General features: G+C 44.9%; 10 protein-coding genes, 1 long non-coding RNA gene, 1 other non-coding gene and 2 pseudogenes across 35 annotated transcripts; 6 read left to right on the plus strand and 8 right to left on the minus strand.

The window, feature by feature from the left end:
* Positions 1-15,444: 15,444 nt before the first annotated feature.
* On the minus strand, positions 15,445-31,785 carry Ivd (isovaleryl-CoA dehydrogenase). The gene is given in 13 exon segments (XM_047541351.1): positions 15,445-18,578; positions 19,925-19,997; positions 20,105-20,209; positions 20,995-21,076; positions 21,593-21,686; positions 23,135-23,231; positions 24,641-24,777; positions 24,938-25,031; positions 25,783-25,952; positions 28,722-28,757; positions 28,760-28,772; positions 28,971-29,060; positions 31,598-31,785. Coding segments are annotated over 13 exon segments (1,278 nt in total). The 5' UTR covers positions 31,751-31,785; the 3' UTR covers positions 15,445-18,444.
* Positions 27,356-27,427, minus strand: Trnav-aac (transfer RNA valine (anticodon AAC)). Its single transcript has one exon. It is a non-coding gene; the product is annotated as a tRNA-Val (tRNA).
* An 8,730-nt stretch (positions 31,786-40,515) lies between the features above and the next one.
* Positions 40,516-57,271, minus strand: Knstrn (kinetochore localized astrin (SPAG5) binding protein). 5 transcript variants are annotated; one of them, XM_047540349.1, is made up of 10 exons: positions 57,063-57,271; positions 56,802-56,896; positions 54,006-54,135; positions 53,236-53,283; positions 52,357-52,462; positions 52,087-52,180; positions 50,469-50,524; positions 49,663-49,737; positions 48,576-48,584; positions 40,516-41,632 (listed from the first exon to the last, which is right to left on the minus strand). In XM_047540349.1, exons 1-10 carry the CDS (start codon positions 57,269-57,271, stop codon positions 41,627-41,629), a joined length of 828 nt encoding a protein of 275 aa, XP_047396305.1. In that variant the 3' UTR covers positions 40,516-41,626. The 5 variants fall into 5 exon arrangements, with proteins under 5 accessions (XP_047396305.1, XP_047396306.1, XP_047396303.1 ...); XM_047540350.1 differs by lacking the exon at positions 49,663-49,737; XM_047540347.1 differs by lacking the exon at positions 40,516-41,632 and having other exon boundaries at positions 47,328-48,584.
* Positions 57,272-59,360: 2,089 nt separating this feature from the next.
* Disp2 (dispatched RND transporter family member 2) lies at positions 59,361-74,803 on the minus strand. Of its 2 annotated transcripts, none has more exons than XM_047541729.1 (8): positions 74,650-74,765; positions 67,890-68,219; positions 67,560-67,589; positions 67,268-67,391; positions 66,905-67,020; positions 66,587-66,714; positions 66,147-66,244; positions 59,361-64,732 (listed from the first exon to the last, which is right to left on the minus strand). In XM_047541729.1, the coding sequence occupies exons 1-8, from the start codon at positions 74,763-74,765 to the stop codon at positions 61,487-61,489; spliced, it is 4,188 nt and encodes a 1,395-aa protein (XP_047397685.1). In that variant the 3' UTR covers positions 59,361-61,486. The 2 variants fall into 2 exon arrangements, with proteins under 2 accessions (XP_047397685.1, XP_047397684.1); XM_047541728.1 differs by having other exon boundaries at positions 59,362-64,732; positions 74,591-74,803.
* Positions 74,804-76,839: 2,036 nt separating this feature from the next.
* Phgr1 (proline, histidine and glycine rich 1) lies at positions 76,840-144,531 on the minus strand. Of its 2 annotated transcripts, none has more exons than XR_007107194.1 (4): positions 144,416-144,531; positions 80,045-80,092; positions 78,831-78,838; positions 76,840-77,068 (listed from the first exon to the last, which is right to left on the minus strand). XR_007107194.1 is itself a non-coding variant. In XM_047541052.1 (4 exons), the coding sequence occupies exons 1-4, from the start codon at positions 91,992-91,994 to the stop codon at positions 76,856-76,858; spliced, it is 303 nt and encodes a 100-aa protein (XP_047397008.1). In that variant the 5' UTR covers positions 91,995-92,012; the 3' UTR covers positions 76,840-76,855. The 2 variants fall into 2 exon arrangements, 1 of the variants encoding a protein (XP_047397008.1); XM_047541052.1 differs by lacking the exon at positions 144,416-144,531 and adding an exon at positions 91,961-92,012.
* On the plus strand, positions 90,400-98,331 carry Ccdc9b (coiled-coil domain containing 9B). Of its 3 annotated transcripts, none has more exons than XM_047541049.1 (11): positions 90,400-90,557; positions 91,353-91,466; positions 91,695-91,871; positions 92,445-92,600; positions 92,696-92,821; positions 93,453-93,652; positions 93,942-94,000; positions 94,546-94,599; positions 94,693-94,783; positions 95,352-95,394; positions 95,478-98,331. In XM_047541049.1, the coding sequence occupies exons 3-11, from the start codon at positions 91,803-91,805 to the stop codon at positions 96,018-96,020; spliced, it is 1,341 nt and encodes a 446-aa protein (XP_047397005.1). In that variant the 5' UTR covers positions 90,400-90,557; positions 91,353-91,466; positions 91,695-91,802; the 3' UTR covers positions 96,021-98,331. The 3 variants fall into 3 exon arrangements, with proteins under 3 accessions (XP_047397005.1, XP_047397003.1, XP_047397004.1); XM_047541047.1 differs by having other exon boundaries at positions 91,764-91,871; XM_047541048.1 differs by having other exon boundaries at positions 91,764-91,871; positions 93,453-93,505.
* Inafm2 (InaF motif containing 2) lies at positions 105,463-108,043 on the minus strand. Its single transcript, XM_047541051.1, has one exon. The coding sequence runs from the start codon at positions 107,411-107,413 to the stop codon at positions 106,952-106,954; it is 462 nt and encodes a 153-aa protein (XP_047397007.1). The 5' UTR covers positions 107,414-108,043; the 3' UTR covers positions 105,463-106,951.
* Plcb2 (phospholipase C beta 2) lies at positions 120,606-142,894 on the plus strand. 9 transcript variants are annotated; one of them, XM_047541040.1, is made up of 33 exons: positions 120,872-120,974; positions 121,242-121,365; positions 124,207-124,284; positions 124,918-124,986; positions 125,535-125,675; positions 125,807-125,886; positions 125,970-126,023; positions 126,127-126,202; positions 128,788-128,888; positions 129,052-129,218; positions 129,323-129,469; positions 129,644-129,801; positions 130,043-130,125; positions 130,399-130,483; positions 130,837-130,999; positions 131,107-131,222; positions 131,343-131,439; positions 132,495-132,579; positions 132,707-132,831; positions 133,297-133,451; positions 133,922-134,086; positions 134,666-134,765; positions 135,303-135,407; positions 135,549-135,643; positions 135,779-135,854; positions 136,085-136,129; positions 136,254-136,464; positions 136,543-136,708; positions 136,802-136,878; positions 136,966-137,061; positions 137,598-137,655; positions 138,211-138,297; positions 138,662-142,894. In XM_047541040.1, exons 4-33 carry the CDS (start codon positions 124,921-124,923, stop codon positions 138,863-138,865), a joined length of 3,384 nt encoding a protein of 1,127 aa, XP_047396996.1. In that variant the 5' UTR covers positions 120,872-120,974; positions 121,242-121,365; positions 124,207-124,284; positions 124,918-124,920; the 3' UTR covers positions 138,866-142,894. The 9 variants fall into 9 exon arrangements, 7 of the variants coding, with proteins under 7 accessions (XP_047397000.1, XP_047396995.1, XP_047396999.1 ...); XM_047541041.1 differs by having other exon boundaries at positions 120,920-120,974; positions 121,287-121,365; XM_047541044.1 differs by lacking the exon at positions 121,242-121,365 and having other exon boundaries at positions 120,606-120,974.
* On the plus strand, positions 143,783-148,763 carry Ankrd63 (ankyrin repeat domain 63). The gene is made up of 2 exons (XM_047541050.1): positions 143,783-146,047; positions 148,458-148,763. Exon 1 carries the CDS (start codon positions 144,634-144,636, stop codon positions 145,798-145,800), a length of 1,167 nt encoding a protein of 388 aa, XP_047397006.1. The 5' UTR covers positions 143,783-144,633; the 3' UTR covers positions 145,801-146,047; positions 148,458-148,763.
* An 827-nt stretch (positions 148,764-149,590) lies between these two features.
* Positions 149,591-184,326, minus strand: Pak6 (p21 (RAC1) activated kinase 6). Of its 5 annotated transcripts, none has more exons than XM_047541712.1 (11): positions 184,080-184,326; positions 183,219-183,301; positions 171,360-171,490; positions 160,440-160,648; positions 158,810-159,463; positions 154,016-154,513; positions 153,738-153,871; positions 153,310-153,436; positions 153,101-153,226; positions 152,503-152,637; positions 149,591-151,146 (listed from the first exon to the last, which is right to left on the minus strand). In XM_047541712.1, exons 4-11 carry the CDS (start codon positions 160,641-160,643, stop codon positions 150,979-150,981), a joined length of 2,046 nt encoding a protein of 681 aa, XP_047397668.1. In that variant the 5' UTR covers positions 160,644-160,648; positions 171,360-171,490; positions 183,219-183,301; positions 184,080-184,326; the 3' UTR covers positions 149,591-150,978. The 5 variants fall into 5 exon arrangements, with proteins under 5 accessions (XP_047397668.1, XP_047397667.1, XP_047397669.1 ...); XM_047541711.1 differs by lacking the exon at positions 184,080-184,326 and adding an exon at positions 183,794-184,034; XM_047541713.1 differs by lacking the exons at positions 183,219-183,301; positions 184,080-184,326 and adding an exon at positions 171,943-172,299.
* On the plus strand, positions 171,687-187,652 carry LOC124977840 (uncharacterized). 4 transcript variants are annotated; one of them, XR_007107275.1, is made up of 5 exons: positions 171,687-172,315; positions 173,631-173,767; positions 174,528-174,562; positions 177,940-178,129; positions 180,475-181,491. It is a non-coding gene; the product is annotated as an uncharacterized LOC124977840 (long non-coding RNA). The 4 variants fall into 4 exon arrangements; XR_007107273.1 differs by having other exon boundaries at positions 178,041-178,129; XR_007107274.1 differs by lacking the exons at positions 177,940-178,129; positions 180,475-181,491 and adding an exon at positions 187,381-187,652.
* Positions 187,653-192,916: 5,264 nt separating this feature from the next.
* On the plus strand, positions 192,917-193,603 carry LOC124976400 (adiponectin receptor protein 1-like; annotated as a pseudogene).
* A 6,339-nt stretch (positions 193,604-199,942) lies between these two features.
* On the minus strand, positions 199,943-267,329 carry Bub1b (BUB1 mitotic checkpoint serine/threonine kinase B). The gene is made up of 23 exons (XM_047539923.1): positions 267,127-267,329; positions 264,145-264,291; positions 251,168-251,227; positions 250,331-250,475; positions 247,501-247,697; positions 244,295-244,464; positions 243,042-243,256; positions 242,779-242,870; positions 226,654-226,883; positions 222,139-222,251; positions 221,417-221,532; positions 220,721-220,770; positions 219,682-219,742; positions 219,446-219,551; positions 215,343-215,617; positions 213,059-213,192; positions 212,635-212,775; positions 212,361-212,461; positions 209,046-209,195; positions 207,882-208,024; positions 204,089-204,260; positions 203,219-203,325; positions 199,943-200,497 (listed from the first exon to the last, which is right to left on the minus strand). The coding sequence occupies exons 1-23, from the start codon at positions 267,174-267,176 to the stop codon at positions 200,266-200,268; spliced, it is 3,207 nt and encodes a 1,068-aa protein (XP_047395879.1). The 5' UTR covers positions 267,177-267,329; the 3' UTR covers positions 199,943-200,265.
* On the plus strand, positions 252,295-252,583 carry LOC124973779 (40S ribosomal protein S21-like; annotated as a pseudogene).
* Positions 267,330-284,068: the final 16,739 nt, after the last annotated feature.

Below are 284,068 nucleotides of genomic sequence, written 5' to 3' on the forward strand. Positions count from 1 at the left end.
CCGGGCTGTGAGTCCTTGACACCCACACACCCTCTTCCACCACCGCGGGGAACATCAGAGCTCTCCCGGGGAGGGGGAAGGGGGCGGGCAGCCTGACAGGCGCGGCTGGACTCCCTCCTTCGCGTCCCCAAGCCGGGATAGGACCAAATGCAGACACTTACCTGGCTTCCCCACAGTCACCAAATGCTGTGGCTTCGTCTCTCACACCCACAGACGTGCCTTTCCAAGCCTGAGCACGCTCGAGGGGTCAGCAGGGTGGGTGGGCACAGCAGGCTGAGGTCAGACAGAGGAGTGGGAGGTCCCTGTGAGGTGCGGGAAGGGCCTGAGTCCTGGGCACCTTGTAGCCCACAGCCCACACTGGACTTCACTTCATCAGGCAGTGGATATGCACACAGTAGGTTCTTGAGAAATGCTGGGTCCACCCATGAACAAAGCCTCATTCCTAATTCAGGCGGGGGAGGGGAACTTTGGGAGGTAAAAGGAACAGCAGCAGAAAGGGTAGTGTCAAGTCACCCAAACAGTGGGAGCAACCCGGGAATAGCTGGGCCCAGGAACACCTTGGGCAGAGAAGAGAAGTGCCCAGAGTGCTGAGGTTGCCTGGGCAAGTAGGAGAAACCCAGCCCTGGAGTGTGGCTGAGGGGCTTCCCCTGAGAGGCTCCTCCTTGCACTACACAGTGCCCAGCCTTTCCTAAACCTTGGGACTCAGACTCTCCCCTAGACTGATTAAGACAATGGGCAGTCAGCCACTATGGCTGAGAAACAAATCGCCCCAAAAAAGTTCCTATCTGCTTCCAGAGTGTCAAGGGGACCCAGATGGCATTAAGTGTTTAGGGGGACATGTTTAAAGGAAAGGTCCATTAAAACTGTGGTACAGAAACTTCTCAAAGGGTCAGGTTCTCCTGGGACAACTGCCCTTACTTCCATCTCCTATCCTTAAAAGCACAATCCCCAAACCTATGAAAGTAGAACACTAAAGGATTTCTCCCTTTTCTTAGCCTCCCAGGACAAAGATTTCCAGCACCCACCTCCCCCAGCACATATAACAAGCAGCCCTATTCCCCACCTCACAAACTTCACCTTCCTTCTGCCTCAGTCTATCACCATATCCTGTAGTAACACCTATCCCCAGAGATTGATGGTAGAGGGTAACAGCAGCGGCCACTGAAGCTGAGCCATACCACAGGCCAACGCGAAGGAACGTGGCTCCTATCAGCAACCCAGCCTTTGACCTTGACAGCTGTTTCAACCCTGACAAGGGGCCAGCATTGAGGCTAAGAGGGTCAGAAGAGAATTGTACCTGGTCACCGGGAAGGAGATGCAAGTAACGGAAAGCACATGCTCAGCTTGGGAAAGGGCAGGGTGAGGTTGCAAGAGTGGACTTCTCCATGACATCCGGAGGTAAAGATCCAGTGGCCCTGGGGTGGGAGGAAAAGAGTGGTGTTATTTGGGGTACAAGGCGGGTGGAATCCTGTCTTGAGAGGAGGCAGAGCCCACTGTTGCCACTCAGCCTGCTAAGCAGCCAGAGGAACTCTACACTCAGAGCCTCCCATGTGGGTGGCTGTCTCCTTTGCCCCAGGAGGCTTTGGCTCAGTGGGCTATGGTTTGGGGACACTGGCTGGCTAAAGGCACTTGGTGTTCCTCCTATGTCAGCCAACTGATCCACCCCTAGGCCCAGTTTTCTCTCCATCTTGTTTTTAAATCTGGTCAGCAAACCAGCAAACAAGAGGCCAGGCGCTACGAAGCTTGCCTATCCCTCAGAGGGACCATAAGCCTCTCCTGTCCTTTCACCTCACTTATAGGGACCTCTTGCACCTGGGCCTCCTTCCTTCCCTGTCCAGAGCCCTTCACATGTGGAAAGGGCTCCACCTCTTCCTGCTTCCCTCATCTTCTCCGGCCTTTCCTGAGTGGGTGCTAACCCCCACTCCACTCCACCAGCAGCAATGCCAGTACCTGGGGCCCACCACCTCTCCTCTTCAGGTGGTCCAGCAGCCCTGTCTGGAAAGAGGAAAGGATCTATCAGTCTCCAGGGGCAGCCCCTCCCTGCAGCCAGGCAGGGGCTCTCTTTCCCAAGTCACCTCCAGAACCATCAGGAAGGGTTAACTGGCTTGGAGCAGGACAGCAGAGAGAGGGCGATGCTGAGAGGAAAACATCCAGGGCCAGAGAGAACACGCTGCACACCCCTCCCCCACCATGTACAACCAGACCGACAGCAGGGACAGACTGGCTGCTCCGTCATCCTCAGTCCAGCCGCCAGGCACCTCCCCCCACCACCCGCTGCAGTCCCTGCAGACCGCCTGTCCTCAGAACCAGCCACCTGGCACTGGACAAGACACCCCTGCAGGCAGTGTAGTCCCGGTGGTGGTGGCAGTGACCACTTTCTCTTCCCTCCATTCTGTGACAAGATCCCACCTTCCCTCCTGGGAATGGGCAGCTTCTCCCCTACTTCCCACCCGAGTGCCTGAATTCTAGGTCCCAGGAACACTTACTGAACCACCTTGGCCCCTCAGCCCTACTGGACTAGCTGAAGGGCACAGTTCTCTGGGGGAGGGATGCAAGGCCACCAATTAAATTTGGTTGCAGCACTTGCCCCCTCCCCCATCATAGGAAGCCCCCAGGGGTGGGGGAATAAAGAAAGCTGAACTTTTATAGTCCTTTTTCTGTGACCCACTCCCTCTTAAAGGGATCAGATCACCCCTTCTTAAAGGGATCTCTAGAAATTATTTGCCCCCAAGCAAATCCAAGTGTGGAAGTCCATTCTTTACCTGGTGGGCCCCCTTCCCTAGGGATGGGGGAGGAAGAAATGCTCCCCTGTGACTCAGAGGAACAAGGTTCCCTCCTGCCACCAAGGAGCCAGCTCTTGAGTGCCCAGAACAGGACCTCTCCCTCTACTAAGGGCACACACTGCCACAGGAAGGGGCTGGGGAATCAAGGTGAGGTGGGGGTTTGTGTTGGACTCAGTCTCTACAACAAAAAGCAACAAGGGGTCTGCAGGCATTAGACTTTGGGGAATGCATACTGTAGTGCTGTATTCAAAACCCCATCTGTCCGTATTGCTGGCCTGGGGAAGTCTTTGCAGGCTGCCTCTCCCAGCAAAGACTATTTCTGCTTTCTCCTTCCCTTCCCCTGATGCCCTCTTTGGGGCCCCAGGCCTTCCCTTAAGGTGCACCCACTACCCCTCACCTAAGTTGCTTCCACTGCAACCCCAACTACTGCTGACTACACCCCATTTCAGGCTTCTTCCTGCCCTAGTGCCCACCCTCAAGGGTCTGTCTCAGCCGCCCAGCAGTATACCCGCCTCCCGCAGCTGTCAAGGGGGTGGGGGATGGGCACACCTCGGCTTCCAAGAGTCCGGCAGAGTTGCATCCTCTCCCCACCCCTTAATAGGCACCTAGTCTCACCCAGTCCTAGGAGCTGCAGGGTTCCTGGAGGGAGTGGGTATAAGTGGCGGGGAGGGGTCCGAGGGTACTCCAGCCTGGGAGAGGGACAAAGTCGGAAGCGAGCACTTACTGAAGCCACCCCAGCTGTACCCCCTCCCTTCGCCGGTGGAGGATCAAGGCCTCTTGGGGAGAGCTTCCCTGGCTCTGGGGTACCACCAAGTCCCCTGCCCTGCCACTCCCTGAAGGAGAGAGTCCCCCAGGACCAGAGCAACGAGCCCCCCCCCCTCCCCCCGGCAGCTGCGGCAGCCTCCGGCTGAGGTCAGGCTCCACCTCCTTTCTCCACTGGGAGAGCGCTGAGGGTTGTTTGTTGTTGGGGTGTGAGAGGGAGAAGGTTCGAGATCACCTGGCGGGGTGGGCACGGCTCAGGGAGTGGAGGCTGGGCTGGGTGGGCTGGTTTCGGCCGTAGCTTGAAGGAAAGAGCGAAGTACTAACCCAACCCCACCCCCACCCCCAAGGTTCTGGAAAAGCAACCCCATCCTCCGCTCTAGTTCTGCCCTCCAGCCTCGCACTCGCCCGCGCCCCCGCCCCGCTCTCCAGCCCTTGCGGAGTGACAAGACTGCCCCTGGCTGAGGGCTAGCCCTAGGGTTCCCGCTACGAACCAGACTTCCTACTTTCAAGAAGCTTCCAGTCGGGGGCTAGAATGGGTTGTGGGTAAAGGGACAAGGAGACAGAAAATAGTATGATCACTTTATGACAGCACCGCGTAATGGCTGCTGGGGAGGGGACAAGGCTGCCAAGGTCTGCCTGGGTGTGGGGCTGCGGTTAGGTGCGGAGCGTTCAGAGAAGGGTCTAAGCGGTGGGCAGACCTTCTGAAGAAGGCATTCTTCAGACAGACCTTCAGATAGGGGAGAGATGGGGTACCTTCTGCAGGGGTACCTGCTTTAGCAAAGCTCAGAGCTTTGAATCGGTTAGATGTTGAAGTAGGACTTGAGGCTGGAGCTCTACCCCTGAGGTGTTGGGGCACTTCGGCACTTCGGAAGATTTTAAGGGAAGGAAACTACTGGTCTGAAATCCTCAAGGACAAATTGGGGGAGCGGCGGGATGTGCGTTCATGCAGGAGAGGAGGGGTGTTGCACCACAGTTTCCTCCCAGCCCAGTCCAGGACATTCAACCTTAGATCTTACCCTTCCACTCAGGAGGGAATTGAGTGGAAAGGGATCGTCCTGGGGGAAAGAATCTTCTCGGCGCTGCTGCCACCCTAGCAGCTCCTGCTTTCCAAGAAGCAGGGATTCTATCTTCTCCTCCCCACCCCCACCGGGAAAGGGATGAGGAGGGTCCAAAGTCTGCACCTTCAGCCTTCTCAGATGAATAGGCAGCCCTGCCCACCCAAAACCAATGTTTCCTGGAGCAGACACAAGAGAGATGCAGGCAAATGTGGGGACCAGCTTCATCCTCCATGTGCTTTTTCTCCACTTGACTTAAGGTTAAAACTCTCAGGCGGTGGACACTGCTGATAAAAAACCATATAGAAATGCTGGCAAATGACTTCAGGAGTTGGTTTCTTGTTCTCACCCAATCCCAGCTGATATGCACAATTACTGTCCTATTTCACAGATTGAGAAATTGAGGCTTAGAGCAATTAACACCTATCCCTAGTTACCCAGGGGGATTTATAGCCCAACCTGCTTGACTCCCAGATAAGGGCTCAACCCCACATGGAATCATGCCACTCACCCAGCATGCAGAACTGCCTTCTTTGAGCTTGGATGGCCTTTCTCTGCTCCCCCCTTAGCCTGGAATCACCAGATTCAACGCGACAGGGGTTCAGGGCATCAGTGAAACCTTGTTCTATATTGCCCTTCCCTTTCCAGTGGGTCTTTTCCTGTGACACATGGAAGCAGTTTTTCTGGGGTTTTTCTCTGGGGTCTCCAGCATAGGTCATGCCTATTCATATTTGTTCCTAGAACTCCCAGGACTCTGCCTCTGGAATCGTCATCTTCAGAGTCAAACCTGACTTTCTGGAAAGTTCTCCTGAAGCTCAGATTCACCCGAGTTCATGTCGCCCTGAGTTTGGGGACTACACACTGTCTCCTGCACTTGCCTTCCTGGTCATCTGCTGCTTTGCCTAGATCTCTCTAATGTGACTATAAACCCCTGGAGCTCAGGACTATGGCTCCATATCTTTGTGGTTTCCTGTGGACTAGCACAGTCCTGGCTCCAAGGCAGGATATTTCAGGTCCCTCCAATATTGTTCTTAGGACAAACAGACCACCTCTCCTTACATAGACTCACTTGGGGATCTCTGAATGGCAGCCTCTGAGCAAAACTCAGCAGGCAAATAAGTTCTATTTGATTCTCATAAGACTTAAAAAAAAAAAAAAAAAAAAAGACTAAGTTTAGGAGTCAATGCTGAAATTTTGGGAGATTTTAAATGAAAATTCAGAGTTCCAATTTCTCTTGAGAAATCATAAGATCTGCTACCTTTGGCCCACATTTTCACTTGGTACCATGGGCTGGTACCAAGTAGAAAATGCTATCTTTATGGGGCAGTCATTCTCTAGTTTGTCATGGTCCCACCTTCCTCACTTGGGGCACTTATGAGATCTTCTTGAGCCCTAAACGTTTTCAAGTTTATGATCCTTGCCACAGAGTCATGGATGACTATCATGGTCTAGGTGTTTAAAGTGTCCACCTCCCTTGGATCTACTTGGAAAACCTTGTGCCTTTTCATGCTCATCTTTAGTACCTTCATTATTGCCCCAGAAGCAGGTGTTTACTCCCTCCAAGACCCAGGAACCAGGCTGCAGATTAAAAAAGAAATTAAACATGATCAGGGTTTGTGGGTGCTTCCAGGTGACTTAGAAAATAGTAGGTGCCTAATAAAGTTTGGTGAACTGAATTGTAAGTGATTGGTAAATAGCAATCGAATGAATAAATTCATGGAGGAGGAGGGCCATTCCAAGAAGCATGAAATGTCTGTGATGATCCGTAGTTCTCCAAAACCCAGGGTTGCTTGGGATCTCAGCCTCCTCAGGGTCTGCTTCTTCTCTGTTATCAGGACACTTGTCTGCTCAGATATCACAGTGGAGTAGGTAAAGTGGGATTTCTCCCTGGAGAAGACAGTCAAATGGAAGCCCTGGGTCCTGTGAGTCCAGACCTGGGATGATTAGAAAATTCAGATCTGGAACAGGCTGTGTCTTGAGAGCCTCCAAAACCAGAAATCCTCCAGAAGGCATAGATAAGCACTGAAAAGGTTTCATATCCTCAACTACACTAGTAGGCAAGTATTATTCTCAAATTTACAAATGAGTGCAGAAACAGACCTAGAATGTCTAAGTAACTACTCAAGATCACGGGGTTGGACTGGTTCCAAAATTTTTGCTTTTTGTCATATGGCATTTAGTATAAAGGTTAAGCAGAGGTCTAACACTTTGTAGGTCTGAAATCTCTATTCTTTCTACATTTCATACAGTGTAGTGGTTAAGAATGCAAGCTCTTACTGAGTGGGGGTCCTGGTTCTTCAGCTTCTTAAAGCATTAAAATTACTTAGAATAGTGCCTAATCCAAATGCCAAGTGCGCCAAGTGTCCTGGAAGCATTAGCAATTGTGAATCTACTTTGTCATACTCCAATCTAGCCATGCCTGAGGCTTGCCCTGTTTTCATAGAATCTAGTCCTGAGACCTTGTTTGCACACCCTCTCTCCCATAGATCCTCAACTATATGGTGACTGTGACTGTTTTCTGTTCACCAGAGGCAACATGCTGTACTTGGGCTTCAGTCAGACTGGATGACTTCCTTTGCTGGTTCTAGGGAAAATGCTAGCCCCTTTTCTCTACTTCACCCTCCAACACCAGGGCTGTCTCTCTGTTCTCAGACATTTTCCTCTTCATTTGAGAGGATTCTTGGTGGCATCCCTTATCACATTCCCCAAGGCAAAGTGGTTCCCTCTCCTACAGATGTCCTGCCATGGTTACCAACTTCCGTAGTTCTCCAAAACCCAGAGAAGGAGAGTCACCTATGGCTCTTTTGCCATCTTCCCTCAACTTCAATGAAACTATAGTAAGTGCCAGGACCAACCCTTTCCAGTGTACACACTACAGTCTGGGCCACAAGTATGGTGCTAATCAACCATGGTGCCAATCCTGCTCAGCACTGTTCAGGTACCATGGAGACCTGGGAGGCCATGCAGACAGCATTGCTTCTGACTTTGGGAACTTCCACCTCTCCAGCAGAAAAGTAACTCAAGAACTCATTAAAAGTATATGTTCCAGGCAGGACTGGGCCAAACAATAAATAGTGGTATAGGTAACATGAGACTTGGACATAAGATTTGACAAATTTTCTTCCTGATTTGTGAATATTATTTTACTTTTTAAAAACAAAAGCATTTGTGAAAATCAAAATTATATTTATATAGGCAACAACTCTTCTACTATTCTTTCTTTTATTTTTGGTGCTAAGGATTGAACCCAGGTTCTCAAGCATGGTAGCTTAGGGCTTTACCAATAGACTGAGCCCTTACCCCTGTCCCTCCCTCCCTTCATTCCTCCCTCCTTTCTTCTCCTTCTCCTCCTCCTCCTCTTATTCCTACAGGGGCTTGAACACAGGGGCACTTAACCACTGAGTCACATCCCCAGTTCTTTTTAAATATATTTTATTTAGAGACAGGGTCTCACTGAGTTGCTTACGGGTTGCTAAATTGCTGAGGCTAGATTTGAGCTCCAGATCCTCCTGCCTCAGCCTCCTAAACTGCTGGGATTACAGGTGTATGCCACCATGCCTGGTTCCACCTCTTCTTTATTAAGAAAGCATTGTGAAAAAGCTAACAGTTCTTTTTGTTATTTCTCTGTATCAGGGTGTATTTTGTAGTGATAGGAAACATTTCTGGAGAAATTCCATGAGGGAAGCACTGTGTTAGGGTCTTTATATATTCTCTTTAAATTCTCAACCAGTTTTATGAAATAGATACAGTTATTTTTCCTATTTTACTGATGAGGAAACTGAGCCATAAAGAGGTTTGGCAACTTGCCCAAAGTCACATAGTAGTGTGACTAATAAGTAGTGGAGTCAAAGTTCAGATACCAGTCTTGTCACTTTTCATTATTCCTCCATCACTTGTCTCTAAATAAGCTTCCCCAAACAATTCTCTATTCTTATGTTTTTCAAATGTATGTTAGCAACTCATTTGAATTTTACACATGAAGTTGCTGTGAGCAACATTCATCTCACTGTTAGATTGGGGGCAAAATGTTACAAGTGGGTTGTCATATTTCTTTATCAAAAACCATTCCTTGGGCAAAGCCTCATCAAAAGTACACTTTCTTCACCCTCTGTACTTTTTGACACTGACTCAGGAGCGTCAGAAACACTTCAAATGACTCCCAACTGCAGGCACACTAGTACTCTCCTGCTGTTTTGATTTGGGGGAAGGCACCACATCCCACCCAGTTTTGAAAGTCAAGAACCTTCCAGTTATCCTTGGTTCTTCCCTCTCCTTCACCAGCGGACACTCATGTCTACACCTTGGCTTTCTGTCATCTACCTCAATGAATCAGCTGCACCTCCCCCCACCTGCCCCAGTGACTAACCACAGCCCTGACCTTCATTCCCTCTGTCTTAGTTAAGAAGGATCTCAGTCAGCAGGATCTTTCCAAAACAGAACACATCATCTCATTCTCCTGCTTAAACCCTTCCATGGCTCCAGCTCACTCCCAGGGTAATAGGATAACAGATCCAAATCTCTGGAGCTGACCACTATGGCTCCACAGCAGGAGGCTGTCTGATCTCAGCCACACTCCTAAACTTATCATGCTCCCTCCCCACAAGTCAGACTAGTCCTGGCTTCTGGATGCCTAGGTCTCCTCACCTAGGCTAGAGTGAGGATCATGTCTGCCATTTTTCCTCAGCTTGCAGGGCACCTGAGCATGATGGGTAACTATTAAATTAGTGGTGAATGACTAGCAGAGAAACTAAGCTTATAGTGTTGGACTTTTGTATTAGCTTAGAAACTACCTTGTACAGCCACACTGTGTGGCAGGCCCTGCCCACTCTCCTTAGACTCACTCCTCCTAAGCCTGTTTTCAGCAGAAATTATGACATTATTTTGGCCTCTACATCTCCAGTATTGGTACTTTTTGTGATTCATGTGTATTTCTGCTATAAGTTTATGGACTTGTTTTACTCAGTGACTGGATTACAATGGTTACGGGTTCAACACGGTAGAGTCATTGAAAAATGAAGGCATAACAGTTATGGTTTGGGGGCTGGGATTTAGCTCAGTGGTTGAGCATGTGCTTAGCATGCTTGAGGCCCTGAGGTTATAGATCTGACTCTTGCAGTCCAGATGGCTTCCCCCAAGTTAGAGGCATTAGTTCCAGGACTCTATTCTTTTAGCTGCTTCTGAGGAGATGGGAGAATTTAGTTCAAGGCAAAGCCTTGAGATTTCCCCTGCTTACCCTCCCCTCCCCCTTTCAAGGCTACCCTTGATGTTTCAGTTCAATCTGATTTCATTTAGATAAGTTAGGTGGAAGACCAGCCTGAAGAGAAGTGGTCCTCTCACAGAACCCCCAGGGCAGGCATTTATTATGCAAGAATTTTGGGAGTAGGCACCTCTATTAAGCCAGGTACAAGGTGCTGGGGATACAACAGTAAACCAGGCATATGGGTGTTTGGAATAATGCTCATGCTGGTTTTGTTTTGTTTTCTTTTTGTTGCACTAGGATTAAACCTTTGAGACAGGATCTTGCTAAATTGCCCAAGCTGACCTCAAGCTTGTGATTTTCCTCCAACTTCCCGAATCTTTGGGATTACAGGTATATGCCACCATGCCAGGTTCAAGATGGGTCTTAAAGAATGGATAACAAGGGCTGGGGAGATAGCTCACTTGGTAGAGTACTTGCCTGGCAAGCACAAGGCCCTGGGTTTGATCCCCAGCACCGCAAAAGAAGAAAAAAAATGGATAACAAGCCGGGCAGCAGTAGCACATGAGGCTGAGGCAGGAGGGGACTGCAAGTTCAAAGTCAACCCCAGCAACTTGACCCTGTCTCAAAATAAAAAATAAAAAGGCTGGGCATGTAGCTCAGTGGTAGTGCTTGCCTAGCATGTACAAAGGTCCTAGGTTCAATTCCCAGAACTGGGAAAAATAAAATAAAATAGGTTGGGGTGATTGAAATGATCTGTTTTTATATCTCTCTCTCCTTAACTTGTAAACTCCATTGACCTGATAACTGTTACTTGCTTTGAATCCCTGGTGCATAGTGGCCACTCAGCAAATGCCAGTTGTTTTTAACTGGGCAGAGGATTGGCGGAGGTTGGGGCCCATCACTTAAGTGGGCTGAACCTGGGTGTGCTGGGGGTGGGGTAGGGCAGGGTGCCGAGGCAAGAGACTGTCCAAGTAGGTGCTTCTACTGGCAGGGGGATGGGTTGGTGTTGTGGGCACAGGGAGCACAGCAGACTTTCTGAGGTTCAGTGAAATGGATTGGGTGGCTGTTCCTGGTGAAAGTGGGCTTCTCAGAGGGCCTTGGGGGAAGCTTAAGATGGCTGAGCCCACAGGAGTAACCACTAGGGTTCTAACCTTGCGGAAGAAGGAGAATGCAGAGCATGGGACAGGAAAGAGGTACCTACCCTTGAGGGAAATGCTGTCGGGATTTATAGAATGGTAGCTGTCAGGCAGCTACAGATGCCCAGGCAGGCTTGAAGAACCTGTGTTTTGTGGCCCTTCTTTGGGGAGGCCTGACAACCTCTCCTACAGATAGGTGGTCTTGTTGCCTCTTGGCAGGCGACAGGCTCCACACTCTTTAGGCATGTCCAAGATTCTTGCTGCACACCTTTGGCCTCTCCCCAGACTCAGGAGTCCAGAACAGGAGGTTCGAATCCTTGGAGGCATGGGTGACCAGGTGGGGAAACCAGAAAAACCTCATCTTGAAGGTCTCTAAGAACCCTCTGGTCAGTGAATGGGGCGAAGGAATAACAGGCAGAGTTCTAGCACCTGCACATCTTGGTCACAGTAGAAGACCAGGAGGGGCCTCGCTCACGCTCACTTTCCAGTGAACGCTTCCCTTTCTTTCGCTGGAACCAGGAAACCTCCCGGAGGAACAGGAGACCAAAAGCCAGCCTGCTTCCCATTCTTCTCCAGCTTCAAAGGACTGCAGGATGTATTCTTCCCAGGGACATCTGGCAGGTGGGGGATGTTAAGAGAAGCTGGGTCTGTCTGGGTGGTGATTTTTTTTTTTTTAATTTGTTCTAATTATGGGTGGTGATTCTTGAACTGTGGCCCGCTTAAGGCCTTGGAAATGGTCTCAAGATTGAGGAGCAGAGCTCAGCTTTCCCAAACAACTGCAGCTTTATAAAACTGACATATGTCCAGTCTTAATTAGCAATCTTGCAATGGTCCCAACCCCTACCCTTCCACTTTGGGCCAGAGGTGGGAGTCTGGAAAGAAAAGAGGGGCTGGGCAGGCTGCAGGCTAATTCTGAAGGACATCAAGTCTCACTCACTACCCTGTTCTTTGTTTAGAGTCCTCCTTCCCCGTCTTTTAAATCTTAATTCACCTTATAGTAAATTTCATCAAATAATTTTAATTCAACTGAAGGAACCTACTGTGTACCCAATCCTGCCTAACCTGGCAGCATCAGCCAGGGCCCAAGTTGAATTAAGAGACTTTGCTATCCCATTTCCGGAAATAAAATAAGCACTTGGGGCTACGGGAGGTGCCCAGGTTTTCCTGAAAACCCAGAGCTTTGCAGAGACTGTCTCTTGGGAGCCCAGGCAGATGCAGTAGGTGACTCTCCACACAGGTTAGGCAGGTGGTGTCTGGTCCCGGGCTTATCTCCCACTGGCAGCTAAGTGTTCACGCTCCTTGCCTTTGCTCCTGCAGCGTATCTGACATCTTCTCTCAGTATGTGCAGTGGTAAATGCATGTCCATGTGTGTGCTTACCCGTGGCTGCTCCTGGACAGGTGCAAGACACAAAATATGCTTGGATGGATCTGCAGTTGTGTCCATCTCTGTCGGCACTGGTGTAGACTTAGTCTTGTTTTTCTTCCTACCCTCCCTCTACTACTGGCAAGGACAGTCCCCCATACTTCCTTCTGATGAATAGTCCACTTTCCAGGAGGGATGTAACTATTGCCTGTGCTAAGATATCCCTTGGCCCAGAATGGATTTCTTCTTTTCAAGAAAATTCCTGTGTACCCATCCAATCCTTATTCTCCCCTGTGTCTTCCAGGACAAAGCTGAAGTGTCAGGCTGACTGGCAGAATATATAGAAACATAACTGTCCCTCTTTGAGGTTGATCTGAGCTAACTATTCACTGTCCCCTAGTCCTTAGTCCAGTGTCTGGCTCTTAGTTGCTTGTCCATAAAGGTTCACTGAAGGTGTGGCAAGGCTTGGCCAGGGAAGCAGTGATGCACACTCAAACTCAAGGGGTCGGCTCTGGAGCTGGCATGCCACCCTTGCCTGCCTCATTTCTGGTGGCATCACTCAAATTAGATACAGCATTACTTTGGGAAACAGTTTTGAATTTCCTCCTCAAGTTGGTCAGGTGCACACTCTACAACAGAGAAATCCAGTTCCTTGGAATGAATCGAGAGAAATTTTTGCACACAGGTACCAGAGGGTACATATTAGGAGCATTCAAGAGTAGCCCCAAATTGGAAACCACCCACTGTTCATCAGTAGTAGAAAATTAAATTGTAGTATTTCCATATAATAGAGTACTATACAAGAAGAAATTAAACAGATTATAGTTAGGCTCATTAACTGGAATGCATTTTTTAAAAAACTGTACAATGATGAGCCAAAGAAGCTAGACACATATAGCAGGCAAGAAAATATATAGTAAGAGCCCAACTGTAGAATGTTTAAAAACAAGCAACTTAAACAATATTGTTTAGAAACACATAGAAAGGTAGGAAGCCATAAAGAAAGGTAAGGAGATGTGCCAGGTGCAGTAACACACTTGTAGTCCCAGCTACTTGGGAAGTTGAGGCAGAAGAATCATTTGAGTCCAGGAGTTCAAGACCAGCTTGAGCAACATATTGAGACCCTGTCTCAAACAATAACAAAAAATTGGGGACTGGAAGTGTAGTAACTCAGTGGTAGGGTGCTTGTCTAGCATATATAAGGCCTTGGGTTCTATCCCCAGTACCAAAAAAAAAAAAAAAAAAAAAAAAAGGAGGGCACACAGGCTTCAAAGGTACTTGGAATGTTTTTTCTTCATTGACCTGGGTACTTGGTACACAGGAAATTTATTATATTTTACCCTGCCTATATGCATGTTTCATACTCTTTCACATATACTCTACATTTTACACAATAGCCCAACTCTGCCCCCCTTTTCCATTCAGCCCCCATTCTGTCCCCAGCTGGCAGAGGAGGAGTCAGAGTACCTTATAACAGCTTCTTTCTTTAGTTTCTGAGTGGGTCAGAGGAATATGGGGAATGAGGGCCTCTTTTCTGCAGCTGGGCCCTAACTACTCCAGGGTGGGAAGGCCTGAGGAGAGCAGGGCCAGGCAAAGCCGGCTGGCCCTGCTGTTTGTGCCAACTCTGGGATTAGGCCAGGGCTCTGGCCCACCTGTTGTTTCACTCATTCAGCATGAACATAGCGACAGAATACTCACTGAAAGCACTGGGTGCTGCTGAAGGATTCAGAGAAGCAGGAGATGGTCTTTGACCTCAAAGATCTTAATACACTAGAGGTGACCACACACCCAAGGAACTATGGTACCAGCAAATTGTGAGACAATTGTTACATGACTACCTGTCTACTCTTTCAATAAACATTTGAAAGAGTTTGAGCACAAAGAACTGTATTGGATGGTGAAATCAGACTCGGTCCCCAAGTTCATAGCCCAATGCAGGGGAAACAGACACATGAAATAAGTACAACTGTGTGGCAAGCTCAATGATGCAGATATACTGAGGGAGGATGGGCGAGGTGGGGACAGGAATGGGAAAAGGCTAGGGAAGAGAGGTCTTCCTGAAGGAGGCAAGCCCTGGATAGAGGCTTTAGGGACAAGGAAGCAAGACCATAGGGAAGAACAGAAAGGACTTCTTGGCAGAAGGACCAGTTAGGGCACAAGCTAAGGAAATATGGCAAGGAGGAAGACTTGCAAAAAGAACACAAGTGCTCAGCAGGGAGGGAGGGAAGTAACAGGAGGGGAAGGTCAGAGCCATATTTGCCTTGCAAAACCTTAGGGTTGTTTTTGTTTTTTAAAGAGAGTGGGTCTTGCCATATTGCCCAGGGGGCCTTGAACTCTTGGCCTCAAGCAATTCTCCTGCTTTAGCTTCCTGAGTAGCTAGATTACAGGCATGATTACCGTGCCTAACTTAAAATCTTAGATCTTAAAAGTGCTGGGAGCTACTGAAGGATATATGGATTTACTTTTTTAGGTTGAGGAGTATAGACTAGAGGTAGGCAGGCAAGTTGGCAGATTGTTGTGGATCCAAGCAATATTTAAGAAATACCAGGCTAGCCTCTGCCAGAGAGTGGGAGAGTGGTGGGTGCAGGAGAGGCCAAATTTCAGAATATTCCTTGCTAGAATAACCAGGTGGAGCTGGGAGGTGAAAACCCTCAACCTATACTAGTGTGGCTCTGGGCACTGAGCAGCTGAATGTGGGCAGGAGCAGGGGCAGTCAGGAATATTGGCAGAGTTCTGAACCATTTGATCCCAGGACTTCCAAATGCCTGCTGGTGAACAGGGCTGGTCCCAGAAAGGGGGCGGGGAGGGAAGGAATGAGCATGTAGTGAGATCGTCAAAAGTCAAATGTAGGCACCTTGAAGAACTATCCTTACAAGTATATCCAATTCAATCAATCAATCAATAAGCCTATCACTTAGAGGCACGAATTACCAAAAGAAGCCCCCGAAGCCTCAAAGTGGTTTTGTCCTGGGAATGGGGGTGGGAGGGAGGGAAAGGAGGCAGTCTTTAAAAAAAAAAAAATCCTTCGCAGTATATAGTGTTTTGAAACTATGAACAGAAAGCATATATGAAAATCTTAATACAACCCTGGCCTTTGTTCTGAGTTCTTGTTCTTTCTACTTTTTAATTGTTACATGTTGCCTTTCTTGTATAAAACGATGGTAATAGAGGACAGCCACTTATCTCCCCTTTAATGTTCTCGTTTAATATAATAAAATATTCCTGAGTCCTGAAATTCCTGAACTGGAATCCTCGCATCCAAGGCACGCTAGCGAAGGGCAGAGAGCAGCAGGCTCTGCGCGACTGCGACCCCGCAGGCAGCCAGCAGGGGTCAGGCGAGCTCCACGCTGCACCAGAGCTAGTCCCGAGAGCCAGGGCAGCGCTCCGTCTCGGCGGAGGGGCACACAGGGAAGATCCTGGACCTGATCTAGGTTGCGAGTCCAACCGCAACTGGAATCTTGCGTTTCAGCTCCCACCAGGGAGGTCCTGGCCCGCACGCAGCCACTTTACACCAGCTGGGGCTCCACCCCGGGTCTCCAGCGTCTGGGCGTGGCCGGCCTCTCAGCCGGCGCTTGGTTCCTTCACCCCGGGACAACTCACCTTGCCGACCATCTTGAAGGGGTCGCTCCTTGCCTTCCGCACCCAAGGAACCGGTGTGTGAAACGAAATTTGAGATAGTTACATACGGAAGGGGTAATATCCTTGGATTAGAGGGCCAAGAATTAGGTCTTCGGTCTCTAGAGAAGCCCCTCTAACCCTGATGGGTTGCTGTAACTCCCAGAGATGTGATTAGTCTGGGTAGAGATGCAGACGTCTTAGTTTACCGGTTCCCAAGTTCTGATATGGGTGTGCCCACATCACTTAAACATTCTGTTACCTTCTGTTGACCTCCCCCAGGACAGGCCATGTGGAGGAGGCGCTGCGCTGATGGTGTGGTGGCCTAAATCTGGAATAGAATCAGAGGCAGCCTCAGGAAGGAAAGGTGCCTGTTAACAGGTGCGGTAGAGCTGCGCGGTGCGTGCAGAGAACCTGAAACGCCCACCAGAAACAAAGTGCCCACTGATCTCCCATTTTTGTCTCAGTCTATGCAGTTTGTTTTGTTTTCGTTTTTAAACATTCCTCTTGTTTCGCATAAAGGATCAGGAGAATAACTGCATTCTGTCTTGGTTTTCTGATGCTATAACTGAATGCCACAGATGGGGTAATTTATAGAGCTTTATCTAGCTCACTGTTCTGGAGGCTACAAGTCCAAGAACATGGCACTGACATCTGGTGAGGGCCTTCTTGCTGCATTGAAACATGGTGGAGGATCTCACATGACAGAACAAGTATGCTAGTATGGGGCACCCTCTCATGAAGCCACTAAAGCCAATGAGGGTCCTACCTCCAGATATAATTGGCATGTGACTTTGGGGATTAAGATTCTAACTTCTGGGGGACAAACCCCAACTTGGGGGGGCTCTACCCAACACTAACTGGACCACACATCACATTCTGCCATTTTAAATGTCTTTAGGCTGATTATCGTGGCTACCTGTTTTTAGCTGATCATTCACCATTTTAGCTAAATTCATCAATATAGCACAAGATAGAACTGGGAAGTTAAGGGACAGCCACAAGCTCTGGATATTCCCCTCAAGATAGGGTTAGATTGGGGTTGCTAAACCCACTCTCAAGCCTCAGGCTGAGAGCATCACTTGTCTGGAGACCAGGACCAAACACCAGGAACAGGTGTTGCCAGGCTGGGAGCCAAGAAAATCATTTCCTCTTCTGGGGACTTAGAGGGAGTGGAATAACAGATCCAGTCCTCTCAGACCATGTTCCATCTAGGATGCTGTGTAGTAGGGTCCCAGGCTGGAATTCTCAGAATACTCCCATTATTGCTGCTAGCAAATCTGGAGTTTAGCTCTAGTTCTGACCTTGAAAGAGTTAAATTGTCTTGATCTTAACAAATGAACCCAAAACCAAAATACCTCAAGGATGGTTTTCAGAAATTTATAAGGTACTTTACAGCTCCAAGATCTTACCACTTTGGGGTCCCTCTTTCCTTTAAAAAAAACCACTGAAGGGCTAGGGTAGTAGCACAGTGGTAGAGTGCTCGCCTCACATGTGCAAGGTCCTGGGTTCAATCCCCAGCACCACAAACAAAACAAATACACGTGCGTGCACACACACAAAACCAAATCACTGGGAGCAGGCTGGAGGGCAAAAATAGGACTTGGGCCAGCCATTCTCCAAGGACATGTGCTGTATCTAGACAGAAGTCAGGAGTAGTAGATTGTTTCTCCTCCAAAACACCGGTTTAGAAACAGATGGGTTTGCTTCACAATATGTTTAATACAAAATGGCAGCAGCCACTGTGCAGTTGTAACAAAATTAGGCTTGAGAAATGTACACAGGCAGTGTACATGGGGTGTCTTGAGAAATGTACACAGACAGCCTCTGCTGGAGTTGAGCCAGGCAACACAGGCCTGCTTGGGCAGGGCTTGTGCCTGTGGAAGGTTACATGACCAGGACCCACTGGTTCCTGTGGCAGAGCAGTGCAGAACAGCTCAGATGGGCTGCCAAAGGGGCCAGCATGAGCTAATTCTCCACAAGCCATCTTTTGTCCCCCATGCAGACTCTGCAGGTGTTCCAAAATGGTTGGGAACTGATGACTCAAAAAGCCAGCAAACAAGGGTGAGTTTTTGGCTTTTCTTTTTCCCCAGAAAAGAGACCACCAAGTTTGAGTAAATGGAGAGGGGCAATGATTCTGCTATACTTGAGCAGAGAGGGCTCCCTGCCAGAGGTTCATCCAAAAGAAGGGGTGGATATCTGCCTGCTCCCAGGTCACCCCAGGAGGTGGGAGCATCGGGCTTTGAAGTTGAAAAGCAGAGAGCAAGGGCACAGAGTCACCAAAGCCCTCTTAGCTGCTCTCAGAAAAGACAATATGCTTCCTGCTGAGTCCATTTTAAACTTTCCTGGCTGGTTGGCCCACAGTGCTTGGCAGCCAGTGTAAAAGGCTCCACCTCTTGCAGCGGCTTGAGGGATGGAACCAGAAGGGAAGGTGAGCAGCAGGGCCTGCTTCAGGCAGCTAGGAGGGCTACCTGATCTCTGCTTCCAAAGGCCTCTAGGTGCTGGACCAAAGGGGTGGTGGATCTTGGGACTAGTGGAAATCTGCGTTGAAGGCTCTGCCAATGACCAACCGTCTCACCTCACTGGTGCCAGCCCCAATCTCATACAGCTTAGCATCTCGAAGAAAGCGGCCCATGGGAAAGTCATTGATGTAACCATTGCCACCTGCAACAGAGTTTGGGAAGAGAAGAAAGGACAACAGAAGCAATGGGCAGTGCAGCAAAGCAAGGATAGCAAAAAGAAAGCCAAGTACAGTCAGCTCTCAGTATCTGTGGGGATTGGTTTCTGGAACCCATATGGATACCAAAACTGGATGCTTCAAGTCCCTTATACAAAATGACAAAGTATTTCCATATTACCTAAGCACATCATCCCATATATTTTAAATCATCTCTGTATTATTTATAATATCTAATGCAATGTAAATGCCATTTAGATAGTTATTACACTGTATTATTTATGAAATAACAAGAAACCCATGTTCAACATAGATGCAATTTTTTTAGTTATAGATGGACACAATACTTTTATTTTATTTATTTATTTTTATATGGTGCTGAGGATCGAACCCAGTGCCTCACAAATGCTAGGCGAGTGCTCTATCACTGAGCCCAACCCCAGCCCAATGCAATTTTTTTTCCTGAATATTTTCTATCTAAGCTTGGTTGGAATCCATGAAATCCATGGATATTGAGGGCAGACTATACAGAGAAACAAGCAATGGAGGTGACTAAAGAGAAGCAGTGAAAGGCAATGAAAGGGAACAGCTTGGAGAGTACCTTGGTGTGGATAGGGTGGGCAAAGGGATAGAGCTGGAAGGCCACTCAGAGTGCTGAGGGCACCAGGCAAAGAAAAGTGGAGAACCACTGGCAGACATGGCAAAAGGGAGACAAGAGTATGGTGTGGTGGCACATGCCTGTTATCCTAGGAGCTCAGGAGGCTGAGGCAGGAGGATCAAGAGTTCAAAGCCAGACTCAGCAACTTAGTGAGGCCCTAAGCAACTCAGCAAGACCCTGTCTCTAAATAAAATATAAAAAAGGGATTGGTATGTGGCTCAATGGTTAGGAGGATCTAGGTTCAATCCCTGGTACCACAAAAAAAAAAAAAAAAAAAAAAAAGGGCGGAGTGAGCAAGAAGAGACAGGGACGGCAGCACTAGGATTCAAACCTAAGCCATGAGGCTCAAGTCTATGCCCTTAATGGTGGGGGTTGAGGGGGGGAGCACTGAAATGAGGATGTTCTACCTGCAGCGTCTCTTTCCCCATTTCCTAGTATCCACAAGAGCAGGTGGGTGGTTGAGGGGGGCACTGCTGAAGGAAGTAGCAACTTGTGGCCTCCAGCACTTTTCTCATCTGCTTTTCCACTTCCTTCTAAAGGGGGCAGAGCCTAGAGGGGGTAGCTCAACTGTTGCTCACTTAAGCACAGAATGAGAAGTGGAGAGGAAACCTTTCCAGTCAGCGCCAGGCTCCTGGAAGGAGAACATCCCTGGGAGGGAGAGTGGAGGCCACTCACCAAAACACTGAATGCCATCCAGGGCTACCTGTGTGGCGCACTCAGCTGCGTAAAGAATCACACCGGCACAGTCCTGTGGGAGGAGGTTATGGTCAGCAGGGCCCTGCCAGGCATGCAGGAGCCGGTCCCAGCAGATGACCCTCTACCCCAGCCTCTTCCTCCTTAGGAGCTGGCTCTCACCTTGGCAGTGCAGTGGCCCTCATCGCAGGCCTTGGCAACGTTGTAGACATACTGTCGACATGCCATGAGGCGGGTGTACATGTCTGCCATCTTCCCCTGCATCAGCTGGGAACAAAGGGAGGTCATAGTCAACATGCTGGGTTACTCTTCCCAGTCATCAAAGCAGATCAGCATCAGTGGCAACCTGACAGCCAGGAGTGGGGAAGCAAAGGCACAGAGAAGAGATGGGACTTGTCTAGAATGACAGAGATGGAAGTGGATCTAGGGGATAAGGGGTTAATCTAGAGCTGCTATTGGACACTGCACCTTGGAATGGCCCTTGCTGTGTCTGAGAGGCACTTTTCCCCAGGCACTGCCTGCGACAACCTTCATCAACCTCCCACAGCTTCTTTAAACCAGAAGGTTTTTTCCCTTTTCCTATAGCTCTCCACAACCTTTGAGCTTCACTCTTCAGTTGTATTCACCTCAAACAGAAATGGATGGGACAATGTGCTGGATTTACTAAAAATTTTCAAAGCCATACTACATGCTAAAGCAGCCCACATTCCAAGCATTCAAGCTCATTTTGTGTGTATGTGTGAGGGGTGGGTACCAGGGACTGAACTCAGAGGCACTCAACCACTGAGCCACATCCCTATTTTGTATTTCATTTAGAGACAGTCTCACTGATTTGCTTAGCACCTCACTTTTGCTGAGGCTGGCTTTGAACTTGCGATCTTCCTTTCTCAGCCTCTCGAGCTACTGGGATTACAGGCATGAACCACCTTGCCTAGATCAAGTTCATTTTTCTAGATGATAGTCAATGTCCCACAGTGCATGGCCTGCTTCCTCACTCATCACAAAAAACATGAACCCAATAAAAGTACATTTCATCAAAACACTCCACTCACCTGGAAGTGGCCGATTTTCTGGCCAAAGGCTTCCCTCACATGCAGGTAGGGGATGGTGTGATCAAGGACTGCCTGCATGAGCCTGCCAGGAAAGAGAAAGACACTGTGGAGGTGTCCCATGGTCCCACTCCTGCTAAGTGGGTGGCAGAATGACAGAGGGAAAGGCCCGAAGGGAAAGCTTGGCAAGATATGGATCTGGAATCTCAGGTAGGAAGAAAAGGAGCTTGAGAAACTCTTGTTACCCTGAGGCAGTTACAACACCAACTAGAGAGCACTTGTGCCCCAACTCTAAAGCCAGAGGTGGGAGTGGCTGCACCTCTGCAGTAGGAGGCATCCCAGCCAGGGCCTCCCGTTTCATATCCACACTACCTAAGCAGAGTTGCTCCTCAGGCCTCTGTCTATCCACCTAATGACATTTTCCTTTTGTATGAAAAAAACCAAATGCAGGAGGAGTAAGTTCTTTTTGTCTCTAAGAGAGATCACAGGAGCCAGGAAGCAGCTCCCTTTGGTCCCCCTGTGGGAAGGCTGCTGCTGCTAGGATAGATCCATCTGCCACTCAGAGGCTAAAAGAACACAGGTCCCCAGGAGCCTCACTTACCCGAGGGGCCCACCCGCCAGCACCAGGCGCTCCAGGTCCAGCCCGCTCATCAGCACGTAGACACCCTTGCTCTCATGCCCCAGGATGTTGGCAGCTGCCAGGATAAATGCTAGTCAGAGGGAGAGGCTGTCCAAGGCCTCTTCACTTTTATAAAGGGTACTAGGTGATAACAAGCTCTCATATAAGGCACTGAAATACGTTACTTGAGGTTCAACTAGGGGTCCAGGTGAGAGATAAGGACTGGCTTTACCACTTCCAGTCAGAAATGGAGCTTCCAGGACCCCAACACCATCCACACTAGACAGAAAGCCTTGAGTTATTGGGTCTTTCCCTTCCCTCTCTGGAGCCACTTGGATGGGAAAGAAGAAAAGTTAATTGGTCTATCTAGAAGTCATCCACCTCTTCCTGGTTCTTTCCACATCTGTACCTACATAGGAATCAGAGAATTACCCTCCCCCAGCTTGTCTGCTCTATTCCAGGGTTACCTCCCTGCATTTGGTCCATGAAAGCTGCTCTGTCCAAGAGATGGGCCATTCATTGCTGGTGGGAAAAGCTGCTAAGTGCCTATTGTACTAAGCTAGGACAATGGATGGCCTTGGGACCTATAGGCAGGAAACTGAGTATAAAAATTTGACACAAATGATTTGCCTTTAATGCTGGCTGAAACTTTTTTTTTTTTTTTTAAATCAGGGACTGAATCTAGGGGTGCTTTATCTCTGAGCCACATCCTCAGTCCTTTTTATTTTTTATTTGAGTCAGGGTCTTGCTAAGTTGCTAGGGTCTTACTGAGCTGCTGAGGCTGACCTCAAACTTGTGATCCTCCTGCCTCAGTCTCCCCAGTTGCTGGGATTATAGGTATGTGCCACCATTCCTGACTGAATTTATTTCCTGTGCACAAAGAAGGATCTGCATGAATCCCTCTTTCTAGAAGCTCCTTCTAACCACATACTTTTCTGGGATGGGGGGGAGAGGAATGGTCTGTGCTCAGACATAGAGACAGCCTAACTGGTGAGCAGATCTATGCCTCTGGTCCTATCAGCACATGATAGGGGTGCTGGCACTACCCCAGTGCTGTGTGGTGTCAAATTTTCAGCTGCAACTCAGGGGAAAAAATACTCCTGCTGAAACCAAATCACTTCCACTTCACTGAGTCTGGCTTCCATCAGAGTCTGGCTTTTTTTTTTTTTTTTAGCATCTTTAATGAGTAACTCACACGGGTTATTCAGGCAAATGTACAGGGCATCTGAAGGACAACAGTGAGCTGGGGAGGTCTTACCTCTCACCTTCAGCTACTGGAAACAAAGTCCAAGCAGAATGTATTATACACAGAAGCAGCACCACCCTTCATCTCAGCCAGTCAGGCATACAGCTGCAGGGACTGTGGCCAGGAGGGACAGCTGTCCAGCTGCCCCAGGCCCACAGTTATGAAGATGCATGTCATGAAGGAGCTTATAATGTGAGTCTCTCTCTCAGCTTGGGAACAGCCAGAATAACTTGTGAGGGGGTCAGGGCAGGAGTTCCCTCATTCTCAGAGACACTTACCAGGAACTTTGCAGTCTTCAAAGATTAGCTCACAGGTATTAGAGCCCCTCATCCCCAGCTTGTCCAACTTCTTGGAGGTGCTGAAGCCAGGCATACCCTTTTCAGGAAACAAAAGAAGGCTCTGGTTAGAAATGCCCCAAGGGGGCTGGTAAAGGGAAGACCCACCTTAGTATCAGGTCCCTGTACCTGCCTGGCATACCAGCTCTGGATGTGAGACTGTTCTATCTTGACACCCTGCCCTGTTCCCAGCCTCTACTGTTGCCAGTTGTGTTCTCCCCAGTTCTCATGGGAGCAGTTCTTTCCTGGTGAAATGTCCAGTCCTGAACCATCCTGACTCTTCTTGGCTGTGCTTCCCTTCCCCTGGGGACATAACTCCTGAGATACTCTTAACAGCCCACTCAATTTCTTTGTTCTTTTGCCATCCATCCTTCATGGAGTCTCACCTGGGATGAATGCAACCAACTGTGAGCTTTGACCTGGACTACTCAGCTGCGTATGTACTGGCAAGTGCCCAGTAGAGCACAAGCATGTGTCGCACCCCTCCACTCCCCTCCTGGCTGGTAAGAGGGTGTTTTACAACCTGGACGTTTCCAATCTTAGCCAGGCCCTGTTTGCTCCAATTCTAGTATCTCCTTTCCCTCTTTCTCTGTGGAGGCTACTGTAAACCTTTGCAGGTCTCATTTGTTAAATTTTCTACCGTCTCCCCCACAGCTGTGGTCCCCAGCCCTTACAGGTGCCCCACATGCACCTGGCCTCCTACAGTCATCAGGCAGATGGTTCATCCACCACTACCTGTAACCCATCCTTCCTTCTACCCAAAAAGCCATTGTGTTTTGCTCATTCACCCCACACATCTCAATATCTCCCTCTCCAACTGTCCTTTCTCTTTACTGAAAATTTCAGTCAATCTTCCCACTTAGAGCTACATACCCAGCCATCCCCTCTTTTTTTTTTTCAATATTTTTTTTAGTTGTTGATGGACCTTTATTTTTTTTTAGTTATTTTATATGTGGTACTGAGAATCAAACTCAGTGCCTCACACATGCTAGGCAAGCGCTCTACCACTGAGCCACAACCCCAGCCCCCTTCCTAAAAAACAAACCCAGACTCCCAAATTTTATTTCATACTCCTGATCTAATTCCCTTTTGCTTTCATATCAAGACTGCTGGAGGTGAAATCTTCTCCACTTGTATTCCCACCTATACCTCAGCCTCCCCTGCTGTTCTTGCCCAGCTCACCAAGGACATCCTGACCATCAGATCTAGTGGCCTCCTTTCAGTCCTCCTCTTCCTGAACCTCTTTGTATGATCAGGCTCTGTGCACAGCTTCATCTTCAGACTTGACCCATCCTCCCTGGACTCAACTTTTTGGCTACCCTCCTGTCAGTCTTTTTCAGTTTACTCTGTCTCCCCCGACCCCTGAAAGCAGAGCATCATACATGATCAGCAGAAAAAAGCAGCCTTTGGGACCACTGTCAGGAGACAGAAGCCTCTCCGACTCCGTACCTTCTCCACGATGAAGGCTGTGATGCCCCGAGAAGCTGGCACAGCAGCTAGATCTGTCTTGGCGTAGACAATGAGAACATCAGCATCGGGGCCGTTGGTAATCCAGAACTTGTTGCCATTCAGGATGTAGTAATCTCCTAAGGGCAGCATATTGCTTACTTGCTCAAGCCGGCTTGGCTTTTCTTAGCCTGTCAGTCTACAGAATCACTGAGCAGTTGAAAAACAATTCTGGAGCCACTCCCAGCTACTGCTCCCTCATTCTGCCCATTTAAGCTCCATAGTTGAGAATGCTCTCACCTTTCTTTTCTGCCTTTAGCTTCATGGAGACAACATCTGAGCCAGCATTGGGCTCACTCATGGCCAGGGCTCCAATGTACTCACCGCTGATGAGCTGCAAGGAAAACCCAGCAGGCCTTGTTATGACCTCACAAGCACCCTACAGTACTGGTCTGCCTCTTCCTGTTCATGGTATGCCCTTTCAAACTTCTTTTTCAGAGCAGGGTATTGGTAAAGTTCCAGAAGGGAAGCTCAATACACATAAGGTTGAAAATGTCTCTTCTACTCCCCTTTCTTCTTTATGTCTTTTCCAGGGATTTGTGTATGCTCAGCAAGTGCTTCACCATTGAGCAACATCTTCAGTCCTTTTTATTTTAATTTTGAGACAGGGTCTCATTATTTTGTCCAGATTGGCCTCAAACTTGCCATCCATCTGCCTCAGGCTCAGCTTCCCCAGTAGCTGGGATTGAAAGACTACAGCACAGTTCTCTCTCTCTCTTAGATGGGGGTTTTGCCATGTTGCCAAGGCTGATCTCAAACACCTAGGTTCAAATGAGACTCCTGCCTCTAGGTGCCTCCTCAGCAGCTGGTACCACAGGCAAGGCACATGCCACCACGACTCTGGTTTTCTGTTTCTTAAAGTGGTCTTTGAATGCTATCAGTCTTTCATCCAATCAGGAATCCTGACTCTATTTTCAATTTTTGATGCAAGTATTTTAAAACAACCCTGGGCTTCTTCCTAACTGTATTTGTGGAAGCATACCACAGAAAGCAAGTCTAACTGGCCCCTACCAATGGGAGAGGGTCCCTGGTGGTAGCTGATTGCAGTGAAATCAACATGGCTTTCTTCAATCCCATTTCCTTACCTTGGGGAGATATTTCTCCTTCTGGGCCTCATTCCCGTTGCGCACAATCTGGTTGATGCACAGGTTGGAATGGGCACCATAGCTGAGACCCACTGCTCCAGAAGCTCGGGATATCTCCTCCATCACCAGCACATGTTCCAGGTAGCCCAGGCCAGAGCCACCATACTGAACTGGGAGAGGGACAGTGCAGGGGAGTAGAAAGGCGGCAAGGTAAAATTGGGACATTGACAGAAATCTAAAATTAATTGGTAGAAAAGAGACCCTTGTAGCACTGATTCCAAGTTGCCCTAGCAAGGTTAATAGGTTGATATCATGGACTCACAGAATTTGTTCAGCTTGCTGTTGCTGGATGGCCGAGTTGTGGTTCAGAAGACAAATCATTGCCAAAACTGTCTTTATCCCAGACACTATGTGGAGACAAGCAAAAAATCCAAGCACTCACTATTACAAAAGTTACAGAAAGGGCTGGGAGATAGCTCAGCTGGTAGAGTGCTTGCCTTGCAAGCACAAGGCCCTGAGTTCGATCCCCAGTACCGCAAAAAAAAAAAAAAAAAAAAAAAAAAAAAAAAAAGTTACAGAAAGACAGAGGCAAATAAATGAATGAAGAAAGAGAGTCTGGAGTCTAATGAAAACAAAATGAGCAAAAGACTGTGTCCAAAGCACCAAAACCAGATATAAAACAAAGGCTGTCTGTGTAACCGCCTCAAGAAAGTAATATTTAATGGTGTAGGTTTGGACCCAAAGAAGTAGGACTAGAAACAGCCAGGGGAGCCAAAGCCTGAGAGGAAATCTGGAGGTAAACTATGAGGCAGAGGAAAAAAAGATACGAGCAGGAAATTTCAGAACTGTCTATAAAAATGAGGTTTGTCTTTGATAGAAAATCCCAAATCAAAGAGGCAAGGTCATCTAGTACTATGCCCTAACCCCACTGTTTAGGTAAAGCCTGGCAAAGCTCTGTGCAAATGTTCACTATGACTAAGAAATCATGGAAAGGCTGTAGGAAAAGCTTGGCCTGATCACAACTCTGTGAAGAAAAGCAAAAAGGAATCCAGAGGCCTTATGCATGCTAGATAAGTACTCTACCACTAACCTACAGCCCCAGCCCTAGCTTTCTCTTAAAAGTTTTCCCTTGAAGCTGAGTGTGGTAGTGCGTGCCTGAGTCAGAGGCTGAGGTAGGAAGATACCAAATTCAAAACCAGCCTTGGTGACTTAGTGAGACCCATCATCAAAATAAAAAAGGCTGTGGGTGAAGTTCAGTGGTAGACTGCCTCCGGTTCAATCTCTGGTAATATAAATAAATAAATACTGTCCTGCTGAAAGGATTTTATCTGATTTCTTTCTGTCTCTTTCTTTTTTTCTCCCACCTTTGTTAATGGGGATTGAACCCAGGGGTACTTCATCACTGAGCTATTTCTCTAGACTTTTTCATTTTCAGAGAGAGATTTGCTAAGTCGCTGAGGGTCTTGCTAAGTTGCTGAGGTGGGCCTCGAACTTGTGATCCTCCTGTCTCTGCCTCTTTTGTCTCTGGGATTATAGGAGTGAGCCACGATGCCCAACCTTTCTTTTCTTTTAAATGTGGTGCTGGGGATCAAACCCAGGGCCTCATGAATGTTAAACACACACTCTACCATTGAGCTACACCCCAGCTCATGATTTCTAATTGCCTCTTTTTTCCTTTAAATCCAATCTGATTCACATATTTCTGGAGTGGGTGAGTAGGGTTCATAAATTCCCAAAACATAATGGAAGAGTCTTTTTCAGAAGTCCCCAGCAGACTTCCCTCCAACTATTTTGCATTAAGATGGTGTAAATATTTAAGTGGTTTCATTTTATCATTATTCATGTTGTAACTTTTATTTGTTTATTTTTTGGTACTGGGAATTGAACCCAGGGGCACTTAAACACTGAGCCACAACCCCAGCATTTTAATATTTTATTTAGAGACAGGGTCTTGCTAAGTTGCTTAGGGACTCGACTCACTAAGTTGCTGAGGCTGGCTTTGAACTCATGATCCTCCTGCCTCAGCCTCCTGAACCACTGGGATTACAGGCTTGTGCCACCACACTCAGTCCATGTTGTAACTTTCTAACTTTCTATTTCAGCTCAAATTCCAGGAATTAACCTACTCTGAGTGCTGAAGAAGAGACAAGGTGAAATATATAGTTGATCCTCCATATCAGGGGATTGGTTCAGGACCTATCTTAGATACCCAAATCTGAGGATGCTTAAGTGTCTTATGTAATATGTTGTCATATTTGCATAAAACCTATGTACATCCTCCCATATCCTTTAAATCATCTCTAGATTTCTTATACATATAGTTGTTATTCTTTGTTGTTTAGGGACTAATGAGAAGAAAAACGTTGACTGTATCATGTTCCACCCTTATTCTCATACCCAGAGTAAATACAGGCCCGAGTAGGGTGGGCTCTCCAGGTTTGGTTGGGGAGTCCAAGGCTCAGTTCTTTACAGGGCACTGCAAGTCAGGTTGGGCCTCTCCTTTAGAAGCCAATACTTGAACCAGGGTTCCATTAACTCCCTATCCTCTCCCCATGAAAATGAGTAGTAAGATCCACAGGGGGCAGTGGTCAGCCCCTAGAGAGCCTATTAAACACATCACCTGGCCATCTCACCTAAAGGCCCAAAAAGACATCCCTCTCATCCCCAATGATTTCCAGGGACAAGACTCAGGCAGTCCCTACAGGGTTATATCTGCCCTAACTAACTGTTCCTGCCTAGAAGCCACTCTTTGAATAGACCTTAGAAATTATGGTAGTAAAACAGAGACACTAGGACAACTGCTTGACTCAGAGAATTTTGGGGAAAAAAAAAAGTTCTAGGTGTCTTTGGGCAGTCTTTCCCTCCTTCCTGTTTCTTTTGGGAATTGAGTGAATAGGCACTCATGGAAAGTTCTCTTTAGGGAAAGAAGTTATACTCACCAGGGACTGTTATGCCCAATACTCCCAGGTTACCAGCTGTTTCCAAAACTCCTGTCAATAGAACCGAGTACAGAATTGTGAGAAGGCAGCTAGCCATCTGTGGCTGCAACAACAAGACCAAATGCTTCAGAGACAGAAGCTACATTCTTAGGAGGCTTCTTTTACTAGGAGATGGTTGTGAGCCCTTCCAGGCAGCAGTGCAACCTAGCCACACTCCCAACTGCCCTCTGTCCCAACCTTATGACTCACTCGAAGGTTCTTGAACTCGTTGCTATGATCAATTTCCTGGGCCTTGGGAGCCAGGTGCTCCTGAAGAAACTTAGCCATAGTCTGACGAAGCTAGAGGGAGAAAAGAGGACAGATGGTGCTGAAACCAAGATATTATTGCCGTGAAAGCAGCTTCTCCAGTATTGAGAGCACATTCTGAGAACCAGGCCACAAGTAACCTCACCCAATAACATTAGATTGAAACTTAGAGGCCTCACTAGTTAATTTTCTTCAGAGATGATCTTCAATCTTAAGATCCTCAGTTTAAATCTTCTCCACACACACCTCAGACAGAGAACTAATCTCCAAAGTTTATAAAGAACTTAAAAAACTTTACACCAAAAATACAAAGAACCTAATCAATAAATGGGCTAAGGAACAGGACAGACACTTCACAGAAGATATACAGGTGATCAACAAATATGTGAAAAAGTGCTCATCATCTCTAGTAATTAGAGAAATGCAAATTAAAACCACCCTAAGATTTCATCTAACTCCAATTAGAATGGCTGTCAAGAACACAAGCTATAATAAGTGTTGGCGAGGATGTGGGGGAAAAGGCACACTCATGCATTGTTGGTGGAGTTGCAAATTGGTGCAGGCACTCTGGAAAGCAGTATGGAGATTCCTCAGAAAACTTGGAATGGATTCACCTTTTGACCCAGCTATCCCACTCCTCCGTTATACCCAAGGACTTAAAATCAGCATATTACAGTGATGCAACCACATCAATGTTCATAGCTGCTCAATTCACAATAGCAGATTGTGGAACCAACCTAGGTGCCCTTCAATTAATGAATGGATAAAGAAACTGTGGTATATAGACACAATGGAATATTGCTCAGTCATAAAGAAGAATAAAATTATGGCATTTGTTGGTAAATGGATGAAGTTGGAAAATATCATGCTAAGTGAAATAGGCCAAGCCCAAAGAACCAAAGGCCGAATGTTTTCTCTGATAAGTGCATGACAATATATAATGAGGTGAGGGTGGCAGCGGGAAAAGAAGAATGAAGGAACTCTGGAAGGTGTAGAGGAAAATGGGGTGGAAGGGGGTGGAGGACAGAAAGATAGTAGAATGAAACAGACAGTATTACCCTATGTATATGTATGATTACATGAATGGTGTGAATCTACATTGTGTACAACCATAGAAAAAATTTCAAAAAAAAATGTACTATCAGAGAACAAAAAAAGATTCTCAGTTTAGACAGCTTTTAGATGATTATTATTTTTTATTATCTTATTTTTATTTTGATTTATTTTGTTTACATTATGATGATGATGATGATGATGATGATGATGATGGTAGTGGTGGTACTGGAGAGCAAACCCTGGGCTTTGCACATGCTAGGCAAGCACTTTGTCACTGAGCTACACCCTCAGCCCATTTTATTTTGTATTTTGAGAGAAGGTCTCACTAAGTTGTACGGGTTTACCTGGAACTTGTCATCTTCTGCCTTAGTTTCCGAGTAGCTGGGATTACAAGGATGTACCACCATACCTAGCTTTTTAATTTATTTCTGAGACTGGGTTTTGCTATGTTGCCCTGCTGACCTTGAACTCCTGGGTTCAAGTGATCTACCTGCCTCAGTTTTCCAAGTATTACAGGGCTTTGCTAAGTTGCAGAGGCTGGCTTTGAACTTTGATCCTCCTGCCTCAACCTCCAGAGCCACTGAGATTATAGGCATGCACCACTGTACCCAGCTTGAAGAGAACTTTTTTAAAATGCTGCTCCCCTACATAAAATCATTCCATGCCTTTCCATTATAGTCAGAATAAAGCACAGGCTCCTTACCCAGGCCTACAGGTCCTGCATAAACTGTACCAGCTGGCCTTCCAACCTTCCCCAATATTTTTCCTTCCCCCACTCACTATGCTCCAGTCACACCCACTTCAGTTCTTGGCACGTGTCAGGCTTTTTACTGCCCCTGAATCTTTGGCCAGACGAGATTACTGAAGGGGATTAGAAACTTCCCTTGGTAGGAAAGTTTGACACTTAGGATCCAAGTCTTCAGAGAAGCTCTCAACCGTCTAGGGCCCCTGGAGAATCACATTCCCTGGCACTCCAGCTAGCCTCCAAGTGAGCCACAGTTTCCTTCCTGCAAGAAAGTCTCTGGTCTAGTCCCATTTGTAATCACATTTTTCGAGTTCTCTGTGTTTTGGCTCTAATCAATTGAAAATGACAGCAAACCTCACTGGCACTTCAAAATTCCTTGTTTATTCAAAAAAGAGATTCCCCTGGTGATTATGATGATCAACCAGGTTAAAGAATCACAGCCTAAGACAAGATTCAAGCATAAATGAACTACATGCAAGTGCAGGACCCTTTTGCCACAAGCGGTAGTTCCATTCGATCCACCAAAACACCACCATTCTCCCAGGAGCTTTCTTCCTTAACTCCCTTATATCCCTCTGGCAGCCCTGCTTTGCTGTCTCAAATCTTCCCTCCACAGAGGTGAAGATGAGACTAGAGGACAGGGCCCAAAGGGAGAGGGTCAGCTTCCCGTCCTCGCTCCCAAGTGACGTTCCCATCGCCCAGCCGGCGCGAGCCGCGTCTGCGCTGGCGCTGGACAGGCCTTGCGGCTGGGAAGAGTCAGTCTCCCTACCTGCTTCTGCTCTTCGCTTAGCCCGTTGATCACATCGTCCACAGGCAACAGCGAGTGGGCACGCTGGGAAACGAGGCCGGCCAGGGGCGACAGCGACGGCCGCAGCCTCCAGCTCCACACATGCCGTACCAGCAGCCGAGCCGCAGTCGCCATCTCTTCCAGAACCAGGATCCAGAGCAATTGAAGAATCTCTTCCGGCTCTACCAATAGGGCATCACTGCCCCATCCAATCGGCGAGGGATGGGTCTCCAGCAGCCAATCACCTTCACCCGCCCTCTGAGGGCCGCACTCTCCTAACCCTCCACCGCCCCGCGAGTGGGCAAGCGGGTGGCGCGGGATCTGCTGCTGGATCTTACCTGTTTTGTTTTTTTTTTTTTTTTTTTTAATTTGTTTTCGGGGGGAGGGGGTGGGGAGGAGGTGGGCAGAAGAGCAAAGAAATTGTCCTTTCTTTTGAGTCGGTCTCCTTGCGTTGAAATAGCAAACCCCAATTGCAAAAATCTCTGTGGGGAAAGCAAGCATTTAAAACAGAAAACTGCCCAAATGTCAATATTTGGGAATAAATTTGTCAAGCAAACCTGGGATAGTTAAGATTTTTAAAGTAGCCCTTGTTCTAGTATGCACATTGATTAATTTGGTAAAATTTGCTTTATTATATAGCAGGATTTGTTGCTTTTGATTCGTGTTTTATGGGAAAGAGGTTATTAAGGAATAACTGTCCTTCAAATTATATAATGTGGTGTAAGAACGTCAGGCGGGACTTTTTTTTTTTATAATGGGGGTGGGAGGGCAAGAAGGGAAGAATGGTGTTGAAGGAATTCAGCCTCTTATCCTCTTTCCCCCCTTTGCAGCTTTTCCTCCTCTGTGTCGGGTCAATGCCATCGCAGGTGGTGTAGCACCCTGAGTTCAAGAATGGGACTTTACAGTCTGGTTACCTAGTTGTGGGACTTTGGACAATTTTCTTGGATCTTTTCAGTCTCTTATCATCTGTAAAATAAAACAATATCAACCACTTCCAAGCTATTATGAAGAATAATAGATTGCATACTCGGGCTGAGGGAGTAGTTCAGTGACAAAGCATGTGCTTAGTATGCTTGAGGCCCTGGGTTCATTCTCCAGTCCCCCAAATAAATAAGATTGCATACTCAATCATTCAGCCTAGTACTTAGCACAACTTCTCATTTTCCCCACACCTGACTCCCCCCACACCCATTCCCTAGCTTCTAATTTACCCTCTCCTCACAACTTGAGTCTTACATTCTGAGACTTCATAGTGAGATGTCAATGACCAAAATGACCAATCACACAGCATTGCATCTCCTTTTTTCAAATTCTGATTGAAATTATTTAGCTGTTTTGAGTTTGTCCTTAATGTCTTGAGAGCCCAGGGAGTGTGTACAAAAGCTACGATTATACAGCTAAGAGTCTTGGCAGCTTTTCCTTGTGTGTGTGTTTTACTGGGGATTGAACCCAGGGGCATTCTACCACTGAACTACATTCACATCCTCAGAACTTTTAATTTTTTTCAAGACAGTGTTTCATTACATTACCAGGGCTAGTCTTGAATTTGTGATCCTTCTGCCTCAATCTCCAGAGTAGTGGGATTACAGGCATGCACCACCACACCTGGCTATTTGGTGGCTTTTTGTAAGACTTCCTTCTGCAAAAACAAGCAAATTGGCCAGGTGTGGTGGCACTCGCCTGTAATCCCAGTGAGGCAGGAGGATTGCAAGTTCAAAGCCAGCTTTGGCAACTTAGTGAGGCCCCTAAGCAACTTAGTGAGACCCTGTCTCAAAATAAAAAATAAAAAGGGCTGGGGATGTGGCTAAGTGGTTAAGCACTCCTGGGTTTAATCCCCAGAACCAAAAACAGACAAAAAACCAAAACAAAACAAAACAAAAAACCTACAAAATGAGCAAACCTGAGTCTTCGCCATTAATACCTGCACAATGTTAGCATCATTTTGTAGGAAATAGGGATGAGAAGCTCAAATATCTATGAATATTGCTAGTAAAAGATGAGAATCTAGGCCAATCCCAATTCAATAGCTTCCACATGTCCATTCAAGTTTTATTTTAAAAAAGTGACAAAACATTCATGTGCTCAAAAAAACTGTAAAAAGTCTTTCCAGCATCCTCTTTGTTTCCTCTGTTCTTTTTCCCCTATAAGTAATACCTTTATTAATTTCTTTAATATTCCAGTATTAAAATATAGGTACAAGCAATTATGAGTATATATGCTTATCTTCCCACTTCTTACACTTAGCATACATCATGGACATCTTTGTAAATTACAGTTAAGAGCTTTCCCTTTTTTCCTCCCTTCCTTCCATTTTAAGATTAGTCCATTGTATGGATATGCCATACTTTATCCAACATTCTTGTAGGGACACTTGAAATATCAACAATGCTACAATGAATTACCTTTTATGTACCTGTAGAACAAATTGCCAGAAATATAATTGCTGGGAAGGGTTAGGGAACTCAGATGTAGCTCAGAGATAGAATACTTGCATGTCAGAGGCCCTGGGTTTAATCCCCAGCATTGGAGAAAAAGAAGAAGAAAAAAAGATTTTCTGGGTCAAAGGGCAAATGCATTTGTAATTTCCATGTTGATAAATTCCCTATCATAGAATTGTACTATTTTGTACTCCCTACAGCAATTTTTTTTTTTTTCAGTGCTGGGGATCAAGTCCAGGGACATGTATATGGTAGATGAGTGTTCTATCCCTGAGCTACATCTTTAGAACCATTTTTTTTTTTTTTTTTGCGGTGCTGGGGATTGAACCCAAGGTCTAGTGCTTGCGAGGCAAGCACTCTACCAACTGAGCTATCTCCCCAGCCCAAGAACCTTTTATTTTATTTTGAGACAGGGTCTCACTAAGTTGCTGAGGTTGGCCTTGAATTTGCTATCCTGCCTCAGCCTCCCCAGTGGCTGGGATTACAGGCATGCACCATGCCAGCTCGGAGAATCTTTTCATACATATGAAATCCCTTATTTTTGTATGACCTGTCCTTTGCCTGTCTCCCCATTGCATTGTTGACATTTTTCCTAACCCAAACTTACATTAAAGGAGTGTTATCATTTGGAAACAATTTCATTGGAAGACAGTCAGATCTGATAGGGAAAATCTATTGTGTTGTAAGTGCTTGAGTCATCTTAATAAGTAGTGTGAAGTTAAAGGTGGTTGGATGAGTCTTGAGGAAAAGTCCTGCACTGAAAATAAAAATTTCTAATAAACAGTAATTGAAGGTGTGGATAGAGGGTTTAGGGCAAACAATAAGCCCAGGAGGACTTAGCTCTAAATCTTTTTTTTTTATTTTTTAAATTTTTTATGGTGCTATAGATTGAATCCAGGGCCTTACACCTGCTAGGCAAGTGCTCTACAACTGAGCTACATCCTCGTCTTGATGAGCATCAACACTTAGTAGACAGGTAGAAAAGGATGAACCTATAGAAAATAACAACAGCATAGTCTGTGGATGGTAGGAAACCATGGCTCTGTTGTATCATTGTGACGGGCTGACAGATTTGACTCCGTGGAAATAGTATAGGCCAGGCTAACTGGGCAATGACTAAACAGACTCCATTTTACCTTGAGACTCCATGTTATGTGGGAAATGCTTCTCCCACGGGAACACCCCACCTTTGTACCCATCAACAGTTGCTTAGCATGACTTGTTTGGCAAGACAAAATGACAAAATGGCAATTCTTGTATAATGAAAAAATTTTGCTCTGTTTGATTCCTAGTTTCCTAAACAATGTACCATATTAACAATGATGTCAACAGTGATTGTTTAGATTTTAGTAACCATTCTTTAGTTTGTACCTAAGTAAGGTCATTTTGACCCACTTCCCCCTCTACTAATGATTTCAGACCCCATGATGTTAGTTTGTAATTTCAAATCATAGCAACAGACACTTATGATTGATGTGATTTTGGTATAAGAACCTCTGCAACCCTGTGGTCAGGGCTGTTCTCCCAATAGCCATTTTTTGGGCCATTGTGTGAGACAGTCAACCAGCCGGCTTAATAAAGACTCTCAAATTTGGACTTCTTAGTGGTGATCAGTTTGTTCTTAAGTTGTACTCCATAACATCATGAATGCCAAAGGAAAAGGTGATTTTTCAAGATGGTAGTTAGTTATCAGTATCCTTAGCTAATTAAAGATCAATGTAGACTGGAAAAGTCCAAGGGAATTTACCCATAGGAAAATAATTGGTGACTTTTGGAAGAACTTTTTTGGTAGAATAATGAAACAAGAAGCCAGATTATCCACAGGTAAAAGAAGAAATTGTAATGGGAATTAAAGAATATTTCGAACAGAAAAATAAAAATATGGCTGGTCATGGTGGTATAGGCCTGTAATCGCTGCTACTTGAGAAGCTGAGATAGGAGGACTAAAAAGTCAAGCCCTGGGGGCTGGGGCTGTAGCTCAGTGGCAGAGTGCTTGCTAGCACGTTGTAAGGCACCACATAAAAATAAATAAGGGCATGCTCCACATACAACTACAAAAATAATTTTTAAAAAAAGTCAAGCCCCCTTGCACAAAGGAAAGAAAACAAAACAAAACAAAAGCCAAGGACAGCTGAGACTCTATCTCAAACAAAACATTGTCTAAAATTACTAAAATTGATGAACCACTGACAAGAGTGATCAAGGGGAAAAAATGAGAAATTGCAAATGACTGATATCAAGAATGAAAAGTGGGACTGGGAATGTAGCTCAGTGCTTGCCTAGCAAGTGTGAAGCCTGGAGTTAGAGCCTTGGCAACACACACACACACACACACACACACACACACACACAGAATGAAAAAGGGGAACAGTTCTCAGATCCTATAGATAGGAAAAAGATAACAAAGATATTTTGAGCAAAATATGCAATAAATTTGACAATGTAGATGAAATGGACAAATTTCTCCAAAAATAGTTTATCAAAAACTGACATGGGGGCTGGGGTTGTGGCTCAGTGGTAGAGTGCTTGCCTAGCACATGTGAGGCACTGGGTTCAATTCTCAGCACCACATATAAATAAATAAATACTATAAATGTATTGTGTCCATCTACAACCAAAAAAAAAAAAAAATCTATATTCCAGCTGGGCATGATGGTACACACCTGTAATCCCAGCAGCTTGGAAGGCTGAGGCAGGAGGATCAAGAGTTCAAAGCCAGCCTCAGCAACTTAGTGAGGCACTAAGCAACTCAGTGAAACCCTGTCTGTAAATAAAATACAAAATAGGGTTGGGATGTGGCTCAGTGGTTAAGTGCCCCTGGGTCCAATCCTCAGTTTAAAAAAAAACAAAAACAAAAAAACAACATAAAGCCAGGTGTGGTGGCACACACCTGTAATCTCAGTGGGAGGACTGAGACCGGAAGATTACAAGTTTGAGGTCAGTCTGGGTAATTAGGGAGAGAACCTGTCTCAAAATAAAAATAAAAAAGGCTAGGGATGTGGCCTTGGTGATAAGAGTGACCCTGGGTTCAATCCCCAGTACCAAACCAGACTAAAAATTGACACAATAAGAAAATTTGAATAGTTCTATATATAAAGAAGTTGAAATCCACAATTAAAAACCTCCCCTCCTCCTGGGACTAGGTGGAGTGGTGCATGTTTGCAATCCAATAACTCAGGAGGCTGAGGCAGGAGGATTGCAAATTTGAGGCCAGCCTCAACAAATTAGTGAGGCCCTAAGGAACTTAGTGAGACTTAGTAAGACTGTCACAAAATAAAAACTAAAAAGGGCTGGGGATGTGGCTCAGTGGTTTAAGTTCCCCTGGGTTCAATCCCTGGTACCCAAAATAAAATAAACAAACAAAAAACCCCATGAAACTCCAGGTCTATGTGGCTAGTAAATTCTTCCAAATAGTTAAAGAAGAAATAATGCCAACTAATTTTATGAGGTCAACAGTACCCATATGCCAAAATCTGACAAGAAACATTACAAGTAAAAATTGTAGGCTGGTATTTCTCATAGACACAAAAGTACTTAAAAAAAAAAAAAAAAAAAAGAAAATTTAATCCAAAGTTATACAAAAATGCAATCTTCTCTGCATTTTGAGATGTCCAAATTTAATTTCAAAGGTCAGAGGGTGTAAGAGGAAAAGATATTAGTTAATCAGTTAACAATTGCAAACAAAACCAACAAAAGGTCATTTATACTGAAACCATGACACCTACCACTGAGTTATTTCCCAGTCTTTTTTTTTTTTTTTTTTTTTAATTTTGAGACAGGGTCTCACTAAGTTGCCCAGGCCCCAATTTATAATCCTCCTGCTTCAGCTTCCCAAGTAGTTGGGATTACTGGATTGTACCATCAAATTTGATCTTATAATTTTTGTTTAAGAATTCCCTGGGCTGGGGCTGGGACTCAGTGGTAGAGCACTTGCCTAGCACACGTGAGGCACTGGGTTTGATCCTCAGCACCACATAAAAATAAGTAAATAAAATAAAGGTATTGTGTCCATCTACAACTAAAGAAAAAAAAAAAAAAAAGAATTCCCTGACTTAGGGCATTAGCACTACGCTCAGTTACCATCATTTCAAGCTTCTTGTCTCAACATGTCACTTATGGATGATGGTGTCCTCATAATTATGTATTTCTTTGAGTTTTTGTCATGCCCACTGAAGAGAGATCATTTGCTTTAACAGATGGCTGTATGCAAACATTTAAAATTTTGGAGGGGGTAACAGTATACCAGGAAGAGTACTATTATGACGGTCACAAGGATGACACCAAGAGTATGGAGTATGCTCTTGCTATAGTTTGGATCTTGAAAATTCCCTAAAGGCCCATGTGTTAAATGCCATGAAGTGAACAGGACTTCTCTGTCACAAAATCCTGCTGTGGTGTACTATGCCACCACAGGCCCAAAGCAATAAAGCCAAGAAAACAAGGACTAAAACCTCTGGAACCATGAGTCAAAGTAAGCTTCCTTTCTTTCAAGTTACCATCTCAGATATTTTTTCATAGTAATGGCAAGGTTACTAGCACAGCTCCTTAGCAAAGGTGCCTGTGAATCTAACCAACTTAAATCAAGTAGATCAGGAAATAAAACAGATAAGGAGTCTACCTGTTTTAACCAAGTAACCTGTCCATCAATTTTACACAAGTCTCCACCAAACTTGATGTACTTATTTATGTGCAACAAGAAGTACCAGCAACTACCAAATTCCTTTAGTTTAGGTGGCAAGTAACAGTATCATCTAGCACTCAAGGACTTGGTTAAATTAAACCACAGAGTACTAACTCTGTAAAAGAAACCCCTAGTACAGTTTGAACAGTTACAACAGGGATGTCACTAAGATCACATACTAGGTAGATTAAAAGATCACTTAGGGCCTATAAATATTTGGGTTTGACATAACGAAGATAACACGGGTAAGTGACCAATAGAAACTATTGCTTGTGAAATTCTGGTCATAGTATTATCCTGTCAAATACAGAGGGAAGCATAAACATGAATCTTATTACAAGAGGCGCTAGAGAGGGAGTCTTACTGTGAAAATCTTGGGAAAAGCTGCCTACAGTGTGAAGTTGTCAACTTCTCGTTCTGGCTTTTCATCTGTTTCTGCTTATGGCATTGGGTGTTCTGGTGATCACATCAGACAAAGCTTGTTTTAGTTAGCTTTTTGTTTCTGTGATCAAGATAAGTACTTAAGACAAGGGAAAGTCTATTTAGGATTTACAGTTTAGAAGACCAATTCCATTGCTCTGGGCCTAAGGTGAGGTAGCACATCTTGGGGAAAGCTGCTTAGCTCAGGGAAGGGTGGTTCAGGGAGAAGGAAGGGAGAAGGGGGCCAAAGGGAAGTTGCGCTCTTCCAGGGCACGCACCAGTGACCCATTTCCTCCAGTCACACCCACCTGCCTACAGTTACCGTCCAGTTAGTTCATTCAAACTAAGATGGAATGATAAGATCACAGCTCATGTAATCTAATCATTTCACCTTTGAATGTTCTTGCATTAAGAGAAGGTTTTCGGGGATACCATATATCCAAAACACAACAGGCTGTCTCTTGAAATTTACATGGAATTGTCCAGTTTTGTCTTATTGGGTTTTTATTCTTAGTTGGAGAGTTGTAACCAGATATTACAGAAAACTAGAATTCAGAATCCAATCCAATCTACAGGTACATCATAAAAACTCAAAAGCAATGACCAGGGTTACAATATAATAACAGGTATATGACAATCTTCTTCTGAAATGTGATTTTTTTCCTCTCTATAATCACTTCCATTTCCATCACGATAATTGTAGTAAGATCAATTTGTTTGCAAAATAGGTCTAGTCTCCTGATTATTTGCATAAGTGCAGCCATAATAACTATACAGGCTCTTTTCAAATTTGTTTTATTTTTTTTTGAAATTTGACAAGGAATCTCAGATTGACCTTTTATAAAACTTCAAAGATAGGAAGCCAAACTGAGGCTGACTTCAGATAACATTCTAGTCAAAGTCTTGGTAAAATGCTCAATATTTCCAATTATATCCTTCGTATTGAACTTATGAAAATAACATAATTGCCATAAAAATAAGATTATTCACTAATAGTTTCCAAATTCTAGAGGTACCAGGTAGAAGAAAAGTAAATGTTTCAAAATTTGTTTACAAAAAATACTTTATCAGATTGCTATATAAATAACTTAAAAGAAAAACATTTCCTTAAGTTTGGAAAATAAAACATTAAAAGGGGGTTGGGGATGTACCTGAGTGTTAGAGTGCTAGACTAATATGCATGAAGCCCTGGGTTTGATTCCCAGCACTGCTAAAAACAAAAGCCTATAATCCAAGTGACTCAGGAAGCTAAGGCAGGAGGATTGTAAATTCCAGGTCAGCCTCAGCAACCTCATGAGACCCTGTCTCAAAATAAAAAAGGCTGGGGATGTAACTCAGTAGTAGAGTACCCCTGGGTTCAATTGCAGGTACCACAAAAACAGACAAATAAAAAACCCAAGACATTAAAGAATCCACAATGTTTCAAATAAAAAGTCATAATAATCTATACTTTTTTCATCAGTTCCTTCAGCATCATGTAACAAATTCTTGTCCTGTCTGATCTTGGTTAGACATTGTATCATCCCCAAAGAAAAGGGGGATAGTAAAACACCATATCTGAATGCTTCCTTTTTGTTCCCCCCCAAAATCTAGCCAAGTTAAGATAGTAAGCCTGGGCTGAAAAGTTCAGATACATATAACCTTAAAGGACACTGGCTTTCTCTTATGGACACTAGGAACTAGGGCAAATTGGTGTTATCTGTAGAAAACAACTTTCTTGCATTTGTATCAGGACAGTTGCTCCTTGGCATGTTGGTCATACAAGCGTGCTAATGTTGATCTGCTACTGCAACCTAAATATAAAACTCTTCTGTGAGGAGGTACAGGCAGAAAACTGAGGGTGCTCTGGAAAGGATGCCTGACAGATACAGTGAACTGGGGCTGTCCCTGAGGGGTGGAGGTGCTACCTGCTCAGCCTATCACTACTGAACTCTTGGAGCAGTCACCCATCTCTCGTAAACTCTCCCCAATAAATCACAAGTCTTACATGCTGTCTCTGTGCACTTTTTTTTTAACCTGTTGGCAATCTACCCTGTTGCTCTGGCAAATCTGGGCTTGTGGATGAGATAAACCTTCATAAAACCACCAGTTTCATCCCAAGAGTTTTGGAAAATTCTTACCCAGTTGAAATACAGTTATTAGAAACCTGTATTTGTCAGAGCCTCCCCTTCCCATCATCTCCATGAACCTCCCTGAAAACAAACAATTTAGGGTTATAGTTGCTTATAAAAAGGCTCCAGTAGTATATCAGAATAAAGCAAGTTAACTATGGACAAAAAAATTCCAGCTTGAGGCATACACCTGTAATCCCAATTACTCAGGAAACTGAGGCAGGAGAATCTCAAGTGTGAGGCCAGCCTGAGCAATTTAACGAGATCCTGTCTCAAAATAAAATATTGTAAAAGGGCTGGGAGGGTAGATCAGCAGTAGAATGTTTCCTAATGTGTGAGTGCAAGGTCCAGGGTTCAGTCTTCAGTCCTGCAAAAACAACAACAAAAAAAAGGAAAAAAGTGTAACTGGCCCACTTTGAATATTTGAATATAACTCTTGCTGCTCTGCTGTGACTTCTTTTAAAACTGACATCTTTTTTTCCTTCTTCTCTTCCTCTCCCCCTCCCTAACCACAGGGGAAACAAGATTAACTTTCTTCCCAGTTATCTGTCCTCTGGCTCAGAGACCACAAGAATGAAGGTATCCAGACTTCAGGGCTGGCACCTGCAGATTCAAGAAATGGCTCTCTCTCAAGGCTACAAATGAATTATAACTCCTGACAGGGCACAGCTGGAGTGTAATCTTTGTATCCCTTCTTTAAAAGCCCACTGCCTCTGGGACAGGAGTTCACTGTTTCTCCTTTGCTAGCAAAGCAATAAAACTTTTTTCTTCTTCTCAAAACCTTGTCCTCATTATTGGATTGGCATCAGGGACAAGAACCGACAAGAAAAAAAAAAAAAAAAAAAAGAAAAAGAAAAACAACTAAGGAATGAGGGACTGGGATAGAGCTCAATAGTAGAGTACTCATCTAGCATGTGTGTGCGAGGACCCTGGAACTAAAAGAAATTAAAAACAAAAATTCCTTTCTGAATTATAATGGAGACTGCCATAGATCAAGTGACTCTGTGTTAGTCTATTATTTCTGGACACTAGTTTGCCCCAGTGATCTCATTGTATTTTTTTCCTTTTTTCTTCACACTTCACCACTGAACTTAGGAAGTCAGGGTCTTCCTAAATTCGAAATTGCTGAGGTTGGCCTTGAATTTGCAATCTTACTTCAGCCTCCTGAATAGCTGGGATTACAGGATATGCCACCTGATTTCTTGTTTTTACAAAGATACTATAGTAATGTAAGATGTTACATTAGGGGAAACATTTTTTTTTCATATATTTATCCTATCATCTATTTATGAAAACTTCAACTGTCATACATTGATGGGGTGGTGTAAAAGGTACGTTTATTTTGGAACTTTCTTGAATTACCTACATTATGATTGAGCAGTTCTGCTCATGTTTGGTCTCAAAAGAAATCAAGGCAGACTAAACTTAGAAACATCATTATTAATCTACCAGCTGGAGAATAGATTGATTCATGCAGTTTAAAGAAACCAAACACCAGTATATACCGTATGAGTCCATTTATGATGCTATGGTTTGGATGAGTGACCTTGAAAGGTCCAGTGTGTCTCAGTGTACCACTATTTAGGAAATGAGGGTTTACAGAGGGTCCTTAGATCACTGGGGATGTGTTCTCAATAGGGATTGTCAGGCCCAGGTTTCGTGATCTTTCTTTTCTACTTCCCTCTGGCTCATGAGGTGAGCTCTTTGCTGTGACATTTATTCCTGTCATTATGCATCATTCTTGCAGAGGTCCAAAGTGAAGAGGCCACATGATGTTGGACTGGAACATCCAGAATCATAAGTCAAAATATACCTTTTCTAAGTTAATAGCCTAACCACTTAACATGGTGGCTGCCTGCTCAAGATGTCAGTAATGCCAATTGCTTACATCTTTGTTTCCTAGACTGTGAGCCAAAGTACCCTGCATTGTGGCTGGCTGTATATTTACAGGATGCCATGGGATATTCTAAACTTTTGAGAATACATACAGGGATACTTGACACCTGCTAGGCCTCTGTAACTATTTTGTTATAGCGATGAAAAGCTGACTAGTACAGATGAAATTCATGAAAAGGCAATAATGGATAATGATTTGTCAGAACAGTGATTGTCTCTAAAGCAAGGGCAGTAACTTGTCAATCTGTGCACTTAAGGTTGATGCACTTTGTTAAGTACATTTCTTTTCTTTTCTTGTTTTTTTTTTTTTTTTTGAGGAAGTCTTACTCTGTTACCCAGGCTGGACCTGAAATCCTGGATCAAGTGATTCTCCAGCTTCAGCTTTCTGAGTGCTGGGATTATAAGTATGTACCACTGTACCTGGCCTTTTCTTTTAAAAACCTGTAATAATATATAAAAGGTGCCATTGCCCAAGTACTGTGGCCATGTGTAATCCCAATAACTTGCGAGGCTGAAGCAGGACTGCAATTTAGTGAAACCCTTTCTCAAAATCAAAAATGCAAAGGACTGAGGATGGAGCTCAGTGGTACAGTACCCCTGGGTTCAATTCCCAGTACAAGGGGGAAAAAATTGGGGCACTGTAATTTTTTTTGTTCCCTCAGTGCTGTGGATCAACCCATGATCTCCAGCAAGCTTGGCAAGTGCTTTGTTGCTGACTTACACTGCCAAATACAAAGGTGGCTCTTTTGTTGATGTCGTTGTGGGCGGGAGAGATGGTACTGGGGATTGAACTCAGAGTACTCTACCACTGAGTTACATCCCAAGCCATTTATTTTGAGACAGGGTCTAAGTCGCACAGGCTGGACTCAAACTTGTGAACCTCCTGCCTCAGCCTCCTAAGGCAGGGATTACAGGCATGAGCCACCTTGCCTGGGCGACTTGTTCATGTTAATGGTGGCTGTAACATGAACATAAGAGTCAAAGTTGATAGTTCCCAGTTCAGAGGGAAACTGAATGCTTGCAGTGGCATGGTAAAAATGAGGGCAGTATGTTTTGGGTGAAAAGGGATGCTGGGAAAATTGAAAACACGATTACAAAGGGAATCAAACTTTTGCCAACATTAAGCTCCCAACTGGAATAGTATCACCACCAAAATCTGAGTATCTTTTCTGGGCCCTGGAATAATACAAACCAGCAAGACAGGTATTTTCTCTTTACTAGTAACTAATTAAGAGTGAGAGAAATGACTCTCCAAAGGCCAGTTTAGAAGGTAGGCTGGGATTCCAACCCAGATCCACCTGCTGGGAATGGGTTGCAAACTGAAACTTTTTTTTTTTTTTTTTTTTAATGTGGCACTGGAGATTGAACTCAGGGGCACCCTACCAATGAACTACATTCCCAGGCTTTTTTATTTTTGAGACAGTCTAAGTCACCCAGGCTAGCATTAAACTTGTGATCCCCTTGAGCAGCTGGGATTACAAATATGCATCACCATGTCTGGCAAAATCATCCTAATTTTAATAACCAATTCTTCCTGTCACGCTTACTCAAAACTTCTACATAGCTGGATGCAGTGGCACATGCCTGTAATCCTGGCCATTTGGGAAGCTAAGGTAGGAGGATAACAAGTTCAAAGCTAGCCTCAACAGTTTAGTGAGGACCTAAGCAGCTTAGCAAGATTGTATCAAAATTACAAAAAAAAAAAAAAAAAAAAAAAAAAAAAAAGGGCTGGATATGGGGCTCAATGGTTGAGTATCCCTGGGTTCAATCTCCAGTGCCAGGAAAACAACAAAAAAAACCCACTTTTACATAATGATTCAATTCCCTCAACATCCCATGCCATCAATTAATTCCGTTTTTGTTTCCACTTGCTTTACACCTTTGCAATCATGGCGCTACACTTTTGATCTCCTGGTTTTAGTTTTTCCTTTAAGTCTGGTTCTACTTTGAATTTTTTGGTACTGGGGATTGAACCTAGGGACACTCAACCACTGAGCTACATCCCTAGTACTTTACTAGGCCTGGACTAGTTGTGTAAAGTGATTAGGTCAAACAATAAGTATTTGCTAAAAATTTAGTAGCGGTTTGAAAATATACATAAATCTAAAGAAAATATATATCTTCATTTTTAAATAACTACAATTACTTACTAGATAGATGTTGGGCACTGCTCGATTTCTCAAACCCTGGAATCAAGCTGGATGGACACTGCTGAATGGACACCCTCATTTCCTAATTTGTGTTCAAAGGAATTGAGCATGGTCTCTTATATTGTTACTGATCTACTTTGAGTTGATAGTTCACAGGGGCTTAACAGATGTCAAGTATCTCTGTGTGCAACTCAAAACATTAGAATATCTTATTGCATTCTGAGAGTATGCAGCCATGTTCCAGGGCGCCTGGCTCATGGTCTTGGAACCACAATTAGAAGCAACAGGCAAATACCATGAGTGTTTTAGAAATGTGAATCTGGCATTGATGTTAAAGGTGGATGATAGCAGGATTAAGAGAATAGAGCCAGCCAGGCACAGTGGTGCAAACCTATAATCCCAATGGCTCAGGAGGCTGAGGCAGGAAGATCACAAGTTTGAGTCCAACCTGAGCAATTTAGCAAGATCCGTCTCAAAATTTGGGGATGAAGATGTAGCTCAGTGCTTGCCTAGCATGTGTGAGGCCAAGTTTAATCTCCAGTATTGCAAAAAATTAAATAGGTAAATATATACAAATAAAAAATCATGGAGATACCAAAGGCACCATGATCTAATTAGTCTAGAAACCTCTGGCCTAGATGATAAAAATTCACTTAGCTGGCATTCAAGGTTCTTCAAAACTTCTGGCATAAATACATACTTCCCATCCCCATTATTCCCTTTTTTTAAATTTTTTTTTTTTTTTTAATGATGGGGATTAAACCCAGGGGCATTTAACCACTGAGGTATATTCCCAGCCCTTTTTATTTTTTGAGACAGGGCCTTGCTAAGTTGCTGAGGCTGACTTTGAACTTAGATCCTCCTGCCTCAGGTTCCTGAATACCTGGGATTACAGGTGTGTGCCACTACTGGCACTCAAATCCTGTTCTGATACTTGTTGGTTGACCATGGGCAATTATCTGAACCTATTCTCAACTATAAAAAGGCTAATAGCACTTAGCTTGTATTGTGTAATGAGTATTACATAAAGAACACACACAAGTACCACATATGGCAAGTACTCAATTAAGTGGTTGACAAAATCCCCTCTTATTTAGAACCCTCTGGACAAGCCCAACCTGTATTCTTGCCCAGTTTCCCAAGACTCACCTGGATATCCCCTTAATTTTTTGGTCTCCAAATGTTATTCTCTGTTGAGCCATAGTCCACCTCTTCCATTGAACCTTCCCCAAACTAGTCTGTAGTTAACTATCAGATCCAACACCACCGCAATTCCATATTTAAGTATTGCCTTTTGTAATATAGCCTGTATCACCTGCATATTTTGTTTCCCCAAATAGACTACTGTAAAGGTTTTTGAAGTTAGGAACATGATGCTACATTTGTTTCCCACAGCATCTAACATAGAAGGTACAGATCAACATTTGCTAAATTTGGGGCTGGGGATGTAGTTCAGTGGTGGAGCACTTGCCTAGAATACGGAAGGCCCTGGTTTCATCCCCAGTACCACCAAAATAAAATGCCAAATTTATGTAATGCATAGTTATGGGCTCCAGATCAGATTAAGCACTCAGAACACCTCTTTTGTAGAGATCAGAGGTAACAGGAGAAAAGGAAAGAAGGTACAAATGCTGGCCAGGAGTGCTAAGTGGAAGCCTGGGACCAAAGCCCTTTGTGAGATCAGGTCATGAGCAAACAGGGTTCTCTACATTGGGAAGGATTTGTCAGGATAAACATACAGATAATTAAATTCCTAGGAGTAAACTAGCAAGGCCTGGCAAGAAGTAGTGAGGATAGCACAAGTGAATGTCCCACCCTCCCCTTTCAACTAAGAAGCTCTCTTTGGTCAGAAATACCAATTACAAATGTGGGTAACTAATCCTTTAAATTATGAATATCCTGAAAGTGGGTAGAAGGAAATATTTAGCCTTTCTCATTGATGGATTCCCCTCTTCAAAATATTTGAGACATAACCAACTATGTGAGGGCAAGCAATTGTAGTCCTTTAAGCCAGGGTGGAGTTTTACTTGGTTTTATTGGGGGGCTCTGGGAAGTCTTAAAAGATGCTTAAGAGTGGAGTATTTGGGGGATGAAATTGGGAGATGCAGAAAGAATAGGAGATGGCTGAAAGAAAAAGTCTGCCTACTTTGATTAAGCAGGAAATTTGACTGTGCCTTTGGTAAACTTGAGGGGAGTCTATTGTGGACTTCAGGGCAATGGACTATATGATATGTGGGATAGGGACTGGGCCCAGGGTTAGCTGTGCTAGGCAAGAAGTAGGTATATAAGGAGAACATTGACAGTGACCGGCCACAAGCCAGGTGAATGGAGCCTGGCACCCCTGCTACAAATGGAGGAACCACCCAAGGATCCTGGAAGGCAGAGGGCTAGTGAATGCTCAATGAGTGGAAGAAAAATATTCTGGGTAAATCAAAATATCTTGAACTTATTATAATAATGTTCAGTTGACATATTTAGGTCAAAGCTACTTTCATTCCTCAGAATATTGGTATAAATATTTATTTCAAAAGTAGTACTTAAAAAAAAAAACAAAAAAAAAAAACAGATGTGATTTAGATTAAAAGCTCCAAGATGTATTGTTTCAGGTGTTATTATTATCTATACCTCCGCCCCATTTGTTAAGCCAGAAACTTCAAGTTCATGAGTTTACAATGATGTATAAAAGCCCAACCAGGATGGGACAGTGTGTGTTCTAAGTTAGAAGGGGACAGCACAGTTCCTTAATGATGTCTCAGGGAGCTCCTGTGCTCTACTGTAAATAAGGGTTTCTTCCTGTAACCTGAATGTGACCTTCTAGTCTCTGGCTGTAGCTGCTTAAGTCTCCTGATTCTAAAGGTGTAATGCTTTGTTGCCTACAAGGTTGAATCAAGCTTCCAGGTCTGCTCTTATAGGCCTCCATTATCTACATGTGATACTCAGGGGAGTTGACCAATCTGAAGGTGGGGAAAGCTGTTTAAAGGATGAACCTCTATTCCAGCATAAACTGCCCTTAATCCTACTGCAGAAACTGTTTTCACTTTGGGGATGGTAAGTCTTAGAAGATCATGGCCAAGATGTCTTAAGTGACTTCCTCTGAGAATTTTATCCCCAACAGGGAGCCATCTGGCCACTTGTCTTTTATTACATTTCTAATAGCTGCTCCATTTCCTCCAGGGCTGTTGTAAAATCATTGACTTGACCATTACATAAAGTTTGCTGTTCTAGGAATCGAACCCTTTCTTCTTCTTTCATCTTCAACTTTACCTTTAAGGCCTGCAAGGAAAGGCATTCCAAAAGAAAACACACACTTAAAACTCTTGACTCACAGGAAAGACAATACCCACACCAGAACATTATACTTCTATTCCATTGAAGAAGACCAACAAATGTTGCATTTTCTATCTTGGATTTTGTTTATCTGAGTTGGTTTTAGCAACTGTTCTCTATATTACAGACTCCTGTATATAAACTGGAGCAATGAAATTCTCTAAGTTTCATGTAATAACCCAAGATTCACCCAAGCAATCTGAAGCAATCTAGACCCAAGAGTCTGGATTTCTTACTACCAGTCTCTTTCTTGAGATATCAAAATTTCAGAGCATGGATTTCACATAGGTCCTCAATTGTCTACTTTGAACAACTAACTGTGCTGCCCACTGCCTCATGCCCTGGAGATGTGAATATTTTTAAGCATCCACAGGAACAGAAAAAGAAAGTTGTGGGGGAAAAAAAATGAGGAAATCCAAATAAGTCTTGGAATGTAGTTAACAGTTATTTATCAGTGTTGGTTTCTTTTTACAACCGCCCCCTGATACCTGCCAAGTACTGGGAATTGAACCCAGTAGTGTTCTACCTCTGAGCTACACTCTACACTCTAGCCCTTCCCCCTACGCCTTCATTTTGAGACAGGTTTGCACTGTGTTGCAGAGGCTGGCCTTGAATTTGTGATCCTCCTGGCTTAGCCTCCTGAGTAGCTGGAATTACCAATGCTGGTTTCTTAGTTTTGACAAATGTATGATGATGATATAAGCTGTTACTATTAGGGGAATTGAGTTTTCCAAAATATGTTTCCAACTTTTCTGAAAATCTAAAATTATTTCAAAATAGTTTATTAAAATAAAGACAGGCAGTAGTGTGTATCTGTAATTCCAGCAATTTGGGAGGCTGAAAGCAGGAGGATCACAAGCTTAAGGTCAGCCTGAGCAGCTTAGTAAGACCCTATCTCAAAATAAAATTAAAAAGGGGCTGGGAATATAGCCCAGAGATAGAATGCCCCTAGGTTCAATTCCCAGTACCACAAAAACAACAAAAACACAATCTGCACCTGCTTCAAGGTGATGTCTGCCCTCACCTGTAACTCCTCCATCTGCTTCTTGGCAGTTTCATTAAAAAGTTTCAATTCATCTTGTAAAGTTTCTAACAGCAACTAAGAGGAAAGTACAATGTAATAAACAAATCTCCACATGAATTAGATGGTGGTTAATATCCCTTCCATTCATTTGTCAACTGCTAAGCACTGAATGCACCTGCCTAGCTCTCTACTTGGGTGATCCTGAGGAACTCAGTCTACCATACAGATTACTCCTCTGTGATGGGCTCTGTGCTACACAGGCCTTAGCAACAAAATATGGCAGCCACAGAAGGGGTGACTAATAGCCTGAAGGAGCTGAGGAAGGCTTCTACAGCTAATATTCTATGAGTCTAAGATGACAATTGATCTTCCAGGAGAAATATCATGCATGTAGAGAGGCTTTAAGTTCAAATGTATTACCTTCTTTTTCCAAGGAGAGAACCAAAAAGAAACTGCAAGTTCAAATTTAGCAGGTTGGACCTCTGAATCACAGTTCTCAGTAAAGGACTAGTGGGGAGAAATATGATGAAGTGTACACTAGAGAGATCAGAAAGCTCTCTATATGGGTTCAACCTATTATGTGTTTTAAAGTAATACCTTTTCAATTCAGACTTTCTTATATTTGTAAGCACAAAGCTACCTTTCAGGTAAAATACACTACCGAGTATACATTCTATTGCTCTCTTTTATTATTGTGGATAACCGAAGGCTGCTTTTGGGGTTTGCTGAGCATATATTAGAGACCCTCTGAGATCTACAGGGCCCCAAAGTCATATGGCCCTGCCCATTCACACTCATGCCCTCACCATAGAGTCCGTGTGATCCATAGTAGGTTCCTGCTGTGACGCAAGGGTCTCACTGCCTAAAAGGGATGGTATACAACAAAGTCAGCCACACCTGGGAACTGCACCTTAAACGGAACAAAACAAAAATCCCTCCATGGACAAGTAGAGGAGTATTTCCAAGGGAACTTTAAGTAGCTGTTCTTAGACTTTCTGCCCTGAGTTTTCACTTGGGCAGGGTCACCCATACCTGCCCTTCAGAGCTGTATTTTACCTCTTTTCCCTTTAGGTCTGTATAAAGAGAAAAGCCAAAAATTCATTCTATGCTTCTTAACTCAGTGGAAAATTTGACCAGAAAAAATGTGTACATGGGATTTTTGCTTTGTTTACAACACAAAAACTATTCTTAAAAGTTTTTCAAGTCTTAAAAAAATTATTATTTTTGGCAATAGTGCATGCACCTGTTTGAAATATACAAAAGGTTTATGGTAACGATAAAGATTATCTAAATGGAACTGGGACGTAGCTCAGTGGTAGAGCATGTGCTTAGCAATCCCTAGGCCCTCAGTTCAATGCCTAGTACCAAAACAAAACAAAAAACCAGAACTGCTACCCACAGGTTAACTTAACCAGTCCCATTCAAAGTTAGCCTTTCTTAGTTCAAGGAGGCCAAGGCCCCTTTCCTGGTATTTCCTGGCTCCTCAACTCAGCCTGAGGTTGTCTTACAGTCTTTATAAAAATTTTTTTCGGCTATAGTCTTACTAAATTGCCCAGGCTGACAATGAACTTTCAATCCTTCTGTCTTAGCCTCTTTCTTTTTGGTACCAGGGATTGAACCCAGGGGCACCTAACCATTGAGCCACATTCCCCAGCCCTTTTAAAAATATTTTATTTAGAGATAGGGTCTGAGTTGCTAAGTGCCTTGCTAAGTTGCTGAGGTCTCCTGTCTCAGCCTCCCAAGCCGCTGGGATTACAGGCGCACATGACCATGCCAGGTCCTTTTCTTAGCCTCTTGAGTAGCAGGGGTTACAGGCATGTACTATTGTGCTGGCCATCCTATAGTCTTTGGGGAATTCCTTCTTTCACTCTCTTCTCTGCTGCAGATTCTGGGCTGGTCTTTGTTACTCGAGGGACAGGATCTGAATAGGAGTCACTTTTTTGGGGGGTATTGGGATTAAACCCAAGGCTTCCTACATCCTAAGCATGTGCTCTACTACTGTCCTACACCCATCAGTCAGCATCACATTAATCACCATTATATTGCTGATTAGCCAGATTTAGGAACCCTTGAGTCACTATTCTCTCTCTCTCCCACTTCCCCCCTGATAAAGGCATCAGTTAAGTTCTACCTCTCTTCAAAGAAACATGATTTTTCAGTCTGTTTGTGAGGTCATACCTGTTGGCACCAAATGAATAGCAGAGTGTTCAGATATGAGAAATAAACTTCTCTCTATGGTCCTGTGAAAATCTATTGGTCAGGCAAAAATCAACATCAGATAATAATAGAAGCTCTCACAAATCTTTAGGGCTTCGCTAAGCAACTCCTGAACCAGTTGGGTCAGCTGATGCTGTGCTGCCAAAGTCCATTCACAAAGGGCACCTGTGCTGCCTCACTGGGAGGCATGTAGGTGCTGTCTCTTACCTGGGTTGAGGCCCTTGCTCTCCAAAATTGCTAAGCAATTGTCCTGAAACTTCTCCAGCAGCTCCACCTTCTGAGTCAGGTCCTTCAGCTCTCCCTATTGGAGTGTCACATAGATTAGGAACTGTCCTCTGGTAGGTCTTTGCCTGAGGTTCATGGGCAAGAAAGCTTATGCTTCTTCTTTCTGCCCTTCAGAAGCTTGCTCCCACCCATAAGGATTCCACATGCATAGCCCAGTGGCAGCTGATGACAGAGATCTGGTGGGTCTCTTACCTGAGTTTCAGTCAACTTCTGGTGCAGCTGCTTGTTGACAGCCTCTAAGAGCTGGTTTTTATCCTTGAGCTCTTCCTCTGATTTTTGCTTACTCAATGGTTTGTAGCTGCAACAACAGTTGTACTTATATGAAGATGTAAAGGGGTTGAGTATGGGCTACAGAGTTACTCAAACAAGTATGAACCATTTTCATTACATAGTGTTATATGACCCTCAGTGATATAACCTGCATAACCTCCGAGGCTGTGTACTCATTTCTAGAGTGAAGATTACACTCACATGTCATAATCTTATTGTGAATAAAAAAAGAAAACCTATATATAATGTTTAACCCAGCTATTAAAACATTTAATAGCCATTGTTATCATTATCAATATTAATCCTTTATTTTGAAATTCTTGCTTACTAGTATTTTGTCTTCAAAACTTTAAAGACATGCCCACCTAATAGATAAAAAATAGAACCTAGGTGCATGGGCTTTTCAGCTTATTATTATCTCTGTTTTCAAGACTGCAAAACTTTCAAACTATACTGAAACAGAGACAGGTCCAGGATTTTACCACCACATCTACTTCCACCACTGAACAATTATTTCACTGCCACTAAACACACCTATTCCAAACTCCTGTTGGTGGGCCATCAGCAGTGGTCCCGGCATGGAGCACAGAAAGCTCTTATCTGAGACTCAAGATGGTAGCACCACTGATTCTTACACTAACAATGGTTCTCACAGCTGGCTGTGTCTTATCCCTGAAAACTCCTCTCAGTTACCCAGACCATAATACATTAAACAAGTCCCATGAGTGATTCTGACATACAACTGGGAATGTGACCCATTACCCTAAAATGATGGCCAGGTTCATTTACCCTGAGGCTCACCTCTTTCTGATGTTCCTCTTGACGGCAGTTTCTGCAGGCTTCATCTGCCTAGAGAAGCAAAAACAAAGAAATTAATCAGAGAATCAGTACTGTTGTACTGTGTTGTAAACAAGTCAGAACAAAGAGCTTGAGTTTCTGAAGAAAGAATCAGAGATTATGTCAAAGGCAAACAGTCAGGTTTGAGAGCCTAAGTGCCTATGTCCTTTGGTTGCACATTGAGAAAGATTTATTATCAATAGGGAAAGGTTGCCTTCCTGCTTACCCCAACAACCTGACAGACCTGCTCATGCTCCAGATAGTGTGGCTATCTCATGTCAACTGAACTCAATCAGGGAAAGAACACTGGCTAGGGGACACATATACATCCTACAATGGGGCTGGACTTTGCTCAGACCAGCAACCTGGGCTAATAGGCCCTACGGGGCTGGTGCTTGGCCATGGCACTACCATTTGTATTCACAGAGCAAGTGTGAGAGAGGAAAGAATACCTCTTTCCATAATTCTTGCTATCTCCCTTCAGAACAGATTGACACAGAGAGCCCTGACAAATAGGTCAGTGTTGCTTCAGGGTACATGAATCCCTGGCCACAGGTTATCATTCAGGAGCCTGGTGCTTCTGAACCCCTACTTTTAAATTCTTGGTATTGAGCAATTTCCAGCAAGGTTTTTTTTTTTTTATTGTTTTGTCTTTTGCGGTTATGGGGATTGAAACTTGGGCCTTGTGCATGACAGGCAAAGGTTTTTCCTGGATATCAATGATCGGCTCTCACCCATTCTCTCGTTTTGCTTTGGTGATTTTTATATCATTGTCTGAACCTCCTGAATGAAAATGTCTGGAAACATCGACTTCTTTGGACTTAACAGGTAACAGACTCTTAGAAGTGGGTCGAGTTTGTGTATCTGCAAGGAAATACAAGAGAGAGAAACCAAAGCACCATGACCCACCAGCTACAACCCTATAACACACAATTCCATCCCAAGTACTGGCCAATCTTGTTTGTGAAGACTAATTTCAAAGAATAAGTCTTCTAGACTAGTTTGCAATAGAAACTAAAATTCTTTAAATGTGATAATTTAGTGTATTTAACACATCAAACTGAATGGTTAAAGGGAATAAACGTTAATGTGGAGATTGACACAAGTGTGGGCTAAATGAAAGGCACAGTTAGCAGGGCAAAAATCCCACTGGGAAGTCATCAAACACTTATGAGGTTGTCCCATATTGTTCAGTTCCTAGAGCACTCTGCACATTTTCCTACAGCAACACTCCAATGGCTTTTTCTATTAACTGTTGCTTATTTTCATCAGAAAGTTTTCCTAACTGCCCTAAAAGTCACCTCTGTGTCCTCTGAGTCTAGTAGAGTATCTCACGTATGAAAAGATGTACTATTGTTGGTATAAATGAAATACTTTCAGTTTCATGGGCTATTTCATAGCCCTTCACCTCTAAACTATCACCTGTCTTCTTTCCTTCTTCCAGGCTGACATCTCTATTACCAGCCCTTTTACTTTGTTTATCCTATTAAGTTTAGAGGTTTCCCATTTTTTTTTTTTTTTTTTTTTTTTTTTTTTTTTGGTGCTGGCAATTGAACTCAGGGGCACTCAACCACTGAGCCAAATCCCCAGCCCTATTTTGTATTTTATTTAGAGACAGGGTCTCACTGAGTTGCTTAACACTTTGATTTTGCTGAGGCTGTTTTGAACTCGAGATCTACCTGCCTCAGCCTCCTAAGCTGCTGGGATTAAAGGTGTGCACCACAGTGCCCAGCTTCTATTTGGATTCTTTTTGATCTCTTTGCTGGGCCATGGTTGAAATAACCATGATATGGTCCCGCCATGAGATACCTGTTTCCCAAAGGAGAGAATATTCCCCATTGCCTTAAGCCAGTCCTTCACCACACATTATCTATAATTTATATTCCATAGCAAATTCAACTAACTTATTTAAGACTCCCCCCCTGACACACACACACAACATACACACACAGGCTTTCCTTTCCTTCTCCCCACCACCCCTTTCTTTTTAGGTGTTGGGGAGTGAACCCAGAGCCTTGCCCAGGCTGGGAAAGCACTCTATCACTAAGCTATATACCCCAGTCCTGTCTTTTCTAAATTATACTAACTTCATTTTGTTCCCTATAACATGTTCCCTTTAAACTTTACCTAAGTTAAGAGCCATAACAACAATTAAGTAAGGTTGAAGAAATGAAGTACAAAGTGCTAGTTTGCAGAGTTTAGGAAAATTTTTATTTGTATACAACAAAGATTTAAACTGAATAACTCTGGCTGCCTGACAGTTTAGAATAAATATGATTTCTCAGGTTAACACATCATTTAAGGGTATATTTTTATGTTCACCTAACCCGCACTTCATTTTTCTTTTTTTTCCTGTGGTACTGAGGATCAAACCCAAATGTGGTTTTGAACTCAAGGATACCCTACTGCTGAACTACATACACAGCCTTTTTAAATTTTTTACTTTGAGATAGGGTCTCTCAAAGTTGTCCAGGCTGCCCTTGAACTTATGATCCTTCTATCTAGCCTCCTGAGTAACGGGGATTACAGACATGTGCCCAGCTCTATAGTCTTGTTTTTTTTTTTTAATTTTTCCAGCTCTATTTTTCATACTTATAACACAAACAAATATTAAATGGGTTTGAGGCAACATTTATTTTATCCTTCTCAAGTATTAATAAGTTAGAAATAATAACAAATCGATTCCATGTAAATAGGAAGGGAAAGCAATGAACATTTGCATCTTGTCTGGAAAATGGCCAGAGACTGCAGCACTGTACCAAAGACAGCAGGGCTGTGTGGGGAGACCAATCCTCCAGCAAAGTCTAGCCCCTGTTGATGCCAGGATTATCATTCAGGTGTTGAAGCAGGCAAGACAAAGAGAACAACCCTTTAAGTCTTGGAGAAAAGCCTATTCACTTCAGACATCAATCTTGCCACTGCTTATCAACCAGCTGCATGGAATCATCTGGGAAGGGATCATAATCTCCCACAACGGTTTTCTGGTGTCTGGAGCTTATTCTATGCTACCATCTCTATATTAGGCAGCTCAACCACTGAAGACCCTGAGATAACTTTCAACCACAAACAAAACAACATAGAGCAAGACAGGAAAGCAATTAAAACAATGTTTTTAGTCATGTCTTTCTCTTCTCCCAAGGTTCTCAAATACTCTGGCTAAGCCTGACCCCTCTCTCTCGCTTCACTCAACATTTATTGAAAATGGCTAATGAAAGTCACTGTGCAGATATCAATGTAAACAAGATACCCTAGCTAAATCCTAGTTTAATGACAATATTGTACCACGACCAGCAACTTCAATCTAATTGGTGAAAGCAGCACCGGTGGTGGTGGTGGGGTACCGGTCCTACCACATGGTTCTTCCTCTCTCATCATAAACCCAGACAACCTGGATCTAGGGGGCTAGCCGACTGAAGGGCCTCCCCGTTCCGCGCCCCACATCACTAACCACCAATTAGATCCCTGTACTACCGGCCGGACTTCCATGGCGGGTCCGCGGTACCAGGGTTGGGGATGGTGTGCATACCCACCTGCCGGCAGGCCGCCGCTCGGCACGGAGGGGGGCTGCGCGCTGTACACTGTCTTAACCACACTGGTCATCGTAACGAGGCGGCACGGCTGGGCCCTGGAAGGTGCAAGGTGAATATTATCCAGCGCCGGGTCCCAGCCCCAGCAGGTGGAGAGCGGGGGGAAAGCGCGACCCGGTCAGCCCAGGCTCGGGATCTGGGAAGAAGCGCCTCCACCCCGCGCCAGCCCATCAGCCCCCACACCCAGCCCCGGGAAAGACGAACTCAGACGCCCGCCGCTCCCGCTCGTAGTCCTGTCCGCTGTCGTCCAGAAGAGGCTCGGCAGCAACCGCCGCGCAGTGGGTTTTATCTGCCGCCTCGGTTTCAAATGGAAACTTCCGGGAGCTGGGAGGGCGGGGTTGCGGGTCACGTTCCGTAGGCGACCCTGTTGTGCGGAAGAGTTTGCCCCGCGCCGCGGCTTTGGGAGCCGCCATGCTGTACGGAAGGTTCGAGCACAGGTGTGGAAGCCCCGGATCTAGCGGGGAAGTGGGTGCACTTGGCAGGCCTGAATGGAGCTAATGAGCCAAGGTGTGGTTCCCGGCAGGAGGTGCAAACGTGACCACGTTTAATGTCCACGTCACAAACCTATTTATTTGGTCTAGGGTCGTTAGGGTTACCGCCAGGAGCACAGGTTATTTGGATGAAAACTAAAGGCCTGTGGGCAGCAATACCTAAGGCACCTAGTTGGACTCCTAAATATATCAGCACTTATCCTTATTTAAGTAGAGATTCAAAGTCACTTCTAATCAGGGCCGAGTTCTCATTCAAGAAACTCGCTCATGCATTCATTTCTTTGGACAAATATTCACTGAGCACTCTTCTAAGTGGGTTGCTGGGGGTGACGGAGAGCAAATATCCAGACTGACCTTGACTTTGCCCTTTTGGAGTTTATTTAATTGTGATTAAACTATGAAGGAAAAGTATAAGATTTTATGAGAGAAAAGCAGGGAAGCTTAGTGTAAATTGGGGAATCAAGGAAGATTCTGGTCGTGTTTAACTCAGGAAGAATGAGAGGGAGTTAATCACATGGCCATTGGGTAATGGGAAGAAGTGCAAAGTCCCAAGGCAAAATGGGTTTTTCTCCTGTAGGACTGGAGAAAAGATATTCTCCAAAAGACAGAACAACAGTACAGATAAACAAAAACAAAAACAAAAAACCTTGAGATGTCGAATGGCAACATTTATAGACCACGATAAGGAGATTAAATATTTTAAGAGTAATGAGGGAAGCCACTGAAGCATTATGGCAGAAGAGTATCATCCAAATTATATTTTTAAAAGCTTACTCTGGCTTTCAATGGAGTCCATTCTGGAGAATGGTCTGAAGACAATTGGGAGGATATTGCTATGGTTCAGTGAGAGATGATGGCCACTAGGTCTTGGTGGTGGAGATGGAGCAGACACATGTGCAACAATTTTGGGAGGTAGAGTCTCAGGCTAGATTTAGGGAAGGGAGGGAGAAAAGAGGAAGATGCTGAGGATAACTCCCAGGCCTGAAAAATTGTGTGGATAGAGTCACTATTATGTGGGAGGGAAGTAAGAGTTTAGTTCTGAACATGGAAAATTCTAAATACCTTTGAGACATTCTAGAGTAGTGGTCAGGTAGGCAGTTGGAGAGATAAGCCTTGAGCTCAGAGGAGATTCTGGGTTGTAGATATACAGTGATTAAATATAACATTTACACTTTATTAGGCATTGTAAGTAATCTAGAGATTCTATAAAGTATATGGGAGAATTGCATAGGTTATATGTAAATATTAAGCCTTTTTTTTTTTTTTTAAATAAAGGACTTGAGCATTCTTGGATCTTGGTAATTGGAGGTTCCTGGAACCAAACCCCTTTGGATACCAAGGAATGACTACTTTTGGAAATTATTGGTACGTGGATGTATTTAAAGTCGCCCTTTCTTTTTTATTCTTCTCTCTCTCTCTCTCTTCTTTTTTTTTGGTGTGTGTGTATGTGCTAGAAATTGAATCCAGGGCTTCATACATGCTATACATGTGCTATATAGCACTGAGCTACCCTGCCAGCCTAAGGCAGAACTACTCATGTGTTTGTACTTATGAAGATGGATCACCATGTCTTCCCTGTGGCCTATTATCCCAGATAAGATCAGGGGTCTCTCAGCCTGGTTGTGTGATAACAGAGGGACATAGTCCATGGTGCAGAGAAAGAACCCTGATGAGCAGATAGATGTAGAACATCTGGTTGAAAGCTACTTGGACATAAAGAGAGAGGTTCCTTAGGGGGACAGACCCAAATTAGGTGCTAGTCATTGCCTCCTCTTCCTGGTAGCAGGAGTTACTTTCTTTTTCTTCTTCCTCTTCTGTTTTGGACAAGGTCTTGCTATGTTGCCCAGGTTGGCCTTGAACTGAACTCCTGGACACAAGTGATCCTCCTGCCTCAGCCTCCTGAGTAGTTGGAATAGGTGTACCACTGTTCCTGGTCAGGATTTATCTTGATTTATTTGTTTTGCAAGAAGACAACTAACTTATGTGGTCAGCCCTCCATGTTTGTGGGTTCTGCATTTATACATTCAATCAACCACAGACTGAAAATATTCAGAATGAAAAAAAACCACATCAGAACTGAACACAGACTTTTTTCTTTGTTCAACACAGTGTAACAACGATTTACACAGCATATACATTGTATTAGATATTTTAAGTAATCTAGAGACAATTTAAAGTATATGAGAGGATATACGCAGATTATATGCAGATACTACACCATTTTACACAAGGGACTTGAGCATCCTTGGATTTTGGTATCCTTGGGGTCCAGGAACCAATTCTCCATGGATACTGAGGGTGGATACTGAGGGACAACTGTACTGTCTTCTCTTTCTTCCATAACCCTTATGTCTCATTTGAATTTCTGCTCCACTTGACATGAGCTATTTGGGATCGGAGGTAGGTCTTAATAACAGGAACACAACAATATTAAACAAAAACATCTTCTGGTTTGCCTTCAGTTCTGTCACAGACTGTTTTGCTCAGGAAAAATTCCTTCCTATTTCTGATACTCATTTGTAAAATGGCCTAGATCAATAGTTTTCATGAATCATGTAAGCTGCTTCCTCATCCAAAATGTGAGCTCATCAAAGGTAGGTACTCAATTTTCCTTCCATACCTATATTCTTTGTAATATCATGTGCAAAACAGATGTTCCATAAACTTGCTGATGTTCCCTAGTGTTATGAGCTTTAACAGGGATGAAACCTTAGGACAGACTCTGCTTTGGGTAGGGAGAGCCAGGATTTGGTCTGCTGAGTGCTCCCTAGAGAAACTCATCCTTCAAAAGTATGGGACCTGACCTAGGTGGGGAGCAGCTTCAGTTTCACCACCCCCTTCCCCCGCCACACACACAAAAGGGCAGGTCTGAGTTCCTGCCTTAACTGAATTCTGCTCAACCTCTTCCACCCTTCAGAACCTCTTCTGGTGAGGCCACTCTGTACACTATGGCCATGGAAGAGACATGCCTCGGGAGCCTCAGAATCAGATCAGCCATTATGCCACAAGCCTGAAAGACATCTCAGAAGGTTTCAGAGGGAAGCACAAGGGAGACAAGGAGGAACTGTGGGGTCTGTTCAGAGTACAGCTTTCTCTGGAGATGGAGGCCCAAAGGGGAGGCAGGGTTTACATAGAGACGTCACAGAAGGCAGGTTGGAGGAGTGTGCTAGAAGCAAGGGATCAAGACAGCCAAGGGGCCAATGTCCCCGAAGCAGGTAGCTGGGTGGAGAGTTGGAGTTATGGTAGCAGAATGAGTCAGCATACTGCTCTGCCATTGACAGGTGACATGACTTTGGGTAAATCAATTAACCTTACTTAGTCTCAATGTCTTTACCTGCAAATTGGGGGTAAAAACCTAACCAACTGCAGATCATGCTGTAGTAAAGTAGTGAGAGTCCAAGGAGACTAAGAGGTGTGGGGATGGAAAGAATTATTATCGTTTTTTTTTTTTTTTAATAGGGGAGAGCACTGGAACCTGCTTCTGAAGAGGGGGTCTTGCAATTTAAGAATGCTCAGAGACTGATCATCCCGCCTTCTCCTGCTTCATTCTCAGCAGCCATCTCTGCCCTTGAAGAACTTTTGGTGAAACTGAGAATGCAAGTAGAGCAGAGCGGTTTCAGACAGAGGCCTCAGCCCAATTCTGGCCCGGAGAAGCTCCCCCAAAAGTGAGAAGTGTCCTGATGAAAAGTCAGTGAGAGGGGTGAGATCTAGGAGGTTATGGAGGTTCCCAAGGGCTCTTCTGGTCAGCAAGGTACCCCAAAAGGATTCCAAAGACCAGGTTCCATAATGTCACTGAATATCTTGTCAGCTGGGAAAGGGTCAGGTTGGTCTCCCCTGATACTCAGAACTGCACAGCTGGCCTCTCCCTTTCCAGAGGAGGGATCATTGTTGGCACTGTGGGAGCAGATGAGCCCTCAGCAGGTCACAAGGAGAGCCTGTATTCCCTTCCAAAGGCACTCCCTGTTGAATCCTCCAGATATAGGGGGTAAGTCGCAGACAGATCAAGGCTGGAACATCTGGCAGAGTTTTAAATCCATGTTGATTTGGAGAATACTTTCAGGCTCCAGCCTGGTGCTGCTCCTGCCTTATCATCACTGACAAGGTTCTGCACCCAGGTCTGGCTTTCCCTGATCTTCCTTAGCTACTGTAGCCAGAAGTGTGGGTGCTGGGTCTGCGGAGCCAAACATCTGGCAGATCTGGCTGGCTGTTGGGCAGCATCACAGGGCTGCCATCCCCGGGCCCGCCACGGCCCTTCCAGGAGGAGCTGCTCTGGTGGGAGTTGGGCAGTGATGGGTCATACACCGTCTCCTTCAGCGCCAGCCACAGAGTGTCTCGCTTCCCATTCAGCTGGCCCCGCTCAAGTATTGGCTGGTCAGTGTCATCTAGGTCTTCTGGAGAGGCACCCATGGAATCTGGTACACGGGCACTGGGCTCAGAGGTGCTAAGGCAGGTGTCATCTGAGACGCTGAGCCCCTCCAGGGTGCTGGCTGAGGAGCAGAAGCCATCAGGAAGATCTTCAGCCTTGAGCCTGGGGCAGTGAGCCGGGGTTTCTAGTGAGGCCTGCAAGGGCTCAGCCTTCTGCCCTTGGGAGTCCTGCCTGGCCCCAGTTTTAGGGCTGGGGCCAGCCTGTTTATAGGGAGAGGAGGTCTGCAGGGCTGGGCACTGACTGAAGACTGCCTGGTGGTCCAGGAGCAGATCCCTTGGGGAGGCAGGGGCTGGTGGTGCTCGGGAACAGCAGTTGCCGTCATGAAGCTGCAGATCCTCTGAGAGTACCGAGGGCCGGTGGGATAGCTTGCTGGTGGCTGTGCTAGTGTCAAAGCTGGGGCTCCGGCGCCGTGCCAGGGGCTGAAGCTCATAATGCTCGGAGCAAGATCCAGGTACCCCTCCTATTGGTCGTGACTTTTCTTCATCAGGCTCCCCACTTCCAGCATCCCATGGCAGGTGGGCACAGGGCCAGAGGATCTGTCCACAGTTCTTCTCTGGCCCGAAGAAACAGCACAGAGATTGGAAGAAGAAGCTGGCAAAGCCACAGCTGACGAACTTGACCATCATGAGGATGATGCCCAGCTTGCGATAGAGCAGCACTGTGGCAGGCAGCATGAGCACGCCAGATGCGAACAGAGCAGCGGTTCCTACTGCTGTGGCACGGCTGGTCTGGCGCAGCGAGAAGGCCACGCGGCTCAGGCGGTCAGGATGTGGGCACAGGTGATAGGAGATGCAATAGTTGATAGTGAAATCTACTGAGAGGCCCACAGAGGCAGAGAGAAAGAGAGCCTCAGCAGTGTTGAGCTGCCACTCAAGTAGAACCAGAAGTCCTACAGTGAGCAGTACAGTGCCTGCCACAGCTGCCACAGAGAACAGACTGAGTGGAACATTCCAGGTGCCCAGCAGCAGAGTGGCAAAGGCCAGTGCCAGAGCCAGGCCCAGCACCACAGCAGGTTCTGTGCTCAGACTGTGTTGCAGGCTGTACAGCTCTAGGCGACTGGTGAACCAACCACGGCGGAGGCTGGGAGGTGACCTGCCCAGTTCTGCTGCCAGCCAGCGGCTGATCTCATTGTAGAAGTGGTGGACCTGGTTGTAGTCTGGACTGTACGGGAAGTTGGTCTGGAACTGCAAGACCAGGGCAGCCAGGTTGCCATGGGCATCAAAACGGAGTCCCAAGTCACGGGTGCCATCAGGGCTTTGCTCCTGAGCCATCATCTTGAGGCAATGCAGGAAAAGCTGGGGGGCCCAGGGAAAGTCTGACTGACCACAGCAGACGTTAGGTCCTAGGCGGGCACAGGCCGGGCTCTCTATCCAGTGTTGGAGGGCCTCCATGAAACACAGTGTGGGCCAGCCTTCTGGCTGGGTGCCAAAGAAGCTCTGATTCCGGGCTCGGTGACAGAGTGTCAGAAGCCAGCGCTGGGCTTCTGGACTACTGGCTGAGAAGTCAGGGTCGGTCACTAGTGAGCTGTTGCTGCGAGGGTCCAGGGGGTCGCTAGTGTCCACCGGCAGGATTCCCCACACCAAAACCACGGGCAATTGGCCGCCCTCGTCCGCAGGCAGCTGCTCAAACAGGAACTGCTGCCGATACTCTGCATCGAAGCGCTCGAAGGGGTGACTAGGCCTGAAGACCTGACCGCCAGCCGGCAGCAGAATGGGGAGTTGCAGGCGGGGACTTACGCCGCCGATGTAGGCTCCCCCTGCCGCCAGCGCCGCGAACCAGCAGATCCAGATGTAGCGGAACTTGATGACGCCACAGGGCAGCAGACGCTGAAAGAGCAGGCGCGAGAGGATGGCAATGGCCCTCCGAAAGCCACGGAACCGCCGGTGCAACGCTAGCAACAGCCGCCAGGGGTCGCTGCCGCCCCTTGGGCCCTGCGCCCGGGGCACACAGCCGCGCGCCAGGTAGCGCTCATGGAGTACCGCGGAGGCGGGCAGCCAGACCAGTGTGAGCGCCATGTGCACTAGCACAGCGGTGCCCATGAAGAGGGCGAAGCAGCGCACCGCGGGCAAGCGGCTCAGGTAGCTGCCGTAGAAAGCCGCGCCGGTGGTGAGGCCGGAGACCAGCAGCAGGTAGCCAAAGTGGTGCATCGTGCGGCCCACGCGCTGCGCCAGGCCCCCAGAGGGCACCTGGCTTTTGCTGAGGCGCCATAGGTCGTAGAAGATGAGTGTGTGGTTGACGCAGACACCGCTAAGCAGGATGAGGGCTGCCAGATTTACAAAAGGGAAGTAGGCCATGCGGAAGGCAACGTGGTAAAGAAAGAAGGCCACCAGTAGGGAGCCCAGCACCCCCAGCATAACCATGAGCGTGATGAAGAGTGAGCGCAGGTAGAGAGCAATGCTGAAGAAGATGGCAACCAGGGCCAGCAAGGGGTACACCGTATCCAGGGCCAGATAGTGCTTCAGCAGCTCCTGCTTGATGCCCAGGTCCATGCCGGTAATGGACGTATAGTTGTCAGAGAGGTCCCAGGGGTTGACTAGGCCATCTAGGTAGATGTCCATCATGGAGGCACCCTTTAGGGTGGGCAGGAAGAGCAGGCTATATTTGAGGGAGGGCACCTGGTAGTCAGCAGTCTGGGGACTCAGAAAGTCCCTATCTAGCAGAAAGTGAAGGAGTTGGTAGATGGCACTGCTCCGGGAGCACTTGGTGGGAATCTGGGCACAGTGTGGGGATTTGTCATGCCCAGGTCCCAGACAAGAGGGTACCAGGACACCACGATGGTAATAGGGGGCGCAGGCCCGCAGCAGGGCCAGTATGCGGGCTGCATCAGCTTGGGTAGTGTCCAGGCAGGAGGAGCGGTTGGAGAGCATAGCCAGATAGTTGCCCAGCGACCAGCTGGGGCAGCACTGGTTGGCTGCTGTACGCTGACATAGAGCCCCAAAGCGGGGATGGGAGCGGATCTGTGGGGCACACAGCAGAAGAGAGCTCAGGGGCAGTCCAGGAGCCCAGGTTTTCCCAGCCCTGTCCTAATCCTCTCACCTTTCAGGTTACAGGGCAGAGACAAAGAAATATCTTTACAGCCCAACAGAATTGGCTTGTCTCAGAGTTGCTTTTAGCTTCTGGCACTGAGCCAGGAGCTGTATCTTGGATTCATCAAAGAGGAGCCTCAGGGATGCTGCCTGAGGCCTCAACTGAGAAGCCACCCCTAGGGATCCCCAAAAGTCACATATCCCAACTCTGCACCGCCTGGGCCATGAGTGGGAGTGGAGGTGGCAACCATATTATGGAACAGGATCAAGAGACTAGGGGGCTGGAAGCGAGCAATGGAAAAAGTAGAGACCTGAACATTCCAGGATCAGGGTCACTGCCAAACCCCACCCCACTACCTCTCTCCCTGGTCTGCTTAATTCCTCTTAGGGTCAGAGCTGTTTCTTCTTCATTCCTCCTTACCTCTTCCACTCTGTTATTGACATCACAACAGCTGGTATATAGTACAGAGAGCTCCAGCCTGGGAGTCAGGGACCTTACTCTGCCACTAACAGTCTGTGTGGCCCTAGGCCTGAGATCACAGTGATGACAATGGTAATGTTTACTGAACAATTTCTGTTGCCAGTCATTATGCTGTATTTTCCTGAATTCTATTTTGTTTAATTGTCCCAACATACCTAAGAAGGAGGTATTGTTATTATCCACATTTAACTTATATGGGGGCTGAGGGTGTAGCTAGTGGTAGAGTGTGTGCTTAGCATGTATGAGGCCCTGGGGTTGATCCCCAGCACCACAAAAAGAAAACAACAACATATATAGAGACTGAGGCACTGAGAGGTTAAGTCATGCACCAAGGGAGCTTTGGAGTTCATCTTGAACTCAAGCATCTGACTCCAGAACATGTTCTTAACCCGTGTCTTTTGGTACTCTAGATATCCTGATGTGAGGCAAGGGGCATAGGCTCCTGAATGGTTTTCACACTGTTTTTAGCAGCGAGCCTTTCTACAGATGTTATCATATATGGTTCTCCAGTTAGCATAATTGGATTGGCTTGAGTTGATGAGGGCTGGGACCTTAAATCTCACAGTCTCAGTCCCCTAGGCCAGAGCCTCCTCAATAGCACTTGAGGTACTTTCTCAGGACTCTAAAAACCCAGGCTTTGCTCAGGTTTTCTTGTGGCAACTGTAGTTTGACTTTCCTAAAAGCAGTCAACTCTTTTTATCCCACCCCAAATGGGAGTCTCTCTGAAGAGTTGAATGATTTTCTAAATGTGGAATGCTCTTCCCTACTCTACCATGGCAATTTTGGCTCAGCTTATTCTTGGGATCAGGCCCCTTATGTGCTTAGTTTCCCCCAATACCCCTGGCACCTCCCCAGCCAGCTCACCTGCTCCTGTTCCATGCGACACATAGAATGGATGGCATGCAGGTTCCACAGGCTGCCCACAGTGGTGGACATGAACACCAGCTTTGCGTTGCTCTTCTCTGTAACACACCCCCTTGGAGCTCAGCCCAGGTTTTGGGCCCACCACCAAAGGGAAGATGCTTACCCAGGGCCACCAGAGGGGTAGAGTCCCAGGAGCCTGAAACCCATTCCTGACTCCCTGATCCTGCCCCTGTGCCCCACCCCCACCCAGCTTGATCCCACTGGCTTGGAGTATCTGGGATCTGCTTCATTCTCCCAGCTGTAACACAACACATTGACTTGAATGTGGCCAGCTGGCTGCCTTCTCTTTCTGTCTGCCCACATTTGTTCTGGGCCTGCCCATCCTACTAGGTAGGGAAGGGACCACCATGGATACCAGGGCTGGCCAACCTATTGCTTACCAGGGGGGCCACAGAAGAAGTTCTCCTGCCCTCTTTCCTCAGGGGGCTCCACCATTCTCCGGGCCCGGACCACACTCTCCTGAGCCTTGTCCCAGTGTATAGGATTCAGAGTGCTATGGGAGTTCAAGCTGAGGAAGAGAGAATTTCTGTACCAGGTACCATTAAGAGTGGAAGCTCACAGAGACCAGAGATCACTCCCCAGGGAGTTCCAGCAAGCTCCTCTGACCTGCCTTTGAGGAGGTCACTCGATGTTCCCTCCCTAGAGACCATGTTCTTCCTCCCTTTCCCACCCTCAGTGGAAAGATGGGAATCTGTTACCTGTTCAGATCCATGTCTGGGGAAAGGGAAAGCAGGTTCCTGGGGCCTGTGAGAGCCTGCAGTGCTTTCCACACTTCTAGCTTTCGTCCAATGTCTGTATCCCGAGGTTCAAAGCCCTGCAGGGAGGTGGAGAGGAGTTCTCCATCTGGGCTGTTCCCAGCTCTGCCCCTTTGGTTCCCTGGAGCAGGAAGGGCCAGACTACTTGTGCAGTTGTAGACGTATAACCTCTGTGATATCTCTGTAGCTCTCTCTGGAGGTCAAGACCCAACCATTCCTTCCCTACCCAAGCTGGGTCAACTTTGTCCCCAGACTGAGCTGCAGTGGCCAGGCCTGGGGCCCCCCTCCCTCCTCTTGACTTCTCACCAGTAAAGGGTTGGAGAAGTCAGGCAGCTGGCTTCCCAGTAGTCCAGCCAGGGTGCAGAGGAGGATGAAAGCTAAACACACTAGCAGCACGGCCACTGGCCACTCAGCAATCAGCTGGGAATAGCTGGGAAAGAAGGAGGGAACCATATGAGTTGGTGTTGGGTGTGGTAATAAGTGGATGTGAGCTTAGAATCCACCAAGAAGTGGTGGTAGAGCAGAAAGCACATGGAACAGGGTTAAACTGGGCACCAGCCTGGTCACCTCTAGGAATCCAGGGGAGGCCCAGGCCTACCTCTTTGGCATCCGGAAGGACCGTTCCTGCCTGCGGGAAAAGAAGAAAAGACACTTGTTTGCCAGAGTCTTTTTGTGGGGTATATGTGGGACAGAGGTGGGGTGGGAGGGTATGAAAGAATAGAGGGTGGGGCATAAAGGAAGATGGCATTAATCCTTTTAGAGCTTTCCCACTCCCAAGCTCTAACCCTTTCTTCCTACTTCCATCAGAGGAAAGAGACATCCAGGCTGCCTTCTAAGAAAGGAATTCAGACCCCCAGCAGTCTGTTCCATTTTAAAACCCTGTTCTACCTTTCAGTGGTAGCTGACAGGCTGCTGGACCCCTCCTTACCTGACGCTGACCACATGGTGTTGCACAGAAGGCGGCTTCCAGACCCCATCACGCTGTGAGGGGACTGGAGAAGCATTGATGTTGGAGCCATGGGAGCATAAAGCTGCCTGGTCTCCAGGCCCTAGTAGAGAACTGCCTTCTTGATATTCTTGCGGTTGCCGCGAATAGGTGAAATGACCAGGGGCTAAGGCGCCGGTCGGATCTAGAGCCTGAAGGGTGGAAGTTGGTGGTGGGGGTCCCGAAGAGCTGGAAGGGTCCTCAAGAGGACAGCTGTGGAGGGAACAGCTTCTCTCTGGGCTAGCCTCAGGAGCCATGGCCTTGGTCTGGGACCTGGGAAGAGAGCAGGCAGAAAAGATAGGGGTGGAGGATGGTGGCAGGTCATTCTATGTTCAGTAAGAATTGTTCAGCAAGGGAAGACAAGTAGCCAGGGCCCAGGGTTGTTTTATTTACTAGTCCTGGGCAGTGGTGAGAAGGGTGGAGGCTCAAAGTCTGCATCCCCAACCTTCTTCTTAGGGTCTGCTCTCTCATTCACTCATGCATCCATGAATTTTAAAGACATTGTCAGCAGCCTGCCACATGCCAGACACTGAATGTGGTGTTACATATATAATATATATATTTTTTGAGATAGGGTCCTACTGTGTTGCCAATGTTGACCTCAAACTGAACATCATTCTGCCTCATTCTCCCAAGTAGTTGGGATTACAGGTGCACATGACGGAGCTCAGCTTGTATACATGATCTTCTCCTTATAAAAATCTCATAAGGGAAGCATTTACTTCTTTTATAGATTTGAAAGCAGGTTCCATGCGAGTTGAAGACCTGGAGCTTGAAGCTGCTTCTTCTGACTTGTAGCCCTGTGTTCTTCCTGCTGTACTCGCCTGCTCATTCACTTGATAGGTATCTACTGAGCATCTGCAGTACTGTAGCACTCTTGTTCCCATCTTAGAGCCTTGGAACCTTCTCTTCTTTCTGCTTTGTCCCCCACCCCCCCCCCCCCAATTGCCTGGTCTCTGTGTGTGTGTGTGTGTGTGTGTGTGTGTGTGTGTGTGTGTGTGTGTTTGAGAGAGAGAGAGAGAGAGAGAAACTCATCCTTTTTCTAAAATTTCTGATCTGTTACCTCCTCAGAGAAGTCTTCCTGACTACTCTTTCTAGAGTAGTTACCCACCATCGTAAATCTTTTTTTTTTCCATCATCATATTTCTTCATAGCATTCACTGCAATTGGATATTATAGAATTGTATTTCTTGCCTGTCTCTCATGTGCAATGTGAGGGCTAGGAAAAATAGGGACCTGGTTTGGCTCATCTCCATATCTCTAGTGCCTTGAACAGTGCATTGCATACAGAAGGTGCCTGGCTACTAAGAGTGCTGCTAGGATGAATAAGTCCCAGCCCTTGCCCTCTAGGCACTCACAGCAGACAGTCCAACATATTGGTTTGTATGAGAAAGGAAAACACTGTAATGGGCCATGCAGAAAGCAGAAGGTTTGATCTGCAAGGGTGTGCACAGTTGGAAGAATGTGGCAGGGAGTCAGTGATAGATTCTTTCTTCCAAAATTACTTCTTGGGCAATGCTCTGTGCATGGATTTAGCACCCTACTCCTTGGGTCCACAGGGAGACAGAGTCCCTCCCCAGTGACAGGACTGCCAGACCCAGAACAGGAAAAGATGGCAGGAGAGCAAGCTGCTTGAAGGCCATGATGGTTCCCAGGGGATTCAGGGTTGGGCACTTTGGCAGAGCCTATCCTGCCTGGCTTACTCAGCCCGCCAGAGCTTGCATGGCTCACATGAGACAGCCAGGTCTATGCTGAGCCAATCTTGGCTTCCAGTCCTACCTGCTGCACTGCCGAAGAGGCAGTGGGCCAGAGTCCTGGCCACAGTGGCAGGTGGATATTGCCCATGGAGGCTGAGTGTTGCCCAGAGACTAAGTAGAGGAATTGGAAAAAATAAGCAAGCACTGCTTCTTTTTCCAGAATGATGCTGGCTGGCCTGGCAGTCTGGGAGATAATGACCCTTATGCTCAGGGTAAAATGGGAGAATAGTGGAGGTGGGCTCCTGGCTCTACTTCTGACTGCTTTCCTGAGCTCTGTGGTTTCAGGAAATGCTCACAATCACTGGAGCATTGGCATCCTTGTCTGTTGAGGATATGATGAAAACATCCACCTTTCAATTTTGATATGTGATTCAATAAATGTGAGGTACCCAGCATGGAGCTTAGCATGTAGAAGACACATTTACTTTCTTGCCCTTTCCTACACTCAGTACTGCAAGGATCAAGTGCTTTAAGAATATGTTTAAATGGAGGAATGATGGATTGTATAGAGGAAAATGAGGGGTGGGGAGGGAGTGGGGAAAGAAAAAATAATAGAATGAGACAAACGTTATTATCCTATGTACATGTATGATTACGCAAACGGTGTGACTCTACTTTGTGTACAACCAGAGAAACGAAAGTTGTACCCTATTTGTGTACAATATATCAAAAGAAAAAAATTGTGTTTATATTTTTAATTTGTCCTCTTTTGCATCTCAGCTAATATATTTCCATGTCAGAACTTCTCACACTTGAGGATCTCATATGTAATTATAAATACTTTCTTGTTATCCAAAAGCTGCTTAATTTGATCTCATGAGTTAAATCATTACTACTTATTTTTTAGTAGCTCAGCATTTAGAAGAATAAGATTTTTTTTTTTTTTTTTTGCACCAGGGATTGAACCCAGGGATCCTTAACCACTGAGCCATATTCCCAGTCCTTTTTTATGTTTTATTTAGAGACAGGGTCTCACTAAGTTGCTTAGGGTCTCATTAAGTTGCTGAAGCTGGCTTTGAACTCACGATCCTCCTGCCTCAGCCTCCTGAGTTGCTGGAATTATAGGTGTGTGCCACTGTGCCAGGTAAGAATAAGAATTTGACTAAAGTTGTTCTAAAGCAAGAACTTGGATGACTCCATGAAACTAATGGCATAAACAACCAGTGTCCTGGCAGATGGAAGACCCTGTAGGTCAATCTCTGTGGGACAAAGAGAACGTGGGTAAATGGCCTGGGTTATAAATGGTGATATTTACTAATTAAAGACTTTTAATTCTATGGCTTTCTGTTTTGAGCACCTATCATGTGCTCACCCCTGTGCTTGGATCCTGAAGGCATGAAGATGACACATTAGCCTTGGTCTCCCTCTTCAGAGCGGGGCCTGTCTTAGAGAGGACAGTGGGGTGGGATAGCCAGTGTAGAAATGAGGGACCTGTTTCAGTTGCCCACCCCTTAGAGCACTAAGCACTGGGCTTGTTCTAGGAGCCAGGCCTCCACTTAGAGTGTCAGTATTTTTACATTAGAGGAAGCCCGCATACTAGAGGTGTTGGAGGAGAATTGAAGCCCCCTTCCTGCCAAACCTTCTAAACTTATCCCCTTCCTAAGTTGGTTCATGTTCAAGAGGGATCTAGGATCCTTTCTCCTCCTCAGTTTGCTTCCACTGGGGGTTTCCTGGCCCCAGCTCATTCCCTTCAACCCGTTCTATTCTTCTCCAGGGACCCAGGATCAGCTGCCCCCAATCATACTCTTCTCAACAGTGCCTACCCTTATCAATATGGCAGAATTTGAAATCCTCCACATTCTAACTGCTGTAGAGCTGAGCCTTTGCCCCAGGACTCCCCATGAAATGAGCCACACTCCACTCTTCTTGGAATGAAATCTTTCTTCTGCCAGTACCTGCTGTCCTCTGCTCTCAGGAGACCCAGTAATCTTATAGGAATTAAGTACTCTCGTCCTTGCATCCCCAGGGGATTTTCATTCTCACCCTCTTGGTTCTGAGACTCTAACTGGGATGAATAATCTCCTGGAAGGCCTGCCCAGGCCCTCTGACCTATAAATGACTGAGACAGGCAGGCAGGAAGGGGAATACTCATTTCACTCAGGAGGCCAACATCACAGCAATCAGGGCCTTGCTGACAGAGACCTAGACACAGAGCCCCAAGTTGGGAGCCCCATGAGGAGCAAATGTATATGTGTCCCTCCCCTGATTTCTTTTCTTTATCTTTCTTTCTTTTTTTTTTTAGATGGGATCTTGCCTTTTTGCACAGGCTGTCATTCCCAAGCCCACAGAACACAACCACCTGGACATCCATGTGATCCCACAGAGTGGCCAGAACAGATGAGGGAGTAGCTCACATCACAAGGAAAATGAAAAGGTAATTTTATTATTATTTTTTTATATTAATTATTGTTATTATTATTATTTGGTTCTGGGGATTGAGCCCAGGGGTACTTAACCACTGAGCCACATCTCCAGTACTTTTTATTTTTTCTTTTGAGACAGGGTCTCACTAAGTTGCTTATTATTATTTTCTATGGTACTGGGGATTGAACCTAGGAGTGCTTTACCACTGAGCTACATCTCCAGCTCTTTTTATTTTATTTTAAGACAAATCTCCCTAAATTGCCAAGACTGGCCTCAAACTTGTGATCCTCCTGCCTTAGTCCCCCAAATTGCTGGGATTATAGTCATGTGCCACCACATCCAGCTAAAAAAGCAATTTTAAAAACACAAAAAATTAAATTCCTATAGTCAATTTGTTAAAAATTGTGGGGTGTGGCTGGGGGCGTGGCTCAGTGGTAGAGAGCTTGCCTTGCATGTACAAGGCCCTGGGTTCCATCCCTAGCACTGCAAAAAAAAAAAAAAAAAAAAAAAAAAAAATTTAAAAATAATTAAAAATAAAAACAACTGTGGGGTGGCTGGGTGCAGTAGCACACACCTGTAATTTAATTTACTGGGGAGGCTAAAGAATGAGGATCCCTTGAGCCCAGGAGTTTCAGGACAGCCTGTGCCAAAAAGCAAGATCCCATCTTAAAAAGAAATAAATAAATAAATAAATAAATCAGGGGAGGGACTGGGGCTGTAGTATAGTATAGCATTTGGCATGTGGGAATCCCTGGGTTCAATCCCCAATACTGCTTAAAAAAAATCGTGCTGTCTCCCTGTTTGTGTGTGTGTGGGTATGTCTTATTTATCATGTATCCATCTCTGGAGTTCTACTTAGCTCAGCAGGAACATATTTGTATTTCTTCTTCTTCTTCCTCTTCCTCTTCTCCTTCTCCTCCTCTTCTTCCTTCTTTTTTTTTTTTTTTTTTTTTTTTTTTTTTTTTTGCAGTGCTGGGGATTGAACCCAGGGCCTTGTGCTCGCAAGGCAAGTACTCTACCAACTGAGCTATCTCCCCAGCCTACCTTCTTATTTATTTATTTATTTATTTTGCAGTACTGGGGATTGAGCCCAGAGGTGCTTTATCACTGAGATCTATCCCTAGCCCTTTATTTTATATTTTAAATTTTGAGACAGGGTCTCTCAGGCTGTTGTGATCCTTCTGCCTCAGTTTTCTGAATTGCTGGGATTACAGATGTGAGCCACTGCACCAATCATATTTGTATTTATTGAATTGAATTGAGTCTCTATGCCTGCATCGTATCCATGATCTCAGGGAAATGCAGAGAGGGGTCAGAGGTCTCTGGGAATTGCTGGAAGACAGCAAGAGATTCTTATGCCCCGGGGGAAATGAACGCATCAGACAGGGCTGAGCCTTGGCAAATTATACCAGATGGCAAATATCTCTCCTGCCCCTTCTACAAATACTTCTGGCTCTAGGGTCCTGTTCTGCCCTATCATTGCTTTTCCCCTTTTTTTGGTTAAGCCATAGCTACAAGTAGGCCCCCGATACTGGAAACACATCCATCTTGTGTCTCACTCTCTTGAAGAAGGTTCTGTGCCTTCTAGACTGATATATTAATAATAGAGGGGAAAACAGGTTTGTCACCACTTGTGGGGCTTTCTCTTCCCTATGAGATACAGAATGTGAATTTTAACTGGTGCAGTCTGGAGACAATGTGTCCATCTCTGCTTTTGCTCCCAAAGAATGTTTTTTATTTCAGTCTAGGCGGGAGAGAGAGAGAGACAGTGCCACGTCAGAGGAGAGATTCTGGGGGCAGCAGAGCCAGACAGGGCACAGAAATTGCGCCATCTTGCTACCTGTCTGGGCTGTTCCATTACACATATGGTGGAGGAAGGCAGAGGAAAGGCACTCAGATCTGGGATAGATCCTCAGCAGGAAGGTATCCTTCCTGTCCCACCAGTCTGGGGCTGCTTCAGTGGTCATCCAGACCACCTGAATCTGAGAGCCTTAGTGACTCCAGTGAAAGCCAGTGGCTGCCACAGGCAAGAACTCACACAGATATGTGCACAGCTGGGGACCATGCAGGGCAGGCAAGCGACTGACAGTGATAAACAGGCAAGCAAATGACGGTGACAGACAAAGACAGTCACTGACGTAGCTGCCGAATGTCTGCCCTCCCCAGGACACTAGCCTTGGTAAGCCTGTTATCCACGGTACATGCGCACCCCCATGCACACTGACAAGCTGGATCCCAGGTTGACATGGCTGCGGACTTGAGGCCTTTTGCGAAGACGCAGAGGTAGTGCCTAAAGGGAGGGGTTAGGGAGGCCAGGGGAAAGTGGGAAACCGTGGCCTTAGAGGAAGGGTAAGAACAGTGGGTGGGGCAGGTCCCCCAGACAGTGAGGGTGATGGGGGATGATAATGGGGGGTGTCAGAAAGCGAGTAAATTTACCTGGCAGGATAAGGGCATATTGACCCCTCCCCCCCAAAAGGGGCAAAAGGGAAGGGATGGGCAATGAATAGGGCAACAAATGGATACCTGGAGCAGAGGTGCTGAGAAGATCTTCGAGCCGGATCTGCAGAGCTGTTCCTCCCTACCTGTCCGAGGAGCTGCCTTTTGGGGACAAGGGATCCCCTTCGGGCCTCTGCTCCCCTTTCGGACACGGGCCAGGAGACAGACTGCTGCAGCCGCTGCGGCTGCTGCCACCGTCCATGCCCGTGGGCGGCGCCGCTGTCCGAGAGCTGGTGCTGAAGCAGCGGCAGCGGCGGGCTGGTGCGCATGCGTCAGCGACCGCAGACCAGTCGCTGGGCGGGGCCGAGGAGGAGCCCAGCCAATGGGCGCGGGCCTGGGGGGTTCAGGGACAGAGGCTTCCCGCGGCGCCGCCGCAATGGGGACCTGGGGTGGGGGTGGGGGTTGTCTTGCAGAATGGCGGTGGGGCCAGGGTGTAGGCCCATCTACCCAGTCCAAGTCTAAGTGATTTTAGGAGTCTGGTGGTCTGGCCCTTTCTGGGGACCTCGGACTTCTCATAAGGAACCAAGGAGCGCTACACATGCAGAGATCCCCACTTGAAACGCAGGCTTCCACCTCCGCGTTTCGCAGCGCAGAACCCCGAGTGGACTAGAGTCCGCATTCTTTTCGGATCCGCTTAGCCCCCTCCTCTCCTCCCCAGTAAGGCTAAACGTCTGCTTAAAATTTGGGTCTCCCTTCCTGTCGATTTAGACCTGGACCTGGGTCTGTGCCCCTCAGCTATGGAACCCGGATTCGGTTATTAAAGTGCGCAATACGGGGAGGAGGGAGGGAGAAGAGAAACGCCCAGAATGCTCAGCTCCCTTTCCTACAATCACCACTACTTCCCACCTCAGCCTGGGTGGGACCCGATAGCCACTCACTCCGGAACACTTGTCTGCTATCCCATAGGGAATAGCTCTGAGGGACAGAGGAGAAGAGCAAATTTGGAGGTGATGGACTTGAGACAGGCCTGGCTAGAGGGATGTAGCAAAACTAGAATAGATATTAGCAATATGAGAAGCCTGGAGGCTGGGAAGTGGAGAGGGTCCTGGATGTGGGATTTGAATAGACAGAAAGGGTTTCACAGCAGGCAGGCTGTCCATTTCCTGGCTCTGATGCTGGAAGCATGGGGCTCAGAGAGAGTCAGAACCCATGAGATGCTATTAACATCTCTTCTCTTCAGCTTGTGATAGAGAAGGAGCAATGTGCAGAGGAGGGAAGACGCTCTTCCTAATAGGCCTTAGGGAAAACTTCCTGGAGATGGTGGGACTTCGGCTGGCTTGGAAGGCTCTGAAAATGTGGAGGTAGGAGACAGGGAGGGCATGCCTGTTCTGGGATAGGAGACAGAGAACTCCTAAAATTCAGGAGGTTGGGAAACTCCGTGTATTTTCAGGGAATAGTAAGAAATTCACCTGGTTAATAGGGAACCTTTGAAGACTTTGGCTGTGTAGAATGAGGTGTGCAAGCTAGAATCCTGGAAGCCCACCAGATCTGGGCATACAGGACAGGATAGAGGTGATGGGGCCACATGGAGGACCCTTTATGGTAGGGAGAAGTAGGGAAAAGAAAGGAGGGTGACCTTATACATGCCGTGGGTACCACTGAGCCAAACTCTGGTGAAGGACAGACTGGTTATCCTGTTTTCACAACATGGAAACTCAGAAACAACCAGACCCTTTGAGTGCCAGTTTGAATGTTGTGTTAGTTACATTTTCATCACAGTGACCAAAATACCAACAAGAACATCTTGGATGAGGAAGTTTACTTTGGGCTTATGGTTTCAGAGATGCAGTCTGTGGTTGGCCATCATCTCCATGAGTTGAGGCAGAACATCACAGCAGAAGAGCCTGGTGGAAGAAAGCTGTTCATCTCATGGCAGCTGGGAAGCAAAGAGAGAGAGGAGCCAGAGACAAGATGTATAAGCCCCAAGGGCAGGCTCCCAGTGACTGGCCTCTTCCAGCCACACCTCACCTGCCTACAATTACGACCCAGTAATTCATTCAGATTATTAATTATTAAATTATTGGTGGATTAGTCCACCAATTTTACAGCTCTCATAATCTAATCGTTTCATTTTTTAGCATTCCTGCTTTGTCTATCACATGAGCTGATTGGAAGATGCCTCATATTCAAACCATAACAGATGTGAAGGAAGACAGACTCATAAGAATAAACTTTGGTTTTCAGGGGGCTGTTTATTAGGAAGAGAAGATTCTGGTTCAGCTCCAGGACCAGGTAAGGAAGGCACCTCTCTCAGGTTCCTCATCTTGTGTCTTGTTTTTTTTTTTTGTTTCTTCAGTGGTGTGGACCAGGGGGATGCCCTGGGCCATGGCCTGGGGGGTGCCCACCAGGTCCTGGGGGGTGGCCTCCCACAGGACCGTGTCCTGGACCATGACCAGGGGGGTGCCCACCAGGTCCTGGGGGGTGGCCTCCCACAGGACCGTGTCCTGGACCATGATCAGGGTGGGGACCACCAGGTCCTGGAGGATGGCCGCCATGAGAGTGCCCCTGTGGAAAGCCAAATGACCAATGTCAGAATCTGAGGTTAATGCCAGCCTGTAATCAACTCCTCCTCACTCCACTTCCCCAGGGAGTCTGGATTCCTGGGCACTAGCAAGGAGTTATAGTGGAGGACTGGGTGGTAAGGGTAGCCTTGATGAAGCCCCTTGAACACTGAGCAGACAAAGGGGAGGGACCTAGATTTATTGGTTTTCATTCTTTTTTTAAAATTTTTCTTTTTTTAGTTTTTGATGGATCTTTATTTTATTTTTTTGTGGTGCTGAGGATCGAACCCATGCTTCATGCATGCTAGGCAAGCACTCTACCACTGAGCCACAACCCCCGCCCCTGGTTTTCATTCTTGACCTGAGCTATGATCCCACTCTTTGAACTTTGATTCATTTTATCTGTAACTAAGAAGCAAAATTATCTCATCTTCTCTGAGGGACCCTTGCAGGGTGATTCTAGAGGATTTTCCATACTAGAACTGTAGGCTTATTGTACTTAGGAGCAAGGGCAAGTCTCAGGGCGTCTGTAGAAGAGCTGAGGGCCAAGGGGAGATGGGAGCCGAGAAGGAGAAGGGGTAGGGCAGCTGGAGGGTGGGGGACACCAAGAGGAGGAAGTGGCAGATGAAGATGTGCCTGTTCTCTACATAGGTAGGGGTCCTTGTGTATGAACAGGCCATGTGCTGCATTTACATGCATATAGCTGTGTTTGGGTACATGTACATGGGTGAGTGCACATACCTGCCTGCTGTGCACACAGATACATTCATGGAGTATACCGTGTGTGTTCATGAGAATGGGTGTGTGTGTGAGCCTATGGCATCCCTGAGCAGGGTGCCAAGCCCAAGATATCAGGAAGACTAGAAAATAAAGTCAAAGTTTTACTCCTTAACCAGACAGAAGAGGACTGGAAAAAAGTGCAGTTTAACCTTCTGTTTTGACTACAACTACCTATGAGGCCCTAAGGTCAGGGAATTTCTTTGTTTCTTACCACAGGCCCAGGGAAGGAGAGAGAGACCCCATCTTGCTTCTGTGCTAGATGGCACTGGGAGTCTGGGGCCCTCTGGAGCAGGGGTGAGGATATGCCCCCATTCCAGGGATAGGCTAATTCCCTGCTCTGCTTCTGCCTCATAGGGCATGATTAGGGCTTGGTACAAGTAGGGAAGATCTAGGCACCAGGGCTCGGGGCCTTCCTGTGACTATGTTAGAGAAGCTTCTGCTCCATCCAGGCTCAGTGATGCCTGGAAACAGCCACTGCTCACCCTACTTGATTTTCCTTCTATAGCTCTTTTTGTGGTGGGACCACAGATCCAGACCAGAAACTGGTGCTGGTGGTAGCTGATGCGGGGTGGTAGCTGGAGAGGATGAGGGCAGGCCAACTTCCTTTCTTGGCAGAAGCCTGTCCTGGGGATCTGCAGTGTGGCTGGGGCTTGGGAGCAAGCCAGCCATCCAGCAAGGCTGTGGGGGTAGCCAGGAAAGCAGAGCAGTGTAAAACAGGTGGGGAAGCAGCAGGAGAGAAGATGGACTGCTGGGGCAGGGAGGGGAAGTGAGGAAAGGAGAGAGACAGATGGGAAAACAGAGGAGAGATTGCCAAGGAAGGAGACTGTTGCCAGCAGGGGCTGGGTGAATGCCGCAATGCCTCACCCCATGGAGCTGCTGCCTGATCCTGCTCCTGTCTTTCATTTGTGGAAAGGGGGGGTCTAGGAAGGTCTGGAGGGCATGGTAGTGGGGAAGAAAAAAGGGAAAGGGTTGGGGAACTTTCCTACCTTTGGACCTGTGGGAGAAGAAGAAAAAAAAAAAAAAAGAAAGAAAAAGGAGCAACTTGGGTCATTTGGTTCTGCAGTGAAAACCCTGTCTTCTCCCTGGCACTGATCTGGTGTCCATACCCCAACCCACAACTAGGCTCTTCAGACTTGGTCATTTGCCTGACAATCATTCCTCCATTCATCCACTCAACCACAGATTCATATTGAAAGTCAATACAAAGTTCCATTGTGGAGTCCCTGGACTCCAGAGCTGGTGGAGTCCTCCCAGGTGGCACAGGGCCAATTAGGAGGTGTGGGTTCTTGTTTTTTTTTTTTTTTTTTGCGGTGCTGGGGAATCGAACCCAGGGATCTGTGCTTGCAAGGCAAGCACTTTACCAACTGAGCTATCTCCCCAGCCCCTAGGTGTGGGTTCTTGTCCGCACTCTGTCAACTATCGGTCCTCCTAACCTTGGCCAAACATCATGGCATGAGGGAAACGCGCCACTGTGGCAAACCCTGATTCTTCCTCTTCCACCTTTGCGAGGCCCCCACCCAATCTAAACATTAGTTCCCCACATCTCATTTCTCTCACCCAGTCTGTGCTCAGCCCCTCAGAGTTATTGGTTGACTCCTGCTTATAACTTTCTGTTCTTACATCTGGACCTTTGCTCATGCCTCCTGCCACTTGGAAATCTCTCTCGCTCAATTCTGCCTTGTTTTTCTGCAGGAAATTCACTTTGCTCTGTAGGTCCAGTGGTCTCATTCTGCATAGCCACCTGAATGGTCCCCAGTGCTCTGAAGCCCTCCTTTGGAAGGAATCACCTACTATTTTTTTGTGTCTTTTGAGGGGAGCCAGTGGCACAGCTGCTCAGAGCTGTTTTCTGGGCTCCAAATTGAGCTTTCTGTGGTTTCACCCTGAGCAAGACCCTTACCTTCCCTGGGCCTTATGTGTACAATAGGAAAAGCACTTGCCTGTTTTCCTCCTGAGGTTGAAGATCTGGTGAGATGAAGGATGTGTGAACATTTTTCTTAAACTGTGAAGTGCTCTACTGAATATAAGGGCTTGTTTGCATTTTGGAACCCTAGTACCACCTACACATACACACACATACACACACACTTTTTTTTTTTTTGGCAAGCAGTAGATATGACTGACTGATTGGCCCTGCCTTCTCCACTCTCCTTTTTTCTCTCTTCCTTCTTCCACCCCATAGCCTCCCACCCATGTTGCTTACCTGGATCCATCTTTATGGAGTGAGAGCAGGGAGTGACACAAGAAACACCTGTGGTTTGACAGATAATAAAGTTTTAGTTATGGTAATCTAAATCTTAAACTCTTTCCTTCCTTCTTCTCAAAGATGCACACAAATAGCCCTTTTAAAGGATGAAAGGTGTAAGACTGCTCCACCTGACCTAGCATGACACCGAATGTGGACACTTCACTCTGGGTGTTGATACAGGCATTGATTGGATAGAGGGGGTCAATCCATATGGGATATACTGGTTCCTTAGATCCGCACCTCACTGCACCCCAAGATCCACACCCAGACTCACAATCATGTATTAGTTCAATTCCACTCGGGTCACCTTTGATCATGTTAATACATGTTGAGTGCCTGCTATGTGCCAGGTCACAGTGCCTCTGTCTCTAGAGGTCCCTGTGTAAACACTGGGCATAAGATTGGAAGAAATATAAAGGGCAGGAGGGGTTGGTGGGTAGGGACCTTCGGGGGATCCAGAGGACCCTATGATCCATACCCTACAGCACAAGGGAGTGGAAAGCTTTCCAGGTTCCTAGCTGCTTATTACTGTTTCCTCCCACCAGAATTGGAAGGGGATGGCAAGTTCGAGGTCTAAGCCAATTTGTCATTCACCAACAAGCTATGCTGTCATTAGAGGAGCTGCTGAGATCTGGCCTCTTCTTTGGGGCTGGCATGCAAGTCACAATGGACAACTCCCGGATGGACCCAATGCACATATAGTACACTTAAGGATCAAATACTTGGCATCAGGGCTCTCTGGTATGCATATGGTTGTTGAGAATATTTGTTATATTTTGAGCAAATTGTCACACACACACATATACACACACACCCCTAATATAACAGTGCTGACCCCTTGTAAGACAGTCTCCTACATTTTGGTGGGGGTACCAGGAATTGAACTCAGGGGCACTCGACCACTGAGCCATGTCCCCAGCCCTATTTTTGTATTTTATTTAGAGACAGGATCTTACTGAGTTGCTTAGCACCTTGCTTTTGCTGATACTGGCTTTGAACTCTCAATCCTCCTGTCTCAGCCTCTCAAGCCACTAGAATTTCAGGTGTGCGCCACCAGGCCCAGCAGTCCCCTACATTTTTTGAGCCACTGTTTTGGGTATTTTTGTGTGTTGGGGATCATTTGCATCACACATGCAAAGCAGGTGCTGTATTACTGAGCTACCCCCCCCAACCCTGTTGAACTGCCCATTTTTATTGCCCATGATTGTTCTTACTGTCTCATATTTTTGCTTAGTTAGTGATGAAGCTGGAAAAGACTCAGGGAGCTGAACTTGTGAGAGGGAGGAATAGCAAAAACCTTACAGCCAGTTAGGATCTGGGTTAGAATAAGGAGAAAAGATAGTCCTTGGGATATATCTCCCAAATTCAGGCCCAGCTATTTGAGTTGGCAACTCTGGAAGGGACCTAATACAACCCTTTGATGCTCAGCTAAGCCCCTGTTCCTGGCATGGCACTCAAGTACAGAGTGGAAGTGCAAGGGCTCTGCCTAGGAGTGGGACAGGGCAGATGGGGAGACATGATGGAATGTACACAGTCACACAGCACACAGACACATGTTGCACACATGAGAGACAGAGAGCACACACAGATGTACAACACCCTCACAAAGACATAGAGGCAAAGGTATTAGTTCAATGCACAAACATATCTACCCCGAGAGACCACAAACACACAGGCACATGAAGTCCTCTCACAGAGAACCACTCCCCACCCCTGACTCCCACCCCAGCAAACAGAACTAGGTCCTTACCCGAGAGTGCAGAGCAAGAGCAGGATGTCTGAGACTCTGTCCGTGCTCAGGTGTATTTGTATAGGATAGGGAGGGGCTGGAATGGGTCAGGTGCACTGGGAGGGTCATGGGCAGAGGGTAGGTGAATGAGAAGGGATGGGCTACTCTGGGCAAAGAGCAGCTGGAAGCAGGATGTATGTGGGCAGGGGAAGGGGGAACAGAAGGGGAGAGTGAGGGACAACCCATTACCAGACTGGTCTGTTAATGAGATGCCATAGAACCAAGGTAGGGGTTCCCAACCCTGGAAAAGCTGTTTCGCACCCAGTGCTGGCTCTAAACATTTGTGGAGCTCCCACTAAATGTCAGGCCATGCATGAGTGCTTCACACTCCGTAGTTAACCCACTGACTTCTACAAACTAGACAGGATGATCATCTCCCTCCAGCAGGTAGAGGAGGAAATAGTAACCCTAGTGGAGGACCCAAGTTCTCAAATGTTGCTCAGGCCAGAGAACAGTAGATATACAGAAAATGGGACTTTCAGGATGGAATCTGGACAAATTGGGAAGGGACCCAGGAGTTTGGAACCCAGGCAGTCTGATTTCTCTACACTATGCAAGCCCCTTGTGAACTGATCCCCAAGGATCCTTATGGCATCTACTGTGTGCCACAACCCCTTGCTCTGAAAGACAGACCAGTGGCCCCTGCTACAAGCTCTCCTATTTCCCTGGATCCTTTCTTCTAATGTGTCTTGCTCCCACTGGCCTCTGTGATCCTCAAATGCAAGGACAGCTGTGGCTCTCTTAGTCTGCTTTGTATTTCCTAGGGATTAGCAATTCTCCTGGCATTAGCAGGTGCTCAATAAATATTTGGTAAATGCATGAAGGGTTGGAGTTAGTTATTGCTGGGTAATATCTGGCTTCCTTTTCTGTGCTTTATACTTGTGTTTATTTTTCTCCTTTGTTTACATATTTAATTTTTTTTCTGGAAGAAGAAGGAAGTGCCCTTCCCATCTCACAATGTTGTACAAAACAGGGAATATCAAAGACTCCATCCTCAGCAAGGCAAAGGGGCTTGGCTAGCCCCCTGTTTTAATCAAAGAGGACAAAAGTCATGTGAGATCAGAAGCAGGAAGTTAAAGAAGCCATTGTTTTCAGATTTGCTGTAAAAAACTTCATGATCTAGCTGCATTAAAATACATTAGATTTGTTGTTTATTTATTTGTTTGTCTGGTTTTGGGTATTGGGGGTTAGACCCAGTGACACTTTGCCTTTGTGCTACATCCCCTGCTTTCTTTTATTTTTTTATTTTGAGACAAGCTCTAAGTTGTTTAGGGCCTCACTAAATTGCTGAGGCTGGCCTTTAACTTGCAATCCTGCCTCAGCCTCCCAGTTGCTGGGATTACAGTCATGAGCCACTATGCCTAGCTAGATTAATTTTTTTAAAAAGCTAAGGATGTAGCTCAATGGTAGAATGCTCGCCTAGCATGTGTGAGGCCCTGGGTTTGATTCCCACTACTGAAAACAAAAATAAAACAAACCAAAAGGAACACATGCCCAGAGAAATGAAAACGTAGGTCCTCATAAAGAGTTGTACTGAATATTCATAGAATCTTTTGGAATAGCTGAAGACTCAGAACCTCACAAATGTTCAGCACTAAGGGAATGAATAAACAAATCACAGCCCATTCATTCAATGGAATACTGTTCAATAATAAGAAAGGACAAGTTATTGATTCAGGCTAAAATGTGATGGAAAATCAAAGTAATTGTGCTGAGCAAAAGAAGCCAGACATGAGGAATGCATATTGCATACATTTGTCTATAAAATTCTAGAAAATGTAAACTCATTGATAGTGACAGCAAAGTGATTGCCTAGGAATAGGGTAGATGAGGAGGTAGTGAAAGGAGACATTAGAAAAGGACATGAAGAAACTTTGGGGATGGTAGTTATATTCATTATCTTGCCTGTTGAATATTTAAAGGAGCATTCATATGGCAAAACATGGAATTGCACCTTTCAATATGTGACTTAAATTGGAGCCATAAATCAAAAGTACCATAACCATCATTAGAAAAACACTTGTAAGATAGAGAGGAACAAAGAGTGATTCTTTTTCTCCATGGTGGAAAGGAAAATATCTGCATGCCAAGCTCTTCTGTAGTATCCATTGATACTACATATCAATGATCTCATATCAGCTCTTGGAAGGGTTACGATGTTCCCCTCTTTGACTTATTTTTAAAAAGCCAGGGAAAGACGAACAGATGATGACACATAATGAGGGGTGGGAGGGGGGCAGAATGGAGGAAGGAGGGACTGTATAGAGGGAAAAGAGGGGTGGGAGGGATGGGGGGGAAGGAAAAAATAACAATGAATCAAACACCATTACCCTATTTAAATGTATGATTACACAAAGGGTATGCCTTTACTCCATGTACAAACAGAAACAACATGTATCTCATTTGTTTACAATAAAAATAAATAATAAAAAAAAAAGCCAGGGGCTAGGACTGTAGCTCAGTGGCAGAGCGCTTGCCTAGCACATGTGAGGCACTGGGTTTGATCCTTAGCACCACATAAAAAATAAACAAATAAAAAATAAGGGCATTCTGTCCATCTACAACTTAAAAAAAGTTAGAGATGGTAAGACACTTGAGGTCACCTAGCCATTGTGAAGTTAACTCTAGCTAGGGACTGTGTGAATCTAGACCCTGGGCTCTTCTTCACATTAGCTTATCTCCCCTTTTAGGGATTTTCTTCTGAAAAACTCCAGCCTGCCTTGGTAAAATCCCAGGCAGAGGACTTTGGTTTATGACTAGGTGGGGCACAATTACTCCATTTGGCACAATTCATTGCTCTTCTGTCAGGAGCCAGGGCAGGGACAGCAGGCGGGCTGCTGGAGAGGTGCAGAGTCCCAGGGGAAGTTTACAAAGGTGTGGTGTCCTCTAGGCTCCCACAGTCCAGCCCATGCTGGGTGGGGGGCAATTCTCACGTCTTCCCACACCCAACCCTCACCAGTACTCCAAGCCCTCCTCTTCTGGGATTCCTCCTTTTCCCCTTTAGGGACCTTGAGACCATGACCTTTCCACCCCAGGCCTCTGACAGGAAGCTAAAAAGAGAGGCCTATGTTCTCATGGGCCTATAAGAAGGAGATGTGTGTGTGTGTGTGTGTGAAGGGAGATGATTAGGACCTCAGACTTCAGTTCCTGCCAACTCGGGAGTCAGGGCTTGAGCTCCACCGCAAGGTCATGCGGGGGTGGGTGGTGAGCGGTGGAGGGACTGAGACCTTGGGTGGAGGAGGCAAGCCCTACCTTGCATATGGAGAAGAAAGGGCAGTGTGAGTGGCCTGGGGGCAGGAGGCCTGCAAGAGGAGAGGAGGAGCGGGAGCAGTGGTGGGCACATCAGAGGCGCCCTGGTACCTTCATGGCCTCGTTCCCCTCCCCAGCCCTAGGATTTTGAGGGCCAGCAGAGCTTCATCCATGCATGTGTCCCCTCTCCCTTTGGCCCTGACCCTTCCAGATAGTAAGTGCTCACCATGTGCTTAGACTTATTGCCTAGCAGAGAGAGGTGGCACCTGCCTGCCAGAAAGTCACAGAATGGCGAAGGGAACTGGGTGGAGTATGAGAAACCATTCTTGGGGTGAGGAGTTGGGATGAGGGAGAGGAGAGACAAGGACAGGAAGAGACGGAAAGTCTCCTGGTCAGTAGAGGTGGTGGGTGGGGGTCTTTGGGAGGGTGAGGACATGCAGTGAAAGCCTGAAGGCAGGATATTGATCTTCCCTGTGATGATCTTCTCTGAGACCATCTGCCTCCCCGGCTGCCTTGCAGAGCAGGGAAGAAGCTAAATGGCCAGGTGCCTTTGCCTGGTTTGGTGAATAGGTTTCTTTTTTTGTTATTGTTGTTTATTCATTAATTTATTATTTAAATTTTTTAAAATTTTTACAGGCTGCATTTTGATTCATTGTACACAAATGGGGTACAACTTTTCATTTCTATGATTGTACACAATGTAGATTCACACCATTCATGTAATCATACATATACATAGGGTAATACTGTCTGTTTCATTCTACTATCTTTCTGTCCCCCACCCCCTCCCACCCCATTTTCCTCTACACCTTCCAAATTTCCTTCATTCTTCCCTTCCCCCTGCCACCCCTCCTCGTTATATATCGTCATCCACTTATCAGAGAAAACATTCTGCCTTTGGTTCTTTGGGCTTGGCCTATTTCACTTAGCATGATATTTTCCAACTTCATCCATTTACCAGCAAATGCCATAATTTTATTCTTCTTTATGGCTGAGTAATATTCCATTGTGTATATATACCACAGTTTCTTTCATCAATTGAAGGGCACCTAGGTTGATTCCACAATCTAGCTATTGTGAATTGAGCAGCTATGAACACTGATGTGGCTGCGTCGTTGTAGTATGCTGATTTTAAGTCCTTTGGGTATAGACCAAGGAGAGGGACAGCTGTAGTTAATAGGTTTCTAATGGCATGAAGGCAAAGGTGGTTGGCTGGCTCTGGGCTGGAGACAGTGCTGCTGGATGGGCCTTCATGTCAGTGGTTCAGGCACAGTGGGGAAGGACCCACAGAGACTCTTGGGCAGGTTGCTGACCCTGATCTCCAATAACACCTGCCTTGGCTAGATTTCAGAGCTAGAAGTTATCAAATGACATCATAGGCATGAGGGCTTTGCCCATGTTAGCTGTGAGTGCAAGGTGTAATTCTGACCTGTGTAAGCATTGGTGGTCTATTTGACTCTCTGTCCCAATCATTTCTTCCCTTTCTGTGAACTGGGCATCTGCCTTCTGTATATGTCACTACCTTTGGCCTCTGGTATCCATCAGTATTTCATGATGGGCTCCTGAGACATGCCCTCCAGGGTCATCCCTCCCTCAACGTCCTCCTTCCCTGTAACATCTGTCCCTAGAACTATATTTCCAGCATAGGAATTTCAGAGCTATCCACTTCAGGTAACCTCCCAATGGCATGTGGTTGACAAGGCCTGAAAGGCACAGCATCGGATCTTTGGGAGCAACTCTGGGATGGTGAGTCATAGTGCAGTGTTCTGAGAAAACACCATGAGCCCCCTTTGCACTGAGAACAGAGGCCTGAACAAGGGAGACCCTATGGGATTCACACCAGGGTTCACACCAGGATTCACCTCTTACCCCTGGGTCAAGGACTGGAGAACACATGGTAGTCCAACCCTGGGTGTGTCCTGCAGAGCAAAATGGAGTGTCTCCCAGTGCAATCTGCCTCCTGCCTTCAGATGCCACCCTACTCTGGCATGTGTGTTCTTGGAAAGGCGGGGCCCAAACTTTGTCCTGGCAGCTGGAGCCTACCCAGGGCCAGTCCCTCCAGCCCCACCTCATGCACTCTGAGATCTCTCCACACAGGGCTAGTTCTGGCTTGTCACACAGACCATTAGTCAAGACTGTTCCAGATATAGATGTCACCCATGTTATTTCATTTTGTCTCCAAATAACTCAATGAGGAATGTGCACTTCATTTTATAGAGGAGGATCAGAGAGATAAGAGACGGTGTCAGTAAGGAGGGAAGGGATTGAACTCAACGTCATCCTGTCTCATCCTAGGACAAGGCTAAGAAGGGCAAGGACTAGAATGCTGATATTTTATTGTTCAGCTATTCACAGGGATAGCCATTCTGGATCTATGTGGACCAAGTAGCCCTGTCCACTGTAGCCCTGTCACCTGCCAGGCCTGTGCTCCCATGTCTTTTAGGTTTTTTCCCCCAGTAGGCCTCTCTCCCCTTTTCTCAGAGAGAAGCCAGTTCACAGTCATTTTGTCTCCAGGTTGGCTCTATGACTGTGTTCTAAATACCATGAATAAGATCCAAATGCCCTGTGCCACTGGGGTGGGGCTGTTGCCTGAGCTGGCAGGTGGTCTGGGAGGTGGGGAACTGACCAGGAAAGAGCTGTGACCCGGAGACCTGTACTGTGCCCCAGATGCTGGGATGCAGTTTCGTGCTGTGCGCCAAGATCCTGGGATGACCAGCCCAGTCCCATGGAGAGAGGGAGAACAAAGAGTGAGGTCTAAGCCAAAACAGCATTGCAGGGCCTTCAGGGAAAGGAGCCCTGGGCAGGGCGGCAGCAGTCCTGACTTCCAGGCTCATCTGCAACAAAAACAGGCCTTGCGGTCCTGGCAGATGGCTACATTGCCCTGGGCCTATTTCCTTGTGAATAAATGAGACTTCTACAACTGGACGGGCTCTCTGGTCTGATTGGAGTTGTGAGGTGGGCTGGGGGTGACTGAGACTTGAGAGATGCTGGGGAGTAATGGGGAGGACACCCGGCTCCCTCAGCAGTCAGGCTTTGTAATGCTGCTTCCCCCTAGTGGTGGCAGAGAGGAACAGAAACCTGGTCTTTTGGGAATATCACATTGGTCATTCTCCTGCCTCCCCCTGTTTCCTGTGGACTTCTCCCCAGGAGAGAGGGCGAGCACTCTTAGTGGGCTTTGACACCCACTGGCTCTCAGAGCTGCGTGCATTCTGCGTGGACAGAAAGACAGTCACAACCTATGCACAGCACGGCCACGGCAATGCATGGGACAGCACAGGTTAATTCACTCTGCCGGCGCTGACGAAGACTGCAGCATGCAGGGGGCACTGTGCCAGGCCCTAGGGATCCTGAGGACTTGGCACACTATTCTTGCCCTCAGACAACCTCTTTCCAATGGGATAGCAGATAGTAAAACTGCAGGTTCTAGAGAAAGTGGTAGAATGTGGGGGATGCTCAGAGGCATGCCATATTGTATGAGTAACACTTGAAAGCACGTGGCCAGCAACAGCAGGTCTCTGACTGACTGTGGGTTTGCTTGGACACATGGGTCTCCAGCCTGATGGGCTACTAAGTCTTTGCTTCTAAGTTAGGGAGTTGTCTCCTTGCAGGCACTTCCAGAAGAGCTAGGTCACCCTTCCAGTAGGACAACTGGATTTCTACCTGTGCCCACTGTTCCCCTGACCCACTCTAGACAGGAATGGATGCAGGGAGAATAAAGACCTTGCCTGTCTCTGCATCCTCCTCTGTCCAATTCTCTTCTCTCCAAACCTGCTCTGGGGGCCTGCATTCCAAAGAGTGTGGTGAGCATTAGGTCTCCCTCCAAGGCCAGGCTCTGGGGGCCTCCCAGCTCCCAGTGTAGGGCAGGTAATGGGAAGTTGAGGCTTCTGAAGACTTCTGAGCCTGGGTTGGAACTCAGCCCGTGTGAGACAGAACACAGAGAGGGTGGGAGAAGAAGTGTGTGTGTGTGTGTGTGTGTGTGTGTGTGTGTGTGTGAGAGAGAGAGAGAGAGAGAGAGAGAGAGAGAGAGAGAGAGAGAGAGACGCACTAGGGTGAGTGAGGAGTCTGGGTGCGTCACTGTTGCTGGGAAAGTAGATGAGTCTGACTCAGTGGGAACATCCGGCAGGAAAGAAGGAGAGAGCACAGTGGCATTTGCAAGCAGGATGGGAACTCTGAGGCTGCAGGAATGGGGTGGGGCTGGTGAAAGCCTGAACAGGAAAGGGCTGAGTGTGATGGGGAAGTGGGGTGGGCTGAAAGTGTGGTTCTAGGGGAGGAGAGGTTGGGCCTCCAGCTGCCTGGGCTGATCTGGGAGGAGAAGGAAGGCAATGGTGCTTTCGGTTCCAGACACAGAAGGGACGAGTTGTGGTGCGAGTTTAGGGAAACTGAGGCCAATCAGGAATGTGGAAAATGCTGAGGTTTCTGACACTCACTTCAGGGCCTGGATGTTAGGACCTTGTAACTACTGATACTGAATGAGACACCAGGCACTCCTAAGATAGAGAGCACTCCTCTCCCCAGCACTTCAAGCCTTGTGCTCCCAGGATAGGACTGCTCATCAGGCTGGACCCTGGACAGGGACACTGGCTTAGGCTGTGAGGATGATTTGGGAGAGGCTTTCCTGAGAAGGCCCATGTTCTTCTACAGAGTCAGAGAAACTGAAATGGTCAGCATTGGAGAGCAAGACCACGAAGGGCTGGGTGTGAGGAGCTATAGAAAGGAAGGCTAAGGGCCCTGGAGAAAGGCCTGAATTGTCCTACCTAAGGTCTAGAAACTCTAACAGCTGAGCCTGTAAGAGTAGCTGTTCTGGGAAATACAGAGAAGACAATGTTCAACCTAAAGGGACCAATGACTAGTGGTGGCATTTTAGGTATGTGTAGTATGCGCTGGCCTGAGTGACCAGAGAAAGGGGAGGTACTGAAGGAGGACTCAACCACAGAGCCTGATGGACTAGGCTGTGTCCTGTAGGCCTCTTTTACTAATGTGAGGGACAAAGGCCTATGCTTTCTGCCTGTCTTATCTGTAGGCAGGTCCAGGCTGGGGTCCCGTTAGAGCACAGGACCTCAGGTGAAGGCAGGGCCTGGGGGACCAGGCTTCCTGTGTGGGCTCGACCCACCAGGAAGAAGTCTCCGCCAGTCCGTCTGGGGACACAGGGGCAGGGCGGGGAGAGGTGCTGGGCAGGACCAGCTGGCTGCCGGTGCCCTGGTCCTCGCCCTCTGAGAGTGGAAGGGTGGGGGTGGCGGCTGCAGCGTTCCTGGCTGGGAGCCCAGAGGAGTCTTTTGTAATCACAACATGATCTCGTGTGCTGAGCAGCGAAGCCGGCAGGGAGAGGCCAGCAGAGGCCCGGCTCCGGTGGCTCCAGCTTCCCTCCTGCTCTGGTTCCCCCGGGGCTGTTCTGGAATTCTCTTGGTGCTTGCTGTTGCCATGCACTCAGCTGTGAGTGGCACCTCGCCTTTTTGGCGGGGGCTTCTTAGGGCTGGGGAGGGCTGAGATGCCAGGTAGCTACATTGCAGGGGTGGCTGGGGACAGTTGGGCCTGGAAGGAAGAGGGCCGAATTGAGGCGGGTGGAGGGCTGGCCAGGGCTACAACAGAGACCGTGGAGCTAGGCAAGGAGGAACCCAGGATCTTGATGAGGGGACACGGTTTGCCCTAGAGCGCTCCCTGGCTGCAACAGAGATGCCCCTTTTTGCCTTGTCTGCCAGCGGCTCAGGCCTGGAGGGTTGGGCCCGTGGGAGCAGTTCTTTCCTACCAGCTGGGCTTAGGTTCGGAGAGTGGGGTTCAGGGCCTGAGAGCCCAGGACCAAGCTGAGGACTCTTTTTTATCTGTGGTTTTGGATTGGAAGGCAAGCAGCTCCCCCCTCGACCTCCCAAATCTCCTGGCAGCTTCCCAGTCACGGCAGGTTCCACTGCCAGAGCCATTTATAACTCCTATTCCAGGCTCTGCTCGGCAGTGAGCTCCCTGGAGAGTCAGGGGGAGGGGCAGCTGCTGCTGGGTACTGTGGTCATGAGTATTAGACCCTCACCTGAGCCTGGGAGGCACTGGGATGGGGGCTTGGGGACTTCTAGGAGTTACTAGTTCCTGAGTAATTCCTTCCCTCCTGTGTGACCTGAACTTGAGTCTGGGACCTGGTTCCTAGGTCATAAGAATAAGACTGGATGGGTAAATGTGGAAGGTGGGGAACAGGTGGGGTAGGCCCAGCAGTTAGGAGTGTGGGTTCCCTGCCTTCTGTAGGGGCCTCACGGAGCCCAGTCCCTGATGAGCAAACAGGAAGAGAAGGATGCAGAGCTGGATCGCAGGATAGTTGCCCTGCGCAAGAAGAACCAGGCCTTACTACGTAGGTACCAGGTGAGTGGGCTGCAACAGGGTGGGAGGACCAACTTGGCTGATGCCCCTGGCTGACCAAAAGATGCCTACCTGTATGACGGGCTCTCTCTGTGTGCTGGAATGTGTCTGTAGGGCCAGGACCAGGGTTGCGGTGAACATGTTCCCTTTCAGAAGCTTGGTCAGGGTCTCAGGGACTTGTGATGTGGTGGTCTCTGCCCCCTGGTGTCCCACTGGTGTCTCTTCGTGTAGGCCTGTCAACGTCTGTGTCTCTGTCCATCTGGGGGCCGTGGCCTGTGCTGACCCCCGGCCCTCCCACAGGAGATCCAGGAAGACCGTCGGCAGGCGGAACAGGGGGGTATGGCTGTGACCACGCCAGGGCTCCTCCGACCTGATGGCCTCACCATCACCATCAGCCAGATTCCTGGTGTAAGCCTCACCTGGGAGATAGGGCAGGGTGGCAAGGGGGGAGGTCCAGCCCATGCCAGGGGAGGACTCTGTCTTTTTCTCCTACTTACCATTCTGGATGTACCCAGTAACTCCCAGCCTCATGCTGTCCAGGTCACAGCTAAAAGGCCACCTAATAGAAGTATCCCTATGGTGTTTCCCAGCCCCGTAGCCTCCATCTTTGCCTTAAAGCACTGGCTTCTCCTAATCCTCAGAGCCAGGTCTAAAATCTCTGCAGGAAGTAGGGGACAGAGAAGTTGGGGATGAAAGCCAGGAACAGTGTCTGAAGGACAAAGCTGCTTTGTCTCAGTACTCCGGATTTCCCAGCTCAAAGATGACGGACCATTGTGGCATCTTGGGCCCTGGGTGGCCCTGGGCCCTGGATAACCTAATGCTGTTGGCATGCGAACTCCCCATAGAGCCAGCTTCTCTGTGGGCATTCCAGGGAGGGCCCAGGCTAAAACTCAGGCCTGGGAAATACCCAAAGAACCCAGCACCCAGGTCCTGCCCAGAACTGCTCATGTGATCTGAAGGCATGGACACCTGATTCTGCAGGAGAAGCGGGTGGTCAGCAGAAATTGGGCAAGGAGCCCCCTCAAACCTGGAGTGGCCCATGAGATGCTTGAGGATGAAGATGATGAGAACCAAACAGGTACTTTCTGTTTGGGGGAACGAGTGGAGCTGGCTGTGACCATGGAAAATAAAGCCAAGGTGAGCTGGCGTGGGTGGGGGAGCATCCAGAAGTTGGAGTGGGGGCAATCTTTTCTCCCTGGCCCTGCCATGCTGTCCATCTTTACCTTCCCCAGGCTAAACGGATCGTAAGTGAAAAGCCTGCCAGAGCAAGGAACCAGGGGACAGATCAGCCACTTGGAGGGGTCCGGGGCCAGAGCCCCTCCATGCAGATAGCGTCCAGCTCAGATTCTTCACGGAAGGTACATTTTCAAAAAGGGACAGGGTCATGAATGTCATAGTCCCCACTTAGGGGAGGTAAAGAAGCTGAGTCAGATCCCTCATCAGCAGGACACGACCTAGGTCGCACCTGTGAGAATTTCTGCCCCTCCATTCTTTCTCTGGTCAATTTTCACTTTGGGTGGACTTTGCAATGAGAGACAGTTGAAGTCAGAGATGTGATCCAGCCGTCCTCCCTATCTAGCCTGGGTGGTGGCAGCTAGATGGGGAGGGGAAGACAGGGTGTGGAAGACTGGCCATGTGCCAGCCGTGACCTCTAGGTGGCAGCAGCCCCTAGTCCTCACTTGCTCACAGCCTCTGGATGTCCCTCCCACCTTGGGCTGGTCTCTCCAAGGACCCTGTGCATAGGTGCTATTGTTAGCTTCATTTTGTAGATGAGGAACTGATACAGAGAAGTTGAGTTACTTTCCCCAAACACATAGTTAACATGTGGATGGAAATCATGCCCATGGCAAAAACAGCACAATAGAACAGACCTAATTTTTAGATGGGGACATGGAAAACTTGAGAAAAGAAGGGGTTAGTGGACCCTCAGGATAACCCTTCAATCTTCTTCTCCTCCCCCCACTGGGGCTGAGCGTCTTCTTCTTGCAGGATGTTCGAGAACCCCAGAGTCCCAGCACGGTCCCAGGCCCAGCTCCCAGAAGGCCAGTTGGGGAACCCTCAGAGGTGGGCTGGGACTATGCACAGTGGAAGCAGGAGCGGGAGCAGATTGACCTGGCGCGCCTTGTCCGGCACAGAGATGCACAGGGTGACTGGCGCCGCCCGTGGGACCTGGACAAGACCAAGCCCACGTGGGTGGCAGGGCTGCACAACTTGCTGGGCTGACATGCTTATGGGGCTCGGGTAGGGCTACGTGTGGGTGCTGCTTGGAGGGAGAGATCCTGCTTGGGCCTTCTGGTAAGGCCCTGGGCTCAGGGTTTATGTGGGTACTGGGTTCCCCCACCTCTTTCTTGGGCCCTTCATCTCCTGCCACCTTCAGTTCTGGGGCTGGGGCTGGGGGAGGCTGTGTTAGTGTGGGGCCTGCAGTAGCTTCAGTCTACCCAGCCACCAGCAACCTGACTCCCTCCTCTGTCTACACAGGCTACAGGACTGCAGCAAGCCTAGGGAAGAGGGCTCGGCCAGGGCGGGAGGCAGAAGGGGTGAGCCAACACCCACCTCATCCCCTGTACCTTGGCATTTCTCACTCTCCTCCCTTTCTCTGTCTCTTGGTTTCCTACTTCATTTCAGAGCTAAAAGGAAGCATGGGAAGACATCTTCCTTCCCTTCCTCTTCTCCTGCACCACTGATGGTCCTCTGATCCCACAGCTCTTGCTGGTTCTGACCCCAAAAATGTCCCTGGAGGAGGTTCAGTGGAAGCTTGCCTCCACTGGGGTCTTTCAAGGTCTCAGTCCATATTGGGTGAAAGTCCTACTGGCCCTCCCCTGGCCTGTTGCAGAAATAGCCTGTGGGTTTCTGGCACCCTCATTCTACATACGAGGGAGCTGGGGCCCCGGCTGGGTGGTCAGGTCATCTAGCCAGGATGTGGCAAAACTAGCACAGAAGGCCAGGGTGGGGCTTTTCTGAGGAAGCAGAAAACCCACAACTGGATCAGGACTGGTGAATTCCTGGTACTGGAAGAACCAGTGTTTCTGCTTTGGATCATTAGTCACCCCACCCTTTTCCTATTTCCTTTGTCTCTCTTTAGGACCCAGGACCCACTGGAAGATACAGCCCCCATCATTGCCCCCTGATGGAAAAGGTGAGTTGGGGAAGAAGGAGCAGGATCCCATCAGCTGGTAAGATGCTGGCTGCCTCAGCCTTCTCTCCTTGATTTGTGGACTCTCTCCTGCAGGTTGGGGTGGACAACCTGGCAGACCCTCAGGGGCGATAGCCACGGGCAGCAAAGCCCGAGGAACAGAAAGGCTGACTGGCAGAGCCCGAAGGTAACAGGTGGCAGGGGACAAAATCAAAGCAGGCATCTAGTTGTCCTGAGTACTTGAACAGGGCTGGATCCAGGTGCCTGCTCTGTCCCCTGGGTCCCTGCCTCCTTGCTGGCTGCTGTTGCTGCAGGTTAATGAGATACCAGGAGAGACCATCAGCAGAGGCAGCAGCAACAGAGCCTGGTGCCCAGGGAGGCCACAGTAATTACAGCAGCTCCCTTCCCCTGGGAAGTGAGGAGTGCCTTTCTCAGGCAGTGCAGGCAGGGACATGCCTGGAGTCCCCACAGGAACTCAAGGTGTGCAACTCAAGGTGCAGCAGGTTTGGCCATAAACAGCAGCTGGGGACCCAGGATGGGGTCAAGGTGGGTTGCATTCAGAGGAAATGGTTGGAATTGGGGAACAAAGTCAAACTGGGAGGGAAGCATTCTAGAATCTTATTCTGGCTCTGATTCTCCTCTGAGAACATTGGGCTTTAGCTTCTTCCTGGGGGACATGGGCACTGGCTGTGGAGGGGTGACATGAAGTGGGGTGAGGGTAGGCACAGGGTCAAACACATGTTCGATTCCTACAGGTGGGACATGAAGGAAGATAAAGAGGAGCTGCAGAGTCATGAGGTGGGTACTGGGAGATTGGATGGGGCAGGCTGGGGACATGATCCCTGAGTTTGCCAGCCAGCCAGGCTATTCTCTTGTTTCAGGGAGGCCAGAGCCCCAGAAAGACGTCAAGTGCAGAGGAGGAACATGAACAGAAGCAGAGCGAGACAGAGCCAGGCAGACTAGAGAGAACTCTTGCAACTAGTCCAACCCTGCCATCCCCAGAGGGGCCACAAGGGGAGTCAGGAGTCTCGACAGCCAGTTCAGTCCCTTGCTCTCCGGAAGAATCTGACTTGGCTCCCCTTGACCTCTCTCTAGGAGGAGCCAGCAGTCCTAGGCCTGGAGAGAGCACTTGTGTGCTCAGTCCAGGGCCTGGAGCCCAGGAGAGCTCTGTGTCCTGGCCGGATGGTTCTGAGCAGCAGCCCCTGGGGTGGAATGACCACCAGTCTGGGCTAGAAGTCCAGACTTGCTCTGAGTCACAGAAAGGAGCAGGGGTTTTAGAGCCCAGAGAGGACAAGCCTAGCAAGACTGGTGCCCAGCAGAGACTGGTACCAAGGAACAGGCCTCCTAGGGGAACCAGCCAAAGGGGGAGAGGTTCAGGTGTGAGGAGCAGGACAGGAGGTCCTGGCCCTTCAGGAAGATGCTGAGCAAAGTTTATGAGAGATGGGGAGCCAGGTTGGGGAGAAAAGAAGGGAAGAACTCAGTTGAGAGTCTTCTGCATCATGGGCATCTAATTGCCAGTGAGCTTGTGCCAGTCTGACTCAGCAGTGTGGCAAACTCTGTGGCAGAGCCACCTTGTGAAGGCAAGGAGTTGCCTCCTTCCCTGCACCTCATGTGGACATCTCTGTGCACACGAGTTTTCGCGTGCAGGCACAACCCCTGGTGTATTCCCAAGCTGGTGCCTGGTGTCCAAGGCTGGTACCACTGACCTGGGCCTACTGCTGCCCAAGCCACAGCCTTTCCTACCTTGGCAATAGAGTAAAGCTTAATAGCACCCAGTGCCTGACTCTCCTATTCCCCATGATCCCTTAGGGCCTGGCTGTTCTCTCCAGCTGCAGGCTTTTGTCTCCTCAGGTCCAGGTATCCTCAAAGCTGCCATGGCCAACTCAGGTTCACACCCTTTCCATGCCCCTGCCTTTCACCCAGGTGACCCAAGCTCCAGACCCCTAGGATGGCTAAACCAGGAGAACCTTCTGCCAGTCTTCTGCTTCTCCTGAAAAGGGGGATGAGACCCAAAGAGAGGGAGGTCTTATAGCTGGCAGGGATTGGATTGGGAAGAGAATAGTGAAGCTCAGGGCTTCTCTGTGAAAGGAGGGTATCTGGAAAGGCCTTCTCTCTGAGGTGGAATGCTGGGGAAGGGACCACCTCCTGTGCCCACAGCAGTTGGGAAAGCTCACTAGTAGGCACTCCCCTCTCTCACACTCAGGTCAGACAAATGCATCTGGATGGAGGCAAGGGCCTAGCCCCACAGCTTGGGTCCTTTCTTGCCTTCTCTTCCTTTTTCTCTTCCCCTGCACCTCTCCACACCAAGGACATAGACTCAGACATACAGAGACTTGAAAGATGGAAGAACAGGATTCCAGCTAAGTACGGACATTAGGACTTGTCTTTCTGATTTAATCTCTATTCCTGCCCCTCCCTTGAAGCCCACGTCTGGTGAATTATCCAGGCTCTGCACAAGCTGTGGCTTCCTTTCAATTCAGTGAACATTTCCTGAGCACCCTCTACCAGTAATCTACCCGGTGGGCGACCGTGACTGCCAGCAAGAGGGAGGGAAGAAACTCAGTCATCCGGCAGCTCTAGGCTGAACAGCAGGAGCTGTTCTTGGCTGCAGGTGCCTGACAGTGCTGGGGACAGAATGGTGGTAGGAGCTCAAAGGGAACCATCCCATCTATGCTTGGCAGAGGCAGGTGTTCCTCTCTTTTTATGTGATGCGTGCCATTTACTCTCGAGTTCATGCCTGGATCTCACTGCAGCCCCTTCTGCTTCCTTCCTCTCTGATCCTACATAGTTATTCCTCTCTGGAGAGTTGAGGGCCTCTCATGTCCCTCTGAGGCTCTAAGGAGACTACTGATCATACCCAGGATGTCTCCGACATTATATGTGAGGCCTGAACTGAGGGTCCCAGCTTGGGCTTCTTCACTAGTTCTTGGCTCCACTCCCAGCCCATCTATTCAAGAAGGGGTATCTTTTCCTGTTTAAAAACTCTTCTCACACTCTCATGTGAATAGTTCTAGGTCTGGGGAGGACCTGAGAGCTTGCACGTTTAATAGGCCCCAGGTGAGGCCTCTGCTGTTGGCTTCTGGACCACACCTTTTGAGTGGTAAAGATCTGGACTAGAATATGTTGAGGACTGGGGGCCAAAGCTACCTCTAGATTCTAAGGATGTGTTACTGGCTTTGAAGGGATTGGGGAAGTGCTACCCCTATCAGGTGGAGGGGGCTTCCTGGCTTCAGAGTAGGATGGGAAGCACAGGCTCCTAGGAAGATGCTTTAGAGGGCAGTAAGTGTCAAATCCCTGAAGTACACTGAGAAGAAGCTGGTCAGGAATGTGATGGGGTGAAGCGGGTGGAAAGGATTGGTGTGGGGTTGATCAATGGAAATTTGAAAGGCTTGGAAACATTCCTATGCATGTGGGATATACCTACACCAGGGTGAAGACTCCAAACTCAAGTTTTCCTCTTGCTTTCCTAGTCACAAGTATATGAGTTTGGAGTGTGGCATAAGTCCTGGAGCCCATGACTCCCAGAGGATGGGACTGGGGTAGAGCAGGTTTAGACAGAGCCCTTGAATCCAGATGTTTCTGAAAACTATTGCAGTTAAGAATTTGATTTCAGGGACTGGGGTTGTGCCTCAGTGGTAGAGCACTTGCCTAGCATGTGTGAGGCACTGGGTTTGATTCTCAGCACCACATATAAATAAAATAAAGGTTCGTTGACAACTAAAAAAATTTTAAAAAAGAAAAGAAATAATTTGATTCAGACCGGGTGTGGTGGCACATGCCTGTAATCCCAGTGGCTCCAGTGGCTGAGGCAGGAGAATGGAGAGTTCAAAGCCAGCATGAGCAAAAGCAAGGTGCTAAGCAACTCAGTGAGACCTTGTCTCTAAATAAAATACAAAATAGAGCTGGGGATGTGGTCACATGCCCCTGAGTTCAATCCCTGTTACCCACCCTCAATTTTGCTTTCTGGACTGAGGACATAGCTCAGGGGTACAGAGTATGCTTAACATGCATGAAACCCTGTATTCAAGCCCCAACACAACAAAGAGAGGGAGAGAATGAGGCAGAGAGAGAGAGAAAGAAAGCAAGAGAGAGAATTTGAATTCTAAGATTCACAATTTGTTCCCAAGCCCCAGTGCCTGTTCAGATATAGACCAAGGCATGTTTGACCATGGGATGAGGATGTTGAAATTGGGCAGAGCTCTGGTTCAGTCTTATAAATGTGCTTAAGCAGGAGAGAAAGCTTGGCAGATGGGCTATAGGACATGGGACTTCTCTCCACAGGGTAATGTCCAGAAGACTATTAGAGGAAGAAGGTCCTAGTGGGTGGAGAAAATGGAGACTAGTGCAGGATGTCTTCACTGCAGAAGACAGTGCAGGAAAAAATGACTGAACCTTTCCTGAAAAGGGAAAGCTCTTCTTTGTGCCAAAGAGAGTGACAGCTATGGCAGCCATCCCTCCTGCTCTAGGATAGGACTAGCTATGGAGCAGGAGGGAAGTAAGCCTGATAGACCCTGGGGCCTTGGAGAGCTGGCAGTATCTCTTCCTAGCTCCTTTGTTTAAAGGCTTGGCGGATGGGGCCTTCATTTGGGATACCCTTTTCCTCTCCAACCACCAGATAAAACTAGTCTTCAAAAGTGGAAGTCCATCAGTGTCTGGAGATGTAACTTAGTGGTTGAGGGCATGCCTAACATGCTTAAGGCCCTGGGTTCAACCAAAAGAGAAAAAAGGCTATCAGGAAGCAGGGGAAGAGAGCTAGAAGAGTTGAACAAGAAGACATACGGGAGTAAGAATGAGCTGGCAGTGAGAGGCCTCACAAGGAGGGGAGGAGAGGATGAGGCCTCATTGTCTGAGGCCTATCTCACTTTGACAAAAGGGGAACACAGTAGACCAGACTGTGGGAAAGGTACATGTTTTGATGACAGGCAGTACGATGGAGTGGAACAAGCACAGGCTTGCCATGCAACAGACTGAATCTGAACCCTAGGCTTGCCATCTGTCAGATGGGTGACCTTGGCCAATTGTAACTTCTAACAGCCTCAGTCTCCTTATCTGAAAAATGAGACTAGTAATACCTACCTTGAAGGGTTTGTTGAGAAAATTAAAGATGAGAGCATGCAAAATATACTTGGCATGCAGGAGCTACTCAAGCACCAGTGGCCTGGCACACACAAGACATGCAGTGAATATGCTGAATAAACAAAATGGCTATTTGGAGTGATCTCTGTCTACTTTGTTCCCTTCTTTCCTTTAACCTTCTCTTTTATCCTCCTCCTTACTGGGAACCAATGAATTCTCAGACAAAGGAGGTGTGGTTTGTAACATTTATCCAGTCCTCTAGGACAGTTTGCTTTTTTTAACCCCCTCTGGGTTGTCTGGTAGAGTTAAAAGTATCACCAAAAGTCCCTGCTTTTGTCTTCATGGACTGGCTCTACCACTTTCCCCCTTAACTTTGCAAATAGTCTCTCCGGCCCACAGTGGTTCCTCTGCTGTGTATATCAGGAACAACCTCACAAATTCTTCAGTTTTTATTTCCTTAATATTTTCCCCAGAAACAAACCCCTTTGTGGAGTGTATTCTGTGCCTTCCAGAGTTAAAATTTTCCACCCAAGGGAGCAGTATGACTCTATTTTCTTATGGTCAAGGGACAGGTAATTGGGGATCCCTACAAGCAGGAGATTCCCAGCTATCTAACAAGGTACAAGTCTGGGAGGTCTGACTACCTGTCAACTCCACACCTCAGGGTCAGGAACAAAAGGAAAGATGACACTAGTTCCCATGAAAGCAACAACAAAGCAAGAAAGGAAATGGCAGAATCTCTGCCCGGCTGTTTCTTTTGCTTTTGTAGATTAAATTGGGGATGGGGGTTGGGGACAAGGTAATAGGAAAAACTAAAGACACCATTTTACTTCTTTCTCTTATGTCATTTGTCAGTGTCTACAGTTCCACCACCATCTCCTTCTGCACCAGGATTAGTTATCAGGGTTTATGAGGAAGGGGTGATGGATGACCACTCCTCCCTGCAGGGGTGAACTCCAGGCTGGGAAAGGCAATGAGAGGAGCCAGCAGAAGGCATGGGGTGAAGCTGCTTTCTCTCAACAAGTCTGCTGGCCCTACGTCACAGCTCTCATTAAGCATCCACTTGACGCCAGGGAGGTGAAATAGCACAGACCTGGCACAGAAAGAACAAATGTGGCACCTACTGCTCCTTTTAAGGACTGGCTTGAAAAGCAGCAGGCCCTAGAGCAGGAGGTGAGGCAAACACATCAGTACCTCTGAGGGAGAGGGCGGGGGACGCTCAGGCCTGCCTTCTTCTTAATAAGCTCTCCAGGGCAAGTTCTCCTGCAACTGTCAAACATAATGGAGGGTGTAGGCTCTTATCCCTTTCCTTACAAACTCAAAGGAAACAGTATTTCCTCTTGCCCCAGCAGGGCAACTGGCTTCAACAAAGCAAAAGGGTCAAAAGTCACCTTGATGAACAGCTGTCAAAATAGAAATATCCTAACCCTAGGTTACAGAATCAGAGGAAAAGACTGGGTTAGCAGTTCTCCAACTTCAGTGTGCATCAGAAGCACTTGGAAGACTGCTTAAAACAGAAGACTGGCCAGGTGCAGTGGTACATGTCTATAATCCCAGCAACTTGGAATGCTGAGGCAGGAGGATCACAAGTTTGAGGCCAGCCTGGGTAACTTAGTGAGATCCTGCCTGGAAAAAAAAAAAAAAAGTTTAAAGGGTTAGGGATGGAGCTCAGTGGTAGGGTGTCTCTAGGTTCAATCTCCAGTACCAAAACAAATAAAACCAAAAACACCAGAAGGCTGGGATCTACTTCCTCAGTTGCTCATTCAGCTGGTCTGGGATGGGACCTGAGGTGTCGTACTTCTACCAAGTTCTCAGGTGATGTAGTTGGTCTCAGCACAGTTTACTACCTACCCCTTCACATTTTTTTCCATGCATCATTTTTACCCAGAGGGACAGACATTACTTTGAAAACATATTACTTCATTTGTATACACTATTCTTTTATTCCAAGGTGTCAAAGCCCTTTTTACATCTGTGACTTCCATTTGCTCTCATGAGGTTCCCTTTGGCTGGCAGAAAAGAGTGGTCAAAGGCCTTGACCAATGCCACTGTTGAGTCCTCAGGTTTCCTATCTTCTTGTTCATGCGTCCTGCCCAAGAACACACTGCCTCCCAACTCAGGTCCTAGTGATGCCATGAGCTGCCTACAGTTCAGAGACTGGCTGCTATGACTCAACACTGAGGATACTAGGAGGAAGCTGAGAGGGCTGGTGGCTTCAGGGAGACCTTAACTAATAACTAGGAACATTGAGGGAGCAGAGAAAAGTGTATTTAAAAGGAAATCCTTGGTGATTAACACAACTGCTTTTATTGATATGTTTCCTTTTTTTTTTTTCAGCGTTTTTGAGGCTCACTTGGCACACTGTATAAACTAAATAGTTCTTGATTTGATAATAGTGGTTTATGAAAAATATTCCTAAGATATTAGTTTGAATCTTTATTTATTTATTTATTTTTTATGTGGTGCTGAGGATTAAACCCTGGGCCCCACACATGGTAGAGAAGCACTCTACCACTGAGCCACAACGCCAGCCCCTTAGTTTGAATCTTATTGCTATTTAACTGAAAAACTATTGCAAAAACACATTATTGAAATTAAGAAATCAGGGAGATGATTAGCAAGGGGAGATGCTTGTGAACATGATTATAAACTCTGTGGTAATTTTCTGGTCCCTTCTTAGTAGCTTAACCAATATTTCTAGAACTGAATGAGGCATAGGAAAACTGGCTTGGGCAGAGTGTTCCTTACTAACCAGGGGGTTTACATGCACAGTGGACCACAGGGAGCTAGGACAGTTTCTGACAGAGGACAGATAGCCTTTTAGAGTCTGGGTGTGTGGCACAGGGAAGCTTCTGCTTAATTAGCTATTGGAGGGAACAAAAAGCACAACACAGGCTTTCTGATAATCTCAAACCACAGGCTACATAGGCCAGTGATACAGATGTGACCAAAAACAAACAAAAACAAACAAAAAACTGCCAACAGAGCAGCTATTTTTAGAGCTCTACATTAGGACTAGGACAGAGGAAACAATGGATAGGTCATATAGCCTATGTTGTGTCCACTAAGTATCACATAGAATATAGTGGTAGACTTCTGGCACCAGGAAAGAATAGGAAGGCCAAGTCTGAGAACCTTGACTTGGAAATAAACTGAGGCCAGAGAGGTCAGTAAGGCTAAAATTTGCAGGGGTCCCCTTGCACCCAAGTGGATTATGACACGGATACCACAATGACATTAGGACTACTTCCATCAAACACATGGATCAATCAGGTGTTCATTAAACTCTAAGTACCTATTGTTCTGTGCTAGGAACTAAGTTAGTACTAGTAATAATAAAGGAGCAAAGTCATTATAGTCCCTTCCTCCACAGAGAAAGAAAAAAAAAAGTACAGCTGTGGCCCTTTTGTTACTGAATTGCAATTCCAGAAATATCTACATTCTCTGTAGACAGGAAGGGGAGGACAATTATTACCCTTTTAAATAGCTGTGGTAGCCCTAAAGCTTGGGACCTGACCTTTCAGTTCTCCTTAAAGAAACATGTAGGAACAAGTAGATGCTCTGCATTGAGCATTTCAAAACAGGATATAAATACTCAACTAAAAAAAAAAATACACTATCTTAGAATTCCCCAGTGAAAACTGAAAAACAAGGTAGACAGAAAAACTTTCAAAACCATGGTCTCATACCATGTAGAAATCTTCAGTTACTAGGAAAAGAAATATTTCTTATACTTAAAACTTCAGAGAAACACTTTTTTCCACCTGCGTATTGATAGAGGGGAAAAAAATACCCTCACAAGATCAGTCCAAAGGGTTTTCTGACCCTTTACCTTCTACAACTTCACTTTCATAAAAGGATTCTCTCTTCTTTCAAATTTAGGCTGCCAGGAAATAATAATAAGCAAATACCTAGAAATGGTCCTGGTAGCCCTAGTGCAAGGAGTGGAAGGAAAATAGCCCCATTTGCACAGATCTTTCCTTCTTGGCTTAAAATCTAATGAACAATTTTGTAGTTCATTTCTATTTCTTGCAAAGCAAAAACTGTTATGACCACTGCTCCCAGTCAACCAGGCCCTCTCCTAATCTGTCAGTAGATTTCTGCTCTACCTACTGCTGTCTGTGCCCAATGTGTGAAGCTGAGTGCAGCTGCAGAAGCCACATGTCACCATCTGCAGAAAGGAGGGGCTGACTCAAAAGAGTCTGAAAACTCTTTCACTCCCCTTCTGCTCTGCCTTACCAAGCCCTCTTACAGAAAGCCATTGTGTAGGCTGAAGAGGGAAATAAAGGAAGGGCGGACTTTTTCCATGCCTCCCTGCAGACTAGAAGGTGATGTAAAAGCATAGTGGCTACCCCCTAACCGCTCTGGTGAAGTACAGGCCTCAGGGGGCCCCACCAACACTGGCTTCTCACTTTGGATTTGTACTGGGTAGCATTGTCTAATAACGAGCTAAGCTCAATTGCTTACCATGTATTTTTCAGCATAACTAATCCCTTATATTTGTGCTTTTCACCCACGTCTTTTTTGTTTGCTTTTAAGGGGAGGAAAAACCTCACCTTTGAAGCAACCTACACCTCTCAGCTGCTGGGCTCAGTGGTAGACAAAGCTCTGACAAAGTAGTGAAGCATCATCAGTTTATCTTTCCTAGTGTTAGCACTTCCTGACTGAGTTACCTGGGGTCTAGGGGTTTACCAGTGAGAACAGCGAAGCCATCAGGCAGCTTATCCTCACCTCAGTACTCAGTTCGATAAATGTTTGCAATAAATCTTAATATTCATGCTTACTGGTCCTTTAGTTTCGTCAGATAGGCATCTGCTCTGAGTACTGTAAAGTAGAATTTTTTTCATCCTTTTTAAGGTTAACAAAAGGTGGTTGAGCTAGATATCACTGTTCTTCTGACTCAATGATCGCTTCTCGACTAAGATGGATTCTGCCACCCTTCACGAATCAATTCAGTCAAGCCATCGGGCATCCAGCACAGCAAGGCAATTGCTTTTTTTCTCCTAAACCTATTTATCACCACTCATCCACCACACCTCAGATCACTTCCACTCTTTCCCACAAAGTCAATAAGAAAATTGATTGATTTACACAGGTTTAGGCAGAGTTTTTAGAATGTATTTTTGTTCACCTGAAAAATAAAACTTTTAAAAAATATACAGGACTTTTTGAGTACAGGTATATCTTGAATGGCTGAATTATAAATAACGTCTCTGGTCATGTTCACAGCTAGGGCTGGAGCAAATGTCCCAATTCCAGTGAAGGCTTTAAAGAGTCAGGAGGCCAGCTGGACCCACTAGTGGTCTCACTGGACTCTCTGATCCATCCCAAAGTGGATTTAAACAGTCCAGAAAGCAGGATCAGGAAGGGGACAGAGGACTGGACTCCCAGATATTTCTTCTGAGAGTTCAAAAGATTCTTGGATTAAGAGATCAATTTACAAATTATTAAAATATAGGACTAAAAATTCACACAGTAAATATAAATTACAGGCTATTATTGAAGTTATAAAGTGGCATTTTATGTTTCTTACCCCAGTCTCTCACCAAAAATTTAAAAAGGCCTCATAGGCTTCCTCATGACTGAAGTCCTAGTTGGCTGCTAAGAAACCTCCTCTAAGCCCAGGCTGTTACCAGCAGGGTGGTACCAGCCTGCCAGTAGGCTGTGATAGCTCAGTTGCTATTTTCTTGCCCACAACAGGACATGGCTTAAACAAGGCTGTTGTCCTGTAAACTTGGATCACAGCTAACTAGGCTGTAGGCCGGAAAAAAGGAAAGACAAACTGTTTCAGGACTCAGGTGGATAAGTTTTCTTTTCTTTCTTTTTTTTTTTTAAGTGCCTCATTTCCCAAAATGGAAACACTAGGGGTTTGATATCTTGTCACTACCCACACTCAATTGCCTAAAAGCAAGTGGCAGAAGGAAATGGAATCCAAATTGAGGAAGTATAATTCTTGCTGTCCCAGAGCTATATGTATGTCATTTCCCTGGATGTTTGTCACCTCCTCTATAAAATTAAATGGGGTTTATCAGGAAAGGTAAGTCAATTCAACCTTTCCACAGCTGGTCTCTTAGTTGACCATCAAAACACAATTCTTAAGCACAGTAAGTAAGCACAATCCTGAGTTTGAAGCCCACCTTTCTGATTCTGTAGTCTAACTGAAAACCAGAAAACATGATCAAAGCTCTGGTTTCACAAGATTTTGTCCCATCTGCGGAGCAGTTGTGTTGCTATAGGCTCAGGAAAGAGGGAAGGCAAAGGTGAACAAGAGAAGATCTTGAGGAGCAGGAATAAATAAATAAATAAAACTTCTGCCATTCTACTTACAACTTGTTCTTTCAAAAAGAAGGGGTGGGGAAGGCAAGGATTAAAGCACAATGGCACTGCTCTTTCCCTTCCATTGTCCCTGGCCCACATCCAGAAACTCTCATAGCTTCAACAGGAAGCCACTTTGGTGGGGGCATTAGGGTGGGAAGAGGAGGGGGTCAGTACATTCTTCACCCTTCCTAAACTGCTTCCACTTCTAAGGTTTTCCACTGTCATGTCAACAGTCTAAGAATGCCATAAACCTATCCTTCTGAAATAGGAGGGGAACAGGGGAAAGAATGGGTGATGAAAAAAGCTGTTTGTGCCTTTCTGGCTAGGTGCACTTTGGGGGCCAGCAAATAGCCCTTGCTGGACCCCATCAGTCAGTAGCTACCCAGGGTGTGGGAGGATACATAGAATTCTATGTGATTATAGTTTCTAGTGCATATGTCAACAACTATATACAGGGATCTATAAATAAAATGCATGTCTGGCCACTGCAACTAGGTTGACGTACCTGAGCTCCACTACTTTTGGTGCCCTCTTCCTTTCGAGAGCTTCAGCTTATCAAAAAAGAGCCCCTACAGCTAGCTCCCTCCTTCCCCTGGGTCTAGGGGTGCGGGGAAGCCCGAGTAACCCTGCATGTAGGCTACACCAGAGCTAGCGGCGCAGAAGGGTTCGGTGCTAGGATCTCCCCACCCTCCCCCCATCCCCCTTATGGCTCAGGGCCCTGGCGCAGCACCGGGTCCTGGGAAGATCAAACCCCGAGTCCCCGGCGATTCGGCGAATAGGCAAATCTTGGTCCATTGGCTGCGGGTCACCCGTTCCCGGGGCAAGCTGGCGATCATCGGGATGCAGGGGGCGTTCGCTCCCGTAGGGGTCACTCCCGAGGGCTCCCTGCCCCGACCTGCAGGAAAGTCCAGCCTCTGGGCTTGGGGAGGATGGTTCCCGACAGCCCCTGGCACGGAGAGGTTCAACGACTCCCGGCCACCGCTGCAGATTCCTCCTCATCCTCGTCCGGCCCCCGCGGCCGCTCGAGTGGCCGGGCTAGGGGGCTGTCTGCAGGTGGGTCCGGGGGCGCAAGTCGCGCCGCCTGCAGCGGGGGCGCGTCGCGTGGCGCCTCGCGGCGGGACGACCTGGTGTTGTTTGGCCCCGCGGCCGCCGCCCCCGAAGTCCCGGACGGGCCGGTGGCGTTGGAGCCGCCCGGAGGCTGGCCGGCAGCTCCCCCTGAGGTCCCGGCACCCACTGGCTGCCAGATGAGGCTGTAGTAGACGGCGAGCACGATGGCGGCCAGCGACACGGAGAGCACGTAGGCGAACACGGTGGCGAGCCGGACCCACTTCTTGTTGGTCTTGGCCGCCATCTTCGCCTTCTTGTCCCCGGTGTAGGTGGCCGGCTTGCCCCGCTCGGCCGGGGCCGCGTCGCGCTCCTTCATGGGGGGGCCCCGGCCTTTGCCCCGGTGCTCCACGGCCCCGGCTGGAGGGGGCCTGGCGGCCTGCGAGGACTGAGCAGGGGGCGGCCCGGCGCCCTCGGTTCCCGGCGGCTCCGCGCTCCGCCGCCGCTCCTCACGCCGCCCGCCCGCAGCCCGCCACCGCGTCGCTGCAGCCGCCGCCGGGGCCTGGGCCAGTCACCGCCGCCAGCGCCGCCGCCGCCGCCGGCCCGTCAGCTGCTTCCCCGCCGCCGCCACAGCCACAGCCGCCACAACCGCCTGGCTCCGCGTCCCCATCCGCTGCCGCCGCGCGCTCCGCCGCTGCCGCCTGCCCGGCCGCCGGCCGCCCGGTCTCCAGTGGCCGCGCGGACAGCGCGCTCGGCTACAGCCCGGCTCCCCCGCCTCGCGCGCCGACAACAGAGGGCGGGGGAGAGCGCTGCTGGGGGCTGCCTCTTAAAAGGGCGACGCTGGGGTCCGGAAATGCCGCGCGGGGAGGCGGGCTGCGATCGGGCGCCGCGAGCCCCGCGGGGACGCCCAGTTAAGAGAGAGTTAAGGGAGGCTGGTTCTTAAAGCAGCGACGTCGCGGCGGCCCCGCGCGGGCTGGTGCAGGGAGGACCTGAGTTCGTAGCGCCTCTTTAAAAGGGGAACGACGCTGTTCAGGGCGGAGTGCGGAACTGGGAGAGGGGCGGGGAGGGGCGGTCGGAGCGCGGAACTGTCAACTCTAGCACCTCCCCGCTCCGCCCCGGGCTCCGAAATGACAGGTGGATTAGCGACCGGGTTTCGAGCCCCAGGCCTCAGCTTATTCCTGCGACGCGCAGGTCACACCACGTTCGTGCTCGAGGCTCGCGCATGTCTCCACGAACCTCCGTACTGGTCTCCCAGGACCCTTCATACCTAAAGAATATATGGTTCACGTCTGGGATAGGTAGTCAAGAAACTTGGAGCACTCACTGAGGCCACCGCTGGTCGCGCTCCTTCTCCTGGGGTCAGACTGGGCTTGGGGATTCTGCTGGTAACTTCCCAATTTTCTGTCCTCTTAGATCTCTGAAGTCAAGTTGCCCAGACTTCCCCAAGCCTCCAGACTGTTTGTTTTTCACCTTAGTCCTGAAGTTCTTAACAGGTCCCAGGTCCCGCTTTTTGGTCTTCAGATATCCAGACTTGATTTGGACCCAAGAGGCTTCACTGAACTGGTGGAGCTTGGCTTCCAGGTTTTCCCCTCCGTAATCCTCTTTTGGTCTCAGAGCCTGGGTGGTTATCCTTTTCCTTGTACCCTTCCCGTATGAGGTTTGTCCTCCCTGGTTCCAGGTCAGAGACCAGGCAGTGGGCTTTGTACTTGCTCTTTGGACCCCTTGAGTTATGACCTTTCTCCAAGCTTGGACTCTCCGTAGCCACTTTCCAAGTGCTTCCCTCTATCCTTCCACCCTCTGTCTCTTTTCCTTCCCCCTCCCTATTTCCTTTCTACAAGGCTTTCTAGAATTTCTGGTTCCTCCCTCCTTAAATCCTATTTCCTGTGTTCCCAGAACTGACTGTGTGGACTGCCTCCTGAATATCTGAATATAGAAGGAGGTTGTGCCAATGTGAGTGTGTATGTGAAAGAGGACTGTAGTCCTGATGGGGGTCTGTAGAGAACCCTCACTGTAGCCTCTGCAAGTGTGAGTCTGACCTGGCTTCTGACTTTGTGGGGCAGGGTCCCCTCTTTCCTTTCCACTTCCCATCCTCTTCCAGGACCCAGACCCCTGAGTTTCTCTCTATTACTACTGTCCTGCCACTTCTTCCCACAGAAGTCAAACAGCTAGGGGAGTTGAGTGTGCTGATGGACTGAACCTCTTTCTGGGCCCATTGGTCAGTGCTGGAGGGTGGTTCTACCACTAGCAATGGCCAGCTGGGTGCTATTTCAAGGAAAAAGCTTCCTGTTTACTTTCTGAGAAATTTCAAGGACAATGGGAGTTAGAAGTGTTTATTGCCTTCTGTGGGCTGATGGGGAGAAAATAACCCACTCCTTTCCTAACCTGTTGCCAGGTCAAGCTAAGCTGGTGTTGAAAGCAGCCTGTTGAGTTAAAAATCCCTAAGTTAAAATCCATTAATTGTCTGTGGAAGTTGTCCTCTCTTCTCTCCCCTGATCTCTGACTTTCCTGGCAGAACTGATCATACAACTATCCTAAGGCGAATTATTTTTTAAAGATTCCAGGAAAGGTCAATACAAAGTTTCCTTTGATCCCCTTTCTGGAATATACTCCATATTGCTTCTACATATTTCTGGTACAAATCAAACTTCATTTTTCTTGCTTCGTTCCCAGCAGAGTAGGAAAACAGCATGTCACTCTTCTATACTGAAGAATAATATATTTGAAGCTCTTATTCAATTCCTCTTACTCTATTCTTCTCCAAACTAAACAGTGCCAGATTCTTTAACCTGTCATCAATATTCCCTATTTATTATTTGGATTTACACAGTGTCTTTTACCCCTGGAACTCAGAATGCTTTCAGATATAATTGAGCTTGATCTCCCTGGTGTTTGAGCCATTAAGAAACCATTAGTGTATTCCTGTTGCAGGCAACTAAATGGCCCCCTAGTGGCCTGAAAGTGAATATGCTTCTCTAAGTGCCTCTCCCCCACAAAGGGTAGGCATATATCAGAGAATCAAGGCAACTTGAGGACAGAATGGGCCCAAAAGGCCATTTTTGTGACTTCCCCCAGGGACCTGAGAGCTTTCTCCACAATATTCCCATACAGCACTCTCCAGTGTTGGCTAAATGACCATCTATGATGGTGTACCTTGTTGTCTGCTCCCTGAGACAGCTGTTTCAGGCCTTAGAAAGTTCTGACCAATTATAACAGCAGCAAGAACCATGCCCTTAGTATGCGCTAGGCACTATACCAAGACCTGCATTTCTTGTTTCGAGATTTCATAGCAACCCATCGGGTAGTTTTTATTTGTCTTCATTTGGTAAAAGAATCTGCTTCAAAAGGCTCAGGAACTTACCCAAGATCAAGAGAATTTAAGTCTAATTCCAGGGCATTAGGTTTTTGATCCCTGCTCTACTCTGTCTCATAAGTGCAGCTGAACTTTGTCTTTGTAGTGGATGCTATGATGTACCATCCAGGTTACCCTCAGGATGGAGATACTCATTCCCTAGCTGCTGGCTGTGTCAGCTACTGATGGTTCCTAGCTGAGACTGTCCCTGGAACTTTCCCTTAAGCATCAAAGGATTTGTCTGTCTCTCTCCTCATTTCTAAGACTAATAAATAGAGCCAAGTTGTAACAAAACCCTGCTGGAAAGGTGCAGGATCCTGCTGGGAAGGAAAAAGACTATGGCCTGAAGTAACTAACATGGAGTAGCAGGAGCCAGGAGAGGATGTAGAGTTGGGGCTGAACATTAAGTTGAGTTAGGGAGACTTTCTTCTACTGCTATGGGAAGCAGGATTTAATACCCTGATAAGGATCCTTGGAGACAGGAGAAAGGCAATGGTCTGTCACAGTACAATGAAATGCCAGAACTATCATGACAGAAGGTGGAAGAAGAGCTTGGAAAGCTCAGAGTGGTCTTGCTATGGTGGGTATTCCACATTCAGTGAGAAACCCGCTTCAGTCTTGCAGCAGAGCCCAGTGGATACTATAACTATGGTATAACTATGGTATAACAAGGGAGAGACTATGAGAGGGATACCAGCATCACTGAGAAGCTCAGTTTGGGCTGTCCTCTGTGGGCCAGTAAGAAGCCCTTCCAGAACAGGCTCCCTGATAGCAATGGGAACGATAGGACTATGAAATAATAGAAGCCGGGTGTTGACATAACTATTGTAATGAGCAGCAAGTTGGAGTGGCATTGGGGGATCTTGGGAATGGTAGAGCTATGGAGATGACTAATAGCCTAGCATCTCTGGGGCAAACTTGAAGGGCAGCCAGTAATGGTACTGCTCAACCTATACCAGGGTTTCTCAAACATTTTGCTTTTAGGATCACTTTACACTCTTAAAAATTGAGGTCTCCAAAACGAGTTATGGTGGTGTACCTCTGTGGTTCACTTGGGAGATTGAGATAGAAGTATCGCTTCAGGGCTGGGGATATAGTTTAACAGGTAGAGTGCTTGTCTCACAAGTATGAGGCCCTGGGTTCAATACCCAGCACAGCAAAAAAAAAAAAAAAGAAAGAAAGAAAGAAGTATTGTTTCAGCCCTGAAATTTGAGACTAGCAAACCAACAAGACCCCATCTAAAAAACAAACAAAAATTGAGGTCTACAATGAATTTTGTTTATGGGGATTATACCTATCAATACTTGCCACATTAGAAATCAGACTGAGAAATTTGTAAAATATTAATCCATTTTGAAATAATAATCCCATTACATGTTAACAAATAACATATTTTTATAAAAATGTATATGTTCTAAATAAAAAAATAGCAAAAAGAGTGACTTGGTGTCATATTTTTTAAAATCTCTTGTATGTGGCTTTTTGGAAGACAGGTGGATTCCCATATCTGCTTCTACATTCAATCTGCTGGCAGTATGTTCCTTTGGTTAAAATGTATGAAGAAATTCTGACTTCACATAGATTTGTAGTTGGAAAAGAGAGGAGTATTTTAATGGACTTTCAGATAATTATGGCTCTTTTTCTTTGATACTATATCACAATTCAGCAAGTAGTATTTTCTTAAACAATGATTGTAATGTAGATTTTGAAACAACATTACAATGTCAATGACTTTTTTTTTTCTTTTGGTACTGGGTATTGAACCCAGGGGCACTTAACCTCTGAGCCACATCCCCAACCCTTTTTATTTTTTTATAAAGTTCTCCCTAAGTTGCTGGGGGGCTCACTAAGTTCCTGAGGTTGGCTTTGAACTTGTGATCTTCTTGCCTCAGCCTCCCAAGTTGCTAGGATTATAGGCATGCACCATTATGCCTGGTTACATTAATGAAATGTTTAGATTGAATTACTTTAAAGTCATCAATCTACCTAGCCCTTCGAATGGCACGTTTATCTATGCATGATTTTGTAACATTCTGCCTTGGTCCTTTGGAAATATTGGTTCACTGAATTATTCAGATCTTTCAAATATTGATACATTGCATTCTATAACATAAAAGTCACATTTGGTAATATCAGAAAAAGTTTAAGGATTAGGAGTCTTTCAAGCTCATGATAGTACAATCTGGCTTTCTCAAATTCTGATTTTCACTTGAAGACTCAAGTTTTACCATTAGCAGTAAATACTATCAGTATTTTGAACCAAGTATTATTTGGTTCAAATTTGAGAAAGTATCTGCCAAATAGTGAAGTCAGCATAACTATCATTTAGTTTATGTAAGTTATTCTTTCAAGAATGGTGTTCTGTGGAAAAAGTGGCTAGTGCAGCTCATAACTCAATCACACAAGCAATTCCCCAAGAGAGCAATTATACTTCTGTGTGCAATAGAGTACTTCACATTTAATCAAGCAGCATATTAAAAAGAGATGTATTTAAGGGTCATGGTTTAATAGCATTTAACAATTTTTATTGCTTGGTTCAGAATACTCTTAAATGAAACTGATGTTTCCTCTCCTCCTCTTCCTTCTTTGAACTATTAGTTCAGTTTAGTGCCGTAGCCTCGGTTTGTCAAGATGCCAGGAGTTTCATTCACCATTGCCTTTGCACCACTAGGTTAATAGGGCAAATAACATTTTAGTAATATTATGAAAATAACTTTGACCTTGTGAAACTCCCCAGATGGTCTCAGGGACGCCCCAGGGGTCTGTAGATCACACAATGAGAAGTGCAGAGTTGTACAATGAAAACAAATCAAGGATGAAAGATAAGAACTTGATGACAGTTGCTCTTGTAAAAAAAGAAATCACAATACCTTGTCACTGCCAGATATCCCAACTGCCAACAACTAATGACCAGTCTGCCACTCAGTAGCACCTGGGTTACTCTTGAAAGGTTATTGAATACTCATCCTTCCTTGAACTGGTATATACTGTGGCTATGGATTTTTCTTTCCTGTACAAAGGCTACTCAATGGGGGCTTAAATAGTGTTTTACTCACTGACATGGGATCTCACATAACACTGCGTAAGACCAAGAGTCTTACTTTATAGCAAAGAGTGGATATATGGATGATCAGTATCTTCCAGGCCTATTGTATACTTGACCAACCAGAAGGCACTGACTGAATGGAGCTGGCAGAGTGATAAAATAGCCTTTCAGAGGTGCAGCTGAAGCAACTTTCAGAAGTGATGTGATACCAGGCTCCAGAATTAAGTATGTATCCTACTTAATTATTATATGATGCTGCACCCCAACAAGTGGAATACTGAGGTTCAGGAAACAAGAGGTGGAAATAGGAATGACCCCACTTACCATCACTGCCTGTGTTTCTATAGTTCCAGGCCCTATAGGTTCTATAGGTTCAGAGAGTGTGATTCCCAGAGGGGGAACACTTCCACCAGGGAGCAGAGCAAGAACTTCATAATCTCTGTGTGTGGTGAGGGGAGTACTAGGGATGATTTAATCCAGGGGCACTTTACCACTGAGCTACACCCTCAGTTCTTTTTTATTTTTATTTTGAGACAAAGTCTTGCTAAGTTGCAGGTTAACTTTAAACTTGTGTTCCTCTTGTCTCAACTTCCTGAATCACTGGGATTTTAGACATGCACCACCACACCCAGCAAGAACCTAATAGGTGGATGGGAATGGGAAAGACAGTAGAACGAATCAGGCATAGCTTTCCTGTGTTCAAATATGAATACACAACTAGTGTAACTTCACATCATATACAACCATACAAATGGGAAGTTATACTCTATGCATGTATGATATATCAGTTTTCTGTCACATGTATGATATGACAGTATTCTGTCCCATATAACTAAAAAGACCAAATTAAAAAAAAAAAAAAAGAACCTCATAATTTGAGGTGTGACTGCTTTCTGTCCCTCAGACTCCTTGTGCCAAGAGACCAGCAGGCAAGAAAAGGAATCACTTCCTGACAGGGGTAATTGATCCTGGTTCTTTGGAAGAGACAGGGCTGCTATTACATAACAGGCTCTGGAAAGACTATGTTTGGGACCCAGGGATTCCACTGGGGGGTCTCTCCTTGTACACTTGTGCAATTTTGATGGAAAGTAGACACATACAGCAGTATAGTTTGAAAGGGCATGGGGATTAGGAAATCAGTATCCCCACCAAGTGAGTCACTTAGATCAGCAGAGGGACTAGTTGAAGGTAAAGAAAATCCAGAATGGGTAACAGAGGAAGGGAATGATGAATATCTATTGCGACATGAAGACTGGCTGTAGCAGTATGCACTATGGTTCATTCCACTTAATTCTTAAGTTTCCCAAAGAAAGACCACCAGCGTTCTTGAGGAACTATTCCCAAGCAGAGTGAACTCACTCTATGAAATGATAGGTCCAAGCTGTGCAAAGGGGCACCTAAGATAGATCCTTGATCCTGCCTTTAGAACCAAGGAACTTACCCCCAAGTTTCCAGGACTCTCTCACTGGGCATTTCCTTCAAATGCCAAAGGGAGCTTCCTTGCCTGACTTTGTGAACCTTTACTAGGGGTAGTATGCCTGATCAATTTGGCATTCAAAGGTCCAGCCCTTTTCCTCAGTTGGGGCTACTTCTTCTTTTAAAATATTTTTTTTAGATGTTGATGGACCTTTATTTTATTATTTTTATGTGGGGCTGAGTATCGAATCCAATGCCTCACACATGCTAGGCAAGCACTCTGCCACTGAGCCACAACCCCAGCTCCAGGACTAAGTGTCATCCCAACCCTGTTGCTCCCTGTGGAGGTGCTGTGTCTGTGACTGTGTGCTTGATCAATTTCTCCCTCTGCTCAACCTTGACTTTTCCTACATCAGATGTGTTTTCTCTGAAAGCACTCCCCAAGAAACTTCCTGCAAGCAAATCTCTGTCTCAGGATGCTCTTTGAGAAATGTGACCAAGTCACCTAAGAGTCTAATCTTTGGGACCCAGAGAACAGTCTCATTCCTCTGAAGGTGACCTCCTGGCCACCTGTGTCTTCTTTCTATGCTGTGGTCCCTCCTCTGATCCAGAAGAATGTTATGTACATCCTGCATCCTGGATGCTGTCCATCAAATGTCCTCTAGTTTGTGTGCTTACTGAAGTAAAGCAACCTAAACAGAACTCTCCAAGGATTTTGGGTGTGGTCGGCAGGCCGAGAATGAGAATGGTTCTAGAGGGCTGGCCACACCTGGCACCTAGGGTGAAAATCTATAGAAATCCAGACTCCTTATCTTCTTTCCCTTTTCCCACCCTCATTCCAAATCCCAGTTTGGAGGGTTTGGATGCAGCAAGGCTTATGCAGTGTTATTGAGATTTGCAGGAGATTATGATATGATTTTTTTTCTTTTTCTTTTTTTTTCTGGGTTGAGGACCGAACTCAGGGACTTGAGTGTGCTAGGCAAGTGCTCTGCTACTGACATAAATCCCCAACCCCTATGATATGATATTAAGATGAAGAATCACTAGGCTTGGTATCAACTTCAATCCAGCAACCTGGGAGTCTGTCTGATTTTATTGGCAGCTTTGTCATTTGAGTCAGATGGAGCTGGCTGTCAGAGAAAACCCTCAGTTTTATTCACACATGCTTTTGCTAAGCCGCCACTTCCCCACCCTGTCCTTGTACAGTTGGTGCCTTGGAGCCAAGCCCGGATCTTTCAGTGAAGCCTTTTACCTAGTGAGGTTTGGGCTGTTGCTGCTTTGGTCTTGAGTCTATACCCCGACATTCCTGTTATACACAAAGTTATACACAAAGTCAAGGGACTTGTCTTCTGAGTCTTTGCCCAGGTCCAGATAGAAAGGTGGACCAAGATAGGAGTAAGAACTGAATTAGTTGATCAATACTGAGGACACTTCCTATGTGATATGAACTGTGCCCACCTGAAGAAGGACATCATCTAACTTATTTCCAATATGTGTATAAAATGGTCCATTTCACAGATGGAGAAGCAGAGGCACAGAATATCCAAGAATACCATGCTGGGTTAGGTGTCATGCCTTTCCTGCCTCTACAACTCTCATCTCTATGTTGATCATCTTTCAGAGGTAAGAAAGGAGATTAAGGTGATAAGCTTGGCCCTATAGGCTGGAGAGAGAGATATTAAAAGCTAGAAGAAATCTGGAAATTGATGAAAAGTTTATCAGGTCAGAGAGCATTGGCAATTTGCCAAGATCACACAGTAAACCTTAGCTCCAGTTGAGACTACAATCTGGGTAACTTGAGGATGGATTCAGAGTTCACTCAGCTACACCTCCAGGTATTTTGGGTCCAAAATGGCACTTCACCAGAAACATACACAGGACTGATTCTTCTCCACTTTGAAGTTCTACATGGTTCCAGGCGTGCTCCTAGAGGGGTTGGGATGGGAGGACAAGGAATATCTTCCTCCTGAGTCTCTACAAAAAACCCTTGGTTGTTCCTTCTCTCCGGCCTGCTACCCAGCTTTGTCCCTGCCTGCACTCTCTCTCAGCTCTCAGCATTGCAGATGGCACTGGGATCCCCAGTTGGACATATCAACGAACAGCTCCATCCTCTTGTTTGCTGTGGAGGCTGAGATGGTGTGAAACTGGTGGGAAGCTGGTAGGAGCTCACGACTCACTGGTCCCTATGTTCATGACTTCATGCTCCTTGGGGACAGTTGTTTGCAAGTCTGCGGCTGGGACTTAAAGACCTGCCATAAGAAAGTGGGTCTAATCCCTGATCCAGACAAACTTCTGGTAGGAGAAAAACAAAATCGAAGAACAAGTCAGTGAAGATACTTGGAGAAAGAACAGCATAAAGTTGCCCCATGGCTGGGGATGCAGCTCAGTGGTAGAGCACTTCCCTAGCATTCACAAGACCCTAGGTTTGATCCCCAGCACCACAAAAATAATAAATAAGAATAATTGCCTCTTGGTGTCTATGGGGTATTGGCTCCAGGGCTCTCTGTGGATACCAAAATCCACAGACACTCAAGTTCCTTATGTATTTGCTTATAATATGGCATATCCTCCCTTGTGCTTCAAAGCATTTCTAGATTACTGATGATACCTAATACAACATAAATGCCACATAAATCGTCATTATGCTGCATTGTTTAGGGAATAATGACAAGCAAAAAACGTCTGTACATGTTTAGTTCAGATGCAATTTTTTCCACAATATTATTTTTATCTGTGGTTGGTTGAATCCACACATGCAAAATCCACAGATTCGAAGGACAGATTATATCAGGGAAGAAGTAATAAGAAACTGCACCTCTCCTGCCAGTGTCTGCTAATAAACATACAGGTGAACAAACTGGGCGCAGTGGTGCACACCTGTAATCCTAGGAGGCTGAGACAGGAGGATCGCAAGTTCAAAGACAGCCTCAGCTATTTAGCAAGGCCCTAAGCAACTTAGAAAGACCCAGTCTCAAAATAAAAAATAAAAAGGGTTGGGGGTGTGACTCAGTGGTTAAGTACACCTGGGTTCAATCCCCAGAAGTCCTTAAAATATATGTAAGTAAACAAATATTCAAAATAATAACATGCAGGCACTGTGTTAAGTACTTTATATTTCTTATATTATTTAATCCTTTCAACTCCCCCATGAGGCATTATTAACCTGATTTTGCAGATGAGAATGACAGGGCGTAGAAAGTTTCAGTATCACAAGATAAACCAGCTAGTAAGTGATGGGGTCCGAAGAGTTGTGAGTGTAGCTCCCTATTCCAGGCTGGGAAACAGACCCCAGAGGATGCAACAACTAAGCCATCTGTACCTCAGAAGAGAAGCTAGCCATGCACAGGCACACATAACAGGCTCCATACTCCTGAATCCCACTGTCCTCAGGTCAGTTGTGGGTATTACAGAGAAAAACAGCCTAATGGGACTCCTTTTTTTGGTTGGTAACTGGTATCTGGAGATCTGAGTTCAACTTTCAGCACTAAACTTCCCTTTTCTGGGAAAGCAATGCCTGGAGTTCCTGCACAACACTGACAGTGAGAAGGAGAACTTGGGACCTGTTCCAGGGAGGCAGTTGTTGAATATAAGTTCTTATGACCTTCTGTGGCCCAAGGCTCCCATGCCAAACTCTGCAGCATGTGTGTCTCCATGGATCACAAATGACACAGATCTTCCAGCAACTTCTCAGAAGATCAGCTTCCCTGAGCCCGCCCACTTTTCCCCAGGAGTCACCCCTCCACCCCAGTGTGCCCAGCAGGGGGCATCCTTGCCCTTCCACTGTCCACCCTGGGGGCCAGATTGGCCCATTGCCTGAAGAGGGCTTCACCCAGCTTAGCCCAGGAGACTAAGGCCAGTTTCCTAAGTTGGGTATTTGTGTGACTTCCTGATTTTCTCCATATCTACTCTATTATTTACATATTTTTCTTTGTCAACTCACATAAATCTTTTTATTTTTTGTTCCTTTTCGAGACAATCTTTGTTGCCCAGGCTAGCCTCAAAATCCTGAATTCAAGTGATCCTACTGCTTCAACCTCCTGAGTAGTTGGAACTACAGGTGTGCGTCAAGTCAGGTAACTTAAGTGTATTTTTAAAAGAAAAAAGCCTTCCTTGATAAAGGTCTTCTGAGCTGGCTCTGCTTGCTGCCTGGACTTCCCACACTCCCTCTGGCTTTGCAGGAGGTCAGATGTGGGTAGGAGAAGACAGCCCGCCCCCCTTGGAAGTTACAGTTGGGGTCTTAAGAATGGTCCAGGCAGCACCATGAATGGGTAAAGATGTGTGAGGCTTTTTCTGTGAAGTCAGGACCTGAAACTGAAAGAACCTGAGTGAGAAGTTCCAAAATGTTTGAAATGAGGAGAGTAGCTGTCCCTCATTCCCCCAGCCTGAGGGAGAGGGAGGGACTGTCTTTCTAGATGAAAAAGGAGAGCAGGCTGATGGCAGCAGGGCAAAGAGGGAGGGACTTTGTGCTGGGGCCAGATCCGCTGCAGGTGACAGGTGCAGGGGCTTTGGGAAAAGGCAGGGATTTCCCTTGCAAAACTCATTCAAAGAGAGAAGGAACCTGATTCCAGGGAGAGAACCAGAACATGTGGTTCTGGAGGGAGGGAGCGAGGGGAGACCTTGAAGGGTTAGAGCTCCTGTCATCGTCATCGTCTGCAGGAGTTTCCCAGCTGTTTTCCAGGAGGCTCGGTTGAGCCTTTCTCCAGCTTCATCCGTCTGGTCTCAGAATTGCTTTTCTGAGGATTATTCCCATGTTAGGAATCCCCTTAGTACTAAGAGATTTTCTACTTCTTAATTCTCCTTCAACTGTCCTCCCGCTATCCCTCACCCGCACCACCCCTTCTATGATGGTGCTGACCTGCAGAGGTAGTTTCTGGGCAGGGCAAGGGTCTCATAGTTGTAAGGAGTAGCATAAAGGTCACTGATGGAACCTAAGGCAGAAAGCAAGGCCCAGAGAGGAAGGAAGTCATGGGTAGTGCTCCTTGCCTACCCATAGGGTGATAAGAGGAGTAGGTTAGGCAAGAGGAAGTGGGCTGGGCTGATTGGGGCTGGGACTGAACTCCCCAGGACAGGGACAGTGAGAGAGTCATGCACCCTAAATAAGGCCCAGAGCAGAGCCTCTCCAACCTGGAGGAGCCATCCTGCCACAGGAGCTCTCACCCAGGCCTCTCGCTATGCTGCAGAGGAAGGGCACCTGGGAGGAGTGCTCAATGGAAGCTGGTAGCAAAGGGCTGTTCCAAGCTGTGTGGGATGGTGGTTGGTGGCTGGTCAGTGACAGCTCCAGGCCTCACAAGGCCCGCGGGGAAGTCATGTGTGAGGGGCATGATTACCTCACCTGGCCCTCATTTCATGGAGAGGAAGCATTGAGAAAGGAGAGTTGGGTGTTCTGTTAATTTTGCTTAATGTTCTGCTAACTTTGCTTATTCAAAATGCTGAATCCCAGCTGGACCCTGTCCCCATCCCCACCACCCACCTCCAGGGTGGTCCCACCCTCTAGGGACAGAACCCTGTTGGAGCTTCCCCTATGAGCTCTTTGCACCCTCCCTTCAGTCCAAGACTGGCTAACACTCTCCCCTCCAGGTCTCCACATTGCTTTTTTTCCCAGTCCCTTTGGTCAAATCTACCAAAGGACTACTACTGGAACTGAGAGGCCCTGGCTCCAAGGCGACCAGACCGCATGACCTGCCTTTGAGTTCTGAGCAGCAGAGAGAAGGAAGCCCTAAGCAGGAAGTGCTGAGGCACAGGGTGAGGGCGGGGGCTTCCAGGAGGGGAGCCCAGCCTCCCTGGGCAGGAGCAGTGCCTGCAGTCCCCGGCTGCAGGCAGGGTGGGAGGAGGCTGATTTACAAAGCAGATGGGCCTCTGACCGGAGCTTTGAGCCCTGCACTCAGCCACTGCCACCCTGTGGGCTATAAGAGCACCCAGACATCCAGACCAGCTCTGGGTGGGTGCCATGTAAGCCTAGCCTGGCTCCCCTTCCTATTGGCCCTCCTTTTCTTCTTCTGCCTGCCTGTGTCTGCCCAGCCTCTCCAAAGAGGGACGCTTGACATCATGTCTCTGCTCAATCCTGTCCTGCTGCCCCCCAAGGTGAAGGCCTATCTGAGCCAAGGGGAGCGCTTCATCAAATGGGACGATGTGAGTAGGCAGGGGCCTCGCTCTGCTGGGGCACAGGGTGGTGGGGGCCTGGTTGCTAGGGGACTCTGCCTGGAGTAGAGGGTTGGTTTATGTCTGCTAGGACCCAGGCGCCTATGTGGCTTGGCCAGGCAGCTGACACAACTGCCTGGATAAACAAGCCTGGAGGTGAGGGTGTATGGCCCTGGCAGCTGGGCCAAGGTTCTGTGTCTGGGAGTGAGAAAGAGGTGGGCTGCCTGGGGCTCATGGAGGTGGTTTCTTTGGCTTTAGATCTGTCTTTCCCAAAGCTTGACCCCACTTCCCTGCCCCAAGAAGAACAGGGCTTGTTGTTCCTGGCTTCAGAATCAATAGGAGGAAAGTGTACCCCAGAGCTTAGACAAGGACAGAAAAGAAGGTGAGCCAGCACCAACCCCAGCATAGACACCCTGCTTTTGCTCCAACAGGGGCCCAGAGCCCCAGACCTGTCTTTTTAAACCCTCTCTATGGAATGTACTGGCCCTGTCCCAGGGGAGCCTTGCTCTCCCTTGAGCTGCTGTGAGGCAGCCATAAAAATCCCCTGGACCCAAGTGAGAACTGGAGGCTCCTTCTCCCAGGGGCCTAGGAGGGAACTGATTGACTTCTGCTTCCTCTCATCAGCTCAGCCTTGCTCCATGACGCCAGCAGCCTGTCTGCAGGGGAAGGGGAAGGTGCTGTTGATCTGTACCCCTGCTTCCACTGTATCTGCTCCTTCCAAAAACCGGGGCCTGCTTGCCAGCCTCTGGTCTTCCTAGACCCTAAAAGCATTGCCCTTTGGTCAGGGATTCTCTTGGACCAGAGAGGACAGCAATGTGAAGACTTTCCTTTAGGGAAAGGAAGCTGGCTACTGGGCTAAGAGAGTGATGTTCTCAGGAAAAGAAATGATAGTTGATGATGGGAGGAGAGGGCTTTAGGGCTGACTTGTCCAGCTTATGGGTGAGATCAGTGGGTCTGGGTGTAGGCCCTTCATGACTGGGCTAGGCTGAGAAACCTGATTGTCATGGCTATGGGGAGAAGCCCTATGGTGAGACGCTTTCAATTTCTCTAGGAGTGTTGTGGTTGATGTGGCATGGTGGTAGCATGGAGATGGCATGTCCCAGGAGTCTTTGGAATGAGGGAAGTGGCTCAGAATGAAAAGTGACGTGGCTTCTCTCAGTTCCTCTGGGCACTGAATATAACCTGAGTGGGAAGCGGGTCACCACAGGTGGGGATATGCTATGTGGCCTTCTCCCCAACTTGTACCTGGTTGGCTCCTTCCCCTCTCAAGGGTGGAGCCACTATTTATTCCTTGGATTCAGACTTGTATGAGCAAGAAGTTCCAAGCCTAGCCACAGGGCACATGTCCCTGTGAGACAGGCCCCTGTTTCCCAGACTATTTTCAGCCCAGTTAGCAGATGGTAAGGGTTTGTTGTGCCATGTTGAATAAGCACAATGCCTGGCATAATCAAACCCCGACTCTAGTCTCTCCTTTCTAGTCTCTCACAGTCCCTCTAGACACATTGGAGGGACAAGCTCTCCTTGCTGTGGAAACAAACTCAGCTAGCCAAGTTACTTTTACCTTTGGGGAGTAGTTCAATGGTCATTACAAAACTCAGTCCTATTTCAGAAAGTACTTAGCATCAAAACTCAGACCTTGTTTTAGCATTGCATCGGGCCCTCCAGAAATGGTTTGGGGCATGGGTGGGGTAACGGCACAGCCTGTAGATAGGGCAAGTGGTGAGAATCCCTCCTCCTCTTCTTCCTCCAGGACCAGGTGGGGGAAGGGGTAATCAAGTTCTTTCTTGAATAGTACTGGCTACTAGCATAAACTGGCTCAGGCTTTCTGTGCCCAGCAGAGGCTTAAAGCATTTTTTTTTTTTCCTATTGGATCCTTTTAATGATTCTTGCGAGACCCTCAATCCTGAACTGGGGCTCTCTTGCTTGGGTCCCCTGACATGTCTATTTTAGGCAATTACTTCTTTAGCCCTTTGTTACCATTTTCAGCTTCTTGGGGCTTTGGGCCCTTTCCCCCTCTATCCCCCATGGACCCACTCTGGACCCCAGCAACATGCTGTGGGATTACAACTCATCTGACACACAAGCATCTCTCTGATCTGCCTTGCACAGAGTCAGTGCACGTCATCTACTTGCTTTCCTGGGCAGGAGGCCGGTCCAGTCCATTATACCCCATAGCTGCAGGGGTCACAAGAGCTCTCCAATGAGAGCTGAAACCCCTCCCTAGGTTTGAGGTGAGGACTCAGGTACCTCAACCCTCAAACCCTTCCCTGGGAGAGGGAAGAGAATGGAGCTCACAGCACTGTTTCCTCCAAAATAGCCTTCCTCAAAAATCTTTCCCCAGACTCTCAACAACTCTCATCTGAGAACATTTCTTTGATCATTTCCTTTGTAAATTCTGCATTTGGTCTGTAGCAACTATCATGCCTTGTTGGAAACTTCAATTTTAATATATTGTTGTATATACATGCACAGTCTACTAAAAGGTAGCCTATGTGATCTGTGAGTATAACAGGGACTTAGAAGGTGAGATCATTCACTTACTCATTTGGCAAACCCCAAGCTCAAGCACTGAGCACCAAGCTCATGGTCTAGCTCAGGCTTATTGCCCTGGAGTTCATGAATTCCAGGGATTTCCCTGGATCTGCTTTTAGGTCTATGAATACTCTGATTGTTACAGCACACTTCAGAGACTTTTCTGAGGGGTGAGGTGTGGGCTGGAACTTGAAAGTATTTCAGACTGAGGTGCTTCAGTTTGGAGGTGGGAAGGCACTTGGTGACTATGGGACAGTTGAATGGGGACAGCATGGAGGGAGGATGTATATGTGAGGAGTTAGGCAGCAGCTGGATTGTGCAAGGCCTTGGCAATGGGTTCAGAAATTAGGGACCTTAATTCTTGCTGTGTTGAGTTCTCCTAGGTGGGAGTAGGGAGTCTTGGGAACAGGCATTCTATCCCTTTACTCTAACCATGACCCTTGAGAACATGATTAGGTGGGGACAAAGACCTTGTTTGGGCTCTAGAGGGAACACTTCTATTTGGAATTTAGAGGGAAAGCCTCTTCTTTTCCAGAAATGCTATCTCCAGTCCTCAACCCCTCCCAGCTCTTGAGGAAATGCCTTCAGATTCCTGGGATGAGCACCTTCTAGGAAGATGAACTCTGAAACCCTTGGCCTGGGCCAGGGAAGCTTGGCCTGAGTTCTCAGAACAGACCCCTTCTCTCTGCAGGAAACTGCAGTAGCCTCCCCAGTTATCCTCCGTGTGGATCCCAAGGGGTATTACTTATACTGGACCTATCAGAGTAAGGTGAGGCCACCCCTACTTATCAAGCCCCTGAGCTCCTAACTCATCCAATGAGACCAACCAGACTCCTGATAAGTATGGGGTAGAGGCATGAATGCTGGGGAGTCCTGAAAGGGTGGTTCTGAGGGGTTCTCTACAGGCAGAGCTGTTTACTCTGGGAGAGAGAATGTAGTCACTCCAAACTATGGCTGCCTGTAGCCCAGTTGCTCCAGTCTTAACATCCCCTGGAGAGAGAGGGAAAGGATAAAGAGCTGATGCTCAGGGGCAATGCTTTGCCCATGATTCTGGATTACTTGAAAGCTCAGAGATCAGAGAAAACCCTTGGTAATCAGGCAGAAGAAAGGGACAGGAGCCTGGGGAGATATCAGGATGCTGAAGGAGAAGTTTCAGATCATAGCTTCTGTGCCAGGGAAGGGATAAACTGAGAAGAAGGGAGGAGGGTCTTCATATATAGGAAAACCTAATTAGTGGGAAGAGAAGGTTGGGGTTCAGGTGTCTCTAAGAAGCCTTGGCATACAGAGAGGGTAGTTGGCCAAGATTTGAAGGGGTGTAGAACTCCTGGTTCTGTTCTTCATTTGTGACCTCACCTTTTTGCCCCACATTCCTTCTTTGCTCTTTCTGGGAGCTCCCTTCCAGGAGATGGAGTTTCTGGATATCACTAGCATCCGGGACACCCGCTTTGGGAAGTTTGCCAAGATGCCCAAGGTAGGTGGTCCCAGAGCAGCCTAGGCTCAGCACGGCTGCCAGATCCATGGGGCACAGTCAGGAGTCAAGTCTGATCTCTGGAGCAATAGTTCTGGGCAATAGTTCCTGGGCTGGGCAGCAAAGACCCAGGCAGAGCCAAGGAAGGGTGTAGGAAGAGGGGCTGGCTCCTGCTCCTAAAGCACCCCAGACTGCCTGGGAAGTATTGCTTACACCCTTGCCCTCTACTGATTTGCCTGTATTTGCCTAATGCTGGTAGGAAAATTGGAGGAAGGGATTAGTGGGAAGCAGGATTCCCTCTCTGGAAGCTAAAAATTCATCTTCAAACTAAAGTGGCAAACAAAACACAGGACTCCCACCACCTGAGCTAGTCTCTTCCTGTGGGCCTCTCATTTCTACCCCAGTAGAGCCAGGCATCGGGAGATGCTGAGGCCCAGTTCCTAGGACAGGGTGGGATTCTGCTCTAGTGGGCTATAGTTTGAGTGGATGATGGGGCGGGACAGGGATGAAAGCATGCCTCCAACCCTCATTTACCATGTCACTTGTAACAGAGCCAGAAGCTCCGGGATGTTTTCAACTTGGACTTTCCAGATAACCACTTCCTGCTGAAGACACTCACAGTGGTATCCGGGCCTGACATGGTGGAGCTCACCTTCCACAACTTTGTCTCCTACAAGGAAAACGTGGGCAAGGTGCACAAGGAGCACCTGGCTGGGTCTTGACACCTGGGATAGCCTGAACTTCCTGAGAGACACAGGTTATGGGGTGGTCAGGGGCACCCACGTGGTCATGGGCCTGACTCCTGGGCTCTGTGGTCCTACAGGACTGGGCTGAAGATGTGCTAGCTCTGGCCAAGCACCCACTGACAGCCAACGCTCCCCGCAGCACCTTCCTGGACAAGATGTAAGTGCCTGCCCGCCTGGCCTTAGCCACAGGGCTAGGCATGTCTGCCCCCCACCCTGATGGGCCACTTTTCATTCCTCCAGCCTGGTAAAGCTCAAGATGCAATTGAACCCTGAAGGGAAGATTCCTGTGAAGAAGTGAGTCTCCCCAACTCCCTCCCCATACTTCTACCTAGTCCCCCAGGCCTCCTCTCTCCAGGCATGACTCCTCTTTGCCTGGTGCCTTTCTTTGCTTCTTCAGTTTTTTCCAGATGTTTCCTGCTGACCGCAAGCGGGTAGAAGCTGCTCTCAGTGCCTGTCATCTGGCAAAGGGCAAGGTGAGTAGTTCTCCAACTTCAGCCCATTCACCAAATTCTCACCAGAGAACAACTTAGGTAAGAATGGTGGAGAATGGAGAGGGTAGAAATGACCTTGCAGTTCCATCAATAACCCAAAAAAGGGGACATAGCTCAGTTGGTAGAGTGCTTGCCTCGCATGCACAAGGCCCTGGGTTCAATCCCCAGCACCACAAACAAACAAACAAACAAACAAACAAAAAACCCTAAAGCCATTGGTTACTGATACTAGACACAGAGGTGGGACCAGGGCAAGATGTTGGGTTCTGAGCAGGTCTGCATCCCACATCCCTGGGTGGTACAGTTGGGGAAGCAGCAGTTGATGGACTGTGTTCAGGGCTAGCAGCAGAAATGGGCAGTGTTTTCCCATTCTAGCACTGGAGTTGGAAGTTGAAAATGAATGTTTTCAGTGAGATAGGGTCAGCAGGGTCAGGAGGCTGCCTGTGGCTATCTGACAGCTCAGGAAGAGAAGAGTTCTGCAGAATTCCAGAGAGGACCAGAACCAAGGTGGAGTTGCCAAGATAGAGATGAATTTTCTCCTTTCTTTTTCATTATGTAATTAATTTTTAATTTTAAGCTGCAAGCAGAGTCACCCCATGAGGTGCCTTATGAAAATTACCAAAAGGGATCCCTCCAAGCAGTTATGGCTCTGAGTCAGGATTCAAGCCTGGACAGGGGAGTAGTTCTCAGTCCCCTGTCACCCTTGACCAATACCCTTGTGTAGGTCAGAACCTGCACTCCATGGAGAATTTTCTCTTAGTAAGAATTTGGAACATTATAAATGAATAAAACAAAGACTGCTAGTTCACGTCATTATGAATCCAGGAAGAACTTTTTCCCTACAGTCACAGCTTTATGGAGTTGGTGACACCCAAGTGCAGTCAGTCACACTGGATTCCAGCATGGGGTGGGGGAGCAGTAGTCCTTACAGCCTCCACCGCTTGCCTGTGGCTGATCAACTCATCCATTCTCCTTTTCTTCTTGCTTCCAGAATTCCTGCCTTACCTATGTACTCCTTATTTATCTGCTCTCCTTGGGTCCCAGTTGAGGCTACTGATTCATCTTGGTTTGGAACTGCTGCTCCAGAGGCAGAGATGAGCTTGGGGAGATCTATTCAGGCTCTCTGACCAGACCTTCTGCTCCAAACTAAGACCAATATTGACTTTCCAGTGTGATCCTGAAAGACACTTAATTTTTTTTTTTTTTTTTTTTTTTTTTTTTTGATGTTGTTCTTGGAGAGGAAAGGGGACAGAATAGAAAGACATGGAATCCCCAATTACTACTAATTTACTTTCTGCTTCTACTTCTATACATTTGCTTATTTGCTTATTCTGGACATTTCATGTGATATGTGGTCTTTGACACTGGGCTATATTCACTTAGCATAAGGTTTTCCAGGTTCATCCATGTTGTACCATGTGTCAATACTTCATTACTTTTTTTTTATGGAAGTGTATTCCATTGGATGGATATGACACATTTTATTTTTCTATTCACGAGTTGATGGACATTTGGTTTTTTTCCACTTTGGAGCTATTATGAATAATGCTGCTATAAACACTTGTGTACACGGTTTTGCGTGGATTTGTTTTCAGTTCTCTTGGCTATTTACATATGGGCGAAATTGTTGGGTCATATGGTAACTCTATATTTAGCATTTTGAGGAACTGCCAGACTGTTATCTAAAGTAGCTGCACCATTTTACAATCCCACCAGCATTGTACGAGGGTTCCATTTTTCCCACATTCCACCAACGCTGTTACTGTCTTTTATTTCAGCCATCCTGGTGGGAGTGAAGTGTATCTCATTGTGGTTTTCATTTGCATTTCTCCAATGACTAATGATGTTGAGCATCTTTTCATGTGCTTATTGGTCATTTTTATATCTTCTTTGCAGAAAGATCTATTCAAATTCAGTGTCCATCTTTCAATTGGGTTGTCTTTGTTGTTATCTCTTATCAGATATTCGTCTTGCAGCTTTTTTTTTTTATCCCATTCTATGGATTTTCTTTTCACTTTCTTAATGGTGTTCTTTGGAGCATGAAAGTTTTAAATTTTGATGAAGTCCAATTCTCTTTTTTTTTTTAGTCCCTATGCTTTTGGTGTTTCCAGCTTTTGTTGAATTATCTATTTCTCCCTTCAGTTCTGTCAGTTTTTGCTTCTTATATTTCAGGGCTCTATTGTTAGGTACATACATGTTTATATTCAAACTACTTCATTTTGAAAAAATTTACTTTACTTTTTTAAAAAGAAAAAATGTAGCCCCCTGCTGTGGAAAACAGCAACACTCGCTTCTCATCTCTCCTCCTCCTTGTTCTAGTCATTCTTAGTTCCAATCCTGTTCTAGCCAGTGGACTAGCCACTGTCCAACCGGAGTTAAAGTAAACTAGTTAAACATGCTGTCTGATCAGCAATCAGGGCTTTTCTCAAAGGTGTTGAGTGTGTCAGTCCTCTGTCTGCTTTGAGCACCTTCTCTGATCAAGCACCCTTGCCCAGAGCTGGGATTAGGTTGTGGGTCTTTGCTCTGAGTAGGTGGGGACAGAAGTGACAAAGTGTCTGTTTCCTCAGAATGATGCTATCAATCCTGAGGACTTCCCAGAATCCGTCTACAAGAGTTTTCTCATGAACCTCTGTCCTCGGCCAGAAATAGATGAGATCTTCACTTCCTAGTGAGCTTCTTGGGTTGGGCTCGGCTTGGGGAGAGGCGGTGGCTGGCAATCCCTTCCTCCCAATTGCCCTTTTGGAAATCAGGAAACTTCACTGGAGAAGGTTATCTAAACCTCCAGGTCCAAGAAATATGGACTTGTGTGTGCTCTTCTCTCTGGTCTGCAGCCATGCTAAGGCCAAACCCTATATGACCAAGGAGCACCTGACTAAATTCATCAACCAGAAACAGCGTGACTCTCGGCTCAACTCCTTGCTGTTCCCACCAGCAAGGCCTGAGCAGGTGCAGGGCCTCATTGACAAGTATGAGCCCAGTGGCATCAACGTGCAGAGGGGTGAGGACTAAGGGCCTGCCTCCTCTGGCAGCTGGACTGAGCCCGGGCATTTGCCCTTCCCTGGCAGCCAGGTTGAAGCCCTGATAGCTATCCCTTGTTCCCAGGCCAGCTGTCGCCTGAGGGCATGGTCTGGTTTCTCTGCGGTCCAGAGAACAGTGTGCTGGCTCAGGACAAGCTGCTGCTCCACCATGACATGACACAGCCACTCAATCATTACTTCATCAACTCCTCACATAATACCTACTTGACAGGTGGGCCTTGGCAACCCGTTGCTGACCTCTCCTTTGACAGGGCTGCTCCCATTCCCCAGATTATCTGCAGATGTCATCCACATGCCACTTACCCTGCCAATAAGAGACTGTGATGGGAGGGGGCGCTTACCTGCCCTTGAATGATGCTCTTGCCCCTTCCCCGTCCTGGCTCAGCCGGCCAGTTCTCAGGCCTTTCCTCGGCTGAGATGTACCGCCAGGTGCTGCTGTCTGGCTGCCGCTGTGTGGAGCTGGACTGCTGGAAGGGGAAGCCCCCTGACGAGGAACCCATTATTACCCATGGCTTCACCATGACCACAGACATCTTGTTCAAGGTGAGGCTCTGGGTGGAGGTGGTGGCAGTGGCCTTGTTGAGGCTGGGAGAGTAAAGCTAGACAGGAGGAATTCTGGAAAGCTTCAGACCAGTGTGAGGACTACAGGGACAGAGGGAGTGGGGGGGTCAGGAGAGGCCATCAGTCTTGTGTATGTATTGAGCTGCGGGGAGAGTGGGGAAAGGTGCTACAGGGAGGGGCAGCCAGAACACTGGCCTCTCTGCCGAGTCCCCTTCTCCTCCAGGAAGCTATTGAAGCAATTGCAGAAAGTGCCTTTAAGACCTCTCCCTATCCTGTCATCCTGTCATTTGAAAACCATGTGGACTCGTGCGTATCTAGGCCCATTCAGCCTCATTCTCTACCTGGTTCCCAATCTCTGCTTGCAACAGCCTCCCCAGCTGTGTCCAGCCTCTGGCCGTCAGTCTGGCTCTCTCCCATGTCTCAAACAGTCTCTTGGGAATCTCAGTCCTTGTCCCTGCCCTTGTCCCTGCCTCCCTCACTTCCTGGGCCCCTGAACTGGGTTGTCTGGGGCAGAAGAGGATGGACAAGAGGGTTGGGGCTGAGCTGTTGAACTCCCATTCCCACTTCTGCTCCTTGCAGACCCCGCCAACAGGCTAAGATGGCTGAGTACTGCAGGACGATGTTTGGGGACATGCTGCTCACAGAGCCCTTGGAAAAATTCCCAGTGAGTGAAGTCTGCTGTTTGGCATCTGGGCCTTGGGACAGATGGGTGCCAGGTTAGGGAAAGGGTGTTTCCAAAGACATTAGGGTTCATTTGGCTGGATTATGAGGCTGGGATCCTATCATTTGCCAAGTTTCAGGCACTGTGCTAGACTCTGGGGTATATTATTGACCAGGTTTTTTTACCCTTTAGTGAAGGGATGGATGAGCAACCAGGCCATCACACCAGTAGTTGCTATGGGGGTGCCTGGGGAGTTCCTGCTCTGGTCAAGGGGATTAGAGAAGGTTTCCTAGAGGAAGTCACATTTGGGAGCTCAGGAAATATCCTGCAGGTAAAACCAGGCATCCTCTCCACAGCTGAAGCCAGGCATCCCTCTGCCCAGTCCTGAGGACCTCCGGGGCAAGATCCTCATCAAGAACAAGAAAAACCAGTTTTCTGGTCCAGCAACCCCCAGCGAAGATGCTGGTGGGGAGGCTGAGGGCAGTGACCCGCCCATGGCCCCAATAGGCGAGGACACAGGTAAGTTAGGTGAAAGAAGCCGAGGGGGGTCTGGGCATCTGGACTAGGACATGGGCAGGACCTGGAGAAGCCCTGCAGGCTGGTGCTGACACAGCTGTGTGTGGCAGTGTGGGCTGGTGAGGAAGGGTCTGAGCTGGAGGAGGAGGAGGAGGTGGAAGTAGAAGAGGAGGAAGAGTCGGGAAGCCTGGATGAAGAAGAGATGAAGAAGATGCAGTCCGATGAGGTGTGTGGGGATGGTCCCAAGCCCCTCTGCAATCTTCTGCTGCAAAGCCCTCTGGTGGAGCACAGAGCTGCAATCTGGGTTCTGTACCATCCTCTTTCCACACTCCCCTCTACTCCCTAGGGCACTGCCGGCCTGGAGGTGACGGCTTATGAAGAGATGTCCAGCCTAGTTAATTACATCCAGCCCACCAAGTTCATCTCCTTCGAGTTCTCTGCCCGTACGTTAGCATGGGGCTGGGGGTGAGTGGAGGATAGGCTAGGTTCAGGAGAAGATGGTCCTCAGATCAGAGTGGCTTGATGGGTGGGGTTTTGAAGAAGGGAGATCTCCCCCTTTCTTGGACTTAGGGCCCTGTCTATAAATACCTAGCCAAAGAGTCAGGCAAAGGGCTTGTTTAAGTGGCAGTGTCTCCCAGTCTCCCGGGACTGTAGAGAGGAACTTGGCAACAACCAGAATGTTCTGGAGTGTGTTGGTGGCAGGCAGGTCGTTATGACAGGTCACCTCAGTCAGGCCTGCCTAGGGCTCCTGCAACCTTCCTGGGTTCTGTGGCTCCAGGGTTGAACTTCAGCTAGGGCTGGCCCACATCCAGAAACCCTGGCCCTGGGGGATGAGACAACCCCGGGAGTGGGCAAAAAGTAGAGAAAGCTGCCAGTTCACATCTGCCTTGTGTACTCTTCCCACTTTGCACGTTCCCCAACTGTTTGCCATGATCTTCTTGGGGCGCATGCCCAGTGTGTGCCTCTTGCCCTCTATGCATGCCCCCAACACAAGCATCCATCTAAGTACTTCTGTGCACAGTTGGAGCTCTTCAACATTGACTCCTCACCCCGATTACATAGCCTGCACCCCCATCCAGGCACACCCATGCATACACCATGGTGAACACCTCTCCTTCCATGTGTTCAGCCATTGTCTACATGCCTCACTCCCTGTGAATATCATGGCACGTTCTCATATTCTGCATGTGCACAGACGTGTTTGTGCACACAACATGCTCAAGCATGCTCCTGACAACTAGGCTCAGACCAATACATTTCCCACAGCCTCCTGCATTCTCAGCATGCAGCCCTCTTTCTCCAGGACCATGACACCTGTCCCATCCCTATGCTTGTTCACCGTGAATACCTTTTACCCCAACACACGGTTCCTTACACATTTCTTCCAAAGGTCAGCCCCTAAACCCTCAGGTTTTCGTGGAAATGCTGGGTTGGAGGCCTCTCTATATGAAGGGGACAGACAAACATAGATTCCTCTCTCCCTTTCTCCTCTGCATAGAGAAGAACCGAAGTTATGTCATCTCCTCCTTCACGGAGCTCAAGGCTTATGACCTGCTCTCCAAGGCCTCGGTGCAGTTTGTGGAGTATCCTTGAGGCTTCAATAAGCTGGTGTGGGGCACTGGGGGAAGGATTGGGAACAGGACTCTCTGGGTAGGCTGTTGGGTCCTCCTGTGCAGGCAGCCTTGGCTGGGCTCCTATACTCAGAGGCAGTTACAACAAGCGCCAGATGAGTCGCATTTACCCCAAGGGCACCCGCATGGACTCCTCCAACTACATGCCCCAGATGTTCTGGAATGCTGGATGCCAGATGGTTGCCCTCAACTTCCAGACGATGGGTGAGGGCACTCTCAACCCCTGAGAACCCTCTCCCGGGCCCCGCCTAGTTCACCTTCACCCCTCCCTGGGAGGGTCTTTGGAAAAGATTGTGTACCCTGCTGTTTGTTTTGCCTATGGGAGCATGCCAGAGCACTCGGGGTGTGAATGCATTGGCTCATTCCTGTACAGTTGTCATGTGGGAACAAGTATGTGAAGAAACCAAGGGGCTGCCATGGGTTCTGGCCACTCTGCCTGGTGTGTATGTGGGAACACCCGCTTCACCCGTCCCAGCTCCCACTGTGAGCTTGCAGCCTTGCTGATCCCAGGTTGTGGACCCTTTCTGAGAAAAGAGACAACCCAAGGAACTAGTCTGTAACACAATGAATCTCCCCATTCTCAAGACAAGAAGGGATAGAGAGTGAGGATACAGGGCACAGGTCCAGGGCCAGTCCTTCCTCACCGTGTCCCTTCACTCCCCCCACCAGATCTGCCCATGCAGCAGAACATGGCACTGTTCGAGTTCAATGGACAGAGTGGCTACCTCCTCAAGCACGAGTTCATGCGCCGACTGGACAAGCAGTTCAATCCCTTCTCTGTGGACCGAATTGATGTGGTGGTAGCTACCACCCTTTCTATTACGGCAAGTCCTGAGGTGAACAAGTGGCTGGGAGTGCGGGTGTCTCCAGGAGAAAGGCCCAGGATCCCACCTCTCTATTCCCAGACCCCTCCCCTGATATCCTGAAGACTTCAACTCAGCCAGTTCTTGCAGTAGCAAGTTGCCTTGGAAACTGCCTCCTTCTCAGCACTGGAGGCTGCCTCTTGGTCCCCATGGAAACCAAGGGGAAGGGCTGAGGCTGGGGTGGGGGAGGGGAGGGCAAGAGCCCAAGGGGAGGTGGGGCAGCAAGCCTCTTCCCTGAATGCTGGGAGCACCTTGGTTCTCAGAGCTCAGCTGTAACCCTTGATCCACATGGCCTCTACTCAGTAGCCAGAGCTGAATGGGGCTCTTCACAAAAAGAAATTCTTCAGTGTAGGGAGCCAGAAGCCTGGGTACTTAGGGAAGAGCCTGGGTGGGGGATCTGATGCTGGCCTTCCGTGGAATCGCATTCCCAGGTCATCTCTGGGCAGTTCCTGTCAGAACGCAGTGTGCGCACCTATGTGGAAGTGGAGCTGTTTGGTCTTCCAGGGGACCCCAAGAGGCGCTATCGTACCAAGTTGTCACCCAGTCCCAACTCCATCAATCCTGTGTGGAAGGAGGAGCCCTTTGTCTTTGAGAAGGTGGGGGTAGGGTAGGGCAGGGACTGGGGTCTTCCCCTAGTCCTTGGCTTCTGTTTACAAATAAGAGGAAATACAGGGGCCTCCTTGATCTTTCTCCTCCTCTCCCTGCCCCTCACCTGTACCCTCCTGAGTTTCAAGAATCCTGAACACAGGTTTACAGAAGTTTGCTTGGTTGTCAGTTGTATGTGTACATGTGTGTGTGTGGAGGGGTATTCATGTGCATATGCTGGGATTAGAGACAAAAATGTAAACTCCCAGTTTGGGGCTCAGGGACCCATGGGATCCTGGGAGTCTCTTGCTCCTGTTGAATACCGACTGTCAAAGTTGCTAAGGATTTTCTGCCCCAGGCGCCCACAGCTCTGGGCTGCATCTCCAGTCCTTCACTATGTGAGACCAGTCATGACAAGAACTGTGAGGATATCATGTACATGACTGAGGGTGTGTTCTCTGTCTGTCATCACCAAATCTGGTAACACCTGCCGTGTTCTCACATTGACACTAAAACCGCTGGAGCCAGGGAGGGGGCCAGCTTGACTCCTCTGCCCCCTCCAATCCTGACCTGTCCCAAACCCTCCCCAGATCTTAATGCCTGAGCTGGCCTCCCTCAGGGTGGCTGTGATGGAGGAGGGCAACAAATTTCTTGGCCACCGCATCATCCCCATCAACGCCCTGAATTCTGGTAAGGAAAGCGTTCTTTTTTCACCCTTCGCAGGCGTCCGAGGGAAAGGCCAGCATCAGGGGCCTACCCACAGGTGGGATAACTTCAGGGAGGAGGCCCTGAGACCTCACCTATCCTCCTCATGTTATCAGCTTTAAGGAGTGGGACAGGAATGGTACCTCCCCAGGAAGCTTACAGGTGGAAACTCTGCCACCTAACAGAATGTTCATGATTTTCTGGAGCTACTGGCATAGTTTTCTGAGCATCTGACACTTATGGGGACTTAAAATGTGCTAAGGGCTTATAACACATTCTCATTCAATCCTTATAATAACCACATGAAGCAGACAATATTATTCCCATTTCATAGATGAAGAAAGGCTCAGAGAGTTAAGTAACCTGCCAATGGTTGCACAGTCAGGGAGGTGCAGCACCAGATTCAGACCTGTCTCTCTGATCCTAAAGCCAGAAGTCTTGAGTGCTGGACTGTTTGTGTGCAGTGCTGGGCAGGAATGGGCTCTGGCTCACTGTCCACCCCCACCCCACTGTATCCAATAGGATACCATCATCTGTGCCTGCACAGTGAGAGCAACATGCCCCTGACCATGCCTGCGCTGTTTGTCTTCCTGGAAATGAAGGACTATGTACCTGACACCTGGGCAGGTAAGAGGTCCGTGGTCTGCTAGGACCCCCAGACTATCCATTCCCTTTTCCTCCCATGAAGCCAGCCTCCAGAGTGAGGACAGCAGGGGCTTCCAGGTCCATTTTCACACACATCATGTTGGTAATGCCCTATGTTGCTAGATCTCACTGTGGCTCTTGCCAACCCCATCAAGTTCTTCAATGCCCATGATAAGAAGTCTGTGAAGCTCAAGGAGGCCATGGGAGGTTTGCCAGAGGTCTGTATCACCTGGACCACTGCCAGGGACCCCAGGAACTTTGCTCTCTCTTTGGGAGGCTGGGGTAAGGCTAGAGTACCTGCTCAGAAAAGAGGGCTGTTGACGCCACCTTTCTAACTCACTCTTCCTATGCAGAAGCCCTTTCCACCCATGAGTCCAGTTGGTCGACAGATAAATGGACCATCTGCCCCAGCAAGCAACGGATCGGCAGGTAGGCACTCTGGGGTCTGCTTACCTAATAGAGGAGCCTCCACTTCTCAGACTGCACCCAAAGGCCCCAAAAGATGAAGACTTTCATCTGGGAAGGGCAGGGCTGAAGCCTCAAGACTGGGAAAGTGCATTGCAGGGGTGCCCCTACTGCAACCCTCAGGGAGCAGGGAGGAGCCCAATTGAGCCAAGGGGTGCCCAGGGCATCTGCCAGTCCATCCTGTGCTCTTGCAGAAGCCGTGGCCAGGGCCAGGGATGAGGCCCCGAAAGAAGTTGTGGGTAAGACCTGCTGAGCTCTGTGTTCTTGGGTATGAACCCGGGAAGAACTTGGGGCCCCTTGGGGGCTCAGCAGGTCAGGGAGGACGATCTGGGTGACAGCACGCCTCATCGGGGGCCCCCGCAGAGCCGCGGACCACCAGCCCCGAGGAGCTGCGAGAGCTGAAGGGCATCGTGAAGCTGCAGCGGCGCCACGAGAAGGAGCTGCGGGAGCTGGAACGGCGAGGCGCCCGGCGCTGGGAGGAGCTGTTGCAGCGCGGCGCTGCGCAGCTGGCCGAGCTCGAGCCTCCCAGCACCAGGAGCAAACTCCTCCCCGGCAAGGGCTCCCGCAAGAAGAGGTAAGTGCTGCGGGGGCACCCCTCTCTCCGGGCGCCACCACCTCGGATTCAGGGCCTGTTCCCACGTGGCCTCCGCAGGATCCTGCCCTGCGAGGAGGCTGGTGGCGTCGCCCGGGGCGAGGGCACTGAGGGTGCAGATGCGCTTGTGCGGGAGCTGAAGGACAGGTTGGAGCAGGAACTACAGCAGCAGGGCGAGGAGCAGTACCGGTGCATTCTGAAACGCAAGGAGCAGCATGTGGCTGAGGTGCCAGGCTGGGGACAGAGCACACTCCAAGCAACCCCACCCCTTCCCCACAACTAAGGGTTTCTCACTAAGCACATCCTTCCTCCCACGCAGCAAATGGCTAAGATGATAGAGCTGGCCAGAGAGAAACACGCTGCAGAGCTGAAGACCCTCAAAGAGACCTCAGAGATGTATGACTGCCTCCTTTGCACACCCCTCCCTGCTGCCCAGCAAGGGCTGGGCTGCAGAGCATGTCCCTCATGCCTGTCTTCCTGCAGTGACACCAAAGAGATGAAGAAAAAACTGGAGGCCAAGAGGCTGGAGCGAATCCAGGCCATGACCAAAGTTGCCTCAGACAAGATGGCCCAGGAGAGGTGAACCTTGGAGGGGATGCCCAGCTCTAAGCAGATCCCACTCCAAGTAGGGGGAAAAACAAACAAACAAACAAACAAACAAAAACTCCCTACAAGTGGATCCTAACTCACTTCTCAGAGCCTTCTTTGGCTCCTGAAGAAGATCCCACCTCTTTCACCTCTAATCAGAAAGTGTCCTCCTTAGGCAAAACACAGATGCCAACACTACTTGAGTAGAGAGGAACACCAGAGGTAGAATCTAGCATGCAGAGAGGGAGGTGAAGCCTTGGGACATCAGCCTGTCCATTCTGGCAGCTCTGCTCCCCACCTGTGCTCCCTATGGATGTACTGAAGACACTATGTTCTAGTGAGGAAGCTGTCCTGTCAGAGGGCCCTAGGGCTCCAGTGACTCCCTCCATCTTCCTCGGGTTCCCAAGCTTGCTTCTCTGCTTTTTCCTGGCGCTCTGAAGTTCTCATTGCCTATACCTGAGAGTTCATCCCACCTGACTCTCCACAGGGGCCTCCTGCCCTTTCTAAAATTTCCATTATACTAACAGGATGAAGAGAGAGATTAACAACTCCCACATCCAGGAAGTGGTGCAGGCCATCAAGCAGGTGTGTAAGGGTTGTGTCTTCCTCAAACACTCTCTTGATAGGTGAGAAGGGGTAACCCCAGGTCTTTCCTTTGCCCTTAGGATATGCATCACCCACAACTGTCCATGCAACCAGGGATGTGAGGGGCATCCCATCTGGCTTGTGTGTGGAGGCTCAAGGGATCTGTCTCTGGCCAGCTTCTCTAGGTGGAGACTGCATAGGCTAGCTGACCAGGGCAGGAAGGGATTGGAGGTGTGTGAGGGGGACCTCCTGAGATACCAGAAGAGGAAAGAGGAAGGAAAGACCTGCTGAGACTGTACCTAAAGCTTCCCTGGGGATTGCTGACCACAGTGACAGAGCAACCATGTACTGTGTCCTGACCTTGTACCAGGCACCACACTTCACAATTCCATGAACCAGGTGCTGTGATCTCATTTTACAAATTGACAAAAGTGCCCAAAGTTTAAGCAACTTGTCTCAAGTCTCTTACAGTTAGTTAGCTGAGGTTAGAGCTGGATTCTAGCCCAGGTTGCCAGTTTGTGGCACCCTGATTCCCTGCCTCTTGCTACTACCCAGATGACAGATACCCTGGAGCGGCACCAGGAGAAGCTGGAGGAAAAGCAGGCAGCCTGCTTGGAACAGATCCAGGATATGGAAAAACGGGTAACAGGACCACTGGCCTGGTCTCAGCAGGGATGGATAAGCTCCAGGGTGGGAAGGGGCCCTGTTCCTGAAGAAAAGTCTGGACGAGTTCAGGAAAGGGGGCTGTGGTTCCTTACCAATAGGTCACTGATTGTCATAGGGGATCTCAAAGTGCTTTCAAATGAGGCACCTCTGCAAATCTCTTTGCTTGATCCCTTTCCTGAGAGACTCCCTGATAGGCTCCACTACCTCCTCCCCCAACTCCCAACCTAGTCTTCTGGGAGCTCTGAACAGACCAGGCATCTCCTTATTCCACTGTCCATAGGAAGGAGAGTGGACAGGGGCTCCTTCCTGAGCCAGGCAGTGATCCTTGCTGTCTCCACAGTTCCAGCAGGAGGCCCTGGCAGAGTATGAGGCCAGGATGAAGGGCCTGGAGGCTGAGGTGAAGGAGTCAGTGAGGGCCTGCCTCAGGGCCTGCATACCCTCTGAGGCTGAGGACAAGTCTGAGAGAGCCTGTGAGGCCTCCAAGGAGCCATGTGACCAGAACCCACTCACAACTATGGAAGACACCCAGGAGAGCCGCCTCTGATGCCCCATTCCTTTGGGACATTTAGCAAGGATGTTCAGACCCTTCTGTAGGACATGGGTCCATCCCCTGGGGAGGAAAGAGCTCCAACATCTGAGACTGTTCCTCAATAGCCAGGCTAGAGGAGAGGCAGAAATGAGGTTCCATCAGGGCAGGGGCCCATCTGAGGCCTAGAAGTCTTCTCCAAGCTGATTTCCTACTGTTATCCTTTCCCTCACTTCTGGATGAGTGTTATATATTTGTTGAGGGCAAAAGACTATGGACCAGGAGACAGGAAATGGAGCCCTGGCCACACTCTGCCTTTCCTAGTGTGAAACTTGTGCTACCCCACTTGGAGTTCAGTTTCCTTTCTTGGAGGGTTGGACCTCCCACCTGGAACCTCTATTCTTGCACCTATGGTTCAAGCAGGACCAAACTCCAGCCCCTCCTGCCACAATGTGGGCACAGGGCTTTTAGGCCACATCTCCAGTCTTCCCTGAGTAGGTAGTGTTATCAGTTCCATGAGATAAAGCCTGGCACTGCCTTAAAATTCCCTGAGGACAAGTGCTCCCAGAAAGTCCCTGCCCTCATTCCTGCTTTGTCAAATAGGAGGCGGATATGGAAAAATTACCTCAGCAGACTGGCCCTCAGCTGCTGAGATATGTGGGGCTGGTGGTGAGGGCAGAGGTCTGCCTCCTGGGCACTCTCCCACACTGAACCTAGTTCACCCCTTTTCCTAGGCCTAGGGTGGGTACTTCCTATCATGCATTCTACTAAGGATTGCCTGACAAGGTCAGCATCATTTTCCCTCCTGAATTTGTGAAGTTTATTTATTTTTCTCCTTCCTACTCCTACTAAAGAACCGTGACCCAGTATTTCCTGCCTAAGGCTGTCCTCTATTCTACAATTAGGAAATGGGGAACAGTGGAGTGGAGTACTCCTGAAATGAAGCTGGCTGGGGAAAAAAATTCTTGGGAACTTAACCCAGGGTGAGGTCCCTTCCAGAGTCCAGTGGAATGGTCCTGCCTCTGGGCTTAAAGAGGAGTAACTTCCCCTTCTGCTTGCCTAATACCACAACCACTGGAAAATGATGTCACTCCCTTTTTACCCCCACACAGATGTGGCCCTTCTTATCTCCACACTCAGGACTAGAGCATAAGGGCCTAGTGCAAAGGTGCCTAAACTTTGGTGCCTGAACCTCTTTGGGAAAGCCTAGAGTGGCCAGATGCACAGCCCCCTGTGGTAGCTGTGTTTGACCAAAAAATTGCTGTAGCGGGGCTGTGGGCAGCTACTCTACCTATAGCACAGTCCCAAATCCCAAGTGGGACAGGCCCTGGCTTGGGAGAAGCAGGGTGGGGGTGATGCTGGGAAGAGGTTGTTTTCTTATCAGAGAGTTACAGCAGTGCCATTAGTTGTGAGCACCTGTGTCTCTGGAAAGTAAACAGGGACACCCTCCCCCTTCCCATCTCTCTAAGGGCCTTGCCTCTGGGGTCCCACCTATCCTGGCTGCAGGGTAAGGATGGAGGACTGCTCATTCACAGAAGGCCTGGCATTAATGAACCTGCCCCCCACCCTGCAGACACACTGGGCACCACTGGGGTAGACACCTACACCCCAGGGCAAAGTCCTGACTTCAACCCTCCAGGCAGGCAGCCAGCCACCCCATATTTCCTCTCCTCTCATCCCTTGGGGTAGAACCTCTGGATGAGGACCCAGGTCTAGAGGAACTCATGGAACCATGCACATGAGCATAAGCCAGAGCCAGAGCCAACACAGCAATAGTTTCAGCAATTGCGGTTGACTGCTCAGGAAAAGGAGAAGCTGGTGCCCCCTTGCCTCCAGGCCAGGCTAGGCTGTCTGTGCTCCCACTGGAGCTTGGCAACCCAAGAATGGGGAAGGGAATGCAATCTTCCCTCCTGGAGAGGTCTCTGCACTGCTTCTCATAAAGCCAGACCTGGATACCCACCTCCCTGATTTCTATACTCTGAAAAAATGGCACGAAGCAGGGCAGGAAACAGGGCAGGCTGAACATCCTGGGCAAATGCCATTTTGGATCCTAGAGACAAATTAACCTTTAGTATCAGGGGATGTGCAAAGGAAGAGTTGATGCCCTCCCTCCAGCACTGGAGCCAGGTGAAGGGCACCTGGGTTCCATCCCTGCTGTACACCTGTGAGGCCAGGGTCAGGTTCCCTTTCTACTTGTCTATCTCACCTTCTGTACAAAGAAAAGGGTCCCTACCTATTGCCCAATTCCATTGCTGACTCAGTGCCAGATCCCCTGCTGACTCACCCACCCCCTGTACCTCTGGCAATTCTCTGGATCTCCCAGACACGTGCCACCAGGCCCAACCCTGCCAAGCTAGTGCAACGTGACAGGGTGAGGGGGCTGGTGACACCTGAGAAGGAAAGAAGGGGCCTGGGAGAGAGGGCAGTTGCAGACAGAGTGACAGGCTTGCAGACTGAGGTACCTCTGGGAGGAAGCCTTTTGCCAGCCTGGGGTCTGACAGCGGAGAGGTTGGGCAAGTGGGAGGGAAGGAGGTGTGTGAGCGCCTGCCTGCCCCCTGCCTGCCTCAGCTCCTTCTTCTGTCAGGCTTCAGCTCCCTAAGCGACAGCTTCTAATTCTGGCTGTTGGTGCCTTTGTGCTCTGCAGCAAAGTCTCAGCTTTTTTCAGCTTTGCTATTTCTTTTCTGTTCAGAACATACTGAGCCCATAGGGAAGGAAGTCAGAGCAAAGGCTCCAGGGCCTGAGACCTGGCACCACAACATATCCCACTGTAGCTTGGCCAGGTCAGGCATGCCATCTGGGGCCAATGGAACTGGCTGTACCTTCCAAAGAGAACCAGCATAGGCAAGGATGAGACCCGAAAGGGGCCTTGCTGCAGCTCTTCCTTTTCCCCAGAGCTGTCTCCATCAGCACAGGGAACAGAGGCATAGAAGAAGCTGAGTTGGCCCAAGGAGGCTCAGAAAGGATGGGGTCTGGTTCTTTAGGGCCCAGTGCACCTGCTTGGTGCAGGGTTTCTCCTGCTTCTCTCATCCACCTGTGTGTGTGTGGGGGTGCACAGCCTGGCCTATCACACATAGATTCCAGAGGTACCCCTTCCCCTGACCCTGGAAGCAGACAGAAAGGGTCTGCTTCATGCTGTTGAAAAGGGAAACTGAGTCCTAAAGAGGGGGGAATCTTTTTCCACTGCTAAGTAAAGAGGGAAAGCATCCCTGCCCCCTTACTGGTGCTGGAGAGTCTTGCCTCAGATCTGGGGTTGAGGGAGTACTGGGCTTTAAGGGTTTCCCTCCGAATAACCATGCAGTGCTTTTACACATACTTCTCCCCAGCTCTTGTGTGGAGCAGGTAGGGTTAGTATTAGCATCCTCTTGCAAATGAAAACGTGTAGGCCTGGGGCTACCCTGCTAGTACATTCCTCTAGGCTGGAACTTAACTTTGATATCAAATACTGTGCCCCTTCTACAACATTGTTAAATCAAACTGGCAGACACCTGGCCAAGGGCTTTTTTAAAAATGCAAAAAGAGAAAAGGTGCTTCTAGTGTGTGCAGGTATACATTACATGCTCCCCACATGGCAGAGGGGAGTGGAAAAACCCCTACTGTAGGGCACAGCTGGAGTCCAAGGTGAGCATCCATGAAACCTGGGAGTGCAGAGAGGTTCATGGGCCCACTATTTCCCAGCAGCACCTGCTGTCCTCACCTCACAACTTTCTCAGCACACCTCCTGCACAGTATCTTACCATTGCCGCGCTTAGGCAGCCTTCATTCTTCCCTGAATTTCTTGTCTCTTATGGGACAGGACATCTTAAAGCAGCTCTCAACACTGCCCCCTACAGGTGTTTTCCCGTTTCAGTGCCTTTGCCTCTGTAGTCGCCTGTCAGAACTATCTCCCTCATTTCTTACTAGCCAAGGACCAATTCTGCCCCCTATCTTTAGAAGACCCCAGAACTCTCCCCTCCCCACTACTCCACCTTTCCCTCCAGACTGTCTTGGTTTTGTATTTGGAAGATGTATTCAACCCTCAGGTGATAAAAGACACTTGTTATATCCCGGCATTGTCTTCCACTTTTCTCTTTCTTCCAGGACCCAACTTTTGCCTCTATATTTCCCACTGCCAGGAACACAATGCCCTGTTCATGAAGCCTCAGTAAATTCCGTAGTTGATGCCCTGAGCACTCTTACTTTGGAGCTATTCATTCCAACCCTACTCACCCTCTCCACACACCCCAGGGCTATGAGACACCCTACCTATGCCTGTGGTGTTCCCCACTTTCCTGCTCCCTGGGGATGAGCAGTAGTGGGCAGAGTGAGAGGACACGGGGTGGTTTTTCCGCACATCTAATGGAAGATGGATCCTGTGATCTCCTCCTCTCCTTAGAGGTCAGTTAGGGTCAGGGCCTGAGCCCTGTGCTTGTGTTACTCGCTCTCTGCGGGTGGCGGCGGGTCCTGGAGGAGCTGGGAGGTAGTGCCAGGGAGTCCTAAAGCGTCTGCAACACTCTCTGGTCCTAGGGCATACGCCCTGGGTCTCCGCGGCCGCGGAGTCTACGCCATGCCTGCTCCACAGCAGCCGCCCGGAGCTGGCACGCGGGAGCGTTGTCAGGGTTGGAGACGTCTGAAATTGGAGAGCGCGCCCCCCCTCCCTGCTCCAAGTGTCTGTGCGGGAGGCACAATTGTGTGTGACAGCGTGATCCGCTGCACTTCGGGTGGCAGTTCCCAGCCACACTGAGCTCTCCCATCCCCCGCTGCAGTACAAGTGTCTTTTCCCAAATTCTCCTCATCTGCCCTTCGCCGCCGCCCCCAGATCGTGCATGGTCCAGTTCTGCCCTGTTGTGGTACCATTTCCTTTCACTCAGGACCGCTTGAGGCAGCTCTCGGTTTTCCCCGACGAACCCGCTATCCCGACAGTTTTTAAGGAGCCTAGGGCACCGACTCGAGCAGAGGCGGAGGGCGGGGAAAGAAGACTGAGACTTTGGGATTGGCCCGGCCAGGTGCATATGGCCCCCAGCGAACAGCCCCCGCCCCAGTCCCCGCAACCACCGCCGCATTCCCAGGGGAGCGCGGAGGAGGAGCCGCTCCCTAACTTTACGGCCCACAAAGGGGTGGAGGTCAGGGGCGGTCTCCCGCGCCCGGTCTGTGTTTGCCCTGACGGCGCAGCACGCTTCTAGGGCAGCCATTGCCATGGAGACCCCCGAGAATATAAAGCCAGGTAGCCAGGCGGCCCGCAGCTCCCGCGCCGTTGAACCCCCTAAGTAAGAAGCAAGCGCCCCGGCGTGGCCCGGCCCCCGCAAGAGGGGAGGAGGCGGAGGAACGGCGCCAGCAGCTTGAGGAGCGGCGCGCCCCGCCTGGGTTGGAGGCAGGCACGCACGGCGGGCGCCACCGTCTCAGCAGGGGAGCGGGGGCTGCCCCGTGTGCGGGTGAGTGGCGCGGCTTCAAGCCACAAGAGACCGAGGGGTGTCGGACACCGGAAAAACGGCAGGAAACTCAGGAGGGTGCGGAGCTTGGGCTCTTGTCTAGTGGCGGGTCTGGAGAGGACCCCAGAGTAGCGAAGCAACCCAGATCTACAGGGGGGAAAACCTGAGGAGGAAGCGGCGAGACGCCAGGCGTTCGGCCCAGGAGCTGCTGGAGACGTTCATCTACCGGGATAGGAACCTCTGGACCTCGGCCGCAGCTGCCCACGCGCGGAGGAAGCGGTACGGGAGCGCGGGCTGGGGTTGCACCCCACCCCCCGGGTGCAGGAACAGGGGCGCCCCCGTGCGGACTTGCCGGGCCGCCCCGGCGCGGCGGTGGAGACCATGCTTAAGCCCAAGGACTTATGCCCCCGAGCGGGTACGCGCACCTTCCTGGAGGCCATGCAGGCGGGCAAAGTACACTTGGCCCGTTTCGTGCTGGATGCACTGGATCGCAGCATCATCGACTGCCGCGCAGAACAGGGTCGCACGCCGCTTATGGTGGCCGTGGGGCTGCCAGACCCCGCGATGCGCGCGCGCTTCGTGCGACTACTGCTTGAGCAGGGTGCGGCCGTGAACCTACGGGATGAGCGCGGGCGCACGGCACTCAGCCTGGCATGCGAGCGAGGCCACCTGGACGCCGTGCAGCTGCTGGTACAGTTCAGCGGCGACCCCGAAGCTGCCGACTCCGCGGGCAACAGCCCTGTGATGTGGGCGGCGGCGTGCGGCCACGGGGCTGTGCTGGAGTTCCTGGTGCGCTCCTTCCGCCGCCTCGGCCTTCGTTTAGACCGCACCAATCGTGCGGGCCTCACGGCCCTGCAGCTGGCCGCAGCCCGTGGCCATGGGACCTGTGTGCAGGCCCTCACCGGGCCCTGGGGCCGAGCCGCAGCCGCCGCAGCAGCACGGGGCTCCAACTCCGACAGTCCCCCTGGCCGCCCGGCCCCCGAACCCAGCCCGGAGCGTCGACGACCCAGCCCCCGCCGCCTACCGCGGCCTCTCCTGGCGCGGTTTGCGAGAGCGGCGGGTGGCCATGGCCACGGCCACGGCCACGGCCATGGTGGTGAGGCCGGCTCAGCGGGCAAGGGCTCGGGTCGGCACCGGGCACAGGGCAGCGAGCGGCCGGAGCTGGGCCGGAGCATGAGCCTGGCCCTGGGTGCCATGACAGAGGAGGAGGCAGCACGTCTACGGGCGGGGGCCCTGATGGCCCTACCAAACTCACCCCAGTCTTCGGGGGCTGGGCGGTGGCGCTCACATGAGGTGCTGGAGGGAGCGCCCCCATCCTTAGTGCAAGCCCCCATTGGCCTTAGCCCCCACCCGGAGGGCGGCACCGGCTCTGGCCGCTTGGGTTTGCGCCGACGTTCCACAGCTCCAGACATCCCCAGTCTGATCGGGGAGGCTTCGGGGCCTGATAGCGGCCCGGAATTAGAGGCCAATGCTCTGCCCCTCTCGGTGCCCGGGTCTAAGCCTTGGCAAGGGGGCACGGAGGCTGTGGTGCTGCAGGCTCAGCGGTAAAGGTGAAGGACTAAGCCCTGCTCCCCTAACCTCTTGTCTCTGCTCCAGTGGGATTTTTTCTCCCTTTCTTCCAGGTCCCTCACTTTTCCGGAAAGTCGCTTCCTGGAGTCCCTTCCCATCTGAAAACCTGTCCCCACTGCCAAAGCAAGACCTCCACCAGAAGAAAGGAACCCATTTTTGTGCTCTTTGGTATTCCCTGTCTAGATATCTCACCTTTCCTACTACTTGCCTTTTCTATTATCAGAAGGTGAGATATGGAAGACTGGTTCTATAGGCTTCAGCCTTCCATCCAGGAAGGTGAACCCTCACTCTCAGCCCAAAGGCTCAGTCTGCTTAGGTTTCTGCCGGGTCTTTTTCCCCTTGCTTAGTTTCTCAATACTCTGGCAACCAGGCAAACATCAAAGTTGGTTCTTCAAAGCCTACTGATGCTGAGGATAATGTGCAAACTACCAAAGTCTCCCTTCCTCCCAAGTTGGAGAACGGGAGGACCCAGGGGCCCCAGAGTCTTTAGGGTCACAAGGCTGATTAGGAAGCAATCTGGCTCTGTAAGTTTTTTTGGAATAGAAACTCCTGCTTCATTACAAAGCATTTGGTCGGGGGAGGGATTGGAGAGACAGTATCTCTGGTGTTGGTCACCACTTGTCTCCTGAGGTAACAAACTCCCTCTGCCTCTGTCCCAAGAAGACCTGGAACTCAACTTCGTTCACGTTGTGGGGTAACTGCCCCCCCCAAAACTCCTACCCAGCTCAACTCTGGCTCCTCAGGTTCAGATGCATTTAAATTTCATCTTTGAAGTTCAAGTCCTCACTTCTACTGGCCAACCCTTATATCCATTCACTCCCAGAGGCTCCAAATGGAAAGGACTTAGTACTTCCCCGCCTCCACCGCTTTCCAGCTCCCACGATCCGCACGTGGGTGCCCCGGCAGGGTAGAACGGGTTGCGAAGGCTTTGCTTAATTGCATTTTTTCCAACCCTCAAAGAACTCTTGTTTTGAGTCTTTGTATATGAAGGAGAAAGCAGCAGGTCTGATCTGAGGCTTAAGAACCTGACAATATCTCTTTAAATAGAAGCTCCGCGAGGGGGATAATTGACTGAAGTGTTTGCGACATTAAACGGCTGCGCGCGGGAGTCGGGAGCCCACACGAGCCGCAGGTCCGGGTTTAAATTACACCAAACTCGGGGGAGAGCTGGAAGGAGCTTGTTAAACGTCTCCTGCTTCTCGCTGGGCTGTTAATGGAGGGCCGGGCCGATGATGGATGCTAGAGGTCGAGACCAAGGACCCCTACCTCTGCCCCACCGCGTGGGATGCAGGCCCGGCGCAGCTTCCAGTTTTTATTACTGAGCAGATTAGTGAGTCAGAGGCCACCGTGGAGAAATGGTTAAAGGCCCTTTCCTGGTCTGGTCCTTTGTCCCCTCGCTCTCTGCCTCCGTCCTCCTACTCTTTGTACCCGCCTAGGGAGGGGCGGGAGGAGGGGGTCTGGAACATTTCTGGGCCCTAGCACAATGAGGAAGCGCTAGCAAAGGTGCAGTGCGCCCAGCCCTCGGGGTGGCGGCAGGTGGGACTCTTTTTGTGAACCCCGATGGCAGAGCGCGAGGCCCTTCACCTGTCTGGTGGGTTTTTTCCAAGATGTCTTTGCGGAACGGAAGGTTTCTCACCAAAGGAACCGGCCAGAGTGATAATGAGCTGAAAAACTGGGTCTGCGATTGAGGGGTGGGAAGCGGGTCAGGAGCGGGCCTTGAGCAGGTGTTATACATCTGTCCAATCCTTACACCTACCCCACCCTCCAGGCATCTACGAGGCCGCGCGAGCCGATACACTGGACGTGATCCCTGGTGCCCCCTGGTGGCAGCTCTGCCTCACTGCATCCTGGCTGGGGGCTCAGACTTCTCATTTTATTTGGGATCAGCGCTGTGTACTTCTCCCTTTGTGGGCATTCACCCATGGAATCCTCTTCCTCTTTTAGAATATTAAATCCGGATACTTGAAGTTACTTCAGAGCAGTGAAGTGAGGGACAATGGGGAAAAATAACCTCACACTGTAGCATGCGCCCAGACCCTTCACTAAGACCCCCACGTTAATCCTCCAAGTTAAGGCTTCCTGTCTTAAGAGTTCCTGTCCTCTTCCAAAAGAACTGGAGCTACCAACCTTTCCCTTATGGTTTCTGAACCTTGGGGCCTGCCAATTATGCACTCTTATGATATGCCTCTTCTCAGTCCCCTTATCTGGGTAGTGAGTGAACAATACCAGAGTGTCCAAAAAGCCTGAGAGAGAGTCATGGATGGGGTGGGGATAATTGGACACCCAAGTGTAAACTGCTTCTTTCTGATCTTTGCTTGCTCAATTACTCCCTTTTCAACTGTGTTAATTTTAATGAAGTTTTCAGTGGTGTAAGAATACAAGTGTTTTGACTTAAAAACAGCAAGAGGGCAGGGTCACACATTGTATCGGAGATACTGACTTCTTTTTAGTGCTGCTGAGATGTGATTTTCTGGGTGAATTGTCACCTCAGTTCCTCTTTATCGGGTAAACAACCATGAGGGTTTCTCTCTGTGGAGTAGCCAAGAGCTTGGTGTGAAAATGATGTTTCTAAAAAGCCACAGCAGATCCTCCCTGTCCCAACTGAGTTGTGTCTGCCTGCCTTGCTGTCTTTGCAGACTCCTTACCAGGCCCGGTTCTGTGCAGAATTTCCATGTCTCACCACACTAAGCCCCGTCGACTTCCTCTCGTTGTCAGCCTGGAACCATTGAGGTTGGGGTCCTCTCTAGCTCTTGCCACTGTAGAAGAGACTTTGCTAAGTATTTTGCTTTCCCTGTTCTTGTTGCTTTCATCTCTGTGAAGTGTCACCCAGGCCACTAGAACTCAGTACTGGTCAGTGTGGGAGCTAAAAGACATTTGCACACCTTTTTGCAGTGATACTGTGTGGCAGGAGGACCAGTGGAACTCAAAAGAATAGTTAATAAACCCAGTGTTATTCCATTGTGAGAACTGGCCTCTCATTGCCTTACCACCCGCTCCTGACTCTTGACTCCCTTGGAAGGGATGGAAAGGTACACTTGCTTCCACTGGAGGCTCCTGCCTTCATCAGCCCCCACCCCTGCTCATTCTGTGGTGGGCTTCTTTGGTCACAGGGGCTTCTTTCAACTAAGCTAGTGGTCCGGGGGTCACAGTCTGGGTGTGAATGTTGTGGGGAGTGGAAGATGGTCTGCATGGCCCCTTGCTCCTGGCTAAGGAGTTTCAGTGAACACTGGGTTGGGTATAATCTCCAGAAGGAAGGACTGGAATCAGTGTCAAAGCCAGAAGTTGAAAGGTAATTTTACCAACCTCCCACTCAGGACTGGACCCCAGTTTCTTGGTTTCCAGCCACTTCTCTGCAGTGTCTTCTTTGTTCTGAGAAACGAAACAGGACTGCTTTCTCACTGGCAGCAGTTTCAGACCACTTTCTATGAACAGCTTGAGCTCTAGGACAGGGGAAGGGACAACCTGATGCTGAAAGGATCATCAGCTCTTGTGTCACCCCCTGTGGCCTAGAAAGCACAGCACAGGGTCCTGGCTTTCCTGGGCTCTTCTCCTGGAAAGGAACCCTATTTCTTAGGTGTTTCAGTTCCAAGAACATTTCACTTCCCGTTTCCCTACTCTGCCTTTATTTTCAGAGCCCATAGGTCAACAGGGAAATTGGGTGTCCTGTGGACTCAAGTGACTGCTGGGGAACCCACCAGATACCCACTCCAGGGCGTCCAGTTCCTTGACAACCTGGCTCCAGTACTAGACAGCAGGAAGCTCAGCGGTTTAAACACTCAGTTTAATTTAAAACAGGCACAAGTGCAAACAATTCACAAAAATTTCTAGGGAAGATGCTTTTGTTTTTAAAACTCTGACCCTTAAAAAAAAAGTCCTTGCAATTTCTTTGCCCTAAAGCTGGCCACTAGGGAACAGAGGGATCTAAAAATATTATCTGGAAAGGGTCCAGACACCTGGAGTTTTTCCCTGGCCTTCCCTGTCTCACAACAGCCTAGAAGGTGGAAAGGGAAGGAGGATAAGGGGGCAAGTGTCTGCAGAGGCAGCTGGGGCAGCAGAGGGTGCCCCCTCTGATGTAATGGACCCCCAGAGGGGGTACACCTTTTGTCCCAGCCCAAGGTCTGAAGAGGACGGGTCCCTGATGACCTGGCTATTGAGATGAAGCTGACAGGAAAATTAAGTTTATTTCCTTACTATTCCTGTCTCTGGCTCTCAGACTCCACAGTATGGAAGAAACTCAGGAATCTTTTGAGTCCCCAGTGTTGGTGGACTCAATTCACTGGTTGGAAAGAAACATGGAACTTGAGAGGTAGGGAGCCAGGCTGAGGAAGGAGGTCCCTTCAGAGTTGAGCCGAGTGGGAGAAGAGGTTCAGGTAGCCCTCCTGAAGCTGGCTGTGGGTGACTGAAGGGACCCAGGCCATTGGGTCCTTCCTCCCCTTACACATACACACACTCACACACACATGATGTTCTCTCCATCCTGTAGTGAGGCCACTTTTACCACCAACCCCATTCTTTCTCTTTCACTCAGACAATGCCCTCTTGCCCCTCCCATGGCCTAGGAGCAGGTCTTTCACAGTTCTGAGAGGCTGTGTGGGGAGAGGCAGTACAGGCAGGGCAGGGAGCAGGTACAGGCAGGACTGTGCCTTCAGGAAGTTAGACCAAGGGAGGAAGTAGGGTTCAGGTAATAAAAACCTTCCCTATGGCCCTCTGAGACCCCAAGGCTTGAAGGTGGAGCTGAGAACAAGTATCCATGTGAAGATGGGCAGTCAGCCCTCTTGGGTGACTTGAGATGCTAGTATACAACTACCTTTAAAAAGTCTGCAGCAGCCTTTTCTGCTGTGCTGACCACAGAGCCTAGGAGTGCTGGTCTCTGTGTTTCTTAGAAATATCCCTGTGCAAATAACAAAGGGTAATCCTGCAGAAGGGGTCTCCATCATCCCAAAGGCAACTGGGGATTCTTTGGGGAGGGAGAGAGACCAAGGGGGCAGGTCCGGCCTGGCCCAGTGGGCAAAGGGGCAGTAGGATAGGGGTGGGACTTCACATTCAATCTTTGGAGAGAATACTGAGAGAATGAGGCAGACAAGCCCTGCTGGAGGGCTGGCTGCCCAGTGTCCCCTGCCTGTGGGCACAGATGGCAGGTGCAGTCTGAGAGTGGGCTCAGCAGGTGGAGGTCTGCTTGCGGTAGAGCTGGATCAGGGGCACCAGGCACTCAGGCAGCCCTGTCTGCAGCAGGAAAGGGTGGTCCAGGAGCTCCTGGGCCGTGGCTCTCTCTTGGGGATCCCGCACCAGCATCCGCTCCAGGAAGTCTCGCAGCACTGGGGATACCTGTGGAGATAGGGTAGTGAGAGGAAGTCATGGTTTGCTATCACTTTGGAGTGACCTGACTGCCTGGCCTATCACTGTCTGAAAGTCTCAAATTCTCTGGTTGCTTACTTCCTGGTTCCTCCCAGGCTCAGAGCTTGTTTGATTATCAGATAGGTAAACGGGGATGCATCAGCCCTGGAACTGTGACCAGTTCACCCATAATGGGAGCTCCCAAGCAATGGAATTGAGATGCTGGGACTGAGGAGCTGAGTCCACCTATAGCCCACTCCACCTACTGGCTTCACAAGGCACTCAGCATTCAGGCCCTGTGGCTCTGTGGAAGGGGCAGGGAACTGGCATCAATAATGCAGTCCTGGGTCTATTCCTGATCTCAGGCAAGATTGCAGGTTTCTCCAGGCCTTAGTTTTCTTATCGGCAAAATGTGCTAATGATGAAGTATGCCTCTTCTGCCACATGAGGCTTTAGTGAAGATAAAAAAGAGATCAGTGATTAGGAAGTACTTGAAAAATAGAAAAGTACAAGTGGAAAAGGGAGATTTCTTTGTTGTTTTAAGCCTCAGAGTCTAAAACAGGGCTTGGTTCATTTTTAACTGATCTGGGGATGTCTTAGGCTGCTACTGAAGGCTACCTCCTCTGGGAATTAGATGTAGAGGTCTCTACATGCTCATTCTGGGGTTACCAGTGCAGGTTCCAGTTGTCTTGGAAGACGTTTCCTGTTGGTCCTCCCAGCCAACTGCCTTAGGGGCCACATAACTTGTGGGTCAGTGACTGAGCTTTAACCCTCTCAGACACTTCTTGCTCTAACCACCAGATGGCAGTGTCATTTAGCAGTCCTGAGTTGAACTGCCAGCAGAGGGTGACCACAGGTGAAGTCTGCAGGTTTGGGGTGGGTTTGGCAGGAAAGGCTTAAATATAATACACATATATACCGGTTCTCAGGGGAAAGCTGGCTGTGGTCAGGACAAGCCATTTTCTGTGAACACTGTATCATGGTGTGGATCCCCTGACAAGTGGGGTAGAGGGGTTGGTGCTCAATTAGACTTCTCTGGTTCCCTCAACTCCCTGCCCTGGGACAGAAGAGACTCCTGATGTCCTTGTTTTCTCTGCTTATAGGTGTCTCTGGGTAGCTGTCAAGTGCCTGCTGCAGGGCATCCCTGCTGCAACTGGGAAAGTGGAATTAACATGGGAGTTTGCAAAAATGTGGCTCTGCAGCCAGGTGCAGGTTTTGTGTCAGAAAGACACTGAACCCTCTGGCTTTGGTGGAGGGAGATGATGGGCCTGCTGGGAGCACAGGCTCTGGTCCTCTCACCACAGGAGGAATGGGGTCTGTGGGGTCACATGTTGTACACCAACCTACCTTGTGAGAGTTTTTCAGCTTGGGTGGGGGGTTGTCCCGGAGCCTTTTCATGGCTTGCACTGGAGAGTCACTGAAGTAGGGGGGCTCCCCATCCACCATCTCAATTACCATGATGCCAAGAGACCAGATATCCACCTGCAGGGGAAGAATATCCCTGAAGATACTGCTGGAGTCTGGCCCTTGGTAGCAGTGTACTGGAGGGGAAGGAACCAGCTGGTCCCAGCTGTCCTTGGTGTCTTGGTGCCTGTCTCCCTCCTCTGGTCAGCTACTCAGTGGTTTATTATTTCCTGCATTAGTGGCCAGAGACCATAGGGACTGAGCTGTCAGCCAGTCCCTGAGAGAGGCCATCATGCGTGGGGAAGCCTGGTCACACCCCACTGTGCTGTTGAGCTGATGGAGGGGGAACAGTTGCAGGACCCACTCCCAGCAGTGAAGTCTAGGTTAGAGCACCCCATCAAAAAGGGCACCAGGTACTGACTGAGAGGGCACCTGAGAACCAGGGCTATTGTGGCAGGGACTCTGGAAGGGGCTACAAGCAGAAGAGTTGCATGTTTCCAAACCTCTTTGGAGAGGCCTCTCTGGTGGAGGGAATGGTTACCTCGGTGGCATACAGAGACCTTGAGATCACTTCAGGAGCCATCCAGTAGGGGGTTCCCACCAGGGACTTCCTCTTAGGGACATCTTTGCTGATTTGAGCACAGAATCCAAAGTCTGAGAGCTTCACCTGGGGAAGTCAAAAGGGGAGTAGATGGAGGACCAGGAGGAGAGATGCTAGGGAAGAGCTGGAAGTTATCAGGGAGGGCCTACCCTGCCATCGAGTGTCAGTAGGATGGAATCACTCTTGATGTCCCGGTGGATGACACCTTGGGCATGCAGGTAAGCCAGGGCCTGCAGCACAGCCTCACACACAGTGGCGATCTGCTCCTCGTTCAGCCTGGACAGGGTGGGTGGGGCCACCCGATGGAAGACAATGATAACTTGAGCAGGGCATCTGGGCTGGGCAGAAGGGAGTCCCTGGCATAGGGCCCCACAGCTCCCAGGCAGTGTGTCTAGCAGTCCCATCAGGCCCTCATCCTGGGCTACTTTTCTCTTCCTCACTCCCTTGAAATCTCTGGGTCTCAGTTACCCCAACCAGGCAGAGGGTCCCTCAAATAATGTGATGGGCAACCCAAACCCCCTGCCAAGGGAATGGTGGGGAGAGCTTCCCTCAGGGCCCCAGCCTCCTCGCTGCCCACCTGACATGGGAGATGATGTCTGTGAGGGCCCCGCCCTGCAGGAACTCCATTAGCACCCACAGCTCCTCGCCCACCAGGTAACTCTTGTACATCTCCACCACATTGAGGTGCTGGTAGTCCCGCATGATCACCACCTGGGAAGAGAGGGGAACCTGAGAGCTGGTACAGTGCCCCTGAGGCAGGACCACCTGACCACCCAGGCAGGCAGATGTCTAGCCTGGTTGTGTGCTCGCTTCCCTCCCAGTTGCCCCCACCCATGTCCCATCCTGTCCTCCCACCTCATTAAAGAGCAGCTCCCTGCGCTGCTGCTTCCTGAGGTCCATCATCTTGACGGCCACCTGGCGGCCAGAGTGCTTCTCCCGGGCCAGGCAAACGATGCCTGTGGAGCCCTCGCCAATCTTCATGTAGCTGTCCAGCAGTAGCCGGGGGTCACCCTGGTCCACCACCATCCTGAGCGCAGCCTTGAACTGCTCGTGTGTCACAATGCCTGTGTCCTCACTAGCCAGGGCACCCTTGGCCACTGTGGGGTCCTGGGGCAGGTACAGATTGCTGGTGCTGATCTGGGCGTGCCGAGTGCGAGGGGAGCCCGCTGGGGAAGACCGGCCTGGAAGTGGGCCAGTGGCTGGGGCTGTGCGGAGAGACTTCTGGGGGCTGCTGGTGTCCGAGGTGGTCAGAGGACTGAAGGTCCCCATGGGCTGTTCTGAGGGTAAGGATTGGGCTTTGGCCACCAGGCTTGGAGGGGAGTCTTTCTGTGGCGGTCGGAAAGCAGAGTTGGGCTGCAAAGATAAGGAAATAAATAGGTAGGGGTGTGGCTATGGGAGATTTTAGAGCAAGTTTCCCAGAAGAAAGGGGTGGCCACTGTGACCTCTGGATCCTGGAAGGATCAGGCAGAGCCTCGGAACAAATTGAAGAGAGAGCAAATATTTTCAAATGAAGCTGAAGTCCAACCACAGTCCTGCTCGGGAAGCTACAGCCCCATCCCTGCCACACTCCCAAGCAAGCAGGCTGAACGGCCCTCTTTATATTCATTCTTCTGCTCCTGGGAAGACAGAGAATCCGAGTCCCTGGGGTGTCCTCCAGCTGGGTATTTCTTCCTAGGTAAATGACAGCGGGGCCCCAGGGAGGCTACTGTGAGGCACAGTCCTGCCTCTGTGCTGTGGAGCTACTCTGAGAAGCTGGGTTGAGGTTCCCCATGTGGGTGGAAGAGGTCCTGGGCAGAAGCAGTGGGCCAGCTGTGCCTTGGCTCCCAGAACCAGGGCAAGGAGACACAGCTGGTGTCTGACAATTCTGCTTGTGCCTGTAGGAGGGAGTCTGCATGTTGTGCCGTGAGGTTATGATTCAAACAGGACCACAGAGCTATGTTACTATCTGGGGAGTCTCAGGTGTCCACTCTGGGCTAGGGATCTGGTCAACCTAAGCTTCGAATCCAAGGGTGGGGTGTCTCAAGGACTGCCCAGAGCAGCCCCTCTACTTTCTTTCAGGCACCAAACTTCTAGCTAAGGAGCCTCAGAAAGGGCAGGAAGGCAGGAGTCTATCCTCACAGGCTCTGATAAGGAGAAAGGGAAGATGGAGGAGCAGCCTGCTACCCCCAACCCCAGGCCTAGAAGCTTGTGAGGCTCCTTGCCTTTCTGGGCCCGAGACCTCCCTGCCACCCCTGTGGGAAAGGAACTCATCCTTCAGTTTTCTTTAAGGAGTTGGTGATGTGTACCAAGATACCTCCCAAGAATTGTGTGTTTTTAAAGGGTGCCTGGAGAAAGGGACCCTGCAGGGACTATAGAGAGGCCTACTTGGAACTTCTCTAAAAATCACAGACAGTTGTCTGAATGACCAGGGTCCTGGGCCTAACCTCAGAACTGAAATGACTCATAAGGAATCTTCTTGAGCAGTCAGCTTGTGCTGGGCTGCTTGCTTGTGTACAAATCTAAGTTTCCGGCCCTACCACACCTGGCCAGAGCCTTTTTAGAGGAACTAGGGAAAGGGTTCCCTCCTTCTCTTCACTGTCAATGCCCCTGTGGTGATGCTGCTTCAGGTGCTGACTGAGTTCAGGGACAGAGCCTGCATCTTGGGGCCAGGGGTGGGGTGGTGTAGTCAGGAGCCCAATACCAACATGGTTTGGGCTATGGAGGTAGGGCTGGATGGCTCTTCATACATCCCTTCATTGGCCTAGTTTTCTGTCCCCAAAGGAGGAAACTTTTACTTAATGTAACTACAAGCAAGGTCCAGATGAAACTAATTAAACCATTCCAAGAAAGGAAAAGGGGGAAACAATGATGGAATTAATTTTTATGGGCTCTGGATTGATGGTTTCTAGTGTGACTGCAACCTTGTGAAAAGGAAGCCACTTGGAAAGGGGTCTCCCACTGCTGGCTGAGGGGGCTGTACCATAAGTGCCCTAAAGGCAGAGGCTGTATCATAACCATTTTAAAAAGTAATAAAGCCATTCATGGAGGGCTTATCACTTTGCCTTTAATGTGTGATCTCATTTAATTCTCATAACCATGGGACCTCTCTATTGTGTGATCTTCTATGCTGTGGCCCTGTTGTTGTCATGTCTCCTTGCCATGAACATGGTACACAGCAGGTGCTTAATCAATGTTTGCCCTTCTAAGTGGAACCACTTCTACATACCCAAAGCTCCTAACCCACTGTTTGTCCTGCCCACATTTTTCTTTAGCCACAGTGAAGTTTGGTTTTTGTTTGTTTGTTTGTTTGTTTTTGTGGGGATTGAACCCAGGGCCTTGTGCATGCAAGGCAAGTACGCTACCAACTGAGCTGTATCCCCAGCCCCACAGTGAGTTATTACAGGCTGCGCTGCCAGGACCTCAGAACAAAAGCCCTGGGGCTGTACTCAGACCTCCCCTCAGCCATGCCTGGCACACTGGGCCTTAGTAGCCTGACAGCCCAGGGCACCCAGACCTGGCTGCCACTGTGGGAACCACCATGAATGTCCAGAGCCAGTTCCTGGATGTGCCAGTGCAAAGGGCTGGTGGCCTGGGGTGGATGAGGGAGCTTGATGTTTCCCATCTGTGTTGCAATTTGCTCAAAGCAGTGTTTCTCAACCAGGGAGAGAGAGAGTATGTGTGTCTGATTTTTCTGTTCAAGGGACATTTGGTAGTATCTGGGGGCATGTTTGGTTGTCCCAAGCGGGAGTGGTACTATCATCTAGCGGGTTCCAGCTAGGGATGCTGCTACAAAGCACAGGACAGCCTCCACAACTAAGGACTATCTGATCTAAACATCACCAGTGCTTCTAGAAAACTCAGAGGTCTGGCTTGAGAGCACATATCTAGACAGGGAAGCCCAAGGCACCCAGAAGGAAACACTCCCCTGGATTTGGAACTGCACTATCCCCAGGCCCAAGATGACCACTACCAGCTTCCACTGTGGAAGCACCCAGTATACTCAGCGGCAGTGGCCCATGGTAGTTCTAAGCATGCAGGGACAAACAGGCCTGTGCCTGGCTATGGGGTGTTGGTTGCAGCCCAGACAGATGCAGGTCAGTGTCCAGTTCAGTGTCAGCCCTCCTTTTCTTCAAATCCCTGAAGCCCATCCAGCAGGACTCCCACAAAACCAGAGAGGGATCAAGCTCTGATTCTCACCTCCCTAGTGGAGTGCACTACCCTGCTCCCACCTTAGTTTGGAGAGGGGAGATGTCTCCCCGGGGGCATAGCCTTCCAGAGACCCTTAAGTTCACAGGGGTCTCAAATGGACACATCAAACCATGCCCTATGCAGAACCCAGCCCACTGCCCTTTGTCCCAGTGGGACAGGGACTGGAGTGCATGAAGCCCAGAACCTTCCCTGGGTGCCTCAGCTGGCAGCAAACTAGAAAGTCTGTGGTTCCTGGCCATCTGCCAAACTTCCCACCTCCATTCAGGCTGGAATACCCTCATACCATGGCCAACATGGGAAGCAGGGACTTGTTCCCAAAGTCCTCCTAAGAGGCAGGGGAGACTCTTATCACTCACACCACCATCAGCAACTGTTTCTTTAGCCTGACTGAAAACCCTGTTGCTGCAGCCACAGCTCACTTCTGCCTGATGCTTAGGAGCTAGAAGACAACTGGCTACCAATGGTTGTAAAGCTTTGTAATCAAGAGTCAGGAATCCAGAGGGCTCAGGACAGCATGGTCAGTCCTGAGCAAGTGCCCTCTCTGCTTTCTTCTTTGACTTACTGAAGGCACTGAGTAGGTCCTCTTATCTGCCAGATGGGAAAATAAATTATCGTCTCTGTGGACAAGATGCCACATAGGGCAGGTAAGAAGCAAAAACATGCTCCAATTTGCCTGCCAACCAGTCACCACTGGGCTCCCTCATTCTTTCCTCTCTCACAAGAAAAAGGTGTGTTTAAGGCCATCATGAGTGCCACGAGTCAGTTCTGCTGTTTCCAGGTCTGGGAAAATTCAGTTCTCTGGCTTTTCATGTAGCATACACACTAGAGAAGAAATAACTACAGAAATGTGAAACAAAACAACTCCCGCCAAAAAGAAAAGAAAAAGGAATGCAAGGTCGGGGGCAGGAGCCCTCACTGGAGGTGTTACTATGCACACTTCTGCCACCTGAGGGAGATGCAGCCAGGAAGCCCCTCTGCAGGTCTTGGGGGAGCGCTGGGAAAGTCTTGAAAAGATGGCAGATGGGGTAGAAGCACACATCTCTGCTGGAGCCTGGGCGCTTGCTGGCCATCGCAGGCCAAGATGGTCTGCTTTGGGTTTGTGGTTAAAGATGCTGTTTTGTCAGGGGATTGTCTGCCTCCTGGAGTGGTACACCCAGACCCCACAGTACAGGAATATCAGCCTGCCACGACCCGTGTTAGAGGACATGGCTTACAACCTCTGACTCACATATACTAAGCCTTTGGGGGACAAGGGCTCAGTTGGTTTAGGGTACAATCATCAGCTGAGGTTGAGCTAGTTTGTTGACCATTTGGTTCATCATATTATTCCTAACCCTGACCCAGAGAGTAGGGAAGGCCAGGCAGGTCTTGTGTTCCTGACAACCATTCCCTGTGGCTGCTTGCCAGTCCAGGTTCCTTGTGTTCCTGAGTGACCCCAGAAGGAAGCCCCACTTGACCTACCTTGCTCTGTGCTGGAGGGCCTGGCTTGCTGCTGCTTGGAGGTGCCGTGGCAGAAGTGGAGAGGAACATACTTCGAAACAACCTGCGCTTGAGGCTACTCTCTTGGGCCTTAGGGCTAGGGCTGCCTTCACCGCCTGGCCTCCCTGTGGCTGAGCCCACTAGGCAGGACTGTGGCCGGGCTTCTTCAGAGCCATGCTTGGTAGTCTTCATGCCCCGTCTCCCTGTAGCCATGGGGGGTGAGGTGCCAGGTGGGGAGCTCTGCAAGCAGGCACCCAGCTGCAGGCATCGCTGTGAGGCACCCTGGAACTCAGCAGGGCCCAGGGACTGTGCCTTGGTGGCCAACCCATTGGGCAGGACCCGTGGGCTCTGTGGTTCAGGCCATGGCATCTGCCTGTGACCTGCTGGTGTGCCCCCGTTGCAGCTGAGGTAGAGGCTCTGGGGGTCAGTGCGCTCCAACTCGGGGCTCTGGAGGTACATGTCTGGATCAGTGGTCCAGTGCTCATCCCCTAGCAGCCCCAAAGACTGTGCCCGCCGCCGGTTGGTGGGACTGCGACCACGCAGGGTATTGGAGCTGATGACTGACAACTTCTGGATGTCATTGAGCAGCCCTGAGATGTAGCCATCTGTGGGCACTGAGCTGCCCCGCACCACTGTCTGCAGGATGAAGAGAAAAGAGTGTGAGCAGGGCAGGGGCTGTGGCTCAGTGGTAGAGCACTTGCCTAGCAGGTAGGAGGCACTGGGTTTGATCCTCAGCATGATGTAAAAATAAATAAAATTAAAAGGTATTGTGTCCATCTACAGCTAAATTAAAAATAAAAAATAGTGAGAGCAGTCCCTTCATGGCAGGAAGGACTAGCCTGGAGACCAGGGTCACAGCCTGCTCTGGGGCCTTGGAGAGGAATTCCTATGGTCTCCCTTGCTGTGTCATCTACTCATTCACTGACTTTTCAGTCATTTACCAGGACCCCAAATGGGTCAGGCCTGTGCTGATGCAATGTGTAAGGGTACAGGGAGAAGGTCCTTGTCATCAGGTCCTTGTAACCATGGGGTTACAGTCCAGCATGCCAAATGGTGTGGCCTGCTGCGAGTGGGGAGCTGAGGAGCACAGTGGGAGGGAGTGCCATTTTCTAGTTCTACCTGTGGCCTGTGAAACCACCTGAGGAAGCCAGGACCAGTCCAGGTGCCCTCTCCACACACTCCGGCTTCATGGCTTCTAAACTCTGACAGGGTCCTTGACCCAGACCCCAACTAGGCTATTAGATATACCCATCTGGACCTGCACAACTAAATTCCCCCAGTCTGTGAAGGCCCCAGCCCCTTTGAGGTTACAGGTCCAAATACTATATGGAACATATTTGTACTAAAAACTTTTATCTAAAATTCAAATTTAATTGGCCATCTTGTACTTTTATTTGCTAAATCTGGCATCCCTACCACCATGCAAAGGACTCCCTGGATGTCACCTCCCTGGGTCCCCAGGGATAGAGACTGATTAGCAGGAAATTAAGACAGCTGGATCATCCACGCTGATAACTAGGTGGGTCCTCCAGGTGCATCTGGGGTTTTACCAGTTGTTTCTTGAGAGTGGGAGAGGATGAACTTGGTCGCAGTTCACGCCCACCCCGTTTACCTTCATGGGCTGGAGCTGTACTCGTGTGATGCGTGAAGGGTCTACCACGGGCTTGGGGCGCCTCAGTGTGTCCAGGATGTTCTGCCATTGTGGGGGGAGGCCCACAAACTTGCCCTCTTTGGGATCGAAGGAGGTGTGGACACGATGTTGGAAGTTCTGTGGGGCAGAGATCTCAGGGCGTTTCTTCTTTTTCTTGCGGAACATGGTGCCTGCAAAGAGAGGGTCAAATTGAGCTTTGGCCCAGGAAGCATAGGGTGGCTGCAGTGGGGGTTGGGGTGCCAGGCATAGAGCTCTCTCCTATTCCCCAAGCAGAGCCCATCTGCTCTGGTCTAGGGATTCCCTTTGCTCTCATCTCTACCTCCTTAGGGAAATGGCTGGCTCCCAGCAGAACAGTCTCAGAAACCACAAAAGGGCCATAAATAAGCCAACCCAGACTAGGAACAAGGGAAAGAGGTGTCTGTCTGTTGATCTGTGCCAAGTCTCCTGCTGAGAAGGCAGACTCTGAGGGTGTGTTTTTATAAAGTCCAAAGCCCATTACAAATATTGTTCTACTGTCAAAGAATTGAAAAGAGGGGAAAGAGGGAGGAAAGCTAGTAGATTCATTTTAAGAAGCAAGTATGACCTTGATTCTTCAACCAGATAAGAAGGATGGGAGAAAAGGAAAATTTGAATCAATCTTACTTATGAACATAAATGTGAAAATCCTAAACAAAACTAGCAAATTGAATTCAACTGTGTGTTTAAGTTTTTGTTTATCACAATCAATCTGGGTTTGTCCCAGGATGGTTTAACAATAGAAAACCTGTTAATGGAATATACAGCATTAATAAAAAGAACCAACCAATCCACAGTCATAATACCCAGGCTGGGACCATGCATCATAGGATCAGGGAACCCAGAAAGGGCTCTCATACTTACCAGGTACTTTGTCTCAACTCCAGAAAGGCCCTGAGCCAAGGCGACAGCCTGGGATGGGTGAGGGGCAGCCATCTTAGGATAAAGTTCTCCTGGGAAGGCACACAGCCCACTCCTCTTGGGATTATTCTCTGGTCCCAGAACTCGGACTGCACAAAATCTCCCTTGGTGTCAAGCCTACATCCCTCATCTTGCTGATCTGGTGTTTGTTTCAGGTCCTACTGAGCTTGCAAAGAATAATGTGACTAGCTCTGAGAGAGGGAAACTGGAAACCTGGGTGGGAAAGTGACTTCAAAAGGGCTCTAGCCTCGCCATCAGGAGAGCCCTGGACAGAGAACCACATACTGATGAAGACAGGGTCAGGGTGCCTACTTGAATGCTTTTGGATCTCAAGTGACTCAAAAGAGCATAGTGGATTGTATGTCACCATGAAAGGTCACTTCCAGGTTTTAAGAAAAAATGAAGCATGTTTCCATTTGTATGTGTGTATGTGTGAGAGAAAGGTGGGTGGTTGGGGAGAGAGAGAGATGGGGCCTAACTATGTTGCCCAGGCTGAACTCAAACTCCTGGGATCAAGTGATCCTTCTACTTCAGCCTCTGAGTAGCCGGGATTATGAGTGTATTGCACCTCATCAGCTTAACATGTTTCTGAATTTGAATGTCTGGATTACTTATCTATACAAAGATCTTAAGTGTGGGGCCATCACATTCTCTTTTGGCTCCTGTTCTGGAAACAGCATTTCCCTGGTCATTTTCACAGATTCTAGAGGATCACAGGTCCTGGAGGTTGCTGGTGCCCACTCTGAAAGGCAGGGAACCTGAAGAGCCCACCACTTCCCCACTAGGAGCCCACCATACATGAGTCAGCCTGGACCCATTGAACACCTCTTGGAATGTCAGTCACTTCTCTGGACTTTGAGGTTCATGCATCTCCCTAACACACTCTAAAGGCAGAGCCATAGATGCGAAGCCCCTATAGATGGAGGACTTCAGAATGAAATGTACCTGTTTGAGTTGAAGGGAATATCCCATGAATTTGAAGACACTAAGAACAAGTTAGACAATTTGAATCTCAGTATTCTTCATCTATCAACGGAGTTCATGGAAGACAACGCACAGGGAGTATGAAGTAAGTAGAGTCCTGGTAGATTGTGTTCTCTTGCTATGTTGCCTCTCTTTACATGCCTGTCTTTAAGCTCAAGGCCTCTGGATACCACCACTTGAAAATGATGCCAAATGCCTCTCCTCTCCGATTTACCTCTCAAAGGGTCATGCTTGATTTCTGGGTTTGGGGATCTGGAGTCCTCACCATATCTCCATTATTCAGACTCTTCATGATTTGGTAAAATCTGAATGCCTCCCTTCCAGCCTTTGCCTTTTACAGAAGGGTCTTCATCAGTAGGTCTATTCTTTCAGCCTCTTGGGCAGACCCTCTATCCCTGGATTAGTTAGCTGAACTTTTTTCCTCCTCCTTACCTCTGTGAAGCCTTCTGGAGGTGCGAAGACACACCTAGAGTTGAAGAAAATCTGGCCGAGACTTTTACCCCAGAACAACCTTCTCATCTACCTACCCCCAACCAAGTACTTGGCTCTTTCTGTAGGAACTCATGGGGAAACCATCTTGAGCAAGTATTCTAAGTAACGTGGGATCCCCCTCTTGAATTCACTCTAATAGCCATTTCAGAACAAAATCTCCCCCAGAGTCAGTAGGAAAGACCTGAGGAGAAAGAACAACCCAGAGTCCTAGGTTCAGGGCTTATGGTAGTACAGGTGACAGAAGCAGTCATTGAGCTCAGGCTTTGTGGGAATGGATGGAAATTTAGAAACCAGCAGTCATTAGCTAATGTGAAATCAGCAACCTAAAGGGAGGCTGCTAGAACCCATTTGAAAAGTGGTAAGAACAACACCACTGAGACAACATGATTGTGTAAGTAGAACATCCAGAAGATTCTACATATGAATTATTGGGATTAAACAAGTGAATTTGGAAGGTTCTCAATTCAAGATTAACATTAAAAAAGTCAATTGAATTTCTACATACCAGTAACGAAAATACAGAAAATGAAATAAAAAGATACCATTTACTATTTTATATTAAAAATATAAAACACATAGGAATAAATCTAATGAAAGACATGTAAGGTCTTTACATTGAAAAATACAAAGATTAAAGATATTAAAGAATGTTTGTACTCTGGAAGATTCAACACTGTGAAGATGTGTCAATTACTCCCAAATTAACCTACAGATTTATTTCGGTCTCAACAGATTTTTTTTGGCAGAAATTGACACACTGATTCTAAAATGTACAGAGCAACAGAGAACCAGGAATAGCCAAGGCAATCTTAGAGAAGAGAGTTGGAGGATTATACTAAATATATACCAAGATTTATTATAAAGCTACCATAATTAATATAGTGTAGAATTGGCATAAGGATTGACAAAAAGACTAATGGAAATGAAGAGAAAAATCCAGAAATAGATCCATTCATATGAGGTCACTTGATTTATAATGAAGGTGACATTGCAATATGGTGGAGAATGGATGGTCTTTTCAATAAAAGTAGCTGAAGCAATTAGATGTCCATGTGGAGAAAAATGAGTTCATATCATATTCTCAAATTAACTGCAGATGGATCATAGACCTATGTGTGAAAGGTAAAATAATAAAGCTGGTAGCAGGAGGGGGGCATAGCCTGGCTGTTCCCTCCCCTCAGCCTGGTGTGATTGATTCCACTGGGCCTAAGTTTGGTAGGCTTTCCCAGACCCCTGACCTGCTGGAACCCAAATCTGTCCATACCCATGGGTCCCAGAGACAAATTAAACTACCAAGGTTTTCTTTGTTGAAAGCAGAATTCATGTTTTTTTTTTTTTTTTTTTTTTTTTTTTTTGTACCAGGGATTGAACCTAGGGCACTCAACCACTGAGCTACATCCCCAGCCCTTTTTATGTTTTATTTTGAGACAGGGTCTTGCTAAGTTGCTGAGGCTGGCTTTGAACTTGTGATCTTCCTGCCTTATGCTCTTAAGCAACTGGGATTATAGGTATGTGCCACCACGCCCAGCTCAGAGCAGAATTCTTGATGGCATAGGAGTAAGGGATTATTACTGAAGATTTTACCCATACTAATTTCTCAGTGCATAGGAATACAATAAATATTTGTAGGAAATATATCGAAATAATTGCTGTCATGTTTGGCTGGTGGGGCTACAGATGATTTCCTCCTTCCCCATCTTTTTACTCTTCTAGATTTTCCGAAAATACGATGGATTACTTTTCTAAAGAAAACAAAAATATTTTAACAGAGAAAAATGATTTGTGAAGATTGAGTACCTAAGAGATGCTTAACCCTGGTGTTGCCCAGTTACTGCCAACAAAACACTTGGGATACAAACATCCCCAGTAGCTCAGCACACATCCAGCTGCTCAGAGGCCTTCGACTGGCCATTTTGAGGTTCCCTTTTCTAACTCAGTTTCCAAGGGCAGTGGGGGTCCTGAGTGAGGCAGTTGCTGCATTCACTATTAGGTCATGGCCTCATCAAATCAGGCCTCACGTCAGCCTGTGACTGTTACCCTTCGTCTCTCCATCCAGCAGAGGAGCTGTCAAAGAAGATACCACTGAGGTACCACTGATGCTCTGCATCCTCACTCCATCCAGCAGAGGAGCTGTCAAAGAAGATACCACTGAGGAGGAAGAGAGAAGGTACTTTCCACACACTGCCTCCCTGCCTTTCCTTCTGCCTAGCCTGAAAAAAAAAAAAATGATGTAGGCCTCAGACTAAGGTAGGAATGAGCAGAGGCAGGGGCCAGCTCAGGCTTGGGTGGCCTTGCTGCTCCTGTCTGATACCTTGCTCTAACCCAGGGGAGGAAGACAGCTTCCAGGATTGGACCTTGGGCTAGGAATGCTCTATTGTATTTGAGGAATGCTTTGAACTTTCCTCTTCTGCGGTTTGTAGACATATCTTCTGGCTGGCTGGCTTACCCATGACTGGGTTAGAGGGAGATGCTCAATGCTGAGCAGGAAGGGTCCAGCCCAAACCAGTTTGTGAAGTAAACTCCCCAGGCACAAGCTCTGCTGTGGCTTCTTCCTTCAGCTGAAGTTGGCAGAGGAGAGTCAGGCAGTTCCTTGCAGAGGCTTTCTGGAGGAAATACTGCCACACCCAGTGAGCCAAGGGCAGAGCTGGGGGGAGAGTTCAGGAGTCACAGTTCTGGAGACTGTGGTTTGGGGTGGTGGGGCTGGGGAGCAACAGACAAAAAGGGTAAGAGCTCTTCTTATGTACTAGGTCCTTTCTGAGGGTTAGCAGCCCTGAGAGGTGGGAATTATTATCCATGAATCCAGATACGACTCACAGAGGCCAGATAACTTGCCCAAGATCACAGAACCAGGACATGACTGAGCAAGGGGCCTGAATCCAGATCTGATTCCAAGGGTCCTGCCATATTTATGCCAATGCTGGAAGTAGTTGGGCTGCTGTTGATCTCTTTTCCTGGAGGTCTTCATGAGCCAGGAGAGGATGACAGCCTGATGCACTCATTCACTTGAGCAATGGGAAGACAGGCTGCTCCTCCACCAGCCTGCCCAGTTCTTTCCAGGTTCAATTGTGAGGCAGAGCCCAGGGGAGTCTGGGGCTCTCTTAACTTGAAGGCTGACCCTTTGTATGGAACCAGGGATTTTTTTGTCCTACATTTTGTCCTAAAAATGTTCTAAAGAGGTAGTGTCAGGGGTTGTGGAGGTCAGGGCCTGGCATATGTGAAAAGCAGAGGCCTTCTGGAAGGTCTCAGAATGGACCAGGCAGGATTCAGTGGCTGATGCTACATTCCATAGTGACAAGGGAGAGCCTGGTGTGGCTGTTCAAGCATCCATGACATGACAGGGTTGAGAAAGCAGCTGCAGTGTGTGTGGGTCACCCTCTCAGATTGCTTCTCCTCCTTCCAGAAGATATCCATGTGTTGGGGCCTGGATTGCTAAGGCTTCCAGAGCTGTGGGGTTCACAGACCTAGGGCAGAGCTACAGAGACTTAAGTTCATTTTTTAAAAATATTTTTTTAGTTGTTGATGGACCTTTATTTTATTCATTTATTTATATGCAATACTGAGAATCAAATCCACTGCCTCACACATGTTAGGTAAGCACTCAACCACTGAGCCACAATCCCAGCCCCTTAAGTTCATATTTAAACCTATAGTAGCTTGGACATTCAAATGAGCCTTGCCATTTGAGGCAGACCTTTTGGGAATGCATCTCTCTGTTCCAAACATGCTCTGGTATTCCTAGAATTCCTCTTTGGGAACCATCTTTGGGGCCTGTCTTGAATCAATGTCAGCAATTCTCTTAACCCCTCATCTGGGTTTTTCCCAGAAGTGGCAGCGTCTAGGCCTGACTTTGAATGAGTTTGGGCTGTTTCCACACATTGAATCCCTTTCATGGAAAGGACGTTTGGCTCACTGAAGGGAGTCACAAGAATGCTAGGTATGGTGGAGCTCGCCTGTAATCCCAGCAACTCAGGAGATGGAGGCAGGAGGATTGCAAGTTCGAGACTAGCCTCAGCAAACTTAGTGAGGCTCTAAGCAACTTAGTAAGACCCTGTCTCAAAATAAAAAATAAAAAATGGCTGGAGGTGTAGCTCAGTGTTAAAGCACCCGTGGATTCAATCCCTAGTATTAAAAAAATAAATAAAAAGGGCTGGGAAAGTTCCTTCCAGAAAAATGACTGTAGACAATTTTGTAGCTTCTCTGAAGGGGTAAGATTTGGTCTCTTGTGTAAGGTCTGGGATGTTGGTAAAGTGTCTGCTATGAGTGAGGCTGGTGGGATTTCCCACCATTTCCGGCAAGCGAGAAGAGAAGCAGCAGCTGCCAACAGGGCTGGTTCCTGGTTCCCAGAACAGCAGAGGACACCCAGCTCAAGATGCCAGTGAGTGAGAGTGGGAGAGGCTCAGGGCATTTTATCAGAGCTCATATTCAGGACTATGAGGCTCAACCTGGGACCTTGGGGCTGTTGGTCTATTTTCCTTCTTCTCTAGACCTCAGCATTTCCACTAATGACAAGAGAATGGACTCATTCCCCTCTGCCAGCTTTTCCAGGCAGTGAGGGGGAGAAATAGCTTCTAGCTCAAGGAGCAGATCTGGGTATTTTTAATAATCACCCCTCAGGGAGAGCCTAGAGCAAGACCCAGGCTCTGAACTGAGAGTGTTGAATGTGATCTCTGACCACAAAGCTATGAGGGAGCACTGCTACTATATCTATCACACAGGGAAGGAACCCGAAAGCCATAGAGACCGAGTAATTTATCCAAGTACAGCAGCAAGGAAGGGACAGATTCTGACCCAGGCCCTGAGGTGATTTTGACTGCAGTTAGCCATCAGCACCCACTACCCCCACCCTGTGTCATTCTCAGGCCCATCTAAGACACCCTGGGGAAGCATCTATCCTAGAATCATAGCCCCAAGACAGAGGAAAGCACCTCCTGGCTTCAACAGAACTTAGAAAAGTATCCCTGTTACCACAACCATCCAGTCCCAGAATGCCTGCAGAAAAGTCTGCCCCTTCCAGTGCTGGGTCTCTTCACCTGAGATCTATAGCAGGGTTGCTTGACCTCTTTTAACTGGCCTTCAGAATTGTCACTCTCCTTCCTATGAGGAGGGATGGGCCTCACCCAGCCCCCTTGAACAGAAGATAGCCATTCACAGAAATAGTCTCATTAATCAAGGAGATTCTCCTTTTCCTCAACCTTTACTTTCTGGAATTTGTTGTTGTTGTTGTTGTTGTTGTTGTTTTTGTTGTCCATGGGCCTTTATTTAATTTATTTATTTATATGTGGTGCTGAGGATCAAATCCAGTACCTCACACATGCTAGGTAAGCACTCTACCACTAATCTACAACATCAGCCCTCTAGAATTTTTTAAAATATAAAATTACATTATTAATTCCTTTACTCATAAAGTATTTATTGTGGTTGGGGACAGTGGTGCACACCTGTAATTCTAGCTACTCAGGAAGCTGAGGCAGGAGGACCATAAGTTCAAGACCAGACTCAGTAACTTAGTGAGACCCTGTCACAAAACAAAATAAAAAGGGGAGTGCTTGCTTAGCATGCGTGAGACACTGGGTTCAATCCCCAGTACCACACACACACACACACAAATTATTATGTACCTGCTCTACTCCAGGCTCTGGGGGCCATGGTAAACAAGACAAAATCCTTGCTCTTGGGCAGGTTTGGTTTGCTTCTCTCACATTGATGTTGCTATAGGCTAGCCAGTGCCACCTGAAGAGATGGCAGTGCAAACTTCATCCTCTGACTGGCCCCTTTACCCTGCCCAAATTTCTGTCCCTCTGTGGCATTCCCACAGAGCCTACCCATACCCTGCTTGAATGTGTTCATCAATAGAGAGTTCTTGTCCCTTCCCAAGGCCCCTGCTTCTGTCCCCTCACTGCTTTTCCTTTGTGTGGAGTTGAACTCTGTCTCTCCTCAGCTTCCCCTGGTCCAGGTATGCCATCTGTTCCTCTTCATGTGACATGAGAGGCAGGAAGGACAGCATCCAGCACCCTATCCTGGCTCCAAAAGATACATCACAGGGAAGGAAATTTCCTTGGCTTTTCTGCCAGCTTGCCACATGCAGGGTAGAAGATCTTAGGTTGGGGCCATGGCCTCTGCCTCATCACCCACAGGCTTTGTAGACTTTCACAGGGCCAGTGCACTGAAGTGTTAGAAGTCCCCAGCAGACTGGGCAGTATCCAGAGGTTCTGCTGTCCCACTCAAGTGACCCAGGAAGAATGAAACTTGTGCCAGGGTAGTAGGTGCTGCACATATAATCAGTCAAAATGTCTGGGTTCCCTGCCCTTGCTATGATTCCCATACCACAGGCCCCAGTGAATCACCAGGGAAGAGATAATGGGGTGTTGTTCAAAATTGTAAAAATACAATGATGAAGCTCATTCAGTGGCTTTTGTCAACACTTCAGCTGAATGACAGGCCAAAGAGCCAGGCTGGCCAGCTGAGGAAGGTCAATATTGACTCAGGCTGCCTCTCCGTCCAGCTCCAACCCCTCGGGGCTGCGGTCCAGCAGTGGCTCAGGCCAGACCAGCCCTCTGACTCTATTTACTGTGCCTTGAATCCCAACCTGTGCCCATCTCTGGGTGCACAGCACTGGGCTTTCTGGGCTTGGGGTTGTCTCCAAAGGAACACCTGAAGAATGACATTCCTTGGAGGGTTTCAGACCCGGGACCTCCTTACCATCTCAGATTTCAACAGTTTCCACATGCAGAGACTCAAGACCTTAATATCTTGCCATAAAGATTTTCCACAGTCCCTAACTGCAAGACTCTCTTGTGTTTTGGCAGTCCTTAACTTTCCATATCTCTATTTTGCTTGCCTCCTTACTTTATGCTCATGAAACCACTGAGATAAGCTGAACCTATTTTACTGGGCCCATTGTAAAGATGGAAGGTGGCTAGGAAGAAGGAGGAGACAAGAATGGGAATATACACACAGAAAGTGCCTGTCACATGCCAGATACAGTGCTAGGTTCTTCTTATTAGTACATGTAATGGTTAATGTAGATATTATAAGATCTGTTGTATAAATGAAGAAATCAAGGCTCAGAGAAAAGCAATTGACTAAGATGGTCAGTGTGGAACTGGGATGCAAAGTCTGACTCCAAGTTCATTCACCATACCAAGTGCCCAGAGAAGGCAAATGACCTGTCCTGGATCACACAGCTATTTAGAGCAGAGATGAAACCAGAATCCTTGAGCTGAATGCTCCCTCTAACCCAGACAGCACCCATGGTAATGGTACAGTCAGGGTCACCCATGAACATGTGAACACATGTGACATGTACTGAGGGTGTTGCTGCTTCTCCCACTAAAGTCAGATCTCCTTCCAGAAATGGCCCCTTCCTTGAGCCAGAGATCCTGAATTAGGGTCTCCCACACTATTTGCCTTCCATGAACACTCTGCCTTTACTTTATTCCTATTGCTTTGTTCTAACACCCTGCAACAGTGTCTTGCCAAATAGCCAGACCATTCTCAAAGTCCTCTAAGAGAGGAGGGCTCAGGGTTGTTTAAACTTTTCCAATTAGAGGCCAGTGAGGTTGCCTCTGGGGCTGAAGGACATTTATCATTATAGTTACTCCTCACAACTATCCTGTGAGAATGCAATCCCCCCCCCCCCATTTTACAGTTGAGGACATTAAAAAGTTTGGAGGGAAATAAAACAATGTGCCAAAGGAGTCACAGGCAGTCAGAATTCAAACCCAGTTCTTTTGATTAAAAATGTTGTGTTCTCAGTCACTGCCCTGTTTGGCAAGAGAATAATTCACAGCATTGCAATATATGTTAAACCAGACACAAAAATAAACAGACTGGAGACCCCACTTTGCCCACCACCTAGTAAAACAAACCAAAGGAGGCTAGCAAACACCAGAACACAGGAAGATACAGAGAATGCAACCTAAATCTCGGGAACTCTAGTATCTTGGCCCTTGGTGTTCCTAGCAGCATCTACACCTCATAGGCAAAGCTACTCCCTGTCTATGTGAAGAGCTGAGGCAATTTTAGCAAGTCTGGGGATCTGGGGAACCAGCTGGCAGGCTGGGATGTGCAGAGCTAGAGCATCTCTGCCTGGGACTCCTGGAGTCCCCAACTCCTGCCCTGCTCAGCACAGATGCTGGGGCTGCTACCTCCCTTCCTATTTGGAAGCCTCTTCTGCAAGCGTGCATTCAATGCAACTGGCCTGGCTGACACTGCCTCACCCTAGACAGGCATCAGACCTGATGACAATCAGAAGCTGGGCCAGGGCCAGGGCAAGTCATTTGAAGTCTTCATGACCTATGATGGGGTAAGGTGGTATGAGTGACAATATGCAGCCACTAAGGACTGAAAAATCACTCCTAGCAGGGTCTAAGCCACTGCCTAACAGGAGGGAGCCTGCCCACTGTCCCACCTGGTTTTCCTCTGAGGAAGCTATGGAGAAGGCTCTAGGGCTACAGGTTCTTCACTCACCTCCTCTGGGCGGCCTTCCCGGTCTCCTCTTCTTTGGGTCTCCTCACCCTTCAGCAGTCAGCTCTCTTGGGCACTGAGCGAAGACCAAGGACCTTTCCGGGCCAGTCCACCGCAGGCCTAAACAGAAGCACCTAAGAAATAACATTGTGACAAATGTAGTAAGTGTCCCTCAGATTTTGTGACTGGTTGGAGTCTAGGACGTTGGGAGTTGCCCCACGCCAGCCTCCCAGCTGAGTGATATCAGGTGCCAGAGGCGGCGACCGGTTCCCAGCCGGGCTCCGGCAGGAGGCGGGGGTGGGCACAGCGCAGCTTCCGGGGTGGCCCCTTTCCCCGCCGCGCTCGGAGCTGGCGCGGTCACGGCCTCCCTGCGCAGAGGTGGTGCACACACCGAATAGGTTGCGCTCCAGGGGCGCCGAGCCCGCTGTGCCTGCGCGCAAGGCCCCTCTGTCCCGCGCCGGCCAGCCTCGAACTTCGGGGACTGAAAGCCGGGGTAAGGGAGCACGCGGGAGGGAAGGCCTGTCCCCTCTTCGCGGCCCCGGCCGAGAGGGGGATCGCCGGCCTTTGGCAGCGGCCGAACACCCACCTGCCGAGCGGGAAGCCCGTGAGCGCTCCGAGAGGCCGCGGGAACCGGGCCCGCCCTCCGCGGGAGGGACCTCGGCGCGAGGAACGGCGAGGAGGGGCCGCGCTTACATGTTTGTGCAGCGCCGCTTCACCTGGCCGCGAGTTTGATTTCAGGGTGTGGCCTCAGGTAGGACATAGCGAAAGCAGAGCCTGGGAAAAATCGCCCAGGGGTGCAGAGGCCGCGCGACAAGGAGCCCCGCTGCCAGAGAGACGACCCCTGCCCAGCGCTTTCCCTCCAATGCTCGAGTAGCCTTGGAGCCCTGACGCTGCCACTCCCGCAGCTGTCCGCCCGCCAAGCAAAGACCCGACCTGGATTATCCGCTGAGCACTGGCTGGTAATTAACTCATTAATTTGCCTGGCAGATGCACGCTATGGAGCCGCAGGCCCACTCTGTGGGACCTAAGAGGTGCCGGGGTGCCACCCACACATCCTGGAGAGCCCAAGCTGGAATCCTAAAACCTGGCACTTTGGCCTGCCTGTCCCATCCCAAAATTCTCCTGGGGGTAGTCGCCTTGTACAGGCAGGAGAGCAGGATTTAAAGGGATTACAATTCCCCATCACACCTTGCTTAGTCCTGACAATGCTCTGGCCCTTGGATTCCAGGGTAGGGGACTTTTGAGGAGTACAGCATCCTGGAACAAAGGAGAAGGTCCATACAAAAGTTCTGTTTCTTTTCGAGAGCCAGCATCCCCTGGTTGTACCCAGCAGTGACCTGGTATAAGATCAGGATGGCATTTCCAGTGGTTCATTCCTGGCTTCCCATTTGGAGTAGGTTGGGACAGGTTTGCTCTGTTTCTTTTGGGACAGAGGACAGATTTTATGTTAAGTGGAGGGGCTGGGACCACCTGTCTGTGTCTTCTCCAACAAGGAAGTGAGAAGACTCTTGTCCTTGACTTGGGTCTCCAGAGAGGGCTGGGTGCTGGCTGAGTGCTGAGGGGATTCTGGCTTGGAAATGCAGTACATCTGGACCCCAAATGGCTGCCTTTAAGTGGTGGCTGGGTAACTGCCAGTGTCAGTGTGGGGATTTTTTTTTTTTTGGTAGTTGGGATTGAACCCAGGGGTGCTTAACCACCAAGCTATATCCCCAGTCCCCTTTTATTTTATTTATTTATTTTTTAAATTTTGAGACAGGGTATGCTTAGGGCCTCTGTAAATAGCTGTGGCTGACATTAAACTTGGGAGTCTCCTGCTTCAGCCTCCTGAGTAGCTGGGATTACAGGCATGCACCAATGTGCCCAGTGATTTTTTTTTTAACCCTAATTGGGTACCTCAAATTTCAATTCTTGAGGTCACTATTCCCACATAGTTTTATTCACTGATTCTTTGATTATAACAGTGCTATTTGTGGATAAGTCATTACACTGTGGACTCTGTTGCTATACATACTTTAAGACTCTCACCAAATAGAAGTTGATCCATGGGAATTCACCAGTCCCCAAACCATCTAGGGGACTGTTGCAGACCCTGTATCTGTCTGCACCAGAAGCTCTGATGCCCTCAGCTTCTCCAGGGAAGACATTGTGCCAGGTAGCATTGACTGGCCCTGTGTGCTACGGGAAGGCTTCCCAACACACAGATGGACATTTATTTAGTTTCCATTCTCCTTTCCTTACTCTATCTCCCCCTCCTCTTCTTTGTGTCTTTTCCAGGTGATTCTTTGTCTTTCCTCTGACTGGACACTGTTGGCCTTACTCTGTTAGACAAAGTGACCTCCAGTGGCTGCCCAGGAAGCTGACTACTGAGTTAAGGATGGGACCATGCAAGGATGGGACCATGCAAGGCACAAGTATGGCTTTCCCCACAGATTAGTTATCCAGGAACATGAGTGCAGTGGCCTGATACTGGCTATAAGATGGGTGTGCTATATAGAGGGAGGAAGTAGAGATTAGTTGGTAAGAATTCGAAATGAACCACCAACCAAAGCTAGAATGAAATGCATTATTGATTGAACTTAGAAGCAACACCCTAAATTACTTTATAGTGACTCATCAATGCACATGTGAATTATTTTCTTTTAATATAAATACTATGTACCAAAACCACAGTCCCAAGAAGTACCTTTGAACTGTTAAAATATAGTAAGTGTCAAAATTATTAAAAATGAACTAGTATTTAATTTATTTGAATCCAGGATTGGGTATCCCAGAATAGCTACTAGCTAAGTCCTATCTTCACCTTACATGGAATAAATCCCAGAACTCCTAGGTTCTTCTCACCCTTGGGAGAGGCAGTGGGGCTTGAGTTTTTAGAGAGGCAGAGTCCTAAATAAGACTAAGGAGGTAATGACAGTGGAGGCGATTAATAGAGAATAATAGATATGCCAGAGAAAAAAATTGCCATACTAAATATGAGACTAGACCAGAGGACTCCTGGGCCACCATAGTACCACATTTCTGAACTTCCAGCTTCTTCTACATGTGGTTCAGGTGCAAGGGGTTGGATGTTGCCCTGCACATTGGGATGACTGGGACATGCAGGATGGGTTCTGAGTGATTAATTCCTATTTGTGACTCTCCCTCTTCTGTCCTCCTCTGATCCGTATACAGCTCAGCTCTGCCCAGGAGGAGAAGGCAGAAGTGTGGTAAGTGTCAGGAGCAGTCTGGGGGACAGCATCTCCTCCAGTGTCCCCATGCCTCTCTCTGGCCCCCTTCCCAGGTTACTATGCTGAGCATAGGCACAGGCCCCTCTGAAGAGCCTTGGCTGCTGGCTGAGGGAGTTGTCCAGGCACTGCCATTCTATAATGGCCTGGAGCCCTAGACACAGGCACCCAAAACAGACATTTCACATAGAAAGGGGTTTTTGGAGCCTTGCCTGCTCTGGGGTATTAGCTGGTCAGCATGGTCTACAAGGGCCTCAGGGCAGGCACAGGGTGGGGCAGCCACTTCCCAGCGCTCTCATACTGTGGTTGTCAGAAATGTTGTAACATCTGAGCATCAGCAGCCAGGGCTGAGAGCCCAGGTTAGGGCCAAAGAGGAAAGATATGAATCGACTTGTGGTTTAGAAATACAAACACATTATCCTTTCTCTGCACCTTTCTGCTCATGACTTGAAAAGCTTCCTGGGGATCAGGAACCTGCTAACAAGCTTGCAGGGCTCCTTCCTCTGAATGCCTCTGCTCTTCTCTGATAATAGTAACAATAATGCCTGTCAATTACTGAATGCTTCTGATGGGCCTGATGGACTCGGCCCTGTGCTAAACGGTTTGCACATATTATCTCACTCAGTCTTCACAATGATCCTTGGATGTAAGCATTATACTATCATTATTCTCATTTTACAGATGAAGAAACTAAGGCACAGAGTGGCTAAGGAACTAGCTTAAGATCCCATAATTACTGCTATTTACAAAATGCTTGTGCCCCTTCCAAATTCTTATGTTGAAATTTAATCACCAATATGAGGGTATTAGGAGGTAGGGCCTTTAGGGGTGATTAGCTCATGAAGGCAGAATGCTCATGAATGGGGTTAGCATTATTATGAAAGCAGCCCCAGAAAGGTCTCTGGCTCCTTCAGCCATGTGAGGTTATAGTGAAAAGAGCCATTTATGAACGAGGAAGTGGACCTTTACCAGATACCAAATCTGCCAGCACCTTGATTATGGACTTTCCAGCTTCCAGAACTGTAAGAAAAATTTCTGGCACCAGTCTATGGTATTCTGTTACAGCAGCCCAAATGGACTAAGGTAGAATTTGAACGAAAGTACATCTGAACCAAAGCCTATTCTCTTAACTCTGTGCTGCTCAGAAGTGCTTGGTCCCAAGGATAATCCAAACAGTTGGTGGAGAGAGGCCAACTGACTATTGCCCAGGGAAGGGGGATTCAGGTGAGATACAGAGGAATGTGGGGAATGCTCCTCCCTCACTTCTGAGCAGGGCATGAGGATCCCACTCACAGGGCCAGGTGTGAGAGGCAGAGGTGTCACTGAGTTCTCTGCTAGGAACCATGTGCAGGGTTTTCCTATCATGAGCCAGCATCTGCCTGAAGTTCCTGTATCAAACCATCTGCCCTTCGCAGATCCAAAATGGGGCCAACATCAGACCCACATGCAGGGACTGCTAAGGAGATGGGGTCTGAAGCATCTGCTCACTGCATGGCCAGAGGATGCTCTGGAACCTGGGCTCCAGGAGAAGTAAATGCCACTCACCTGGAGCCTCCAGCCCTAGGAGAGAGGCAGTTTTTGGAGGAGATCCCTTCCCCCTCCTCTCTTCCAAGCTGCCTTACAGTACCTGATCCTTCCTGCTCTGGAGTTGGCCTGGAGCATTGTTCTCATGCTGATGAGACCACCCATATCTTTCTGTTAGTGGGGCTAAAAGGCAGGTGCAAAGCTCCAAGGGCCTGGCAGCATAAGCTGAGGGAGCAAGTGCCAGGCCCATGGTGCCCTTGGGCAGGAGAGAGGTAGTGTCGAGACTGCAGTCCCTTTTGCCTCTTTAAATTTATAGCATGTCCGGAACCTCAATTTCTTGACATGGATAATGGGAAAGAGTGCTCTCCTCCCCTGGGAAGGTGGTGGAGTGATGAAGTCCAGAGCAGTAGGGTACAGGGATCCTGAGGACCAGTGGCTCCTAACAGGGCAAGCATAGCTGCTGAAGTCAAAGAGAAAGCTCCCCTCCTCCACCTGGGCACACACATGAACAAACACAAACACACACACACACACACACACACACACACACGCACGTGCCACAGGGAGGAATCGAACCCAGTTTGGTGTACTACAGAACACAATCCCAGGATTCTTCCAGAAGACAAGGCTACCACTTGCTAAACTGACCCAACAGGTCAATCCACTTTGGATCCCAGAGAGAGAACCCCAGCCCTGTCTGGGGCCCAGCTAAGTGTTTGGGGAAAATCCATGGGTTCCTGTCTGGCTGCTGGACAGATGTGTCCTGCTCATATCCTGAACCTCAACAGAGAGAAACTATCATACCCAGAACCTCAAGCCTCTCTTTGCCTGTCTCTCAAGTTCTGAACTGTACTAGACTCTCTATGCCAGTGGAAATATATAGGACTACCCCCCACAACACAAACTGGTATCGGGGATCAAGCTTGTCTGACAGTGCCAAAGAGACCTGGTAACTTGGGATGAGCTGCTCAGATGCAGGGATCACCCTTCCCAGGTACTTGGGGTACATGCTGAGCTGCCCTGAGAAGGGTTGGGGAACAGAATGAGCCACTTCTGCACTGAGGACACTCATTCTGGAGACATGATAGATTCATTTAATATCTTCTCACTACAACTCATTTGCAGCCCCTGCTCTTAATGGCCTCTAAAGTTCTACCAAATGTCTTGCTAGCATTTTAGCTCTCTGGCTGGCATTATTGCTGGCAGAACTGACAGCTGGAAGCCTCCTTGAAAGGAAACTCTTCATTGTCCTCCTCTCTCCTGAGCCTCCAGTGGCCACTCCAGGTCTGATGTTGGGGCAGGGCTGTGCCATGGAGCCCAGGGCCTGACTTTGAGGGAGGACAGGAGAGTATTAGGGGAGCAGAAAACCTGTGCCTGACCAGGTGAGGGCCAAGACCCAAGTCTCAAGGAAGGCAAGAGTCTGAGGAAGCCTGCTAACTGCCCAAGCCCCATCCCCAACCCAGTGGGCAGCACATCTTAGCTCTAATTGCACATAGGCTGCAGCTGTGAGCTGTGTGGCCTCCAGGGAGCACTGACCACTCTGCATCTGCCCTGGATCAGTGTTAGAAGGCATGGTCTGTCTGTCACTTAGTCTGTGCTAGGCTGCTATCTGCTCTCTGAGTCTTTCTTTCCTTCCCTAGCTCTGGTGCATACACCTCACAGAGCCCTGGACTGCGACAGAGGTAGCTGTTGGGACATTCCTGTGAAAGCTGACATGGCAGGTCATGGTCATACCACTGTCACACCCTCCCTAGTGGCCAGTACAACAGCCTTTATAGGGTTGGTGGATGTCTGAGGGCAGCTCCTCCCCACCACCCTGCCCTTTTCCTCCATAGGAGCCCTGAGCATCTGCTTCACCATGCCTGGTGTTCCTGCTCCTGGGCCTGTCTCCAAACCTCCCCAGGACTGAGAGTTGCACCTCTTCCCACCTTTCCAGATCCCAGACACATCCTCCTCCAGCAAGATCCACTCCAGTGGATTATAAAAGTCTTCTTATCCAGCCTGAACCTGGTGACAGAGTGATAGGTAATTGCCCTCCTCCTTTTGGAAACTGACCTCTGATGGTGGCTATTACACATTTAAATTCCTGCCTTTGGTTGAAAGTATATACCAGGAGAAGACCACCCTCTGCCAGACTCTCTCATGTCTAGACGCTGTTATTACTCCCTTCTTGGGTTTAAGGCATATCAGCCTATGGTTAAAGTGTAAGATGCTACCTGGGTCACAGAACTCGAGTTGATTCATTTACAAATCAGTTAGATCTCTTTATCAGAAAGTGACCTGGTACTGGGGAACAAGTCTGTCCTTGGGGAGCCCTTGGTTAACAAGCATGGGCTGGGCTGGGACTCTGTGTTGAGCAGGATAGGATGCAGGATGGGAGGGCAGGGTCCATTTGCCCCTGCAAAGGCAGGCAGCACAGATGCTCTCAAGCCTTCAAGCTACCCAGCAGTTCTTATCTGCTCCTGTGGGGGGCCCTGTTGATGCTGCTGTAAGATGGACAGGCAGCCTGGGCAGTAGAAAAGTACTGGGCAGGAATTGGAACCCCTGGGCCTGAAACTAACTCTTTCCCCGAGTTAGCAGTGTGATCTCAGGACATTCTTTATTTGTGCTGTTTCCCTGGGGGAAAACGATGCGGTTTGGACTAGACATTCTCAGAGGACTCCCTGTGACTTGAATGTGGTGTAGCAATCTGAGATGACCAGTTCCCTTATGGTACTCTTTCCTCCTCTGAGCTCCTCCTTGCTGACCTGGGACTGTGCTCTAGCCATGCAAGGAGACTCTGGTGTAACTGGTCCCCTATCTCCCTCTTCCCCTGTTCCTTTGCATAATTCCATACGGAGCCTCATTTGAAGCTGAAGAAACAAAATGGAGCTGGAGATGCTCCAGGCCAGCAAGCTGAACCACAGAACCAGTCCTCCCGGTTTTAACTCTACTGCTGCCTTAACCTTCAGGAGCCCCTTCACCAGGCAGGCAGGCAGGCAGGCAGGCAGCAGAACACCTTGAGCAAGGTGACTGGTTTGTTGCTATTTGCCCTGGGGAGAGTGGACTGGGTCCTGCTGCACTGGGATCAGAGGCCAGAACAAATGCACCACCTACCTGCACTTTCTGCACCTGCTTCTCTGAGCACCCAAAGGGGCCCTCCCCAGGTCCTGGGCAGCCTGAGTATGTAATGAAGGACAAAACTCTACTTCCACCTACTTGGCCTGAATGCACAGAAGCTGTGGGCCAACCAGAGCCCAAGCAGATTATGACCAGGGCAGAGACGCCTGGATTTGCTGATGAAGGCACCACTTTGGCAGAATTGGTTGCCACAGAGAACCCACAGGTGTGCAAAAGTAGTCATCAGTGTTTCTCTGTAAATACTTGGGTCTCTGCACTGCCTGATGTATCATAATGACGTTTTATAGAAAATGCTGGCCGGCATGGGTGTTCCTTTGTAGGGATGAGGCCCATTTGGCCTCTTATGTAGTTATAAGGGTGTTTTTTTTTTTTTTTTTTTGAGGTGAATAGAATGTGGGATTACCTTTTTTAAATTCATAGGACAGATAAACATTTGGTAAGAATAGCAGAAATGTCTCAGACTGAGCCTTATGATTACCAGGCATTTCCAAGTCACTTGCCAGAGTGGTCAAAGAGCTCCCTGTGGTTTCCAGTCCACTTCTTTCACATGCAACACCTCCCAATTTTGTGCTTTAGATGGGTGGTCATTAGTATATGGTTCCTCAAGGAACTGTGGACACCATGTGACAAAATATTCCAGGCCTGAAGAGGAATGGGACCAAGGCCATATCCAGCCTCTTGATTGCTTTGTGCAGCCAACTCCAAGATCTCTATACTTCAATTACAGACTGCAGAAGGAACTGTTAATAGTCTCAAGTAGCCAGGCACAGTGGCACATATCTAAAATCCCAGCTACTTGGGAGGCTGAGACAGGAGGATTGCAAGTTCAAGGTCAGCCTGGGCAACTTAGTGAAACCCCCATCTAAAAAAAAAAAAAGCAGGGAAACTGGGGATATGACTCAAGGTAGAGTGAGCCTGGGTTCAATCCCTAGTTCTAGAAAAAGGGGGGGAAAGTCTCAATTAATTCCTGAAAGAACCTCAGTGGGCAAACAATTTGCTATTGGGGGAATAAATCGACCTAGTGTTGCAATTCTTCCTAGCGTAGATGGGCATAGATCTACCAGCATGCTGAGAGCTTTGCTTCTCTTCAGGGGAGGGTTCTTCCACAGCCACCTCCTCCAGAAAGCCTAAACAAGGTGTGGTCTCTTCCTCATGGCACCTCAGTAATCTTAGCAGTTCCCATATTGTTTTATTTAATGCTCTCTCAACAACCATATCTCATAGGTACTATAATTATCTCTGTTGAACAGGAGATGAAATCAAGACCTAGAGACATGAAGTAACTTATCCAAGTCACCAGGAAGAGGCAACACCAGGCTTGACACTCACCCTGCTGACTCTGCACTGTTAACCCTGTCATCCTGTGTCTTGCTACACTTAGGTATCTCCCTGAGCACCCATCTTTTGCAGAGACCTGAAGCTTGAAGCTTCTTCCACAAGTGTTTTTTCATTCTTATCTTTTTTTCCCTTTGGTCCATCTGTATAAAGTCTATGTTAAGAATCATCTTCTAGTATTGGTTTAATTTTATAAATTATCTGGACTGGATGAGTCATGGCTGACAATTTCAGCGATGAGTCTGGGGCCCAGAGTGGGCGGAAGGACAAAACCACCCAGGTGCTGACTGTGGCTCTGAGATCAGCTTGTTTCTGGCGGGGTTGACCCCATGCTCAGCTTTCCTTTACATTGTCTATCAAAGGGTTATAAGCTTCCCCAAGGCAAGGGTTCTGTCCCATTTATCTATCAGCACTTTTCCCCACCCATCTTCTGGCCACCAGTGTTTTGTACTTAGTAAGCACACAATCCCTACCACCTGCCTCAAGTCAGGTAGCCAGAAAAAGCACTGCCTGGATCCCACATCTTGACAGATGCTGTGGTCTGAATGTGTACCCCAAAGTTCATGTGTTAGAAACTTACTCCCCAATGCAATAAGACTGAAGAGGTGGGAACTTCAAGAAGTGTTTGGGTCTTGAGGGCCCTCACAAATGAATTAATGTCTCCAGCATAAGAGTTTATTACAAAAGTGAGTTAGGCCCTCTCTCTTATTTGGGAGAGGGTAGTGGGGACTGAACCCAGGGGCACTTAACCACTGAGCTATACCCCCAGCTCCTTTTTATTTTTATTTTGAGACAGAGTCTGGCTAAGTTGTTTAGGGCCTAAGTTGCTAAGGCTGGCCTTGAACTTGTGATCTTCCTGCCTCAGCCTTGGGAGCTGCTGGGATTATAGGCATGAGCCACCACTCCTGGAGAGTTAGGCCCTCTCTTACTCTCTCTTGCCCTTCAGCCTTCTGCCATGGGATGATACAGCAAGAGGCCTTGCCAGATGTGAGCATCTCAGTCTTGGACTTTCTAATCTCCAGAACTTTGACCCAAATAAAGTTATGTTATATATAAATTACCCAGTCTCACATGTTGTTATAGCAGCACAACAGACCAAGACACCAGGAAAGATAAGATTCCCTTCACCTCATATCTCTCACTTCTCAGTTTAGCCTCCTCTGGGCTCTGAGACTGAACTCCCATGAGGGTAGAGGGTGTGTCCTCATAAGGTACAGGCCTCTAGGACCAGGTGGACAGCTCACCCTGGAACCCTGCAAAGAGTGGGGTTTCCACAGAGCAGGCCAAAGCCCTCTGCTCCCTCCTGGACCACCAGCTGCCACCCTGCTGGCTTGTTATTTGCCCGCTCCTCACTAGCCTCTGCCATTGGGCCCACCAGCTAGGCACCACCACTGTGCAGTTCCACATACCTGGAGGCCTCCCAAGTTTAGAGTCACCTTTTAAGAGGAAGCAGGAAATACTCCCACAGCTGGGTCATTTTCCTCATCCTGGAGCCAGGTGTGGGAAATACTTATGGGCTCCTCCTGAACTTATCCCATGTATTCTCCCAGGACAGGGGACATTGGTGGTTATCCTTAGGAGTGAATAGTGAAGAGTGTGCTCTGCATTGGCTGGCCTGTCCCAGAGAGCTCAGAAAACTCACAAAGAATCAATCCATTCTTGAGGACTGGATGGACTATGCAGTCCCAACACTCCTACCCTGCCACCACCCTCAGGGGTGTGAAGCTTTTACAAATCAGTGTTTCCAGAAAGGCTTTCTCCTGGTGCCAACCCTTTCCTTTCCTTTTCCTCTTGTCACTAGATTCCAGACCCTAATACCAGGACCATTGCAGGGAAGCCTGCCTGGAAAGGGGTCCCCTGGTTAGCCCACAGGCCTCAGTGCCCCCTAGGTTAGATCCTAGGTCCACAGGCCTAGGGACCACTGAGCCTTGAACTGGTTGTCTACTCCTGGAGCCCATTTCCCATCGGGACCAGCTCAAGGAAGACCCTAAGCAGAAATGCAGGAAGCTCTGACCTTGTCATATAATGCCAGGGAAAGAGCAAATGGGAGACTGCACTGCATTAGCTCTGCAGCTCTGGGGGAACCCATACTTTATAATCCCCACCTCACTGAGCCTTATGTTCCTGGAGCCCACCCAGCCAGTAAGCTTATAGGAGAGGTGGGGAGCCTGAGGTCTGTGAGGAGGGAGTGCACTCAGCCAGGTGGCCCCCTGACCCTGGCCTGACACTGAGTCTCAGTGTCAGAATCTGTGCCAGGTCAAGCTCAGTGAAAGACTGTGACTCAGAGCCTGGGACCCAGCGGACGGACGCTCCATAAATATTTGTGGAATGAATACATGAGGGGTGAGATGAGAGGGGCCTCCTATAGGGACATCCTGGTGGTACTGGCTTGGCCCAGCAGGAACAGGAAGTAAATGCAGGCACTATGGAAACAAGTCTTTCTCCTGGTCAAGGGGCCAGAGGCCGGCTTGGATTGGGGCTGTTTCAAAATCCACCTGGAGAAGGGTGGCAGGCTGGACAGGGTATGGGACTCCTTAGCCCAAGGACCCATAGCTTCTTCAGGAACATGGATTTAGCCTCCTGTCCCAGCTGGAATGACCTTAATGCCTCAGTCCCCAGTCCTGGAAACCAGAGCCTACAGCAGCAGCAGGAACCTTACCTTGACTGCTCCTTCGGGTAGCTGGGCCTCACTCTCTCCCACTGCAGGCTGGCACTTGTCTTGAGCCCAGGAAGTGGCACTCCCTTTAGGCAGAAGAGAAAAAAAAAAAAAAAAAAAGGAAAGAAAAAGAAAACCTCAGTGCTTTTCTTTTCCAGCCTGTTCTCCCGAAGGCTCCTTGTTGGTGTCGTCCTGCCTCTGTGGGCACACAGCCTCCCTCCCTCCCTCTGGCAGCTTACTCACCGGTATGCCCGAGAGGCTGCCAGCTGTGTGGGGGACGTGGGGGCCCACGCCCCTCTGCCTGACACACACTGGGGCATGCCTGTGGGGGCCAGGGGCTCAAGGCTGGCTCCCAGATGTACCCTGGCCAGCACCCTTCTCAGTGAAAGTGCCTATAAGACCAGCAGGGGACATATAAGGTACTGATCAGCCCTACATGGAATAATGACAGGATTCTTGATAGGAAACTGTTTCCTTGGTGCCCAGGGCTGTCAGGAAGAGGAGGCAACTAAAGCACTATCCAGGCCCCTGGTGGGTTTGGCTCCATCCTCGGCCAGCCCTGTTGGACCACTACCTACCTTGGCATATTACTGGGTCTCTATCCTGTGGATCCAGAGAGGGCCAGGGCCTATCCAGCTGGTATTTGCTCCTCAGCTTGCTCAGGTCATGTGCTTGGGGTCCCTTCTTCCCAGCACCATCAGAGCCTGGGCCCACCCAGCATCAGGATGAACTGCTGTCAAGTCCCCATTCTTAGCTCTCTGCTGGACATAGCTTCTGTCCTGAGCAGGCAGACAGCACACACTCTGCCACACAGCACTCACTCTCTCACACACGTGGGCCCACACCCAGCACAGAGCCACCTACCTGCACAGGCCTGCCTAAACCAATCCAGCCTCACTCTCCAAATGCCACTGTGACCCTTGGAGTCATTCATTTACAGAAACATCCCATGAGGTGAGTTCAAAGCCAGCCCAAGAGGACTCCAATCGGTGTGGATAATACTCCCCTTCCTCTCTTGACACCTCCAGAGGACACACAGGCAGCCTGTTCACCATGTCTGCTATTGCACTCTGCCAGCTGCAATCTCTCCGCGGGCACCTCTGGCCCGCACCATGCCTTCTATATCCTTAGGGAGTGGCGGCAGATTCACAGCAAGTCCCATCTTCCTCCAAGCCAAGGTAGGGAGGGGAGAGATTGAAGGGGCGGGACTCAGGTGCAGCTCCAAGTTTTCAGCTCCCAAAATAATCAAATGCAAAAGGGAAGGAAGAAAAGCTCTGGCGGGTGGGTGACTCAGTGGCGGTGGGCTGGCTTAGTCACCTGAATGGTTGCTTGTGGCTCCTGGCACGTCAGGAGGGGAGCAGTGCCCTCCCCCACCTGCTGTGGACAGCAGCTGCTGTTAAAGAGAGCTGGCTGTGGAGCCCTGGCGTGTCCAGGCTGCCTGGCAAGCAGCCGGCAGCTCCCGCCTTGCTCAGGGCCCGGCAGCCCTGGTCGCAGCATGCCCCTCCTCCACCGTGCACCCCAGCTCACTTTGGGATTTCTCCATTAAATCCCCAGGCAGCGACCTGCTCGTTTGGGGCGAGAGCTGCTTCAACGTTGCTTGGCAATTTTGATATCGTCGGGGGTTGCCATGGGGAGGAGGGTGATGTCATTGACACAAAAAACCCACTGAATTTACAAATCAGCTGGGGCTGGAGCTATTTATAAAAACGCGTTTTTTTCTCCGCCTTCCTTTACTGAGGGGGAGGGAGAGGAAGGGCTGCCAGCTAGGATCAGTGGGAGCCTCTTGTGGTCTACCCTAACCTTCCCCCGAAATGTTGGACCCTTATGACTCACCTCCAGCCCCCCAAGATTCAGAGCTGCTGGAAGATGCTGGGCACAGCTGGGTTGAGCTCTCTTCTCAAGGTCTCCCCCATTTTTTTTTTTTTTTTTTTTGGTTCCCCGGGATTCAAAACACTGAGCCATATCCCAGCCCTATTTTGTATTTTATCTAGAGACAGGGTCTCACTGAGTTGCTTAGTGCCTCTCTTGCTGAGGTGAGGCTGGCTTTGAACTTGCAATCCTCTTGCCTCAGCCTCTCAAGCTGCAGGGACCTCCAATTTTGCTGTGAAGAACAGTGAGGCCCAAGTTGGTGGGGTCAGGGAGGGGAAGGTGGGTGGGGGAGGAGAAGGCAGGGTGGAAACCAGTGTCCTGGGTTGGCAGGGACCAGAGGCAGCCATTTCCAGCGCCCCCATCAGGAAAGAGGATTTTTTGTTGGCAAGGTGGCTTGAGCTTCTGGGTATGGGTACCTGTCAGCTTCCTCAAGAGCACCAGGAGAAGTGTGGCCTTTATTATGCCCTCCTTGTCCCTGAACCTTGAGTCCCCTCCATTGGTTCTTTTCTTTTCCACCTGCCTAATTGTGGGGTGCCCAAGCTTCAGTCCTGACCCCCTACTCATCTAACCCCTGCACTCACCCACCACTCCTGTTGAAACACTTCTTCTCTGTCCTTTTCAATCATCAATCTGGCAAATGCTCACCCAGGCCTATGTCACTGCTGCCCCACTGCAGGTGCTACCTGGGTGGGTTGTGCCCAGAGCCCACTTCTGTTGACAGCCAGGTGGAAAGTCAGTGACTCTTCTTTATTTTTCCTAGCCCCAAACCCTGACATACAAGCTGGTATTAGTTTATACAACTTATTTTTGAAAACCATTTCTTAAATTTTTTCTGTACTGAAGTGATATGATATTTGGTCAAGAGCATAGAATCCATGTTTTCACAGTATTAAGTTCACACCCTTACCAGTCAAGTGAACTTTGGCATGCTCATCAACCAACTGAACCACAATTTCCTCATCCATAAAATGGGGATGATTTCACCTGTCTCACAGGATTGTGGGAATTAAATGAACAAAGCTCCTGGTACAGGAACTGCTCACCCTGAGAGCTCAAAGAACATTAATTTTCTTTTCTGCTGGCCTGACTGTGCCATTTATTGCTCATTCTTATCTACCCACCAACCAGTGGCAGTCAGTCTACCAAAATCATAACCCCAGTCACCTCCTATACAAAGGTCTCAAGCTGCAGACATAAGACATTTTGGGTAAATTGCACAGTGTTGGATATCATGGCATTAAATGTAAAAATTTCAGTTAGTGGCTCCATGAAATATTTTTCCTTTAATTAGTCTATCACTTCCTTTTGGAGGACTCTATTTCTCTTCTTGGTGTATCTCAACAAGACTTTGTGAGTAAACTTAATTATAAATTATCCACTTCTGCTGTATCTCACTAATGTTTCAAGAAATGCAAATTAAGACAGAAGGAAACTACCAACCCCCCATTATATGGAGAAAAAAATTCAATAGGTGAGACAGTAAATTGGTATAATTACTTGGAGGGCATTTTACAATTTTGATAAAAATTTAAAATGTGCATCCACTTGATCCAGTAAATGCACTTCTAGGAATCCATATTAAGAAAGAATTGTACAAGGTCTCAAAGATACCTGTAAGAAAATATTCATTGTAGCAATATTTTTAACTCTTAAAAAACTGGAAGTCACCAAAATGTGCCACCAATAACCATCATAATTGAGAGAAAATATCATGTTGCTGAACAATGTGATGGCATAACCATATATTTGTTAAAAATAAAATATATTTATAGATATGTAAGTTTAACAACAAACTGTTCATGGTAGTTACCCCTGGGACTAGAAAAAAATGAAAGGAATCTTTTGTGTTGTTCAAATTTTTCAGTGAATGTTTTTCTGTTTATAAAATACAAAACTTAAAATAAGTAAGAGTTAAAAATACAAAATTAATATAGAAACCGAAGATCTGTGAAGAGTACTTAAAACTTGTATATTTGAACATTTTCCCCCACAAATTCCACTTTAAGGCAAATGCAGGGATATGAATAACGCTTTTTCTTTCCTCTTGCCTTCCAAATTTCAGAAATGGTATATGTTAGAGAAAAGGAAAATATGAAAGTGTGAAGGACCTACTGTGGCAGGCACACAGTTTATTTACATTAAATTTGGAACAATAATTTACTCAGATAATAATTACAATTATTCTCTTTCAGAAATATAACATTTCTAAGTTTCTGCCAGTTTTAGAAAGCAGGTAGAAATTCTCAAAGAAACTATCAACAATGTCACAAATCAAAAAAAATCATGTGTTTTCCAGGTTTCTGCTGCAGTATCTAGCACAAAGAGATAATAGCCAATGCATAAAAGGAACTGAGAACAAAATGGACCACTTCCCCGGCTCTGTATCTATCAGCTTCTCTAACTGCCAGTCTGGAGAAGCAAGCCCAGGACAGAAGCTAGGGCAGCCTCTAAGCATCTGGACTGACTTCAGTCTCCACAGAGACTGGACAGACGGTGCTCACACCACCATCCACCTGCTGCATCTGTCTAGCACACCACAGCCTCTTAACCACTTCTAATAAATTTCAATTTGAGTATGATAATCAGTAATTGTTGATTCTTCAATTTCTTTTGTTTTTTATGGACTTCTGAAAACTAATGGTCTGTGCAAACTGAGAATGATTCCTCTATCGTGTTGCATGGTTTTGTACTGTGGTAAGAGTGTCTGCAAATTTGAATCTGTTTTTGTCATAAGTTGTATTAAGAGGGGAATCTCCCAGTCATAGGAAGAAACTCGGATGCAGGTGCAAGTTCTCAGGTAACTGTGGTCCTGGGTTAGTAGTGTACCCTGTGCTCTCTCTTCCAACAGTCACTTCTGCTAACCCCAGAAGCCTCTGAGCTCTCTGGGGCAGGAAAACCAGCATGGTGCTTTGGCATAAAGCAGGAGCTCATGTAAACTTTGTTGAATGAATGAATGAACATTGGAAGATGTTTTATGCTCCAGACATTTTTAATTAGAACCCATGAATCACAGAGCTGAAAGGGACTCTCGGATCATCAGCCACACCCCTCTCTCTACAGATGCCATATGCAGTCTCAAGAGATTAAGTGACTCAGCAAAGCCGCAGAGAAAATTAGAGGCAGTCAGGACTGGAACTCAGCTTTGCCTTCTCACAGACCCCAACTGATCCTCTTACTGCCCATGCAGGCCCATTCTAACAGCAGCCTTGGGTGTAATGTATCTGTAATTCAGGCAGAGGCAGCGGCCGTGCTGTCACCACCGACATTTCTGCCTTTGAATTTTGGCTCCCAGGGATCTGCAGTAGTGTGAGTCAGCCACAGCAGTGTTCTCACAATTTCTCAATGTTCTTTTGCTTTACTTTCTTCTGCTTTTGTGAATGGACATACACTTGCAGACTCAAAAAGTAACTTGTCTTAACTGAACCATTTTGGTGAGTCAGGCTCACTGTCCCATGGCATGGTTTTTAAAAATCTTTTGGGGATGTGTTTGGAAAGGCCATGAACAATGTTAACAATGAAATCCTAAAATTTGCATAAACCAAATGCTTCCCAAGTTTTCCCAAAGAATAAAAATGTTTAGAAACAAAATGGAAGGCCCAGTGTGCCAGAAAAAAAAAAAAAAAAAAAAAATCCCCTTTTACTGACAAAATTTTCTAGATCTTTAGCTTTTCCCCCACACTTCCTAACCCCTTATGCAGGCCTTTCTGATGGCTGCGCTGGGCCTGTCTCCACCTGCCCCACACTCCTCAGAGCCTTACCACAGGGCCAGGAAGGGAGGTGCCTGCCTCATCCCCCACTATCCCAAGCTAGGGCAGGCTCCTGAAAGGAAGGGCTTGGATTAATGAGCAGGTGTTGCCACTGGAGGCCTATGTATCCTGAGCTCCAGAACTGCGGTAGGCCAGAGGCAGCTAGGAAACCTGACTCCAGGGTACCTGCTCTCCTCTAGGGTGTAGGCAGCAAAGGAGAGGAAGACCAGGTTAGTTTCTGGGGTCCTCAGAGGGAAGGAGTCTCAAGGGCCTTGTCAGTGGGGACACTCTAGGTTTCCTGCATGCTGTCTCCTGTCCGGCTTCTCCTCTTCCCTGTAAGCACCTGGCTGGCAGGTGAAGTGTGTGACTGGTGGTGTTCTTGCCATCGTGTTCCATGGAAGAATGCCTGCAAGAACTTTTGTCCCAACAAAGGTAACACAGTGGAAGAAGAGTCCAGGAGAACTGACTACTGCTGCTGACCAGCAGAAGCTTGTTTCCTGGCCACTGCCCCTTTAGCCTTGATCAGAAGGCCCAGTGTTGGCCCTCTGCCTAAAAACAAAGTATGCAAGGTGAAGCCTTCCAGTAGCCTGGTCTGGGCTGCAGACCTTCATGGCTGACAATAAGTAGGGGAAGGGAGGAGGCAAGGAAACACAAGGGACCTAAGGGAAAATAGACAATTCCCTGAGAAGCTGGTCAATATCCTCATGCCTCTACCTCAACAATGCCTCTGCCTCTGGGGCAACTGGGGGAAGAAAGATAGGGCATAGTCCTGAGAAGACAAACCCAGCAAAGATGGCAGCAGGTGGGCACCATGTTGTAAGTTCTTTCCTTCTTGCCCAATCTCTGGTCACAATGCTATGAGGAAAACAGAAGGAAGCATGGGTCAGAATATCACCAGGATTAGGAGTGATACTGGCAAGGGACTCTCCTGTGACTTCCTAAAGAGTTTTCCTTCTGGAGAAATGGTATTTTTCAAGCAAGTGAACAGGAAATGGAATTTTTTTCAGGACCAGGTATGTAGAATTGTGAAAACACTTGGTTTTGCATGAGATAGAGATGGCAACAGAGAAAACTCTTTTGTGAAATATCCAATGTATGTCAGGCTCAGTGTGGCTGGCCTCTTTCCACCTGTTATTTCACTGGATCCTCAAAGCACCATGAGGTGGGTATTATTATCACAAAATGTACAGAGGAGGAGTTTGAGGCAGTATCTAAAGAACTTGCCCCTAATCAGTCAGGACATGTCAAAGTCAGGATTTGGGGTTGAAGCCCTGGTTTTCATTGTGATACTTAATGGTAAAGGCAAGAACTTTGACTTTCCAGGGTGACACTGCACAAATGACTCAAAGAGAGCCACTTAGCTAGTCTGGTCACAATCTACTGTGATAGGGGCTGTGAGTGCCACTGGAAGGGAAGTGCCTGCCTCTGGCTGGAGATGTCATCTCTGTGGGACGGGAAGGCCAGGTCTTAAACATCAGGTGTGAGTCAGCTCTCATTCCCTAGCAGGTCAGTGGCTGGCAGCAGATCCTGCAGAGGCCTATGCTATGGATGAGTCTTTCCTGGAAGCAGCCCCTACAAGGAGGGATTGGCTCACCTGTCAGAGCAGAGAAAAGGGGGACTACCAAAAATTGACTATAACGTCACGAGGAACAGGGTGAAAAAGAAAAGTCTTTTGTTAGTGAAATGGGCACCCCTCTAGATTCTGACCAGGTAACCTTAGAAAGGAGGTATCTGGAGTCAACTCTGAGGCTTTAACAGCAATGTGAGAAGCTGCTCAGAAGCCAGTCAGGGCAAAATTACAAACTGGAGACCCCAAGTCTGACTTGCAAATGTACTCTTCCCAATAAGGAATGTGTTGAGCCTTTGCAGTCTCAGCCTCAGCCCCAGTCTACCAGAGCAGCCTTCTTTAGTCTCAATTTCTGCAATGAGCAAGGGCTGATAAACCTGCAGCACAGGGGACGCAAAGCAGCTAGAGGACATGTGCAGAGGGCTCCCCATGTCTCTACAATGGCTACAGCTAAAAGGGACCTTTCTTTCACATATACTGTAGATTATGCACTTTGCCAAGCCCTTACTATACATTAACTCATTTAATTATCACAAAAGTCCAGCTAATTAATCCATTCAACAAATACCTATTGAGTACCTGCTAGGTGTTGAGGGTAACTCAGTGAACAAGTCCCTACTCCAAGGAATTTGCAATCTTTGTAGGAACTATTACTGTTACATTTCGGAGATGAGGAACTTAAGGTCTCATGATCAGGTCACTAAGTGACAGAGCAGAGGTTTGAAGTTAGGCAATCTGTTTCAGAGTCTAGGAGGCTCTTGTGCTACCAAATCATTCTTTTTCTTCCCAGCACTAACCATGTGGCAGATACTGCTGGTTGCCTTTCTAAAATCCATCCCATCTCCCTTCTCACTTGCCAATTGAAACCCAGTTTCTACCTGTGAGCTCAGGAAAAAATTCCTCCCCAGCTCCAGCCCTAGAGGTGAATCTTGATTAGTATAAATCAATCTTGGTAACTCCCTTCCCACTGGCTTAGGCCCCAAATATGTGACAATTTGGCCAGAGACATGAGAGGAAATTGGATGGGAGGTTTGGGGGAGCTTTTTTATTTGATTTTTGGTAGCTTCAAGTTGCTCTGAAACTGGGGTAGTCAACTGGGTCCCCTTTGGGGACCAGCCTAAGGACAAAAGCCAACATGCTGAGAATGGCAAGACAAAGGTACAAACAACTTGAGTTCCACATGAACCACTGGGCTCCAGGGTTGACAGCGTCCAGGACACACTGCCCCACTCTGGCTCTTACTTCCTCTGAGTATTCTTAGATTATCTACTCCACTCCTTTGGCTTTCCTTGTTCATGGCTTTCCTTGAGGAGTCTACTTTTGACTAGCTTATTTTTCTCATATATTCTCTCAGTTTTTAAGCTGTTATATCTTGTATCTCTAACTAAATTGTAAACTCCCTGAAGGGAGAAAGCATGCTTTACATTTCTTTATATCCTGTCAGCAACGTGAAGCCCATAGTAGAGCTTAATAAATATTTATTGGCTAATCTTTTTTTTGCCACATTCCAAGATATATTTGCTGCCCTGGAGGGGATAAACATGTTTCAATAAAGAGTAAGATAGGAGTCAACGGGTTGCAGCTGGAGGCCTAAGTGAATAAGAATCTCAGGCATCTCACTCAACCCTGGCTTCCATTCAACATCAGGGTAGACCAGCTCCAGCTGCTGCCTATATACCTCTCTGGGCTGGGTGCTGGGCAGCAGAGGCTAATCCACTGTTTGATCCAAGCCCAGGGACTTTCATGTCTACTTCAACTCTTTAACTCTCACAACATCCCTTTGGAGTAAGAGGTGTCAGCACAAGTTTACAGAGGGACAGCAATGGCAGACCTACTTAGATAGGCAGCTGTTAACCAGCAGAACTGATGTTTTGGGCCCAAGTTTTCCAGTTCCTGAATTGAGCTCCTAGGGTTCCCTACATTTCTCCTTTCCTTATTCTGACTAATCAAGTGATTACCTTTCACTCTGTGGCTCAGGAGAGGAAAGTAGCAAAGCATAAAATAGAAATAGTTCCGAAAGCCTAAGCTCAAGCAGGAAGAGTCTCAGGAAGAGACTAAATGTCTTGGCTTCAAAGAAGGTCAGTAGGTTCTGCTTCAAAGCTAGAAAGCTGTGTCTTCTGGCCAGGGAGAGGAAGAGAAAGACAGTAACAGGAGCAAGATGCAACTCTAGGTGACTTGATTATTGGGCAGCAAGATACTGCCTGGTAGGTCAGAACAAATGGAACTGGAGAGAAAGTTTCCTGCATTCTGCCTATGGCATAGAAGCAGCATGGTTATGAACTAGAGACCCTTCAGATTGAAGTGTGGACTAAAAACCCGACCAGATAACCTTCTTGAAACCTTGATGTGTAACTGATCCTGAGACTGTTTCAAGGATAAATATTTGTGACTCTCAAAAGAGGACAGTGGCCCCCAAAAGAGCTTACCTGCCCACCATCCCAGGGAGATCTGCCCCCTAAGGCTGAGAGACCCCAAACTATCTTCAAGTTGAAGCTACAAGGCATTGAGGTACCAGTCAAATGTCTTCCCATAAAGAATCTATGGTGGCACCAGGCAATGGGGTTCCTGTCAATAACAGGGAAATTGATGATGGAACTGGCTAACCTGGAACCTGTGCTACAAGAGAAGGGCGAACTGATAATCGTCAAACCAATCAAAGATGGGGAAGAGGAGGAGGTTGTATGGTACTGCCACTTTCCTAGCAAGTGCACTGTGCCAAGGAGATGGGGGAGTTGGTGTATGAGGTCTGGTAAGGATGTGGTAGGGTCATTCCATATGATGTGATCCCTGACTGGCTGAAGGGCAATGATTACCTACCTGCTCATGGCCATAGATCATGTGTGCTCTCCTCTCAGGTTTGCTTCAAGATCATCTTCTGCATTTGCACAGAAACTTGCAACTTTGGGACTCATCTGCTTTTACCTTTTGGGGGGAATCTTAACCACACTCAGATCAAATATGTATTTCATGGCTACTCTTCAGAAGGCAGCTTGGGTGATGCTTTTTTTGAGTGCAGTGATCTGCCTCACCTTTTCCTGGCTCTTCCAACATCATCTTTTGTCAAAACCAGATCTTGCGAGACTGCTCTACTTATTATGGGGAGCCAGGGGTGGCTCTACTACATCTTCTACTGCTTCTCACAGTGTGGACTGACCTAACTCTCCATCATCTGTGTCCTGGGCATTTCTGCATCCCTCTGGCATTGATTTAGCATTCTTAAGCACTGGCAGACAAGGCACCAGCAGACAAGAACAGGAGTACTGCTGAGACTAGGTCTGAGTGGTGTTGTGCTCATTACTCACTTTCATAGACACTGGGCAAAAAACTTTCCATTTCCATTCCCCCTGGCTGGGGAGGGTGGGGATGGTCGACCTTAGCTATCCTCATCCTCAGCATTCACCTTCCTTGTCAAGACAACTACTGGCCACTCAGAGACAGCCCTTTGGCATTCGGTTGAAATTTTATCCCCTCCTCCAACTCTTTTTGGAAAATATGAACTGGGACTCTTCAGAAATTGTTTCTTCTTGGAAGAAAATGTACCTTCCTTACCTTCATCTTCACTTTGTAATATGACATGTAACAGGCCATCCATTTTTGTAGAACACTTTTTTTTTTTTCTTTTTTGGTGGTGCTGGGGATTGAACCCAGGGCTTTGTGTTTGCAAGGCAAGCACGCTACCAACTAAGCTATATCCCAGCCCTAGAACACTTTTCAAAAACAATTATAATCTAGTCCCATCTTTCTAGGGCCTGGACCTGCTTACACAGCAGGAAGAATAAAGCCACCAACTTTTTTATTGCCTAGCTAATCATGGAAATGTGTCCAGGCTTCAGACAACTTGAGTTTTAATTTTTTCTTCTTGGTAAAGGGATGTAAGCATAAATGGAGGGGGATGGGGATGTAGCTCAATGGTAGGGCGCTTGCCTAGTATATTTGAGGCCCTGGGTTCAATCCCCAACATTCCAAAAACAAGAAACACAAAGTGGAGAAAGATATCTGATGCTCATTACTAAGCTTTAAAAAGAAACCTGCTGGGCTGGGGCTGTAGCTCAGTGGTAGAGCACTTGCCTAGCATGTGTGAAGTACTGGATTCAATCCTTAGCATCACATAAAAATAAATAAAAAATAAAGGCATGCTATTTACAAGTACAAATAAAAAAAAAAAAACTGCTACCATTGCTAATAGGTATCTTGATACAAAGAACATAATGATAATAAAGTACAGAAGACATTTGGCATTCCAAAAAAACCAAAAAAACCAAAAAGTTAGTAAGCTTCCAATCAAATAGCTAGGCTCCCAATCTACTTGAGAAGTTTCCAGAGAACCTTAGACCATTAAAAATTAGAATTAAATCAATAATGGCATCTACAAGTATCCGTGCTAAAAGCTTTAGTTTTCAGTCCTCTGTAAAGTGGGCACTTGGGTTATCCTCATTTTAGAGGATGGCTCAGAGAGTTTATTCAATAATACACAACTAGGATTCAAATCCAAGCATTCTGGCTTCAAAGGCAGCATTTCTAACTACTGTGCTAGTGTTTGGTTTGACACTACAGGAGGGAGCCACCTCAATACTGAAGAGGTTCTAAGTAAAATTGACCACCTATAATGTAAATGCTTCATGCAAATCCTAAACCAGGTTATACAAAGACAGACAACTTGCAAAGAGCTTATGGAAGTTGGAAAGGTGAGGCATATAAATGTGCAAGGCCAAGGCAACTACTCACATAACACAGCAGAAGAATGATACAGGCAAGAGCCATGGGGAGGTCTACATGTACCTTCCTACACCATGGAATCTCAGTCACTACCCATGTTCTAGGACATAGGACCATGCCTGTCTGAGTTCCCGAGTCCTGCGTGACAGCCTTCTCATCTGGTGATGGGTAGCCTTGATATGGAAGATCCCTTCTAACAATGATAGTTGTGTTTCCTCTGTCTAACTCATATTTCTGCCAACCTTACACCCTCTGCTTGCTGGGACACCTCGATTCACTGGACAACATACTCACTTGCTCTTAGCTATCATGTCCTTGAATGATATAGCTCAGTGAAACACCATGTCATCTTTTTCAGCTTTTAGTTTAACAATACCAGATTTTTTTCATTTTTTTTAAATGCAAAGGCAAACAAATATGTAAATATATGAATATATATAAAATCTTTTTGTCCACAAATTTTAATTGGTTTTTATGAAATGCCATCTTCACTTTACTAATTTCATACAGAAGCAATTACATAAAATACATCATATGAACAGCCCAGTAAAATAAAACTACTTTGAAATTGCAGCATACATTGATTGATTCACCTATTTCAATTAAACGTTAGCCTGAATCAAACATACACAGGAAATAAAGTATACATTACGGTAGAATATACCTGTGAAAATAACATTTAATTTTGAAAGGTGTAAAGACAATGAAGTATACTTCAATGTAAAGTCAACACATCAGTTACAACATATTAAAGAAATAGTGGTATGTTAAAAATGAAACATTGTGATTCTAGCCACATCTAGCACCTAGAATAGATTTCTCCCCCTGACCAAAGGTCCAATATAACAAGTTTCTAAACTTGTGGTCGCTCTTTTATAATATTTCAAGTCACTCCTTATTTCTGAGAACTATGTGTTGATTCCAAGAATACTGTGTATAAAATCAATAGCCAGGAATGGTGGTACATTTCTATAATCCCAGTAACTCAGGAGGAACATGAATTCAAGGCCAGCCTGGGCAACTTAGTGAGACCCTGTCTCAAAAAAACAACAAAAAGAAGGGCTGGGGATGTAGCTTAGTGGTAGAGTAACCCTGGGTTCAATCCCTCGTACCAAAAAAAAAAAAAAAAAAAAAAAAAAAAAAATGCTCACAGCAAGGTGCTCTAAAGCCTATAAAATTGTCTGTACCTCTGTATTAATTCCAGTGCTACTTTCCCAGGTTGTCACTTGGATTTCCCCTTGAAGGACCAAGGGGTGTTAGTGGATTGTTAATGTCTTTTGTCTAATGCTTTTTTTTTTCTCCTTTAAGGTAAATAGTTTTATTCATTGAGGCGTTGTTCTAGGCATTAGGATTAAAGTAGGAAACAGTAAATCTCTGCCCTTAAGGAACTTAAATTCTGATAGTGGGATCAGAAAAAAAGAAGTGTATGTACACACACACACACACACATACACACATGGTGATAGGTGCTACAGAAATAAAGACAGATAAAAAAGGGACAGAAAGTAATAGTGAATGTGTGGGATGCTATGTGTACACACTGGTCAGGGAAGGCATCTACATGAAGGGATAATCATGTGGATAAGGGAGTCATCCATATGAAGATCAGTGGAAAACAATTCCAGGCAGAAGAGATGGCAAGAAAAAGGCCATAAAGAGGAAAACAAGCAGGCATGTTTAAGGAACATTAAGGAAGCAGACAGACTACAATGGAATTAGCTAAGAAAAGGGGTCTGGGAAGAGGTCAAAGAACTAGCAGGAATTAGAGCAAATAGTATTTTGTAGACCATAATAAATTCTTTGGATTTTGGGTCACTTAAGATGGGAAATCACTGGAGGTTCTGATTTGCCTTGAACAGGCTATGGGAAAAGTAAACTCTTAAGAACTTGAGATAATGCAGATGAAAAATGATGTAAATATTTGCTGCAAGTACCACTGGCTTTCCACATTGTCACTTAACCCTTGTTTGAAATTTTATTTGAAAAAATTGCATATGTAGTGAACATGTACAAATTTTTTTCTATTCTCTAAAAAATTTTTACAACTATTTTCATAGCATTTCTGTTGTAATAGGTATTACAAGTAATTTAGAGATGATTTAAAGTACACGGGAGAATGTACATAGTATATGAAAAACTACTACACAGTTTTATATAAGCGTTTGAGCAACTGTGGATTTTAGAATCCATGGGGTGAGGGTGGGAGTCCTGGAACCAATCCTGAGGATACTGAGGGATAAAGAACTAACTAGATAGAGTTTATAGTGTTTTTATTTTTTTGGAGGACAACAGGAAGTCATGTTAAATTGAATTGTTTTGTTTTTGGTACTGTGAATTGAACCTAGGGGTGCTTCACCACTGAGCCATATCCCCAGCCCTTTTTATTATTTATTTTGGTTTGCTAGGATTATAGACCTGAGATGTGCCTAGCTAAATTGAATTTTATCTACTACAGTAATAGCAATTTTCTTATTTATATCTTGGTTTTATGTCAATGATAAAGATTACAAAATCACCTAGTACTTCATATTTTTCCATTAAAATATTTGAATTATCCAAAATGGTTTTGTGAGTAAGCAGTGAAACAAGCAAGTCCACTGCATATGGCTGTGCAATTTATTCACTGCATAAGGATACTGGACTGAGTGGGAAAGGGAGTGAAATTTAGTCAAGCTCTGGTGCACTGGAAGGTACTGAATCCGCTGAAGGAAGGAGTCTTTAACTTCCACAAAGGTGCTGTGTGAACTAGGGGTGGTACTGGAGATGAGTTCAAGCTTGGGGCTGGGGATAAAGCTCAGTTGGTAGAGTGCTTGCATCGAAAGCACAAGATCTTGCACTGCAAAGAGTTCAAGCTCTAATCTATTATTTCAATATCAGTTATTGAATGATCCACTGTTTCCCATACTGATTTAAAAATGTCACTATTAAGAGATGCCACAAGACTGCAAAGAAAGGACCTGGGAAGCAGCGGCCACATTAGTCATGGAATGAGGACTCAGAAGAAACTGGACAGGCTGGACTTGATTTTGGGAATTCCATCTTTGTGGACTGTGAGATAACACATTTCTGTGGTTTAAGCTGCCAGTTTGTAGTGTTTTGTTTGCCCTAACAAACTCACACAGATATATAGGCAAAATATCAACAGTGGTGACCACAGATGGTGGGATTATGAATGAATAAAACCTTAATTGTTGGCTGTTTATTTCTTCTAATTTTTCTCAACTTGTGTTTAATACAAATATGTACAAACTAAACACAATTTTAAAAAACACTGGATTATAAATGGGCTTCCTGATTTTTTTATGCTTTTCTTTAGTTTACCTTCTCAGGCTATTGGGTGCTTGAGATGAGCCTGAATGTGGTCCCTGAGTTGGGCTAGGATGACACCCCAGAGCCAGGAAGAATGAACTCCAGGTCAGAGTGAAGTGGAGTCGAGGATGAACAAAAATCCACATGAGATAAAATTCCACCTTTATCCTAATAATATTCATAGGTTTTATGTCTTTGGTGGAACCAAGGACCCCGTTAAGGTCAGCTAGGCACAGTGGTACACACTTATAATTCCAGTGACTCAAGAGATTGAGGCAGGAGTATCATTGAGGCCAGCCTCAGCAATTGAGCAAGCCCCTGTCTCAAAATACAAAGGGCTGGAAATTAGCTCAGTGGCAAAGTATTCCTGAATTGTTCAATCCTAAGAGGGAGGTGGGGGAAGGGAGAAAAAGAGAATGAATATGAATGTACATTTACTGTCCAGTCTCAGAGTAATGATTGTGTGTCAACACAGTGAATTGAGAAATGAAGTGAGCAGAGCAGAGAGGAAAGGGGGGGTTTGATTACAGAAAAGATATACATGTATCATTTTACATAATCAGTATGAGAAGCAAATGTGAGAATGTTTAAAGAGCTGTCTTTTGGTTAAGAGCAAATATTTCTAAGTTGATTATCTTTCAGATCCAAGTCATTTCACTGCTTCAACTATATACAGTATGTTTAAATATTTTTAGTTGAGATATACTTAGGATATCCTTCTTTTTGGCAATTTTAGAACAGTAACAGTGACGAGAATGAAAAAAAAAAATCAGACAACAGCATGTAACATTAGATAATGTCGATATTTCAAAATGAAATAGACAATTAGGCAGTTTTCATTCCTCCTTTCTCCAATTTTCTTCCATATCCCCAAGGTCAGGTATAACTTATGCTTACACTTGGATTGGATAGCCAATGCTTCATTGAGACCTAGTCTCTCCCATGCTTTAAAATTATCTTTTTATTCTGAACTCCTGATTCCTTAAATCTTCTAAACAAAAATTTCCTTTTATCCCTTCACTAATCCTTTCTTGCTCTAATTCATTCTGCATGTAATAATAAAATGGTGACTCTTCCTTTTATGAAAGGTTGCTAAACCCTGTTCAAAATCTTTTCTTTCCCTTTCTAACAGCCACATTCCTAAATCAAGAGACCCAGCAGCAGTAGCACTACTAGATTGTATAAATACCAAGAGTTGATAGATAAAGTAAAAACATTGAAATACAAGCCATATATACAAAATACAATTTTGTCACTTGAAATTTAAGACAATTTGGTGCTTTACTTACTTTTCAATTTAGATCACTTACTGGAAAGCCAGAAATACCTAAAGAAATGGTTGGCAATTCTGTCCTATTATAATCCTACCATAAGTGTTACAGATCTGGGATATGTAAATTTCCAGTCATATAGCTCCTTTCTATAAAATTAAACCATTTATTTAGTTTGCAAAAAAATTAAACCATTTATTTAGTTTAATGTTTAGATGAAATATTAGAAGCACAAATTTAACAAATACTATTTTATTATTTATAAAATACAAGGTGACCATAAGAGCACATGTTACAAATTTCTAAAGGGAAAAAAAGTACAGGATAAAGTAGAGGCAAAAGGGTTAAATGACAACAGAATATCCATTCATATGGAATCGATGTAGAATAAAACAGCTCTTTGTTACCGTTAGATAAGGCTGAGAGTAGGTCCACTACTGTGTTAAAAATGCCAGTTACTTAGAAATATACCTCTACTAAAAAGTAGAGAAGTATTGGTAGTACTTCTAAATGTGTCCTAAGTTAAATTACAGCATATACAGATCCAGGGTTCCACAATACAACCATTGATTTTAGGCAGGAATCTGTGAGAGACTTGACTGCCTATCTTGCTGAAAGAGCAAAGCCCCAGGACTAATTAACTTCCCTACCTTCCATAAGGCTTTGTTCAGGTGACTTTGGAATGTGGTATCAAAAACCCCATTCATTTCTGCTGCAAGTTCCCTCAGAATAGACACTGTGGACTCATCACTGGCATTCAGAATCCGCACAAAGAACTTATTCCACAGTTGACCATCCTTTAGCCTAAAATATATAAAACCATTTCCATCAAGATTAGGCACATAAAAATTAGAATTCTTTCTATGATCAGCTCAGAGGTACATTTATGCACCAAAATAATTTCAGGTAATAAATAGAAATCTAGTGTTAGGGATTATTCAGAGAGCTCTTTGAAAGCCCAGGGAGGAACCACAAAAAGAGCCTACCATTGACGGAAAAGCTGTAATTCAATGCACATGAAAGGAAACCAATTCTCATTCAAATCTATATATTTTATCTGTATACTAAGATATACTTTTCTCCACAAATAGAAAAAATTTTGGTTCCTCTAACTTTCCTTGAGTCAAGTCATTAAAAAGACTACAGCTCCCCACGCAGTGGTTTATCATTCTCACAATTCTGAGAACATTAAATTTGTCTGAAGAAATCTGCTTAAACCTATGATGTTTGTAACTCTGCTTACTATTATTTTTAACAGAAAACTTCTATCATTGTATAGGGCAGGGCTATATCCCATCTATTTCTGCTTGTGTCAGTCAGATCTGTCTGGGCCACAGCCTTCTGACTGGCTATGCCTGACTATTCTCTATACTGACACTATGTTCCAAGTCTATTTCTAAAATAGATATGAGAGGTTTGGGGATGTAGCTCAGGAGGAGAATGCTTGCCCTGGCATGTTCAAGGCCCTGAGTTCAATCCCTAGCACCATGCACACTCACACACAAAATACATGGAAGAGACAAATATGATGGGTAAAGTTCTGAATTAAATAAAGAGAAAAATAAATTCGATGGTTTTTAGAGGGGAAAGTAGAAAAGGGGTGTGAAATCTTCAACAGTGATTTTTTTTTTGTCTGAACCAAAGAATGTACCAATAAGTCATAAACTGGTAAGTGTATGCTGAAAAGTTAACTAAGATAAACAAAGGTGGAATACAACACATTTAATAAGTTTTACGAGTAGGTTTGAAGAACTAAGATTCTGAGACCAAGAAGCCCTTTTTTTGTGTGCATACATATGATATTTATTTTTGAGCTGGGCATGGTGGTGGCACATCTGTAATCCAGCAGCTCAAGAGGCTGAGGCAGGAGGATCGAGAGTTCAAAGCCAGCCTCAGCAATTTAGCAAGGCCCTAAGCAACTCAGTGAGACCCTGTCTCTAAATAAAATATTTTAAAAAGACTGGGGAATGTGGTCAATGGTTAAGGACCCCTGGGTTGAATCCCTGGTACCAAAAAACAAAAATTTATTGGTGAATTATAATTATACATAATTATTGGGATTTGTTGCTACATATTTGTACTTGTTCATGACAATTTGATCAATTTCATTCCCCAAGTTCCTCTCCTTTCCCTCACCTCCTTCCTCTATTCTACTGGTCTCCTTTCTCTTTTCATGAGACCCAACCTCCTTATCTTTCCTTTTTCTTTCTAGCTTCCACATGAAAGAAAATATATGACCCTTGAATTTCTGAGTTTGGCTTATTTTGCTCAAAATAATGTTTTCAAGTTCCATATATTTTACAGCAAATGACATAATTTAATTCTTTACGGTTGAGTAAAACTCCACTCTGTGTGTGTGTGTGTGTGTATCTCACATTTTCTTTATCCTTCATTGGCTTGATGGATACCTAGGCTGGTTCCATACTTCAGTTATTGTGAATTATACTGCTATAAGCAGATATGCATGTATTGCTATAATATGCTAACTTTAATTCTTTGGGGTAAATACTGAGTGATATAGTTGGGGTCATGGGATGGTTTCATTCCTAGTCTTTTAAGAAATCTCCATACTAATTTCCATAATGGTTGTACTAATTTATAACCCCATCAAACATGTAAAAGTATTCCTTTTTCCCCACGTTCTCACCAACATTTAGCATTATTATTATTTTTTTCCATGTGAGGATCAAAACCAGGGTCTTGTGCATGCTAGACAAACAAGCTATACACCACTGAGCTACATCCCCAGCCCTATTATTTGTATTCTTGATGACTGTCATTCTAACTGGAGTGAGATGAAATCTCAGTGTAGTTTTGATTTGTATTTCCCTGACTGCTAAAGATATTAAAGACATTTTTTTCATATATCTATCAGCCATTTGTATTTTTTCTTTTGGATAAATGTCTGTTTAGCTCATTCTAAGCAGCTATTACTAAGAGATCATTTATTTCTTCACCACGAGATTGAATTCTCTGGTTTGGTTCTACCCCCTAATTAAATAAATAGACTAAAATCGGTATATAATTTAGAAACCTTCAAGAGATGCTTATTAACTTTTGATAGAATGGGTGTTAAAAAGGGGTTTGTGACTAACGCCAATTGGTTAGAAAATTATTCCGCAAAAAGCTTCTATTAACACTTTTAAACTGAGAAGCTTCCATACTAATCATCAATATTGATAAGCTCAGGTTCAGAACGTACTGAAGTCTGAATAGTATGACTGTTTGTTTTGAAATATATATATATATTCATACCTTTATTTATTTATATACAGTGCTGAGAATTGAACGCAGTGCCTCACACATGCTAGGCAAGTGCTCTATCACTGTAGTATGACCCCAGTCCCTGAGTCTTATTTTTAATTAGCAAATCCTTTATCCTACACCACTGCTCTACTAAAAATGAGCTAAAATACTGGAATCATGGCATTTGGTTTAAGAAAACTAAGATTACCAAAGCAGACAGAGCACCCAAGAGAGAAAATTATTTTCACAGGCAAAGACCCTGAAATCACCAATACTTACTCAGAAGTATTTTGGCTAAGTTTCCAGAGGGACCCATCCCAGAAGACCTGTAGGTGCTCCTTGAACAATAGTAAATGTGCTAAATCTGCTATACCAAACAGGTCTACCTGAAATCACAAAAAGCACCATCAGCTAAAAAAAACTCTGCCTCATCACAGCAGTTTATTTAGGAAAGAAGTTGAAAGGTATTACAGAGCTTAACTAAGTTTATTTCATGACATACATTTTAGTAGACTATTCCTCACCCTATAGGAAAGAGAGAAGCTCCCCAAAGAAGTGATCAACTCTATGGATGATCCTTAAGAAAAAAAGATGACCAACTATCTGGACTATCAAATGTGTAGACCTACTAAATTTACATGGATTCCAGTTGTGATCTAAATGTGGCCCACATGACTACTTTAGATTCAGGCTACTTCAGTCAGCAAATGCCTTGTGTCTAGAGCTCAATCAGAAAAGATTTTTGCATATAATGCCAACATATAAAACACATTTGTCCTAATTTTCTTTTTATATACATTATTGCATTTGATCCATATAATAATTCTAATGTGTGAAGAACAGAGACTATTATCCTTATTTTATAGAGAAGATCATAGAAAATGATTTATAAAATATCACATGGATGGTAAATAGCAGACATGGTCCTAACACTTAGGTTACTAAGTTAGCCATGTGTATGTGTAAATTCTACAGTGCTGTGACAGGAAAATGATACATTTTCCTTGACTTGGTGATACAGTATTTGAAAACTAGGTCATCTATTCTAAGAGAGTCCATAGTAGTAAATACTAGCTTTTATAGTTTATCTAGATAAAGAAGAGATTATGAAACCCTCTCCATATTTCCTCAGGCTTGTTTTACACTTACCTGGTAGGGAGAAGAACAGTTAGCCAGGATCTTTTGTCCTTCTAGGATCTGAATAGTCCGAAAGCCGCTGAGGGTAAAAACGTCTAGCTGCACTCTAAGGTCAACACTGTATGAAAAGTCCACTATCTTCAAAGCTTGACTGTTCTTATTATAATCATAGGGATCGTGGATTCTAAGCCCAGATTTAAGAGAAAGAGATAATAAAAATAGGCCATGAAAGAAGCTGCATAGCTGATCTTTATTAAAAAAAAAAAAAAAAAAAAAAAAAAATGCAGGTATGTATTAGCCATGCCAACAGCTCCCTCCAGTGGTCAGCAATGAAAATGCACACAAAGGAACAAGGGTAGTGTCCACCCTTGTGGATCCTAGTGGGGAATGTTAAGATCTCTTTGATGACACTATGTGTATCTAATAACAGTGCATGGCCACTACAGAATAGTTATCAAGCTTTCATATTATATAGTAAGTACTGGAAGAAGAGAGCAGGTTTCTTCCTTATACTGTACAAATCAAAATATACAATAGCAGTGTGGTGGCACATCCCTACAATCCCAGCTACTCAGGAGACTAAGGCAGAAGGAAAGCAAGTTCAAGCCCAGCTTGAGAAACAGTAAAATCCTGTCTTGAAAAACAAAAACAAAAACAGGGGCCGGGGGAGGTTGTAGATGTAGCTCAGCGGTATAGTACGCTTGAGTTCAATCCTTAGTACCAGAAAAAACAAAAAACAAACAAACAAAACAAACAAAAAACAACAACAAAAAACCATACAGTAGCAAAGATTTATACACTAACAGGAATTATGATGGAGAAATTAAGTTTTTTTTTTTTTTTTTTGCGGTACTGGGGATCAAACTCAGGGCCTTGTCCTTGCAAGGCAAGCACTCTACCAGCTGAGCTATCTCCCCAGCCGAAATTAAGCTTTTATAGGTCTCACAGCCTTTCTTGTTTACTACTATAGATGGGCTTTCCTAATAGATTCTTCCTTCCAGAGTTCAATAAAAACAAAACAAAATAAGGTTATTTTTTGGCAGTCTTGCCTATATTATAAAATTTCATGTTTCTATTAGACTAACACCATATTCTACCTTACTTCTATGCATTTACAGCTCTTACTTCCTTTTCATTTTTTACTTTCTTCTGAGGTGCTGGGGATTTGAACCCCGGCACGTGCACACGCTTGGCAAGCGCTCTACAGGCCGAACTAATTGCCACTTTACAGCTCTTATTTCCTAAGAAAATAATTCATAACACAAATTCACTACCAATTAATTCTATTTCATGTAATAAAGCTATTCTGAGGAGACACAGGAACTATTTGAGAGAAAAAGAATAGATTATTTTCATGTGTTCCTTCTGTATTTCTCAAACTCCTGACTAATATAGATAAAGGTCTTTTATTCCTAAATACAAGCTTTAACTAATCTAATCTATGGCACAGAATGATTTTACTTTAAAATTTACAACTCTCCTACTTTTCCTTGGTCCTACATTCAACTTATTTTTGACCACAGTAAAACTATGATCATTTGAAAACACTTTATTTTTAAACTTTGGAGAGGTAGAAAAAATGTTTCCTAGATGAACAAAAAGAAGCATAAGTTCACAAGCCCTCTAAGCAGCTACTAACTCATTACCATGGGCAAAACTTTGGTTTTTTGGGATCTAATTTTTATTACCCCTCCAAAATATGTAGACATTGAACTAAGTGATTTTAATAGGTTCTTTATTTTGTGAATCTACATCAAATTTCTTGCCAAATTTGTTAAGTAATGACAACATAGAAGGTAACATCCCTTTGACACAATATGTGTTTTCCTGGAGTCTCTGGTGGCTGAGAGAAGGGCTATCTGAATACATGGACTACAAATGCCCAGTTCTGAAAAGACTTAGAAAATACTTCTGATTCCAATTTTCAGAGCCTGGAGAACTCTGTAACAGTCCTTTGAACTTTAAGTGTTGTGAAGTAGGGTCACAATAAAAACAGAGTATTTGGTGGTCAAAATGGCTGGGGGAATGTTACTTGCACTTAATTGGGTGGATGGGGGATTTATGGGGAATAGGGATATAAAACATCCTGCAATGCTTGGAACAGACCTGCACAAAGAATTATCTCATCCAAAATACCTATGGTGCTCTTGATAAGAAATGCTGCTACATTATGTCTGGGCAAATCATTAAGACTACTATCTTGCTGGGTGAGATGGTGCATGCCTGTAATTCCAGTGGCCCAGGCGCTGAGGCAGGAGGATCACAAGTTCAAAGCCAGCCTCAGGAACTTAGTGAGGCCCTAATTTAGCAAGACCCTGTCTCAAAATAAACCAAAAAGGGTTGGGGATATTGCTCAGTGGTTGAGCACCCCTAGGTTCAATCACCAGTACCAAAAGGGCGGGGTGGGGGGTGCGGGGGAAGATTACTATCTTAACCAGGCATGGTGTATGCCTGCAATCCCAGCTATGCAGGAGGCTGAAGCAGGATTTTAAGTTTGAGGCTGGTCTGGGCAACACAGCAAGATCCTGTTCCAAGAATAAAAACTAAAAAGGGTTGATTGGGGGCATTACTCAGTGCCTAGTATGTGCTAGACCCAGGGTTCAATAACTACTACTGTAGGGAGGTTAAAGACTGCTATCTCAGGAGAAAAGGTGGGATTCTCTAGTTCTTTTGGTTATAATTGCAAAAATACATTGAAGGTTCCTTTCATTTTGATGCCAACTATGTTTGCATCTAATTCAGCCTCTTCTTACAGGTTAAATAGTCAGAAAAGCAAAATAAAGATTTCGTGGCTATGTGTGGTGGCACATGCCTGCAGTAGGATTCAAGTTCAAGGCCAGCCTTGGCAACTCAGACACTGTCTCAAAATAGGTGGTATAGTGCCCCTGGGTTCAATCCCCACTACTGAAGTGGTGGTGGGCAGGGATTCTAGATCTTAGTGTATATTAATGACCTTAGAAAGTTAACTGCTTACCCAAGACACAGGATTGAGGGAGACAAAGCATCTTTAAATTAGGTCACTACTCAAATACCATGAAATCAATAATCACTAAAAGGGTGTACTGGTTCTCTAATCCTTTTCATAAAACAAAGATCTTGGGCCATCTTTTCCTTGTATGTGACTCAACATTCTCTATATTTTTTCAGTTCTAATTATTTTGGCTTCATTTCTTTTCTCTTGCTCTTTGCTCACCCCCTAAATCTTATGGCTAACCTGGGTTAAATTTGAAGACTAAGTCCTTTTACTTGGTTTATATTTGCATTCTGGTTCTACTAACTTCTTTTGGCTATTATCTCAGTTTAGCCTGACTTAAGTTTTGGTCTTTGAAACTGAGCAGTGCCTCTATTGCTGCTGTATCTGCATTTTCCCCACTCAAAATAATTACTATACAATGTAAGTTACATTTCTCAAAATATTTATACTTTATATCTCTTCATGAGATAAACCAACAGTTAATTCTTTTATCTGAATTAATATATTTCTTCAATGTGTTTTTTCTTTTCTTTTTTAGTAGATGGACACAATATCTTTATTTTCTTTATTTTCATGAGGTGCTGAGGATCGAACACAGTGCCTCACACATGTTAGCCATGCACTCTGACACTGAGCTACAACACAAGCCTTCAATGTGTTTTTTCTTCAAGTTCTTTTAAGTTATTTCTAATGATTACTGACTTTTAGGTAGCAAATATTCTCTTAATAAAATGTGTTCACTGATATGGCATTCATCAAAAAGCATACACACAAAAAGGCAATTACCCACGTTTAAAGAGAAAGCTGATAATTAGAATAAAAGAGACCAACCTGTTTCTTAGAATCAGACTCCTTGGACTCAAGTCTCCATGGACTATTTCTGCTTTGTGTAGCTTTTCCACTATTGTCAAAAGGTTATAAATAATCAACATTGTTATTTCATGGGTAATAAATTCACTGTGCTGGAGAAGATCCTGGAAGTAGAAGAGAAAACTTGCAATTTCTCCAGTTGGGGCAGTTACAGTTACACTTAATACCTTGATAACTGCTGCTTCCTTTTTGTTCTCTACTAGAATGCTTACTGGGCCTATGTCCCAGTTTTAACAACACTATGATCTCCCATAATATTGTAAGGATTTAACGAGATAAAGGAAAAAGTATCAAGGATGAGTCTCATCCATAATAGGTGTTCTGTAAGGTGTTTTAAAATAATTTCATTCCAACCATTTTAAAGAATTCATATTACTATCAAAATCCTCCACAAAAATTTCTTGAGAACATGCCAGGGCTGGGGGGTCTGGCTGGGTGGCAGAGCACTTGCCTAACATGTGCAAGGCTCTGAGTCCCTAGCAATGGGGTGGGGGTTGGGGGAGCCAAAGAATAAAATTGTACGTTGTGCTTGGGCTTTTTTGTGTGTGTGGTGCTGGGGATTGAACCCAGGGTCTTGTGCTTGCAAGGCAAGCACTTTACCAACTGAGCTATCTCCCCAGCCTGTGTTTGGGTTTTAAAAATAATCCTAGGAATATTACAGTGGTACATGCCCAGTGACTTGGGAAACTGAGGCAAGAGAATTACAAGTTCAAGGCCAGTCTCAACAACTTAGCCAGCCCTAAGCAACTTAGTGAGACCCTGTCTCAAAATAAAAAATAAAAAGGGCTGGGAATGTAGCTCAGTGGTAAAATATCCCAGGGTTCAATAGTCCCCTCCACCAAAATCCTGGGGGATGGGTGTGCTATATATAAAACAAGAGTGTCTATGAGATGATAACTATCCTAGTTAGATGATTGGCTCATGGGAGTTATAATTCTATCTTCTTTTTTGGTTAAAATAAAAAGTTAAAAAAAAAAAAACAACCTGTGAAAAGAAAATGATTAATTCTTTAAACTTTAAATTAATCTGCTAGAACAATGGCAGGAATATTGTACTACATTCTTTTGCTCAGTGGAGCTTAACTACTTAAGAACTGTGAATTATGTATTTAGTATTAATGCAAACCTGCAGGGTGGAGCAGTTTATATATTGGTACCAAACAATACAGCCATCTTCATATTGATAATAGCTGCAAAGTTGATCACACTCCTCATTTAAACGTTCCTTTAACTTGAGGTTGATATAAAAGTCCCATGGGACAGACTGAGAAGATACCTGTAAGACATTTTAAAAATAAGAGCAACTATAATCTGTGGTTATGTTTAGCAAACCAAAAACACATTCTTTCTAATCTTTCTGAAAATCCAACACAAATAATAATAAAGAAACTTTTCATTTTTCCCCTTAAAGGAACATCTTAAAAGGCATAAAACTACAATAATGGACAAAATAACAAGATGATTCTGAAAGCTAGAAAGAGTATAAGAGGTTAACAATTAAGTTAGATGAGCCAAGGAAAGCAGATACGAGTAGTAAAGAAAACTAAAGAGCAACCAGTTGCTCTTGTAGACCAGATCCCTATAGTATATAACTGGTGGCAACAACTACTTATGGAAGTAAGGCTAAGGGTAGAGCTAAAATAGTGATTGAACTCCATTTAAGAGGAAGTTAGACCATGGATTCCCCTCTTGCTTCTATGGTCTAGCCTAGCAACTGCCTCCCCACAACGCCCAATCCCTTACCAGAAGACTAGAAGTATGTTTCATAGAAAATATCAAATAATGGAGCTTTGGACTAGAGGACACTAGGTACCAGTAAAGATGGAATTAGGAAACCAGGAAAAAGTTTATATATGAATGTCAAGATGTAACTCCCTACCCTACCATTCTCCAAACTAATTTCCTTGTTGGGCTTTCAGAAAGCTAGCAGACAGGCTTTATGCTCTAAACAGAAAATTAGAAGTGTTCTTAGGAGAATCTGATTGGCTCAATAAGAAAAGATCTAAAACTTGAAGGGTTTTCCAATAAAATGACCAACCTACATCATCCCATAGTGAGGTATATAGCTATTAACGTTCCCCTACATTTATAGAGCTTTCCATTAGTTTTTAGTGTTCCACACTAAAATCTGAATAGAGAGCCAAAGTCTCAGAGAAAGCCTCTAATATGAAAGACAGAAATGTAAAAGACAAAAACAGAAGGGAAACATGATGCAGGGAGAAAAAAACATTTGAAGTAGCACTAATATCACAAAGAGATGAGTAGTCCATCTATTGTTGAAATGAAGAACAGAATGCTACAAAGAAAATTCTAGGGACAAAAAAAGAACTCTGGTAAATGAAAAACAAACCAGCTTGGTGGCACACACCTGTAATCCCAGTAACCTGGGAAGCTGTGGTAGGAGGATCTCAAGTTAAAGGTCAGCCTTAGAAGACTCTTAGCAACTTTGCAAGACCCTGTCTCAAAATATAAAAAGGATTGGGTCAGGTGTGGTGGGGTGGAACAGACCTGTAATCCCAGTGGCTCGGGAGACGGAGGCAGGAGGACTGCGAGTTTAAAGCCAGTCTCAGCAACGCAAGGTATTAAACAACTCAGTGAGACCCTGTGCCCAGAGTACAATGTCTGGTACCCAAAAAACAAAAATTAAAAAATAAAAATAAAAATAAAAAAGGACTGGGATGTAGCTCAATGGTATAATGCCCCTGGGTTCAATTCTCTGTACCACCCACCAAACAAAACAAAAAACAGTGAAAAGACTGAAAACAAAGTTGATAAAAATACAGTTGAAACTCTGTATTTGCAGGTTCTACATTGGAAAATTGACTAAACATGAATAGAAAATATTGGGGAGAAAAATTGCACTTTCACTGAGCATTTACAAACTTTTTTCCTTGTTATTCTGTAAACATAGTAGAACAACTATGCACATAGCATTTATATTGTGTTAGGTATTATAAGTAATCTAGAGACAACTTAAAATATACTGGAGGCTATGCATAGGTTATATGCAACCACTACACCATTTTATATAAGGGACCCGAGCATCCTCAGATTTTGGTATCTGTGGGGGGTCATGGAACCAATCTTCCACAGATACCAAGGGACAATTACACTATAGAAAGTAAACCAATTCCAGGAGTGATGGGGCATGCCTATAATCCCAGTGAATCAGGAGGCTGAGACAGGAGGATTGCAAGTTCAAAGCCAGCCTCAGCAACTTGGTGAGTCCCTAAGTAACTAAGCAAAAGTCTTGTCTCAAAATAAATAAACAAATAATAGAAAGGACTGGGAATGTAGTTCAGTGATTAAAAGCATGAGTTCAGCTACTGTTACCAAATAAAAAAGTAAAGCCAAAGGATAGAGAGATAGAAAATAGGAGGGAAAAAAAAATTTTTTTAGAGGTCCTATACAGGAGACTCTATATCCTTATAAAAGAAATTACTGAAAATTCTTTTATTTCTCTACATTGAGAGAACAGAGAATGAGGGGAAGAAATAATTTTATTTTCATTGAAGAAAATTTCTGGGGCTGGGGAGATAGCTCAGTTGGTAGAGTGCTTGCCTTGTAAGCACAAGGCCCTGGGTTCGATCCCCAGCACCCCAAAAAAAAAAAAGAAAAAAAAAAAAAAAAAAAAGAAAATTTCTCAGAACTGAAGGAATTTTCAGATTGAAATAGCCACTGAGTGTCTAGTGCATAAGTGACAAGAGACTTATACCAAAGTATATAATTTTGACATTTCAGAATACTGGAGAAAAACGTAAGATTCTATCAGGATCCAGAGAGAAGGAAAATTAGTTTCACACAAAATTTCAAGAGTGTAGATGAGCAAAAGACTTCTAAAGCTAGGCTAGATGCCAAAAGGTTATGGAGCTCTTCTTCAAAATTTTGAGGGGAAAAAAATTTTTAACATAGGATTCAACATCTGGCCAAATTATCAGTCAAGGAAAGAGGCTAATTAAGGAATTCCTAACATAAGGTTTCAAAAACTATATAATCCATCTTATTCAGGAAGATATTAAAGGATATGCTCCTCCAAAATATAAGTTAAACTAAGAATAAAAAGCAGGATCCAAGAAACTGGGTATCCAATATAAGAAAAAGGTAATATGACTACCTAGGATGGTAGTGAATGAAAATTAAGGTGATTCTGTTATGTGTCCAGATTGGAAAAGGTAAAAAAATTTCAGGATAGATTTCCTCAAAAAGATAAAATTGAGAGAATTCTTAACACATTTGGACACATTGAGAGATTTATACAATAGTCTCTCATTTCTAGTATCTGATCCTGGTCCATAATGGTGATTGAATTCTTAATGACTCACTGATTTTCCAGTAAGAAACCCAAGACTATTAGAAAGATTCGAATGTACTATGGGAACAGAGTTATTGCTTTAAACTACATTATCTGCAAGATAACTGAAATTACAAGAATCAGTCCCACCTTTATTATGGTTAGCTCTGCAGAGTTTCTTGGCACCACCCAGAATAACTTATAATCTTCACATATAAGGTATTCTTGTTTAATACAGTAATCCTCATTACCTGTTGAGAAGGATTAATTCCATTTAAAAATTACTGTGTAATGTGCCAATATCTATAATATTATTTCTTCTAATATAGGAACATTTATAGTACTCAAGCATCAAGGTCAGCTACAAATAATCACTTATTTGTATACTGTCATATGCAAAAAATATGCATTCAATGATACTTACCTAATTCAATTTCCTTCTCTATTTCCAACTTAGGCATTGGTCTGTCTTCTACAAAAAACTCTGCAGAAGCACTTAACTCTGGTAGGGATTTTAGTAATTGTCTTCGATACTGAGAACACCAGGGTGACTGAACAGGGTTTTCTGTGGCAAGAAAAAGTTGAAAAAAATCACCTAAAATACCTAATGCTTAAAACGGATATTATAACAGAGGAGGGGGAAAAACATTATAAAATCAATACTGCCAATCTGACTGTATTCATTTTCCTCAGATCTTTATGGAACTGTTCAGGTAGTGCTTATTCTAGAAATATCACAATTGATAGCAACTTCTCTAGAGAAGAAAGTACAGTTCAGTTTGCTGAGAAAAATAAGTGTTCATTAGACATGGATCTGGACATCTGCTCATAAAATTATATGATACTACCTGTAGTCTCACTAGTAAGTTCCAGTTTCTCAGGAATTGGAAGACTTTTGATAGAGGAGGTGCTTGTAACTGAGGCAGAAGATCCAGAGAAGCCAGAGGAATGAGTGACTTCACGACTATCTTCAATAATTGGACTGAAAGAATCACAGGTGATTTGGTTGATACCAATTCTCTTAGGTATAATATATACCAACTTACTTTTGTTGATTCTGTTCTACCTATTTCTGATCAACTAAAATGATTTATAATGTTATAATTTTGTTAGTCCCATTTTTTAAGAAATATTTTTATTAGTGGTCGATGAATCTTTATTTATTTGTTTACAGTGCCTAGAATTGAACCAGTGCCTCACTCATGCTAGGCAAGAAGAGTTCTACCACTGAGCCATAATCCCAGTCTGGTTAGTCCCATTTTTAAAGTCCATTATTCTCTCAAATTTTTTTTAAAAAGATGCATAATCAGAATCTAGGTAACTTCCTTTCACCTAGTTGATAAGCAAGGCCCAGGATTACATTTCTGGATTTATACTTTATTTACCAAATCTATAGTTAAAGAGTTTGTTCTATAAGAGGGGATTGAAGGGAGGCAGTGTGTATAGGGATTGGAAAGAGAGTAGAATAAATCAGACATTATTACCCTATGTACATACATAACTGTACGACCAGTAGGATTCTACATCATGTATAAGCAGAAGAATGAGCAATTATACTCCATTACATGATGTATCAAAGTACATTCTACTGTCATATATAACTAATTAAAACAAATTTAAAAAATTAAAGAGTCTATTCTACTTCTATTCTATACTACTGAGAAATATTGACCAATACCAACACTAACTTTATTCCTCTTCATCCCTTCTCTGGATTCTTTAGTCTTTAATAAGAGGAGGTCAGGAAAAGAAAAAGGAAACTCAACTCACACAATATGAACACATGATTACAAATATGATTAAAATCTGTCAGGGGAAAAGCCTGAAAATGCAGTTTTAAAAGCATAGATTGGCAAATTTAAGAATATTCCTAAAGCTGGAATTCATTTGTCTAAATTAGCTGACTTTTAAAGACAGATGGATCATAAGGCTCAGTCCCTGGCTCTGTGCACTATTCTCTCATATCTACTCCCCAATTCATTTTACCTATCAAAAAATACTTTTTCTTGATGGGCATAGTGGTACATGCCTAAAATCACAGCAGCCCAGGAGGCTTAGGCAGGAGATCACAAGTTTAAAGTCAGCCTCATCTCAAAATATATGTTATGTATATCTAAAAAGAACAAAACAAACAAAAAACCCCCAAGAAAATAGTATTAGTCCAGTAAGTCAGAGGGTTCTTGCAAAGTGGTCAGCACTACCAGCCTACACTCAGAGAGCCAATGTCCAGGCAAAACAACATTCCTCACTCCTAAAAGCTATTGGACAAAGACACAGGGCCAAATTTGACTCCTATTTAAGAGAGCATGTGAAAGAATGACATTTACAATTTAAACAATATTTCTGGTTAAGAGGTACCTACCTGTATCTAATCTATTTCCATATAGACTTGGGGAAATTTTTTATTAACTGGTTGCCATTAACTGACAACCTAATGTTCAAACCAAAACATGAAAAATTTGAAGTCCCAGTCAGACACCTGTAGAATCAATACAATTCTGACGTGAACTAATATCATGTATATCATTTCCTAAAGGAGTGGTGTGATGCAAAAGAACAAACATGGCTTTTGTAGTTAGACACAAAAAGGTAGAAAAACAGAAGGTCAGCCTCAGCAACTTAGTGAGGTTCTAAGCAACTTAGTAAAACTGTCTCAAAATAAAAAATAAAAAAAGGATTAGGGATGTGACTCAGTTAAGTGCCCCTGGGTTCAATCCCTAGTACCAAAACACAAGAACAAAGCAAAACAAACAACCTTTTTCTTTAAAACATCTCTAGTTGACTACCTGAAATTGACATTATTCTATCATTATTTTAAATTCAATTAAGAAAAAATTAAATGTCTCCTCTTTTTTAATCATATACATAAATTGTTGAGTTTCCCCAAAGGTACCTTAATCCTCCTAAATCGTTTAGTCTCATAATATCAAAATTTACTTCCTTTAACCCTCATATCCAAACTAATCACTAAGTTGACAATTTATCTAGAGAAGACTTATTCTCATATAAAGCATTTGGCAATTAAGTACCTGGCAGATAGTAAGAATGTGATATTCATCACTGTAACTGACAAGCACTCATAGAATAAGAAAGCAAACATTCTGGTTTGTAAAACCCATAATCACCAATCACCTCAGCTTCTTGATGCTGAGGGTTTGATTGTAGATGGTACCACATGCAGTCTGCTGCTCCTCAGAAGTCTTTGCATCTAGATCCTCTTCCTGCAATAGTCTCTCAGGATCAGAAGGGAGATCCTTCAAAGACATTATCTCATGAAAAGGAGTGGATGCAAAACGAGCAGCTCTAGCAAAGTCACAAGTATCTTCTGGGTTAGGACAAAGAGTTACATTCCTGAAACCTGTGATAATGGCATCTTCACTCAAGGGCTCAATTCCGGTAAGTTCATCCTGAAATAAAAACCATATAGTTTAGCTGAAATATTTCAACAAACATAAAAATGGCCAACAATTATTGACAAAGGATATACAAGTAGCATATCAGGATTCTATGTAAAGACAATAAAAGCATATGATGGCTTTTGAGGAAAATGATTTTGAATCACAAACAAAAAATTATACTTAATCAAAAAATATACTGTGAGGATTCTCCATATAAGAAAAAATATTGGCCAATTTTTCTCCCAACAAATTTCACTTAATAAAAGCACTAATATTTTTCTTCTGTCATTCACTTAGAAAATATTCTGCTGTCCTCCTAGTTTTTAAGAGAGCAAACATTGTCTTTCTCTATGCCAAGTATTTAATTTTTATTTCTGAAAGGTAATTCATGATTTTGATAGAAAATATGAAAAACAAAGTATCATAATGAATCACCAGAAATATTATTATTCAAACTAATATTTTTATATACAATTAAAATACACCTTTGTCTTTTAAAACACGTGGTTTTAAATAGCAACTAGTTTAAAAGGATACTGAATGAAAAAGTCTCCCTCCTACATGCAACCACCTGTCCAACCTATTCCCATTCCCTAGAGGCAACCACTATTACCATACATATCGAGTAGTGTATATCCAGAAGCATATTCTTTGCATTTACAAAAGGAGTTGTAAAAAAATTGCAGTATATATACTATTATGCATTGTTCTGTCTCAGAATTATTTGCATTTTTTCTATGCTATTAAAAATTCTTTAAAAACATGATGGTCACACTGTAGGACTATTAGAAATTAACTGAGGTCTTCAGGTTATTTCCTATTTTCGACTAGTATAAAACTATTTTCAAATATTCCTATACATAAATCTTTATAAATGTCTTAATATTCATAGGATTGATTCCTAAAAGAATTAGTAGGACAAAAGTTTATAAACACTTAAGGTTCTTTACACATATTGTTTAGCTGTCCTGAGAGAGATTATACTACTTTATATATTTATCTACCATATATAAAAAGTACCTATTTTGTTTAACCCTTGTGGATACTAGATATTAATTTTCACTTTTTTTTTTTTTTTTTGTGGTGCTGGGGATTGAACCCAGGACCTTGTACTTGTGAGGCAAGCACTCTACCAACTAAGCTATATCCCCAGCCCTAATTTTCTACATCATTACCATTTTGACATATTCTTTGAATTTCTAACTTGAAGTTAAGTAAGTAGAGGTAGAAGATACATCTTGAAGCAGGGCACAGTGGTGCACACCTGTAATTCCAGCGGCTCAGGAGGCTAAGACAGGAGAATTTCAAGTTCAAAGCCAGTCTCAGCAAAAGCAAGGTGCTAAGCAACTCAGTAAGACCCTGTACCTAAATAAAATACAAAATAGGGCCGGGGATGTGGCTCTGTGTTGGAGGAACCCTCAGTTCAAACCTAGCACTGCCCCTCCCCCCCCAGGGGGGGAGGGAAGAAATTAGAGGCAAAATAGATGTCTATAGTCTAAAGATATATTTTATGCAAATACTACTTATAATCCTGTTAGACACTTTAAGTATGACTGTTTAAGGGAATAAAACTTCTGGTAGGTACCTATTAAAAAATTCAAGTACAAGATTGTAAGACACAAAAGCAAGATGAGGACTGTTGGACTCTTTTTTTATTTTTTGGACTCCTTTAATAATTCAATCTATCCTGAACAGTTGATGCTAGAACCACTGAACCTAAATCCAGTTCAAGCATCACATTCTCCAGTGGTATTCTCCAAGACACAGTATATAATTAATTACTCTCTGGCATCATTGTTTCTTTCATAGCAGTCATAGCAGTCAAGGAACTGTATAAGAATTATCTGGGAAAGTATTTAAAATACAGAAATATACATGCTTAGACTTCTTTCCTGGAAATTTCAATTTCATATAGTTGAAATGGGACCTGAATATCTTTTGTCATAAAATCTCCCTAGGCTTTTCTGTATTGCTGAAAATATTCTATATCTTGGGTATAAAAATTCATCTAGCTGGACAATTAATATTTATGCACTTTAACTGGGTATAAACTATACTTCAGTATAGAAGTAAATAAAATCATGCTTAAAAAAATTCTCCAAGTGTTTCATTCTCTTGGTTGTACACAATATACTGCTTTAAATCACTAAAGCTACTGATAACATCTCCTAGTAAAAGTCTTCAGATTAAACATATTCAATTCCCTTCAAGCTTATAACAAGTTTCCAGATGCTGGTTTGAAGAGGATTAGTTTTCTTCCTTAAAATAGCACTGAAATGCCATTTACTTTGATTTAGAGTCTTCTTTTTTTTTCTTTTAAGAACACAATACTTTTATTTATTTTTATGTGGTGCTGAGGATCGAACCAAGTGCCTCACACACACTAAGCAAGTGCCCAGAGCTACAACCCCAATCCCAAAAAGGTCTTTCCCCAAAAATTATGTCATAAGCCCATAAATATTACAAAAGCAAAATGACTGGCCTACATAACTTTTCCATTGCCATAAAATGCACTTTGTTTTACTTTCAGTTCTGGGGATTAAACCCAGAGGTGCTTTACCATTGAGCTACATCCCAGTTTCTTTTTGAGACAGGGTCTTGCTAAGTTGCTGAGGTTGCCCTTGAACTTGAGATATTCCTGCCTCAGCTTCCCAGATTACTGGGATTACAGGCAAGTGCCACAGTGCCCAGCTCATTTTATATAAAAAAGAACAAACATCCTTTGCTATGTTGGATAAAAAAATTAAAAGTATAAAAAGGCTCTCAAACCAATTAAATTTTCCCACTTTAAAATTTTGAGATATAATTCACATCCAGAAAACTCACCCTTTTATAGTATATATTTCAAAGGTTTTAGTATACTGACAGGTTGTATAACCATCACCACCATCTAACTCCAGAACATTTTCATCCCTCAAAAAGAAACCCCGTATCTATTAACAGTCACTATCACCCTCTCTCTAATTCCCTAAAAATCCCCAATCTACTTTTACCTATTCTAGACATTTCATGTAAACACAATCATTTAATATGTGGTTTTCTTTATGCCTGACTTCCTTTAGCATATGTTTTTGTTTTGTTTTGTTTTGTTTGGTAACAGGGATTGAACCCAAGGGTGCTTAACCACTCAGTCACATCCCCAGCCCTTTTTATTTTTTATTTAGAAAGAGGGTCGTAACTGGGTTGCTTAGAGCTTTGATATGCTGCTGAGGCTGGCTTTGAACCTGTGATCCTCCTGCCTCAGCCTCCTGAGCCTCTGGGATTACAGGAATCCACCAACCATGTTTTCAAAGTTCATCCTTCTTGTGGTATGTATCAGTACACCATTACCTTTTATTAGCAAATAGTATTTCGCTGTATATATTGTTTATTCATTCATCAATTAATGGACATTTAAGCTGTTTCTACTATCATGAGTAATGTTTCTATGAACATTTGTGTACAAGTTTTTTGTGTCAATATACATTTTTTATTTTCATGGATATATATTTAGGAGGGGAGTTGCTAGGTCTTATGGTTAACTGTTTATCATTTTGAGGAACTGCCAGTTTTCCATTCCCACCAACAACATATGAAGGTTCTGATTTCTATACATCCTTGCTCCAGAACACTTTTATTATCTGTTTTTGTTTTTGTATTTTATTTATAGCCATCTTAGTGAGTGTTTAATAGTTCCTCACTGTGGTTTTGATTTGCATTTCCCTGGGACTAATGATGCTCAGCATCTTTTCATGTACTTAGTTCAAGCTAGTGATTTTAAATTTAACCCAAACTTTTGAAATATTTGAATGAAACAATCCACTAGTTCATTTATATTAACTGAGGAATACTTCTTACACAAACATCTGGAGAGACATCCTCATTTAAGGTGATGCTTTCTGAAGTTTTGAGATTTGCGAGGGGTCTTCGCTGGGCTAAGCCCAGTGGGGGATCTTCAGGAACACTAGAAAAAGACATTCCATTTAACAATTTTTTGTTTTGGTTTGTTTACACAGACAACAGTAACCACTAATCCATCCTCATTTACAATAACAAAAAGCTTAAGCTAAAAACAACAACAAAAAGCAACAAACCTTTCATTCTTTTTTTCTGAAAGAGGAAACTCGTCAAAAATGGAGAAAGGTATACTGGGACCTATAGAAAAAGAGACTAGATATATACTCTTAGGAGTAAATGCTTTACTCTTCAAGACAACTAGCTGAATTAATATTTTGTGTTGTTAAACTTTAATCATATAAAAGAGAAGATCATTTAATAATTTATTATCAAGATACAGATGATCTTGATTCATCTATTTCCCAACAGGATGATTTTGAAGCAAATTCAAGATATCATATCATTTCATACGTAAATCATTACAGTACAGTTTTTCTAAAAAAGACTCTTTAAAAAAAAAGCCTAATCTCAAGATATGCTAATTATATAATAATTTTTGAATATTCAATATCTAGTTTGAAAATCTATATTTTATCCATTAAAATTTTAAATTTTTAAAAAATTTTAAAATGTGTTTTAATTGAGAATGCAGATTAAGATTCATAAACTATGACTAGTGCCTCTTAAATCTCATTTATTATATAGGATTCTTCTTTTGTTAAAGAAATTGGCTTGTTTGCCACATGATGCTGGATTTTGCAAATTATATTTCACTGTTATTTAACATGCTCCTCTATGCTTTGTATTTCCTATAAATTGGTGGTTAGAATTAGAGGTTCAATTAGATTTGGTTTACTTTTTATTTTTTGTAAAAACTACTCACAAATGGATATTCATGTTGCTACCATATTTAACATGTTTCTAAATAGAAAAGAGAACCAATTTGAATATGAAATAGTCTTAAACTTTTTTCCTCCCAAAAAACACTGTCCTTACAGTCTTGGCTGCTAGATACTTCTGATAAGTTAGTGTATACTGAACTAAGCTTAAGCAGAAACTTATTTTATACTAATATAAAATTATATTTAAGTCAAATTCTATGATTCAAAATAATAATACTCTATTCCTCCTACCTTCTTTCAACTCCTTTATCATAATTTTTAAAAATTTACATTTTTTTCACATAATCTATTTGTTATCAACAACATCTTCATGAGGCTGTCAAATATAACTCACCTTTAGAGTGAGGTTGTTCTTGCCAAATGTTTTCTGCAAGTGAAGTTTCCCTATGAAGAAATTTGTTTTAAAAATGTGCTCAATACCCACAGTAAGAACTATTTAACTTTTTAAATGTCTGAGGCTTTTCCATTAAATATGATCCTCTTCACTATAAGATAAAAAAAATTCTGCCATTGTCAATCCAAATTCTCTTGAAGTCATTAGAAATGTTATGAAAGTATACTTGATAATAGATGTTAAGTTACACTAATAGTAAAGCAGATCACAAATAGCTATTATTTTTATAAAATAAAACAAAAATAAAGCACATGAGGAGAGACATACCAGGGTTAGCAATAATTCTTTTGTTGGTAGAAATGAGTGATCAAAAAAATTATGTTTCTATAAGAAACATGTATTTTTCTATGGAAACAAGTTAGTACCAATCATCCCTCAGCCTCAAAGCTTATGTTGAGACAAACTTACAGAAATCATGACCCAAAGCTGTAAGTTAAGGAAACTTAAAGTCACTAGCGAGTCAAAGGTTGGTTCTAATCCTCCCTTAAGGGCTAGGAGTGTAGCTTAGTTGTAGATTGTTTTGTCTAGCATATGCAAAGCCTGGGTTCAAACCCCAGTGTCACAAAAAGAAAAGGAAAAACAAAAACAAAAAGAGCTCTCCTATAAGTATTATTACTTTCACCAATATGGTCTTACCTAGGACAAGAGTTTTGAGGACAAACAGAACTGCATAAAACCATTCTTGGTATTTCCTGAGACTGGGAAGCAATTTTCAGTTTGACTTCCTTCTTTGTAGGTACCTTATCTTCTTGCTATTTGTATTAAAATAAACAAAAATCAGTAACTCTCTTATCCAGAAAACACCTTTTTTCAAGCTCTAGTCCAACATTAACTTTACACGCTCTTCCCATAGATACGCACTAACCACATGAAATGTATCACAAAAGTTCTTTCCAATAATTTATGTTTATAGTATAAACTTGTGTTGTTGCACTCAACTGAGCAGTGCCAAGAATACACTAAATTTGTTAACCCCATTTTAATGAAACATGACTGGAGTAAAAAGTTAAAATCAAAATTAACAAAATAATTATTTAGCATATAAGTCACATAATTTATTTCATGTCAAAAATCCCATTTGAAGTCACCTGTTCAATTACTTTCCTGCTCAACTTTGCTGCTACTAATAACTAAGAAACCACCAAAAACTGAATAGGGAAGGGAGGACTTAAAAATCTTCTATATTTCTGTATTGTTTAGATTTATTTCAGGATGGACATGTACTTCAGTGGTAGGGCACTTGTCTAGCACATGCTAGGCCCTGGGTCCAATCCATAGCACTTTGGGAGGGAAATTAAAAAAAAGGCTAAATTTATTTTTAAAAGTATTAGTTTTGTGTATTAAAAAAAGGATATTACCTGATCACCTGCTCTTTCTTGCTGAGTAGTTTGGATTTCTTTTAGCTTCTTCTCCATCTCTTCAATCTGTTTCTGCATTTCAGCTCTCTTCTCTGCACTGGTCAACAGCTCAGCTACAAACAGTGAAGTTGGCTGAGGCATTACTCCTCATAGCAATTTATTCTGTCAAAAACTCCCTTTGGGGCTCATGTTCTCAATATATATGATAATACAGATGAAAATTATATAAGTGGATTATTTTATTTCTATAGTCAATAAAAGAAAATGCCTACTATATTTTAAGTACAACTTGAAAACTTAGGTTTTGGTGGTGAATAATACGGTCCTTGGTTATGTGATACTAACATTCAAATTTGAGATAAAACGCACAAATGAAAATCAGTGTTTAAAAAAAAAAAAAGAGTGCTGGGTTTGGTGGTGCATGCCTGTAATTTCAGCAACTCAGGAGACTGAGGCAGGAGGATTGCAATTTCAAAGCCAGCCTCAGCAATTTAGTGAGGCCCTAAGTAACTTAGTGAGACTCTGTCCCAAAATAAAAAATAAAAAGATTTGGGGATGTGGCTCAGTGGTTAAACAATCCTGGGTTCAGTCCTTGGTAACCAAAAAGAAAAGAAAAAAGAAAAAAGCAGGTGGGGGTGATGTGAGAATGTGTGAATAAAGGGCTAAAGGTCAGTGGCTACTTAAGACCTGTGATTAAGGAAGAACATTCTGATAAAGTGACATGATAAAGTAGAAACTTCTTTTCTTTTGGTACTGGGGATTGAACACAGGGGTGCTTTACCACTAAGCCATATTCCCAGCCCTTTTTATTTAAGACAGGGTCTACTAACAGGCTGGCCTCAAACTTTGATCCTCCTGCCTCAGCCTCTCAAATCAATGGGATTACAGGCATGTGATGCCCAGTGAAAAAGGTGGAGTTTTTGAAAGGGGAAAATGGTCTGTAAGTAGCCATGATAAGAACAACCTTTCTAGGCCTTGGCTGTAGTTACCTCTTTTATCACATACCTATATTACAGTAAATAGCCAGCAAGTCTTTGATGTCAATCCTGTTTCAAAAGTAACAAGAATTCATATTCACAGACAAGAGGTTTTTATAAGGGTATGCACTATATACACAGATGAGAAATTATAAATTCAAGAACTAGATTCAGAGGCCAGCCAAGGAAATGGATATTAAAACCTTTTACCTACCCAAATCCCACCTAATATCAGCATAGGTCCATTTTTAGCTAGCTGAGAAATGAACTTTCACCTTACTTCTATATATCTGGTATGAACTAGGTATTTCCATTAAGATAAAGCCAATTGTGTTTAGATACTGATTTCTTTTTCCAGTTCATATTTAGATACCCTACTACCCTATTTCTTTGTTGGGATGGTTTCTTTTTTCCTTTTAAGGTGATGTGGATCAAGTCCATGGCCTTGTAATTGCTAAGCAAGCTCTCTCTACCACTGAGCTACAAATCTAGCTCTATTCCTATTTTAAATATTTTATGGACACAATAACTTTATTTATTTTTATGTGGTGCTGAGGATCGAACCCAGTGCCTCATACATGCTAGGCAAACGTTCTACCACTGAGCTACAACCCCAGCCCCTCTATTCCTATTTATAAAAAGCCTTACTCAGCTAGCTTGTTTTGCAATCATCTCCCCTTCCTACCTAGGCACATAGGTTCCATTTTTCAATATACTATTTGAACCAGAGCACTTTTGTTAATCTTGGAATGCACTAGGAAATGTAATAAATGAAGGTAATTCTGAGCATACTAACAGTCTCCTTTATAGCATTTTGTTTCTAACTTGTTACCTGAAATTCAGAAAGCTTTTTCCTCAAATTATAAGTGATAGGATGGGGGCAGGTGGATCGCAAATTGAAAGCCAGCTTAGAAGGCTGAGGCAGGAGGATCGCAAATTTAAAGTCAGCAACTTAGCAAGGTCCTAAATAATTTAGTGAGACCCTGTCTCAAAATAAAAAAACAAAAAGGGATGGGGGATATGGCTCAGTGGTTGAGTGACCCTGGGTTCAATCCCTGTTACCAAAAAACAAACAAAAAAACCTATCTATATAGATGACATTTATTTTTGGACCTCCTCCCATCTCCTTTTCTATATCCCTTTTACTCTCCCTCATGTTCTATTCTGGCCTATCTTTTTTTCTTTTCCTTTTCATTGGAGGTAGGGTGGGATAGGCCCCCAGAACTAGTCTGCCCTATTTCTTACCTCCAAATACTACAAGTTTCAGAATAGGAAGTGCTTTCCATTTCTAAAATTCCCACCTTCTCAATTTATAATTAAGACTCCCTCAATTTAGTAAGAATCTTTAAGAAACAAAACTATTCTAAGTGACTGAGGTATGACTAAACATGTTAATCTAAATAAATCCTTGGAGAAGGAGGTAAAAGATAACTGTAATGAAAACTATAGAACACTGAAGAAAAATTTGAAGAAAGCCTCAGAAGAAGGAAAGACCTTCCCATGTTCATGGATAGGCAGAATTAATAATGTTAAAATGGCCATACGACCAAGAGCAATATAATAGATTCAAAGCAATCCCCATCAGAATATCAATGACATTCTTCATAGAACTAGAAAATGAAAACAAAACAACAAAAAAAAAAACAGCTCTAAATTCATTTGGAAGAATAAAAGACTCAGAATAGACAAGGCAATTCTAAGCCAAAAAACAAACAAACAAACAAACAAAAAAACCCAAAAAACAAAAAACAATGCTGGAGGCATCACATTACCTGATTTCATATTACACTACAGAGTTATAGTAGCAAAAACTGCATGGTACTGGCATAAAAATTCCAGACCATGTAATTTTCTGTAAAAATACAGAAAAGATGACAGAGAGAAACCTACACGTCTATAGTCACCTGATGCTCGACAAAGGTGCCAAAAACATACATTGGAGAAAAGACAACAGCCTCTTTAACAAATGGTGCTAGGAAAACTGGTTATCCATATGAAGAATGAAACTAGTCCCTTATCTCTCATCGCACATAAAAACTAACTCAAAATGAATTAAAGACCTAGGAATTAGACCAGAAACTATGCAACATCTAGAAGAAAATGTAGGGTCAACAGTCTAGTATATAGGCACAGGCACTGTCTTTCTGCATAGGGTCCCTAAAACTGAGGAAATGATGCCGAGAGTTAATAAATGGTATGTCATCAAATTAAAACGCTTTCTGCACAGCACAGGAAATAATTAGAAATGTGAACAGAGAATGTACAGAATGGGAGAAAATCTTTGCTAGCTACTCTTCTGATAGATGATTAGTATCCAGAATATATAAACTTTACACCCCCCCAAAAAAAAATAAATAAATGGGCAAATGAATTAAACACACTTCTCAAAAGAAAATATACAAATGGCCAACAAATATATGAAAAAATGTTCACCATCAAAACTACACTGAGATTTCATCTCACAGCAGTCAGAATGGCATTCATCAAGAATACAAATAACAAATGCTGGAGAGAATTAAGTGAAAAACGAACACTTTACACTGTTAGTGGGATTGTAAATTAGTATGGAAATTAGTATGGAGGTTCCTCAAGACGAGGCATGGAAACACCATATGACCCAGCTATACCACTCGATATTTATCATAAATTAAAATCATTATATTACAATGATACATGCATATCCATATTTACAGCAGTCCTGTTCACAATAGCCAAACTGTGGTATCAGCCTAGGTGTCCATCAATGGATAAATGGATAAAGATAATGTGGTGTACATCCACAATGGAGTTTTATTCAGCCATAAAGAAAAATAAAATTATGTCATTTGCAGGAAAATGGATGGAACTAGAGACCATTATGTTAAGCAAAATAACTCAGAAGGTCCAAGGACATACTTTTTCTCTCATATGTGGTAGCTAGAGAAGAAAAAGAAATGTTGGGGTAGATCTCATGCAAATCAAAGGGAAATCAATAAAGGAAAGGGAACAAGGGATGGGAGATAGGGAGGAAGGGGGAAGTGCTGAGGAATGATACTGGCCAAATTATATATGTGTATATACAAATATGCAACAACAAATCCCATTGTTATGTACAACTCTAATATATCAATTAAAATACGTGGAAAAATTTTTAAAAATGTTTCAGGAGAGTTAAAGGAAAATTAAAAAATGTCCTTGGAGTATCAAGAGTACAGTGAAAAATTTCAGGCAGCATTAAGAAAAGTACTTAATGGGAAGGCATGACATGTACATGTATGTAGGTAAGGGATCATAGCTGTCTACTAATTTTATTGGAGAACATGAATTGTTCCTGCATATCAGACCTGCTTCTTTATTCCTGAGCAGACACAGTTTTCCCATTGTGTGTTTGTGACAGGCAACAACGGAAGTAGAGCACATATATAGAGAGAAACAGTACAACCACAGAAATAGCACATAAAACTACAAAATGGGCAATTTTCCTCAGATTTAATAAATCAGTTAAACTCTCCTACAAATAAATTTTTTTCACAAATTTGACTTGGTTCAACACACACACCTTCCCTTCGCTCTTTCAATTTCTTCCGAAAAACTTCAGCCCGAATTTCTTCAAAGGAGAATTCCCCAACTCCTGCATAAATCTTCTCCTTACAATACATCATCTTCTCTTTCTTCTCCTCAGACTCTTGCTGATGGCTTTGAACTCTTTGCAGGGGATCTCCTTCTTCCTTTCCAGGCTTTCTGGTGCTTAGAATATGGTTTATACTGGGTTCAATTTTACATGGTGTCCTAAAGAAGCAAAATAATTTTATTAATCAGTCAAAATAAATTATTTCTTATAAATTTTAACCAAGCATATGTCAACTGCAAGACTATATAGGAGTTATTTCAAAACACAAATAATAAGATGGAAAAAGGAGGCTAAAAATAACTTATAAAAATCATTAGTAATTATGTTCTGGGCCTGGGATATATATAGCTCAGTGGTAGAACACCTGCTTAGCATGTGTAAGGTGCTTGGTTCAATCCCTAATACCAGGAAAAAATTAAAATTATGTTCTGAGAACTAACTCTGCTATGAGGAAGGAAATCAGTAGTAGAGTTAGGGTTGTCAAACACCTTATATTGCTTATAGGTAAAAATAAAATTTAATATCACATGTTATTCAAACCTGGTGGATATAAAGTTAATCTCTGCAAGGTAGTCATTTTTCAGTTTCACACTCAAAAGAATCAGAGTTAGGAATATAGCATTTACTGATGATGTAAAATTGAAGGTTGTCAGCTGAAGGAGAAGAATGAGAAAGGCAGGATAGGTTTGAATAAAATGAAATATAATTATACCTCATTCAGGTTAGCAGACAGATGTTCTCAACCCTGGCCATTGATCAGAATCACTTATATCTTTTACTTTCTAATAAACTTTTTTACAACTAAAAATATCTGGTCCTTCCTAGAGCCACTGAATTATAACCTATAGTGATAGAGTCTAAGCATCTACACGTTTTAAGAGCTTCTCTAATTTGTGCAACCTGATAAAGAACTTCTATGAAAAACTCAAACTAATAACACATTTCCAGTTACTTGGGAGGCTGAGGCAGGAGGACCACAAGGCTGGGCAACTTAGCAAGACCTTGTCTAAAAATAAAAATAAATAAAATTTTAAAATAGCTGGGGGTGTAACTCAGTGGTAGAATGCTTACATAGCATGCATTATGCCCAGGGCTCAATTCCTAATACTGGAAAAAAAAAAAAAAAGACAGAATGCTTTTACTGTCACATCACAAACAAGACAAGGATGTTCATTCTTGCCACTTCAACATTGTACCAGAATTTCTAACCAAGGCAATCAGGCAAGAAAAAGAAATAAAAGGAGCCTAGATAGGAAAGGAAGAACAAAACTATATTTGCAGATGACCTGATCTTACATACAGACAATCCTAAGGATCCACTAAAAATCTATTTCATAATAAGTGATTCCATTAAAATCAGAGGACACAGATCTGCAAAAAATCAATTGTATTGCAACTATAGTCCTAGTTATTCATCTATTAGGGAAGCTGAGGCAGGAAGACTACTTGAGCTCAAGAGTTTAAGACCACCCTGGGCAAGGTAGCAAGACTGTCTCTACCTCCCTATATGCCAAAAAATAAAATTAAATTAAAAACATCGTAAGTATTTTATATACTTGCAATAAACCACCTGAAAATGAAATTAACAATTCTACTTATAACAACTTCATAAAGAATAAAACCTCAGAATAAATTTTAAAAAGTGTGAACAGACATGTCACCAAAGAAAACAGAGATGGTAAATAAGCATATGAAAAGCTGCTCAGCATAATAAATTAGGAAATTTCAAATTAAAACATTAATGAGATGCCACTACACATCTATTAGAATAGCTAAAATCTAAACTATTGACAAAACTGAATGCTGTCAGGATATACATGTCATTTGTTACTAGTAGAAATGCAAAATGATGTATTTTCCACGTCCACTTTGGAATAGTTTGGCACTTTCTAACAAAGTTAAAGTTAGTCTTATTATACAATCCAGATAAATGAATTGAAAACATGTTTACACAAAAACCTGCATAAGAATGTTTAAGCAACCTATTTATAACTTCTAAAACTTGGAAACAACAAGATGTCCTCCAGTAGATGAATGAACAAACAAACTGCAGTACATTCATACAATGGAATATCATTCAGCACTAAAAATAAATGAACTATTGAGCCACAGAATAACATGGAGAAACCTTAAATTAATATTGTTAAGTGAAGGAAGCCAGACTGAAAAGGGTAAATACTATATGATTCCATCTATATGACTTCCTGGAAAAGGCAAAACTATAAAGACAATAAAAAGATCAGTACTTCACATTGGTTCAGGGAAGAAATGAAGATGGTGTTCAAGGGATTCTGATGGCAATGAAACCATTTTGTATACACGACAACGATGGATACGTGACATTAGGCACGTGTCAAAACTCATATAAGGGCTGGGATTGTGGCTCAGTGGTAGAGCACCTGCCTAGCATGTATAAGGTACTAGGTTCGATCCTCAGCACCACATAAAAATAAATTAATTAAATAAAGGTATTGTGCCCATATACAACTAAAAATATTTTTTAAAAATCTATAGTAAGTGGGCTGGGGGATAGCTCAGTTGGCAGAGTCCTTGCCTAGCAAGCACAAAGCCCTTGGTTCAATCCCCAGCACCGCAAAAAAAAAAAAAAGAAAAAAGAAAAATCTCATAGTAAGTTTGAAACATATTAGAATGAATCATTTTTCCTTTCTTTTTTTTGGTACCAGGGATTGCACTCAGGGGCACTCAACCATTGAGCCACATCCTCAGCCCTATTTTGTATTTTATTTAGAGATGCAGTCTCACTGAGTTGCTTAGGGTCTTGCTAATTTGCTGAGGTTGGCTTTGAACTTAAGATCCTCCTGCCTCAGCCTCCTGAGCCGCTGGGATTACAGGCAAGCACTACTGCACCTGGCTAGAATCAATCTTAATGTAAACGATTTGCTCTAATCAATAACTAAAACAAATATATGACACTAATGCAAGATGTTAATAAGAGAGAAAACTGTATAAGGTTTGAGTGGGGATAAATATATGGGAACTCTGTACTTTCTACTCAATTTTTCTATAAACTTAAAACTGCTATAAAAAATAAAGTCTATCAGTTGTATGTGGTGGTGCATGCCTGTAATCCCAGTGACTCTGGAGACCAAGACAGGAAGATCACAAGTTCAAAGCCACCTTCAGCAACTCAGCGAGGTCTGAGCAATTTATTGAAACCCTGTCTCAAAATAAAAAATTAAAAGGGCTGGGGATATAGCCCAGTGGTTAAGCACACTGGGTTCAATCCCCAGTACCAGAAACAATTAAAAAAAAAAAAAAAAAAAAGTTTAGAAATAAACCCATACATTATAGCTGATTTTCAGCAAGGAAACCAAGACCATTCAATGAAGACGACAACTAATCTTTTCAACAAATGGTTACAGGGATAACTGGATATCTACATGTAGAAGAATAAAGCTGGACTCCTTCCTTATACTATACAAAAATTAGGTAAGGTCCACAGACCTAAATGTAAGAGCTAAAACAGTAAAGCTCTTAGAAGAAAATATAGGAGCAAATCTTCATGATCTCGGATTAGGCAAAGCCATCTTAGACATGACACCAAAAGTTCAAAGAGACAAAATACATTTTATCAAAAAACAAACAACAATAAAAAACTTTGGAGTGCTGGGTGCAGTCCTCTAATCCCAGGAGGCTGAGGCACAGGATTGCAAGTTCAAAGCCAACCTCAGCAACTTAAAGAAGTCCTAAGGACTTAGTGAGATCCTGTCTCAAAAAATAAAAAAAAAAGGATTGGGGATGTGGCTCAGCAGTTAAGTAACCCTGAGTTCAATCCCTGGCACCAAAATAAATAAATTAATAAGAATAATTATTCAAAAGATAAAGATAACAAATATTTGCAAGGATGTAGAGGAATCAAAATGCTCACACATTATGGGACTGTGGGTATGTAAAATCATGCAGTTTCTTTGGAAAACAGTGACAGTTGCTCAAAATATTAAAAATGCAGTTACCACTGGCTGAAAGATTCTTTAGCCAAGCTCTCAACATTGCACCAGAAGACCCTTTTGTCATCCATAAGGTTGGGGTGGTTGCATTTCAGAATGGAGAATGGAAAACAGCAGAAAAATGGTTTCTGGATGCTTTGGAAAAAAAGTATTTGGGAATGAGGTGACAGTTGACAAATAGGAATCTTTGTCGAACAACTTGGGGCATGTCTGCAGGAAACTTAAAAAAATATGTAGAGGGCTGGGGATATAGCTCAGTTGGTACAGTGCTTGCCTTGCATGCACAAGGCCCTGGATTCAATTCCCAGCACCACAAAAAAAAAAAAAAAAAAAAAAGTAGAGGCATTAGATTACCACCAGCAGGCACTGGTGCTAATTCCCCAAAATGCATCTATCTACCTACTATGCCATAGGCTATATCCATAGTCTGATGGGCAACTTTGAAAATGCTGTGGACTATTTCCAAATAGCCCTTGGTCTTAGGAAAGATGACATGTTTTCTGTTACAATGCTTGGTCATTGCATAGAAATGTACATTGGTGATTTTGAAGCTTATGTTGGGAATTTAAAGTAGAAAAATGGACTGCAGAAGAATTGGGGATTGTATCACTGGAAAACTCCAGGAAAACTCTGGATTCCAGACCTTCCTTGGAAGAAACCTTTGATATTAAAATGAATGAGAGTGACATGATGTCAGAGACATCACATGACTGCAGACAGTGGTCCCAGACCATCTCTTGTTGGTATAGGTCAGTATTCCCTTGCATCTTTGCCATGTCTTAAGAACTTCCCACTTGCTAATGTGAACCCAAACTACATCTCTACGTTTAGGATCAGAGGCCCACCTTAAAAGACTGGATAGCACACCTTTTTCAACAGATCTTTTCTGATTCTCTATACCTACAAAATAGCTACACCTAATGGAATAAAGAAGGTAAACATTAAAAAAAGAACAAATGCAGTTAACATATTATCCAGGAATTCCTTTCCTCAGTATATACTCAAGAGAAATGAAAACATGGCCGTATAATGATGCACACACAAATATTCATAGCAACATTATTCGTTTCTTCTTCTTTTTTTTTTTTTTAAAACCTTTCCTTTTTTTCCTATTTGGTATTGGGTATTAAACCCAGGGATGATTTCTTTACCACCCTTTTCATTTTTTATTTTGAAACAAGCTTCACTAAGCTGCTTAGGGCCTCAATAAGTTACTATAGCCAACCTCAAACTTGGAATCCTCCTGCTTCAACCTTCAGAGTTGCTGGGAAGACAGGTGTGTGCCATTACACACAGCTGCAACATTATGCTTAACAGCCAAAATATGAAAACAACCCAAACGTCCATTAAACTGATGATTGAATAAAAATGCTATATATCCATACTATAGAATATTGCTTAGCATTAAAAAATGAATGTTTTGATACCTTAAAAACACTACACTGAGTAAAAAACACTAGTTACAAAAGATCACATATCTTATGATTCAATTTAGATAAAATGTCCAGAATTGACAAATCTATAGACACAGAAAATAGATTAGAGGGGTTGCTAGGGCTGAGAGTGGGGTGGCTAGGGTGGTGTTGGTGAATGGGGAATAGGGTTTTTTTTAAAGTGATGAAAATGCTCTTAAATGTATTGTGAGAGGGTTGCACAACTCTGAATATACTAAGACTCATAGGACCGTATACTTTGAAAGGGCAAATTATATGGTAGGTAAATTATATCTCAAGCTTTTTAAAAAAATGTTTTAAAAAACAAGCTTTCCAGGTGATGGTAAATGTATAGTTAAAGTTGCAAATGAATGATACAGAAGAATAGGGGTAGAGAGAAAATTAAAAAGGAGAAAAAGGCCACTAAAAAGGTGAGCTGACTGAGTTTGATGGCAGAGGTCTGTAATCCCAGCTACTCAAGAAACTGAGGTAGGAGGACCACAAGTATCAGGCCAGCCTGGGTAACTTAGTGAGACCCTGTTTCAAAACAAAAGTAAAGAGAAAAATGGCTGGGGATATAGCTCAGTAGGAGAGCACTTGCCTGGCATTCAAGAGGCTCTGGGTCCAATCCCCAGCACAGAATCCCCAAGGTGAGATGGGGACTCAGGCATAAGTCAGTGGTAGAATGCTTGCCTATCATGAGTGAGGACTGGGTTTGATGCCCAGAGTCAAAAAGAAAAAAAAAAGGCAAGATAAAGTAATTGGATATTCATAGAGGTCCTATTCATTATTTTGTAGTCACACATTACAATTTTGGTTATCTTTGTTCCTTTTATGTCACATAGTCTATTCACAGGATTAAAATACAAAGAAGTTGGAGGTTTAGCTCTGGTAAAATCTGTGCTTAGCATGTGCAAGGCCCTTTAATCCCCAGCCCTGGAAAAAAAAAAAAAAAAAGAATAAATTAGATACTAATTAAAATAAAGTATAAGCCAGGCACAGTGACTCATGACTAATTCTAGTGCTCAGGAGGCTGAGGCAGGAGGATTCCAAGTTCCAAAGAGAGCCTCAGCAACTTAGGGAGACCCTGTCTCCAAATAAAATATAAAAAATGGCTGGAGATGTGACTCAATCCCCAGTACCAAAAAATAAAAAAATAAAAAATTTTAAAAATAAAGTAAAAATTTAAAGGAGTAGGGAATCAGACTAGAAGCTTTATGTAGGATACAGAATATTGAAAAGAATATGTAGTTCTAAAGAACTGGCAGTCAGGAAACATGGATCTGCCAAAATATAACTGTGATTTAAAAACTGGTTACATAATTTATTAGTAAAAACCACACAACTGGATATTCAAGATGGCAGACTAGAGGGAGGCTGTGTTCCTTTGTCACTCAGTAACTCCGGTTTTAAGCAGAGGAAAATCTGTTTATCTGTGAGGCAGTCCTTCCTGCTCATCGATCCCCTGCTGTTCACCCCATTTGTCCACCCTGATCACCTGCAGTCTGCCAGCCTATCACCTACTTTAGTAGGAGTTCAGACTGCTCAATGACTGCTGCCTATCACCTGCCATTTGCCCATTTGCCTGCCTCCTGCCTGCCCATCATCTGCCTTTCACCTACCCATCACCCTACACCTGAGATGCACCTGCCAATCGTCAGTCAGTAGCCTGAAGACCACCTGCAGAGCACCAGTGGATCGCCTGCTGCTCACTGTTGCCTGGAAATTCACTGTCACAGTATCCTCAGGTTTGGTTACTCGTGGTTGCCACCATTTTGGGACAACAGCCCAAACCTGCAGGATCCTTAGCCTGACTGATCCTGCTCCACCTCCAGGACCTTCCCCACCCCACCCGACTGACTGCACCCTGCCTCCAGGACACCCCCTAACCCAAATGACTGTGCCCTACCTCCAGGACCCCCGGCCCAAACTACTGTGCCTTACAGGAACTCAGAACCCACGTCTCATGTTACAGCTCCCTGTTTGCCAACACGTTTGGAAGCCAGTACAGTCAGCTTGGTTTATCCTGAAGCGGAAGCTGCCATCCTTAGGTGGGGCAAATCCCATCCTAAGATGCCTGCATGGAAGCTCATTGTCATGTACCTCTCATGCATCAGGCTACTAAAGACTGGGAGGTTTGAATACTATGTGACTATTATAGTGTAGTTTTTTTTTTCTTCCATTTTTTTCTCCTTTTTGAAAATGTTAAGTTTTTATTTCTTTACTTTTCTTGCTCCGTTCTCCTTTTGTTTAACTGTATCCTCAGTCTCTTTCTCCCTTTTCTCATGCTAACAACCAACTGCTTTTGATTACACTTTCACTCTCTCTACCATCTAGAACTTCTATATACTCTTTTCTTATTCCATTAACAGTTACATCCTACACCCCTCCCCATCCTCTTTGTCCTCCATTAGAAACTGAAGACCTTATTGCAAATCTATTTGTTATACTGTAGATAATAAACAAACTCATCCTCTCTGTTTATTATGACAATACTGTCAACGTCTTCATAGGGGCTATTCAGTTTAGGGCCACATATTGTCTGTACCGAGTGCTGCTAATATTGATCTGCCCCTTAAAGAAGAGGTTTTGGAAACCTGCAGGGTCACTATAAGCCTATGGGGGAAACATCAGAAAAGGTGTTCAGAATATCCATAATTAAAATGATTCGTGAAGCAAAGGATGAGATTAGAGAGTAAATGCAGGCAATGAACGATCACCCCAATAAACAGTTGAAAGAGCAACTGCAAGAAGCAAAAAAAATTTCAACAAAGAGAGATTCTGTGTTTTTTTTTTTTTTTTTCTTTTGTCCCCTGAGGGGCCAGGGATCCAAACTGGGGTCCCTTGCACATGCTAGGTGAGCGCTCTCTGACACGAGCTAATTTCTTCCGCTCCAACAGAGAGAGATTCTGGAGAAAAAAACAACAACAAAAAACAAACAAATCCTTAAAATGAAGGAAGCAATAAACCAAATAAAAAACTCAATGGAAAGCATCACCAACAGACTAGATCACTTGGAAGACAGAAACTCTGACAATGAAGACAAAATATTTAATACTGAAAATAAATCTGACCAAACAGAGAAGATGGTAAGAAATCATGAATGGAACATCCAAGAACTATAGGACATCATGAAAAGACCAAATTTAAGAATTATTGGGATTGAGGAAGGCACAGAGATACAAACCAAAGGAATGAACAACCTATTTAATGAAGTATCAGAAAATTTCTCAAACCTGAAAAATGAAATGGAAAAATCAAATACAAGAGGCTTACAGAACACCAAATGTACAAAATTACAATAGATCCACACCAAGGCACATTGTAATGAAAATGCCTAACATCCAAAATAAAGATAGAATTTTAAAGGCTGCGAGAGAAAAGCATCAGATGATATTAGGGAAAAACCAATATGAATATCAGAAGATTTCTCAGCCCAGACCCTAAAAGCTAGAAGGGTCTGGAACAACATATTTCAAGCTTTAAGAAAACATGGTTGCCAACCAAGAATCTTATACCCAGCAAAACTAACCTTCAGAATTGGAGATGAAATAAAATCCTTCCATGATAAAAGTTAAAAGAATTTACAAATAGAAAGCCTGCGTTATAGAACATTCTCAGCAAAATATTCCATGAGGAAGAAATGAAAAACAACAATGTAGGTCAGCAAAGGGAGGAACTACCCTAAAGGACAAGCCAATCAAAGGAGAAACCAAGTTAAAAACCAAAAATAAGCCAAAATGACTGGGAATACAAATCATATCTCAGTAATAACCCTGAAAGTTAATGACCTACAGTCTTCAATCAAAAGACATAGACTGGCAGATTAGATTAAAAAGCCCCAAACAGTGGCTCATCCACGTACGTGTACGTCAAACAAATGCTTCTCAATTTCAGGAATCAAATGGACCACAACACAATAATTCTGGGTGACTTTAACACACCACTGTTGTCACTGGATAGATCTTCCAAACGAAAACTACACAAAGAAACCACAGAACTCAAAACCACAATCAATAACTTAGACTAAACAGACATCTATAGACTACTCCATCTATCAATGAGCAAATACTTTCTTCTCAGCAGCACATGGGGTCCTTCTCTAAAATAGTCCATGTCATGCCGCAAAGCAGTCTTCAGCAAATACAAAAAAATAGATACTACCTTATATTCTATCAGATCATAATGGATGAAATTAGAAATCAATGATAAAGTAAAAAACAAACTACTCCAACACCTGTAGACTAAATATGCTACTGAATGAAGCATGGATAATGGAAAACATCAGGGAGGAGATAAAAAAAATTCTTAGAGGTAAATGAGAACAATGACACAACATATCAAAATCTCTGGGACACTATGAAAACAGTACTAAGAGGAAAATTCATTGCATGGAGCACATCCAAGAAAAGAATAAAAAGTCAACAACTAAATGACCTAACATTACATCTCAAAGCCCTAGAAAAAGAAAAACAAAACAACACCAAAAGTAGAAGACAGGAAATAATTAAACCAGAGCTGAAATCAATGAAATTGAAACAAAAGAAACAATTAAAAAAATTGACAAAACAAAATGTTGTTCTTTGAAAAAGTAAACAAAATAAACCCTTACCCACACTAACAAAGAGGAGAGTGAAAACTCAAGTTACTAAAATTCATGATGAAAAAGGAAATATCACAACAGACACCACTGAAATACATAATTAGAAGCTACTTTGAAAATCTATACTCTGACAAAATATAAAATATTGAAGATATTGACAAATTTCTAGAGACATGTGATTCTTCCAAACTGAATCAGGAAGACATACACAATTTAAACAGATCAATTTCAAAGCAATGAAATAGAAGCCATCAAAAGCCTATCATCCAAGAAAAGCCCAGGACCAGACAGATTCCCAGCTGAGTTCCACAAGACCTTCAAGGAAGAACTTATACAATACTCCTCAAAGTATTCCAGGAAATAGAAAAGGAGGGAATCCTTCCAGATTCATTCTACGACGCTAGTATCTCTGATACCAAAACTAAAGATGCATCAAGGAAAGAAAACTTCAGACCAATATCTCTGATGAACATAGCCACAAAAATCCTTAACAAAATTCTGGCAAATTGCATACAAAAATGTAGTAAGAAGATAGTGCACCACGATCAAGTGGGGTTCATCCTGGGGATGCAAGATTGGTTCAACCTCTGGAAATCAATAAAGGTAACTCATCACATCAATAGACTTAAGGTTAAGAATCACATGATCATTTCAATAGATGCAGAGAATGTGTTTGAAAAAATACAACACCCTTCATGCTCAAAACACTAGAAAAAATAGGGATAGTAGGAACATACCTCAACATTGTAAAGGCTATTTATGCTAAGCCCATGGTCAACATCATTCTTAATGGACTGAAAGCATTCCCTCTAAAAACTGGAACAAGACATGGATGCCCTCTTTCAGCACTTCTATTCAACATCTTCCTTGAAATACTAGCCAGAGCAATGAGTCAGACCAAAGAAATTAAAAGGATACAAACAGGAAAAGAAGAATTCAAGCTATCACTATCTACTGACGACATGATTCTGTATTTAGAGGACCCAAAAAAACTCCACCAGAAAACTTCTAGACCTAATAAATGAATTCAGCAAAATAGCAGGATATAAAAATCAACGCACATAAATCTAATGCATTTCTATTCATAAGCAATGACTCCTCTGAAAGAGAAATTAGGAAAACTACTCCATTCACAATAGTCTCAGGAAAAAAACAAATACTTGGGAATCAATCTAACAAAAGAGGTGAAAGACTTCTACAATGAAAACTACAGAACACTAAAGAAAGAAATTAAAGAAAACCTTCGAAGATGGAAAGATCTCCTGTGAATTAATATTATCAAAATGGCCATATTTCCAAAGGCACTACACAGATTAACACAATTCCAATTAAAATCCCAATGCCATTCCTCATAGAAATAGAGAACGCAATTGTGAAATTCATCTGGAAGAACAAAAGACCCAGAATAGCCAAAGCAATCCTGGGCAGGAAGAGTGATGCTGGAGGTATCACAATACCAGACCTTAAACTCTAACATATTAACAAAAATGGCATGGTATTGGCACCATGACAGACAGGTAGACCAATGGTACAGGATAGAAGACACAGAGACAAACCCATATAAGTACAGTTATCTCATACTAGACCAAGGTGTCAAAAACATAAGTAGAGAAATGATAGCCTCTTCAACAAATGGTGCAGGCAAAACTGGAAATCCATACGCAATAAAATGAAATTAAACCCCTATCTCTCACCCTGTACAAAATTCAACTCAAAATGGATCAAGGACCTAGGAATTAGATCTGAGACCCTTCACCAAATAGAAGAAAAAGTAGGCCCGAATCTCCATCATGTTAGCTTAGGACCAGACTTCTTAACAAGACCCCCAGAGCACAAGAAATAAAAGCAAGAATCAATAAATGGGATGGATTCAAAGTAAAAAGTTTTTTCTCAGCAAAGGAAATAATCAATAATGTGAAAAGAGAACCTACAGAGTGGGAGAAAATCTTTTCCATGCACATTTCACACAGAGCACTAATCTCCAAAATTTATAAAGAACTTAAAAAACTTTACACTAAAACTATAAAGAACTCAATCAATAAATGGGCTAAGGAACTGGGCAGACGCTTCACAGAAGATGATATCAAGTGATCAACAAATATATAAAAAAGTGCTTATCATCTCCAGTAATTAGAGAAATACAAATTAAAACCACCCTAAGATTTCATCTAACTCCAATTAGAATGGCTATTAATAAGAACACAAGCAATAATAAGTGTTGGCATGGATGTGGGGGAAAAGGCACTTTCATACTTTGCTGGTGGAGTTGCAAATTGGTGCAGCCACTCTGGAAAGCAATGTGGAGATTTCTAAGGAATCACCATTTGGAATGGAATCACCATTTGACCCAGCTATCCCACTCCTTGGCCTATACCCAAAGGACTTAAAATCAGCATGCTATAGTGATGCAGCCACATCAATGTTCATAGCTGTTCAATTCACAATCACTAGATTGTGGAACCAACCTAGATGCCCTTCAACTGATGAACAGATAAACTGTGGTATATACACACAGTCATAAAGAAGAATAAAATTATGGCATTTGCTGGTAAATGGATGGAGTTAGAGAATATCATGCTAAGTGAAATAAGCCAAGCCCAAAAAACCAAAGGCTGCAAGTTTTCTCTGACAAGTAGATGATGATAAATAACAAGGTGGGGGTGTCTGGCAGGGGGAGTGGGCAAGAGAAGAATGGAGGAACTTTGGACTGTGTAGAGGGAAATGGGGTGGGAGGAGGTGGAGGAAGGAAAGATAGTGGACTGAAACAGACAATATTACTCTATGTACATGTATGATTACATGAATGGTATGAATCTACATTGTGTACAACCATAGAAATGAAAAGTTGTACCCCATTTGTGTACAATGAATCAAATTGCAGTCTGTAAAAATAAAAATAAAAAAAAAAACAACTGTTTTCTGTTTAATAACAATGTCTTATATAAGTGGTTTATATGTTTCCTAAACTGCAATAGTTATACAAAAAGAACAGACATTATATAAATTTTAAAGGTACCCAGAACACCTTTTAGATAAAACAGATTTTTTTTAAATCAAATTGTGTTTTTCAATTCATACAATAAAAAATTAAGAGGAATAATAGTCAAAGAAAAGTCAGCTTCCTAAATGCAATGTGGTATCCTGGATTGGTATCAGAAAGAGAAAAAGGACGTTAGTAGGAAAAAAAAACTAGCAAGATCTAAAGACTTTTCTAATAGTATCATGTCAATGTCAATTTCTTATTTCTAACAAACCATAGCTATGTAAAATGCTTAGTAGCAGGGAAAATTACATGAACGCAATACAGAAACTTTCTGCATTATCTTTGCTCCTTTCTTTAAATCTAAAGTCATTCCAAAAGTAAAAGTTTATTAAAAGAAAAAATTCATAATCCCAGAGGCTTGGGAGGCTGAGGCAGAAGGACCTATTCTCAAGAAAGAGAAGATAGCAGGAGAAACTTGAAAATTAAGGAAAATAAAACAGATCTTGGTATCTAAGTAATTCTTTTATTTAAATGAACTCTAGAACTGAATTATATAAAATGTATTTCCTAAAGTACTGTTTTGTAACTTCATACATCCAACCAGTCAATAAAATTTAGATGAAAGGAAATGCTTCACTAGAGTTTTCCTGAAGGGTATGACATCTGAGCACAGTCCTAGGAGGAAAAAGAATTAGTAACATGGGAGAGGGGTAAGAGTTCTACAAGTTCTGAAGTGTACAGTCTAGTGTGACCACATATAGGAGGGGAAAACTGGAGATGCTAGCAGAGATTAAATCATGAAGGTTTTATAAATGAGGCTTTAAAAATTTTTAAAAGCATAAATTGAAAAATAAAGAACTTAAATCGTTCCAAACCAAATTCGAATCTTATTTTATCTAAAAAGTTCTCTGATGTCACATGATTTCAAAGTTCATATGATATCAACTCATTTTTGTACAGTTATATTTCAGTTTAGAAAACATATAAACCATTATATAAGAAGTTATTATCACACAAAACCATTGTGAGGTTTGTTTGTAATTACATAATAAATGCTGATTTTGGGTTTCATCCTAAAAGTTGTGGGGAGTTAGTACGAGATTCTGATCTGAGAAACAACATGATCAAATATACACTGTAGAACTTTAGCAGCATAGGGAGAATGGATGGAGAGGAATAGACTGAAGATTGGGATTCTAGTTACTGCTATGATTTAGATAAGTGTCTCCGAAAAGCTTGTGTGTTGAAAGCTTGATCCCCAGTTCGTGGAACTATTGAGAGGTGGTAGAATCTTTAAGAGGTGTGGCCTAGTGGGAAATCTTTAGGTCATCAGAAGGGTGCCCTTGATGGGGATAATGAGATTCCAGTCCCTTCCTCTCTGGTCATGAGATGAGAGATGTGTTCTGCCACACTCTTACACCATAATGTGCTGATTTGCAATGGGCCCAAAGCACCAGCACCAATCAGTTATGGACAGAAACTTCCAAAACTGTGAGCCAAAATAAACCTTTTCTTTTTATAAGCTCATTATCTCCATGTATGCTACAGTAATAGAAAGTTAACACAGTTAAGTTGCAGAATTCCAGTAAAGAATGATAAGGACACAAAAGCAGTAAAGAAGATTGCTAAACTTGAATGTATAAGAATTAAAAATAGCTGGGTATGATTGTATAGGTCTGTAAGTCCAGAGTCTTGGGAGGCTGAGACAGGAGGATTATAAGAGGCCAGCCTTAGCAACTTAGGGAGACCCTCAGTAACTTGGCAAAACGCTGTCTCAAAGTAAAAAAAGGACTAGGGATGTGGTTCTGTGGTTAAGTGCCCCTGGATTTAATCCTCAGTAACACACACACACACACACACACACACAAATAAATGGGCATGGTGATGCACATCTAATCCCAGATACTTGGGGGACTGAGGAAGGAGGATCATAAATTTAGGCTAATCTCAGTAACTTAGCAAGAACCTAACTCAAAATAAATACTTAAAAAGGGCTGTGTATGCAGCTCAGTGGCAGAATGCTTGCCTAGTATGGGTGTGATCCCCAGTACCACACACACAAACAATCTAAAGAAAAATGTGGGAAAAAAAAAATAAGAAAAAATAAAAATGTGTAGTAAGGTCCAATAAGACACCAAAGAAAGAGAATTTAAATGAAGTTTAACATTTTCTATACCATATTAATTTTGGCATAATTCAAGTTTCTTCAAAGCAAAAAAATTAAACATTCAAATAACTAAAAGCTTAAAAAAAGAAAAAATATGAAACACATCAAGTATTGAATACTCATGAAAACTCTAAAAATAAAAAAATAAATAAAATTAAACATCCAAAAATATATGTCATCAATTTCTATAAGAGCTCATATGAGGACTGGGGCTGTAGCTCAGTGGTGGAAACTAAAAATTAAAAAAAAAAAACCTCATGAATTTCTTAAAAAGTTTCCTGTGTCATGAACTTTTAATCAGGTAGAATTTGGCTCAAAACTCTTATTTCTACATTCCTATGGTACCTAGTATATAAGTATATTTATAAATTAGTTATAAGGAAGCTTTTACACTGAGACACAGAATTGAACCTAGCATTAGAATAATGGTAATACTTACCAATAATGGTAAGTATTGGACTAAATCTTAGACTGACTTGATTATATTATCAACCACCTATCATGTTTCTTCCTACAAAATAAATAAATAAATAAAACAAATGCTAAGAGTTAGGAAGGGGAAAAATATGTTCAGAAGAAAAAAGTAGGATAAAACAACTACCCCAATTTCTAATTACTATCAATAAAAATAGTAGTACATCTCACTAAAATAACAGTGATTATCCTCATTATAACAATGTAAATATAAACTGACCTGATATTTATACCCTAATAAAAATATTACCAAAAGAGTTCTTAGCCCTAAACATACTCAAGGTAATAGAAACAAAAGGTATATACAAAACTTTGTCTGACTATTTTCATTTCCACAAAGAAAATGCTGAGGATTTGAACTAGGATAGGTGCCTCTGCCCACCCTTAATAATTTCCACTTCAAAGTATCTGGAAACCAAACTCACATAACTGGCTGTTGTGCAGTCTCTTCCACATATGGAGTAAAACTGGGACGCACAGGGGGTACAGCTGTCACAGAAGCAATATTACCATGAGGCTGAAGATGAAGAAGAAAACTAAAATTACCACACCTTTTACATTCTGCCACAAATTATGCACATTCTACCTAAATACTGAAGAGGAATTAAGAGATGCTAAAAATAGTCCTCCATTCCAATCCTGAAGTCTACGTTATGTTAGTAAATACATTAGATCTATGAGTCCTTACCCTATATTCCAAGGGCCTGTCTGTGTTCCAAGGGCCGGCACATAGCTCATTCTCTTTAGCCCCAGGGACAGGTGGTGCCATCCATGGCTGGACCATGGGTTTAAAGAACTCTGCTCTAGAAGGCTGATCAGCATTTTCATCAAAAACAGTAATTCTACAATTATTTTGCATCTGCTGAGGAACTGGAGTTTGAAGTCCTCTGTTCTGGCTTGGAGCTAGGAGAAAAATAGAAAAAGTTCACAGAGTCATTAATTATCAGCTTAGCTACAAGGTAAGGTACACCAATTCTTTCCCAAATCAACGAAAATACTTCCACTGTCAGAATCAAAAGGAAAATTTTTTTAAAAAGTAATTCTTTTAGCCAGATGCAGTAATTATTTTAGCTACATTTTCTTTTAGTCATCATTAGAACACTGTCTAGTTTTATCAAAAACTATTCCAATTCTTCATTTTTTGGCTCTCCATTTTCCCTCAGTGAAACTCAGCCAACGTGTACTAGAGAACACAAATCCAGCTCATTTATTGAGGTCTCTATTGTGAGACTGGTTATTACTTTAAGCTTCACCATGATCTTTTTATTTCCTCAATTTTTTTTTTTTAAATTGGTACACTATAATTTCACCATGATCTTGATGAAATATATTTTGGCACCCTCTGTATCCTACAACATATCTGACCAACATTCTGATTATTGATAAATTGATACCAGGAATGGGATTAGGGACCAAAAAATAGTCTTGTCTACATGTCTAACTTATAAATTTAACTTTAAAAGCTTATTCTCAGTACTTTCTGGTCAATTTGTTGTGTCTTTTAAAACTGCTCTAAAAAAGTCACTGTTGATTAAAAAGGAAGCAAAAAAATTTGCTGATCATCTTTGGGTATATAAAAAGTGTTCAATTTCTGACCTAAAAGATAGGATTCTTAATCATGTTAATATCATCCTCTGAGGTTTTGGTGCATGTAAGCTTTACTTTGACAACATTTGCTCTATTACTACTTAACTTCTTTTGACTAACAACTCTTACTCAGAAAATGATGCTTCCTAAATATCAGAACTTCACTGATACACAAAAATGCACCATAATATTGTGCACCATAATATTAGCTCTCCTTTGACTTCCTGCTATCTGCTACCCAGTACTCAGAAAACTAGGACAGTGTATGCATGTATAATTATGCATTATCTTCTTACCTAATTTGCCTACCACAAGAGACTAAAGGTTTTCCAAAATAACATTTAACAAACTTACCCTTGAGAGCACCTCCTACACGGTTGATTGGAGCTCTTGCTATCTTTTTCCCTTTGCTCTTTAGTTCAGCTAGTGTGCTTCGCTGTGGTACAGAAGATTCAAAAACTTCCTCTTCCTCTTCTTTCTCAAGTGCCAAAAGAGTTTGTCGTGATACTCGAGCTTGGAATTGCCTAAAGTAAGAGAAAGAACAATTATCTTTTAGTAGATGTCATCACTGGAAAAGAAAAAAATGTGGGGTAAGAAATAGAGAAATATTCCAAAGAAAGTATTTATTCTCTCAGGAATAAAGAGAACTACTTTGAGATCAAAGATTTTGGCTAGAATGATTTAGACCCCCCTTTAAAAGTCCACATTTCAGCCACATGTGGTGGTGAATGCTTGTAATTCCAATTGCTCAAGAGGCTAAGGCAGGAGGATTCAAAGTTCCAAGTCAGCCCAGGCAACTTAGCAAAATCCTGTTTTAACATAAAAAGAGCTGGGAATATAGTTCAGTAGTAGAGCACTTGCCTAGCATAGGCAAGGACCTGGGTTTAATGCCCAACACTGTGAAAATTAATTTAAAAAATAAAAATATATAATTCTAAGTTTGAATAATTAAAAATATTCCAAAAATCATCATCATAGATTGATCTGAGGATCAGATTAGGGTGACAATAAAAATCATAAAGATCAAAGTTTCACATCAAATTTTTATTATAACAATTTTAAAAATTATTTACTTTAGTAAAGCTAGCAGAAGATTGAAAATTAAACATCCTGTGCTGTTGCCATTTAAGTATTATCAGAAAGGTAAACAAACAAACAAAGAATAGCTTGCAAGTGCTGGCTGGGATAAATAAGCTCACTATAGCCTCTTTCTTTCACATTATTAGAATGAAAACTGTAGACAACATAGAAAAAGAGCAACTAACTGAGGACTCTGAAAAGTAAACAAAAGCAAGTGGACTGTGGAATCAAAAACTGAAACAACAACCTACGCAGGTTTTTTTTCCAGTTTTTTTTTTTTTTTTTTTTTTTTTTTTTTTAGTTCCGTTTTCTCTCGCAGTTTAGAACTGTTGCAGTGATGGTGTGGGAATCTAAAACTCCTAGGAAAAAACCCATCTTTCTGGGTAGAAGAGTGAGAAAAAGGGACTCTGAGGACCAAAAAGCACAGGAAGAATAGTAAAGAGGAATAAGCAAAAGAAGGGGATTCCCTAACTCAGTACATGAATTGGCACAAGCCCTGGGCTCATACCCTAAATGCACAGAAAAGGCTCTGAGAACTGAACTATAATATAAAACCACTGCCCAAGTCTCATACTAACCCCTGAGCAGGACATGGGATAGAACCAAAACATTCTAACAAAGGTTTTGAAAACTGAACTGACATCTCAACCACCACTGACATAAGGTGAGAAAGAACTTTTGAAATCTGAAGTTTGGTTTCCTACTAAGACAAAAATCCTTCAGAGACTATCAATCAACAAGACTCAGTCTCATAACACAGCATCAAAATAAATGTCCAGGACATGATCCATAATTATTTGACACATGAAGAACCAGGAAATTGTGGCCAGTTCTCAAAGGAAAAGACAAATAACAAATACCAACATGGAGATGACCCACATGTTGGTGTTTCCAGAAATTTTAAAGTAGTAACTATGCTCCATGAGATAAAGTCTAACATTTGAAATGAATGAAAACACAAAACTCTCAAAAAAGAAACTACAAAAGAACAGGATGTAGTGGCATATGACAGTAATTCCAGCTACTCAAGAGGCTGAGGCAGAAGATCACAAGTTTGAGGCAAGCTTTGGCAATTTAGTGAGATCCTGTGCCAGGCTGGGGATATAATTCAGTGGTAGAGTACCTTGCATTCAATACCCAGTATTGCAAAATGAAAAGAAAGGAAATAAAAAGGCTGGTACTTGGAAGAGGCAAGAGGATCACAAGTTGGAGGGCATCCCAGGTAATTTAGTGAAACCCTGTGTTTCAAAACTTTTAAAAATATAAAAAAGGCTGGTGGTGTAGCTCAGAGGTAGAGCATTTGCCTAGCATGCATGAGGCCCTGGGTTCAATTCCCAGTATTTGTGGAGTGGTATGTGGGTAAAATCAAGCTTTTTGTAATTGAAGTTCAAGGAGAAGTAAAGAAAAATATTTTTTAAAATAATGGTTGAGCCAGGCACAGTGATGCATGCCTGCATATGTGATGATGCATAATCCCAGTGGCTTGAGAGGCTGAGGTAAGATTCCAAGTTCAAAACCAGCCTCAGCAACTTAGCAAGACCCTAAACAATCTAGTAAGACCCTGACTCAAAGTAAAATGTAAAAAGGGCTAGGGGTATGGCTTAGTGGTTAAGCATCCCCAGATTCAATTCCTGGTACATAAATAAATTATTTTAAAAATAAGAAATAAAAATATGTGGCTCACCCTGGGTTCAATCCAGGATTCCCTAATACCAAAATAAATAAATAGTAACAGACAAAAGGTCAATAAAGTAAAATTAAATACTAAAAAATATTCAAATAATCCAAAAGAAGGTAGGAAAAAAAATCTATGGAGGAAACAACACAATGAATAAGAAAATAGTAGACCTAAATCCAATACTATTCATAACCAAAAGAGAGAGAGATTTTGAGATGAGGAGAAAATAAGACAACTATTTTCTCTACATAAGAAACCATTTAAAACAAAGACACAGACAAGTTAAAAATAAAAGGAAAGTCATACAAAAACCTATGGCACAAACGTTCATAAAAGCATTATTTCCTAACAGTCAAAAATAAATGCCCACTGACTAATGAATGGATATACAAAATGTAGCACATCCATACAATGAAATATCACTCAGAATCAAAAGGAATGATAGTGCTGAACTAAAAAAATAAGATTATCATCTCTGTGGCTTTGATCTAAAAGGAAACACAAAGTCAGGAGCAGGACGGAAGCCTCAAAGCTGCAAGGATTCTAATAGGGAACTGGGCGTGGTGGCGCACACCTGTAATCCCAGTGGCTTGGGAGGTTGAGGCAGGAAGATATTGAATCCAAAGCCAGCCTCAGCAAAATCAAAGTGTTAAGCAACTCAGTGAGACCCTGTCTCTAAATAAAATACAAAATAGGGCTGGGGATGTGGCTCAGTGGTAAAGTGCCCCTGAGTTCAATCCATGGTTACCCCGCCCAACCCCACCAAAAAAGAGTTAAGACAAGCTGCAGAGAAGCAGTTTACCTGTGCTGGGACTGCAGTCTTTCTAATGGTTCAGCCTTCCGTTGAATGCCTTCCTGAAATATTGCATCTGCTTTCTTAAAGTTTTCTCTAGCTTCGTATTCTTCAGCCCATGAAATATAGAACTGAGCAAGTGAAATGCCAATCCCTTGGTTGTGCAAATAACTATACATATCCAAAGGTTCATTGCATAAATGCCCCTGTAACAAATTAAAAGTGTTAACAATTAACTAATTTCTTTCCCTTTATGAAATGCCTGTTATGTGCCAATTGCTGGAAAAACTGTGAATTCCTGCATTGAAGAAATACATTTATTACAAAATAAATGTGATAAGGACCATACTTGAAGGCCCCAAAAGAGACAAAAGATTAATTTTTAATAAAAAGGAATGGGGAGGAACGGCTTTCAGAAGGGGTGACATTTAGGTCTGGTATGGTGACTCAGGAGGCCGAGGTAGAAGGATCACAAGTCAAAGCCTGCCTCAGCAACTTGGTGAGACCCTGTCTCAAAATAAAAAATAAAAAGGGCATTGGATGTGGCTCAGTGATAAAGTATCTCAGGGTTCAATCCTCAATACAAAAAAAAGACTACAAGCTTGTAAGCAAAGGAATGATTTGGTCAAATCTGTATTTAAGAAAGTATTCTGTGTGAGGCAAGGTGGCCTATACCTGTCACCCCAGCTAGTTGAGAGGCTGAGGCAAAAGGATAGCAAGTTCCAGACCAGTCTGGACAACTTTGACTATCTCAAAATAAAATAACAAAGCCTGGGGATGCAGCTCAATGGTAGAGCACTTGCCTAGAGAGGTCTTGGATTCAAGTTCAATACCATCAAATGAAAAAAAAGGAAAGAAAAAAGAACTTTGTAAGACCAGATACAATTCTAGTAGCAAAGAGGAAAAATAAGAACTCCACACTATAAACATTTTTATATTCCATTTTAACAAATATTTTATAAAGTTTTGATCATAATAAAATTTTATTTAATTCCACTTAACATTGCACCATTCTTTTCCTTTTTGGGGGGTACCAGGAATTGAATTCAGGGGCACTCGAACACAGAACCTCATCCCCAGTCCTATTTTGTATTTTATTTAGAGACAGGGTCTCACTGAGTTGATTACCACCTTGCTTTTGCAGAGGCTGGCTTTGAACTCTCAATCCTCCTGCCTCAGCCTCCCGAGTCATTGGGGTTACAGGTGTGTGCCACCATACCTGGCCACTCTTTTTTTTTTTTTTTTTTTTTTTTTTGCGGTACTGGGGATTGAACTCAGGGCCTTGTGCTTGTGAGGTAAGCACTCTACCAACTGAGCTGTCTCCTCAGCCCTAATCTGATTTTTTTTTGGCAATAAGTTCAATATCACTTTACATAGACAATATTTATAAATAGCAGATTTGCATTCAGAATTGCCTATTTGCCTAATATCATATAGACACAATTTGTCATTACACTAAACAATTAGAAAATAGTCTCCTAAGTCATAGTTTGAGCATGCACTACCAGAAAAGAAGAGAAGCACTACTGCAAGTCTGGATTTCCTAAAAGCAAACACTGCAATGGCCAGTCTGGAAAATTGGTGGTAAAGTACCCCTGGTTTTAATCTGCAATATCACCAAAAAATAAATAAATAAAAATAAATAATTCCTGTAACTAACATTCCTAAGTTAATTTCTCCTACCTGTCACTAGGGTATCAAAATACTTGTCAATGTCCTGCAGAAATCAAGATATATTATGCCTTCAGGATTCACTTAATTTCCTATACTTGTAATTTTGAAAATTTAAATAATACTCCTCAAAAAAGAGATATTTTAAGCTGGATGCCATGGCGCAAGCTTGAAATTCTAGTTACTCAGCAGGCTAATACATGAGAAATTCAAGTACAAAGCCAGACTGGGCAACTTAGCAAGATCCTGTCTCAAATAAAAAATAAAGGGCTTAGGATATAGTTCACAGATAGAGCACTTGTCTAGCATGTAAGAGACCCTAGGTTCAATCCCCAATATCACACACACACACAAAAAAGATTTTAGTCAGAAATTTTATGAGTTTCAAATATCAATATTTTATTATATTACAGTAGTTGTGAATATTCTAAATATTTATTGCTTTCTTTTTTCTAATTTGTTTTAGGATAAAAGCAATGAAATCAATGTCTAAGAAAACTTGGGCATTATCTTAAGAGTATTCTAGAAATAGAAGAACTATACTTCAAGTAAGATACAATGTGGTCAGGCAGACATTTTTGGCTATAGCAATATACTAGGCAAAAGTCCAAAAACCAACAAAACACTAAAACATCACTTTTTTAATGGTAATGATTCTCAAAGGAGAGAAAGGATACAACAATCACTAAGGAAGCTTTTTCCCAAATAACTGTACTGCCAGGTGTTTCCTGCATATCCTCCTCCAGTACAGCTGCATGGCCCAATTTTCTTTAGAATAAATAAGCAAATGACCCAAATCTATAGAGAGATCTATATACTTTATGATCAGTCTTAAAAGGGAGTGATCAAGACTGGGGTTGTGGTTCAGTGGTAGAGCACTTGCCTAGCTCATATGAGGTACTGCATTTGATCCTCAGAGCACCACATACAAATAAATAAAATAAAGTTATTATATTTAGCTACAGCTAACAACAAAAAGGAGGGGTGTGATCAGGGATGCAAAACCTCATTATGCTATATTTAAGTCAATTTAACAAAGACTAGGTATTTATTAAATGTTTATTATCTCCTAAATGGTTCATTTTTTACCACTGGTTTTGTATACTACATACCTCTAGAGAAAATCTCTTGGTTTAATATTTTAAATTCAGTGCTGATTACGACTTACCAATTTAAGCCAGAGATTGAGAAATCGAGGATCACTATAATAACGTTTTTCTCCTTGTAGTGCTTCTATAGCTCTTTCTAATAATGTTGACATGTTACTCTCCTTACCCCCTTGAGGATAGTTTTGCTCTGTCCAGTTAATATACCTGAATAGAAAGGAAAGGAAAAGAACATATTTTAAGTTGAATGTATACTTTTGTTCTGGCTCCAAGACTAAATCTTGATTTCTTTAAGTATCTAAAATGTTAAAAGTATGCTTCTTGAGAGATCCTCAAAGACACAACCTAAAACTACATCTCTCAAATTTTCCCTAAGTATCCCTAATATGTGCTTCTGGGAAATACTGGGGATAGGGACAGAAAGTGTAGCTCTAAGTTGCCTATCCTACACTGTACATTTCCTCAATCTTAAATACTTTAGGGGTCTGGGGGTGTGTAGCTCAGTGGTAGAGCACCTGCCTAACATGTGTGAAGACCTGGGTTCTACTCCCAGCACCAATAAACAAACAAACAAACAAAACCCCTGAGGAAGACACACTTATGACTATTCTGGATCTCCGAGTCCCCAAGACACTACTTTCTACTCTGACTACTCTCACTTTCCACTCCTTATACAATTTAAGAAACATAGCCATAAGAACTTCATCTGTTAATGTTTCTGTTGCCCTTTTAAATAAAATTACCCATGGGAATGGGGCTGGGATTGTGGTTCAGTGGTAGAGCACTTGCTTAGCACATGTGAGGCACTAGGTTTGATTTGCAGCACCACATACAAACAAACAAATGTTCATCAGCAACTAATAAAAATATTTTTAAAAAATAAAAATAAAAGTACCCACCTATCCCAAACATCCAGAGGGTCATTTCCAGTATAAAATCGAATTTCAGATTCAAATGCCCTGAAATGTAAGCAAAACATGTTAACATGTGCAATACACATAACAGACAATGAACAAGTATCAACTCCATGATCTAGATAACTTTACTAAAGTATGAGGATTTGTTAAACAGAAAGAAAAAGAATAGAAATAATTAAGGGAATGACAAATAACAAGAGAGACAAATTATGTAGAAATTTGGGAAATGAGTCAGGCACAGTGGCATATGCTTTTAATTCTAGTGACTAGGGAGGCCGAAGCAGGAGAATTTCAAATTGAAGGCCAGTCTGGGCAAGTTAAGAGACCCTGTCTCAAAATAAAATATAAAAAGGGCTGGGGATGTAGTTCAATGGGTTCAATCCATAGTACTACAGAGGGGAAAAAAAGAAAGAACAAATTTCAAGACAACATTTAGAAAGGTAGTTCTATATAGCAATTAAAATCTCTGGAACACGACTCTCCAGATTCAAATCCATCTCCACCAATCACTAGATGAGTAACACTGGATAGCTACTTAAACTCTGTTTTCAGTTTCTTCATCTGTAAAATGGGAATAAAAATATTTCTTATTTTATTCCATTTATTAGTCTTAAGTATAAAGTGTTTAGACTTACCACATACTCAATAAATGACTTTTTAATATAATGATAGTAATAAACAAACTACACATACATATATAAATATAGTAAGAATCTTAAAGTTAATGAAAAATTCTACCTGTAACAGAGGTCAGAGAATACCACATACAATTTGGGGAGTAACTCAAAGTATAAAATAGGATTACAAAGATCTGCGAGGGTGGCAGGCCTATAATCCCAGCAGCTCAGGAAGCTGGGAGAGGAGGATGGCGAGCTCAAAGTCAGCCTTAGTAAAAGCAAGGTGCTAAGCAACTCAGTGAGACCCTGTCTCTAAATAAAATACAAAATAGGGCTGGGAATGTGGTTCAATGATCAAGTGCCTCTGAGTTCAATCTCTGGTACCAAAAAAAAAATCTGGGAGAAGCAGATAGCCAAGACTAAGTTAAGATTAACCAGTAAGGTTCCTTTCTGCATTCTTGCTCGTGGTAGAGGCAGAAGGCATTCTTCGAAATGCAGAATGATGCTGGCAAGTTCATGGACCTGTTATGTGCCACAGAAATGTTCCACCAGCAACCTCATCATTGGTGCCAAGAACTATGAGTTCATCCAGATGAACTTGGTCAATGTTGACAAGGTCCTAATCAGGTTTAATGGTCAGTTTAAAACCTGTGTTATCTGTGGGAACATTAGCAGGATGGGTGAGTCAGATGACTCCATTCTCCGATTGGCCAAGGTACATGGCATTGTGTTAAAGAATTTTCGACTGAAAAGATACAGAATATTTGTCATAAGTAAATAGTGAGACACCCACCCACCCCAAAATATTGCAGTGAGAACAAAGGGGAAGTATTAGGTAATAAATCACAATCAGATAAATGATTACTTAACAAACTGTCATATAAGGGGCTATGTTTGATACCAAAAATAAAAATAAAAGTCCCTGACAGAGGAATTTATACTCTAATAGGACAAAGTACACTAATAAGTTAACAAAACAAAGCAGCATAGTAATAAATAACAATTATAAAAAAGATAGTAAAGGCTTTGAGAAATCAAAAGAGGTTATCATTGAAACAGGCTCAGAAAGTGAAACTGAAGCAATCATAGGTCCTGAAAAAAAAAAGGGGAGTTTTCCAACAGGGCTTGCCTAGCTTGCACAAGGCCGTGGGTTCAATTTCAAGTACACACACAAAATGTAGGGGGATAGAAGTGGAATTTTCCAAGAGGGAAACTAATATTAAATAAAGTTGTAAAGGTGGGAGAGCTTATCCAGAGGAAACTTAGTGGACCTAAACTATAACAAAGTCAGTGTTATGAATAATCAAAACATCTAGAAAGAAAGGTAAAAAGGATATGCTTTAAATGTAAGTTGAAAGACATTGGAATTCCATCTGCTCAGGCCACTATTGAGTTAATTGATGCTATCCTGTATATGTTAAGATCTCAAAAAGATTAATCAAGCAACATTGTAAGAATAGGAGACATTAAAAGAATGCATGATTATGAACTAAATGAGGCAACTTAAGTATGAAATAACATGATTATCCACATAAACAGTGAAAAAATAAAATCCAAGACATTACTGATAAAAATCAGAAATCCTAACCAGGCACAATGGCACACACCTTTAATCCCAGAGACTCGGGAGGCTGAGACATGAGGATTGTAAACTCGATGCCATTCTTAATGAGACCCTATCTCTATATAATAAAAAAAAATTTTTTAAAGGCCTGGAGATGTAGTTCAGTGGTACCCTGTCCCTGGGTTCAATCACCAGTACCACAAAAAACAAAACAAATCAGAAATTCTCCAAAGTCATTTATGGATTCAAGGCAATCTAGCAAAATCTCAACAGACTCTTCACTAGAAATTGACAAAATAATTTTAAAATTTGCAAAAGTCAGGCAAAGTGAAGCACACCTGTAATCCCAGTGATTTGGGAGACTGAGGCAGGAGAAGCACAAGTTTGAGACCTACCTGGGCTAAAACTTAGTGAGCCAGTACAGTCTCAAAAAAGAAAAGTCAGGGAGAGGGGGCTATCAATGTAGCATAGTAGGAAAGTATCCCTGGGTTCAATCCCCAGTGCTGCAATAAATACATAAATAGATAAATAAATAATATTTGTGAAAAGCTAGAAAGGCAACATCAATGCAACATAACAGAGTTCAGAAACAACCTACATATCTGTGGTCAGTGTGTTCCCCTGCCCCCTCCAAGTGCTGGGGATTGAACTCAGGGCCTTGCACATACTAGGCAAGCACTCCACCACTGAGCTATATCCTCATTCCTCAAATGATTTTTTTTAAGTTTTAGTTGTAAATGGACACAATACCTTTATTTTATTTATTTATTTTTATGTGGTGCTGAGGATTGAACCCAGTGTCTCACAAGTGCTAGTAAAGTGCTCTACCACTGAGTGACAACCCCAGCCCCATTCAAACGATTTTTGACAAGGTCCCCAAAGCAATTCAATGAGGAAAGGAAAAAAAACTTTCTCCAACAAACAGAGGCAGAACAACCAGACAGCTTCCACACCAGGACAAAAAGAACTTTTACTCCAACCTTACATCATATACAGGGAGAAATTTAGCATGAATCATACAACTAAACATAAAAGTTAAGACTATGGAATAAGGCTAATAATTATGACTTTGAATTATAACAGCAGATGACACAAAAAGCACAAGTCATAAAAGAAAAACACAAATTACACTTCATCCAAATTAAAAATTTTGTGGTTATATGAACAGACAACTTAGAACTAGGAAAAAATATCTGTAACACATATTTGATAAAGGACTTGTATCGAGTATACAAAGAACTCCATTACTTAGGAGTCTGAGATAAATTTGAGATAAGCCTCTAGAACTCAGTGAGACCCTGTTTCAAAATAAAAAATATAGAAGACTGAGAATGTAGCTCAGTGGTAAAGCACTCCTGGGTTCAATCTCCAGTACCCCTCTCCTAAATTAAAAAATGGGCAAATGTCTGAACAGATGGTGAACAGACTCACCAACACTAGTCATCAGGGAAATGACATAGTGAGATACTACATATAACTAGTGAGATACTACATATAACTAGGATGGCTAAGATTAAAGATTAATAACACTAAATAATGGCTAGGGATGTAGCTCAATGGTACAGTGCCCCTGGATTTAATTCCTAATACAAAAAGCAAATACAGGAGTTTCAAGATGGCGGACTAGGGGGCCGCTGCATTTCACATTGCTCCAGGACGCAAGATTCAAAAGAGGAGATAGTGAGACACTTGGGACCAACTCAAAGCCGCTGGGTGAGTCTCTCCCATTGGGGAGGCGTCCCGGATGGGGCGGTAGCCCCGGAATGCAGGGAACTTTGTGAAGCAGAGTTGCTTTCGGCGAGACACCCCTCCCCCCACTGGAGCAGTAAACACGGACAACTGGGATCATCGTAGAGGAGGCGGCTCAGCACAGCGCTTGGACTCGGAGCAACCACAGGGGCTCCGGGCGGCTGCCTGAGGAGGAGCTGCGGGGCGAGCTGTTTAGACCCAGAACGACCGCTTCTGAACACTGGGGGGTTGCCCGGAGGAAGAGGAGAAGTGCGGCGGGTCGCTTGGTCTAGGAGTGACTGCATCAGAGCCACAGGCGGTTGCCAGAGGAGGAGGCTAGTGGTGAGTTGATTGGACTAAAAGCGACCGCTCCTGAACACTGGTGGCCTGCCTGGAGGAGGAGAGTGGTGGGTCACTTGGTCTCCAAGCGACCGCTCCTGAACACCCGGGGGGGTACCCCAAGGGGGAGGAGGAGGAACAGGGCAGGTCACTTGGACTTGGAGTGACTGCCTAGGGCTCTGGGCGGTTGGCGGGAGGAGGAGACTCGAAGTGAATTGCTTGGGCTCCTAGTGACTGTGTCGGAAACCCAGCCGCTGTCCGGAGGAGGAGGTGTGTGGCGGGTCTCTGGGTATCGGAGCTATTGTACCGGGCTCCAGGTGGCGGCTCAGAGGAGGGGCCGCATAGCCAGGCGAATAGGTGCAGAGCAGGGTCCCAGGAGCTAGGTGGCTTCTTGCTGGAAGAGCCGCACAGAGACACGCCTAGGGGCGGAGCGAAGTTTCCAGGACTGCGGGCAGATTCTCTGGGAGAGGCAGCCTAAGGAGATTCGCCTGCGAAGGGTGAGGCTCCCAGGCCCAGGAGGTAGGTCCAGGCCCCTGGGAACGTTGCAGAGGAAGACAGCCCAGCCCAGGCGGTAGTTGTAGATTGAGGGGAACCTCTAGGAGGGGAACTGATCAGCAAGACGTCCCCACCAAGTGAGTCTTCCCTGCTGGGGGAGGTTTTCCCACAGGGACGGTAAAACCAGAGACACAGGCACAAACAGGACTTGCCTCAGCCCGCAGCCTAGTTCCCCGTTGGATGACCATTGGTCAACAAATGGAGGCACCTCTGCCCACTAGCAGGGAGCATAGCCACCTGAGGGTCACCACCCCTAGAGAGGCAGCTTCTTCCTGGAGCTCCGCATTATCAACTTCCTCCAAGACTTCAGGCTACTGAAGGATAAGAGGGGATATACTAGCAATCTTCAGGGACATTATAAGTCGATAGAGGAAATCTGCAATATATTAATGATCCACTGATTCCTGAACAATATGAGAAAACAAGGGAAGAAAATGCCCCAAACAAATCTAGATGTTACATCAATAAAATCCAACGACAGCATGGCAGAAGAAATGACAGAAAGGGAGTACATAAGAATGTACATAATTAAAATGATTAGGGAAGCAAACGATGAGATGAAAGAACAAATGCAGGCATTGAATGATGAGATGAAAGAGCAAATGCAGGCATTGAATGATGAGATGAAAGAGCAAATGCAGGCATTGAATGATAGCACCAATCGACAGTTAAAAGAGCAAATACAGGAAGCAAAAGATCATTTCAATAAAGAGTTAGGGATATTGAAAAAAAACCAAACAGAAATCCTTGAAATGAAGGAAACAATAAACCAAATTAAGAATTCCATAGAAAGCATAACCAATAGGATAGAACACCTGGAAGACAGAACTTCAGATATTGAAGACAAAATATTTAATCTCGAAAGCAAAGTTGAACAAACAGAGAAGATGGTAAGAAATCATGAACAGAATCTGCAAGAACTATGGGATATCATGAAAAGGCCAAATTTGAGAATTATTGGGATCGAGGAAGGCTTAGAGAAACAAACTAAAGGAATGAATAATCTATTCAATGAAATAATATCAGAAAATTTCCCAAATCTGAAGAATGAAATGGAAAATCAAGTCCAAGAGGCTTATAGGACTCCAAATACACAAAATTACAACAGACCCACACCAAGGCACATTATAATGAAAATACCGAACATACAAAATAAAGACAGAATTTTAAAGGCTGTGAGAGAAAAGAACCAAATTACATTCAGGGGGAAACCAATACGGATATCAGCAGATTTTTCAATCCAGACCCTAAAAGCTAGAAGGGCCTGGAACAACATTTTTCAAGCTCTGAAAGAAAATGGATGCCAACCAAGAATCTTATACCCAGCAAAACTTACCTTCAAATTTGACGATGAAATAAAATCATTCCATGATAAACAAAAGCTAAAAGAATTTACAAAAAGAAAGCCAGCATTACAGAACATTCTCAGCAAAATATTTCATGAGGAAGAGATAAAAAACAAAGAAGCATATCAGCAAAGGGAGGAATTACCCTAAAGGAACTGTCAAATAAAGGAGGAACACCAAGATGTGTCAAAAAAGAAATAAATAAATAAATAAAATTTTAAATATGAACCAAATGACCGGGAATACAAATCATATCTCAATAATAACCCTGAATGTTAATGGCCTGAATTCATCAATCAAAAGACATAGACTGGCAGATTGGATTAAAAAGAAAGATCCAACAATATGTTGCCTGCAAGAGACTCACCTCATAGAAAGAGATACCCATAGACTAAAGGTGAAAGGATGGGGAAAAACATACCATGCACATGGACTCAGCAAAAAAGCTGGAGTATCCATCCTCATTTTAGATAATGTGGACTTCAAGCCAATGTTAGTCAGAAGGGATAAAGAAGGACATTTCATACTGCTTAAGGGAAGCATAAATCAGCAAGATATAACAATCATAAACATCTATGCCCCAAACAGTGGCTCATCCATGTATGTTAAACAAATCCTTCTCAATTTTAGAAACCAAATAGACCATAACACAATAATACTAGGTGATTTTAACACGCCTCTCTCACCACTGGACAGATCTTCCAAACAAAAATTGAACAAAGAAACCATAGATCTTAATAACACAATCAATAATTTAGACTTAACAGACATTTATAGAATATACCATCCAACCAAGAGCGAATACACTTTCTTCTCAGCAGCACATGGATCCTTCTCTAAAATAGACCACATAATATGCCACAGAGCTAATGTCAGCAAATACAAGAAGATAGAGACACTACCTTGTATTCTATCAGATCATAATGGATTGAAGTTAGAAATAAATGAAAGAGTAAAAAACAGAAACTACTCCAACACCTGGAGATTAAACAATATGCTATTATATGATGAATGGATAACAGAAGATATTAGGAAGGAAATCAAAAAATTCTTAGAGGTAAACGAGAACAAAGAAACATCATATCAAAATCTCTGGGACACTATGAAAGCAGTACTAAGAGGAAGATTTATTTCATGGAGCGCATTTAATAAAAGAAGTAAAACTCAAAAAATAAACGACCTAACACTATAGCTCAAAGTCCTAGAAAAAGAAGAACAGACCAACACCAAAAGTAGTAGAAGACAGGAAATAGTTAAACTCAGAGCTGAAATCAATGAAATTGAAACAAAAGAAACAATACAAAAAATTGACAAAATAAATAGTTGGTTCTTCGAAAAAATAAACAAAATTGATAAACCTTTAGCCACACTAACAAAGAGAAGACGAGAGAAAACCCAAATCACTAAAATTCGGAATGAACAAGGAAATATCACAACAGACACGACTGAAATACAAAACATAATTAGAAGCTATTTCGAAAATCTATACTCCAACAAAATAGAAAATTTCGAAGACATCAACAGGTTTCTAGAGACATATGAATTGCCTAAACTGAACGAGGAGGACATACACAATTTAAATAGACCAATTTCAAGTAATGAAATAGAAGAAGTCATCAATAGCCTACCAACAAAGAAAAGTCCAGGACCAGATGGGTTCTCAGCCGAGTTCTACAAAACCTTTAAAGAAGAGTTCATTCCAATACTTCTCAAAGTATTCCATAAAATAGAAGAAGAGGAAACCCTTCCAAACTCATTCTATGAAGCCAATATTACCCTGATACCTAAACCAGACAGAGACACATCAAGGAAAGAAAATTTCAGACCAATATCCTTAATGAACATCGATGCAAAAATTCTCAACAAAATTTTAGCAAATCGCATACAAAAACATATTAAAAAGATAGTGCACCATGATCAAGTGGGTTTCATCCCAGGGATGCAAGGTTGGTTCAACATCAGGAAATCAATAAATGTCATTCACCATATCAATAGACTTAAAGTCAAGAATCACATGATTATTTCAAGAGATGCAGAAAAAGCATTTGATAAAATACAGCACCCCTTCATGCTCAAAACACTAGAAAAAATTGGGATAGAGGGAACATTCCTTAACATTGTAAAGGCCATCTACGCTAAGCCCATGGCTAATATCATTCTAAATGGCGAAAAACTGAAAGCATTCCCTCTAAGAACTGGAACAAGGCAGGGATGCCCTCTTTCACCACTTCTATTCAATATCGTCCTTGAAACTCTAGCCAGAGCAATTAGACAGACCAAAGAAATTAAAGGGATACGAATAGGAAAAGAAGAACTCAAACTATCCCTATTTGCTGATGATATGATGGTATACTTAGAGGAACCAGGAAATTCCACCAGAAAACTTTTAGATCTCATAAGTGAATTCAGTAAAGTAGCGGGATATAAGATCAATGCACATAAATCTAAGGCATTTTTATACATAAGCGATGAATCTTCAGAAAGAGAAATCAGGAAAACTACCCCATTCACAATAGCTTGGAAAAAAATAAAATACTTGGGAATCAATCTCACAAAAGAGGTGAAAGACCTCTACAATGAGAACTACAGAACACTAAAGAAAGAAATTAAAGAAAACCTTAGAAGATGGAAAGATCTCCCATGTTCTTGGATAGGAAGAATTAATATTGTCAAAATGGCCATACTACCAAAAGTGCTATACAGATTCAATGCAATTCCAATTAAAATCCCAATGATGTACCTTATAGAAATAGAGCAAGAAATTATGAAATTCATCTGGAAGAATAAAAAACCCAGAATAGCTAAAGCAATCCTTGGCAGAAAGAGTGAAGCAGGGGGTATCGCAATACCAGATCTTCAACTCTACTACAAAGCAATAGTAACAAAAACGGCATGGTATTGGTACCAAAATAGAAAGGTGGATCAATGGTACAGAATAGAGGGCACGGACACAAACCCAAATAAATACAATTTTCTCATACTAGATAAAGGGGTCAAAAATATGCAATGGAGAAAAGAAAGCCTCTTCAACAAATGGTGCTGGGAGAATTGGAAATACATATGCAACAGAATGAAACTAAACCCATATCTCTCACCATGCACAAAACTAAACTCAAAATGGATTAAGGATCTCGGAATCAGACCAGAGACCTTGCATCTTATAGAAGAAAAAGTAGGTCCAGAGCTTCAACATGTTGGCTTAGGACCAGACTTCCTCAACAAGACTCCCATAGCACAAGAAATAAAAGCAAGAATTAAGAACTGGGATAGATTCAAACTAAAAAGCTTTCTCTCAGCAAAGGAAACTATCAGCAATGCGAAGAAAGAGCCTACAGAGTGGGAGAAAATCTTTGCCAATCATACTTCAGATAGAGCACTAATCTCCGGAATCTATAAAGAACTCAAAAAACTCTACACCAAGAATGCAAATAATCCAATCGACAAATGGGCTAAGGAAATGAATAGACACTTCACAGAAGAAGATCTACAAGCAATCAACAAACATATGGAAAAATGTTCAACATCTCTAGTAATAAGAGAAATGCAAATCAAAACCACCCTAAGATTCCATCTCACCCCAATTAGAATGGCGATTATCAAGAATACAAGCAACAACAGGTGTTGGCGAGGATGTGGGGAGAAAGGTACACTCTTACATTGCTGGTGGGGCTGCAAATTAGTGCAGCCACTCTGGAAAGCAGTGTGGAGACTCCTTAGAAAACTTGGAATGGAACCACCATTTGACCCAGCTATCCCACTCCTTGGCCTATACCCAAAGGACTTAAAATCAGCATATTACACAGATACAGCCACATCAATGTTCATAGCTGCTCAGTTCACAATAGCCAGATTGTGGAACCAACCTAGATGTCCTTCAATTGATGAATGGATAAAGAAAATGTGGTATATATATACAATGGAATATTACTCAGCCATAAAGAATGATAAAATTATGGCATTTGCAGGCAAATGGATGAAACTGGAGAATATCATGCTAAGTGAGATAAGCCAATCTCAAAAAACCAATGGACGAATGATATCGCTAATAAGTGGATGATGACACATAATGGGGGGTGGGAGGGGTTAGTGTTAGGGTTAGAGTTAGGGTTAGGGAGGGGGGCAAGAATGGAGGAAGGAAGGACTGTATAGAGGGAAAAGAGGGGTGGGAGGGGTGGGGGGAAGGGGGAAAAAATAACAGAATGAATCAAACAACATTACACAATTTGTGGAATTACACAAATGGTATGCCTTTACGCCATGTACAAACAGAGAAACAACATGTATCCCATTTGTTTACAATAATAATAAAAAAAAAAAGCTAATACATAAATAAATGAAAATCTGAGCATTTCACTGCATGTACATTATACTTAAAAGAAATCTCCAGCCAGGCATGGTGGTGCATACCTGTAATCCCGTGGCTCAGCTAGGGAGGCTAAGGCAGGAGGATTACAAATTCAAAGCCAGCCTCAGCAACTTAGTGAGGTCCTAAGCAACTCAGTGTGACCCTGTCTCTAAATAAAATGTAAAAAAGGGCTGAGGGTTGGGGATGTAGGTCAATGGTAAGGCACCCCTGGGTTCAATCCCAGGTACCACAAAAAAAAAAAAAAAAAAAAAAAAAAGAAAGAAAGAAAATCTCCAGGGCTGGTATTATGGTTCAGTGGTAGAGCACATGCTTAGCATTCAGAAGGTCCCGAGTTCAACAATCCCCAAAGATATAATTAAAAGAATCACCAGTCCATAATGACCAACTAAATAAAATTAGGATGAGAGAACAATGAGCTAAACCATTTAGGTGAGTTTTGGTACCATTAAGCAAAATGGAGAAGAAAAAAAGGAAGGTCACTTATGAAAAAGAGATCTAGTACTTCATACATTAAGTGAGACATTTATCTAATTACCAATGATCCTTGACTTACATCCCAATGGACATGTCATGAGTTGAAAGCACCTGAAAATGAAAATCCATTTAAGATACCTGATCCATAGATCAGGGCTGGGGCTTTGGCCCAGTGGTAGAGTGCTTGCCTCACATGTACAGGGCACTGGGTTCGATCTCAGCACCACATAAAAGTAAAGATATTATGTCCATCTATGACTTAAAAAAAAAAAAAAAAAGATACCTGATCTACCAAGTATCAAAGCTTAGCAACACAATGCACTATAGAGTACGGGTTGTGATAGACTGGGAGCTGCAGTTCACTATTGCTGCCCATCATCAGAAAACAGTTGTACTGCATATACTGAGTCCATGAAAATATCAAAATTCAAAATATGGTTTCAACTGAACACTTTGTTTTCACACCAATCCTAAGTCAAACCAGAGAAGTCAGAAGGGACCATCTGTTTATGTTACAGACAGATAAAAGGATATTCAGAAGACAAGTAAGAATTGTCAGTGGTAGTTAAGCAATCACAGAAGATATGAATATGAGAACAGAGTGCAAATGACAGAGACTTAGGTGGAAAAACAGTTGGAAGCCTGTAAGAAAAAAGGGAGATTTGTTAGAGAAGTGGAAAAACTAGGATCATATCACAGAAACTAGGAAGGAGCATAGAGAATAGAATACCACCATCTTTGAAACAAAAATCATAAAATATAATGCTTTTAAAGATCCAATGAAAGCCAGGGATTATATTGCCTGGCCTATGATCCCAGTGACTAGGGCCAATGAGGCAGGAGAATGTGTTCAAGGCCAGCCTGGGCAATAGGAAAACCCCCATTTCAAACAAACAAAAAGACCAGTGAAATGAATAAGGATGCTCACTACATTATACCCAAAATTCTAATTTGTCTGTGTTGGCAGAACTGGGTAAAAACTGATACTCTAGTTCAACTTTAAAAAACAAACAAACAAAAAAAATATTTATTGAAGCATATATTAGGAGAGGAAAGAAAAATCCATAGCCCTTTTTGAATAATGTAAGAGTATTTTTCGGCTTTTATTTTTCCAGAGTTTGTCATTCTTGAGAAACTTTCTAATATAAATCCAGTTTCTTTGAGGTTTACATGATCCTTGGAGATCAGTATTATCTTTCCACATTCTCAAAAATACTTTCTAAGCAAGTTAATAATGAGTTACATATAAAAAATAGCAGATTCAAGCCACGTGTGGTAGTGCATGCCTGTAATTCCAGTGAATCTAGAGACAAGATCTCAAGTTCAAGGCCCGCCTGGGAAACTGAGCAAGACCCTCAGCAAGAGCCTTTGTGAGCCACTGTCTCAAAAAATAAAAAGGGCTAGAGATGTGGTTTGTAGTGAAGCACACCTGGGTTCAAAACCCAGTACGAAAAAAAGGAGAGAGATTCAGGCTCGAGGCTCAACTCATGGTAGAAAACTTAACATGTTGGAATTCCTGGTTGTATCTACAGCACTACCAAAAAAAAAAAAAAAAAAAAAAAAAAAGTAGATTCACTATCACTTGGTACTCAGAATCCAAGGAGGGAATCTCTCTAATTGATTACTATCAAAGAATTAATTCTGTTTAAGAGTCCAGAATGATATAATACTTTTTTTTACCTTGTAATATTTTGCTTACTTTATGTTTATCATTGCCTCCTGTGTAAATGTTATTTTTGTTGATAACAGAGTTTGGTTGCTCTACAATCAAATGGAATTCTCTAGCCTTTTTCTTAATAGTCCTTGAGAAGCTCTTCTAAGAGCTACTGTGCATTAAGAAAGTTAGTGAAGAACAGATTCTCAAAATACCAAATTTTAAAAACTACTCCTTATGCCATCCTGCATGACACGTGTCAGTTAGCAGTTAGGAATGAATAATGACAGATTGAGCCCAAACCCATTTTACATACCGTTTCTGCTGCTGAAGAGTTGTGTTACAGGCAGATTCTTGCTGTGCCAGAGCTTCCTGAAGAGTGGACATAATACGTCCCTGCCTTAAGGGTTGTACATTTTCTTTACTCAGCTCCCATTCATCTCCCTCCAGGGACATGGCTTCACTAAGGAGGAAACAAAAATAAATCTGAAACCAACACTGATTTATTATAGCACTAGATTATAAATGTTTTCAGATAGGTGATTATTCATGATCTTTGGGTTGAACATAATGAGTAGTGTCATACTTCTAAGCTTCTGAGCCTGTCACCTGGTTTCCAAATTTATGGTCATAGTACTGCCTAATGGAAGAGAGAATTTGGCAAGGGTTCTGTGGACAGTACTATAAGAATAAAGGTTATATGGGCACAAGGGCACTAACTTGTAATACCAGTGGTGGCTAAGGCAGGAGGATCACAAGTTTGAGGTGAGCCTGAGCAACTCAGGAAGATCCTGTCTCAAAATAAAAAAGGGATGGGAATGTAGCTCAGTGGTACAGTGCTTGCCTAACATAAATGAAGACTTGAGTTCAATGCCCAGTACTGGGGGGCGAGGGGAGGAATGTGGGGTCTTAGTGGCAGAGCTTGCCTAGCACACACAAAGCCCTGAGTTCATTCCCCAGTACTACCAAAAAAAATTATTCTATCTCAATGTCCCAAACTGAGCTAGGCCTGTCCCCTCCCTTGTCCTGTTTCTTCCAAGACCTGTTCTTCCCATAGTCTTCCCTCATCTCAAACAAATGACAATTCCATTCTTCCAGTTGCTTAAGCCAAAAATTAGTACCAGCCTTGTTGCCCTGGCTCACAGCTATCAGTCAATCAGTAACAGTCAATCAGTAAAATCCTGTAGTCTCTACCTTCAAAATAAATCCAGAAATCAACCACTTCTTAACATCTCCAGTTTTCAGTCTTGCTCAAGTCATCCTATTCTCATCCCAGGATTATTCCAACAAGGTCTTAATTCTCCCTGTTTCCATCTTTTCTGCCTTGTCTATTCAACACTGCAGCCAAAGTTGTTCCATCTAAACCCAAGTCAAAACCAAGCTCGAAACCTTCCAATGAGCCTGATGCTGTGAGGCAAGCACTCTACCAATGAGCTGCATTACCTGCCCTTTTTAAATTTTTTAAAAATTTGAGAAAAGGGTCCAGCTAACTGCCTCAGCTCCTGAGTAGGTGGGATTACCGGTGTATACCACCATGCCCAACTCTTGGTCCTTTTATTTTGAGACAGTTTCTCACTAAGTTTCCCAGGGTGACCTCTAACTCAGAATTCTCCTGCCTCAGTCTCCTGAGTAGCTAGGTTTATAGGTGTGTGCCACCACACCCAGCTTAAAATACCATTTTTTAAAAAATATTTTTTTAGATGTGAATAGACCTTTATTTTATTCATTTATTTATATGTGGTGCTGAGAATCAAACCCAGTACCTCACACATGCTAGGCAAGCGCTTTACCACTGAGCCACAACCCCAACCCAAAACACCATTTTTATATGAAATTAGAAACTGTCTTTAGTTTCTAATGCTGATAAAAATCTGGTGAAATTAGTATCTTTGTGACTTAACTAAATTTTAGCATTTTAAATTTTTTTTTTTTTTTTGCGGTGCTGGGGATTGAACGCAGGGCCTTATGCTTGCGCGGCAAGAACTCTACCAACTGAGCTATATCCCCAGCCCAGCATTTTAAATTTTAACAACCCTCTTAGAAACACCTGTAATCCCAGCAACCTGGGAGACTGAGGCAGAAGGATATAGAGTTCGTGGCCAGCCTCAGCAACTTAGTGAGACCCTCAGCAACTTAGCAAGAACCTGTCTTACATTACTTAACTAATTAAAAAATAAAAAGGGCTGGGTGGTAGAGCACCTCTGGGTTCAATCCCCAGTATAGGAAGGAGGGAAGGAAAAAACAAAAACAAAAAACAAAACCAACCTTCCAATGATTTTCTATTAGAATCAGAGCAAAATCCAAGCCTTTACAATGCCTACATACTCACATTTTTGGGTTGATTTCCTTCTCTACTATTCTGGTTTACTGTGCTCCAGTTGACACTGGCCTTGTACATGCCAAGGGCAGCTTCGTCCCCCAACCCTCATCTGGGGCCTCTGTACTTTGCCCAGATATAGGCATGACTAGTTCTTGAATTTCCTTCAACTCTTCACCCAAATTAGGCTTGGTTTCAAGCCTATTTAATTTCACTAACTCCCACCCCCAACACTCCCTGTCTCCCACTTCTTAGTACTGACCACCACTTTATTTTTAATTTGTCTTGTTTATTGTCTGTCTGGCCACCATCATCCCTACCCATTCCTGAGGGTTGAGATTTTTATCTCTTTTGTTTATTGGCTGCACCCAGTGCTTAGTAAGTGGTCAATAAACATTCGATGCGGTTAAGAACCCTGGACATGGCACTTATCCAGGTATTGTGGATTCCATAATGAAAACGCAAACTTAATCCCAACCTAGAACTGCTGTATTTTCTTATACAAGGAAAAGCAACAAATGTGCAGGAAAGGGCTTTTTAGATCTCTATGCGATTGGCATAATGATAACATCTAGCATTAGTGTAGCACTTATTTGAAAGCAATTACTTTACGAATACTTTTGAGTCTTCCCAGGACCCTGTAAGGTAGCATTAATATGAGCATTTTCCATATATAAGACGTGTCCGAGGACAAGCAGCTGGCGAATGGCCAAGTTGAGATACACCGACGACACTACAAATCCCAAGCTCTTGTTCTTGTGTGGACTCAACTGAGGTCGCACACACTCCTTTGCTTTGAAGCTGGACGCAAAGGACTCTCACGTGCGCTGGGACCACCGCTTCGCCGCCGACAGCGCCGAATCCAACAGGAAGGCTGCTCCGTGAGGCCTGCTCTTCATTGACCGCGTGGGTCCTCTGCGCCTGCCAGGCACCTTCGGATCTCGCAGACACAGCTCCCAGCAGCTTTTCTCCCGTACCTACCTTAGAGCAGCCCCCTCCTTCATCGCCGCCATTCGGCGTTCCCGGTTCATGCTCTCGTCCTGCTGCGGGTCTTTCCTCAGGACCGCCAACCGTCTGGGCTTCCTTCGGCAACCTGCCCTGAGAGCTACCAAAGGGATCAGGGGTGCTCCAGGACAAAAGTATTCACCCTACTCTCTCACAAACCAGCCGCCTCACGTCCTCATTCCTAGCCGCCAAGTTTCAAATTTAACGGTCCCGCGCGGCTGACGCGGACACGCCCCTCCGCTCCTCCCAGCTCGCGCCTCTCTCCCAAGGCATTACGGAACTTGTAGTTCATCCCAGGTATAACCCGCACGGTCGCAGTGCACAATGGGAGTCGTAGTTCCCGGGATCCGTGGCCGCACAGGTGAGGTGCCGCAGGCTTAGGCACTAGGGCTTCTTTCAGGTGATCTCTGCATCCAGGCTCTAAGGTGGACCTCTGAACCTAGTGAGGGATTTATTTATTTATTTATTTAGCGGTGCTGGGGTTCGAACCCAGGGCCCTTGTACTTGCAAGGCAAGCACTTTACCAACTGAGCTATCTCCCCAGGCCCCCAGGCCCCTCAGCCCACTAGTGAGGGATTTTAAGCACCAGAATTCCTTGGTGTTTTCTGTGTAGATACGTGTCTGTGAGTAAATGCACTTGGCCATACTCTCAGGTGCAGGATCTTAGTTCTCTAATACTGTGGTGCAAGAGCTCATTCTATTTTTTTACCTTACACTAATACTGCCTTAGCACTATATTTCCTTCCCCTAGAGAGCCCTGTTTATCTCTATAACTCAATTTGGACCTCTTCTAAACTACCTTGGAAGAATACCATTTGTTCTTTTGATTTCAGTCTTTCTTGTAGCCTAGCTATAAGTTCCATAAACAGTGATACAACAGAGCATAAATCAGAATAAATCCCTTGCTTGTTGTTTAGGGGAAAATGGAAGTAGGTAAGAAAGAGAGCCAGACAGGCATAGGGTGCTCTGTGGCTAGAAGACCATCATGGGGTCCAGGTGGTATTACAGGTTTCAGTTATATCCACAAAGTCAGGAGTAAGTTCATACACATTTATAGTGGAAAGACCACGTGAGACAAAGCCTGAGTGGGTCACAGAGGACATGAACTGTGAACTAGACACAATTCTTGCCCTCTGGGAAATTTAGACTGATGAGAGAGACAGTCAATTTCATATATTTTTGCTACAGCTAGAGATAAACTCAGAGACCATGGAACCATAAGGGATGAGCTTCCAATCCAGGTCCTGGGAAAGAAAATGAAGTCAGGGGGAGTTTTCTGGAGAAGATAGCAAACTTCAAGAGCAAAGAAGACTTGGCACAAAGTATTGAGAATAATTACATAGGTCGTGAAGCATATCTACAGTACCTATCTACCTCCTCTGTATTTACCACTGTCCAGTGAGTTTCCCCACCCTAGGTCTTACTTATCTCTTTGGAACTCTATACAAGCCCATCAAAACTTACCTGCCCTGGGTCTCTCACTTAAACATCATATTGAAACATAGAAACTAAATCATGCTGAAATGTTACTAACAGTTAATGCTATTGTGTGGTATTTTCCACATAATGTTCTAAGATGCCAAGAGATATTACAGGAGAATAAGGGCTTTGTATTCAATTGTTTCTGTAATGTTTGATTAAATGAGCAGCTCCCAGAGCCCTTAATATGCCAAAGTGCACCATGAATCTCCAAGGAAAGAATATATCAGCTTCCTATTGTTGCTATCACAACACAAACTTAATAGTTGAAAATAATGCAAATTTATTATCTTATATTTTAATGGATCCAAAATTTGACACAGGTCTCATTGGGCCAACCAAGCGGGGGGAAAGCTGTCTTCCTTTTCTGGAGGTCTTTTGGGGAAATTGGTTTTTTGTTTGTTTGTTTCCAGTTTTTTTTATTTGTTTTTTGGTACCAGGGATTAAACCTGGAGGCATTTGATCACTGAGCCATATCCCCAGCCCTTTTTATTTTTTATTTTAAGACAGGGCCTCACTAAGTTGCTTAGGGCCTTGATAAGTCACTTAGGCTGACTTTGAATTTGTGATCCTTCTGCGGTAGACCCCTGAGCCACTGGGATCACGAGTGTGTGCCACCATGCGCAGTTTGTTTGTTTCCAGTTTCTGAAGGGATTCCCTGGTGTCCTGTCTCATGGTCCCCTTCTTCCACCTTCAGAGCTAGGGATATACATCACTCCAGCCTGGTTTTTGTTGTCACACCTCTCTCTGACCACAGTCAGGAAAATTTCTTTGCTTTTTAAGGACTTGTATGATTAGATTGGACTTACCCAGATAATATAGGATAACCTTTCCAAGTTCAGGTCCTGGACCTTAACCCCATCTGACAGGTCCTTGCCACATAAGGTAAGAGATTTACTGGTTCCATGAATTAGGACATGGACATTTTGGGAACCATTTTTCTGCCTACTACAGAGTGACAAAATATGCTGGTATCTCTAAATTTACTTGACCATAAAGAAATCTTTCCACACAGCTTCTTTCAGAACAGATTTTGGGATATTACTCAACATATTGCCCTTCCAGATCTCTTTGTGTTTTAATAGGAGGCTTCCAGAGGAAGTAAATTTATAAAGGAATATATTTTTCTCTTCTTTTCTTTCTTGTGTGTGTGTGTGTGTGTGTGTGTGTGTGTGTGTGCTCTACCACTGAGATATCTCCAGTGCTATTTATGTTATTTTGAGACAGGGTCTGGCTGTTTCCCAGACTGATCTTGAACTGGAATCCTTCTATCTCAGTCTCCAGAGTAATTCGGCTTAAAGGAGTATGCCTCTCTCTATAAAAGGATTAATTTTTATTTATTTATTTATTTTTTTGGTGCTAGGGATTGAACCCGGGGCACTTTACCACTGAGCTATATCCTCATCCCTTTGTATTTTTTATTATTTTGATTCAGGATCCCATCAAGTTGCTTAGGACTTTGCTAAATTGCTGAGGCTGGCCTCCAACTTGTGATCCTCTTGCCTCAGCCTCCAGAGTCACTGAAATTAAGTGGGTGCCACCAAGCATGGCTAAAATGACTTTTAATTCTAGGATTCTGTGACTATATTTAATTGGGGCTATTAAAAGTGACAACTAATTAGGATAGCATCACTGTTCACTTATGTTAACCTAATGCTAGTGATGCTAGACCTGGAAATGTAGGTAAGTGGTAGAGTGCTTACCTAGCATGTATGAGATTCTGGGTTTGATCCCAGTTGCTAGGATTACCAGCATGCTCCATGAAGCCCTGCATAAAGGAACAAATTTTAATGATGGAATTTCAAGCACACTGGCGACTGGTAGCAAAATGGAACCATTCTAGTGAACCCCTTAATTTCATGCATTAACTTTACAGCAGAGCTGTATCTAGGCCAGGCATGGTGGTGCATGCCTGTAATCCCAGCGACACCAGAGGCTAAGGCAGGAGGTTTACAAGTTCAAGATCAGTCTCAGCAACTAAGCAACATCCTAAGCGATTTAGTGAGAACTTTTGTTTCAAAAGATAAAATGGGCTGAAGATGTGGCTCAGTGGTTAAGTGCCCCTGGGTTCAATTTCTAGTATACCCCACAACCAAAGTTATATCCAGGTGGTATTGGAGAATGATATTGACCAAATTATATTGTTATATTGTATGCATGAACAAATTTGTAGCAACAAATTCCACTGTTCTGTATTATTATAATACACCAATTTTTAAAAAGTACAAAAAATATCCATATCTATCTGTATCAGTGACTCTTAGATGGATCTAGCTGTCAGAAAGTCTATGATCTCATGCTTTGTCTTTTGGAGATATGTGTATTCTGGGTTGTACAAAGGCTGATTTCTCTACTTTTATCTTCATGGATTGTATAAAAATCCAGCTTTAGCAGGCCGGACACTCCAGAAATGAAAACCTCTGGGTCTCCAGGGAACACTTGGATTGACTGCTTATTTACTGTGCAACCACAGAAGAAGGAGGAACTCTCCGGGGATAGGACGAAGCTCAAGGGGGACAGAATTGGGGATGAGGGGCCTGTGCCTAGGACCAAAAGGATACTAAATCTGGGAAAGCAGCATCACCATGCTGGCTAAACCTCAGGAACAGGTTGGCTAATCAGAACAGTAGCTACATGTTGAATTTACCAATGATTAGGTGTCTTGAGATTGAAGAACCAATAAGAAGGAAGTATAATTAGCCAAGCCAACTTGTGTTACCAAGAGGAAGGGAAGAAGAGGGTTAAAAGAAGCATTAGCCCAGGACTAGGGGCTGCTGGTTGCCACCTAGTTGCATCTCACAGTAGCTGTTGCTAACAGGGTACTAGGGAACTCTCCGAGGACCTGGGTTTCTCTCTTTCCAGTTCAATGGAAACTCCTTTCTGGACTACATACTGCTTCTTTTCTGCAGAAGTACCCTACTTTTGATGGTCTTCTAAAAACACTGGAAATAGCCCCACCCAGAATTTTCACACTGATACATGCAATAAATATACAGACTGAATGAGGACTTACCAGTTATCAATTTTTCTGCATCTGGCAGAAAAGAAGCAAAAGGTCAGAATAGACCATAAGCTGAGAACATAAGTAGTCATATGGCAGGGTTGTTGAGAAACAAGGCAAGATGCAGAGTTAAATAAGTTATCTAGGTAACAGAAGTGCAAAATTAGTCTGTTTTACCTTAGCATTACCCCAGCTAGTATTGCATTCTAGGCAGATCTTGGAGAATCTTAGTACCCCACTATAAGTGATTGTGCTCATTTTACACCTGAGGTGTTCCAAGCTCAAAGAGACAAAGTGGCAGTAAGAATCATCTCTGGAGGAAGAAGAATAGGCTCTGGATGCTGCCAGCTTCTTGCTGCAAGTCCATTACTCTGGGCACCGGCAACCTCAGTTCTAAATTAAGGAATTCAACCAGAATTCCCATGTGTAAGGTGTGACCAACACACTTATAGGTGGGGCCTTAGCAGGCAATTTTGTTTATCTTTGAGGAAGAAGAATGGTGAAGGTAGGAGGATTTGCCCATAGGTTTGTGGGGAGCTGGAATGGGGAGGGCCACATGATATTCCCCTTGGACAGTGAGCTTCCTTGGTCTGGTCCCAAGGATGTGTTGCCTTGTGGAAAGAGGCCTACAGGCAACTGTCATAGGAATCAGTTATGTATGATGTGGCCTCCAACAGCACTGACTTCATGCCCAGGTGCTAAGGGCATGATATCTCAAGGACTGGTCATTCTGAGAGCACTGGGAGGTCACTTCTGGGGCAGGACATGAGCGCTCCACAGCAGGTACCAATAGAGGTGAAATATTCTCCATGGGCCTCAAAGGGGACATAATTGGGGATGAGGGGGCAGTGCCTAGGACCAGAAGAGACAACCCAACTAGGGGGCTAGAACAGGAAGAAATCACAAGGCAGAAGCTCTGGAAAACACCCAGAGCCCTTGAGAAGGGTAAGAAAGGGGTCTCATTCAGGGCCACACATATAGTTGTACAAATTTTCCGGCACCCAAGATTGCCTGACCAAAGATATAAGTGGGGACATGTTCCTTTTTCCATTCATAGGGGACACCTTTATCTGCCCAGAGAAGCTTCGTGTCTAATTCATATGAAGCACTGTGTGTGCCAGTTGTGGCCCTGGGACTGAAGGCCCTGTGGAAGAGCTGGTGAATTTTCATTACTAGTACTCATGTGACTCCATAGCTCTGAGGCCTGAAGAAACCAGTCACCTACTGCTCTGTCCTTGTTGAAGAGGTTGTGGGGATAGCTCCTGGAAGAGGCAACCAGTGTGGGAAGTTGATGGGAGGATGGAGTGCCTGAGGGGTGGATCTGTTCAGGATCCCATTGCATTTCTGTCAGGCAGGCTTTCTGGCTCCCTGGCTCAGACATTGCCTCCTGGGGTTTGGTATAGACTGTACAAAGTTGGCTTCTGACATTGAGGGGTCCAGCTGCAAGAGGCATACTTGCAGATTTGAGCCCTGAGTTGTTTTTCCAAGGAAAGACCAGAGATCAGAGGCCTCCAGGCTGGGAGAGGGCCAGATGATTACAAACAACTTAGTTTGGCTGAGTATTGTAGTTAAACTGGCCACAGCTTTATGTAAGATGATTCGGGGAAAGTGAGGTGACAAACTATTTCACCTTTGTTCCCACCTCTGCCCTCGTCCCTAAATACTGTCCTTTTCTAGGAAAGAAACAACCTGAAGGTTTAGTTTCCAGATGAAACTGGTCACCATTCTTCCTTTACAAAACAAGCTTGGGAGACTGAGGACCATGGGAAGAGCTCAAGACCCCCTTCAAGAACAATTCGGGAGGAACTCCTCATGTTTCAGAATCCCTGGACCACTTCAGGGCTTGAGCATGCCACAGACAAGAACCTCAGTCTCTTGAACCAGGACAGAATCACACAAGCTTCCCTTCTTCTCCACGGGGGTCTTCAGGACATGTTGCCTCTGGGGAGTGTCAGTGCCTTTCTTCCAACACAGGCTCCCAGGTCAAAGCAAGGAGAAAAGAATCCAGAGCTAGGCAGTCAGGAAAAATTATCATCAGAAAAATTATTATCATTATCATCAGTTATCTCAGAAAAATGTCATCTCTTAACAGCCAAAGACAAAAGAGAGGACGGCAGACCTCTCTGGATCATTCTGGGCCTGTTTCTGATTTTCCATTCAGTCCCCTTTTAAGGAGTTATATAAGGTGGTGGGCATTCCAAGAGAGAGACAGTTTTGGACTAGTTTTGGACCCCTGTGTTTTCAGCAGGGGAGCTATGGAACTGACAGGCTGACTTGGGCCAACAGAGAGATGTGTGCCCAGAGCAGATCCACCATTGAACACCACTACCTGTGGCACAGAGAAGACCCTATTGCACAGAGAAGCAGGAGAGGTTCATCCCTCTCATCCACTGGCTGAAGTTTCCTCCTCAACTATTTAAAAAAAAAAAAAAAAAAAAAAAAACAGAGGAATTGGATTAGCTGAACTCCTAACTGCCAAAGGAACTAGGTCCAGGAGCCCTGGCTCTTCCAGGACCCAAATTTCCCTCACTGAAATGTATCAGCAGGGTGTGTCAGTTTTTGTTCTTCATCAAATTCCCAGCACCTGCCCCAAGGCAGGAGCTCAACAAATACTGGTTAACTGACTAACAGAAGTGAATACAGAAGAATAGGAAACAAGTGACCTTGTTAGAGCGATCACACAAGGATGCCCTTCATTAATTCAACAAACATTTCTTGAATGTTTTGTGTCAAGAACTATGTCAGGCACCAGGGACATAAATGTGAAAAAAAAGCACAAGTCCTATGTCCAAGAAAATCTGTAACTTAGCTTAGGAGCTGTACACTTCCAGTGTGCCTGGAGCTCTAAAGAGGATGTGGCCCCTCCCCCAACTGTGCCTGCGGGCCCAAGAGAAGGGGAGGTCAGAAAGTGCTGCCAAGAGGGGTCTTGGAAAACAAGTAGGAGTTACTTAAAGGAGAGGCAATGAGAATGCACCAGGTTTCTGGTGAAGTGTGGGTAGTCGGTAGCCGGTAGGAGTCTCCAGGAGTTGTGGGGACGTGGCAGGAGCTGCCCCTGGAGCTGCCCACAAAGTGGGAGGGCAAACCCAGCCCCTTCTGGTCTGTCTGGGGTGGCAGTCCAGCTGTAATCTGGAAGCTGGGCTCCTCCTGCTGAGCTTTCAAGTTGTCTGAGTTTGGAGACACCTATTTCTTCTACTTCTGGGATGGGCATACAGATTCCTCCCTCCTGCCTCAGATGAGAAGAGGGCAGGGCAGAGAATGGGCACCATCCCACCTGGATGCGTTCCCTTCCTCACCCCAGACACAGCTCTTGGAAGCCAAATTGTTTTCATTTATTTGCTTTATCCTGACTAGGCCACGGAGGCTGCCAGGACCAGGGAGAACCGGCCCAGCTGGTCTGACTGGTTGGACTGCAGCACTCACGCAGCCCCTGCCTCTCCTGGAGGGCTCCTGTGTCTCCCCTCTTTCTCTGCTTGTGGACATTGGCTGGGGTGTGCCCAGCTCCTTGCCTGTCTCCTCCTGAACAGTGCTCTTCACCTGGCACCTTTCTGCACTCTGCCCCTTGAGCGTCATGAAGAAGTGCTGTAATGCTTTAACTTCTGCATCCTTCTTCACCTCCTGGACCCATCTGCAGACAGGCAGCCCTACTGTCAGGCATTTACCAAGGTCTTATGAGTGGAGGGACACTCCTCATTGCAAAGAACACTTCTCTCCAGGGTTCATACCCTAAGGCACCCCAACATAATTTTGCTCCCCAGAGGGCATTAGAGGGTATTTCTGGTTGTTTTGGACACTGGGGAACTCATAGGGATGGAACAGGATCCTAAAAAGTGGGGGACATCCCCATACAACAAATTGGTGGTAAACCCTCCCCTGACATCTGGGCCCACTTTATTCAAGGAAGTATAATTTGTGTAAGTTCTACAACTGTGCTTCTCAAAAACTTGATTGTGTAGATGAATTACCTAGGGATCTTTTAAAAATGCAGATCTTGATTCCTGGCAGGGTAGGATTCGAGATTCCATATTGCTACAGGCTTGCTGGTATTGTTCAGTGTGCTAGTTTGAGGACCACACTTTGCAGAGCTAGGCTCCGTGGGCCCAGATATGCATGTAATCTTTTAGGGAGAACATGAATGTCACAGGTCATGTGCTGCAGAGGGGCAGGAGGCCAAGCATGGAACAAGGCTGATGCCTTGCTTCAAGTGGAATTAGCCAAAGGACCTGATGAGAGACCCTTTGAGCAGTAGGTTGTCAAGGTGTGACCTGCAGCATGTCCTTGCTGTAACTGGCACACTGGGAGTGAGAACTCACTGCCTTGAGAATTAACCCAGTCCTGCAAGAAAGGCATTAATTCCTCTTAACAACAATTAGATTAACAATCTAATTACCTCTTTAAAGCCCTACTTCCCAACACTGCCATAAGGGCAATCAAATTTCAACATGAATTTTCAGAGAAGACAAATTGCACTCAAATCATAGCAAGATGTGGTACTTCATAAGCCTCACACCTGCTTACCTCACACAATTTAAGAGCAAATTTTTAAGAAAATCTGTGAGGTAGCAGGGTAGCATGTAGGAGGATAGGATGGGTAGCACATAGCAGATGGAGGTACGGTCCATGTTTTTAGTTTTGGCATCTCTCTTTTTGTTGATGTAGATATGAACACAAAGGTGGACCATGCCTACGACAATGAAAAGACGGGGTATAGACCAAAGATTGTCATTAATCTAATGTACTTGGAGTCCTAAAAACAAGTGAATTGCCCATGACAAGTGACTAGTAATAAATTAATACTATATACTCATGGCAAAAAATGTCCGTGAGGGGAAAGAACATGACAGGTTGTATAAAAAGACAAAAGTGGGCACCTAGGGAAGAATGACACTTGCCTTGGGTAAGATTTTTTTCCTTCTGAGTGCCATGGTGGAAGGGGATCTTGAAGGCATGGGGGAGAGGCTCTTCACTTTTCAACTTAGTTTTAACCATGCAGGGAATTTGAGGACTTCCCATTGAGTATCACAGTGGAGGCTGATGGCTGCAGGCCACACCTTGACAACCTGCTGCTCAGAGGGTCTCTGATCAGGTCCTTTGGCTAATCCACTTGAAGCAAGGCATCAGTCTTGTTCCATACTTGGCCTCCTGCCCCTCTGCAACACATGACCTGTGACATCCATGTTCAGTGATTTTGCTACATAAACATGCTGATAGCAGTTTCTCTCTCTTTCTTTCTTTCTTTCTTTCTTTCTTTCTTTCTTTCTTTCTTTCAGTTTCTCTCTCTCTCTTCCTTCCTTCCTTCCTTCCTTCCTTCCTTCCTTCCTTCCTTTCTTTCTTTCTTTCTTTCTTTCTTTCTTTCTTTCTTTCTTTCTTTCTTTCTTTCTTTCTTTCTTTCCTACCTGGAATTGAACTCTCTTTTCCTGAAGAATCTCAACTCATACACCTTGTTTCAGACTTTCTTTTTTCCTGCCCACATCAAAACTTACCTATGCTCCACCCCCTGAAGACACTTCTCTCTGAAAACAGATAATAAAAAACATCAGAGATATCTCCTCTGTGAGGCAGATGAATTTTCTTGTATGGTATGTACATTATAGCAGGGGAAATCTCTATAGCTAGTGCCTCAATCTAAATAAATAAGCCCAGAGATTGGGAGTTCTGTCATTTATGGGGCGTTAAAAATCACCAAAATGTCAGAGTAAGAATGGATCTTGGAGACCCTTCTGGTACAACTTCCCAATTGACAGGACTGGGGTTCAGAGAAGTTACTTATGCAAGGTCACACAGTATATTGGGGCAGCACAACACAACTCCCATTGCTTTATTTAGTCAATCAGTCACTCAGTCATCAAACCCTTATTGAACATTTCGTTATTGTATGTCATGCACTAACTGGGAAGGGGTCACAAATACAAGATTCTTGTACTTAGCTAGAGAGAAAAGGGGAATAAAAAAGGGATGATCTCCTAAAAATAGAAAGGAGATCAGTAGAGAAGAGGTAGGTTATCAAGGGGGAGAGAGGAAAAAAGAAAAGGGCAACCCTGGGGAAAAATAGCAACCAAGTTTTGCTATAAGCACGTATAAATATACCACAATGAATCCCACTTTTATGTATGATGATAATGCACCAATGAAAAAAAATACATGTGAGTAAATAGGAAGACCAGAAGAACAAAGGTTAGGGAATAGGGTGAGGGAGGCAGGGAGGGAAAGGGAAGTACTGGGAAATGAATAGGAGTAAATTATGTGCATATATGAACATTTCACAAAGAACCACACTATTATGTATAATTATAATGCAGTAATAACAATGCTTTTTTAAAAAAGATTCTTGGCCTCAAGTACATCCTAGTTTAGGGGGAGAAGGCAGGATAGTGTGGAAAGGTAATTGATGTGGATTGAATTCTTCTCTGCTGTGGAAGACTTCACAGAAGAGCCTTCTGATTGTGTCTAGGGTTTGTCTCTATACCTGTGAACTGGATAAGTGTTTCCAAAGTGGGAAACTGGTCATAAAGCAGTTGTAGAGACAGTAGATCTCAAAACCTATCATTGACTGAAGTCACTCCTCTCTATCATCTTGTCTCAGTTACCTGTTCACTATCATGTTGGGCACAGGTTGCATCCCCAATCCTAGGAAGCTTCACAGTTGTTGATATTCATAGCCTACTCTCGACCAATTCCCCTGCTCTCCTTTGTTAACAGGATGGTTGTTTGTGGTGTCCATGTTCCTTTCCCAAGCAATGAATCATAGTGTACCCAATCCAGTCATGACAATTCTTTTTTTTTTTAATTTTTATTAATTGTAGATGGACACAATACCTTTATTTTATTTTATTCATTTTATGTGGCGCTGAGGGTCAAACCCAGTGTGAGGCAAGTGCTCTACTGAGCCATGATCTCAGCCTCAGTCATGACAATTCTGTTCCTCAATTTCTCAGTTTCTGGTACATCTAGGAGTAGCTCTATGATTCTGTTATGACCCAAATAGAAGTATGGAGAGGTTACATGACTATTTTACATGCATCCTATCTTGGAAATGGGTGTGGTATCTGGAAGTGGGCCACATCTTCTGATCATGGGGTAAAAGCAGGAAGACAAAAGTCAATATACAAAGGAAAAGCAGAATGGAAAGGTAGAACCAGCCTGGAACCACTATCCCCTAACATCTCATTATAAGGGGGAAAATAGCCTATTTGTTTAACCCAGTATGTGTTAGGCTTTCTGTTACTGAAGCAAATTCATTGCTAATGGAAATACCATCTATATCACTCAGGGTCCTAACAGGGACTAATGATTCACTGTAAGTGAGCTAAATGAAGGGATAATTTACAATGGTAGGAGTCGGGTTAAAGGGAACAAACATGGATTGTGAAGTACCTTGGGACCAGCTGTAGTGGGAAGCTGTTGCCCCCAGCTCTGATGGTTGAGAGAAGAGAGTAGTTTTCCTGGAAGTCATCGAGAAACTATAGCAAAGACAGAGCCTGACAAGAGCTGTGTCAGGAATGCAGCCACTGGCAAGCATGGCACCACAGGGATTACATGCCCCACTTATATGTATTACATAAGGAACAGCGTCAGGCAAACCCAGTCATGTGGGCATTTTAACTTTGGGCGTGGTGCCCACTGGACCCCACTTCTGCTGGCCTTCCATCACTCTGAGGGGAGGGGTCATGCTCCAAGCTAACTTCCACTATTCTTAGCAGCCAAGTGAGCTAGCCTTCCTTCTTGGTCTGCTTCTTAGGGACTGAATCACCAGGCACCCAGCCCTGCCTCCTGGTCTCTGAGGGTGTCTCAAAAGCTGATGGAGAAGTCTTCCTTACACCCATACTCTACCGCAGGCAGGGGATGTGCTTCCCTTTCCTTTATCCCTGCCTTTTTTCATGCTATGGTTTGGATGTGTCCCCCAAAGTCCAGATGTTAGAGGCTTGGCACTATTAGGAGGTGGTAGAATCTTTAGGAGGAGGGGCCTAGTATGAGGCCTTTAGGTCATTAGGAGAATGCCCTCAAAGTGGATTGTGAGATCACAGACCCTTCTTTGTTCCCTTTGGCTTCCTAGATGATGAGGTGAACAGTTTTACTCCACCATGTGCTCCCATCATGATGTGCTGCCCCACCACAGACCAAAAGCAATGGGACCAATCTAAAACTATAAACCATAATAAACTTTCTTTCTTTCTCTCTTTCTTTCTCTCTTACACACACACTCTCTTTTCCCCTGATACTGGGGATGGAACCAAGAAGTACTTTACCACTGAGAAATATCCCCAGAACTTTTAATTTTTTTAATTTAACGTCTTGCTTAGTTGCCCAGGCCAGTCTTCAACTTGTGATCCTTCTCCCTCAGCATTTTAAGTAGCTGGGATCACAGACATGTGCCACCATGCCCAGTACACTTTCTCTAACTTCATTCTCTCAGGTATTTTGTTACAGTGATGGAAAGTTGACAAATATACTTGCTGAAGGATTACAAGCAGGGTTCTATAAGGACTAAGAAGCAATCATTATTACGGAATCTCGAGTTCAGGGCAAGGAGAGCACTATGGGGTATTTCAGAGAGCACAGGGCTAGAGTTTGAGCTTAGTATGTTTTCCTACCATAAAAAGAAGGTGTTGCTGGGAGTACTAGCACACAACTGTAATCCCAGCTACTCGGGAGGTTAAGGCAGAAGGATTGTGAGTTTGAGGCCAGAGTTGGCAACTTAGTGAGACCCTGTCTCAAAATGAAAATAAAAATTAAAAATTAAAAAAAGATAAAGCTCAATGGCAAAACATCCCTGGGTTCAATCTCTAGTACCACCGGTGAAAAAAAAAAAAAGGACGGAAAGAAAGAAAGAGAGAGAGAAAAGAAAAGATGTGTTGGTCACAAGAAAGCCCTTCCAGCAAGGCATGGTGTCACATATCTGTAGTTCTAGCTACTTCGGAGGCTGAGGCAGAAGTATCACAAGTTCAAGGCCAGCCTGGGCAACTTAGTTAGAACTTGTCTTAAAAAAGCTGGGGGGAAGGACCTGGGGATGCAGCTCAGTGGTAGAATGCTTGCCTCAAATATGCAAGTCCTTGGATTCCATCCCCAGTGCCAAAGAAAAGAAAAAGAAGGAAAAGAAAAGTAAGGCCTTCCAGTTCTGAAATCCCTTATGATTTCTGCCAGGTAGGTACTGAGCCTGATTTAGCCCTGCATCGGGAGAGTGTTAGATTTAAAGTTGTACCAAAATCTGTACCCACCAAAGCAGTCCTTGTTTAAATGAAGCAAGCAGGGTCCCATGCTTAGAATGACAAGAATTTGAGACTAGTGAGTCATGCTCTCACTTGCTGCTTGGCACTCTCTGCTCGCGTAACCAGTTCCAAGAGGGTCCACACCTGAAGTGAGTAACCAGTTCCAAGAGGGTCCACACTGAAGTGATTCTCGTGCACCTCCCTCTGATGTACTCATTTCTCTGAGGCTCCCCATAGCCAGTCCTGGGTCTCTCTCACCCACAGGAAAGTGTCCACATTGGCTGTGCTAAGACTGAGGTCTCTTCCCCTCAGCAATTCCCATGAGAATGGAGAGAAGAAAAGGGAAGACCACAATAGCACAGACACCTGGGTCGCATGGACACTGGTTTCATCTACACTTCTCTGAGTTTTTGTGTTCCCCAGCTCTCTCTTTTGTCAAATAACATTAGACAATAAATTTGTCTCAAGACAATAAATCTTGAGATTTGAATTTATCAAAATTATGCACTTTTTGACTGAAACCAGTGAAATTCATTCACTGTTGTCTATCCACAACTTTAGGGAACTTCTCACTTTCTCCCTCATGCTTTATTGTCTGGATTTTAAGCAAAACCAAGACAGGCATCTAATCTTGGTCATCTTGGAATCCCTGACAGCCTTGTTAATCAAAATGTGGTTTGCATTGTAACAAAATCTCAAGGTGATTCACTAAGACTTGAGCGGCTCAGTACTGTGCTCTTTAAGTGTTCTAGGAGCCAGGGAAGGGGGCCTGGTTGCAGCAAAGCAGATGGTTAGAGGCGATGCACTATTGAATTGATGCATTTTGTAGGTTGATTTTTACTGTCCTTGTTAAACCAAAAGCTTCTTGGGGTAGGGACTACATGGATGTAACACACATCTCCCCTGTTCCCCAGTCAATTGCTACTGCTTGTGGAGGGCAAGGCCTGGCATGTTCCCCTGGGAATCTCTGATCCCAGTCACCTTGAATTCTTTTTTTTTTTTTTTCCCCTTGTACTGGGGATTGAACCCAGGTGCCCTTTTTAATAGTTTATTTAGAGACAGGGTCTCCCTGAGTTGTTTAGTGCCTCTCTAAGTTGCTGAGGCTGGCTTTGAACTTGCCATCCTCCTGCCTCAGCCTCCCAAGCCGCTGGAATTACAGGGGTGTGCTACCTCACCCGGCTCAGTCCCTTTGAATTTTATCTCTGATGAATGGAAGTCAGCAGAGAAAGAGAGAGATGCAGGTTGCATGGGGGATTAGCAGTCCCCAGGAAAAAGGGACCTCAGCACAGGAAGTGTATTTATGATAATCTAAACTGCAGTTTTGACTTTAATTTCGTTCACATGGAAACAAAATTATTTTCAGCAATGGTAGTTCCTTTCCTGTCTCTTCCTAGTCCCAGTCCACAGTCACCTTATCCTCTTTCACCCTTAGGTCCTCCTGAGTGGCATGGCCAAGGCCTCAGGGACACCTGAGCCCTTCATTACACGTTCCACACCAGCTGTGGCTTTCTAGTAAACATAAAGGGCAAAGATAAGGCATCTGGCACCCGGTTCTGTTACTACTCATGACAAGCTGCAGTGTTTGAGCAATTTCATTTCAAAGGTCTCAGGCCTCAGGCTGAAGCATATCCAAATCTGGTACTCTAAAGATAGCCAATGCCCTGAAAGCGGCAGAAAGTAAAATAGGGATATGCTCTGGAGAGGAGGTACAAACCAAAGTATGAGTCAGGGAAGGTCTCCTGGAGGTGACATTTGTGAAAAGACATAAAGGTGCCAAGGAAATAACCATGTGAATAGCTAAGAGAAAATTATTCCAGGGAGATAGGGAACAACAAGTACAAAGGTGGTAGGAGTATGTCCAGTTATTGGAGGCCCAGCATATGATGAACGTTTTCATGATCCATGAAAAGAATATACTTTTTGCAATTGTTGGCATAGTGATCAATAAATGTCAATTAGATCGGTTGGCTGATAGTGTTGTTCAAATCTTCAATATCCTTACTACTTTTTGTCTACTGCTTCTTCCAATACTGAGAAGAATATTAAAATATCCATCTATAATGTGGATTTATTTCTCCTTTTAGTTCTGTCAACATTTGCTTCATGTATTTTCTTTTTATTTTTCTTTTCTTTCTTTCTTTTTTTTTTTTTTTTTTGTACGAGGGATTGAATCCAGGGGCACTTAACCACTGAGCCACATTCACCATCCTTTTTTATTTTTTATTTTGAGACAGGGTCTTGCTGAATTGCTGAGGCTGGCTTTGAACTTGCTGTCTTCCTGCCTCAGTCTCCTTAGCTGCTGGGATTACAGGTGTGTACCACCATGCCTGGTCGACCATTGGCTTTTTTTTTTTTAAAGAATTTAACCTTCCTTCCTTCCTTCCTTCCTTCCTTCCTTCCTTCCTTCCTTCCTTCCTTCCTTCCTTCCTTCCACCCACGTGTGTTGAGGATCAAACCCAGTGCCTTACCTATGCTAGGCAAGCACTCTTACCACTGAGCTATAACCCCAGACCCACTATTGACTATTTAGTTATATTTCTTTGTTTTAATTTTAGGGCTGCAATTTGACTCTTTAACTTGTTACCATTTATTTTGAATGTACATTATACTACTTAACAAACAATGTAAGCAACATTTTACTTTAATTTACCTTTTCCCATCTTTTGACTATTGCTGTTACCTGTTTTACTTTTACATATATGTAATAAGCCCCACACATGGTAACTATTTATGTTTTAAAAGGCCAGTTGTATTTTTTAATAAATCAATAAAATCAGGAGATGGGGACATAGTCCACTGGAAATGAGTGTGTTTTCATATGCAAGGCCCTGGGTTTGAGCCCCAACACTAAAGAAAAATAATAAAAAAGAAAAAAGAAGAAAGAAAATGGCCTTTCATTATTTATTTATATTATTTTATTTTTCGAGATGGAGTTCCAGCCCATTTGGAACTCCTTCTGCCTCAGCCTCCCAAGTAGCTAGGACTACAGGTATGGACTACCATGCTTGGCCTAATTTTCTTTTTGCAAGGATATCAGTCACATTAAATCAGGGCCGGTCCATATGAACTCATTTTAATTTAAATTTAATTACCTCTTTAAAGGATCTATATCCAAATATGGTCACATTCTGAGATACTGGGGGTTAGGGCTTCAACATATGAAAGGGGTAGGACACATTCAATATATAACCAGAGGTATAGAGAGATTAGGAAATGGTCATCAGGTCTCACAGTT

Source organism: Sciurus carolinensis, chromosome 2 (assembly GCF_902686445.1).
Source record: "Sciurus carolinensis chromosome 2, mSciCar1.2, whole genome shotgun sequence".
Classification (NCBI taxonomy): Eukaryota; Metazoa; Chordata; class Mammalia; order Rodentia; family Sciuridae; genus Sciurus; species Sciurus carolinensis.

Excerpts from the sequence above, each read along its gene's own strand:
- Knstrn (XM_047540347.1), bottom strand. The coding sequence starts at position 57,271 with ATGGCGGCTCCCAAAGCCGCGGCGCGGGGCAAACTCTTCCGCACAACA. Across the intron at positions 52,181-52,356 it reads AGAAGTTGACTGAAACTCAG|GGAGAGCTGAAGGACCTGAC; the intron begins GTAAGAGACCCA and ends ACACTCCAATAG. Across the intron at positions 48,585-49,662 it reads AGCAGATGGAGGAGTTACAG|GCCTTAAAGGTAAAGTTGAA; the intron begins GTGAGGGCAGAC and ends CTTTCCTTGCAG.
- Disp2 (XM_047541729.1), bottom strand. The coding sequence starts at position 74,765 with ATGGACGGTGGCAGCAGCCGCAGCGGCTGCAGCAGTCTGTCTCCTGGC. Across the intron at positions 68,220-74,649 it reads AAAGGCAGCTCCTCGGACAG|GTCCCAGACCAAGGCCATGG; the intron begins GTAGGGAGGAAC and ends CTCTCTTCCCAG. Across the intron at positions 67,021-67,267 it reads ACTTCTCCAACCCTTTACTG|GGCTTTGAACCTCGGGATAC; the intron begins GTGAGAAGTCAA and ends ACCTCCCTGCAG.
- Ccdc9b (XM_047541047.1), top strand. The coding sequence starts at position 90,414 with ATGATCTCGTGTGCTGAGCAGCGAAGCCGGCAGGGAGAGGCCAGCAGA. Across the intron at positions 90,558-91,352 it reads CTGTTGCCATGCACTCAGCT|GGGCCTCACGGAGCCCAGTC; the intron begins GTGAGTGGCACC and ends TGCCTTCTGTAG. Across the intron at positions 95,395-95,477 it reads AGGAGCTGCAGAGTCATGAG|GGAGGCCAGAGCCCCAGAAA; the intron begins GTGGGTACTGGG and ends CTCTTGTTTCAG.
- Phgr1 (XM_047541052.1), bottom strand. The coding sequence starts at position 91,994 with ATGAGGCTGGGAGTTACTGGGTACATCCAGAATG. Across the intron at positions 80,093-91,960 it reads TACTGGGTACATCCAGAATG|GTGTTTCTTGTGTCACTCCC; the intron begins GTAAGTAGGAGA and ends GTCAAACCACAG.
- Inafm2 (XM_047541051.1), bottom strand. The coding sequence starts at position 107,413 with ATGAAGGAGCGCGACGCGGCCCCGGCCGAGCGGGGCAAGCCGGCCACC.
- Plcb2 (XM_047541044.1), top strand. The coding sequence starts at position 120,891 with ATGTCTCTGCTCAATCCTGTCCTGCTGCCCCCCAAGGTGAAGGCCTAT. Across the intron at positions 120,975-124,206 it reads GCTTCATCAAATGGGACGAT|GAAACTGCAGTAGCCTCCCC; the intron begins GTGAGTAGGCAG and ends TTCTCTCTGCAG. Across the intron at positions 133,452-133,921 it reads CTACCACCCTTTCTATTACG|GTCATCTCTGGGCAGTTCCT; the intron begins GCAAGTCCTGAG and ends TCGCATTCCCAG.
- Ankrd63 (XM_047541050.1), top strand. The coding sequence starts at position 144,634 with ATGCTTAAGCCCAAGGACTTATGCCCCCGAGCGGGTACGCGCACCTTC.
- Pak6 (XM_047541712.1), bottom strand. The coding sequence starts at position 160,643 with ATGTTCCGCAAGAAAAAGAAGAAACGCCCTGAGATCTCTGCCCCACAG. Across the intron at positions 153,872-154,015 it reads GGGAGCTGCTCTTTAATGAG|GTGGTGATCATGCGGGACTA; the intron begins GTGGGAGGACAG and ends CTCTCTTCCCAG. Across the intron at positions 153,437-153,737 it reads GACATCATCTCCCATGTCAG|GCTGAACGAGGAGCAGATCG; the intron begins GTGGGCAGCGAG and ends CACCCTGTCCAG.
- Bub1b (XM_047539923.1), bottom strand. The coding sequence starts at position 267,176 with ATGAACCGGGAACGCCGAATGGCGGCGATGAAGGAGGGGGCTGCTCTA. Across the intron at positions 244,465-247,500 it reads AGACTGCAGTCCCAGCACAG|GCAATTCCAAGCTCGAGTAT; the intron begins GTAAACTGCTTC and ends CTCTTACTTTAG. Across the intron at positions 212,462-212,634 it reads AGAGAAGGAAATTGAATTAG|GTAATGAGGATTACTGTATT; the intron begins GTAAGTATCATT and ends CCTTCTCAACAG.